Source organism: Eublepharis macularius, chromosome 18 (genome assembly GCF_028583425.1).
Source record: "Eublepharis macularius isolate TG4126 chromosome 18, MPM_Emac_v1.0, whole genome shotgun sequence".
NCBI classification, from domain to species: domain Eukaryota; kingdom Metazoa; phylum Chordata; class Lepidosauria; order Squamata; family Eublepharidae; genus Eublepharis; species Eublepharis macularius.
The window spans coordinates 10,162,013-10,372,651 of record NC_072807.1 but is presented as its reverse complement, the minus strand read 5'-3'; the positions used below and the strand labels follow the sequence as shown (position 1 = coordinate 10,372,651).

Below are 210,639 nucleotides of genomic sequence, written 5' to 3'. Positions count from 1 at the left end.
CACCCCCCTCCAGTGTCCCCTGCTCCATGCCCAGAGAATAGCAAAACACCTCCAGAATCCCTAGCCAAACTGGCCTGGAGAAAATTGCTTCCTGATCCCAAAGTCCCATAGGCATTACCCTGGGCATGTAAGGAAGAACCATGAGAACTAAGCACTGATGTAACACTTCCTGCCCTCCCTCTCGTGATCTGCCTAGATTCACAGAATCCCAGAACAACCAGGTAAGCAATGCAACAATATACCAAATACTCCAAAGCTATTATCCAAAAACTTTATAAATACTCAGTGTAAATTCATTCAAAAGTCTATTGAATCACTATAATAACACTCAATATCGAAAATACAACATTCAATATCAAAAATACAGCGAGGTATGACAATGCTGAAAGGCGCATATGTCCTCAAACAGAACAATGGTATCTTATGAGTTCTCTTATAAATATTTTCCCAATTGAAATTGCTAATGCTTCTATACAGGCAATGAAACTTTTGATTCTTATCTGTATGAATCTTATGTGTTTTATATTTATGTTCCACTCTTAACAACTGTGGACATTTTATTTATTTTCGTTATTTTCCTTTTCATTTCTGCTCACTGCCTGCCTTTGTTTATAACAAAAAATTAAAATACACAACATTCCTCCTGCCTTGTTGGCCAGGAGGAATGTTCGATTGAGACAAAGCTAATCTGTTTTGCCACTGGGCGTAGGGAGGTGTTACCTATGAAGGCTGCCCATTCAGTCTTAGTTGTCTTCACTGTCCAGGTACAGAGTGGCAGACAGAAACTGTGAGGGCATGGGGTTAAAATTGGGAAAATATTTATAAGAGAACTCATAAGATACCATTGTTCTGTTTGAGGACATATGCGCCTTTCAGCATTGTCATACCTCGCTGTATTTTTGATATTGAATGTTGTATTTTCGATATTGAGTGTTATTATAGTGATTCAATAGACTTTTGAATGAATTTACACTGAGTATTTATAAAGTTTTTGGATAATAGCTTTGGAGTATTTGGTATATTGTTGCATTGCTTACCTGGTTGTTCTGGGCTTGCTTGGTTTGGTGAGCTTTTTATAGCCTCATTGTTGGTTAGATTCACAGAATCAGCATTGCTGTCAGATGGCCATCTAGCCTCTGCTTAAAAACCTCCAAAGAAGAAGAGTCCACCACCTCCCGAGAAAGCCTATTCCACTGAGGGACTGCTGTAATTATCAGGAAGTTCTTCCTAATGTTTCAACTCATTGGTTCTGGTCCGACCTGCTGGAGCAATGGAAAACAACTCTGCATCATCCTCTATGTGACAGCCCTTCAAGTACTTAATGGTTCTCATATTACCTCTCAGTCGTCTCCTCTCCAGGCTAAACATACTGAGCTCTGTCATAGGACTTGGGCTCTTGCCTCTTCCTTTCCATGCTACATGTCTCTAGCTTCACTTGAGAGACTGGAGAAAGGTGCAAAATATTCAGGTGACACCACCACCCCGCTGCCTTTTTCAGGGTCTTGGTCTGCCTGACCCAGCATCTGCTGGGCTCTGTTGAGAACTGTTCAATGGGCTTTGCCTTTGCAGTTTGGTGTTTGCTGGCTCCGTCCTCATCTCTCTTGCTTTAATCCTTTCTTGGCAGGTGAGTGTTGACTGAAACATTAAGCCTTTGGCACTTCACTCTTATATACTTAAGAGGGGAAGCAATTCAGGCACAAATGAATGCAGGATAATAATGTAGATCCATTGGTATAACTTTGTGTTCTCTGTTCTGAACCCCAAATATGCATCTCTTTATTGTAAAATCTAGACTAAGAATGAAACAAAAAAATCTTCTTGCAGAACTCTCGGAGGGGTGGATTTGCTACTAATGAACATCTATTTTTTGTGCAATGCAATCCTGGAAAAAAGAGCAACTCTTTTAAGCTCAAAGTTGTTTTCAGGATAAAAGAGGAACACTTCTATCAACTGAATCACTCCCTTAGGCACTTTACCAGAGACAGAAATAATAGAATAATTTCCTTTGCTTTCCGACAGAAAGGTCAAACTGCATTTAGTTTGCAGGAGAAGGAAATTTACAGAATGTTTATGTATTTATATTTATTTACTTCATTTTTAGCCCACCTTTCTCACAGAGACTCAAGGTCAGATTACAAAATATTAAAACCAAAGCAATCTGATCAGACAGTTTAAGGCTAATAAACAACGCAATAGAATTAGGTTAATAAAACTGGGAAACAAAAATGTCTAAGGCACAATGTACCATAATGCAGAAAGTGGAGTACAAAGGTAGAAGCCAGAGCAGTAAAAGAAAGGTGGTACATGCAATAACAATTGCAATAAATTACAACCCTATTCCATTATAAAAACCAGCTCCTGAGCTGTTCCATTCTGCTACAATTCTAATCCCTTTATAAAAATGCCCCCCTGAATATTTCTGTTATGCACATTCTGAGGAATGATAGAATGTTACAACCCCTTTCTTTCTCTTGTGTAGATTTGTTCTTTAAGTCTTTTATTCTTGCCCACTCTTGGCAGATTGCTGCCACCAGGAATTAAATTCCAGAATAACTTAAATTTCTCCTTTCAGTAACGTGCCCAAGGGTCAGGCTTTTTCGTGGTACTATGTGGCCCTGAGGAAAGGATGGGATATAGAAATAACTCTGGGCTTAAAAACAAAACAAACGTTTATTTTTATAAGAAGCATATTGGTTTCATATTATTTCTAAAACTTGATGGTTTCCAAAGAGTAGTTCTCAATTCTTAAAGTTACTTTACTTAAACCCAGTCACACAGATCTTCTCTGAGGCTTCACACACAGTTTGCCTGCTTTTCATATTAATTTCTCTGTCTGTTACAAGTAAGACTTTCTCAGGCATACACTCAGTTTGTCTGCTTTCCCCTGACTGAATGTCCTTTCACAAACACACAGTTTAGGCTTCCACACAGGTTATATTTCTCTCAGACAACATACACAAGCTCAGGATGCACCCAGCTTGCCTGCTTTTCCCTGACCAAATATTTCTCTCAAAAAGGCTTAAACATGCTCAGGCTGCACCCAGCTTGCCTCTCTCGCCCTGACTAAATATTTCTCTCAGAACAGCTTAAACATGCTCAGGCTGCACCCAGCTTGCCTCTCTCGCCCTAACTAAATATTCCTCTCAGAACGGCTTAAACATGCTCAGGCTGCACCCAGCTTGCCTCTCTTGCCCTGACTAAATATTTATCTCAGAACGGCTTAAACATGCTCAGGCTGCACCCAGCTTGTCTCTCTCGCCCTGACTAAATATTTCTCTCAGAATGGCTTAAACATGCTCAGGCTGCACCCAGCTTGCCTCTCTCGCCCTGACTAAATATTTCTCTCAGAACGGCTTAAACATGCTCAGGCTGCACCCAGCTTGCCTCTCTCGCCCTGACTAAATATTTCTCTCAGAACGGCTTAAACATGCTCAGGCTGCACCCAGCTTGCCTCTCTCGCCCTGACTAAATATTTCTCTCAGAACGGCTTAAACATGCTCAGGCTGCACCCAGCTTGCCTCTCTCGCCCTGACTAAATATTTCTCTCAGAACGGCTTAAACATGCTCAGGCTGCACCCAGCTTGCCTCTCTTGCCCTGACTAAATATTTCTCTCAGAACGGCTTAAACATGCTCAGGCTGCACCCAGCTTGCCTCTCTCGCCCTGACTAAATATTTCTCTCAGAATGGCTTAAACATGCTCAGGCTGCACCCAGCTCGCCTGCTTTTCCCTGACTAAATATTTCTCTCAGAACGGCTTAAACATGCTCAGGCTGCACCCAGTGTGCCTCTCTTGCCCTGACTAAATATTTCTCTCAGAACGGCTTAAACATGCTCAGGCTGCACCCAGCTTGCCTCTCTTGCCCTGACTAAATATTTCTCTCAGAACGGCTTAAACATGCTCAGGCTGCACCCAGCTTGCCTCTCTCGCCCTGACTAAATATTTCTCTCAGAACAGCTTAAACATGCTCAGGCTGCACCCAGCTTGCCTCTCTCGCCCTAACTAAATATTCCTCTCAGAACGGCTTAAACATGCTCAGGCTGCACCCAGCTTGCCTCTCTCGCCCTGACTAAATATTCCTCTCAGAAATACTTAAAACATGCTCAGGCTGCACCCAGCTTGCCTCTCTCGCCCTGACTAAATATTTCTCTCAGAACGGCTTAAACATGCTCAGGCTGCACCCAGCTTGCCTCTCTCGCCCTGACTAAATATTTCTCTCAGAACGGCTTAAACATGCTCAGGCTGCACCCAGCTCGTCTCTCTCGCCCTGACTAAATATTTCTCTCAGAACGGCTTAAACATGCTCAGGCTGCACCCAGCTTGCCTCTCTCGCCCTGACTAAATATTTCTCTCAGAACGGCTTAAACATGCTCAGGCTGCACCCAGCTTGCCTCTCTCGCCCTGACTAAATATTTCTCTCAGAACGGCTTAAACATGCTCAGGCTGCACCCAGCTCGTCTCTCTTGCCCTGACTAAATATTTCTCTCAGAACGGCTTAAACATGCTCAGGCTGCACCCAGCTTGCCTCTCTCGCCCTGACTAAATATTTCTCTCAGAACGGCTTAAACATGCTCAGGCTGCACCCAGCTTGCCTCTCTCGCCCTGACTAAATATTTCTCTCAGAACGGCTTAAACATGCTCAGGCTGCACCCAGCTTGCCTCTCTCGCCCTGACTAAATATTTCTCTCAGAACGGCTTAAACATGCTCAGGCTGCACCCAGCTTGCCTCTCTTGCCCTGACTAAATATTTATCTCAGAACGGCTTAAACATGCTCAGGCTGCACCCAGCTTGCCTCTCTCGCCCTGACTAAATATTTCTCTCAGAATGGCTTAAACATGCTCAGGCTGCACCCAGCTTGCCTCTCTCGCCCTGACTAAATATTTCTCTCAGAACGGCTTAAACATGCTCAGGCTGCACCCAGCTTGCCTCTCTCGCCCTGACTAAATATTTCTCTCAGAACGGCTTAAACATGCTCAGGCTGCACCCAGCTTGCCTCTCTCGCCCTGACTAAATATTTCTCTCAGAATGGCTTAAACATGCTCAGGCTGCACCCAGCTTGCCTCTCTCGCCCTGACTAAATATTTCTCTCAGAACGGCTTAAACATGCTCAGGCTGCACCCAGCTTGCCTCTCTTGCCCTGACTAAATATTTCTCTCAGAACGGCTTAAACATGCTCAGGCTGCACCCAGCTTGCCTCTCTCGCCCTGACTAAATATTTCTCTCAGAATGGCTTAAACATGCTCAGGCTGCACCCAGCTCGCCTGCTTTTCCCTGACTAAATATTTCTCTCAGAACGGCTTAAACATGCTCAGGCTGCACCCAGTGTGCCTCTCTTGCCCTGACTAAATATTTCTCTCAGAACGGCTTAAACATGCTCAGGCTGCACCCAGCTTGCCTCTCTCGCCCTGACTAAATATTTCTCTCAGAACGGCTTAAACATGCTCAGGCTGCACCCAGCTTGCCTCTCTCGCCCTGACTAAATATTTCTCTCAGAACGGCTTAAACATGCTCAGGCTGCACCCAGCTTGCCTCTCTTGCCCTGACTAAATATTTCTCTCAGAACGGCTTAAACATGCTCAGGCTGCACCCAGCTTGCCTCTCTCGCCCTGACTAAATATTTCTCTCAGAATGGCTTAAACATGCTCAGGCTGCACCCAGCTTGCCTCTCTCGCCCTGACTAAATATTTCTCTCAGAACGGCTTAAACATGCTCAGGCTGCACCCAGCTTGCCTCTCTTGCCCTGACTAAATATTTCTCTCAGAACGGCTTAAACATGCTCAGGCTGCACCCAGCTTGCCTCTCTTGCCCTGACTAAATATTTCTCTCAGAACGGCTTAAACATGCTCAGGCTGCACCCAGCTTGCCTCTCTTGCCCTGACTAAATATTCCTCTCAGAACGGCTTAAACATGCTCAGGCTGCACCCAGCTTGCCTGCTTTCTCCTAAATATTCCTCTCAGAACGGCTTAAACATGCTCAGGCTGCACCCAGCTCGTCTCTCTTGCCCTGACTAAATATTCCTCTCAGAACAGCTTAAACATGCCCAGGCTGCACACAGCTTGCCTGCTTTCTCCTAAATATTCCTCTCAGAACGGCTTAAACATGCTCAGGCTGCACCCAGCTTGCCTCTCTTGCCCTGACTAAATATTTTCTCTCCACTCTCAGTCCAAAACTGCCTTCACTCCGCCCACCCTCTCCGTCATCAGCCAATCATCTCCCTCACTCATCCCTCATCCCTCTTTCACTCCCACTGAGCCACACCAAGCATTTAAAGACACATTTACTCAAAATCATTACATAGAAGTGGGAGAGCCTTCCTGACTTCATAGATCAGGGGTCCTCAAACTACGGCCCGCGGGCCACATGCGGCCCGCCGAGGACATCTATCCAGCCTGCCGGGTGTTTTTGCCGCCGCTGCCTGTCCTGCTTAGCAGCCGACTCGTCCCGGGCCCGCTGTGCGCATGTGTGGAATGTGCGCCGCACTCTCCGACTCTCCTCCTTCTCTCTGTATCTCAACTCCTCCTCTCAGTCTCGGGTGTGATCTCTTTTTTTGCGGTTAGGGGGGCCTTTTTTTCTGAAGTTAGGAGGTCTTTTTTTTGCAGATAGGGGGCGCCTTTTTTTAAGTTAGGAGAGCCTTTTTTTAAAAAAGTTGGTTAATTGGTTGGGGGTGGTTTCTAGGGGGGTTGCATCACAGTGATAACGCAAATAGTCAGCGCTCAGTGCTAATGCAAATTGTCAGTGCTCAGAGATAATGCAAATGGTCAGCGCTCAGAGGTAATGCAAATAGTCAGTGCTCAGTGGTAATGATAATTGTAAGTGCTCAGTGTTATCGCAAATGGTCATCGGTCAGTGTTAATGCAAATGGTCAGTGCTCAGTGTTATCGCATGCGGGCCCCAAACCTGCCTAGGGCCCCATGGGAACTTAATCCGGCTCTGCAGATAGCTGAGGAGTAGGAAACCCAATTTAATTGACAGTAAGTGCATTTATATTCTGATTGCTATTCAGTTGTGTATGATGTTGTATGACTGTTGTGTGCTGTGTAAGCCCCGGTTCACACTGTTGCGATCTCTGAGCAGTGCAAGTTCAGCCATATGCTTGTATGGCTGAACTCGCATTAGATTCGGAAGAAAAAAGGCATACGTGCCTTCTTTTTTCCTGCAGTGGAATCTGATTGCATGGGTCTTCTCACCCATGCGATCAGATTCCTGTGCGAGTTCACAGATCGCAGTGCGGTTTGCGCAGGGTAGTGTGAACTGGAAAGGTGGTGGAGGAACCGGCTCTGTATATTGTTTTTGGTATATTGTGGTATATTGTTTTTGTAGCGCTGTATATATATATTGGTATTTTACTAATAGCAATTTGGAACCCCTAGGAAACAATGATATCAAGAAAGAAAAATTGACTCGGAGTGTAGGATATTCAAAGAACAGTGGACTTATGATTACTTTTTCATGCAGTACAAGGAAAGAGCTGTGTGTTTGATATGCCAGAATATAGTGTCTGTGTTCAAAGAATACAATTTGCGTCGACACTATCAAACTCAGCATAAAGATAAATATGATGGTTTGGTTGGAGAAGTGAGAAAATAAGATATGTGCAGTGTGCATAGGAATTTGTTCATAGTTTTTTTTTAGTCCGGCCCTCCAACAGTCTGAGGGACAGTGAACTGGCCCCCTGTTTAAAAAGTTTGAGGACCCCTGTCATAGATCCAGAAGACTTAGCTGTGTTAGTCTGTAGTTGCAAAATAGTAAAGAGTCCAGTAGCACCTTTAAGATTAACCATCTGACAAAGAGAACTCTAGTTCTCGAAAGCTTATGCTACAACTGGACTCTTTATTATTTTCCTGACTTCAGGCAGGCTGTTCCATAATGGAGGAGGCACCACAGAAAATGCATGTGATGGGCAGTTGCCCACAATACCCATTTACAGAAGGCATCATACTAATCTTGCCTTGAGGTAACCATTGGGATGTGCATAATGAAAAAAGAGCCAAAAATACACACAGAAATCACTGGTTCATCTTCTTAATGCAGCTTCCAGAAAGCTGAACTGAATCCAGGAAAAAAGGCTGTAACGACAGCCAGCTGATTCAGCCTGTTTGGGGACCCAACTGGTCCAGCGCAAAGCCCAGGAGCCCTCCCAGGACCTGTGCAGTGATGTCACTCCCAGAAGTGATGTCATTGCACCACACCAGGAGCACACACACGCCTTGCACGTATGCAAAGATATCAATAAAGTCAGTGCCAGGTCCCCCTCCTCCTGCCAGGACGGTAAGGGTACCTGGCAACCCCAGTGGAGAGGTTACATTACCCCACCTATGGACGTTTTGGAGTAGGGGATGATAATGTCCCCCAGCTTCCCTCCTTTGCATCCCATAGACTAAAAAACCTTTCCTTTTGGTCTGGGGCAAGGAGAGAGGGCACAGGACATAAATCACTTGGGATCACAGTTATTTCCTCCCACTTGGAGTACAAGTTCCAAGGCAAACAGGTAGGAATTGGGCCCCAGAAAGGGGGCAGGACACTTGTCACTACTGACATCTGTTTCAGATTTGACCTCAGTCTTATACTTACCTTTATGCTTGGTTTTGAACTCAGCTAGTCTGACATGATTTTCTAGACCATATTGTGAACTATGTGGCTGAATAATACAATTTAACATACATCACATCAAGGAACTATGTTCTAGATGACTCTGGTCAGGCTTGATTCAGCTATAGGCACACACTTAAAAAGCTCTGAGCATCTAGTTAGCTTGTCTGTATCAAATCATTTAACTCCTGGCAAGAGGTACACCATAGATAACGTTTTAGGTTTGTTACCAGGTACAGTACACAAGTAATACTATTACTGTGTCTCTGATTTCATTCTAAGCCTTTATTACCACAACATAATTATTCAGCATTCTTAATATTGGCTCAATCAACAAAAAAGCATACTATCCATTATAACAACTACATTGATCATTAAAGGAGAGCAATTAAATGAGTCCAAAAAAAGTTATCTTCCTCAAAGATACAAAGGTTATAGGCAAGGAGCTCCTTCTAGAAGACAATCTCCATCCATTCAACTTCTCATATTTATAGGGTTTCAAAACTATCTCCACTTCAAAAGGTGCATATTCTTGGCTAACATTATCTTATAACTTCAAACACCAAATAAGGTTATCTATATTTGAAACATCTTAAAGTATATAAAGGCTGATTCCGCACACGTTGGATAATGAACTTTCAATGCACTTTATCAATCATTTGAGGTGGATTTTTTGTTCCGCACACAAAAAAATCCGTTCCAAATGATCTATAAAGAGGATTGGAAGTGCATTATCCAACATGTGCGGAATCACTCAAAGTATATTAAAATTGTTCATTCTTTCTTGCTACATTTTATCTTAACAGAGTCTATGCAAGTGACTACAAGTTTCTCATACATATCCTTGAATAATATTTTCAGCTTCTGTGAAGTTAGACATTCTTGCCATTGTCAGACACTCTTGGCACTTGGGACTTAATATGTTGTATTCAACTGTTTTACTACTCTGTTTCATGCCCCTCTTCAAGGTTGTTTTATTCTAGGCCCCTTTGTGGCAGTTCTAGTTATGGGGCCGGGCTAGCCCTGTTTCTGTGTGCAAAGGCATCTCCTGTGACTTTCTTGGTCAAATCCAGCAATTGTTCTCTTAGATTTCTAGCTATATCTGTGACAACAAGCAACACAGAAATGCAAAATGGGAAAAATTAGCTAGATTCTAATAACACCTTAGCACCATAACATAATAGCACCATAGAACTGTAAAATCATAGCTTCATAGCAGAACAGCACCATTGCACAATAGCACCATTTGTCTGAACTGCTGGACATGCCCAAAACATACGCTTAAGAGATGCCTCCTGTACGCTACAGGACCAGTAATTAGATAATGTACATACAAATCCTAAGCAGAGTTACTCCAGTCTAAACCTTTACAAAAAAGGCTCTGTGGTGTTCAGCATACCCTAAACATAATTTTCTTTGTGCCAGGTATATCATTTAAGGCCTTAGCTCATTGCTTTGGCAAAACTGGACAATCTAACTCCTTATTCCTGAGACTCTGCTTGCCATAAACAAATATTGTAGGTTTCACTTTTTGCATCGATTCAATAAGAGTTTCCAAAAGTGGTTGTGGTGGGGGACTCTGAAATACTCAATGCTGCAGGGCCATGTTTGGATACCAATAAATGTTGTAGTTGTAAATATTGCTGTTCAGCAAAAGTTGATGTCATAAGTAGACCTCAGCTGAGAAAGTGACAAAAACTTGTTACCGATCAGTCCAATGTTAAAATCTATCTTCCATAGGAACGATTTCCTCCCAGTTCTAAAATCTGGATTGGCTCATAATATTAATTTAGCGTGTAAAAAAATATCAAATTGATATTGTCATGACATTATGCACCACAGTTGAAATTACAGAAGATCCAGGATGACTAGACCCCAATGAACTCCATTGAAAGATGGGGACCAAACAAGAAGCCTCCAATCGAGCCCAAGAGGAATAATCCAACTGGAAACAGCCCCAATCATTAGTACCAGTTCACAAGTTTGGCAATTTTTTGTATACCAGTTTGGTGTAGTGGTTAAGAGCGCGGGACTCTCATCTGGAGAGCCGGGTTTGATTCCCTGCTCCTCCGCTTGAAGCCAGCTGGGTGACCTTGGGCTAGTCACAGCTCTCTCAGAGCTCTCTCAGCCGCACCCACCTCACAGGGTGTTTTGTTGTGGGGATAATAATGGCATACTTTGTAAACCACTCTGAGTGGGCATTAAGTTATCCTGCAGGGCAGTATATAAATCTATTATTATTATTATTATTATTATTATTATTATTATTATTATTATTATTATTATATCTAGTGATATAATTAAGATCAGGAAAGCAAAATCCTCCTTCATTAAATGGTAGTCGTATAATAAATTATTATTTTATTAATATATCTTCAAGGAACATGAAAAAGTATTGCATGGAAAACATACATCATTCTAGGTACAATATTCATTTTGAATGCATTTACTTTACCCCATAACGACAGGTTTAGAATCCAAATCCTACGATACACCAGCAATCAACTTGTTAAAATTCAGTGTACTCATATATTTATCCATATTTCTAGGAATCAATATTCCAAGATTAGTGATGACATCTGGACACCATCAAAAATATCCATTATTCAAATATCCCCATGAGGGCAGGGAGGTAGTTTAAAAGAAACAGGGAGAGGATGACTGTAATACATAATTCAAACGAGGACTGCTTATGTCTTCTATAAAGCAGTATGTAAAATGCTGAGAAAAACCTTCTCTGCTCCTGATCCTGACCTGGGCTCCCTGCAGCAGCAGCAGCAGCACGCTCTCAGTGGGACGGGCTGCCGGGTCTAGACTTCCTTCTATGGCAGCGCCTTCTGGAGGCACACCAGGGTAGGAACATGGTTAGCCTTTTATATAGTAGGATGAGTTACTCGGTTGAAATCACAGCAACAGAAGAGTTTCTCCCCTTTCCCTCTTCAGAGTGTCAAAAAAAATCCTCAATAGAGCTGTTTCTGTTGTCCTTTTCTTGCTGAATCTTGCTCCTCAGTTACTCACAGCCACCTCATTAGGTAAAGTTCCCTGATCCCATTCCTTGCACAAATAAGCAAGCAAATCCCCCATACCAGTCTGAACATAACATGTCCACATGTTTGTAAAGATGTGGTAACACTGAAGTGGCCTAAACAAAAACCATTTTTTCAGTGCAGTTAAAAAACATGCTATAGGGTTCTGCACTCTGATTTGCAACCTGATCTCCTTCACGCATGAACAATTGCAAGTCGCAGGTACCTTTCTGAACTTACTTGCATCTTTCCATGTGTGTTGAAGAATCCATTTGTTCTGCTTTGTGCCTTTAATGGTTATGCTGTAGTAATGATTCACCGGTTTAATTACTAGAGCAACGCAGTTGCAACAGAGAATAACAAACCTCTACAAAGATCCAACACCGGCAAGCATTTGCAGACATGGAAATTACATTGCCAAGGAAATGTCATTATGGTATTTTTATTTATTTATTTATACCCACATTTCACTCCAATGGTGATCCAAGGTGACTTACATCATTCTCCTCCCCTCCAGTTTATCCTCATAACAACCCTGCAAGGTAGGATATGCTTGAAGTATGTGGCTGGCCCAAGGTCATCCAGTGAGCTTTCATGGCAGAGTGGGTATTTGAAACTGGGTCTCCCAGATTCTAGTGTGACACTCCCAACGGCTGTACCATACTGGCTATCATCACCATCACCATCATCTTCATCTCTGTTTTCCACATTCCACCAAAAGTTTGGGTTGGAATTTTTAATAATAACATTCGATTTATATACCGCCCTTCAGGACAACTTAACATGCACTCAGAGCAGTTTACAAAGTATGTTTTTATTGTTATAGCTGTATTTATATGGTAGTAATATATGTTTTAAATGAATGATATGTATTATTTATATTTTTAATGGCTACTGCTGATTAATTGTGTAGTGTGTTTAAATTGTTGTGATCCGCCCTGAGCCCACCTGGTTGGAGACGGCGATGGACTATACATTTAAGTAAAATAAATAAATGTTATTATTATCTGCACAACAATCACCCTGTGAGGTGGGTGGGCCTGAAAGAGCTGTGACTGACCCAAGGTCACCCAGCTGGCTTCAAGTGGAAGAGTGGGGAATCAAGCCCAGTTCTCCAGATTAGAGTCCCATGCTCTTAACCACTACACCAAACTGGCTCTCTTGATCCCTTACAAACTCAAACTTTATCCAAGAATCTAAGAGTCAGTGAGGTATCGCCTTAGTATGTGGCATATTCCAAGTAGTGCGGCTGTTTGCTACTGTTCAATTGTTATCCTGTGTATCCTATATCGCCTAGATGTTTAGTCAATCCTTATGGAATTTCACCTAGCACTCCTATCTCTACAGGAATAACCATTGTATGTTTCTCCCAGAAACACCAAACTTCAAATCTTAGATCTTGATATTTAATTATCTTTTCAGTCTCTTTTTCTTCAATTCAACTGTCACCTGGGTTTGTCACATCAATCAGTTTAACCTTCTTACTTTCAACCACAGTAATATCCAGAGTATTATGTATCTTCTTATCCATTTAGCTTTTGAAATCTCATAAGATCTTAAGTTCACCACCACCCTCATCCTCATTATTACTGACAGATTGAAAGCCTGAGTGGCTAATTATTTAAATTCTCATATATTTCAGGTATTAGAACCCATAGCCCTGACCTGGATAGCCCAGGTGAGCCTAATCTCAGAAGCTAAGCAGGGTCGGCCTTGGTTAGTAATTGGATGGGAAAACTCCAACGAAGACCAGGGTTGCAGAGGCAGGCAATGGCAAACCACCTCTGATAGTCTCTTACCATGAAAACCCCTCAAAGGGTCACCATAAGTCAGCTATGACTTGAAGGCAGCACACACACCACACATTACAGCCCATAAAGAAGATACGCATTAATATGAATAGGTACAAACTCAGTTCATATAGGTGTGACTGCACACAGAATGCTCTCAATTAAAATTGCATTCAAGAGAAATATAGCAGGCCATTAAGAGATGCGGATTCTTTTACCAGCTTGCAAAGGATAACTGTGGCGTGAAAGCAGAACTGTTCTCTTCCCCATTGAAGAAAAAGGGGTGGAACTTGGAAACTGCAGCAGTTGGCTTTAGGTTAAGTTCAAGATGCCCAATGAGCGCTTCAGAGAAAAGGAGGCTGCACTAGGTTAATCAAATTCCAGAAGAGAACAACTGAGAGCCAAGCTACAAGTGACGAATGACACTTGCCTGGCAAGTGAGCAGACTCACGTGTATTCCTCTCCGTTCACTTGCCCTCCACTTGATCACTATGCAAGTGAATGGCAAGTGAACAGGGAGGAATACACAGGAGTCTGTTCACTTGCCAGGCAAGTATTATTCCTCACTTGTAGCTTGGCTCTCAGGAACTCTTTCTGAACTATCACCTAAACACCACCTGCTGGCCCAAATGGAGCATTTCCCTTGTGGAATGACAGACATAAATATGTAGATGCAGGAGAAGGAAGGAGGGAGCTCTTGTCCAAGGTAAAGCAGAAGGTCAAACAATATGACCTTCACCTTGCACTAGGAGGGTGGGGAGAACAGCAACGGCACGTTCAAAAGGCAGGGGCACTTTCCTTGGAGCTGTGGCACTTGGCTTGTGGTTTCCATGGGACTTGGAATGCAGTTTCCCACTGTATCTCTAAAGCAGAGGTGAAGCAGGCACTAGAAAGGGATGTGTTTTGTGAGTCTTTATGAGAGAGTTTAGCTTCTCCCACAAAAACAAATGGAAAGTGAGTGATATGAGCGAAAGCTCTCTGACAAAAAAGCTCTCTGACAAAAAAAGAGTAGACACAACATCCCACAAAAGAGAATTTCTCTGTTTCTTGTTCTGGCCTAAGGGCTGCATCGGATGAACATGAGTCAGGAAGGAGGATGAAGCCTTGGACAACAGAAGAAATAAAGCATTTACTCATGGGAAAGTTTAGCCATGCTGTGACCATCTTGGCTTGGACATGTCTATCTCAGGTAAGTCATGTTGGCTTTCTTTTTGCATAGGCTTCAGCATTCTAGGAGAGCTAGATGTAAAAGAAATGTAGAAAGCCAACAAGAAATGGAAGATGTCTAATAATTTAGAGCTGGAAAGAAAATGTATGAAATATATCACAGCCATGGAGAAGAAAGAGAAAAGATTTGGGGTTCTGTAAGAGTTAAGAAAGATGGGTATTGCAAAACAAATGCATAGGAAAGAGCAAGAGTCCAGTAGCACCTATAAGACTAATAAAATTGATGGTAGGGTATGAGATTTCATGAGTCACAGTTCACTTCTTCAGATAGGGAAGAAATGTATATGGAAATCCTGACTAGCTAGAATGAAAAATCAGTGAATAAAATTCTACCTGTTGGTGTGGTGGGCTTTTTTTGAAAATGGAATAAATGAAGACAGAATATGAAAGAGTGATAACACACTATACAACCACAACTCTTTTCTCTTTGAAGATTCCACTGGTGGAACTTCAGGGGAGCTGCACAAATGCTGACCGGTAAGTAAATTGACAATCTAAGCACAATAAAAGCTCAGAGATTAGAAACTGTGCCTCATCATCATCATCATCATCATCATCATCATCATCATTTTTATTACAGTACCAAGACAAATACAAAAATTATGTTACCAAACTACTTATCAATAAAAAGAAAAATCATCGGTTATTTAAGAACTTTAAAATATATTTCACACTGTTTAAAAATTAATGTACAGAATCTGGCTACTTGCCATGTGATCATGTGGTTTTTATCAGCTAAGAGGCAGCAGAGCTTTGCTTTATTTGTAGTTATATGACTGGGAATCTTGTCTTATAGTGGAGTAATAATTTTTAAACAAACCTCTCCATAGAATGGGCAACTGAAGAACATGTGGTCTACAGACTCTACCTCTCCCAAAGGGCATAGACATAGCCTTTGCCTCCATTTCTGGAAGGATGAGGATTTGGGAAGGGTGAGCTCCACGATGTTTGGTAAATGGTCACCTTGGCTTTCTTCCAAGGATGTGAAAAATAAAATACTCATTTGGATCAGATTTGAATATCCAACCCAAAAGGGTGTCCCGCGAGTAAGAAATGAAGGCTGAACGAGGATAGCAAGTAGCATCGGTGTTTTTAAAGGGGGCATTAAAGGAAGTTGGAGGCATTGATGGGACCCACTCTAGCCTCCCTAGATTTTAGAGGTCCTTGGGAAAGCACCTTCAAAGGACCAGCTAAACCTGGAAGAGGAGTTGTAGGCAAATTAAGAATATCCTCCTGTAGCTTCCAGATTTCCAACTGTGCAAAGTAGCTTCCAGATTTCCGACTGTGCAAAGTAGCTTCCAGATTTCCGACTGTGCAAAGTCAAAACAGCAGCATTATTGAGGAAGTTGGGGGGATCCAACCATCCTACAAGGACCTTCCCTCCAGCCTAAAGAGCTTTCCTCCAAATCAAGTGGTGGAAGAGCCAATTAAACTGGAGAAAGTTTCCTTAGATGTGGCAAACTGAGCGAAAAGGTGGAATACAGTAATAAATAAACTTTGCTCAGTGGAGTGGTAGGATAAGGGTAAGATCCGCCTCTCTCTGCCCCGGGTGAAGGCACCAGCGCTGGTCTGGAGTGCAGAGTGGTGGCAATGGACCTTCCTCATCGTCTGCCTCTGTTTTTTCTTGCACTGTAGAGCAAGAAGTGATGAGCAGATCATCCTCTGAACATAAAATGCCATTTCTGACAATGGAGCCAGTGGGGACACTGGAGAATGCGAAGGGTGAAAGCAGAAGATCATACAGAGATTTTTGAATTCAATTTTAAGGAGAATTGGGGTGGGTGGGAATGACTCTAAACATTTCTCAGCAACCCAAACTCTCCTGGGAGCTCCATAATTCTATGGATACTGACAGAGGATCATAAATCATTCTACCAATGTTTATGATAGAAGGAGAAAAACTTAACGAAGTACAAATGATTAAAGAAAATAAAAGTCTTCACAGTAGCTCAGATGCAACAGCCCCTCCCCCATATTTTTGCACATGGAAGAACCTTGTCAAAGGGAAAACATCACAGGAACTCCTTATGAAAATATTTTTTTCAATTAATTGGAGTGGGAGAATTTCCCCATCTTTGGCATCTTCTGCAGGGCCTTGCTTGTTGCAACCAGGAGGGGATAGCTCATACATGTATGCCCCTCCTTGGATAACAGCAGTGTCAAGAGGACTCACCATCACAGATATGTTTGCATTTTTAAATTATATTTTGATAGATTTTACCTGGAAGCTGCCTTTGGAAGCCAGTCTTTTAGCTGAAAATTGGGGTTGGGAGGTTTGAAATAAAATAAACAAGAACCTTCATATCTCTTCCTATAGCTTCAGCCCACACAATGTTTTTCAATTGTCATAATTTCGCACACTGGATACAAATGGGCTGTTTTTACACATCTTACCGGCTGCGCAAAATCGTGCAAAACTCTTAGAATGATGGGATGCGCCCACAAACTGGAGTCATAATGAGAAATCGCTCCAGGAAGACACCATCGTTCCGGAAGTTTTGCACAATTTTGCGTGGCCAGTAAGATGTGTGAAAACAGACAAGCTTTGAACAGATTACTCTGTATGGTGATTGAATGCATGGGAAGAGAAAGCTGGGATGGTATCTGCGTGTGCACCTGACCTCTACAGAGCTAATGGTCATACCATGATCTCCAGAAGGGATGTTCTCCCTGTATTGTGCCAGTACAGCCTAGGCAAGGGCAGCTTGTAAAGGAATAGTGGAGTGGGGCCAGCAGCCATGATCCTGAAGACACACCTTCCCAACATCCCAACTATGAGCATTTGTTGAACAATTTGTCATCTGTTTCACAATCAATTGTAAATTGATCTAAATGATCAAAATTCATGTGCAAACCACCTCTTTGCTTTGCTGATATTAACTTTATCTTGAATGTTTCCCTCTTAAAGCTGCTCAGATGCAAACGTGATTCACCTCTGGTACATCTGGTAAGTGTAGGATAAACTTGTTTCCTTTGTGGCTTGTGTGTGGATGAATTGTGCGAATCACTGCGCTATTCTTCTGGACCACATTGAGAACTAAATATGAGCCAAGGGTCTGTCCTGGAAAGCCTGTGCCCTGCCTCAAGATATGTTAGAAATAAGAAGGGTGCCTCTGAGTATGTGCAGAATGCCTTCTCTCCACTGAGCAGACACTGCCCATCCATGCACCTCAGATGTAGGTGTCTTAGGGCAGAAGTTATCAAGGACTGGGAACCCGAAAGAAAGAATGAACGAACGATCGAACGAACGAATGAACGAACCACTGATTTCTTTCTGAAGTAGGTAAAGAAGGACAGTGTGTTAGGAGGATCAGACATTCTTCCCTCCTCTATGCAGTCATTCCAGCATTCATCACTTCAGATCTTCCAAACCCCAGATTTTTCCTACTCATAATACTTTCTATACATAAGAGGCTGAGATAGCAAAGGTAGAAGGTGATGTTTGTGGGGAAAGACACTTCAGAATGTTTTTAAAAGTTTGTATCGTCTCTGAAGGAAAGGGCAGGATGTGGGAGAATGAAGCTAAAACAACTGCTCTGCAAGGCCTGGTTGCCCCCAAAATGAACCCGGTGCCAGGGAAATGCAGAACTTGTTCCATTTAGACACCGAGTATGGGGATGAGGTTCTTGCTGTGTTGTCATTTATACAGCTGAGCTAGCACTGAAAGAGAGTGTTGACCTATAAAGGCCCGTCCACACTGAGCGACATGCCTGCATCCTAGTTGTACTCATCAGAATACCAACGGACAGTCACTGCCTATATATGTCTATCTCTACTTCCTATGTGAGTGATGATGATCCTCTTTAAAGCTGACAGCTATTGAACAAGCAATGCGTACAGGATTGCCTATTCTCCTGAGGCTCAGACCCTGAGACAGACACCTGCTGGGTGCTAATGGGCGTTGCACAGCCTACAAGAATGGGGGTGGAACCTAGTGGGATTAAGAATGGTGCACAATGAATGGCAAAATCTTGCAAGTAAGACAGAAAAATCACCTTTTCTCCTGGGCTCTGGCTGAGATTTTAGTTCTTACTCTGGACACCCTGGGAAGAAGGAGTTAAACTCCTGAAGCTTTGGATCAATCCCAGAGGAGATCTGCAATTGCAAACTCTGGGTAGGGCAATTCCTGGAGATTTGGGGGGTGGGACCTGGGGAGGGCAAAGTTTGGGGAATGGAGAGATCTCAGCTGGGTATAATGCCATAGCAAGCAGACCTTCCAAGCAGACATCTCCAGGGGAACTGATCTCTGTTGCCTAGAGATCAGTTGGAATTACTGATCTTCAGCCAACACCTGGAGGTTGACAACCCTACCTGGCACATACCTTGTAACTTCTCTGTGTGTGTTTTTTCGTGCATGCACTCTCAACGCTTGTGTGATGATGTCACCTCCAGAAGTGACATTGTTGCACCACCCACGGGAATACTCCCATGCTCTGCCCAGGGCCACGTGGAGCACTTCTGTGGCCAACACAATGATGTCACTTCTGGAAGTGATGTTGTCCACTGGGAGAACACAGCTGTGTGTGTTCCCAAGATGGCTACCTGTGGCGGGCAATCTCTGGGTGGCCTAAAAACTGGGAGATTGCCCACCACTGGCAGGCCCTTGAGACCCCTACCTGCAACCCAAGTGCCCTCTGCCCAACTAAGTGTACAGGGGAGGCCGCTGCTCAGGTGGTCACTTCCACCCCAACACTTTCCCAAGACCCTTCCACTGAATGAAAGAGAAGCTGTGATGGCTCTGGCACTTCTTTCTTTCCAGGCTTGCGGTGGCAATTGGTGGGCTGCTCTTCCTCTGCGGCGTGGCCTCCATTTGTGTGAAATGCTGCTGTCTTAACTGCCAGTCAGATGGGGATGACAACAGAGCCCGCCCCTACGAGGTGACTGTCATTGCATTCGATCACGACAGCAGCACCCTTCAAAGCACCGTCACCTGTGAGTGGAACACCAGCCCCAAAGGGTCACAAACCATCTCGGAAATATCACCCTAGGAGCTAGGGTTGCCAGGTCCCTCAATTCTCCCAGCGGGAGACTTGGACACTGGCTCCCTTTTGTCGCCACTCCTGCTCTTGTGACCGCACGTGCGCAAAGCGGGAATGACATCACGTGCGCCGGGGAGGGGCAGAGAGAGCGGACAGCTCTCTCTCTCTCTCTCTCGCCACCACCGCGCCCTTGTCCCTGCTGGCGCGGGCAGCACAGGGGCGGCTGTGGCTGCGGCGAGAGAGCAGGCCATGGCCACCACAGCTCTTACCAAGGCCGCCGCGCCCCTTGTCCCTACCAGCGCTGGCTGCACAGGGGTGGTGGCTGCGGCGGCGAGAGAGCAAGCTGCGGTGGCCATGGCCTGCTCTCCTGCCACCACCTCCGCTGCCACCCCGTGCAGCCGGCACCAGCAGTGACAGGGGAGGTGGTGGCTGTGGTGAGAGAGCGGGCCACAGAGGCAGTGAGAGCAGCCTGCTCTTGCCACCGCTGCCTGCTCTCTCTGCCGCTGCCGCCGCCCGCTCTCACAGTGCAGGAGCGTGCCCCGCACCCAGGGGTGCGCTGCGCCACCTGGGGAGGGGGCTGGCCAGGTTAGTGGGCATGGGGGACAGGGTGGGATCGGGGCATCCCCGCCCTGGGCGGGGGGATGGCAACCCTACTAGGAGCCCTTGGTGGCATGCATTGACTCGGGAGAGTAATATAGCCCTGAACGAAAGCAAGCTGCTCCCTGTCAGGTGTAACATCTACACCAGCTCTTAGTTGCAGGGCCACAGCTCAGAAATTCCTCTCCCAAATCCTCATAATTGTTTAGAAGACGTATAATACAAAATTATCCAGGCTGTCGGCTGAAAGGGAAGGAGGACGCAGTTTTGCTGATTCCCCCTCCTGACTGCAACTCCTTGGACTGGGGTATTGTTTGTTCACAGGGGTTTACTGACCCTCAGAGAGGATTTTTGGGACAAACCATGGGAAAGCCAGTGAAGGATTGACTCCTAGAATTCCTTCAGTAAACTTTTCCGCTAGATCCAACCCTTATGTTTAAATGCATTTTCTATAGAGTTTTCTGTGTCCCCTCATGCTTTCTGGAAGAAAAGGAAGGCCGTCGCTTCTAAAATGAAATTCAGGTACTAAATAGCTCTGTGGTTTTGGCCCTCAAGCCTGCACCAGGCACTCGCCAGCACTCATCTTCTGCCCAGCACTCATCTTCTGCCATCACTGGTCTCAGCAGCTCCTGATCTTTCCAGCTGCACTCCTGAGTGGCCCCTGCGCCAATCCCGCACGAAATTGAAGTTGCAGGGAGGATCTAGTGGGGCAATTTTTCAGTGTTTTACCTTTATACATCCTAGGCTTACCAGTTGCCTGCCAGAGGTGGAGGTGGCAATCCCCCCGGTAATCACCCATCACTGGCAGGCAATCCAGGAAAATGCACACTGGGCATGGTCCTGGCAAGGCACAATGATGTCACTTCCTGAAGTGACATCATCGCTCCAGCCACTGGCTTGCTTGTGTGCTTAATTGGGCCAGAATTAGCCCCGTGCAAAGCACAGGAGCATGACTGTGGCCTCCTCCAGCAACAGGAGGAGGAGGATAGCAGTAGGGAGGTAACAGTAACACAAGCACGTGGCTGTAGGGCACTTTCTTTTGTATCTTGGTTGCTGCCAGTTCTTCCAGCAGCTGATGGATTTTAACCAAAGTTAAATGTACTTTTTTTTTTTCAAAAAAGAGAGCTCCGAGTGCATTCTGCGCACTATGAGCCTCTCTTGAATGAGGAATACTGGGCTCCGCTGTTAGCCTCTCAGCATTTCTGTTCTTTTCTCTTTCAGCCTTGCATTCAGTGTTTGGGCCAGCAGCACGGCGGATACTTGCCGTGGCTCATTCCCACAGTGCAGTACAGGCAGCACATCCCTTTGCGGCAAGTGAGACACCACCCATTTATGAGGAGGCCCTACGCATGAGTAGATTCACCGTGGCCAGAAGCAGAGAGAGTACACCAGATCTGGAGCCGGTGGCTGAGGAACAGCAGCCGGGGACCAAAGCTCCAGAAGCGAATTGCCCCTGAGGCCAGCCGTGCTCCTGAGCCAGACATCATCAAGGACAGCACACTTCATGACCTGGCAGAGACTCTGAAATTCATTCCAAGCTGGTGCAAATCTAGTCAGGTGGTTGTATTTTTGATTTAAGAGACAGAAGATCTCTCCCTATTTTTCTCTAATCAAAGATTCCTGAGAGCACTTGCCTAGAAAGAGCCAACTGCTGTGACTCTGCACAATTACTTCACCTGGACTGGTTCTAGACAGTCTTCACAGGGGTCTTTGCATTGGGAGTCAGTCAGTCCCAGCACAGCTATCAACAGGAGGCTGCATATTGCATCTCTGTATGAGTCCCTGCTGCATACTTGCTTCCTTCTAATCAGGAGGGATACTCCAAATACATGAAAAAACACAAGTCAGGCTCATCTAAAAGGTGGGACATTTTTACTCTTATACACTCTAAAATTACTCCTTTCAGTGAAAGAGTGATGTGCATCTTTACATTTAATTGAGAAGTTAAAAAAACATCTTCACCTGGGTCATCAAAATTTGGCTCTGTTGGTTAAGAACACTGCTACTAAGTATTCCAGGAGGTTTGATCCAGCATTTTATTTAAACACGCTGAGCATCAATACCTTGTAATCCATACAACATTATGGCTACCCCAGGTTAGCGGTGCCAGGTCCCTTTTCCTTGAGTTCTCGTGTGTGTATGATGGCATCACTTCCAGGAAGTGATGTCATCACATAGGCCTGGAAGCATGTGTGCACTTCACAGGGGGTGATTTGGGCCCCAAACGGGCCCCATTTTGCTCTTTCAAGGCCCAAATCAGCCTGCTGCAAAGCATGGAATCACTCTTGAGGCAGCGTGAAAAACATTACTTCCGGGAAGTGACATCATCACATTGCCCTGAGAGTGCACCCGGGAGGCCTGTTCCCATGCCTTTCCCTCCTGCCGTCCAGGTGAGTGATACCCTGCTCCCACCGGGGGACCTGGGATCCTTACCTAGCATGCTTCCATGGCAGAGTGAGGATTCAAATCTGGGTGTCCCAGATTGTAGTCTGATACTTTAGCCACTATACCACACTGGCTTTCAACTGGGTATATTATTATCATCAGGGATGTATATTAAAAATCATTTTGCAGCCAGAAGAATGAGGGCAGTGAAAAAGTTTTCTCCACCAGTTTCAAAGTGTCATGTTGGTGGAGAGGACAGCTCAGATTCAGTGGCAGATAACTGTGTGAGCATCCCTACAGGCAATGTTTTCACAAACCAATCCAAGTCAATGACAAGCCTGCTCTGCCCCAGGTCTACAGTCCTCAGCAGGGGCTAAATTCTTCTCCAAATGGCATTGGTGGCCACGTGTTGGACCTGTGCCTTCTGTAACATATAACTTGGCTCTGCAAAGACATAGGCTAAGATAAGATCCTGGTTGACCAGCTGGTGCTCATTTGAGAAAGGCTATTTAAAGAATATCTGAGTGAATCACCATGCTGGCCTGTGAGTTATACTTTGAATGTTTCCTCTTTATTGTGTATGATTCATGACTGGAGTTTTTTCCAGTGTCTCAGAAAGAGGATAAAAAAAAACCCAGAGGATGTCCAAATTGCAGATGATTAAAGCAGCACTGCTGTACATGCTTTCTAGAAAATCCACCAGAGTTAGTGGGCTTACTTCTGAATACAGACTCAAGGATCATATGACTCCTAGCCTTCGTCATTCATCCAGTTCCAGTAAGATTTGCTGCATGGGGAATCATAGTCCTCAACGGTGATGCACGTCCCTCATCCTGTGTCACTGGGTGCATCCACCAGGTTCAACAAGGTCTAGATGGATATCAATGCCTTGCAATGTGTTTATTGCATTGAAGCTCTCTTGGTGGATTTGTGGCAATTTTATTTAACAAATCAATATCAATATTTGCCACAATGCCTCATGGATCAAATTATCCTTAAATTAACAGCAACTGTGCAAATGTTTATGAAAGACAGGTGATAATGATATACTAATTCTTTTACATATTCATAGAATCATAGGGTTGGAAGGGACCTCCAGGGTCATCTAGCCCAACTCCCTGCACAATGCAGGAAATTCACAACTACCTCACCCACACACACACCCCATGACACCTGCTCCATGCCCAAAAGATGGCGAAACCCCTCCAGGGTTGCTAGCCAAACTGACCTGGAGAAAATTGCTTCCTGACCCCAAAGTGGCAATCAGCATTACCCCGGGTGTGTAAGAAAAGGCCACGAGAACCAAGCACTGATTCAGTCCCTCCTGCCCTCCCTCTCATGATCTACCTAGTTTCACAGAATCATTAGGAATTTGATTCAGTTCACAGGTTTTGTGCAAAAACAGTTTGGAATGGATATTTCTTGGTCTGTGCCAAATTCGTAGGAGCAACAGAACTAACAGTGCAACCAGCCACAAGAGTCCCACAGAATACCCTTCCTGCTACCCTTTTCAGGCAATGTACTATTTTGTGGAAAGATAAGCTGGAAAGGACACTTTCCTTTAGTCCAAACCTGCCACAATGACAGGTGCCAGGGAACTCTTCATATACTGTTAAATTTCATCCACAGCTTCTCTGGATCTTGATGGAAAGGAGAGAAAGTTGAGTGTCATCCACATTTTGGTGACCTTCATCCAACATCCCAAGACAATCTTTTCCAGTGGTTTTGTGTAGATGTTAGAATGCATTAGAGACAAGATGGAACCTTATAGTTTGGTGTTCCCTCACTTATTCATCCTTGTTTGTGTATTTTCTGTTTTTAATTTTTATTTTTATGTATTTTAAAGTTTGTTTTAATGTACTTTAAAGTTTCTTTTTAGTGTTTTTGACTGTTGGCTGCCTTGGGGACCCTACGTTTGGTAGAAAGACAACATTGAAATATTTTAAATAAATATATAATAGTACCCCTACCCCATAAACCAGTGGCCCAGAGGAGAAGCAGATTTCTCCCAGCAGCATCTGCTGAAACCTCCTTTCCAGAAAGGACTCAAACCAGTCTAGCTTAGCACCAATCAGGCCCATCTCTGCCATGTGGTTCTAAAAGATTGTTACCCAAAAGACTACCTATGTCTGTACCCCTTCCTGTAATGAAAGAATTCTGAGGATATTTAGGGCATATTTAGGGTTAACATAAAGTGGGGCTTTCGTTGTGGAGGTTGCTATTCTTGCTATTGAAGGAAATGACAAATGAAGGAAGGGAGAAGTCTGGGCTAGCACAATAGGGGATTAATCAGACAAAAGCATTTACAATGGGAAATTAACCAGGCACAACTCTTAAGGATTCCCTGGTGATGCAGTAGAGCAGCAGTCCCCAACCTTTTTGGCACCAGGGACCGGTTTTGTGGAAGACAATTTTTCCATGGACCGGAGGGAGGGGGGGGGAATGGTTTCGGGATGATATAACTGTGCACTTTATTTCTATTATTACATTATATAATGAAATAATAATACAACTCACCACAATGCAGAATCAGTGGGAGCCCTGAGCTTGTTTTCCTACTAGACGGTCCCATCTAGGGGTGATAGGAGGTGGCAGGCAGTGGCAGACACAGTATAAGGCCAGTAGTCACGGTCCGGTCATCAGAGAGGGCAGCAGCAGCAGCCAGCAGGCAGCTCCAGCACACAGAGCCGCCGAGCAGCTGCTCCACCACGGAGACTACATTTTTTAGCACAACTGTGCGGGCAGGAGGCCAGTGGCACTTCTCCACTCCCCAGCAGCAGCCATGCCACCAGAGGAGAAGAAGAGGCAGGCAGAGGCAGACTTGGACAGATGGCAGGTAGTGCTCAGGGCGGATGGCTGCCCAGCGGGTCCAGTGGTGACTGGAGGAGGCAGAAGCAGACTGGGGCAGGTGGCAGGTGCTGCTCAGGGTGGCTGGCTGCCTGGTGGGCCTGGCAGTGACCCAGCACACAAAGGTGCGAGGGCAGGGCAGCAGCAGCAGCTCTAGCAAGTGCAGCTACACCGACCACGGCATGAGGCAGCAACTGTGTGTGTGCTGGCTGGGAGCAGGAGAGACCCAGAGGCATGATGGGAGTCAGCCGGCCAGGAGAGATGATATTTCTAATGAAAAGTGCAGAGCTAGCCAGGCGAGACGCGGCCACCCCTCCCAAGACTGCGACCGTCTACGTTGCCTGCTCCCTGGAGCCGGCTCTGCACTCGCCCTCCACTCACCTCCTGTGCGGCCGTTGCTAACAGGCCATGGACCAGTATCGGTCCACAGCCCTGGGGTTGGGGGCCTGTGCAGTAGAGTCCTTGCTTGACAGCTATGGTCAAATGGCTGAAAGGAAACAAATTGAAATTGAACCCAGATAAGATGGAAGTGATGCTGGTTGTGAAGGCAGAGATTTTGAAAACACTGTGCTTCCCATCTGTCTACACAAGATACGTCGGTGTGTGGTCGTCAAGTGTAGGGAGTCACAATGTTAGCTGGGAAGCATAATTTAACAAGATAGAGCCAGCGGAGATCACTCCAGTGATCTTCCTTAGAGGGTTTGTTAATTTCATCTTCACCTCCTGGAAGGCCTCCCCTAAGGCTCTGTCAATTTCACCTCTCTGCTTTTGTCTTGTTAAACTACCCTTACTGGCTAACATTGCATCTCCCAACATGTGTTCTTCATGTGTCTAATGTCTCGTGTTGAGAGACTCTCATTAAGAAGCAAGGAGTTATGATGAATCCAGCACTGTAGTTAGAAAAGCGAATTAATACAGCTGCAAAAAAGACCTTCTCCCAACTCAGACTAGCCTAGACATAGACTAGCCTACCTTGACATAGCTGATCTGGCCACCTGGATTTGTGCCACAGTAATATCAAGACTAAACTACTGTAGTGCACTCTATATAGGACACTCCAGCAGCTGCAGAAAAATGCAGCTCATTTACTAGCAGGAACTAGGCAAAGCATGCATATGACTCCTATTCTGCACTCACTCCACTAGCTACCCATCAGTTACCAGACTCAGTTCAAGGTTTTGATTATCACATGGCCTTGGCCCCTCATATCTGTAAGACCACCTCTTCCCCTATGTTCCACCGTGGCAGCTTTGCTCATCTGAACAAGGCCTTCTTCAGATACCATGGGGGAAGGAGGGAGAAAGCAGCCACATCTCTATGTCTGTAAAGCTTGAATGCCTTTGTTCTTCGCATATGCAAGAAGCCTCTCTCTTCCGCATATGCAAAAAAAAACCCAACCCTCCAAACCTTGCATCTAGAGAGCTGAATTCCACCATGGACACCCTGGGTCCATTTTTAGAGTTCACGAACCCACAGTTTGCAAAGCAGTCGGTGAAGATGACCCCATTTGGGCACATCATCTACCTACATCTTTGTAGCTGCGTGGTGGACAGAGCTTGTCTTTGGCATATAAATTTACATATGGCCCAACTATCTGGTTCCAGGTTACAGTGTTAGCAAATAAGAATGCGTGCTGTCACAGGATGGCATTGCCAACAATATCAAAAGGCATTGAGAAGTACAGAAAGACAAACAGGGATGCAGTCTCCTAATTAGAAGACCAGTGTAGAGCATTCATCAGGGCAGCCAATGATATGTGTCTCCCATGATGAGGGCAACAATCAGACTGAACTGGATCATCTTTATGACTTAGCAAAAGGGGTAGACAGGGTTGCCAAAAGAGCCATGGAAAATGACTCTTCACCTCCACGGGTCCCATCCCTCTTCCAGCAACACTGCCTCATCTGGTGGAGGTTCATCAGCTACTCGGTTAACATGCAAGTACAAGCCAGCAGCAGCACAGGCACATGTGCATGTGTGGACCATAATGGCAAACTGCTCCTCCTTAGAAGCCCTTTATCTGTTATATTCTAGCGAATGACATTTGCTGCTCCACCATCCTCAGCCTCCCCAGTCTTATGGTTGCAGAATCCTGCTTGTAGCAGGAGATTTGGGGGTGGAACCTGAGGAGGCATGGTTTAGGAAGGGAAGAAACCTCAGTGGGGAACAATGTCATAGAGTCTCCCCATCCAAAGCAGCCATTTTCCCCAGGGGAATTGATCTAGAGATCAGCTGTAATTCAAGGAGAACTCCAAGCCCTGCCTGGAGGTTGGCAACCTTACCCAGTCTCCTGCTCTTCAGATCAGCTCTGCTGGTCTCCCCTGTATGCTTGAATTGTCTCTCCAAGCACTGGCTGATGTTTTAGTCAAATCCCTCTTCAAATACCAATGCTTCATGCAGCTTTCCAACCAAAGTGTTGTCAATTTTTGCATCACTGGTTTTGTTCACATTCATCCACTGTTCAATGTTCACACACACACCTTTCCCATCATTGTTGCAGTCACCTTCATTTTGACCCAGACTTAATTGGTTTATGGGGAGCAATGCAGTGTCTTTAATGCTTCCCACTATTTTTTGTAGTCATATCATTCTTTAGTGTCTGTTCCGGCCAGTTCCATGGTGTTCCAGAAACATTTTGTCAGGGAAAGGGTTAATAAAAGCATGATATTTCCATGTTTTCATTTCTAAAATCTTGTTCTGCAGTGTCTTTAATGCTTCCCACTGTTTTTTTATGGTTCTTGCATTTCTTTAGTGCCCACTCTGGCCTGTTCCATGTTGTTCCGGGAGCATTTTGTCCGGGAAAGGGTTAATAAAAGCATATTTCCATGTTCTCAGTTCTAAAATCTTGTTCTGCAGAGTCTTTAATGCTTTCCACTGTTTTTTGTGGTCCTATCATTTCTTTAGTGCCCAGTTCCAGTCTGTTTTGTGCTGTTCCGAGAGCATTTTGAGAGGGAAAGGCTTTTGTATGTAGGGAGGGGCTCTCAGATGCTTCCCTAAGGAGCTAAAGACCATAGACTTCAATGCTATGTTGCCTTACCTACTACCTGTTGTCTTAAATATGTGCTCCTATGAGCTACTTGTGCTTCATGTGGTCTAATAGCCCTAGAATTATGCTTAAGTTCCGTTTCAGCATTTCTTCAACTCTGGATTGGATTCTTACTAATGCAATTTGTAAACTTGCATTTATTTACCCTCTGGCATTGTTTATGGAAATGTCCTTGATACTGACTGCACTAATCTCACACTGTGTAATCCACCCTGAGTCTCAGTGAGAAAGGTGGACCATAAATGACATAAATAAATAAATAAAATTAAAGCATCATATGTCCACGTTTTCATTTCTAAAATAGCGTTCTGCAGCGTCCTTAATGCTTCTCACTGTCGTTTCATGATATTCGCATTTCTTTAGTGCCTATCCCGGCCTGTTCCATGTTGTTCCGGGAGCATATTGTCAGGGAAAGGGTTAATAAAAGCCTGGTATTTCCACGTTTTCATTTCTAAACTCGTGTTGTGCAGCGCCTTCCACACACCCCGCTGTTGGTTGCGGCACCGCTCTTCGTCGAATGCCCGTTCCGGCCCTTTCCGGCCTGTTCCGGCTTTGACCGCCTTCCCTTCCCCGGCGGCGCTGAGGAGAGAAAACGGCCCGGCCTTGGGAAGGAGGCGGCAGAGGAGGAGCCGCGCGCGCCTTTCCGGCCCGTTTTGAATGCCCGCGCGGGAAAATGGCGGCGGGGGAGCCGGGCCTAGGCCTGGGCCCGGGCCTGGCCGCGGCGGCGTCGCCTCAGCCTTCGCCTCAGCCGCGGGGGCCCGTGGTGAGCCCCCCGCCCGGCCTGGAGCGCTCCCTTCGCCGCTCAGGTGAGCCAGGCCCCGGGCTCAGGGGAGGCGGGCCGGCCGGCTTGGGCTCTCTCTCTCTCTCCCGCTTTCCCTTCAGCGCTGCCCCGGCCTCGGAAGGCGCGGCGGGACTTTCTCTCAGCAAGCTTCTCTGGAAAGGAACCGCTTCCCCCACAGGCCAGGCGGCGGCGCCTCCCTGGGTTGCCAACTCCGGGTCGGGAGATTCATGGAGATTTGGGGGACGGTGCGGGGGGGGGGCGTTGAATGGCCTGGCCTTGGTTGTGCCTATTTATGCTTTGTAATCCGCCTTGAGTCTCGATGAGAAAGGCGAGCTATCAATAACGTGCATAAATGAAGGAAGGAAATAAATCGGGATTTTGAAAGAGCATTTCACTTTGTGCTGGCTACACTTGGCAGCTTCTTGACTCTTTTGCCTTTGCCTGTGTCATGAGGGTTGGCTCATCGCATCTGAAGAAGTGGACTCTAGCCCAGGAAAGCTACTGCTGCTGCTGGCGTCAAATCTCAGCTGCCTCCACTCAAGAACAAGAGTCCAGTAGCACCTATAAGACTAACAAAATTGGTGGTAGGGTGTGAGCTTTTGAGAGACGCATACCACTTCTTCAGATACCAAGAGTCTAATAGCTCCTATAAGACTAACAAAATTGTTGGTGGAGTATAAGCTTTCGTGAATCACAGCTCACTTCTTTAGATACCCTTTACTGAGCTGTGACACACGAAAACTCATATGCCACCACCAATTTTGTTAGTCTTATAGGTGCTACTGCACTCTTGGTATCTGAAGAAGTGAGCCGTGACTCAGGAAAGTTCATACCCTACCGCTAATTTTGTTAGACTTACAGGTGGTACTGGAGTCTTATTCTTTTCTACTGCTACAGACAGACTAACACGGCTACCCATCTTGACCTATCCACTCAAGAGGTTTTGCTCCAGTTCCACATCTAACCTGGAGAGCATCCACAAGACCTCATGCCCTGTTTGTCCACTTTCTGTGTTTTCCCCTGCCATGCTTCAATCTTTTGGGAAACATTGCTGTCAAAGTACCTTTGCATGCTGTGTGGATAGAGAAGTGGTCTCTTTTTAGGCCTTTTCTGGATCTGTGCCATTTTCCTTGCTCCCCACCACTGCTTGGTAATTGACATGTAGCTTAAAATCAGTAATTGACCTATTGCTGTTACTGAGGGTGTAGTGGTATGTCAATTACTGCTTTTAAAACAATAGCCAGAGAAAACAATGTGATTGGTGGGGAGGGCTTGGGTGAGGAAGGTGTGGGGGGGGGGAGAGTGGACATTCTGTTGCCTCTGCAATTAAGTCAGTAATTGACAATGCAGGGACCATGGAAAACTGCAGCTGTATGTATGTATGCATGTTATTTATAGTCCGCCGTTCTCACTGAGACTCAAGGTGGATTACACAGTGTGAGATTAGCACAGTCAGTATCAGGGATATTTCCATAAACAATGCCATGGGGTAAATAAATGCAAGTTTCCAAATTCATAACATGAGCAAGAATCCAATACAGAGCTGAAGAAATACTGAAACAGAACATAAGCAATTCTACGGCTGACATTAGACAACATAGAACTACCCAGTGGGATCATAGTTGAAACACAGGTGTCACATAGGAGCACATACTTAAAGCAACAGATAGGATGTAAAGCAACGTATTGGTGAAGTCTATGGTTCATGGTGAAGCATCTGAGTCCTTCTCCCTATAATATAGCCCTCCTATTGGATTAAAAAGCCCTTTTTAATCAGTTTCATATGGCTGTATCCTTTGTTAGTCATTAAGGTGCTGCTTGACTCTTGTTTGTTTTTCTTGTAACTAACACAGTTGTCTTTTAAATGGTTCCTACCTTGTGTATCTTTACACATAAAATGTTCAGAGTCTTTGCAATTCTCCCTCCCTCTCCTTTCTACTTATGTGCATGTGCTCACTAACAAAAAATATGCTTTATGTCCTGAATGCCCATAAAAATTGATGCCATATTTTCATGATGCCGCAAGACAATTAGTTGAGACAATGAGAGCCCTGTATGTTTCCAGATCCCTGCATCTGAAGACTGCTAATCTGATGCTGGATTTCTTGTCACCTCAGGCCAAGGTCTGCACGTGGATATACCGGATGACCAAGCTGACAAACTGCTGTTAGCAAGCTGGGGGCTTCCCAAAGCAGTTCTGGACAAATATCATAGTTTGGGAGTCGTGCGGATGTTCCAGTGGCAAGCAGAGTGTCTGATGGTTGGGCAAGCCCTGGAGGGAAAAAACTTAGTTTACTCAGGTATGAAGGGGGTTGATAAAATGACATGTTCTTGTCTTGTCCCTTGAATCCTCAACTGTTTTGCTCTAGGTAGCATTCACAACACTGTACACAACTTTTCCCATCAGCGTCAGACATAGGTGTTATGTGATACAGTCAAATAATACAGGAACGAACTGGAGTCCTTAGGAGGAGTATGCTGGAAGTTCTATATTCAGCACTTCTAGCAATTCTTGAAAATTTAATGTTCAGATTCCTAGGCCTGCAAGGTGAAGCCACAGTGCTGCTATGTTGATCCGGTAGCTTTTTCACTTGGGCTGGTTTCCTGTGTGGAAGAGTCCAGAGCCTTGATCTTTGAGGCTGGGATCCAGCAGTTGCCATTCTATTTGAGAAGAGGCTATTCCCTTTGTTTTAACTCTGGAAAGGGATTCGTTCTCTCTTTCTTTCTCTCCCCTCCCCCTCCTAATAGCTCTAGATACTTTACTTTCAAGAGGTGTCAGTGCCTAGATTGTGCAGAAGAGGCCTCTTAAATATGTTCCTCCCCCCTGCCCAGCAAATGTTGATGCTTGGCACTAGCTCTCATTCATTGCTCCACCATTTGGAAAGTTCTCAGTCAGACGTTTGCCTCCAGCTGCTGAATCTTTCTCCTTCAAATTAAAGTTTTTCTGACTCTGACTTCTAGCTCCTACAAGTGCTGGGAAAACACTCATTGCTGAACTACTCATCCTGAAGAGAGTGCTAGAAACTCGCAAAAAGGCATTGTTCATCCTGCCCTTTATTTCTGTGGCCAAAGAAAAGAAATTATACCTGCAGGTGAGTATATTAGTGGAGAAAACTCTAGCGAAGAAGTCAGGTTAAGTCAATTCTTCTCTGCGTCTTGAGTGATGGAAATTTTGGGAAGGAAAAGCTACACATTTTTTGAAAGATCTTTTTGAGGTCAACCTCTGGCTGATATCAGACTGATCATCATCTCACAGTGTTGTTCTGAGGATAAAAAAGGTTTTGGAAAGAGATTTTACAGTTGTGCCGCTTACAGAAGAGGACTTGCTTGCCATCTCCTTTTCTCCATAGCAACTCCCATGCACCTGGAAATCCTTTACTGACAGTGGGGGAACCCTCATTGACAAAATGCACAGAAGCATGGGGGAGCAGGGCTGCGGTTTTTAGAGGGAACTGGCAAAATGGAGCCAGGGGTACAAGGGTGTCTGCTGTGAGAAGGGGTAGGTGGGGAAGATACTCTTGCACAAGAACAACATGAGCACAGTAACAGCAGAGAATCAGGTTAACTACAAAAACTGTCTTCCAGAATTCAGTTCCTTCCTGAAGCTTTACTCTTGTGCCTAGGATTGCCAGGTCCCATTACCCTACAGCAGGAGGTGAGAGACCTGGCACGCACCATGGTGGTGGTGGTGGTGGTACCTGTGCAAGCATGCGCGTACGCTCCTGGCCTATGTGATGACGTTACTTCTTGGAAGTGACATCATCATGCAGGCCACGTGCTGCCCCTGGGAGTGCTCCTGAGCTCCGCAGGGGGCCGAATCAGGCCACTGCAGAGCATGGGAGCGCTGCCAGGGTGGTGCAATGGGCCTTGGAGGGCTCCCACACACCTCAGCAGTGTGACGGGCCCTGGAGTGCTCCTGCGCTCTGCAGTGGCCCGATTCAAGCTGAATTGGGTCTCTGTGGTGTGCTGCATCACCTGGGAGCACATCCCTGGAGGCGTGTTCCCCCACCTTTCTCCCAGGTAAGCGGGGGTAGGGAGTGGAGGGTGGGAGCGGGTGATGCCCCACCCCCAGCTGTGGACGGGCAACCCTAATTGTGCCAGCTCATGTGGAAGCCTCTTTTCCCCACAGCAGTGTGGTGGACTCAGCAGTTGTCTTGATGTGTCAGTACTGTGAGCAGTTAGTCCTGGTGTACGGCGGACGAATCGGCAAGAGTTAAAGGCAGTTGTTTCAGCCGCAGACGGTAAGATGTAAGCTGTGATGGGTGGGAGCACTGAGGGTGTTTCCATAAAAAGAACTGAAGTGTCTCAATCTGAGTGTTCAGAAAACAATAGAAACGAGGAAACTAAGAATTCCATTGAGTCGTAGGTGCTGTTAATTTTTTTTCAAGCATAATAGGTAAATTAAAAGGGAGACAAAAGGAGGCAAAGATATGCAGCACAAGGTTTTCAGAAGGCTTGTATATACATTGTTTTTCTGCAGAAACACTCAAAAATGGAACCAGACAGTATGGTTGGGTGAGTTGACTTTGGGGAAGATGTTCCCCAAAAAATCAAAGGTGGATTATTTCAGCCTTGCAATGAAGGATACAAAAGTTACTAGTCCACCTGCCCAGACATAACTATACTACTCGCTTCTAGCCTAAAGGAGAAGAGGACCAAGCTTCAGCGAAGCTTCACTGCGTGCTCCCCTGCAGGCAATTATTGATCATCCAAGAAAAGCAGCCGCCCTCCTAACGTGTCGAAAGCTGTTTCAGTATTTGCTTCTCATGTGCAGCACAAAGCACTCTCTAAACCTATGGAAAATATTATTATGTCTTTGGTAAACAGGCTCTCTTCCAAGAAGCTGGTGTACGCGTGGAAGGCTACATTGGCAACATTTCCCCGGCTGTCGGTTTCTCTGCCTTGGATGTTGCTATCTGCACTATTGAGAGAGCCAATAGTTTGGTCAACAGGCTAATCGAAGACAACATGATGGACTCACTGGGTAAGAGATTAGGACACTTAGAAGGAGGGGAAAGAATGAGAGAGAGGTGATCTGCTTGCTCTTTCCTTCTACACAATAGGTATCTGTTCCATGGCAAATGTGGATCACATTCCAGATATATTGTTAACCCGAAATAGTCCCCAGGAGCCCAGACCACTGTAACAATTCACTGTTCAAAGATAGAGTAGCTCTTTGTCCTAGCCTAACACACATTTTCCAACCCAGGCAATTCTGGCGCTGTCATCCAACAATTTGAGAACGGAGGTGGTATTTTCTGTAGTTGTAGCATCCCTGTAAGGAACAGTAGCGAAGTGATGTTATGCCATCACCTCTCAGTTTTGTGCAGGAAAAGGTCATGTCAGGACCTAGCCTGTGCATTTCAATGGACTTTCAATATTTTGCAGATTGATGCATTGCATGGAAGCAAGTCCAGTTGAATTAAGATTTGCTGCCAAGAAGTGTGCCTATGCTTGCATTCTTCTATACGTAAATGTTACCCAGTATAAATGGCATTTTCCCCCCAGTTGCAGCATGCAAGCCCATTTAAGAATATCTTCCACTTTGCAGTGAGAAGGAACGTGCTTATACATGGTTCAAGAGCTGTTAAGGACAAAGAGTCATCAGGAACACAAATGTAACCTTATACCATCTGGAAAATGTGCATAGCACCTCTGTCTGGGGGCACCCCAGTTTCTCTGTCACTCTTCCTAGCATCACATGCATTATCTGCTAGTTTCATATCAGACTGCTGATTACAATATCCCTTCCACAATGTGAGAGGAGACCTATGACTATGCATCTCAGCCTTTGCTTTGCTTTGACCTGAACAGCCAATCCCATGAACTGATAACTTGATTTTTAAAATCTGGATTATATGTTTTTTGTGGTCATTCTCCTGCTCCAGTTTACAAATCAATAAAACATACATTTACACTTTCACACGATTCCAAGGGATAATTCCCTGGAAAAACACTAATTATAACTTTGAAGTTGCCATGCTTGTCTAATAATTGTAGTGGATCTCTTCCAAGAAGCTGTTGTGCAAGCTGTTGTTTAGTTTTATGAAGTGTAAAAAACAATATGCCTTGAAGGGTGAGAGAGCACCATGAAAGCTTATACATCTATTTGAACTTCAAACATCTGTTCAGCTCCTGCATCTAGATTCAAAGTGGAAGACAAATGCAAAGTATCTTCCAGTGTGACAAATATCTTGGACATTGAGATGTTACAATGAATGTTGGTTTGCACGTCCAAGAATCAATTCTCTATGCTGCACTTAGACCGAAGCTCCTGCGTTCAAGTGAGGCCTTTCAAACATACTGCATTGCTGGTTTATAGACACGTTATTAAAGCCTTTAAAGCTGCAGCACAAAAATCGCACCTCGTCATGATACAGGTTCTAAAAAATGCTGATTTACACTTTTATAAATTCAATCCATACAACAGCTGGATGTGTGTTGAGGGGGCATTTGAAGAATGCTGTGAAGGAGCTGAGTCAGCCTTTCTCACTTGGCTGTGCAATTTCAGAGGCAGGGAAATGATGGAAGGCTGGTGAGAAGCAATAAGAAAGGTATCCCACCTGGGAAACTATTTTCAGTATGCCAAGATGACCAAAGGGAAACTCCATGTCCAGTGGGAGTAAATTTCAAGATACCAGTATTAGAAAGCTGGATTAAGGTGGACCCCTGGTCTGATCCAGCAAAGCACCTCTTATGTTCTCATTAATGTAAGGACAGTGTGCTGTATAAATATTATAGTTATCATCTCCAAGTATAGCCCTTTTGCTATGAAGTTGTTTAAATGCAATGTAGTGGCCTTAATGTGTGGTCTGTCTAGCAACCCAGTAGCTTTCTGGCTGAATTAAAAACAAAACAAAACTGGAGGTGCAAGGAAATGAACAGGGAACTTGAAGCCTGCAAAGCATGCACTTTGCCACTGAGTTATTGGCTCCAACACTCCATATTTAAACGTCATGCAAAAGTGATAGAACTTCAGCAGCTTCCCTGCTGAGCATGCAAAGGTGTTGACTGCTAACCATTCTGTCCCTTCGAACCCCTGTTGTCTGCCTTGATTGGAACAGGTACTTTTCCAGAGGAAGGTCGGATGATAGTGTTGTATGGAAAGCTGATAAACATGATAATTATGTTTTTAAAATCTTTCTTCATTAGGAATAGTGGTAGTGGATGAGTTGCACATGTTGGGAGATTCTCAGAGAGGGTATCTATTGGAACTCCTGTTGACAAAAGTTCGTTTTTTGACGGAGCAAAAGGAAAACAAGTGAGTAGATAAAAAGGTCTTTCTGTTCTTTTGAAAGGCGAACACAACTAAATTTAAAAATTGTGAGTGTGTGTGTGTGGGGGGGGGTTGATTTTTCATTAAAACATTTAAGGAAGCCCTATAGTAGTGAAAGAGGATGACTTTCTGTATTTGCTGCCTCTTTTGGTGCAGAGAACCTTCTGTCAGCCTTGCCTACCCTCTTCTGCTACAGCAGGTGAACCATAACAAACTAACTACACAACTTAACACATAAATAAATACAATGTAACAAACATGCTTGTTTCAAAATATATTATAAAGTCTTTGTAAAGTGCAAAAGCATACAATTGTTAAAGTGCTCCAGTATTCAAGGTTGCACAGTCAATACTTCCAGCTCAATTAGCATTAACAAACTGCAGTACCACCGAGAACAGAAGTCATAACAACCATAAAATTTAACCAGTTTACAAATGGTCATATGCCACAATCTCGCTTCTAAGCAGTACAGACTAGCTTGTCAAAATTCAACAGACTTTTAGTGTAGGAATGAAAGCAAAGGGCATATTAGGCTTCTAATTGAAGCAGTCACTGGAAAACAGGGCGGCTCCGTTGTCCTGACAGGGAGCTGGCCTGCATGCCTGTTTCAGATGGACTTTCCTCAAGGGTTACAGCTCTGCCGGGAGAATGAAATTGATGATTTGATATACATGGTGTGAATTGTTGTTGGCACGTGCCCATGTAACAAACCCTTAACAGGTTTAACTTCTGAGAAAACAAGTAGTTGTTGGGTCCTCTTTAAAGAGGACTATTTATCTCTAGTCCTGAATTACTGGTTTGGTTTCTGGTGTCTCCAGAATATAGTTCTGGATCTGGTTGGTACTTGAACATACCCCCCAGGCTCAGTGCCCTGCCCCAGCTCTCTGCAATATCAGCTTGGCGCACTGCAATCTTAGCCTCCTTTCCCCAGCCTCTCCTGCCTCCATCTAAAAAAGACGAGAGACTCGCGTTCCTCAGCTGAGCATGCCCAGTCTTTAAAAAGGCCCAGTTTGATGTGGATTGTTGAGGATTCTTGGTTATACAGCAGAAATTGTCTTTGACTCCTGAGTGATAAGAAACAACTCTTTGGGTTGTATAGGAGGGGCAGTGGCTGGATCAGTCCAGTATTTGGACACACGGTGCTCAGGATCTTAGATATTGTTATAAGGACAGGTGTTTGTATGGTGCTATATCTGCATTTGCACTTTAGTATTTGGTGCAATAACAACTATTGAAGCACTTTGAGCACTAAGCACTTTACCAATTATGATAAAAATCTGAGGGCGCCTCTGAAAATGGTTTTCTGACTGATAATAGGGTTATTAATGATATATGTGGCTTTAGCAATTATTTATACAACTGTGGTGATTATACGTGTTATATATAGCAAAATAAATCTTGAAGGTTATTAGTAAGATTACGCAGGCAAGTTATTGTTTAATATTGACATCTGTTTGCCGCGTTACTCTCTGTTGCAGTTAGCCAGATGTATCTGGTAACAGAAGGCAGCAGCCTACCCCAGAGTCTCCAAAATCAGAGCCTATTTAGTTTTCATGTCAAATAGCCATTGGTAGGTAGGCCAACATCTCTGAATTTCTCTAATCAACCTTTAAAGTCATTTAAACAAACACCTGCTATCATATGGCAACGAGTTCCATAAGTAGGTTGTACTATGGGACAGCTGATTGGTGTTGGTCACAGTTCAGATTTTGTGTGTGTTTTTCTTATAGGCAAGCAAACAAACAGCTTTCAGATAGGATACAAATTGTGGGCATGAGTGCCACTCTTCCTAATCTGGATCTCCTGGCATCCTGGCTAAATGCCGATCTATACCAGACAGACTTCCGTCCAGTGCCGCTTTTGGAACAATTGAAAATTGGCAACAAAGTTTATGACTCTTCAGTGAAAACAGTGAGAGAAATCCAACCTCTCCCACATGTGAAGGTAGTTCATTATCACTATTAAGTGTCCTGTTCAGGATATTACTGCTTTGCTGTATAAAGATCAAACTCTTTAAGTGTTTTAGCAGATATTAAATGTTTTATACGAGTCAATGTGGTATAGTGGTTAAAGCATCAGACTAGGATCATGGAGAGCTCAGGTTTAAATCCCTACTCTGTCATGGAAATTAGTTGGGTGACCTTGGACCAGTGGCACACCTTCAGACTAACCTACCTCTCAGGGTTGTTGTGAAGATAAAGTAAAGGAGAGGACAACGTAGTAAGCTGCTTTGGGTGCCTGTCGCAGAGAAAGATGGAATATAAATGAAATAAATGTTTGACAAATTTTAATTACTTTTATGTTTTGCAAATGTACACGATATAAGCAAGAACAGAACGGTGTTTCATTTCAGACTTTGTAATTCATAACCTTCTCCAAGAGCTAACAAGAAATGTGTAGCAAAGAATGGGGAAGAAGGAGAGCGAGAGAGAGAGAGAGAGAGAGAGAGAATTCCAAACAAACAGAAATAGCCCACTGGGTTTCGGTTGCTTGAATGAATAAGTTTCTGCCAAATTCAGATGCAAGTTTATTGAGGCTGTCTTAGCCTCAGTATAAAAATAAATAAAAATTAAGATATATTATATAAATAATATATTTATTTTAATATTATAAAAATCCAGCATTCTTTCTCCCCATTGCTCTATAGGAAAGTGGTGAGATTCCCATGTGGCAGTGCCCATCTCTTTATTACAATGAAACTAATTGAACCCAAATGGGTGGACTAAACCGTATGATTAACAGAAAGCTACTTTATACCCAAAGTCAGTGGTCCTGGGTAATTCCAGAAGATGTGCATGAAGGCCTCCTAGTTCCTACAATGTTTTGTTTTAAGCAAATGCCCCGTTACAGAGTAAGCGGATAAGCAATTGTTTCCCACCGCCATGCTTTGGATTAAATTCTTTGGCAAGCTCAGAATTTCTAAGTTTATTATTTCTTCCTGTTTTTAGAAGTTACTGGCTTAATACAAATCAGATTGCTACATTACTTCCATGAGTCTCTAGAAAGTTTGAAATAATGGATTTAAAGGACATTGGATGTTCCTGGCTAATATTGACTTCAAGCAAAAAGATATGCTAGCATATTATTCTGATGCTGATAATTTAAGTAGATAGAGGGGAGAAGAAGGAAGGCTTAAAGCCTTCAGTAATGGAATATTTTAATTTTTCCTGGGAAAGAAATGAAAAGACAGAGAAAGGGAAACTTTTTTAAAGGTGTAAAGGGTCATAGTGGAATTTAAAAAAAAACAGGAGATGGATCTAGAGGGCATATGCTTTATCCATCATATTTAGTGTAATTGGAACTATATGATACCCCCTTAATAATTGCAGAGGTCACAGAGTTGTACAGAATAACAGTTTAAAGACAGGCTCTATGCCATGACAACTTGCAGTGTGAAATTCAGCAGTGAAGAGAGACAACAGAGGGAAGGGAGGAAGATGGAGAAGATGGAAAAGAGGGAAATAAATATAAGAGAGAAATTTTTTTTCAAAAAGTTTATTCAAAGGAAAAATTGAAAAAAAATAGGTTTAACTCTAATGTTTAAAGTTTATGCCATCCTTCTTTTATGGGCTTCGGGAAACTTCCATGAATCTTTCCCTTGATTTCCACACACACACACCCCAACAAATCTTGGCGTAGGTTTGGGTGTAGAAGTAACTGACCCAAGTTGGCTTTTCATCTCAGGGGTTTGAACCCGCTCTCTCCAGTCCCCAGTACCATGGTGGTGCTGTGTCAAAGTTTAATATTAAAAATGACAACACAAATCCCGCATGCTGCAATTGGAATGTGCTGATGATGCATGTGTGTGTTGGATTTTCTTCTGATGAATAATGCTTGAATGAAACTTTTTTAGTGTTTAAGGTGACCGAACAAATGAATATGCCTACCCCTCTGGAATTTGTTTCTTCCACGACTTTGGTGTTGGCCAAGCTAGATGGGATAGCAGCGGGCTCATCTGTTTAAGCCCAGGTCTGCTCTGCCTCCTCCTGTACTTTCCAGGCATCTAGTTAAAAGCTGCTTCTGAAGCCTTGTTCTCTGTGCCCCTGCCCCCAGTGGTGTGGTGGCACCTCACTTTTGGAATACCTTCCCCCTTGAGGCTCACCTGGTACTTACCATACTGTCTTTTAGGCACCAGGCCAAAACACTTCTTTTTACCCAGGTCTCCAAAAAGGGAAAGATCTGTTCAGCTATTTGATCGTGCGCTTCTGGTCTGATGTCTGTTTTATGTATATTTTTAGGGTGGTCAGTGGTTGCGATATATTGTTTTTATGTCCTCTGGTTTGTTTTTAATGGCTTGTTTTGTATTTATGTTGATGGTGTTTTTATGATGCCATGTCTTTCCAGCACTTCAGGGTGCTGTCTGACACAATAACAGGCATACGCTAGGGACTGTGCATTTCCCAGGGAGTAATGAGGTACGGTTCATTGACTGCTGCAGAAAGACCATCCAAGGCAGCAGAATGAGGAAGAGTGGGAGGGTGAGGGCCTGTAAACTGGCCAGCTGCTGTCCCAGCAGGCTCCACCTGGAGCTACAGCACAGTGCAGGCTGTGTGACGGTGGAAGAAGAGAAACAGGAGGGATAGCAGCAAATGAATGAACACTCTGGGGTGGCAGCCCTGTCCTGCAAAGAGGAATAATGGTAACAAATGCCATTTCATTCATCATTAATCCTTTGTTTTTACCATCCTCATGAATGGAGCCAGCCAGCCTTTTTTGGTGTGTTTGTCTCGTTCATTTTGGAGCAACAGTACATCTTGAGTTACCATCAGCAATTTAACAATTTGCTTTCTCCTTCAAGGTAGAATCTGTTGTTCCATTTCTATCAGGCAGGGAAAGAACTCAAACACTCAAACAGCAATATCCCTTCCTTGGGTGGTTGGACTCTCCTCACTCCAGCCTTCTAGCCAGCAAGGTTGGCCTGCCTCTTCGGAGCTTTTAGATCCATGAGCACTTGCATGTAGACTCTTCAGCCGAGCAGCACAAGACATCGTATTTTTGTCTGGAGTGGATTTCCTCAGTGCTTCTCAGGAGACTATTCGTTGCTGATATAAAGCAACCCAAAGGACAAAGCTTGGTCTTCCAAGAGAGGGGCAGATTATTGGCTAGAGACAATAAACTCCTTGGTACTTGATTACTCTGTGGAACCCACATTCTAAGGAAATGGTCTGCTTGTTTCAGGGAGATGAGGACCATGTGGTGAGCCTGTGTTACGAGACGGTTCAGGATGGCCATTCTGCCCTTGTTTTCTGTCCATCAAAGAATTGGTGTGAGAAGCTGGCCGACATCATCGCCAGGGAATTCTGCAACATTCAGCGTGAATGTCAGTCAATATGAGGGGCTGGGGGGGGGGGAAGGTACTTTGGAAGACACTACATACCGAGGGCAGATTTTTTTTTCCAATTTAAAGGCCTCTGGAAAACCTCCAGTTTGTCACCAGTTGCCCTGGATACTCAGAGGATAGAGAAGCTGATGGGTCAGCTGAAGCGTTCTCCTTCTGGTCTGGACTCTGTGCTGCAGCGGACTATAAAATGGGGAGTTGCTTTCCATCATGCAGGTATGTTTGGGTTATCCGTTTCTGCAGCCTGCCCTGACTTCTGAGGATAATTGCCAGACACTTGTTCATCCTTCAGTGACTGAGTAACAAGCAGCCATCCTGGATCAGACACGACAGACAGAGAATGTTTATATCACTTCAGATGCGGTGCTTTTCAGTGATGGCTGTGCACACATACCTTTGGACAGCTTCCAGTTCAGTGGGGAAAAAATTTAGCGAAATAACTGGAAAAAGGCTTTTAGGAATGGGGGTCAAAATGGTATGCAAGTGGAATAGCATTTACTAAGAGTCTCTCTACATGAAACCTATTACACAAAGACACTCAAGAGAAGGGAGATGCAATGTTAGCCGGGAAGCGTAGTTGCTCTGTCAGTTTCACCTCTCTAGCGCCTGCAGAGATTGCTCCTCAGAGGCTTTGTTTATTTCATCTTTGCCTTCCTGAAGGGGAGATGAAATTGACAGAGCCTTCAGGAGGCGAAGGTGAAATAAACAAAGCCTCTGAGGAGCAATCTCTGCAGGCTCTGGAGAGCTGAAACTAACAAGAGCAACTATGCTTCCCAGCTAACATTGTGTCTCCCTTCACTTGAGCGTCCTCGTGTAAGAGGTCTTGTGTAGAGAGACTCTAAAGCAATGACTAGTTAAGAGTCTTTAAAATATTTTGTTATTGATTTGTGCAGCTGTTCTACTGAACACTTACAAAATGTTGTGTCTTACGTATTTTCTGGCAAGAATGTCAGGAGGTAGAAACAAATACTTTGATTCTCATTTCATGGAATTTTTATTTATTTATGTTCTTTCTCACTGAAACTCAAAGCCGATTACAGTGTAGTATTAATACGATTAATGGCTGGGACACTCAATAAACAGTATGGGTATGGATAAGAGCAACTCAATACCTCTATAGCATCACTAGGGGATTTGGAAAGCAAAATATAGAGCTGGGTATCATCTTCATATTGATGACAACCAGTTCCATAGCTATGAATGTTTTCTCCAAAAGGCTTTACAAAGAGGTTGAATACATGGGGGATAAGATTATGCCCTAAGGGATCCCACAAGATGATTCCCACACTGAGGCTAGCTGGTCACCCTCTGAGTACATTCCATGAGGAATGATTTAAACCAGTCCAAGGCACATCCCTTGATGCCTACATCTGCTTCCAGGTGCCTCAACAGGATAGCATGGTCTGCTGCATCAAATGCTGCAGGTAGATCCAGGAGGAGCAACGAAGAAGCCTGGCCTTTGTCTATATTCAGATGAAGGTCTTCAGTGAAAGCCCTCAGAGCCATCTCTGTCCCATAGACCAGCCTGAACCCAGAAAGAAAAGGTCCAGAGCATAAGAGTTATCCAAGAAGACTGAAAGTTGGTCAGCTATTGTTCTCCCGCAGGGCAATCCTAAGAACAACAGCAGGATTTGAGTCCAGTGGTAGCTAAAACTATGCTAAGAAGAGTTGTTTCAGTCTAAGCCCAATGAAATCACTTTGCCCAGAAAGGGCAGATTAGAAACTGGGTGATCATTGGCTACATCATTTTTGTTTAGGGATGGTTTTTCAAGTAGTGGGTGAATATCTGCTTCTTTGAGTGGCCAGGGGAAGGTGCCTTGCATTAGAGATTGATTTATGATCAATATCAAGGGCTCAGTTATGTAGTGTTTACATGATTTTAGCAGCCAAGATGGGCAAGGTTCCAGTGCACAAGTAGTGGCAGTCACTGATGCCAGGATCCTATCAATATCCATCACGGTAACTGGATCAAAATGGTCCATAAGTGGACCAGATGATGTATTAGGCATTTCTTCCATGCTATCTAAATTACAGGCGGCATCAAGATCAGAGCATATTCTTGCTATTTTGTCAGCAAAAAGCTTTGCAGAGGTGTCACAGCATTCAACAAGGATGTTGAAATGGCCCAGAGTAATCAGTCTACGTGTCTCCAGCACGATGTCCGAAAGCACCTCTGCCAAATCATAAAGTGTGTTTTCTAGGGAGCTGGGCGGCTGATAAACTAGCAGAACACCTAATCTATCCTTCATTCCCAGTGTAAGGAGCAAACAGTCAATGCCAACTATAGTTTGTACTGAAAGTCTATGAAATCTGAAAGACTCCCCGAGTATAACAGCAACTCCTCCCTCCCCAGGCACCAGGGCCGTATTATTCATAAGGCTGTCTAGGCCGAAGCCCAGGGGCCCTGCAGGGACCTGGGGCCCATCAAGGGTTTTTTTGCTGAGGCACACCCCCACATAAATTACAATTAATTTGTTCTCTTATATAACCTCTATTAATAAGATAATTAACCGCTTCCTTATTGAAGTGAAACAATTATCCACAAATTATATATTTTTAATAAATAATAAAAATTTTATTCACTTCAAAATATTATAGCATTGAACAATTATCCCCCCAAAACGTGCTTTCCTGAAGAGTTCTACTCGTGCAATAAAAATATTAAAAAATTGTGAATAGAATTCTTCCAGAGACCCTCAAAATGGATGTAGGGCCATGCACTGCAGTCTAGTACCTACCATACCAGGGTCAGGCTGTCAGCTGTAGTGGGGTGAAAGATCGAAGTGCCGGAGGGGCCCCGAAATATCTGAAAGCCTAGGGGCCCAGCCGTGGGTTAATACGGCCCTGCCAGCCACTTGTATAGGGTTGGTGGAGGACGACATTACTAAGTGGAATTAGTTGAGACAAACATACCACATTGTTTTCTTCCAACCACGTCTCTGACATGCATCCAAGGTCGATTCCTTCTTCCTGTAAACATCCTGTCAAGGCATGCAGTTTTGTGCCTCACTGTTCCCAATCTCCAGGTACAAACTGGCGGGGCTCTCCCTCCTCTCCTTCTTTGAGTTGTTGTGTATAGTGGCTGGGTCCTGGCTGTGCGCCCCAAGTAAGAGCCACAGGCCAAGAATCCTTGTGCTCTTGCCAAAACGTTCACGTCTTGGGGACACCTCTCTTGGTTAAATGCACACAGCCCCAAAGACAGACCTGAGAAAAAAGGCAGAAAGAGCAGATTGGATTGGGGGGGGGGGGCTTCCTATCCAGCTGCAAATCATTCCCAGGCTTCAGTGGGACTCCTCCATCCCACAGAGCTCCGCTCCAGAGCATGCTAGGACTTGAACCCCTGGCTCAGATAGAAATCTCCTTGGAATGTACGATGTCACTAACTTCCTTTCTGTGCTGCTGTTGATGGGCCTTGCCCGTGCTGAAGACTGTATTTTAATTCTCACTACATTTCAGGTCTTACTTTTGATGAACGAGACATCATCGAAGTAGCGTTTCGTCAAGGAGTGTTGCGAGTCTTGGCAGCAACATCTACACTTTCTTCCGGGGTGAATCTGCCTGCACGCCGGGTAATTATCCGAACTCCTGTGTTCGGGAGCAGATCACTGGATATCTTAACGTACAAGCAGATGGCTGGGAGGGCTGGAAGGAAAGGCATCGACATTGTAGGTGAGTGCATTTAGAGTCCTGAACAGTGTTACTATCAGAATCCCGCAACACGTTTAAGACCAATAGGCTTATTGTGGCATAAACTTTCATGGGCTGTGGTCATGAAGCGGCCTAAAAAGTTGCTACGTTTATGTTTGTACAGACTGTGGCCTAAGGTTGGCCCTGAAGGGTAGAAAAATGGTAGTCGGTATGCCACAATGCCTGTCACATGAAGAAGGATGCCCTCAAGCAGTCAAGAGCCATATATAATAAATAACATTTGCAGATAGTAGAATGTAACATGATGTACGTTTCAGAATGCCCTGACCTGTATAGCCCAAGTGAGCCTGATCTTGTCTGATCTCAGAAGCTAAGCAGGGTTGACCTTGGTTAATAATTGGATGGGAGACCTCCAACGAAGACCAGGGCTGCAGAGGCAGGCAATGGCAAACCACCTTTCTTGGTCTCTTGCGATGAAAACCCTGCCAGGGGTTGCCTTAAGTCAACTCTGACTTGAGGGCTCTCTCCACCTCCACATTTCAGAATAAATACATTCTGGAGTGGGGTGGGATGGAATATCTACCCTGAAGAATACACCAAGTTACATAGCGTAATAAATAAATAATTTTAGTTAACATTTTTGAATATTGGCAAAAAGCTGAAAGGATATTAAAGTGGTAAGTGCTAAACTTCTCTAGCCATTTTTGTAGACCCCATGGAAACTTCCTTTTGAACTTGTTTTAGCTCAAAACCCAGTAGTTGTTACTTATTTCCACTAGACTTCATGTACATCAGAAAAATCTTGGCCAATTTACAAGTCAAATAAGTAAAGCATTAATCTATTTAAACACAAAAAAGCGGCAGAATTATACCGATTACCCCAAGCATCTTCTAAAAGACTCCAGAATCTTGCACTTCCCAGAAGCCATGGAAAGTTAATCAAGTAGAGGCCCCTGCTCTTTACAGCTGAAGCAACAGCCTCAGTGATAGTTGGATTCCTGAGCTCCATATAACTTGTGTGTTTGCTGCGCTTCAGTTCAGAGAGGTCTGTAGTAACAGCACATGTCTGACAGACAAAGCTGGAGCAAGCCCTTAAGTGGGAAGGCAGAAGCACTTTGGAGAGAATTGCCAGGTAGAGGGGCCTCGCTCCTAAACTTGATGGGTGACTTTTCTCTCTTGCGGGGAACAAGTGACTCTTGGGCCTGACCATTATTACCAACCAGCCCCATGAGCTACTTAGGAGCAGGCTGCCCCTTTCCACAAGAGTGAGCGTGACTTTGGGGGACATTTTGACAATATTTGACTGTCAAGTCACCCAGCATTCCAGCTCTGATTCTCTGCAGAGCATAATGCATTCCAGGTCCAATTAGTGGGACGTTCCTACTTTAGACCAAGTAGTGCCTCCAGCGAGTGGTAGAGCTGTACAGGTTTTGTCTCCTCTACTAATCTTGCTGGTGAAAACTGTATTGTGCTGTTCATCTGAAAGAATGTCAGCAGGCTGCAGGTGGTGGAGGCAGAGGCAGGGGAAGCAAAACCACTCTCTGCAAAGATGACCCCGGCATACTGCAGCGAGGCTCTTGTTTTAGGTAGATGCCCATCTAGCATCTGACAGCAATGCTGATTCTGTGAACCTGGGCAGATCTTGAGTGGGAGGGTTACATCAATGCTTGGTTCTCGTGGCCCCTTCTTACATGCCCAGGGTAATGCCGATCACCACCTTGTGGTCAGGAAGCAATTTTCCCTAAGCCAGTTTGGCTAAGGATCCAGATGGAGTTTTGTCATCTTCTGGGCATGGAGCTGGGGGGGCGGGGCGGGGGAGGTAGTTGTGTATTTCCTGCATTGTGCAAGGGATTGGACTAGGAGCTAAACTACAAGAGATGAATTACATGAGGACGCGCACGTGAAGGGAGTTGCAATGCTAGCCAGGAAGCTGAGTTTTAAAAGACATGTCGGAAGATTTTGTCAACTTCCCCTTCCTACAGAGCCAGCAAAGATCACTCCTCAGAGCGTTTATTTCCTTTTTGCCTCCCGAAGGCTCTGTCAGTTTCACCTCCCCTTCTAGGAGGAGAAGAGGAAATAAACAAGCCCTCTAAGGAGCCATCTTTGCTGGCTCTGTAAGAGAGTGAAATTGACAAAGCCTTTCGATCAGTTTTTTAAAACTCAGCTTCCCCCCTAGCATTGTGACTCCCTTCACGTGAGCATCCTCGTGTAATTCATCTCTTGTACTTTAGCTCTAGATGACCCTAGAGGTCCCTTCCAATCCTGTGATTCTATGACTCTAAGTAGCCTCTTGGCCTGACAAGTCCTTTTGATCCCTTCTAACACTGACTTGATTTGTAATGGAGCAACTGGAGTGCTTAAAATTATGGTCTTTATGTGTGCTATTTATTAAAGTGCAGCAGAATATTTCCTCTCCCAGTTGAAAACCATGTGCTTTGATCACAGGTGAGAGCATTCTGATGTGCAAGCCTTCAGAGAAAACGGCCGGGATTGCTCTGCTTCAGGGCTGTCTCAAGCCAGTACGTAGCTGTTTGCTCAGGCAGGAGGGAGAAGAGGTTACGTCTAGCATGATACGGGCAATCCTTGAGGTATGTAATATTTTCTGTTTCTATTAGGTTGTTTGACCAAGTCATTAATGATGAAACTTCACTGTTACCAAAGGAAGCATACCAAAGGAGAGCCAGTTTGATGCAGTGATTAAGAGCAGCAGGACACTAATCTGGAGAGCCAGGTTTGATTCCCCACTCCTCTGCTTAAAGCCAGCTGGGTAACCTTGGGTCAGTCACAGCTTCTAGGAGCTCTCTCAGCCCCACCCACCTCACAGAGTGTTTTGTTGTTGGGATAATAGTAACATACTTTGTAAACTGCTCTGAGTGGGTGTTAAGTTGTCCTGAAGAGCAGTATATAAATCAAATGATGTTGTTATTATATACAGTTTATTCAGGGAGCAACTTATTCGTTTTGCCTTTTTAAAAAAAAGAGGCAGAGAACAGATTTTGAAACAAATTAACACTGGAGAAATCAGATACCATCTGAAGATTAATTAGTCTTTCTGTGAAATGTATTAGTGCACCCTTTTGCCTGGTAAATGAAAGCCAGAGCAGTGAGGAAGAGAGTTAAGATTTAGTGTTTGTTGCTTCTCTTTTAACTCTTTTAGCATCACTTCAAATACTGGCTGGTGCACAACCAAGAGAAAAAGACAAGAAGAGTTTTTACAGTGCTCATAACATAATTCTTTTTGCAGTGATACAATTTTATTATCATTCTGTCATGATTTACTGAAATTATGTTAACATTTTGTTATTAGGTCTTCAAGTTTATCTGTTAAATTGGAGAGGAATTGTGAATCAGTTAAAATTATAAAAGAAACATTTCTTAAAGTTAAGGAAATGCTGCTTGTAAAAGCTGATGCATTCCACACACAAAAAAAGAAAAAAGAAACAGGCTTTTTAAAGCCAGGAAAATAGCAATGCAAAAACAAAACGATTTCTTTGAGAGAAATGGTGGACACAACTACATTTATAATCGAGGAATTATTCCAATATTCCAGTATTACACTTCTGGGAATCCAAAATAAGTGAGATTCAAGAATGTCTTGAAGATCCTAAATTCCATAAAACAACAATCACGGACCAAGAAGTGCTGAATAACAATATTGTTTTAGAATTTAAAAATCAGTTTAAAAATTGATGAAGTCTTTCAGCCAGGTGATTTTACTGGATAGTGGAATGATCTACAGCTCATAACGATTCCACAGCAAGTGTTTTCTAACCAAAGTGTTTTCCAACAGTTGAAACTGGTTTGCCAGCTGGGGGGCCATTCTTGGGGGGCGGGGGGGGGAGACTGGGCCACTGGCACACACCCCTTGGTAACATCCAGCCTTATTGCTAACATCCAACACTACTGTGATGCACTTCATGTAGGGGTTCTCTTCCTTGTGGAGAGAGGAAAGTGAAATTTTAACAGGTAGTAAAGAGAAGCCAGAACGGCTCAATTCCTACTTCGCCTCAGTCTTCTTCTGCAAGAGAAGCTGTGCTCAGCCTGGCAAAAAGAGAACTCATGATGGAAGGGAATTACAGCCTAGGATAGGCATTGGGGTGGTACGTAAACACTTAGCTTCATTAAATGAAACCAAGTCCTCAGGGCCAGTTGAAGTGCACCCTACAGTACTAAAAGAACTTGCCAATGTAATTTTGGAGCCTTTGTCTACCATCTTTGCGAAATCTTGGAGAACAGACGAGGTGCCAGAAGATTGGAGGTGGCAAATGTCCCCCATCTTCCAGAAGGGGGGAAAGGAGGATCCAGGTAACTAATAATAATAATAATAATAACATTCGATTTATATACCGCCCTTCAGGACAACTTAATGCCCACTCAGAGCAGTTTACAAAGTGTTATTATTACCCCACAACAATCACCCTGTGAGGTGGGTGGGGCTGAGAGAGCTCCTAGAAGCTGTGACTGACCCAAGGTCACCCAGCTGGCTTCAAGTGGAGGAGTGAGGAATCAAACCCGGATCTCCAGATTAGAGTCCCGTGCTCTTAACCACTACACCAAACTAGCAACCCGTCAGTTTTACATCCATACCTGGAAAAGTTTTGGAACAAATCATCAGTCAGTTCTTGAGCCTTTAGAAAAGACAGCTGTGATGACTAAGAGCCAGCACAGGTGCCTCAAGAACAGGTCATGTCAGACTAACCTTATCTCCTTTTTTGAGAGAGTTACTACTTTGGTGGATCAGGGGAATGCTTTTCTTGATTTCACTAAGGCTTTTGATAAGGTTCCAAATGATATTCTTGTTGACAAGTTGGTAAAATGTGGTTTGGATCCTACTACTGTTAGGTGGATTTGGAACTGGTTCCCAGATCATGCTCCAAGAGTGCTTGTAAAACTGGGCTAAAATTAACAAAATGAATTTCAACAGAGATAAATATAAAGTTCTACATTTACAGTAGGAAAAATCAAAAGGATAATTACAGGATGCGGGAAACTTGTCTTAGCAGTAGTACATGTGAAAAGGACCTAGGGGTCTTAGTAGATTATACACTGAACATGAGTCAGCAAAGTGATGCAGTAGCTAAAAAAGCAAATGCGATTTGAGGCTATATCAACAGAAGCATTATGTGTCCACATTAGCCAAAATGATGGTATAACATCACTCTGCTTTGATTAGACGCCACTTGGCGTACTGTGTTCAGTTTTGGACACCACAGTTTAAGAAGGATGTTGTCAAGCTGGAACATGTCCAAAGGAGGGCAACAAAGATGGTGAGGGATCTGGAAACCAAGTCCTATGAGGAGAGGTTGAAAGAGCTGAGTGCGTTTAGCCTGGAGAGGAGGTGATATGATAGCCCTTTTCATGTATTTGAAGGGCTGTCACATAGAGGATGGAGCAGACTTAATTTTCTGTTATCCCAGAGGATCAGACCAGAACCAATGGGTTAAAATTAAATCAAAAGAGTTTTCGGCTAAGCATTAGGAAAAACTTCCTGACAGAGCAGTTCCTCAGCGGAACAGGCATCCTCAGGAGGTTCTCCTTCTTTGGAGGCATTTAAGAAGAAGCCAGAGGGCCACCTGACAGCAAAGATGATTCCATGACTCTATAAATTTAGGCATATCAGAAGAGGAAGGGTAGGAAGGGGTGAGCCGGTACTAGGCTGTTGTGGCCCCTTCTTCCATGCCCAGGGTAATGCCAATTGCCACTTCAGTGTCAGGAAGGAATCTTCCTCCAGGCGAGATCGTCCAGGGATTGTGGAGGGGTTTTGCCTTCCTCTGGGCGCAGAGCAGTTGTAAGTGAGGGGGGCAGGGGGTAGCTGTGAATTTCCCACTTTGAGATCTTAATGGAAGAGAAGGGGTATAAAATCAAATAAATAAATATAACAATAATTTGTGCAGTGGGAGCTTTCCTGACCTCTTCAGGAAGGCCATCACAGAGAAAGCACGTGTATAGGCAGCTGTTGATTTTGCCCAACTGCAGGGTGGTAGCTGCAGAAGGCCCTGTTCAGACGAGCGAAGCTGCCATGGTGGGACATAGGGGGAGAGGCAGTTTCACAGATAATCATGACCTTGAATTGAACCTGGTCACTCATGGGAAGCCAATGGAGTGGCTGCAGAATGGGCGTGATGCGCATGCCCCATCTAGCTCCTGAGAGTAAATGAGCTGCAGTGTTCTGCAGGGGAGATCTATGTAGAGTGCGTTACAGTAGTCTAGTCTCAATGTTACTGTGCCATGAATCCAGGTGGCCAGATTGGCCAAGTCAAGGTAGGGGGCTGTGAGTTGGGAAAAGGCCTTTTTTGCAGCTGCATTTACTTGCTTCTCTAGCACCAGTGCTGGACCCAGTATACTCTCTAGGCTCTTGACTGAATCAGCCAGGTCAACTGGACCCCACCAAAGGCTGGAAGCACAGTGTCCTTCAAGACTTCTGCATTTCCAACCAGCATCGCTTCCATCTTGTCTGGGTTCAATTTCATTTTGTTTGCTTTCAGCCAATTGCTAGCAGCTGTCAAGCAGCAACTTAATATCTCTACGGCACCACAAGATATAGAGCTGAGTGTCATGTATATATTGATGGCATCTGATTAAATGAGTTCTCTTAAAGGTTTTCGTAGAGCTTGAATAACATGGGGGATGAGATTGCACCTTGTGGAACTCCACAAGATAATTCCCACACTGAGATTAGCTTGTCTCCAGTAGCATCCTTTTGAATCTGTCCAATTAGGAATGATTTAAACTAGTTCAAGGCATGTCCACTGATACCTACACCTCAATAGGATGGCTTGGCATTCTGTATCAAATGCGGCAGATGGATCCAGGAGGAGCAACAATGAAGTATGGCCTTTGCCTACATTCAGGCAGAGCCATGAGGGCAGCCTCCATCCCATAGCCTGGCCTGAAACCAGACCGGAAAGGGTTCAAGGCGTGAGAGTTGTCCAGGAAGGCACAGAGCTGATCAGCGACTGCTCTGTCAACCACTCTGCTCAGAAACGGCAGATTAGAGACTGGTCAATAATTGGCTATATCATTTTTTCTAAGGATGATTTTTTTTAAGAAGTGGGCAGAGGACTGCCTGTTTGAGAGGCTATGGGAAAGTGTCTTGAGTTAGAGACTGGTTTTTGTTTTGACTCTATTTATCCTATTTGTTTTTATGATGTAGTTTTTTTTAATGAGCGGCTTTTTGTGATCTTGAATAGAAAAATGGGCTACAGGTCTCCTAATCACTTTCATCTGCATTATTCGCAGCCATGCTGACTAAACTCTTATTCTGACAGATCGTAGTCGGTGGAGTGGCTAGTTCTCCAGACGATATCCAGGCATATGCTTCCTGTACACTCCTTGGTGCTAGTTTGAAAGACATCCAGAAGGACAGCGGGAGAGATCAGGAGAAAATTTGTCACGGGGCCATTGATGCTTGTGTGAAATGGCTGCTAGAGAATGAATTCATCCAAGTTTTAATCTCTGACACGGACAAAGGTAAATGTGAGTGCTGATTTGAGCATTTTTCTTTTTAAATATTTAAATTTGGAGCAGCAGACTCTGCCACTGCAGACAAGGTGCTTAATGGAAAGTGTGACCCCCCCCCCTCCAGGACAGAGCAGCAAGACCCCCTGTCATCAGACTCACAGTAATGTAGCGGTCAGGGTGTCAGACTAGGATCTGGGAGACCCAGGTTCAAATCCCCACTCTTGCTGGGTGACCTTAGGCCAGTCAAATACTCTCAGGGTCGTTGTGGAGATAATGGAGGAGAGGGGAACAAAGTAAGCTGCTTTGGGTCTCCGTGGGGGGAAAGGCATGGTATACGAAGTCGATAAATCAGAAAACTCAGATTAAGTTTCTCTAAGAATCTAGTCCAGGATCCTTGAATCCACGATCTCACCCAGATTCCAGGAGAAGAGAAGGGAAGCCTGGGTGTTATCCGCAGATCAGTGACACCAGATTCTACATTTTTGCCCAATCTCTCCCATGAACATTGTGTTAAATTGCATGGGGACAATTTATATGGGACTAAGCAGCATTCTCCCAACCCCACCTTCCGAAAACGTTCTCTCATTAACAGAGGAGCTACTGCCATCCCAATCTGTCTCTGCCTTACTCCGGCATGTATATGCATCAAGTGTTTTGAAAAGAATGCAAACGATGTTTTAACGCAAGCACCTTAACTGGAAAATCACCATGTATGCCAATCTCCATGCGAGTTCACACAATGTAATCAACATTTTCCTTTATTTTGCAATTTGGCATATTATCTGTAATTCAGGTTGTCTGACATGAGGCTGCAGTATATGATTAATGTTAAAAGATGCTCTTTGTAGTTGTCTGAATTTGGAACTTAGTCCAGTTTTCAGGCAGAAATTTTAAGGACACGCTCAAGTTCCTGATCTGAAGTTTCCTCCTTGAAAGGTTTAGGATGCTTGAAACACACTTCACAAATGAAAACTACTTTTTAAAAAATGTGCCTATAATGTTAAAAGACTCTCTCTCTCCCAACAGAAACGTATTGTCCGACGCATCTTGGGTCTGCCACTTTGTTTTCCTCCTTTTCCCCAATTGCCGCCCTAGAAATCTTTGCTGATCTCCAGAAAGCAATGAAGAGCTTCGTCTTGGAGAATGATCTGCATAGTCTTTATCTAGTAAGCTCTTTATTCTGATCTTTACATGTTAAATTGCACACCTGAGACCCTTCAAGGAGAGGAACTCTTTCATGTTAACCAATAGCTCATAACATAGTACCAGAATAATTAAACTAGAAGTTAGGAAAAAATTGTTTCTCTACTTGTAACCACCTGCAGTATTAACCTTAGTGGCAGGGTGTTGATCCTTGTCCATGAATGCCAAATGTGTCGAGAATATATAATAAAGATTTCCTTATGCGGTGAGAAAGGAGAATAAAGGGCTAAGAGATTAAATGGAGTAATGAAATATGTGGAAATCGCTGGGGATGTTCAAACGGGGAAAAGAAGCTGGAAAGAGAAAAGTGGGAGCTGAAGTACTGGAATTCCTGCTGAGTGTTGGCTTTGGATATGAGAGACCAGTGTTCCAATCACTATTGAACCATGATACCCTTCAGATAGCGTCATCACTTAGCAAAACCTGCATTGCTAGGGTAAGACACCACGCGAGCCATCCGACCTCAGCCCTTTGGAGAGAAGGGCAAATACAGATGGGATGGATTCTATAGGGAATGAAGCGAATATCAAGCATTGCTGAACACAACCGAACACACAAAAGAAAAAATGGTGGGCAGCCACATGTTTCACTGACTGGGAGTCTAAGAAGCTGCCAGCTTGCAGAAGCATCGTTAGGTTGTCTGAAATAATTTACAGGGAATTTTTCAAGGTGGATGTTCTGCGGGACAGAGAGCCTGCAGTTGTTGCTGAGCATCTAGGTGGCATTTTCAGTAGCAGCGCTTGTGCAGCTGCCAACTCTTGGTGGGTAAGCCCCAATGCATTCATAAATATAAAGCCGAAAATGCACAATCACATATGCAATAAACAAGGACTAAATTTTAAAAAAACCACTAGATGCGGCCACTGTTTAAAAAAAATAAAATGCAAATACTCCAAAATGCAGGACAAGTAGTGCATGGAATGGTATATTACTCAGTTCCAAGAAAAAAGACAGTTCCAAGAATATAATAGCCAGAAAATTTATTCAGACAATTTGGATCCCACCTTTCTATTTTTCTTGAATTAAAAGCACTCAAAACAGCTCAAGGATTCAAACGTCACCATTATAATTTATATGAAGAGTTCCATAATTCAAGTGTATTGGGCGATGTCTGTGACACAGCTTCCCTTTCTCTTGGTCTGCTTTCATTTGGGATTTTAAAATACTTTTTAAAATGTTCTTTAGAGAGGGGATACAGTCCATCGTCATATTTTTAAAATTTTCTTTATCTGCTTTTCTGAATGAAATGTAAGGCAAATTACACAGTATAAGTCAATGTGACCAAATGGCTGGGATATTCAATAAACAATACGTCAGGGTATGAATGGCAGAATTTTGAAAACAGCGGAAATCCGCATCAAGGAGCCTTGTCACCTTGTTCCATTGTTTGTTGGATTGTCCAGAATTCCATAGGTATAGGACTGTGTTTGTTTCTCCCGTTGTAAAGGACCTGGCTTGTGTATTCCAGCCCACCATAAGCTACAGATCCTTTGGGCTGGAAGTGATCATAATATGACTCTGGCAGGAGCCAAATTCTTCTCCTGTGTGATTAAATCTAATAGATAGCCTGATCTGGACAACTTGGTGTTAACAGCTGGGTGATGTTGGTTATATCTATCATTGTTATCATTACTTGCTGTTAACATTGTAATTGTTTTCTGTTCGTCTGTGTTGTTGATGCTCAAGAGTGTAGTCATCGTAAGAGCAGAGAATAAAGAAATCCATACAGAGCTGAAACAAAAGATAAACAATTTAAAATGACGTTAAACAACATGGAAACTAACCATGTGGGACCATACTTGCAATAGCAGGTGGTACACAGTAATATAGTCTACAGTTCCTGTCCAAAGCATCTCTCTAAACCATTTCTTACAGCACAGGTCCAGTACCTGTGTAAAAAAAAACCCTCCTGAATAATTCAATACCTCATTATGGGGCCAGGCTTGTAAAATAGGTGGACTAGAACAGTGTTTCTCAACCTTTTTCCGACCGTGGCCCCCTTCCGACCTTGTTTCCTTCCTGTGGCCCCCCTGTCCTACCGGTATAAAGGTAGCTAATCAACGTAAGTATAGGAATTCTCATACCTAGACTATCAAATATGTAGGTTTATAACAAAATCTGGAGTCCTTCAGGCCTCCCAATAACTGGGGAAATGGCGCTTTTTCTTCCTTATATCGAATACCCCTGCTCTTTAGCTCCCCCTAGTGGACTCAGGGTTACACTTGCATGAAGAAACACACTGTCTTTTCTGTTTTCTCGGTCACTTCTCTGTTTTCTTCACTTCTCACTTCCCTCTGTGGCCCCCTAGTCTCATGCCGTGGCCCCCCATTTATGCAATTTTTACCTGTGGCCCCCTTGGAGTATCCTGGGGCCCGCTGGGAGACCATATGGCCCCAGGTTGAGAACCACTGGACTAGAGAATTCTCCTAGTCAAGTATGCACTCCTTTCCAACAGCTCCTTAGTCATTTTTTAAAAATAAATCATGGTGATTCTTCGTCCAGGTTTCCTGTTTTTCCTGTAGCAAGCCTGGATCATTGCCATCTATTGTACAGAGACTAGGTATTTCTGTTCAAGTTCTAAATTGTAGTTACTATTATTGAGTGTGTGTTATGTGCTGTCAAGACACCTCCGACCTATGGCAGCCCTATGAAGGAAAGACCTCCAAAACGTCCTATCGTTAACAGACTTGCTCAGATCCTACAAACTGGAGGACATGGAGCGATCTCATTTTGGGTCTTCCTCTTTTCCTACTGCCTTCCACTTTTCCTAGCATTATGGACTTTTCCAGCGAATCTTGTCTTCTCATGATGCGACCAAAGTATGATAGCCTCAGTTTTGTCATTTTAGGTACTATTAGAAAGGTAAATTAAGCGTCTTCACATGCTGCCTTCTTCTGAATCAGACTCTTGGTCCATCAAGGTCAGGATGCTCTACTTAGATTGGCAGCAGCTCTTCAAGGTCTCGGGCAGAGATCTTTCACATCACCTGCTGCTACCTGATCTTTTTAACCAGAGATCGAACCTGGGACCTTCTGCATGCCAAGCAGGTGTTCTGCTACTGAGCCATGCCCCGCCCCCCAGCTATGAAAAATCTCTAGTTTGAAGTAAGATTCAAAAAATGATGCCATTCTTACTTTATTTTTCTGGTCAGGTGACTCCGGTTTATGAAGACTGGGCCAAAATTGACTGGTACCAATTTTTCTGCCTGTGGGAGAAGTTGCCACCCTCAATGAGAAGAGTGGCAGAGCTGGTGGGAATTGAAGAGAGCTTTCTGGCTCGCTCCGTGAAAGGCAAAATCATGACTAGGACAGAGAAGCAGCATCGGCAAATGGCTGTCCATAAAAGGTGAGCAGCTGCAGGAATCAGGCTGTAGCGTAGCTCAGGAGGGGCAGTTGTGGGGCTGCCAAACGTAGATTCTATGCATTTAGTGGTGCTTTACTCTTTGAGTAATGCAGTAGAGGCAGTTGCAAGTAACTTGTGTTGCACAACCTGCTGCTTTAAGCGATCTGAATAGAATATGTAAATGAACATTGTGAAGCTGTAGTGCCCAGTTCACACACATGAGAGGGGTTTTGAAGGATTACACTTGCAAGTGTGTACTCCTAGTGCCACGTGTGTATTTCATATAGCACCATCTGCTTTCAAAACGAGGAAGTTCAATCCAACTGCATTCTAGGAATGGTATAATAGCAATCTAAAGTGAAACTGAAGTTTCCCGTATGTTGTTTGAGATCACTCCACAAAGATTTCCCTCTCCAGCCAGTAGAAGGCAGACAGGCACTTTCTATCTTTGGTTAAGGAGCAATGCCCTTTTACATCTTGTAACAGCTTCCAGCGGAGTTCTGAGGCACCGCCTTTGGGTCATGTTTTCCAAGATCCTGCACTGGAGAAGGAGACTGCTGTTGTTAAAATGTGTACTTTGGCAACTGCTGTGCTCAGCTTGCAGTAAAGTGCTTTGGAAACTGGAAAGCTCCTGCTGGTGGTCTGTGAATTCTCTGCCTCATGAGTGTGTTTAGCCAAGATTGCTGGCAAAGAACCTGATCCAATAAGAAGTCGCCTCTAACTCTTATACTTGGATAAAGCACTCATTAATCCCACACCAGTTCCGACATACAGGTTGGGAGGATTGTTTGTTTTACTTTCTGTAATTTTGTTTTAATTTGTTTTTGTCATATTTTTGAGAACAATTATTTTATAGTACATAGGTGTAAATATACAGAAAAGGTTTTGAGGTCTGAAATGATCCCAAGTGTTAAAAAGCATTGAAGTGTTAAAACAGCTACTTCCGCAGAGTTGGAAGGGACCTTTCCGAGTCCAACCCTCTGCCCAATACAGGAACAACCTAAAGCATCCCTAACAACGTCCAGCCGCTCCTTGAAGACTGTCAGTGAGGGAAAACCCACCACATCCCTAGACAGCCAGTTCCAATGCTGAATTACTCTTAATATGCAGAGGTTTTTCTTAATGTCCAGCCAGTACCTTCTTGTCATGTCTGACTGTGCCCATTCATTCATGCCAATATTTCTGTTGTCAAGTATATACTTTATTCTGTCATATCATGTCTGACTGCACTCGTTCATCCAAGCCAGGGTGGTCCATGCTTGTGGCCCACTGCCACTCATCCAGGCCAGTGTTAAGCTGATGGTCCTGAGCCATCTCAGTCTTGGAACTGATCTCATGTTGTAACTGATAAGTTCATTCCTTAGCTTTCAATAACCACTTTAGTTTCCTCACTTCCACAGACTAGCTGGCAGCTGGTAAAGCGGACATTCTTTTCCGCTGATACTGTTTAATCTGACCTTGAGTGTCTGAAGTGTTGCATTGCTTAGTATCTTGTCTGTCTAGTGTGTGAACTTTGGAAATGTTTCCCAGACTGCTTCTGTACTTGTGGTTAAGGGGGGAGAAGGTTAGTTGAGTATACTGTCCTGTAACAGCCTGAAGCCTTATTCCTTTTAAAATGTCAGATTATGGTTAACAGGTTATGGCAGATAGATCCCTGGATCATTTCAGCAAGACACATGTCCTTGGTTAAATGACTTTTATTCAGGAAATCAATCTTGTTACATATACACAGGTCCATAGGAGTACATGAAGTAAAATGCAGAGGAGCATGGTAACTTCTCATTGAAAGGAATAAGGCATGCAAATCATGGCTGAGTTGTAGAGCAGCTGCTTGGCCTGCAGAAGGTCCCAGGCTCATTCCCTGACGTCTCCTGCTGAAAGGATCTGGGAGTGGGTGATGTGAAAAGACCTTTCCTGCGACCCCGGAGAGCTGCTGCCAGTCTGAGAGGACAGTGATGACCCTGATGGACCGAGGGTCTGATTCCGTAGAAAGCGGCTTCTTGTGTAGGATCTTTCAATGTGGAAAATGATGTGAAATCTTGTAGAAACATGTGCAGTTATTAAAATTGCATATACAGTAAAAGCTGTTCATTATTTGTGGAGCGCCAACAGTGAGGGAACCAGACAAGCTTCCTGAGCACAGTTGGTCTGGAGCGCTGGGTCAGCAGTCAATAAGACTCCTCACAAGAATCTCTTGTGAGGAGATTGATCTGGTCTCTACAAGTTGGTATCTGAAACTGGGCCTCCCTGGCTGATTTTCAGTGGTAGTTCACACAGAGATTTTTAATATATACATTTGATGGAGAGGGAGAAATAGAGATGGGGCAGAGAAGGGTCAAGAGAGAGAGAGAGAGAATTTTTAGCTATAGTTCTGTTAGCCTTCAAAAACAATCCAGGCCATGCCTACACTTTATACCTCTGCCGTATCACCTCTAGAGAATTTTCTCCAGCCCACAGGCAACTATTTGTCAGACTATGGAATCCCAGTTATCTAGAGTTCGTCTCCCCCCCTTCTGCAAGAAGCACAAAGTTTCTTGATTCCAAAAGGTTTATTGAAAGACAACGCTCAGGATACAAGTAGCCATATTCCAAGGACTAGGAAAGCCTTGGCTGAACGGAAGCTTTGTTGAGAATGACACACAAAATGAAAGTAACACTTCAAACACCCCTTCCCAGCCTCCCCCCTTAGTCCTGTCTAGAAGGCCTGGGAAGGCGAGGATGTCAAGGTCGGCCGGAACGGATTGATAAGAATTCTTCGCTCCCATGGATATATGCGGCCTGGGCAGCACCTGGGCCTGAAGGGAGAGAACTAAACAGCTACAGATTATAACATGAGAACATGGCGTAGCTATGGCTTGAGAACTGACTAGCAAACTGATACTCTGACACTATTATTGTCCCTCAGTTATCTGTCCTGCTTTTTAAAAAATCCAAAATCGAGAGAGACATTCAGATATTTAAAATTTATTTTAATTTTGTAAGCTGCTTCAGGCAGGTTCCTGGAAAGGTAGCATAAAAATGTTCTAAACAAATAATAAATCAGTAAAGAACTGTGCCAACAAAATGTGTTGGTCCCCTGTCTCCTCTTCTAATCTTTCTGATGTCTACTTTCATCCTTATAACTGAAATACTTTAAAATAATTTTAAGTTTCTTTGCTTGGACCATTTTGAAAAAACTAAACAAAGTACAAATAACTTGAGTGTCACAAAATATTGTAATCTAATATTAACATAACTCTTTGGCATCATTTTTCTTGGTGTAAAATCCGTGTTATCATTGGTACAAAACAGTTGGGGTGTGGCTTGCTCAAAATACTACAGATCCAAAAAAGCTCTCTGGTTCATGACAGAGGAACATTCAGGCTATAAAGAACCATATTATTTTAAACGTTTCATATATATATATATATATGCATATCCAGCTCTCTCTGACCTAACTTAATTTTTTCTTTGAAACTGGTGTAATACTTTTTAGAAAGTATCCTTTCTTTTTCGTTCACTCAGAATACTGCAAGCCGTACCATTTATGCATATAAGGCGTCCTGATAAGCCATTTGGGGAGACAGTTCATGTTGCATTTAAAACCCTTCCACTTATTTCCAGTATCTCTGATGATGTTTGACTTCTTCTGATTTCCCTCTGCTAGTATTTTTTTTTTAGGGCAGACGTGGGGGACGGGGACTCTGCTATTTGGAGTGTTGAAACAGACAGGGACTTTGATTTTCAAATTCCTTCCTTCTACCTTCTTAGAGATGTGTGAAACTCTCCCTGAATTTCTACAAAGTTTTCTGCTTTTGCATCCCTTGTTCTTGGACGTCCAAGGATGCTCAGCAGATATTCATAGATAAACTCTGTTTTAGGAAGCATGTGTAGATATCAGAATGTGCACCTGGATGCTTCTTATGGCTTTCAGTAAGATGCACTTTGGATGCACAGACTCATTTATACTCCCACAAGTTTTTGTGCATCCAGCCTATGAATTCTCACCACCCCTTGACATGGAATGTGAATCAGAGAGAATTAGCCAGGAGATGCATTCACTGGAGCCACACGATCCATGTCAGAATTGAACCATCCTGATTAATGTGGCCTTTTTATACCTGTCTTAAATTCCTTCGCTTTCGATTATGTGCTTGCCTGTTGTACAGCACAGTTCAGTGTTCTCAGCTCTGCTTATCTCCCTTTTTGCTGATACAGATTTTTCACAAGCCTTGCCCTTTTGGATTTAATAAATGAGGTTCCTTTGAAGGCTGTTGCTAAGAAATACAATTGCAATCGTGGGCAGCTTCAATCTTTACAGCAGTCTGCTGCTACCTATGCAGGTAAGGAGTTGCTGATATTAAATGCTGATTTGATGTGCGGCATTTAAATTATATTGCTTTATAATGTCTGAGAATGGAAGTTGGCCTCTGAATACATAAGCAGGAAATGTTTGTATAGAAAATTTTGAGTGGAGCTTTCCTTTTTAGAAAATGTATTTCCCGAGTTCTTTGCCAGATGCTCACATTTTCAGTGCAATAGGAGAACTGGCAGGGGTGCAGCAGCGCTTGAAAGCCGTCACCCCCCCCCCCCCAAAATCCTACTGTTTTTGCTAGTTCAGAAAGATTTGGCAGGTGTCATCAGTTGCCCCCATAGCACCTTTAAAAAAAAAACAATTAAAGCCATTTTCTTAGGGAAAAGTGAGTGATTGTATACCTGATCAGCCAGATGTCCTTGGGTGACTATAGTCCAGTCACTCTGTCTTAGCCTAATCTACCTTCCAAGGTTGTTGTGAGGATAAAATGGAAGAAAGGAGAACCATGTACACCACCCTTGAACTCCTTGGGAAGGCTAGGAGAAAAATGTGAGTGATAAATACAATGTCATCCCTGTGGGTGTAATGCCTGTTCAGGAAGCAGGAATTAGCTTTTGCCCCCAGATCCTCTAACTTCACTTTGACCATGGGGTGAGGCTTCTGGAGTCATTTGGCTTTTGGGAAGCAGCGTCTGCAAAAAGGCTGGATGGTCTTGGACATCTGAATATCTGAATTAGATTTTATCCAGTCTTATGATATAACGTAAATGAGAATGTTATAATTTCCAGTAAGCCAAATGAAAATTCCATAACTAGCAGCGGCAATAATCTCATGGAGTAATAGGAACATAGACAAAGGCTGTTTCCTCACATCATTAAAATAGCAGCACACTCCTGGAATGCTAGTGGCTTCTTCACGTAATATGCGCTGAAAAGACGCGCTGCATCCATTTTAAACAAAAATCACGTGAAGAAGCTGACAGCATTCTGGGAGTGTGCCACTATTTTAAGGATGTGAGGAAATGGCCTAAGTAAGCTTATATCAATATTCGTCCTTCTGTTTTACTCTTAACCATTTACATTTTAAATGGATGCTTCAGATAAATCTAATGGAAATGAGCACTTTCTCGAAAATAACAGAAGTTGCGTTCCTTTATACCATCTCTGCTGTGCTTTTGTTCATGGAGCTTGTGGAGGAATCCCTCTGATTTGTCACTCCAAAATGCAAAACAAGCTATTGATGCAGACCAATGCCCTGTGTCATGTAGACCACCTTTTATGATCATTACAGTCATAATTGTATTCCATATTCCCAGGGATGATAACAGTTTTCTGTAACCGGCTGGGTTGGCACAATATGGAGCAGCTACTCTCTGAGTTTCAGAGCCGCCTCACATTTGGGGTCCAGAGAGAGCTCTGTGACCTCGTCCGGATCTCTCACCTCAATGCCCAGTGTGCCAGGGCACTTTATCAGGCCGGATTCGTCACTGTAGCTGACCTGGCAAAAGGGAATATTGCTGAGGTGGAAAATGCTTTCAGGAATGCAGCACCATTCCGGAGGTGAGAAACTATTCTGAGAGACCTGATGCAGTTCAATGCAAAATAAGTTTAGGAAAAGGATCAGATTCTAGTCCCTGTAAGTATAGAATTGTTCTGTTAATTCAGAGTCTCAGAATGTTATTCTGGCTCATTCACTGACTCGTTTCAGAACTGTATAAAAATTGCGTAGACCATGTTTGTTTCTTCACTCTGGGACAATTTCTTGTGTTCTCCATGAGCCATCTGATGCCCTCACATGAAATTTTCTGATTTCTGTCAGTATAAAAGATTGTATATACGTCTTGGCAAGAATATTTGCCCGGGCAAATTTTAAAATACTAAGTTGGACTATTGTAACTCACTCTACGGTGGGCAGTCCTTGGGCCCACTCCGGAAGTCACAACTGATCCAGAATGCAGCAGCGCTTATTCTGATCAGGACTCCATTCTGGTCTCATGTGACACCTCCCTTGCGCCAGCTGCACTGGCTCCTGGTGGAATTCTGGATCAGGTTCAAGGCCCTGGTTCTAACCTTTAAAACCCTTAGCAGACTGGGACCAGCACATCTTCAGGGCTGCCCCTCATCCTATACTCCCTGCAGGATGCTCCACTCAGCAGACAGTATAAGAAGAGAGAAAAAACTCACAGGAGCCACTATTCATAACCCATTTAGGTATATAATCACAGTCAAATATATTATTGCATTTACTACTCAATATTATGATGCATATACGAGCTATTCAATAAAGTTATATGAGTTATACAGTCTAAAGTTATATGAGCTATTCAATAAAGTTAGTCCAGGGTTTCCATCGTGTGAATGTGTATTCTTTTGCCACGAGGAACAGAAGAATCTTCATAAAGTCTTCTCAAACGAAAAATTACCAGGCAAGGAACAGGTTCCACAGTAATATTGAAATTAGCCACGCCCAATCTGGGGCCGGCTGAACTCAGATTTCGTCCCCTTCTTCAGGGACGTGGGTCATAACTGTTCCATTTACTATTGTTCAGTTTCAATTGGCTAAGACGCTTTTTTCCAGCACCTGGACGGCAGCAGTTGTTTCTTCTCCTGCACCTCAGCAGACAAACATCTACTGGTGGTCTCTGGCCCCAAGGAGGTCTGTCTTGCCTCAACCAAGGCCTGGGCCTTTTCGGTCCTGGCCACAGCCTGGTGAAACTCTCTGTCTGTGACAACTTGGGCCCAGTGGGATTTGCTATCATTCTGCCAGGTCTGTAAGATGGAGATGTTCCGCCAGGCCTTTGGTGGCTGAGGCAAGTGGGTCTCCTATTCAGCCTCCTACTGGTGTGGGTGTGGGTGTGTGTGTGTGTGTGTGTGTGTGTGTGTGTGTCCGTGTCCCCTCCCAGTTCCTGCTTTTCTCCTCTATTGATTGCCACTGGCCATCATGACTGTATGCAGGACTGTTCAGTGCGCACTACTGAGGGCGGGTTGCAAAACTGCATCTGCTCTTTTTATGCTGCCAGTTTCTAACAGTTTATTTTTGTGTCTTTTAAATCGGTGTGATCCGCTCTGAGCCTGCTTGCGGGGAGAGCAGACTACAAATTTAATAATAAATAAATAGGAACTAAACTTTTAATCTCATGCCCAATCTGGAAATATCTGTACTAATAGTCTGATGCCTGGACTCCTGGCTCAGGATGAGCAAGATGGACAAATTCTCCTCTGCCCTGGTAGAGCACCTTGTCCTTTTTTATTATAGTTCCCCATGAACATCGGCTAACTTACAAGTGGAAGGGATGAGTCATGGACTGTGGTTACTCTTTTGGTACCTCAATCCCATGCACACACACACACACACGCGCCCCATGTTTCCTGCTTTTGGCTTTGTTTAGTCCTCATGACCTGATGCTGAGGGATCTGTAGGGCTAACAATTGAATGTGAGGCTCAGTTGAGTTGAGCTGTCAAAAAGCAGACTTCCTCATAAGAGTGTATAATGCCTGCCAACTGTGCTACTTTAAACCAAAGATGGTACGACAGCAGTTCCTTATGACTTTCAGTTTTGATGGCATGGTTTCTAGTAAATGTTGGCTTGTTCCCTTTCTTTAGTACCCGTAAGGCGGTGGATGAAGACGAGCAAGCCGCGGAGGAGCGCCTGAATGCCCCATGCATCTGGATGACCGGATGGAAGGGTCTAACTGAGAGTGAAGCAGCCCATCTTGTGGTGGAGGAGGCACAGGCTCTGCTAAAGCAGGACTTGGCAGCTCTGGGGGTGCAGTGGAGCCCTGATTCGTCCCTTTTACCAGACACATCTTTCACAGCCTCCATAATAAGCAGCAGGCTGGAGGAGGAGACGTGGAGAGCAAATGGCAAGCAAGTCTTCCCAAACAACTGCAGTATAAATTTACCTGGCCAAAGCGCCAATTCTCAGTGTGGGAGTTCATCAGGTATCAAGCCAGGGAACAAAAGGCTGCTGCATGTTAGCTCAGCAAGTCTCATAGACGAGGCTACAACAGAGGCCAGAAACACCGAAACATTCTCTAGCGCAAAGAAACAGCCGAATCTGGACAAAAACAGAGAAAACATGAGAGAGATTTCTGTGATGCAAAAGCTGGACTTGGGGGAAGCCATGAAAAGCACTGAACAGAGGAAAAAGCCAACCTTGAAAGCTCACAGTGCAATGAAATATAAGAAAAAGCTTGGAATTTCTTTAAAGCCAAGTAGTAATAAAAGTTCAATTGCTAAACCAAGTGGACCTCAGATTCAGGAGTCAGACACTTGTAGCAGTTTCATTAAGTCCTTTCTGTCCTCACAAAAGCATCCACAAAGTGTAGATAATCTGAGAGGAGTTGACAAAGTAACCGCACAGGCAAATGAAAGCCAGCAAGGTAGCAGAGAGAGAGTGCAACTGTTGTTTATTAAACCTATAAATAGCAGTGACTCTAAACATGACATCAATTGTCACACTAGCATACCTGTTACAAACTCTGTGGCGGGAGATGCTACTGCTGTTAAAGGCAGAATGAATGATACAGAAGAACTAATATCTAATAAGGCACGGAAATGGGAGGGTAATTGGAACAAAGTTCAGTGTGGTAAGAACTGTGATAAGCAATTAAGTACTGGAAATAAAATCGACCACATCAGAGATGTTCGTATTGAAGTAGCAGGTGGTGCTGCTGACACATGTGGAAGTGAACAGAAAGCCATTGATTGTCAAGTGGAAGACAAATACAGCCTTGAAAAATCCAGTGAGACATTGGTACAAGCTGCAAATGTGGGCACAGTGGATATACACTCCAATGTTACTGTTAAAAACTGTTGCTCCCCCGACCTGTACTTGGGCTTTAAAGAATTTGAGGACAGCTTCCAGTTGGATACTCAAACAGAGAAGATACTGCAACAACAAATGACCACTGAAGTTGCTGATAATCAAGAAGTAAAAGAGAGAGCAAACCCAGAACAGAAAAGCTTCATTTTTCCAAAGCATGTTAGTGTTGCCAAAACGGATGCTGCGTGCGCCGTGGAAAATCTAATCCGCAAGATAGTGGGAGCATCCCATGCAGAGCCAAACAAAGTAGCAGAAAACACTGACGTATTGGGTACTACAGTGGTCAGCTCTGGGAGCTCCCATGTAAAGCCTGCTCAGAGATATCCAGAAATGCCGGTTTGCGTAGAAGGAAATAGTTTTTCTGTCACTGACTCCCAGTTCCACAGCTTCTTACAAGGTTATCAGACTCCCAATTTAGAAGGAGAGCAGGTGTCTCCTGATCTTCCCAAGGAAGCTTCCCTATCCCTCCACCAGAACCCTCCCACCATGGCCGCTAACACCAAGTGCCGTCCCTTGCCTAAGATGAATCTGGATAGCAGCGATAGTTTGCTATTTGATGAAAGTTTTGGTAACATTAATGCCCCCCAAGACGTTCATGTGGGAGAACAGTCACAGAAAAACGATGTCCCTCGTCCTTTCAAAACCCCTCCGAAATCTGATGAACAGGACCTGTGGTCAGCTAAGAGCATATCCCGTGCCAGCCTGGATGCAGCTCGGGGATTGATAGGGTATAATGACCATGAATCTCTTCTTTTCTCGGATCCGGATTCTTTCCACATCACAGAAGAATTAGATAATGCAGCTGGGCCTCCTTTTCAAGGAGACGTCTGTACAAAACTGAACGGGGAAATGAATGCTGTGAATAGTGGGGAAGGTGCCCATGAAAATTGGCTGAAAGGGTTTGTAGACAAAAATACTGGCCCAGTGGTTCAGAGTCGCTTATTATGTGACTTAAGTCCAGGAATGCAAGAGGTTTTGGATAGATGGCCCAACCCTTCCATTGGTAAACCAGAACTAGGTCCAGGAAACAATTTGAGGGTAGTAATTCCCAGCAAAAGTCAGGATTCTCACAACATTTCAGGCCTCTGCTGTGATCAGCAGGAGTTGTTATCCTCTTGCAAAGATTTAAACAGCAAGTGCGTGACTAGAGGTGGGGTAGGTCAGAGTAAAGCCTCTGTGCTAAATGACAGAGGTGGAAGATCCGATACAGATGGGAACAAGGAACTGCTTTCCCGAATTATCCATATGGAGCCTGCTTTGCACTGTTTAGAGCAACCCTTTGTGAGGAATGCCCAACCAGGAAATACAGATTCCACAAACCAAGTTCCATATCTTCAGTTCCTGCAGAACACGAAGCTTGGTTCACACCCACAAGAAGACATCATGCAGGGTGAAGTTCTACTTGAGGAAGACAATTCGATTATCGATGAAGGTTTTTTATTGCAGTTATCCCAAGACAACGTTCCATCACTATCAAGCAGCGGCCACAGTTTCACAATAATTGATGTAGCAAATGCCCAGGCGCTCTTCGAAACATTCGTTGAAGAATGGAGAATGAAAAGGAAATTTGCTATTTCCGTGGCTTGCGAAAAAAGGAAAAGCTGCCTTTCTCTCAGATTGGGCATTGGTGCAAAATTCAAACAGGGTGAGTTTCTCACAGGGTTCCCACAGTTCTGAGTAGTACCAAAAGCTTGAAAAGGCGTCGTCTAGATTTATTCTGTGGGTTTGTATTATTGAGGAAGGAGGTCAGATTTTTAAAGAAAGAACTTGCAGGTGAATTAGAAAACAATTCTGAAAGGAAAAATGCAAAAAAAAAATTCTTTTGTAGAATCCACATGTACAGTCTCCGACAAATTACTTGTTCGAGCAAAATGTGATTGGAAAGTACAGATAAGAGACAAACTTCCTTCACTACTTACTTAAGAAACCTGTAGAATTTTTCCTCCCCATTATCTTTCGTATGTTGTTCATTAACATACTTAACAAACAGGACTTTGTTCATTAAGGAAAAGTGTTAATGGGAATTTGGACAAGAGCTATCATGTGCACAGGAACAGGAAAAGATGAACCAAGCAAGGCAAGCAGGTACATGCTCTGTTTACAAGCAACCACTGAGACTGCCTTCTCACATTTTGGGGGCAGTGCCCCATCAAGAGTTTATGATCCCAGATATTTGGGGTCACTTACTGTTCTGCATATGGACAGGGCTTTTTTTCAGCTGGAACGCAGTGGAACGGAGTTCCGGAACCTCTTGAAAATGGTCACATGGCTGGTGGCCCCGCCCCCTGGTCTCCAGACAGAGGGGAGCTGAGATTGCCCTCCGCGCCGCTGAGCAGCGCGGAGGGCAATCTCAACTCCCCTCTGTCTGGAGATCAGGGGGCAGGGCCACCAGCCATGTGACCATTTTCTCCGAGGGCAACCCACTGAGTTCCACCACCTCTTTTCCCAGAAAAAAACCCCCTGGATATGAATAAGGGCCCCAATGGCCCTTAACATAAACATAAATGTGCTTTCTTCCAACCTCACTGAATGTATTCTCCAGAGCAGCCCATCTCACAGGGCATATCAGGAGCTCCAGTACCATTGCTCAGTTTCTGGTGTGACCAAGGTCACTTTGGGACTCAGTGTGCCTATCTATGCAGTGTCCGCAGTGAGTCATCCATAATGTTGCTAAATTTGTGGCTCATGGAGACGTGGCTAGACAGCTCATCCAGCCTTGAGCTTGTCCAATGTGTATTCTGTAAAGCGTCGGGTGAGGCTTGGTGGTGAAGAGGGCAGAACAACAGTCCTTTCCGGAGACACTTCAGCCCGCACCAGATAACGGAATGCAAAATCTGTTTATGTATGTTCCCGGCGTTGGAGAAGAGTGATAGGCTGGGGAATCTGTTAATATACAAAACACCTTGTGGCTTTTTGGACACCTTTTCCTGAATTGGTCCCATTGGTTGTGTTGGAATCTCTGAGGGTCATTGTTCTGGTGGGGGGAGGGACTTCAGCATCTGTGATCTTCTACCCGCATTTGGCTCCACGTATCTGGCAGGATGTTATTTGGGTATAATACTTTGCACTGGCTTAGCCAGAAGGAATCTCCTTAATAAATGTGGGGGAATGGTGATGTTGTTGTTCGCAGACTGTTATCATAAAATGGTTGTCTGGCTCTGGAAACCCATGGAGGCAGTGAGCTTCCGGAAGTCTCTGGGTCCACTTTCAGACAGCAGTGCTGCGAATGGCCTTGTTGGCCCCAAAGATACCCATTTGACAAGGACTGAAAAGGTGATGGCTCCCAAGGATCTCCTCCTCCCACTTCACCAAGTTTTCCCTCTTTATCCCCACATCCCTCTTGTACTTTGTCGTCTCCCTTGTAAGTTCTTTAAGGCAGAGCTCTCCCACCGTCTATTCTTTAAAGCGCCATGCACGTTGATAGGTTATGAGAATAAAAATCGACAGTGAGGTAGATGAAGTAAGAAAGAAACGATGGGCACAGCTGGCGGTTGTCTTTCTCAGCCTGGTTGCAGCTTCCGTCGTGTTTGGGTGAATGCATTATGGCCAGTAGCATTTGCAAAGACATCCTTTTCTGCTGCCTGTTCCATTTTGGACATGCCCCACAGCAATGTCATAAAAAAGTAATATTCCAGCTCCTGCCCCAGACTGAAGCTTCCTCTGCTAAGAAAGTCTTCAGTAGTTTTTTTTCCTTTTGTGCCCTGGAGAAATTAAATACTGTAGGAACAGATTTACTTTAAATGATTGAAACACCAAGGATTATAATTTCCATAGGACAGACTTCCGCACATCAAGATGACGGGTTTCCTTTTGAAGGCACTGAAGACCTTTTGGTGGTTGGACTGGCTGTGTGCTGGGGTGGCAAGGATGCTTATTACATCTCGTTGCAAGAGAAGCCACCTGAGCAGGCTGGTAAGGAAACGCACTGACCCGTAGCCCCTTCGTTACACTTGCTAGAGAGTTGTGGGGGTTTTAGTGGCAAGCATAGCAGATACAGTTTACCAGGACCGAAGCAGGATGACAAAGTAGCACATCTTTTCTTAGGGGCCTTGAAATGTTGATGCAGCTGGGGGAGGGGGGGAATCTTACATATGGCCCAGTTCCAGGATAAGAGATGCAGCCTAGGAAGACAGACCAACAAAGAAACTTGAAGACTGGGCACCCTCAAAGTCCCTGGGAAGTAGGGTGGTTTTAGAAGGGAGAATAGTTGGGGACTAGGGATCCTGGGTGGGAGAGGCAGAGGAGAGGAAACGGGAATTTAAGGAATGAGGGCGTGGAAGGGTAGGAATATAGAGACGGTTGTGTACTCTTGGTGAAAAGGGCAAATTAGATGACCCACAATAGCGAAACCACAGAGCGCAAAATGAGTATAAGCCTCTTTGAATACCTGTCACAATGACTGAGCTCACATTTGCTCCTATTGTTTTAGAAATCCATGCCAGTTTGGCGCCGCCTCCCCTGGATCAGAACCTGCCTGTAGCAGAGAGGCTGCAGCAACTTCAGCACTGCCTGCAGGAGTCCAAGAGAGTGTTTTCCCTTGCCACGTACGACTTCATTCAGCACTACAAGACTCTCTTAAAGGCTTGTGGCATCTCTTTGGCAGGCTGTTTCGAGGATCCAAAGGTTTAATACAGAAGCCGTTTGTACTGCTTGCTCAGCTTGTAGCCAGGCGTCCTGTGGGCCAATCTCCCCTCCCCGCCCCCCTTTCAGTGTAGCAAAGGGCACCTGCTGCCTGGTTTGCTTTTATTTTTCCATAATTTTTCCATAATGGTCTGTCTAGACTCCTGCACTTTTCACTCATTTCCCGCTCGTTTCCCCAAGTGATCTTGGGTTCAAGGGGCTGGAATAAGACATTGTCCTCATATCACTTCAGTGTTCAGAGGCAAGTCAGGTGTGAACTATAGAATATGTTCCATTTTTCTGAGATCTTGCTTCAGTATAGGAACACATGAATCAGCCGATCCATCCATTGTCAGTATTATCTACTCAAACAGGATTTCCAGTAGAGATCTTTCACATCACTTATTACTTGATTCTTTTAACTGGAGATGCCCCTCATAGTATAACATATTTTCTGTATATGAAAATACTCTTTTAAATTTTGGTTTGATATTTAAACCATTAACAGGCTGAATTTTCTACATGGTACAACTGGTTTATAGAATGCAGCTAATGGAATCACAATATAATGGAAGGAGAGTGAAGAGTGAAGAGGCAGGAGTGCTGGAATTTTAGGAGGACAATCAGAGTTCAAATCCATTTTCAGCCATAAAGTTTAACATGTAACCTTGGAACAGTCATTGCCCTCAAGTCTAACCTACCTCACCTGGTAAGGATAAAATGGGCAGAGGGAGGGAGCATGCTGAACTCCTTGGAAGGTGTGGGATAAACGCGATAGAAAAATAATAAAAACGATTGAGATGACTGAGCGGTGGTATGATAACCCTCTTCAAGTACTTGAAGAGCTGTTGTATAGAGGATGGCACCGAGTTGTTTTCCGCTGCCCCAGAAAGAACCAAGTTCCCTGCTTTCACTGTGTTCGCTACTAGATTTAGGCCTTCACGGTACGCAAGGACTACATGAATTCGACCACCTCCACAATGCAGCAGCCTCACCAATTGTGTTTGTGTCATCCTTTATTGTCTAGGCAGTAACAAGAATTCTCAAATTCAATCCAAAGTTCTTTCAAGTATTTAATGGTCCTCCTAGAATCCAGCACTCTTTCCTCCAAGCCTGGCTTTATAAGAAGGACTAGTGAAATACTGTCGCCTTGTGTCTTACGGTCTGCTGTGTTTCCTCGTTCCAGGTGGCCTGCTGGCTGCTGGATCCTGGGTCTAAAGAGCGCTCTCTTCATAATCTGGTCACCAGTTTCCTTCCCCAGGAGTTGCCTTTGCTTGATGGGATTGGATCAGGCCAAGGAAGGCAGAGCCTGGGCCTCAGCGCCAGCGCTGGTGGTTCTGGGCGATACAGGGCAGCTGTAGAGTCCGTGCTTGTTTTCCACGTCATGGATCAACTCAACGCTCTGTTGAGCAAAGATAACTTGCAAGGTGTGCAGCTTCTAAGGGGCTGATATTTTATGACTTTGGGGGAAGTATCTTTAAACAACATTAGTATCTGTGATGAGTTTCGTGTGGGCATTTTTGTCAAGGGGAGTTGTCCCCCACAGCAATTCCTCTGAACATCTTACACACCTAGTGATGGCAGTGTGAACAAACAATCAGTTCTTTCTGAGTGTGATACAGTAGGTAAATTTTGCCCTCGTGTATGTTTGGGTAAGTGATACATTTCTCTTTGAAGTGGGCTAGTGACCTGACTTGGTGATTTTTTTTTAAAAAAACCCTTTTCCTAACTCTAGTGCGGGAGCGGGGGAAGCTGTTTAAAATCCTGTCTGACTCTAAGGTCATTTTCCAGCAAAACTGCTCTTCACCACTAGAACTATAAACTGCTCACTGTATAGAAATTCCCTGTGCAATATGTGTCACATATTATCAAAGAAGCTGTTAAAAAGGCTCAGTAAATGATGCCACAGGTAGCAACATTGGGAGGGGGACAGCTGAGGACAGCCTTTGGGAACTTGGAGATTGCTTTCCAAATCCAGTGCCTGCTCCCCTTGCTTTACTTTCTCCTCTGGCTGCCAGTCTGGTGTGAAATCCAGCTTGGTGTAGTGGTTAGTGTGTAGGAATAAAGACTGGGAGAACCTGGGTTCAGTTTATCAGGGCCAAACTACACAAGACGCCCGGCACATCTTGGGTTCTCGCAGGTTTGCCTGGGGTAGTGTACTTGGGCCAACAGCAGGATGGGAGGGAAAGAGTCAGTGAGGGGAGCCCGAAGCTGCCAGGTGGCTAGCAGCGACAGAAGGAGCTGCTGCCACCGCTGCTAGACTCGACCATCCCTTCTCACAGAGAGGGGAAAGAGACACAATACAACGGATCCTCCCTGCCCAGCAAACAAAAATTCACAACTGCAGTCAAGCAAAACTCAAGGGCATTCTCTCAATGCACTGCAAGGAAACCTGTTTCCATATACGGCCGTTTCTTTGTGGTGCACTAAGAGAATGCCCTTGAGTTTTGCTTAACAGTAGTTGTGAAATTTCATTCATTTTGGTGAACCAATCTATTGGCCCCTGACATGAAACAAGTTTGACCACATAGCTGGCCACTTGTGTGGCAGGGGAGATCTTAGGCCTGTCAGTCTCAGCCTAACGTATCTCACAGGGAGTATAAAATGGAATATAAAATTGAATATAAAATGGAAGAGTGGAGAATGAAGTTGTAAGCCACTTTGGGTTCCTGTTGGGGAGGACAGTGGGGTATAACTAACTAAATGAAAAAGTACAAGTACCGTTTTTACTGTTAGCTGCACTTGCTAGTTGTTCTTAGGCATCTTATTCTGAGAGCAGAACCACAAGTGACAAAAGGCACAGGTTGGACACTGGTCAGCTTCCCTCAAGTTTTGATGGGAAATGTAGGCCTCCTGGTCTTGCAGCTTGACTCTCTGACTGCTGTCCAATGGACTTTTCAACTGTCACTTGTCCAGCATTCCGCCAAGCTGCCTACATTTCCCATCAAAACTTGAGGGAAGCTGACAAGGGTCCAACCTGTGCCTTTTGTCACTTGTGGTTCTGCTCTAAGCTTTTGATATAAGAAGCAAATGAGAAATATTGATTTCAGGTGGGGAAAAAAGTTTGACCTGCAGATTGTGAGTAGGCAGAATGGTACCGGTTTATATTTGCGGGGGGAGGGTTTTTTAAAATTATGAATGGAAATTGGCATTGTTTAAAAAGGAAGGAAAGTGTCAGATGTGAAAAGTAATTCCCCTTTCATCAGGTTTTCCTCACGAGGAGGAGGAGGAGAGGAAAGGCCTGGATCAGCTTGACAAACGCTGGATTTCCTTCTGCTTCACAAACACCAGCATTTTTTCTTATTGTTCAAGTGACCTGATGTTCAGTCCTACTGTGTGTGTTGTGAACTAATGTTGTATCTTGCACCGTTTATGTCACTGTTGGTTCCAGATATTTTTCACAAAGTGGAGATGCCAAATCAATACTGCTTGGCTTTGCTGGAGCTCAACGGCATGGGTTTTAGCAAAGTGGAGTGTGAGACTCAGAAACACGTCATGCAAGCTAAACTGAATGAGATTGAGAATCGGATATACCAGCTGGCAGGCCACCCTTTCTCCTTAACCAGTCCTGATGACATTGCTGAGGTACTGGTGTGACTTCGCGGGGTTCGCGGGTGGCAGCACCTTCCTAACAGAATAAATCCCTTCAAATTATTATAACTGAGTCAAAGTCTTGATTGGGAGCATACAAATGAGGAGCTTCTATAGACTCAGCGGGCAACTCCGGACTAATAAGAAAGAGGCAGACTTTCATCATTGTAACTGAAACAAATTAAGCAGTTTATTAACAGAGAGAGAGAGAAAAACAAGAAGAAATTAGTAAAGGGATAAAAGTACATGGGAATACAGCTGAATTGGAAGTCTTACAGTTATATTTTGCCTCCAGACACAGACTTCTGCCTTTTTAAATTTAAAGTGAAGTTACTAAATTATTCTAGGCCTATAAAGCAGTTACCATTCAAAGGCCCAGGACTTCAGGATAGCTCCAGTGGATCTTCAGCCCAGCTACCTAGCTGCTTGATCCAATCTTCTGCCTTTTATTTATTTCTTTTGACCAGGGTGGGAATAAAGGTAGTAAAGTAACATCATTTTGTTACATTAGCACCCTTGCCTTTTCCAAAAGGATGAAATGACATATTCTCACAACATCCCTAGTGGTACCCAAAACAGGGCCCCTTCTCTCCTCAGATATCACTTGATTTGGCTCCTCAGGGTTGGCATGTTTTGCCCTATTGGACTTCCTTGCCGTCTCAAGTTTGCTTGTGTACACTTTAATCTCAGGCTTTCTCATGCTCTTTTTCATCCTCAGCCGCCCTGTTAAATCTGGCGTCTTCATGGATTTATTCTGTGCAGAAGTCTTTAGAAGTACACTTTTTTGATATAGTTCTAGGAGTTTTTTGGTGAAGTTCTGCATAGTCTAGCTCCAAAGGTCAGCATGTCTGCGATACGGGATGTGCTTTATAGAATGCTATTGGTCCTTACTCATCCTCTGTGGTGTTTTTCCCCACCATTTGCAGAAAATCAGTACATTATAGCAATCTCCTTGCCTTTTCTCCATACTCCCACTGAGGTCCATACCTTTTGTGCTTCAAGGAACAGTGGAAAGTCACTAAGATGTTCTCAATCTAAAGATAATCTTTTAAACTTCAAAATACGTTGGCTGTAACATTTAGAATAATGCACTTGAAAATCCACCCCCCCTCCATTTCCCCCAAATCACCAAATTGGGATTCTTTAATTCAAGGGAATTATATTTCTTCATCCTATAATAATGTTCTGTAAAAGTAAAAGTAGAAGGCACTGTTGGCCTATCACAGAAATCTCCTGAACATCTACCCATATATGGAAATTGCAGTTCTGAGTGATGTCTACTGGGAACTCTCTGTCTAGGGCAGTGATGCGCTTGGTGTTTGGAGAGGCAATCAGCGGGAGGGCTCCTAGTGCCCCTTCCCCACCGGCAGACCTCCTGAGGACACCTGGTTTTTGGCCACTGTGTGACACAGAGTGTTGGACTGGATGGGCCATTGGCCTGGTCCAGCATGGCTTCTCTTACGTTCTTATGTCTGAGCCGTGCCTTTAATCAGCGCGACGTATAGTTATGCTTGGAGGCAAGTCTGCAACATTCTTACAATTTTAGGTAATCCTAATCCAAAACTACTTTCCCTCGTGCTGAAGATGTTAAAATTTTTAAAAGATATTTACATGTCTGTAATTATAATGACAAATAGACAAATGTATTGTATGTGGCCATAGGCAAGTTAAAAACATATTTACAGCTCTAAAATTTTAAAATCTCTAAAATTACTTCTATCTCTAAAAAATCACATCCAGATATAAAAATACATTTCATTTCAACAGACTGCTTTCTTAAGCACCACATTTGCTCTAATTTTCCTGGTGGCTAAAACAAAAAGTGCCATCCTGTTGGAAACAATGGGATCCACGTCTGACAATATAAATTCCAGTTTGTAATTATAATGGAGTTTAGTGTTCCCTGAGAAGCAGGAGTTAAGGATCAGACTCTGTTTAACTGTCCCTTCTTACTTTGATCAACTTAAGCGTAGTACTCCTTAATAAGCTTTTTAATTATCTGGCCGAAATGATGCAGTATTGATAAAGATCCAGAGGAGTTAGCCGTGTTAGTCTGTAGTTGAAAAATAATAAAGAGTCCAGTAGCACCTTTAAGATCAACTTTATTGTAGCATAAGCTTTCAAGAACCACAGCTCTCTTCGTCAGATGTATGAATATTGATTAAGATGGTTCAGTCTCCACTGTGTTTCTATTTAGTCTACCTGGCTGATGTTTTGGCTTCTTCCAGGTATTGTTTTTGGAGCAGAAATTGCCACCAGATGGCGAGCCTAAAGCACAGCGAGGCAAGAAAACGTTAGGCTATACAAGAAGGGCAACCAGAAATGGGAATCGGATCAGACTGGGCAAGCAGTTCAGCACTACCAAGGTACAGTTTTTTAGCAAAGGCAACTTCTGACCCCGAAGTAGCAGCTGAGAGGACTACATGAGGTAATTCACAGACTGTCAGTATTGTTATGCTCTTATAAGTCAGGGCCTTGGAAGGCAAGTGTATGCAAAGTCCATAAGAGGAATTTTGAATGGCTAGGTAAGGGTAGATAAAGAGAAGAAAACAGATAGGAATCTTGGAGTCCTGTAGGCTCTCATTTGCCACCTTGGTTGAGGCCTTCACAACAAAACAATACACTTCTGACTCTGGCACTTGGAAGGGAAAGAATGTGGCAGAGGAGGTTCAGATCCCCCAGTCTGCCATGAAGTTTGCTTGATGACCTTGGGCCAGTCATGCTCATGGGGTTTTTATTGAGGGTAAAATGGGAAAGAAGAACCATGTGTGCTACTCTGCACTTTTTGGGGGGTGGGATAAAAATCTGCCAGCTGGCTCCATTATTTAGCTGGGCTGTCTTTTATTCAGTCTTTCCATACAGCAATTCTAGCACTTTTCACCAAGTAGATTAACTTGTTAGTCATCCACGTGTGGAACTGCTCAGAGACAAATAAGAAAAAGTGGTTGCTTATCTGTGATTTGGGAGGTGCGCACCTTTCCTTTTCACTGCAACATCTCTTTCACACTACCCTTTCGGAAGGGGCTGCTGGCATGGGAATGCCTCTCTTTGCTTTGTCCCTCCCTCGTGGCGCACTCGCAAGGGGACAGAGTTCCCATTGGGAAGAGATTTGAGGGTCAACATTTTGGAGAAAGCTTAAGAAATTTCTGGAGGTTCTACTACATTATTATAGAACCCATTTGTGTCAGTTACAGGTTAGCAACCTCTTTTTCCCTGGTATTGCCTGATCTTGTGGAAGGATCTACTGTAACCTCTCCAGCTCCGCTGCTGTTTGGATTCACAGCACTTTCGTTGCTTAAGGATAGAGATGATACAGGATTTCTTCTGTTTTATGAAGAAGATCTATTTGAGAATTAAGAAAGATTTCCTTTAAAATGCTACGAGTAGAAAATGCCACTGATTTTCCCAAAGGGATAAAGCAATCCAACCTTTTCCCCCTCTTCACCCACCATCAAGGCCAACTAGATGCCCCTGGGAGCTTGAAAAGGGCAGGAAAGCCTTATTGTTTGGCTCCAGAGTCTGACCGCAAGGCTATTGCTAGACCAAACCTCCATGGATTCATTTAGTCAGCCTTTAAAACCAGAGTGCAGCATTTCCCAACCAAAAGTGGGTCACAAGGCCTCTGCAGGTGGGTTGCCAAGTAGCCCTCCCCAACAGCTGCTCCTGCACCACTTTTTCCTTTGTATTTGCTTGTGGGATCTTTCTCTTATGCCTCCCAGCTGTAGTTGCCACTGGTAATAAGCACTGTCAAAAATCAAGAAACTCTTACTTCACTGTAAAAAAAAAAGCCTTTGAATGAGGTCGTAATAGGAACTGTGGAAGCAGCTGGGAAGCTGGGTGTTACTGCTTCATGTTGTTCAGGGCGGAAGCACTTCTTCACACAGTTTGTGGCAGTCAGTAGCGTGGGATGTGAGAGTGGTTGCCTGTTGATGTGGCTTTAAAGGGGGGATTAGAGGGAGTAATGGAGAAGGGGGTGGTCAAAGGCTAGAATGTACCCTCCATATACAAAGGCTGTGTACTTTGAAATACCACTTCCTTGGGGTTCATAGTGGGGACAGCTGTGTCCTCTGTGTACCAGTTGTTGGTTTCTCAAACAAACAAACAAAAACAGACTAACATGGCTACCCCTTTACAATGGCCACTGTAGAAATTGGGGTGCTGAACAAGATGGATGCCAAGTTCATAGCTTGCTTAGGGTGCCAAAAAACCTACACTGGTCACCACACCAAGTAAATTTGGACTTCGGGGTCACCATACCAAAAGGGTTGGGAACGACTGAGTTAGTAGTTATTATGGCTACATCCTGTGGTAGTGAATTCTAGAATTTAATGTTGCATTGTGTGTAAAGAAATACTTGGTTTAATTCTAGTACAGTTCCTGGCAGGGGAGCAGGAAGGAGAAGTTCAGCAACCCAAGGTCTCTGCACTGGCTCCTGCCATGTGGGGAGCGCATGCTCTGGTTTTCAGGAACCGTCTACCGCTGGCCACCCTGCCCCACAGACTCTCTAGCCTGAGTTGGGGGGTGGGCAATATGTGCCTGGCTGTTTTTAGAAATCTATCTTGTTATTAATGCTGCTAAATTATTGATATTGCTGCTAAATTTTATTATATTCATTGTACATTTTAAAATGCTGTGACCTGCTGTCCACAAGCTAACCAGCCTGGGCCAGAGCACTCTTCACTAGCCTGGCTGAGCCACATGGTATACAAAAGTGCAGCTTGCACAGGGTTTGTGTGTTAAAATGTCATATAGAAATTACAAGAAGACAGAAAGGCAACTCACGGGTTTGCTCCGCCATTGATTTTTATAGGATGCTTTGGAGAAGTTGAAGGCGCTGCATCCATTGCCAGGCCTGATTTTAGAATGGAGGAAGATCACCAACGCAATCACCAAAGTGGTGTTTCCCCTGCAGAGGGAGAAGCGTTTGAATGCCGTATTGGGAATGGAGAGGATCTATCCTGTTTCTCAGACTCACAGTGCTACAGGTGACAAGTGTTATCTCTTTGCACAGGTGGCTGGATTGCCATAGAACTACCAGAATATTTACTGTTTACTTGGGGAGGGGGACTTACAGCTGTCAGATCTGTGGCTAAATAACAATTGTAATCCAGTCTACCTTCTGCAATCAGACAAGAGTCCGTTGTTTCCAAAAGAGATTTACTGAAAAAGCAATCATTATAGTCCACTGGCCCAGACGCAATATCTGGGTTGGTACACGTGTATTGTTACGAATGGCAGGCAAAGCATGAGGTACAAAGTATCAGATCCCAGCAGACCCAACCTCCCCCCATAGTTCTCAAAACAATCTCTTTGAAGCTGAGAAAGTGAAAGTTTCCCAAGGCTGGAAAAGTGATAGCCAAAACAATCCTCTTCTGTGAGATAGTTGCTTGGAACATCTTGGCACCTGTGAATAAAGCACTTAGAGTACTGAAAGAATTAATATGGAGTCTCTCTTGTTACCTGCTCAGAAATAACATCCTAACTTTGACAACAGCTTCCCCCCATCCTATCTGCCGCTTCCCACTGAGAGGTCTAATTTTTTTTCTATACCTGAAGGAAGTTCAACCATAACTGTGGAAATTAAGGTCTGTCCTGCTAGCCTGGAGACAGGCCTTGCGTGTGGGTTCAGATGAATTGCCAACATTCCTTTTTTCTGAAATATCACTTGTTTGTGGTCTCTGAGGCATATTTATTAAATGTTAATGTTTTCCTCGTTTTATAGTCAAAATTGCATTGCATTTTGAACCTTGGTGGTCCATTCATCAGGCATACTAATCAATACACGCAAACAATGTCCAGTGCAGTGTATTGGTTTTATTGTTATGTTGAAGCAAATACTTAAGTTGCTTCCCACCTTTTGTGGGGGGAGATATATTTTGAACAAACAAGAGGAGACAAATGCTTCACAACGTAAACGTGGGCTTAAATGTCAAAGGGCAGTTGCCAAGGAACAGGGTTTATGTGACTTCTTCCCCTTTCCTGCCCTGACTTCTGGTCTTTATTGCTATCTGTCCATATTTTTTTTATTTATTTTTGCAAAGAAAAAACAACAACAGCAACAAAAACCAGTGATATAATGCTGATCTATACGTAAGTTTCTATAGAAGGTCTCCAAATCTCTAAAAACAAGTCCATACGCAGTTGTCTATAAGCGGCACATTCAAATGTTGCACTCAAACTATAGATAAGTTGAGGTACAATATTTATTTTGAGTGTGTTTATTTTACCCCATAATGACAGGTTTAAAGTCGCTCATCTGTCCAAATTCAAGGATATATCAGCATTCAACTTGTTAAAATTCAGTATAATCATGTACTTAATAAATTCTTGGAATCAGTATTCCAAGATAAGTAATGACATCTGGGCAATATCAAAATGTCCATCAGTAAATACATTCTGTGATATATTGTCTCCCACTGGTATCAATTCTGATTTTTCCAGTTAATTGAATAACCCGACAAATCATCAAAATTATTATCCAAGCTCATTAATAAGGGAATGAAATACTGAGGTTCTGAGATAAATAATAAAAGATCATCTACATATAAAATAATGTTTAAAAGTTATGTATAACACCATGTATTTTATTTTGTCTAATAGCACAGGCCAGAGGTTCCAAACATAAATTAAAAATAAGAGGAGAAAGGGGACAATCTTTTCTAGTACCCTTCTCAGCAGGAAAGGATGCAGAAAAATGCCATTGGTCTCTGCCCTAGAGCTGGGGGACAAATACAAAATTCTAATCCATTTCAAAAATTCATGAAGGAAGCCAAATTTAGTCAGTGTGGCAAGAGTAAACGTCCAGTATATTTTGCCAAAAGCCTTTTCAACATTGAAAGAATAGCAACTTGATCAGATCTCTTTCTATTTAATATATTATCAACAACCAACCAGATTATCACAACTCTGCCTACCTCATATAAATCCAACTTGATTTATCCAACTCATCAACCTAGTCAATGTCCGTAATAAACACTGACTGACTAGTTTTTATTATTTGCCATTATATGAATTTCTTGTAAAAAAGCTACATCAGCACTGAGTTTTCCATTTAGAAATAGCCTTTAGTGCTTAATAGTGTCCCTCAGCCCTTTAACATTCCATGAGATCACATTGAATGTAAACCCAGAAAATAGTGTATCCAATACAAAAGCCCATTTGCAAAATATCACATAAAGAACCTTATTATAAATGAAATACTTGTTAAAAAATAGAAAAGAAGTACACGTCAAAAATTACTAATTTAAACAGAATCAGTAAAACAATAACTCTGTAAATTAACCACCAGCTATCCACCAAAATAATACCCACACCATAACAAAAGTGGGGGGGGGAGAGAAATAGGGGGGAGGGTTAAAAAACCTTTTAAAAATTAAAAAAAATCTTTGCTCTTCAGAATACCGGCCACTCCCCTCTTTGTAGTTATGTGGACCATATATCTGTCTAAAATTTAGAGATTATTAGAAAAAAATACACATGTACACACATACACTAAGAGACACACAAAGAACATGGCAATGAGCCCAAACTGTTATCCCTAGTCTGACATTATTCCCAGAGAACTAAAACAAAACATAACAAACACAAGAGAAGAGAGGGAGAAAAACACTTATTTGCAGCCAAATTCATTTTATGTGTATAAAAAGTCCAATATTTTCCGGATGATCACAACAAACTATTTATTTATGAAAGGTCCTTTTAAATCTTGCAGTTGTTGAATCAAATTATCAATTGCCTTGTTGCTAGCAGAAAGTTGTTTTAGTTGCTCAAATTGTTTTTCCAGCGGAGCCCTCATTTTTTTCAGCAAAGGAATTAATTGGAGCTTCAACACCAGCTGGCGGGGGGAACACCGGTCTTTTTATCCTTCCCTTTGTGGCTCATAGTTTGAAGATTATAAGTCCCCCTCATCACAGGATGATGGTAATGGAGAGTGCCGTCAAATCACTTATGGCAACCCCTAATGGGGTTTTCAAGGCAAGAACAGAAAGGAAGCACAACAGCAAATGATGGCACATTACCGCTGCATCAAACGTCCATATTCAAAGTGCCGCACATGTTCTCATTCAAATGAAACCGCTCATTTTTTTTACCTTAATCTTTACTGAATACTTAATAAGGGTAGTTAAAATATAAAACCAGTACAAGTCTCAGCAGTTATGAAGCATTGAAAATAATAAAACTACTTAAGCTAGCTATCACAGATGGTACCTGGAGCTGAGCTGGAATTCCACTCCAAAACATGCAGTTGAGTAGCTTCAGGGCTTTCCAGACCCAGCAGCCTATAGCTTCTTGGTAGAGTCACTGCAGGTGCCCACACAGATCCGTAGGCTGCCTGAGCACACAGCTGAAGCCCCGAGAGCTGAAGCACACAAACACCAAAGCACCCCCAAGCTGGGAGGGACCCTAGGCCAATTACTGATTTTTGGATTGCTGTACCTCCTGACTGACGTTAACTAATAGAAAGCCTAGCTGCTGGGAACTTTCCAGAGCTGTTACATCAGTGCTCATTTCTCCTCCCTCCAATCTCTGAAATTAATTAGCGCCTCTTTCCTGGCAGAGCAGTCTTGAGAAGATAGCTGGAAGAGAGCTTCTCTGTCAAGGTTAGATTACTGCAACTTGCTCTGAGCAGGGCTGCCTTGATCCGAAAGCTACAACTGGTCCAGAATGCAGCAGCACGGGCCCTCACCGGGACTCCTGTTAGGATGCATATAAGACCTATTCTGTGTCAGTAGCACTGGCTCCCAGTCGAGTTTCGGGTCAAGTTCATGGTATTGGTTATGACGTTTAGCAGACTGGGACCAACATACCTGGGGGACCGTCTCTCACCATATCTTCCCCAGAGGGTACTTCGTTCTGCTGACAAACACCTTCTGGTGGTCTCTGGCCCCAGGGACATTCACCTAGCCTCAACCAGAGCCAGAGCCTTTTTGGCCCTGGCATCGACCGGGTAGAACTCTCTCTCTATCGAAACTAGGGCCCTGCCAGACCTGTCACAGTTCTGCAGGGCCTGTGAGATGGAGATGCGCCACCAGGCCTATGGTTGTAACTGAGGCTTGGTGAACTGTCTGTCTGTCCCCACCCCTCGCTGTGATCTATAGTACACCTGTGATTGACATCACGTATCATCTGCTTGGGGGTGTGTTGTGAACATTGTTAGCCCTCTTGGGTAACCTGGTTTTAACTTGATAATGTGATTGCTTTCATTTTTTATGCACTGTATTTTAAATTTTTTATTGTTAATATATTGTTGTAACCAGCCTTGAGCCCACTTGCTGGGTGGGCAGGTAAAAAAATCAAATTAAATTAAATTGCTGGCAGGACTGAGCTGTTAACTGTCCTGTTAACCCTTGATGGAATAGGACTTCCTTTTCAGATCTTGTATTGAAATATTTTCTGCCTGTGCAGTCATTCTGAGTGATGTATGTGATTCTGCTTCACTCCCTGCTTGTTTTTAGGGCGAATAAGCTTCAGAGAACCAAATTTACAGAACGTGCCGAAAGACTTTGAGATTGAAATGCCAACCTCGGTGGAAGAGAGCCCAGCTTCCCCAGGAAAACGTAATAGATCCAGTTTCCTGGGAGGCAGGTAAAAGTGAACGGAATCACCTAACTCTGTCTTAACTTTCATTCTGCTGTCCGGTTAGGGTATGACATTTGAGGTGGGATCGACTGTTCAGCTGCATGGCAAAAAGGGTGAGAATTTGCAAACAGGAGCTCTGGTGAAGTTTGTTTAATGCACTTTGCAGCTCTTTGTATAAATTAAAAATACTATTTTTCATTATATTCTTTGGAGGAAGAGGCTCGTAAACTTTTTTGAAGCATGTGAATTAGACCTCTTTGCCTTAGCATCTTGTAGAAACGACTTGGAGCCAGAACATCTGTCTGCCAGGAACCCCTGCTCAATTACCTATTAAATCTATACTGGAATGTCTGTCAACAATTAATACTTTGGGGGGGGGTTACCCCATTGCAGACACTGAATTTAGTTCTGCAGGTTTTATTTCACTTTGTGCAGGAATCTATTCTATTGAAATCAGTTAAATGACATCTTTTTTTTTTAATTATTGCACAGAGGTAAAAAGCGTTGTATCTTAGCGCATGAACCTAAGAGTCCAATTGAAGAATTGCTGAAGGAGAAAAAAGTTCCATTTTCTGTTAGCATGAGGCATGCCTTTGTTCCATTTCCAGGTAACACCTTGACATCTCCTTATTTCCCTGGCAGCTTATTAGGAGGAGGTGGGTAGGGGGCATGGTCTGGATTATCTAAGAGTCCCTCTACATGAGACATCTTACACAGGGATGCTGAAGTGCAGGGAGATGCAATGTTATCTCGGAAGTGTAGTTAAAAAGGCAGAGGCAAAGCTCTGTCAATTTCACCTCGCTACAGGAGAGTAGCTTAAAAAGACAGAGCCAGTGGTGATCACTCCTCAGAGGGTTTGTTAATTTCATCTTCACCTCTCTGAAGGTAGAGGGCCGGCTCTGCCAGCTCTGTCTTTTTAAACTACGCTTCCCGACTAACATTGTGTCTCCGTACACTTGAGCATCCCTGTGTAAGATGTCTCGTGTAGAGAGACTCAATATATACTAGGCGAACATAATGATTTTTTTTTTGATTTTTTTTATTTTTCATAACTACAAAACACTACACAGCACTACACAAGACTATCACAAGGAAAGGGGAGAGGGAAGGGACAAAGGGGGGTGGGAAAAGAAAAAAAGAAAAAAGGGGGGGGAATGAACTACAAACACTAAACACTACACTTCAATGTTTCCCTTCATACTGTCATAATACAAAAATAGCTCCATAGGATAATGATGGAGTGGTTAATCATACAGAGAATAAACATTTCAAATTCTGATTAAACTTTCCTCCCCCTTCTAGGTCCCGGACGCAATTCTCTCTGTGTAACCGCTGTTGCGGTGCTCTCCTCCTCCTCCCCCCCCCCTCCGGCTCCTCCTTTTCTTCGTTCTCGGTGCAGCAGAGTTCTGGGTTTTTATTCTCAAAATCCTTTAGTTGATCTTCTGATAATATCTTATAGGCCTGATCTTTATATCTGAACCATATTCCTTCCGGGAATAACCATTTGTACTTTATTCCATGGTCCCTCAGAAGAGCTGCAAACTTTTTATATTTAAAACGCCGTTTCCGGACTAGAAATGGAACGTCCTTCAAAATCTTGACTTTCAAACCCATAAAGTCCAAATCCGCATTGTATGAGTTATATAGGATGGTGTCCCGAATCTTTTTAGATGAAAAGTCAATAATGATCTCACGAGGCAACTGTCGCTTTGTTGCATATTTTGAAGAAGCCCGACGGACCTCCAAAATGGCGCTTTTAACCTCTTCTTTAGTCGTCCTCGCGGGTGTCTCCAATAGTTCCGAGACCACCTCCCACAGATCCTCTTTTTCCTCCTCTTTCACGTTTTGGAGACGCAAAATTGTCTGCGTTCATTCCATCTGTAGCCCGATCAGCTGGTTCTCAACCAGCTTCAGCTCCTTTTTTGTAGCCTTCACAAGTGACGCACTTTCCAGAGCAGACTTCTCTGCCCCCCCCCCGCTGCTGCCTTAATGGTTTTCACTTCGCTTTCAATTAAGCCCACCCTTTGATCAGTTTCGTTCAGCTTGTCAACAAAGGGTTTTATGGCTTCCACCACCGCCCTGCGCACCAACTCTTCGAGCGACTCCCCCTTCAAGGTAGCCGAGATTGACTTACCGAGAGCGGGACTTTGCTTCTTTGCTGCCATTTTGGGGGGGGGGGGCGCCAACAAAATTCTGGAACTCAGCGAAGGGGAAGAACGAGTCTTCTTCAGATCAACCTCTCCTTCACAAACGCTTGTAGAACAGAAGGGATTCGCTTGTTTACGGGCTTCCGCCTGTTTCTTTTATTTGCCGTTTCTCGTTGCCCGGCAGCACTCGAGGCGCCGCGCACGTCTGCCGGCCTCCATAGGGACAAACGGGCAATTCCCCCCCCCCCGCATTGATTTCGGGGAGTTCTTCCCGCCGCGTCCCAGACCCTGGCTCCCTCCCTGGGAGTCCTGGGGGCTAATCCTTGCGGATCAGCCGCCCAATCAGGGTGCCCGGTCGTTTCCTCCCGGACCAGCCGAGAGGAGCGTCCGGCATGGCTGAGAAAACGAAAACGAATCATGATTTTTTAAATTATACTTTTATTTACAAGAAATAAGTTGTAGAAACAGATAAAGGTTTTGTGTGGCATAAATAGTAAGAACAAAGGTGCAGCATGGATGGAATTAAACACTAGGTCTAACAATATTATTTTGTGCTCAAAGTGTAATTTATTTTAAATTATTCTGTTTCAACTGTGTGCTGTCTGTCCAGTCAGAATACCTGTGTGGACATTAATAGCTGGGAACAGTTATAAAAAGACTAATAAGTTACAATGACAGACATCTTCATAATAAAAAGCAATAGCCAACTTTATCATAAAGAGGAATGATGGAAGTAATTTCTCAGTTGTAAATATCTTATGAAATGAAGTTATGAATCTGAGTGATATTGAAAGGGATGTGGTTAAGGAAGAAAGGGTGGAGCCAAATGGCCAAGCAGAATGGGTGAGGCTAGAGGAGAAAGGGGTTGCACCAAAGAAGAATGGGACCCTGTTACAGTCTGTTGTCCCGGGCCCAAGAAAGCCTGGAACAGGCCCTGTATAGATATTTTTTAGCTATCTGGTTTTTGTTTTGTTTTTTTGCAAAGAGTTCCAAACTAATTTTGTGTCAGTGAGAATTACAAGGCATTGTTAATGGAAATGTTTACAAGCTTCTCAAATGTGGGCACTTGACAGCAGTCTTCCTTTGAGTGCTTCTTCACCTGGGTACTCTTGCTAGTAGTATCTGGAATAAGGAGAACACTTCTCCCTCTCTGCCCTTGCCCTGCATGCATGCCTGTGCCCATACTGACAAGCTCTTTCCTGAAAGTTTCTACTCTTCTCCAGTTAGGATGAAGGGTGTTTCCCTAACATGCTCATTTTCTATGTGAAAGAACATTTTTTTCTATGAGTGTTCAAATACGTGTCCTTTAGTCGGAGGTGGTACAGTCAAAAGCTGGTAAAGGAAAAACTGTTTCACATATGTGCATATATTGCACATATGTGCACCGACTCCAACATCACGACACCATAAAGAAACTGATGTGGTATCTTGTCTTAGAGGATAGTTATGTATATGTTAATAATTACGTTTGGGGATTTTTTTGGTGTGTAGAGCTGTGCTTAGTAACCAGACTTCTACATGTCCCTATAAGTGGATCATGGACAAATGATGGCTGGAAAGAATCTTGTTGAGGAAGAGGGGTACTTTCAAAATTGTGGTGGTTTTTATTGGCTGCAGGTAGTTTAATTTTGGCTGCCGATTACTCCCAGCTTGAGTTGCGGATCCTTGCTCACTTGTGCAGTGATAGTCGACTCCTCCAGGTCTTGAACAGCGATGGCGACGTCTTCCGAAGCATTGCAGCCGAGTGGAAGATGGTTGACCCAGAGGCTGTTGGGAATGATTTACGGCAGCAAGCCAAGCAGGTAGTGTCTGGATCACATCAAATAGTATTGGAAAGGGCAACATAATTTTTTAAAAGTGACTTTTGATGCAGGCTAGTGTATATTGCTCCCATTTAGCCAAAGTAAAAGGTCTCTTCAAAAAAAATCCGGGGCTTTGGTTTAAGCAAAAAAAAAAAAAACACCAACACTGGTAGGAATCAACCAATATATTGTGAGTTAACCTGGCTGCAGAAAGGGTGCTTCGTGAGTAGTTTTAGTTACTGAGAGGGGTGGTGGTTCAGTCACAAAGCATCTCCTTGGCATGTAGAAGGACCCCAGTTCGATCCCCGGCATCTCCAGTTAAAAGGACCAGATGACATGAAAGAGCTCCACCTGAGGTCCTGGAGAGCCACTGCCAATCTGAATGGACAATCCTGACCTCAGTAGACCAGTGATCTGGCCGTGTCAGGGAGCTTCATGTGGACGCATGCTTCACGTCAAGTGCTTCATCTCTCTGCAGCCTACATGACAGTCTCTCGCTTGAATTAAAGCGGCTGTATAGTCTGTGGGCCAGACCAGATGTCAGTATCGGGTAAGGTGGCAAAACTTCTTTATCCTTTTCTGAAAGGTTCATGTTTATGTATTATGTTTTCATGTGATAACACCTTTGGATTGGTCGTTTAAGCTTTTTATGATGTCATCAAGTGGCTGAATCCAATTTTTTTTCTAATTTGATCTATAACTCAATAAACCAAGTGACCAATTTTAAAGCACTGTTGGGAAACTAACAAATATCCCTAAAAATCGCGAATACTAATAATGCCTCTGTCCATTTCTATTTTTTTATATAAACCGTAAAGAAAAAGTCAGTTTCCTTCCACATTTAACATTTAATAAAATTTAACAGTATAGTGTTTTCCTAATCCACATAGTCACCTGAAGTATGTTATACTATCGTAGCTTACTCTTTTGCCTTTCCAGTGAGCCATGTAACATTGATTTGTTCTCCTGTAACTAACTGTGGAATATCAAAATGAATCCCTTTATGCTGTGGCTCCAAACTAAAATGAATTAAACTGGGTAAAACTAAAAAATAAAAATACAATACTGCTTTCAAGGCTTCACTACCTGCCGCTAACTACTGTCGTCACACCTGAAGTACAGCTGGTGGCTTTATGTCCTCTTAAACAGTTAGGCGAATACCATAACAAAGATAAAATAAATAATGAAAACAAAGCAAAGATTAAAAGCAGACAAAACACTTTCTCTGACCAATGACTAATTGCACAAAATGGCTTCTCTCTCATAAACAACACCTGCCTGACAGATTCTCCTCTCAAAATGAGCCCAAAAAAGAGCAAAGAAAATAACAGCGGATCAGAAGAAACTCCTTCGCAGCAGCTTATTACGTTCCTACAAGTTAGGTTCTCTCCCCTGCCCCGAAGAAACAGAACCAAACAATAAGAAAAAAATCAAAAACACAAAATTAAACTAGAGGACACCAACAACAAATGTCCTGCCCAAGCAACCAGAACTGGAACTCATCCTGGATAAAAAAATCAAAAAGAGTCCAGTAGCACCTTTAAGACTAACCAATTTTATTGTAGCATAAGCTTTCGAGAATCTCGAAGCTTTCGAGAACTTGATTCTCGAAAGCTTATGCTACAATAAAATTGGTTAGTCTTAAAGGTGCTACTGGACTCTTTTTGATTTTGCTACTACAGACTAACACGGCTAACTCCTCTGGATCTATGATCATCCTGGATAAAGGCATTATTAGTATTAGTTATTTGTAGGATAATTTATTAGCTTCCCAACAGTGTTTTAAATTTTGAAATTGGTTATTTGGTCCATGTGTTATAGATCAAATTAGAAAAGGTAGGAACAATTGGGTTCAATCATCTTGATGACATCATAAAAAGTTTAAGCTACCAATCAGAATGCATTATCACATCAAAACATAATACATGGACATACACCTTTCAGCCTTGGTTTTGTCATTTTACCTTCCAGGGAGGATTCAGACTTGATTTGATCTAGTACCCACTTATTTGTCTTTTTGTACCTTGGTCACATCATGAGAAGACAAGATTCTCTGGAAAAGTCAATAATGTTAGGAAAAGTGAAAGGCAGCAGAAAAAGAGGAAGACCTAAAACAAGATGCTCGAATCAATAAAAGAAGCCACGCCCTCCAGTTTGCAGGATCTGAGCAAGTCTGTTCATAATAGGACATTTTGGAGGTGTCTCATTCATAGGGCCACCATAGGTCAGAGGCGACTTGACAGCACATAACACGCACACACACACCTTTCAGAAAAACACAAAGAAGTGTTGCTGTCTTACCTGATACCAATATACCAATTTTTGGCTTTTGGCCCTTGGACTAATACTTTGTTAAAATCTTTACAATCCTTCTCTAGATTTGTTATGGAATAATATATGGAATTGGAGCTAAATCACTAGGAGAGCAGATGGGAATTAAGGAAGCTGATGCTGCCCGCTACATCGAGTCCTTCAAATCAAGATACCCTGGTAAAGATTACTCCTGATCTACTCTTGCTGGTCCTCAGGTGCAGTAAGGCCATCTGCGTCTCTTTGTTTGCACTTGGTGGGATGTGAGGGTTGGACCTCCTCGCTCAACCAGAAGCCCCCCGCTTCCTCCATCAGAGCAGGAGTCCTTGATGTGCGAGAGGGTGGCACTGAGTCCCATGAAACAGACCTTCCTGCGTCCCCTTTTTTAATGACAGTCCTCTGTCACTTCTGACGAGACCCTGTTGGGAGGCCTCTCTGGGCAAAGAACCCTGGAGGAGGGCGACTGCTATGACCCCTCTTCAAGAGAGGAAGGAAGGGGGGACGGCCATGTTGTCCAAGCCATTCTTATCACATCCACTTCACTGTGCTTGTTGGACTTCTCACACACACACACCCGAGCAAAGTCCAGGTTTGGGTGGGTTGCGGAGAGCCTCTGTGGAATGAGAAGAGCAAAGGAAGATTCACTTCCATGGGCCTCTTCAGCTTGAGGTTTGTAGGTCCCACCCTGTGTGCAATAAAATTGTCAATATCCCAAATAAATGCTGTGCTCTCAAGTGATCCGTATGGTAGAGCTTCTCAGCCTTACTCCTCCAGTCCAAGGCAACAGACTTTAATCTCCTGTCACCACTAATGTCCAGAAGGGGGCATAGTTCTCTAATATTTCTCTTTATTTTCAACAAAAAGAAGAAAATGGCTCTTTGGCTTCTTATCCCAGAATCTCTCTGCACAATACTTCTTACATGAGGACGCTCAAGCGAAGGGAGACGCAGTGTTAGCCAGGATGTGTAGTTTAAAAAGACAGAATGGAAAGTTCTGTCAATTTCCCCTCTCTACAGGAGGGTAGTTTAAAAAGACAGCTGCAGAGATGCTCCTCAGAAGGTTTGTTAATCAGATGAAATTAACAAACCCTTTGAGGAGCGATCCAGCTCCTCATTAACTGGAGCGTCCTTGTGTAAGAAGTATCGTGTGGAGAGACTCCCACTTCCCGCTAACTATCAGCCCAAAAGATTCCCCTGTTTCTTTCTCCCTTGGCAATGTTGGACCAAGTTCGGCTTTTATGGAGGAGAAGCTAAAGTTACCACAGTGCGACACCAGTCTTATAAAGGAAATAATTGATTTGGCTTGTAATTAAAAGAGAAAAGATTTTTTTACCAAGAAAATACTCATTAAAAAAAAACCAGAAAATGGAAATACAGCAGGAAAGTATTTAGAAATGTCACTGCAAAGGTGCAGACTGCAGAAATAAGACGGCAGCATGGTAAAATTTTGAAACAAGTGGAAATATCTTTTAGTGGGAAGCGGTAAAACAGGCAGATGGGCAAACCCCTGTTTTGTAAAGATCTATGAAATCTTCCTTACGGCCTTTCCGTTTGAAATACCTTCTCGATGAAACAAAGAAGTTGTGTACAAACTAAATGGAATACTTTTGAAATACCTTGTGATCCGGATGTGCTTACACTATTGAGCCAGGTATTCACAACTTTAAAACGGCATTCATTGAATGTTCCCCTACTTCTGCAGCACCAGACAGCTTCCCACTTAGACGCCATCCCTTTCCATGGTCTCTTGTGACCTGTCACGGAAGCCTTCCTCCAGCCTCTTTGAGCCACTTCCATCAGAGAAAGACTCCTCAGGCTGAAGGAAAGCTTCCGACTTCAATGAGCACTAGAGTGGTCAGGTATGAGCCACTGATACGTAATTAAGAATGTTTGAACTAGTAGCAAAAGCAGGAACCAAACCAAGACCACTTGGTGGCTTTATAGGAATTCCGAAGTTCTTGAGAGAGACGGTGGAGAAGTGCAACCGGGTCGGATTTGTGCAGACTATTGTGGGACGGCGAAGATACCTGCCAGCGATTAGGGATCCAAACCCTTTCAAGAAGGCTCAGGTACGCTGACAAATGTTTTGTTCAAAATCTAGTTGAGGGGAAATTGCTAAATAACACGGTGCCTTTTCCCCCTCCCAGTGGTGTTGACCGTGTAGCTAAATGCCTGTACTCCTTCTGTCCTATGTTGCGTTTGCAGTTCTAGCCCCTGGCTTCTGCTTCTTCTGTGTTTTGGACCCCCTTTGTACTGTCCGGGCCTTCAAAGGCCAAGGTGCTTTCAACTGCCTTTTTCACACTGTGGGCAGCAGAAGGAAAACCGCAGCACGTTATCTTGCACGCCTGCAGACAGGATTCATTTAATTTATTGTGCTTCGTTTTTAATGTGCTTTATGAATGACTATACATTCTGACACACGGGAATCCCACGTGCATTCTCACTGGAATCGGTATTGTGACTGTGGAGTGGCCCTTAATGTTAATCCCCAAAAGTTCTTGTTTTCTAACAGGGCTACAAAACTTGGGAGCCATTAGGCCTTCTTGCCTTATTGTGCTCTCGCGGCTAATCCCGTTCAGCAGGATTGTGGTCCGGGAGCAGGATGGGGTCGTTGCAGAGTTCCCTCATCCTCTACGCTTGCCACTCCCGGGTTGTCTTTCACAGCCACTTCTCAGAAGGGTCCGCTATTGCAGCCTCTAAAAATTAATTATTGGTACTTTTCTGAAAGGCCTGATTTCAGGACAGTGGCCTTTGTGTTAATTAGTAGGGGTGTGCACACAAAATCCAAGAAATCCAGATTTCAGGGATCCCCAAAAAATCCAGGATCCCTGAAAACTGGAAAGAGAATGGGACTGCCTCTCGCCGTATATGCCCCAGAGAGTGCTGAGATCAGCTGATAAACATCTAATAGTGGGCCCAGGCCTCAGGGAGGCTAGGTTGCCCTCGGCCAGAGCCTTTTCGGTCCTGGCTCAAACCTGGTGGAACTCTTTATCGGTGGATACGCGGGCCCGCCAAGATCTTCTGTCTTTTCAGTGGGCCTGCAAGACTGAGATGTTCCGCCAGGCCTATGGTTGAGTCCAGCCTGGTAGTCATCCGGAAAGCCTCCCAGTCGGCCTCTTGTCAGGAGGGCCATCTGCTCATCTGGCCCCCCTATGTGAGCTAGAATGCAAACTGAATGACCTGTTCCCCCACTTTCTTCCCATCCCCTGTGTATGACGGGCAGGGATGGGTTGTGAGGATGGTTTTTATGGAGATGCTATGGTTTTGTTGTAAATTTCATATTTTTATTGCTGTAACCAGCTCTGAGCCCGCTTGCGGGGAGGGCAGGTTAGAAGCCTAATCAATCAATCAATCAATCAATCAATCAATCAATCAAGATTAGAAAATACTGGATTTATCCAGCCATTATTATCTATTGGGGAAACTATCCAGCAAAGGAGGGGTGATATTTTTCAAGCAAACTCCACCAGATTTTCAAGGAATCTACTCCTGACTGTCTGCCAAAGACCCCCCCAAGTTTCAGGAAGATTGGACCCAGGGCCCCATTCTATAGGCTCCTAAAGAAAGTGCCCAGCCACTCTCGGTTGTTTCCTATGGTGGAAAAACATCCACGCTGGCCCTCTGGCAGAAACACAGAGGCAAAATAGCCACTGGCACGCTCCCAAAGGCAAACTGATGCACGAGGCCCTGTTGCAACTTGGCCCAACTGAACAATTGTCAGGTACAGAAGCCAGGCAGACAAGGACAGCCCCTGCCTGGATTAGCCACTCACTCCCTGCCTCACTCTCCTCCTTCTCCCTTGGAAAAAAACCACAGAAGATGCCAGGGAAACAGCCAGCCAAGAGGCTGAAACTGCGTTTCCCATATTTACCTAGATTAACCCGAATTTATCCAGGGATCTTGACCTGGGGCACAGATTGGATCTGGGATTCTCTAATTCAATCCGGGAAAACTAGATCAGCAAAAATCCATCTTTTTTTTAACCTGGTTTCCAGACCTGGATCGCACACCTCTGCTAATTACTGGAACCAAAGAAGCACACATAGTTAAGGAGCTGGTTGTACTGTCTTGTTGGCATCAGAGTTCTGCTGTTTCTCTTACGCAGTTTTTATGATTCCCAGGCAGAGAGGCAGGCTGTGAACACTGTTGTCCAGGGTTCTGCAGCGGATATCGTCAAAACAGCCACGGTCAATATTCAGGCCCAGCTGGAAGCTTTACCTTCGGCAGTAAAATCTTACGGACATTTGGAGAGCTCAGTCCAGAAGAAACGGACAGGTACGCTTTTTCCTATGAGTTTGTATTTGGTAGCAAGCAAGACACCTGCATGCAGGTAGATGGGAGATGCAGGCCCTTTGTGCTCTCTTGCATGCCGCTAATATGCACTAATTGACGAAAGGGTCCTTGGCTCCAAACCCATTATTCCCACAGCAGGAGGCGGCAGGCTGACAGTGGATTCCCCTGTTGCTGGTTGGTCTGTCTTGGAGTCCGTCCCATCCCTGTAAAATACTCTTTAGGGCCCAGTCCTCTTTTACGTTCTACCGCTCATACCTCTAAGAACTTTAGAAAGGAAAGCTTTTGTTGCATTTGGGACCCTGTCTCATCATCATTGGGAGGATCCAGTTTTAGTGATAAAAGTTAAGGCTGAAGAACATGAAAACTCTGCTCCGCATCAGCAGCATGGGCTTGAGCTCAAACCCAGAAATGGCTGCATGGGCCAGGTAGCCCAGGTGGCCTGCCCCATGAAAGTACCAACCGGACAGAAATTAAGGGTTAGAGAGGACACTTGCCAAGGCTCTGGATATAATTGGGGGAGCCTTTTCTCTAGTTGCTCCAAACTGCTGGGAAGGTCATCATAGTGCCCCACCAAGCAAGAGACACTCAGAAGGCAGAAATCCTTAAATCTGCCTCGGGAGGTGAGAAGTAGAGCTCATCTGCCCTCATCTGCCCTCCCCCTCCACCCTCAGTATCTCTAGTTTGCATGGTGTGAGCTTGTGTTGCTTTTCCTAGTGTCATGTAGGCCTGCATCCATGCCGTGGTTACGTTACGTGCCCTCGCTGTGTTCTGCATTTTGTACTGAGAATGATGCCATTTCTGCCACTGTTGTATTCTGCATTGTGCACTGCATTTTATGTCAAGTCAAATACTGTACCTTATGCATTTTAGGAAGAGGCTCCTGAGAGTGTCCAAACTACTAATCTTAATTACCAAAGGAGCTAGCAAGCTCTTCCTTATCTCTAAGAAGTATGCACTTTCATTTCTGTGTGGCCTTGGCTGAGAGCTGGCAGCTGGGCGCTGAAATGTATCTGTTTCACAGGAGAGAAGATTCCACTGTGTACCTTATCTCAGACTAAACTGCTCTTTGTTCCCATGTAACTTTTTAGGCTTTCGCGCCTTAAATGCAAAGGGGGGCCGTAGAACTTCTCTCTATACCAGTAGTCCTATTGTTTGACTAATTACCTCTGTCAACTTCTACCTGTGAGTGAACACCTGAACTGTACGGATATCTGAATAAAGTTTCTTTGACCAATGCACCTGCCTGCTTGCTGTGAGGGACTTGGGAGTCTAACTGCCAGGGACTGACACCCGGCTAGGACTGACACATAGGCCAGTTTCCATTAGTTTAGGAAACAAGTTTGTATCAAAACAGTTTGAAGATCTGGCCTGGGAAACCCTCCTGAATGGCTCCCGCCTTGCCTGTGTAGCAGTGGTTTGCTCTGCTATCTACTGAGTTCCAGAATGGCTGTGTTTGTTGGGCCTTTCATAGGAAGCACAACAGAACAGCGGGCCCTTGAGCTGTGGCCCCTGCCCCTGGTGTGACATGTCCATCCCAGCCACCAGTCCATACTCTGTAGTGATCCTGGGTTGGCGTTCTGTTTAACCGGCCTGGATTCCAGTTGTGGTCACTGTTGGCGCATTGGCCCAGCTAGACAGTAGCCAGCAGTGCATCCTGTTAGTAAGCGTGAATGGCATTTGAAGACTACTAAGACGTATTAGTGGGAGGGGGTGAAGTTCAGGAAAACTTGTTGGTTCTGTTGGGGAAAAAACAGAAACTACCCAGGAGGATCATATTGTCAGGATGGGGAAGGGCTAAGGGTCAGGACTGAACTTCATGGTACATTTTGTAATGAGCCCGGTCTGGGTTCCGCCAAACCAACTTGCTTTTCAATCAGCCACGTAGAAGCTGCAGGAAACTTTGCTTGTAAAACCTGCCAAAGCCCTTTTTGGCTCAGGACAACACTGTGGGCTCCAATCCAGCCTTTACCCCAAGGCGCACACACATACTTTTTTCCCACCTAAAAAGGGCTCTGGCAGGGGCATGGTACTGGGGACATTTTGGCTCAGGAAAAAGGCATCCATCCTACCATCCTCAGCCAAATCAGGCTCCTGCAAGCCTTTAAAAGAGACGTTGGCCCTCCGCTGTAGAGCCTGTGCTTTGCATGCAGAAAGTCCGTGGTTCAATCCTTGGCAGCATTTCTGGTTTGGAGGACCAGGCAGTAGTTGATGTGAAAGACCTCTGCCTGACAGCCCAGAGAGTCAGAGTAGACCAGCCTGGCCTTGGTAGATGGTCTCTGACATGTTATAAAGCTGCTTCATGTGTTCGTGTGACCCGTTCAGGGAAACAAGTTTGTGAAATCAGATTCTTTGTCAAATGTTGTATTAGTGGTGGAGAATGCCCTCAAGTCATAGCTGACTTATGGTAACCCCTGGTGGGTTTTTCATGGGAAGAGACTAACAGCAATGGTTTTCCATTGCCTGCCTCTGCAACCCATGTCTTTGTTGGAGGTCTCCCATCCGGTTACTAACCAAGGCCCAACCCTGCTTAGCTGCTGAGACCTGGGCTATCCAGATCAGGGCAGAATGTCGTGTTAGTCATGCAATAACACTGTTCTGTTTTTTTTTACATTCCTGTAAAGAATATAGGCATTCTGTATGTTGCTTTTTAAAGAGCTGTTCTTTGGGTTTTATTCTATCTAGGAAAATCAGAATGGGCAGAAAAGCGGCAGATATTGCATCCGAGCCACGGAGGTTTCTTCATCCTACAGCTCCATGACGAACTGCTCTATGAGGTTGCAGAAGACAGCGTGATTCAGGCAAGGAGGTTCAGTTTTGTTGAATCTCTATGGCAGTGGAGCTATTGTAGTTGTGCCCTGTGCTTGCCATCGCTGGCTGTGGCAAAGCCTGTAAATGTGTGTCTGCATACAAGGGTGGACTGATGACCCCTAACCCATAATATCTCCCTGTGGCTTAGTGGTAGACCATGCGCTTTGCATGCCCCAGTTCAGTCTCTGGCATCTCTAGTTAAAGGATCGCAGGTAGCAGATGTGGGGAACGCCTTTTCTCTGACGTACACTGGAGAGCTTCCCCCAGCCACAGCAGGCAGACCAGTGGCCCCACAAAGGGTAGAGCAGCCTCGTGTGATGAGCATTGCCCTTTAATGCCACTCTTGAGTTTGCAGCCATGAGTGTTCTGAAGAATGGCTTGGCCTTTGCTGTTTGGTAACATGCTGGTTACCTGTGAGAAACTTACCTGTAGGAATAGATAAGTTTATTGAAAAGAGGTGGCAAAATGAATTGCTGAGCATGTGTCTTTGTGTTGGCTTTTGGCTCCCAGAAGGGTGTATTATAAATCCAGAGGAGTTAGCTGTATTCGTCTGTAGTTGCAAAATAGTAGAGAGTCCGGTAGCACCTTTAAGACTAGCCAACTTTATTGTAGCATAAACATAAGCTTTCGAGAACCACAGCTCTCTTCGTCAGATGCAGCTCTCTTCAACATGTGTCTGACAAAAAGCTGCAGTTCTCGAAAGCTTATGCTACAATAAAGTTAGTCTTAAATGTGCTCCTGGAATCTCTACTAGAAGGATGTATGACATTTTTAGATGTTGCTTGTGATCAACTGGGCACCTACCTCTTCTGTGGGAATGGCTTCTGGGCCCACTTCAGAGGCCTTTCTAAATATGCAGTCTCTAGAAAATTCAGTGTATCTGCTCAGGGGAACTGAACTGTTTGGCTGTCGGGTTTGAATCTTCTTGCTTCTCATCAGGCACTGGGGAGGAGTCCAAGTGCAGAGCTCACTTCATCTTGCGCTAGTGACTTCCCTTTGTTCCATTTCATTGTGTTTCAAAGTCCTAGCGCAAGAGGAAGCCCGTTCCTTAGCAGAGGACTGCCTCGCCAGCATCTAGAGAGACGCGTGCGTGGAGCAAAGGTATAGGATCCGTGCTTAGGTGTTGTTGTGTCCTGACACTGATCCTTCAATTGTCATTTTGCAGGTGGCACAGATCATTAAGCATGAAATGGAAAATGCTGTGAAACTCCTGGTGAAGCTCTCCGTTAAAGTCAAAGTTGGGCCAAGCTGGGGGGGTTTGCAAGAGTTCGAATTATGAACACAGACGGAAGCCTGAGCTGCATTGTGGTCTCCCGACTCATCTGGGAAACAACTTTGCCTGCCTGCCCAACTGGGTGCTCGTCTGTTTAATGGCAGCTCTACAGTGGACGTTTCAGATGTATCTTGAACTCTAAATGAATTTACCCAGGGACATAATAAGTCATGCTGCACATCTTGGAAGAGTTTTTAATTCTAATTATGACAAACTGCGAAAAGCAAAGCATTTAAATAAATCTTATTAAAATATTAAGAGCCAGCAATATTTTAAAGCCTTACAAATACACTGTTTGTTAAATTTCAAAAATATCACTCTGAGCACTTTAAAAAAAAAACTATTGCCTTCTTTTTTAGATGCAGCCTTACTCTGCATCCTCTCTCTTTTTTGTCACTGTAAAACCCTCATTTGTGAGATCGGGCCAGTTCCGATGCCTGTCTTCTGTAAGTCCCTTCACCAAGCTCACAATAGCGTGTATGATACGTGACAGGCGTAGGCGTAATGCGCCAAAATTCCAGATCCTTCCATCTTTTTGGTGACAGAAAGTTCCCTGGAATCAGGTATACATACATACAACTTTTTTTGGTGGTACAACCTCTACACATCGTATCCCATATGCACAAGAGCTCTAGAAATGATTCTGTGAATTACTACATTTTATACAGAACTTAGTGTTGGAGGCCTCCGGTCTAAAGAGTAGAATAGGTGCTTGTGGTAAACAATCTATTTATTGCATTGTTGTGCCGGAAGATTCTTCAAGCAAAGCAAATAAATGCATTTTACATAAGGGAAATTCCCATCTCATTGTCCAGATGGCAAATCCTGCGTGATATGTTCTGTGATTCTGGCTGTGGTGCAGGTTTCCAGCTAGTTTTTAAAATAATGAAATAAGTTATCTGCTGTATAAGATGGATATGAATTTTTCCACAGTATAAATAATAAACACATTTGTATATCACTTTCCTTCTCTTGAGTCTTTTTGAGAAATGAGCATAATGTCGCCTTATAGAGCAGAAAATAATATAAATTTGAAAGTTTAACTTCATCTAAGTTGAATACATTGGCCTCTACCCCAAACTACACTCGAGCAGCTTCAGTAACATCCTACACCTCCATGGTTTTAACAGCAAACTTTGCCTGCAAAAAACGCAGGTGCCATATTTCACTTCTGGGATTTTTTTCCTCAAGTTTCCAGTAAACAAATGGTCTGCTGCTTTAAGCTTCATGGATCTCAGGTGACCCACCAAAGAGCCTTGAAAAGATCAAACTTCACTGAATGCTGCCGTTATCTACACACAATGTAATGACAACTTCATGGCATAACTATGTTGGACAACTGTTTAAACAGTCTTCATAACGCAGTACACAAGGGTGTTGTTAATAACGTGTGCTTAATTATTAGTGCTACTAGAATCTTCGGCAGGTGTAACAATAAGTTGTCCTAATACTAAAGATGGGGAACACTCCATAAAACCTCTGTGTGTGGGGGGGGGGAGGTGTCATATAACATATATACAGGATTGCCAACAACTTGGGAAAAATGTCCTCTTTTAATAAAGAGTGTTAGCTTGGTGTTCAGATGAGAACGCTTCAGCTGCTATTCCTGGCTCCGGGCTGATCATTTCCAAAAACACATTAACTGGAGAACTACAGCATTGATCCCCAAATGTTTTAGTCTTACAAACAACCTCCTGACTCCCAGTTACACTCTCCGCAGTCACAGCAGCCAAAGTCCAGCCTCCTGATTTAATGTGTAGGAATCATTATAGGCTTTTCATGGCATGGAGGTAAATAACATCGCCTGGTAAATAACATTCCATCAAGCCTCTATTAGCCTACAAGAATCCTTGAGAGGGGGAGATTAATTTCGAGGGGGGGGTAACACTCTTTGGTCCTACCCAAGTTCTCCACTCCAAAGACTAAGCAAAAGCATTCAGATCCCTAACAGCCAGAATGGGAGTGGGAGGAGAAGTGGGCATGGATTTGCTCATTTCCCTTATCCTGCGTTCCCCCCTCCCTACCAACTCTCATGCAGGCAGGAGAGGTAAAAAATACTCCCCTCTTACCCTTGGATGTGCTGCTGGTTCTCCTAGTCCTGAACCACATTGCTTAAGGCAATAACACCAATCTGCTGTAGCCAAGATCCAGGACAACAAGTCACCAGCTCACCTGGGGTACCCAAAAAGCCCTGCCCTTGGACAGAGGCTGGCTGCATGGTGACGGATAGCTGAAGCTTTTCATGGCATTAAATTAAACATCGCCTGGTCGCTCCTTGTGGATCAAAAGGGACAGCTAGTGGGACCAGCTTGAAAACTGGCAGCCCTAAATGCTGGGGGTGAGGTTTCCCAATTGTTTTCCCCAGGGCTTTTTTTCCCGGGAAAAGAGGTGGTGGAACTCAGTGGGTTTCCCTCGGAGAAAAGGGTCACATGGCTGGTGGCCCCGCCCCCTGATCTCCAGACAGAGGGGAGTTGAGATTGCCCTCCGCGCCACCAAGCGGCATGGAGGGCACTCTAAACTCCCCTCTGTCTGGAGATCAGGGGGCAGGGCCACTGGCCATGTGACCATTTTCAAGAGGTGCCGGAACTCCGTTCCCCTGCGTTCCCCCTGAAAACAAGCTCTGGTTTTCCCACATATACAGTTCTGCATACCGCCCCCAACTGTAAGTAAACAATGATCCAATGGCCTATTAATTCTTGATAATCTGATGACGCTTCTGTCTAAACTGCATTGGGGGGGGTCTTATTATGTTTATGGCCAATAGTCTTGCTTTCAGGTACTGAAGCAGCCAAGAAACAAAATGGGGGAAACCATCTTCTGTACGGAAACACTGGCCTGCCTCTTCCATGAAGTTTTTTTCTCTTCCAGTCTCTACCTGAGGTTGAGATGCTTTCATCAGCTGATCTCCCCCCTCCACATGGCTCAATTCCTTGCATTAAAAAAGGTGGAAGACTCTCAGAAAAGTGAAATTTAGCAGGCCTGCATCAGGTGGAGAATTTCCCAGCCATGCCCCAATCTTTCTGCACCCCTCAAGGCAATCCAAGCAACACAGCTTGAACCTTTGACCATAGGTGGTGTTTGCCCTGGAAGGAAGAGTTTTCCATAGAGGACTCTAAGGGTCAAATCCCTTGCTGAATATGTGTTGTGTGTTACGTGCTGTCAAGCCACCTCCAACCTATGGCAACCTATGAATGAAAGACCTCCAAACGTCCTATCATTAACAGACTTGCTCAGATCCTGCAAACTGGAGGACGTGGCTTCTTTTATTGAGTCAAGCCATCTCGTTTTAGGTCTTCCTCTTTTCCTACTGCCTTCTATTTTTCCTAGCATTATTGACTTTTCCAGAGAATCTTGTCTTCTCATGATTTGACCAAAGTATGATAGCCTCAGTTTTGTCATTTTAGCTTCTAGGGAGAATTTGGGCTTGATGTGATCTAGAACCCACTTATTTGTCTTTTTGGCTGTTCATGGTATCTGCAAAACTCTCCTCCAGCATCACATTTCAAATGAATATATAGTGGAGCTTAAATTGTCAAAAGGTACGATTAAGAGCATTTGTCTTTTTTCCAAAATTGGAAAAGATGTGCTCCTGATAATTCTGTGCAATCAGAATCATCCATTTAAACACCTGGTATCTGAAGAAGTTTGACACAACTTTACAGCTTGTTTGTTCAGTATTTGAAACGTTTACTATCTGATGTCCACCTGGACCAACATCTATGATGTATTAATATTACTTATTAGCTAACCCTACATACATCACTGTCGCCAACAAAATCCTTGCTTCATCAGAAATAATTACTGTAGCAGAACTCATGTCAACATGCAGAGTTCTGCCAGAGGTGTTATTTCTGTAATCCTACCAAAGCAATTATTTTTCTTTTTTAAAAAAAATGCTGCAAAGCACTCATTTGCACATAAAAACAATAAAACCCTTTACAATTAACCTCTGGAGAACCAACATTATTTTTTGCCAATTTGTTAAAATTATTTTTTATTTAAAACATTTTATAACAAAAATAATGACTTCCTATTTAATGTTTCACTGTTCTGTGAACTCTGAAACTAAAAGTAGTTTAAAAATCAAGAGGTCTTGGTACACAAACATCTCGTTTGGACTTGGATTGTTTATTTTATGCTGCAAAAGAGTGTCAGTTTGCTCTTCAAAAGCATAAAAACAGAAGTTAGAAAACAATGTAAAATGCTTTTTGGCAGACATCAGGTTCCTTTTGAAAACCTTAAAGCTTTTCTAATCTTATTTTTGTATTGTGCAGCAGCATGGTTGAGCTATTTCCATAGAAAGGCAATGAAGATTTTCTTTTGGGAGAAGCTGACGTACTTATAACGCAGAGGAATACAGTTTTATGTTGTGTGAATTGCATTATCAAATTTCTTTTTATTGCCAGAAATAAACCAGTCTGGGACACAAGGCAGAATCAATCTGAGACAGCATTGCCAATACCTAGTGTGGTTTAGAGATATTCCTGAATTACAACTGATATCCAACAACAAAGATCAGTTCCCCTGAAGAAAACAGCTACACTGGAGGGAGGGCTCTAAGGCATTATATGCTGATTAGTTCCCTCCCCTTCTCAAACCCTGCCCTTCCCAGGCTCCACCTCTAATTCGCCAGAAATTTCACAACCTGGAGTTGGCAACCCTAACCCAAGGAATTGTTGACTAATAATAGAAGCAAGGGAATCTGCTTACCAATAAAAAATACCTAGAACCATAGAGTGTGAAGAGGTCTTACAGACCATCTAGTCCAGCCCCCTGCCCAATGCAGGAACAGCCTAAAGCATCCCTGACAAGTATTTGTCCAGCCAATCCTTGAAGACTGCCAATGATGGGGAACCCACCACATCCCTAGGCAGCCTATTCCACTGTTCCATTCAAATTAGCACTGATGAAAGCCACAACAGGAATGCCTCGGCCAATGATCTGATCGTGGACATGGTCAAGATGTGGCCACATGCCTGAGGACTGTTCCAAGTGAGTAACTTCCCAGGGAGATCTTCTTGATGGGCATAGAAAATAAGCAGATGCACTGCTGAACCTTCCATGGGCAGATGTTCATATGTGACACTACAGGGTGTTGGTCATGAAAGCACAGTTCCAGCAGAGTGGATCCACCAGTCCACTTCCACACATCCCCAGGTAGCAAGAGGCACAGGGGTGGATTGCCAACTCGTCAAGGCGGGCACAAACTCCACCTCTCAATGCGGTTCTGCTTCTAAGGATCACATGTGAGGCCAATAGGCAGAGGTGTAACTGGTCCAAGAACCCAACGAAGCCTAGCTGAACACAGCCAGTGACAGTCTCAACTCTTACAGAGAAAGATGTGAGAAGTAGAAGCCAGTGAGTCAGAGGAGTCAGTAAAGCATACAACTACGAGCAGCAGCCAACCGAAGCTAGAGCAGAGATTTCTATCAGGAAAGAAGGAAGTATTTCTCCCCTCGCTTGCCTAAAGCATTTAGTGCACATCCCACGGGGAATAATTACTGAGTGATGGAAAGGACATCCATCTCTTTTGAGACGACAGCCTCCCAAGGTAGGTATCATGCTTGGTGATTAACTGTGAGATTACTTGCTACATGCACTGCAAGCATGTACCTCTTTTTTTCCCTACACGTCAGTATTCCAAGTTGCTTGCTAGATACATTTTCCAAAAGTAACATTTAAAAGGAAAACAGACTGGACTTCTGCTGAGATTCGCACAGTGCTAGCAAAAATTAGAGGGGTGTCATATTTATTTGTTATGAGTGCTAGATCTGGCACAAGTGTAACTAAGTCTGGCCATATGTACCATACATGCAAAAAAACACTAATTTTATTAGAAACAATTAATTGAATTAGTATTGATAACAATTAGTACTTGACTTGATTAAGATGGTGGTGGAGAGTGCCCCCAAGTCATAGCTGACTTATAGCAACCCCTGGCGGGGTTTTCAGGGCAAGAGACTAACAGAGGTGTCTTCCCATTGCCTGCCTCTGCAACTCTGGTCATCTTTGGAGGTCTCCCATCCAATTACTAACCAAGGCCGACCCTGCTTATCTTCTGAGATCTAATGAGTTCAGGCTCACATGGGCGATCCTAGTTTACCTCGGGTGCATTTAGTACATTTTTATTACCTGAAGTACTTGCCTGATAGTTGTGTTCTTTCATCTTTCCATATTCAGATTGTGTAGGGCTTTGTGACTTGAAGCACTTGGCCTGTTTTTAACTGCCCCAGGGGCTGGGAGAGGCACCCAAGAATGAACACTGGGGTGCGGGGCTAACTTTACCTTCACAAACTTGCATACACAAGTCAACCTCAGGAGCAAGCAACTCCACAGACATTTGTCCTGCCGTTTTCCAAATCCCAACCCCTGGCTGCTGGAAACGGGCCCCATGACTGACCTTGGAGGACCTTCTCTTTGACACCTACTGGGTGCTGCCTTAGTCTTTCGACCCTCCGTCTCAGGAGACTTTGCATAAAGAAAGCACCATACTTTGGCCACAGAAGTTTCATGTCACTTTATTCTTCTACTAATGAAATGCAAGAGTGTTTTCAAACTAAGATTGTCCACAGAAAAGGAATGTCTTATAGGAGAGAAATGCAGTGCTGGTCATCTTCTGTTGAGAGCAACATGCTTGAAATGTACCCACCTTGTGTTTAGTTGGTTTAAAAACAAAGGTTCTGTTGTTTAACTATTTATTTGTGAAACTTAGAAATCTCTTTTTCTTCGATCACAACATGCTTTGCTTTTTGTCTTTGCTGTATAAGAAGTCAATTAGTCATGCACAGTTTTATTTTGGTTTAAATGCATTAACAATCTGGTTTGTACAGGATATTTTCAACCAGCCACAGCCTTTCCCGCAGTTCGTACCCAGAACTGCTGAAATATTACCTGTTGAAAGGATGGTTCAGTTGGAAAAAGACTCCCTAAATGTTGATCTGACTGCAAAGACCCCCACACAGCTGGGACTCAGGAAATGTTCACCTCCCTTGATCTTGTGGCACGGCAAAAGAGAAAAAGGCGGCTAAGGAGCAAAAACCGCTCTGCTCAGCGGTTGAGTTTGGAGAATCAGGTTCATTCATTCGATTCCTCTTCTCAGTAAACTGAGATACGGCTTCATAGCTGAAAATCTAAAACTGATACCATTTCTTGTCCTTGTATTTCAGCATCACCTGCGGGATGGAGCAAGTAGAAAATAAAATCATTTAGTGGTACAGAACTGCTAAAGTAGAACATTGGGTTGAATCCATTCCGTGAGCAGAGGCACTTTCCAACAACAGGAGCCTTCCCTATTGTAACTACAATAATAAGACATTAAGAATATGTTCATCATGTATTATTTTTTATTACCATTTGTACCATAAGCCAAAGCAAAATAAACAGTGTGTAGATACGTGTGTGGGTATACACATATATACAAAATACAGCTGAGCTGTAAGGAAATGGTTCAGAAAAATGGTTTGGTAAAGGGTTAGTGACTGTAGAGTATACTGTCTGTTGCTGCAAGTATGCGCCTACTAGGTAGTTCCTGTGTTGTTTCATAATGTTGAGTTAAATTGCTTGTGTGTCTTTTTCAGCATTGCTTCAGCTCGGTATTGGATTTCTACTTGTTTTCAAACTTGTGCAATCCACACCCTATTGTGTTGTTTACTGACTGTCCCAGCCATTGATCATGTTAACTTACACTGTGTTATCCGCCTTGAGCCTCAGTGAGAAAGGCGGGCTATAAATATAAATAAAAATGGGATGAAATAAGATAAAATAAATAATAACAAGAATAAGTAAATGGGAAAGGATGCATGGGGTTCAAGGATGTAATCAACTTGATGGAACTGGCTGAGATGGCAAAGCTTACTCCACTGATTAGAAAAAAGTCAATTAAGTTTGTCTGTTGATTAATGGAAACCCTTCATAGACTATTTATACGAAATAGATAACAGCAATTTGATGATTTCTGGATTAAGGGATTTTGACATTAGAAGAAAGAGCTGTTCATCATTACTTAAAGAAAGCGTAGATTTGACATGATATGAATATTTGTTTTGGAGAAAATTGGAAACCTTTTAGTTTAGATTGTTTTTGCGATTTTCTTTTCCTGTATTATGTGTTTTTGTATGTTGATTGGTTGTTTTTGTTTTTATTTGTTTTATTAGGAAGTGTGCAATTGTAGTTTTCTTAGGTTTGTTTTTAATTATATAAAACTTTTAATTAAAAAAGGCTGTAATCAACTGCATTTAAATGTTATTTCATGGCCAAAGTTCCCTTGTTTCTCCAGCTACCGGAAGGCACTGTTATTCATATGAACATTTCCATGCGGACAAATCAAATGTTCTGACATCAGCCCCTTCTTAGAAGCTGACAGCAATAAACTATCTAATTGGCTAGCAGTCAAGTTGCCTGTCTACTGACCTGCTGATGAAGAATATTTGCTCTTCTAGGCCTGCAATATTCACAGTATGATCCTAAACTCAGTTACACCCTTCTAAGAGCCAAGCTATAACTGACTTTTTTCACGTGGACAACACTTGATCGTTTTCACAAGTTTTCCTGGGAACTGAAGTCTCAGTGTCCTTCCCCTCTCTGTTAGAATTGCTGCCTGAAGAGCCAGAGAAAGCTGGCTGCAGCAGCAGCTTTTGCAAATCATTCCTCCAGCCACAAGCCTGCTCTCAATGATCGTTTGGGGGCGGGCAGCTGCTACTTTCTCCCTGGGTGTCCTGCCCCCGGGGAGCTGCTCTGGAGAAAGCCGCCGTGTTGGTGAAGCTCCAGCTGCAGTGACAGCGGAAGAATCTGCTGCTGCTCTAACATGCCCTCATTCCAGTTTTTCTCCAGGAGCTCAGGAGCAAGAGAAGGGCGGCTTCTTACAAAATGCTCTCTTAAGGAACAGGTTTTTCTGATGACTAGCAAGGGTGAGGGATTTCATCAACTCCTTCACAGAGGGAAGGTGACGCTGGAAGACCCCATGCCAGTTAGTATAGGCCTGACAATCCCAAGGGACTGTCTGGCAAACACAGGTACATATCCAGAGGGACAGCCCCTTAGGTACGGGGGTCCCAGGCTAAGAAGGCCTTTATAATAACAACAACAACAACAACAACAACATTTGATTTATATACCACCCTTCACAACAACGCCCACTCAGAGCGGTTTACAAAGTATGTTATTATTATCCCCACGACAATCACCCTGTGAGGTGGGTGGGGCTGTGAGAGCTCTGAAAGAGCTGTGACTGACCCAAGGTCACCTCTGAAACCATTAAAAGCAGCCATAGTAAAAAACAGTAAAAACAACAGCAGGGATTAAAAAAACTTGCCCCAAGTGGCCATCTTTGGGGAGAGTATTCATTCAGATGCCCTTGAAGGCTTTTGGGAAAAGAACTGGTTATCTCCAGAAGGAAATCTGTGAGAAGGATCAGGGGCAGACTAACAGGGGGAAATGGGTCCTAGAAAAGAACCCCTGCCCCACTCACCCGAAGGAGGGAGGGAGAGGTACCCTGCCTGTACTGCCCCTGGCCGACCCTGGCCCTGTAAGGTTCAGAGAGGCCAGGTGTTGTCCTTCTGCCATTGGTCCAGCCCAGCCCAGATGGGGGTGGCATTCCCCACCCCCAGAAAAGTCCATCCCTGAGGGAGACATTCATTAAGCCCAGGGCTTTTTTTCAGCCGGAACGCGGTGGAACGGAGTTCCAGAACCTCTTGAAAATGGTCACGTGACTGGTGGCCCCGCCCCCTGATCTCCAGGCAGAGGGGAGTTGAGATTGCCCGCTGCGCCGCTGAGCGGCGAGGAGGGCAATCTCAACTCCCCTCTGTCTGGAGATCAGGGGGCGGGGCCACCAGCCATGTGACCATTTTGCCGAGGGCGATTTAAACTTTTAAAAACTCCCCTCTTATTCCAGCTGACCCAAGTGACGTCGTTGGTCCTAGGAGCGTGCACACACTTTGCTCACTTGGCGTGCGCGCATGTGGTACCAGGGCCACCACCTCCCACCAAGAGTTGCCCCTGTGCTGGCAACCCACTGAGTTCCACCACCTCTTTTCCCAGAAAAAAAGCCCCGATTAACCCCCATCCCAGATCCTACTTTGGTTCTTTTCAAATTCACATATGCCGGAACAAGCTCTTGAATAAGCCCAGGGGCACAGTGCAAATACAGGCAGAAGAACAAAGGAGAAAACACACACTGCTCTCCGAGCAAAACCCAGTTTCCAGAACTGCCTCATTCTTTGTGCAGGACCGACACTAACCTCGTGTGCGTGTTTGGACAGGGATTCTGCACTCGCCATCATCCTGGCTGTTTTTTCATCGAGTTCTCCCAGCTTCTGTCCCCTCTCATCAAGGGCGATGCGTGCGCGTGCCAGCTCTCCAATGGCACTTCCTGCCGCTCCTTTCACACCCTCCACTCCACCGGACCCAGGGATGTGCTGAGCAAGACTCCGAGACGCTTTCCCTGCTGTGGCCTCACCAACTGGAAATGAAGCCCAAGGTGCAGTGAGAGTCACCCCTCTTCCTCCCTGAAATCCCACCAATGCCAGGTCAGCAATTCAGATACCGACCCAATTTTCGGAAGGGAGAGAGGCATTTCCAGGTGAATTTCCCATCCAGACAGTTATTCCATATAGCCAGTAATTTTGTATCCTCTCCTCCTCCTCTGAAAGGCTTTGCTCAGATTGTCAGATGATCTTGTTACCAGCGTCAGGGAACCCTCATTCCTGATCCCGCCTAACCAGTGCCCCCAATTCCACCCCAGTGGCATGTGCAGGGCTTTTTTTCAGCAGGAACGTGGTGGAACGGAGTTCCGGCACCTCTTGAAAATGGTCACATGGCCAGTGGTCCCGGCCCCTGATCTCCAGACAGAGGGGAGTTGAGATTGAGAATCTAATCTCCTCTCTGTCTGGAGATCAGAGGGCGGGGCCACCAGCCATGTGACCATTTTCGCCGAGGGTAAATTAAACTTTAAAAAACTCCCCCCTTGTTCCAGCTGACCCAAAGTAACATCATTGTGCAGTCCTGAGTTTCATCACTGAGTTCCACCACCTCTTTTCCCAGAAAAAAAGCCCTGGGCATGTGGATTTATTTCAGTTAGTTAATGAAAGATCATTTTATCTTATCTTTGAGTCCAAGGCCCCTTGGATCAAAACAAACCAAAGCAACACAGCTATGGCAAGCAAGTGCTTCTGAGACCTCTGGCAAAGGTTTCTCTCAAGTCTGACTGGATCAGAAAAACTTTCTCGGCCAGGAACCTAGCAACAAAAGCCTCACGGCTTTTAAACTAAGGGAATCAGATCTAGGGATAACAGGTCAAGAACCATCTTGAACAATTGTGTTAGACTTAATTCCACTGATGGGGAAATGGTATGTTTTGGGTATTCAGTAATATTTGGGTCCCTCGGTACCATTTCAAGATTCGAGATCAGATTTTTCCAGGATTCCAGAATGATTTAGGTTCTGTTATTCACTATGAGAATATGCCTTCATCTGGGGTCACTAGGGGAAGTGACTGGGGGAGACAGCTGTGAATCTCCAGCATTGTGCAGGGGTTGGACTAGATGGCCCCTTGGACCCCTTCCAGCTCTAGGTTTCTATGTAATGGGGGTGGGGAGGAATGGCTGTTTTTCAACCAAATAACACCAAAACTGAATGGGAGCTAGAGCTGTCTGTCCACTGAAGGTCCCTCCCCTCCAAGTTCCAAGCAACTTGGACCAAGAGATCCTATTCTATGGACCTCTATACAAGGTGCCACAAGCCATCCAACTCACAAGGGCGTGGACTGGGAGGCAAAAATGGCCCTGGAAAAAGGCCCCACCCGCACAAAGGAAGTAGAGGAGGGAAAGGAGCCAACCAGTCCCGCAGCTCTGCCGAGTCCTACCCCTGGCTCGTGCTCTCTTCCAGCTGCCATCCAGGGACCAGGCAAGATTCACACTGTCTGTTTGCCACAATCTCAGGGGCAGGCAAAACCCATGCCATCAGCAAGCCACTGTCCCAAGCCCAGGCCAAGTTTCATGCTCTCAGGAAGCCATAGTCTGGGGCCAGGCAAAATTCATGGCACCTACAACTTCTTGTCCCTGAGCCGGGAGAGACTTGCATCAGCCATGAGCCGCCTATCTGTTGCCCAGGAAACCTGGGGGAGGGGGAGCAAGGCTGGGATCCTTAAAATGCCAGCCCTGGATATTCCCAAATAATTTTTGGAAATATAAAGGATCTGGATACCAGTATTCCTCGGAAACCCGTTACCTAAATATACCCGGAAATACCAATAAGGCAATTTCTGTGTATATATTCAGACCAGATATATCCATGTGTCCATCCTTAGTAGGAGAGAGAAAGCACCTTTCACCACTGCCCCAGATACTTGACAATTTTTCAAATGAACACTATGGCATGTTCTGTCTGATTTAGCATAATTGGTTTCCCACCAACCATCCTCTCGTCCTCTCCTAACTTATTTTTCATCATTGGCCTGCACAGAAGAACACTTGAAGAAAAACAATTACAGATAGGTGCAACCCTGTTTTCAGCGTTGTGTCTTCTGTGCAGTGCCCCGCCTCCCTATTTGGATTTGATGAAGGAATGCATACTTGGGTTGTATTAACTCTGCTAATACAGAAACACAGGTATGATCCACCCATGTTTCAGTCAAACATGCCAGGTTGATAAGTTTGTCTCTGATCAAATAATGAAGCAAAGCTATTTTGATTTATCCTTGAGCTGCCATTTAATAACATCAAGGTCAAAGTGGAGGGAGGTAGACATCACCCCACTCACAGGTCTTTGGGTGGGACGGCGATTATACCCAGACAGAGCCCAGTCATGTCTCAGCCTGCATTGATCTGCACCCCCTCTCCTCCTACCATGCCGCCCACACACCATTTGAATATTATTCAGCACCATGGGAATCCTACACATGAGTTTAATGAGCTCAAAAATACAAATACACATTAACAAAATACCCAGTTGATAAATATCCAACTTCTACCTTCCCCACTCATGGTGGTGTAGACACAATAACCAAACAAATTCACAAAACAACAGGGGACACCCGCCCACACAGACACAGACACGGGTCATGCTGTATTTCTATGCTGGGGGAGCATGGCCAAGGAATGAAACTTTAAATTAGCAGTGGTAAACAAGGGATCTTTTTGTTAATTATTTGAATCATGTTTTCCATTTTCTTGCTAGTGCCACTTAGGGAGAAAAGAGAGTGGGAAGATCTTCAAAGAAGGACTGCTGTCCGGAACAGCATTTTCCTTTCTTCCGTCTTGCAAATGAATCTCTCCATCAACACCAATTTCTCCCGCCCACCACCACCTCTTTCTGATTCAATGCGCTTGTTAATCGTCACTCACAGAGTTCTTCTCTATCAAGTGTTCCTCCAGTTCCACCAAACAGTCCCTTCAAAAAGCCTCTGTACTGAGCCTCGGGGTTTTCCACAGGGGTGAACAACACCCCCAGCATGTCCTAGCCAAAAAGAAAGAAAAACAAAACCTACCGTGTAAGGCAAGGAATACACTAGAATGAAGACAGATAGATAAACTTTCTTCAAACAAAACAAACTTCATTCTGTTCTTTCTCAAGTTCCCCCACCAATTTCTTTCATACGCTGGCCTGGTGCTTCCATGTTCAGCACTGCCTCCGGACTGGTATGTAACCCTGAGGAGAGAGAGTCCCTCAGTACAGTGCAGGGAAAACGAAATATCGCATTTTCTCATGCAAGTTTTGCGCGACGTCACATGACGTCGCGCAAAACTCGCACGAGAAAACGCGATATTTCGCGTTTTCCCCGCAACATGGCGCGACGTTCCGGAGGCAGGTAAGCCGTCTGGAAACGGCCCTGGTGGGACACCGCCACACATATATGGAGACATAATGTAGCATTTGTGGACAGTGATCCAGAGGAATTAGCCATGTCTGCCTATCTTGAACAGCTAGAACAAGAATTCCCCTGTGTAGAAATAATCTTAGCTGGAGATTTTAATGCAAGAGTTGGTAAAAATATTCCATCTCTTTTTAGTAATTTGGGTCTTGATCAGGATGCCTTGTTGTTTTTATTTACTCCCCCAAAGAGATGCTCTAAGGACACTTGGTCAAATCCAGCAGGCTTGAAGCTAGCAGAGTTTTGCATCCAATTCTGCAAAATCTGGCTGAATGTTCTGACAGGTTTTGACAAATCATACGAGTACACATATATTTCTACAAGGGGCTGCAGTGTCATTGACTATATTTTAGTCTCCCCTTCTTTTAGGTCACATGTCTCTGCCTTTACCGTTGGAGATCAGATTCTCAGTGATCATTTACCCCCGATGTCTTTGACATTAAGGGGAATTCCTCATCAGCTCTGACTCAGGATGTGGAATTTCTGTCTAGGATTCCACGATCTCCGGATCTTGGACACAAGACTCTGGAGGTACTGAAATCAAACATTAGTTTAGACCTTAAATCTGCATTAATAAATTCTTCTGATCCCTTAGAGGTGACACAAATCTATGGGAACTTATTAAATTTCATTACAGAATCCTTAAAACAGGATTCCAGAAGGGCTGTACCAAAGCAAGTAGCGAGTTCTCAGACGGCCGTATGGTTTGATGGGAAATGCAGGAATATAAAAGCCCATCTACATACTATTTACCGTAATTTTCGTGATTCTGCAGCTAAACTGCTTGCCAGAGGAGTATCAGATACCTGAAAATCATTTACACCAGGTTACAAGGATTAAGAGGCTGACCTTTATTAACAAACAATGGGAACAACTCTTATGCGCCATTACCCTGAATGATTCCAGGCAATTCTGGGCTATAATCAATGGTGCTATTCGCTCTGAGATCCCTTATATATCAGCCATTTCCCCTGATACATGGTTTCAGTATTTTTCGGACCTATTCTATGAAGATCCCCCTAATGGAATGCAACTGGTTTATTCTCCCCTGGATGGTCTCCCAGAGTGGCCTCCTGTCACTCCAGAGGAAATAACAACTCTTATAGATCAGCTCAAATCAGGTAAAGCTCCTGGTCCAGATGCGATAATCCCAGAGGTGCTGAAAGCTGATCCAGACTGGTGGGCCCCTCTGCTTGCTTCTCTCTTCATTATGGTAAATAAGACTGGCCAGATGCTAGCTGCCTGGACCGATGCGATTATTGTCCCCATTTATAAGAAGGGTTGTCATCTTAACCCCTCTGAGTTCAGACCAATTAGCCTTCTATCCGTTATTGGGAAACTATACGCTAAATTGGGAAACTATATGCTAAATTTAACTATACGCTAAATTCTCGAAAGCTTATGCTACAATAAAGTTGGTTAGTCTTAAAGGTGCTACTGAACTCTTTGCATTTGTGGACAGTGAATTCTTTGATGGTTACCCATTAAATCATCATACCACAGAGCCAAACAACTGTCAAGCAGCCCAGGGTCGAATCTGACCTTTCCACACACACATACTCCTTACTTGGTGGTTTCCCAACCCTCCTCTCAGTGAAGGCTACTCTGATTCTTCCATGTGCACCAAAAAGTAGGGAATGTGTGTGTGTGTATGTGTTCGTGGAAGTGATTTTCCAAACTCTGTTCCTGGGGAATTGTGCACTCCCTTGCAAACTTATTAGGATTCCTAATAGTGACCCGCTTCTCTGAAAGAAAGCAACTAACCACGTCTGACCTTTCTTCAAAATGTGTAGCAGCAGAGAAGCAGCTGGGGAGGTGGGAATGGCTGCATGCTCAGAACAGAATCGCCAGTAATTTTAGATCACATTTCCAGGTATTCTTCAGATGAAAACTTCAGTTTGGTTCTTTTATTCCCCAAACAATCCGCCATCTCCAGTGGTTCAGTGGCTCACAACGGCCATTTCCACACAGCCGGTCATTCCCACCATTTTCCTGCTTATTGTGTGTGTTTTGCTGAATTGCTCGGAAAACTCAGCCTCCACACACAGTCCCCCAAAGCGCTTGCCTTGCGCTTTGAGGTCGCAGGACGGCTTCCACAGTTCATAGAAAAGCGGTTTGGGAAGAGCGGTTGGACACTTTCATCATCATCACCTGCCACCCTTTCAACTTTTTTTCACTCTGCACATGTGCACTCACATGCTGAGAGCTTCAGGGGAGGTGCTGGGCTGTGATCGTAGGATTCCTCAGAGTGCTTTAACCATTCACATGCCCAAGAACGCAGAAAAAGCGCTCCGTCAACCCGCAGCAAAAGAAAAGACCAGGGAAAGTGCAGTCCCAGAAAAAATGCCAAAAAAAAGATAGGAAAACAGCCTGCAAATGTTTTGCAAACTGAGACATGGGGAACCCTGGGGGGAAACCACCAGAGTTCCGTGGGTGGGCAGTGCCTAGAAGCACGTGCGGAAATGGCCAATAACTGTTACTACGCACACATTAAAGAGTACACAGGTTAGGTCACACATAATTTGCAGGTTCATCTCAACTCCAGTGCATGCAGTGCCTAATTTGGATCATGACTGTGGCGAGCGTGGGAAAGAGGCTCCAGCCTGGCACCATTTTGCTACATTGCAGAGGTTTCAGGGATGCTCTGTCAGGTCCGTTGGGCAGAGAAACCCTCATGTACACCTCAACAGGACGAACAGCTTCCCTTGGCATCATTTCAGGCCAGACAATTCGGTGGTGGGGAGTAAAACCCATTCTCCAATCACCATACAGTTGCAATCTGGATCAGGCACCGCACACATGGGACCTGAGAACCCTCAAGTCATGTGTGACTGTCTCACAGGGCCCCCGAGGCGGCTCCCGCCTCAGCCGGTGTACTCTGTAACTTGTGAAGATATTACTTACCTGCAGATTGTCACACATCTCTTGGCTGAAGGTAAGTCGCTGGATTTCTGTGGGAGAACTGAGATACAACGCCTGCCCCTCGTTGGTAAAACAAAAGGTCCGGGCAACCCTCATGTCCATTACAGGCAAATAATTCACATCTAGCAATGGGCGGAGACTGGGTAAACTGCAGGAGAGAGATATTAAAGCTAAGATTACTGAATCTCCATTCCCTGCAAATTCCACAACAGCGCAGAGCCTTTTCTTTGGCCAGATTTCATGTTATCCCATCTGCAATCCTACATGGAAGATTTCAAAAGGTGCCATATTCAGTTAGGTATTGTCCCTGTGAGCTAAGCTGTATTGAAACGATTTCACATATCCTTTTTTATTGTCCTCCTTATGTAGAAATTCGTACTAAATGTTTAAATTCTATTTTGGCGGAACTCTCCAGCCCTATTAAGATTCATTTTATCTTGAATGACTGCTCTCTGGATATAACTGAGAAAAAGGTAGGTAAAGGTAGTCCTCTGTGCAAGCACTGAGTCATGGGAGGACATCGCATCACGACGTTTTCTTAGCAGACTTTTTTTGTTACAGGGTGGTTTGCCATTGCCTTCCCCATTCATCTACACTTTACCCCCAGGAAACTGTGCACTCACTTTACCGACCTTGGAAGGATGGAAGGCTGAGTCAGCCTTGAGCCGGCTACCTGAACCCAGCTTCCGCCAGGATTGAACTCAGGTCGTGAGCAGAGCTTGGGCTGCAGTACTGCCGCTTACCACTCTGCGCCATGGGGCTCCTATAACTGAGAAGGGGGCAATATTTTTACAATATCCTATAAAGTTGCGCTGTGATGAGATATAGAGATGGTATATTTATTCAATTGTTATCCTATAGCAACTTGTATGTTATGCTCCATCTTATGCCAATAAAGGATTGATTGATTCATTAATTGGATTATTTAAAAAAAAATAAGATTTTTTAATGTTCACTATCTGTTTGCTTTTAGAGCCAAGATTAATTTTTGTGAACCAGCTCTGTATCCTGTCACATGTGTGGTGGTACAGACACATAAAGTGTCTCTGCCTTAGCACTGGGACTCAAGCTTAGAGAACACACAGCTTCCTTGCACGGGAGAGAACTGGCTCCATGTTCTTCTGATGCCTTAAAAACCAGCCTCTGAGGTTCTGCACACTTGCTTCTAGTGACCAGAACTTGGATATAAAACGACAAGCACACCAAATTAAAAAAGGTGAATAAAATTTAAAAGGCTGTTGGGTTTTCATACCAATATTTTACTGTTTTACGCTACACAGCTCTGTGAATTTTGTTATAGAATGGCCTTGACCATCCAGCTGACTTGTGAGGTGAGCAATAAATCCAAATGAAAGAATTTCATTTTTTAAACTCTACCAATGTAAATGCCCTGAGCTGGGTAGCCCAGGTGAGCCTGATCTCGTCAGATCTCAGAAGCCAAGCAGGGGCAACCTTGGTTAGTAATTGGATGGGAGACCTCCAATGCAGACCAGGGCTGCAAAGGCAGGCAATGGCAAACCACCTCTATTAGTCTGTTGTCATGAATACCCCATCAGGGGTGACATAAATCAGCTATGACTTGAGGGCAGAATTTCATTTAGAGCCTTGACCTGGATAGCCCAGGTGAGCCTGATCTCAGAAGCTAAGCAGGGTCAGCCTTGATTAGTAAGTGGATGGGAGACCTCCAAGGAAGACCAGGGCTGCAGAGGCAGGCAATGGCAAACCACCTCTGTCAGTCTATTGCCTGGAAAACCTTGCAAGGGGTCACCGTAAGTCAGCTATGAGGGCACTTTCCACCACCACCAATGCTAAGAACTCAGGACAGTTGTATATGGTTCTCTCATTCCTCCATTTTGTCCTTACAACAGCACTGTGAAGTCAGTTAGGCTGAGAAAGAGTGACTGGCTCACTTAGCTTCATGGCTCAGTGGGATTTTGAACCCAAGCCTCCCTGGTGTTAATCTAACCACTGCACACACTGCCTGCCCACTATCACATGCATCCATAAAAGAATAACAGGACCAGAAAGAGAGTCTTCCTTGGGAACGGTGCCACCAGGGAGTGCCCCTTAAGAAACTGTCACCAGCTCCAAGACTTTGTTGACCAGATGGTCAGCTCTTCCCTTCCCCTTGATGATCCTGTGACGCGTTATTCTTTTTCTGCCCGGGTTAAAACCCCACCAGGTACCTCAGAATCATGATGTGCCCATTGGCACAGAAACACGCCAGGCCAACACTGCCACACAGGGTCACCACATCCGCTCGCCACAGGAAGGACGTGTCCGTGATGTTGTGCACGTAGAGGCATGCCTGGGAAGGCAGCAAGAACACTTTAGCCTGCTTCTCAGAGCAGATGACCACTAACTGGTGGTCTCCCATGTCCTGTGAGGAGGATGGCGAGTGCATGACCAGCTTCCTTTTCCTTGCTCTTTCGCTGTCCTCGGTGTTGTTTTTGGGGTCTCTCCATGCTTCGTAGGGAGGGTGTATCAAGGTCCCAGTGCAGTCCAGGCATGCAAAAGTTAAGACCGCTCCCTTCAGTGTCAGAACGGTACCTATAAAACAGAATTCAACACTGTTTATAAACCACCCCAGACCAGCTGCCCACGGCTGACTTGTGCTAAGCACTTCTAAGATATGTCAGTCCATGCTTGCAGGGATGTGTGTGTGTGTGTGTGTGTGCGTGCGCATGCATGCACACATGTCGCTCTACCACCACTGTATGGCTGACAGATAAAGCACAAAAACTGTATGTTGAGGTGACCTGGAAATCCAGAGATAATAATAATAACATTCAATTTATATACCACTCTTCAGGACAACTTAATGCCCACTCAGAGTGGTTTGCAAAGTATGTCATTATTATCCCCACAACAAAACACCCTGTGAGGTGGGTGGGGCTGAGAGAGCTCTGAGAGAGCTGTGACTGACCCAAGGTCACCCAGCTGGCTTCAAGTGGAGGAGTGGGGAATCAAACCTGGTTATCCAGATTAGAGTCCCGCGCTCTTAACCACTACACCAAACTGATCAGCTTGTTCCCTCTAGGGGCCAATGTGACTCCTAGCTGCATGGGAGAAGCTACAGTTTGAGAGCTAAGCTACAAGTGAGACCAGACACACGTTTTTTAACGTGTCAGGGATGCAATTTTACCTAGGAACTGTAGTTTTCAAAGACAGATCTGCATCGGATCGCTGGGGGAGAGGAACTCTGCAATTGCTTTCTTGCAGTCTCAACGGAGAGATGAACTACCAGCCCTTCTCCTTCCCTTCCTTCCCCTGCTAAGTTCCTCTCCCCCAGCAATCCCATGTAGCTCTGTCTTTGAAAACTCTCTTTGAAAACAATGTCCGAATGTATCCAAATGTACCCGAATAAGCTGAATGTATCCAGATGTATCCAAAATACCGAATAGGTATTTTTCGGATATTTATTCGGCTTAGGTATACAAAATTGCACACCCCTACTGTGAGTGATAGTCATTGCTACACTCTTTTCAAAATAAACACTATGGAAAACGAGAATACTTACCACTTGGTGAAACTGTGACGGGCTCTGTATGCCTCAGTTCATCCACTGTGGGTAAGTTAAGGGACACTGTCAAGACCATACCCAGGCCAGTACCAATCCAAAGACACGGAGAAACTGTGGTGTCGTTTTTCCGTACAAATGACTCCATGAAGTATAAAGCTGTAATGGCTTCCTTAGACTCTTTGTCAATACTGGAGACACTGGAGCTTCGGGAATGGCTGAAGGAGTTTTCTCTGTTTTCTGTTTTAAAAAAGTAATACATTCGGAAATATGACGCCGTTTTACACTGAGTCAGACCAGGGCCGATTCCACACGGCTTACCTGAAGCTGGGACGTTGCGCAACGTTGCGGATCATGCCGGAAAAAACGCAGAAGATTGCGTTTTCTCGCGCGAGTTTTGCGCGACGTCACGTGAGAAAACGTGATCTTCCGCGTTTTTTCCGGTATGATCCACAACATTGCGCAATGTCCCGGCTTCAGGTAAGCGATGTAGAATCAGCCCAGTAGTCCAGCTATCCCAGAAGAGTCTATTATGATTGGCAGAAGCTCTCCAGGGTCTCAGGTAGAACTTCTACCTGCCCGAGATCCTAGTCATTGGAGAGGTCTTTTAAATGAATGTAAAAAGGGCTCTGCCGGATCAGACCATTGGTCTGTCTGGTGTAGCACCTTGTTTTACACAGTGGTTAGCCGGCTGCCCAGGACACAGAGGACAAGGCCTTCCCCTGATGTTGTCTCCTAGCACTGGTATTCTGAAGTTTTCCGCCTCTGTATCTGGAGGTTATCTTTAGCCACTGGTAGCCATTGATGGACATCTCCTCCACGAACTTGTTCATGCAAAGCGTGCACTCTTCTTTTGACAATCGGATCATCTTCTATACACAGCACCACACGAGCCCACATGATTACAGAAAAGATAAAGGTCTAAACAACCAGACTGGTTGTATTCACAATCTCATAAACTATCTGAAAAATATGATGACGCCGGCTGAACACAGCGATCATAATCATTGTAGGCCAGGGCTTCACGCATTCACCGTGTTTCATATTTCACTTTTTTTCAAACTATATTAGTTGCATAATTTGTCACAACAGCAACAAAAGCAAAATACAAAGTAACAACAAAAGCCCTGCCCTCTTGCTCTCCCAAGGTGCATTTGCCCAGACCAAAGAACAGAGAGTAAGATAAGGTTGCCAGTAGGTGTATGCACCAGAAAAATACTCTAGTTTCCTTCTCTGGATAAACCCGAAGCGAGAAAACAATTTGGAATCCCGAAGCAGCAAATCACTTTAGGATTCATGTGTTTAAATCGCTTCGGTATGCTCTGTAAAGATTTGGGAATCTTTACGGAGCACATCGAAGCTCAAAGCAACACTTTTCTTGCTGCTTCAGGTGAAGGAAGTGGTGGGGCATTCGAAAGCACTCCTTTTCATGCCTCCTCCTCCTCCCATTGAGAGAAAAAAGGGGCAGGGCAGGAAGTTTGAAAGCAAGCAGCACTTTTCTTGCTGTTTTCAATGCAAACAGCTAGAAAAGTGCTGCAGGAGTGGCTGCTGCCACTTTGCCTGAAGCTTCCTGTAGCGATACGAATTGCTTCGGAAAGCTTTGCTTTGGGATTCCCAAATCAGCTCAGCAATGCTAGAGCTAATCTGGGAATCCCGAATCTTTACAAATCAGGCCCAACTTGTGTTAAAAACCCAAATCAAAAACCCAAAGTGCACATCCCTAGTTGCAAGCACTGCCTTGGCAAACGCTGGGAGATTGTGAGAGCAATGCCTGGGGAGGGTGGAGGGTGGGTAGGTTATGATGTCACTTCCAGGTGATGCTCTAGGAATTTCCACTAATCTCTATGATGAAGATCAGAGACACAGAGAAATTTCTAGAGTGCCACTATGGAGGCCATTTCCTAGCCATTTCCCCCACCCCACTCCTCAAGTTCTTGAGGATAGGGTGTCATGGATATGGCCAGGAATATAAAGGGAACAGTTGCTGGTCTTGACCAAAAAGATCATGGAGGATGTTTCTGTACACTAGAAACAGATATGACCTGGCCTCTCTGCTAAGCATGTCAAATAGGGAGTTTAGTGACCCAGAATAGAATAGTCTTGGAGAGGAAGAAGAAACAAAGCAGCAATACAATAACATGGCCTTTTGTAAATTAGAAATCATCAGGGCTCATTTTGAGGGGGAACGCACCAGAATGTCATTCCGGCAGTTCCCTCAACAGGTCAGGTGTCAGGTGGCCCCGCTGACCTGACTTTCGGCCAATTTGTCCCTTTTGGCCTCAATTGGGGCTGAAGCGGCCCTGATCTGGGACCAAAAGGGCCCAAAATGGCCACTTTGGGCCATTTTGGGCCCATTTCTGCTGGGATTGGGGCCAAAACAGCCAGGAGACCCTGATCCGGGCCCAAAATGGCCATTTTCGGCCCATTTTGGCCTGGATTGGGGCCGAAACGGCCCAGAATGGGGCCGAAACAACCGAGACTGGATCAGTGTCAGGTGGCCATTTTAGGCATGTTTCAGCATGGATTTGGGCCGAAATGGCACAGATCAGATTGGTGCCAGGTGGAGGAGCCCTCCCTTGCCTGGCACTGACCCGATCCAGGCCATTTTGGCCCTATTCTGGGTCCAACAGGGACCAAAATGGCCACTTTGGGCCATTTTGGGTCCATTTCCGCTGGGATCAGGGCCAGAACGGCTGGGATTGAGTTGGTGCCAGGTGGGAGAACCCTCCTCTGCCCATCACTGACCAGGTCCAGGCAGTTTCAGCCCTGATCTGGGCCCAAACAAGCCCCAAATATCCATTTTTGGCCATTTGGGGATCACTTAGGCTGGGACCAGGGCCAAAACTGCCAGGATTGGGTGGGTGCCTGGCAGGGAACCCCTGCCCTGCCTGGCACCGAACTGATCTGGGCCATTTTGGGCCCAATCCAGGCCAAAATGTGCCTAAAATGGCCACAAAACAGCCCTGATCGGGCCACTGCCAGGTGGGGGAACACTCCCCCGTCTGGCAGCAGCCGAATCCTGGCCATTCCGGGCCCGATCAAATCAGTTATGCTAACGACACACTTCTGGTGATGGCAAGGGGTGTGGCATATGCTAATGAGTTGTGCTAATGAGTTCCTGCCGCTCTTTTTCTACAAAATGACCCCTGGAAATCATCTAATATGTATCAAGAGATACTTTATGTTGAGGCCCAGGTACAGAAGTGTTTGAGAATGGCAAGAATGTCCAGCTTCACAGAAATGAAGATAGCGTTCAAAGATGGGGTATAGTGGTTTAGGGCCAAAAGATATTCATCCATATGAGAAACTTATAATCCCTATTTTTAAATCAGCTGTGTTTGGATAAAGTGTAGCAAGCACAATTATTGCATGTCAACAACATTTCCAGAAGAGAGTAACAGAGACCTGATACCCAGAGACACGCACCTTCTGTTGCAAGGGGCAGAGAAATCTCCATGCAGGCTGCAGACTGAGCTTTCCTAAATGGAGGCTTTCCAGGAACCCGGCGGTTTATTTTTGAGACATCTGCACTAGAGAGCCGTTTTCCAGAACTGCAGCTTAGAGAAGTGGGGCTTGTGCAGTGCCCGTTTATGTGATCTGTAATGAGAGTGGGAGGGAACTATAAGTTTATGCATGGAACTGGTACTTCAGAATCATAACGGTCACTGCACAGAAGCAGGGGACAAGGATATGAAAGAACTGCCATGGGGACACCCAAAGGGGTAGCCCACACACTTCTATCACACTGTGATGTGTGACATAGGGCCAAGCTAGAAGTGACGAGTTACACTTGAACAGCAAGTGAACAGACTCACATGTATTCCTCCCTGTTCACTTGCGCTCCACTTGCACTCCACTCAATCATCAAGTGGAGTGCAAGCGGAGTGCAAGCGAACGGGGGGAATACACGTGAGTCTGTTCACTTGCCATTCAAGGGTAACTTGTCAGTCGTCACTTCTAGCTTGGCCCTAAAACATGCCTGGACTTGAGCATCTCTCTTACCAGGGCTTTTTTTCTGGGAAAAGAGGTGGTGGAACTCAGTGGGTTGCCCTCGGAGAAAATGGTCACATGGCTGGTGGCCCCGCCCCCTGATCTCCAGACAGAGGGGAGTTCCGATTGCCCTCCGCGCTGCATGGCGCAGAGGGCAATCTCAACTCCCCTCTGTCTGGAGATCAGGGGGTGGAGCCACCAGCCATGTGACCATTTTCAAGAGGTTCCGGAACTCCGTTCCACAGCGTTCCTGCTGAAAAAAAGCCCTGTCTCTTACTATGAAGTGATGAGAATTTCACAAGTGTATGGAATATTCACTATGTCACAGCTAAATATATACTAGAATTCCTGTTTTGGTCATTCCATAGGAAGTGTGAATCATCATGCGCTATGTCCATATAATATTCAAAGCCATTTGGAAGGCTGGGAAGTAGAGTTCAAAGAGCTAAAGAGGTACACAGTCGCTAGTTCTAGAGTTACGCCCTCAGAGGGCTGCCATACCTTCCTATCAGTTGTAGCGAAGTGATGTAGAGTGCCAGTGTGACGCTGGCATACCTATCCCCACCCTGAATACCTCCCAGTGGTTTGCCAACTGTGGCTGACAACTCTTGGACCACTCGTGGAACAGATCCATAATATCCCACCCCATGATTGTGCACATCAGGGCTTTTTTTCTGGGAAAAGAGGTGGTGGAACTCAGTGGGTTGCCAGCACAGGGGGCAACTCTTGGCGGGAGGTGGTGCCCCCGGTACCACATGTGCGTGCTCAAAGTGCATAGTTCCCAGGACCAATGACGTCACTTTGGGTCAGCTGGGACAAGGGGGGGTTAAAATTTTAAATTGCCCTTGGTGAAAATGATTACATGGCTGGTGGCCCCGCCCCCTGATTTCCAGACAGAGGGGAGTTGAGATTGCCCTCCGCATGGCGCAGAAGGCAATCTCAACTCCCCTCTGTCTGGAGATCAGGGGGCGGGGCCACCAGCCATGTGACCATTTTCAAGAGGTGCCGGAACTCCGTTCCACCACGTTCCAGCTGAAAAAAAGCCCTGGTGCACATACTTCACAATCTACTGCATCCAGTTAACAATACTTTTCTGCACGCTATATTTAAAAACCTTGCACCATAACAGAGTTAAGTTCTTCCCCAGTGCAACAGAACAATGAAGAAACAAGCAAATCTCATTCAAACTGGTGAGTAGCAAGCCATTAACTTTTACCTGAAGCTGTCGGGGATTTGCAGCGCTCCAGCTCCAGTGAAACGGGGCCATCTGACAGCTCAGTAAGGCCTAACAAAATACAGGATTAATATATATATATATATCTCAATATCAACACGGCCGAATTCCATTACTTCAAATAATAGATGATGTAATAGCTGTAATAGGAAGCAAAACAACTGAACTAGACTAGCATCCAGAGACAGTAAAGGTGTTGCAAGTGTGGAAACTGGTCGATGAGGAAGCTCTTGCACAAGCAGGTGCCGCACCAGTGGTCTCTGTGCCTGGCTGTGCTCCAACCAAATTGAGAACTTCTGTTCAGAGGAAGGAGTGAACTGAACACTAGACTCTACCCCACCTAAAGCAAATGACTGGCCCCATCCTCAATCTGTGAGTTGTTCTACACAAGACATCTTATACGAGCACGCTCAAGTGAAGGGAAACACAATGTTCTCTGAGAAGCATAGTTTAAAAAGACAGAGCCGGTAGAGATTGCTCCTCAGCAGGTTTGTTAATTTCATCTTCGCCTCTTTGAAGGCTCTGTCAATTTCGCCTCCTTTTCAGGGAGGCAAAGATTAAATTAACAAACCCTCTGAGGAGTGATCTCTGGCTCCGTCTTTTTAAAATTACACTTCCCAGCTAACATTGCGTCTCCCTATACTTGAGCATCCTTGTGTAAGATGTCTCCTGTAGACAGACTCTTTGTGTGGCCCCCAGACATGGGTGAGTGGACTCTATGGAATTATAGTCCACTGAGAGCCAAGCTACAAGTGACGCCTGACACAGGTTGGACACTTGTCAGCTTCCCTCAAGTTCTGATGGGAAATGTAGGCATCCTGGTCTTGCAGCTGTAATGGAGAGCCAAGCTGTAAAACCAGGGCGCCTACATTTCCCATCAAAACTTGAGGTACGCTGACAAGTGTCCAACCTGTGTAAGGCGTCACTTGTAGCTTGGCTCTGAGGTCTCCTCCAAACTCTGCTGTCTCCAGGCTCTACCTCCAAATCTCCAGGAATTTCTCAACTCAAAGTTGGCATTCCTGGTGAGGCCTGTTCCATGACGCCATCTACACATCCATCTACCTAGATTGAGTAGATGGATCTCAACTTTGACTTTAAATTTTTGAATACCTTTCACTTCTCTTTTTCCTAAAAGTAATCCTGATCTTTGAACACATGTGTGACAGACAATAAGGCTATGAATAGTCGCTGCATTCCACAGGAAGCCTTTGAGAAAACATCTTGCAAGAGAAAACTATGGTTTTGATTTAACATATATCAAAATCGTGAGCCCTGAGGCCTTTGACACCAATCAACATACACCGATTGGGATTGAACCGCGATGTCGTAAAATGCTCTCAGACATTCCAATTGCTCAGAGAGTAGGAAACAATAAAATGTTTCCAGTCCAATGAGGTAAATAAATGTTGTCAGTTTGGGGAGAGGAGATTTAGGGAGAGGAGAGTCCATGTAGGGCAGGCTAAGGACTGGAAAACTGATTGAGGAGAGGGCCCTGAAGGTAAGATCTAAAATATTCAATAATTTCACTTCTTTGTCACAGGAAGGTACCATCTCTCCATCTCCCACAATTTGTGCTTACTTTTTTGGGCTCACTGCCCTGTATGTTCCTCCCCTGTTTTATTTTACTTCTCCTTCATTTCTGTTTTTACTATTACTATTGATTCTCCGAAGCTGGGCCGTTTCCACACGGCTTACCTTTGCCCGTAACGACCCGGTAGATCGTGCAAAAAACGCGGAAGATAGCGTTTTCTTGCGTGAGATTTGTGCGACATCACATGACATTGCGCAAATCTCACGTGAGAAAACACGACCTTCCACGTTTTTTGCGCGATCTACCGGGTCCTTACGAGCAAAGGTAAGCTGTGTGGAAACAGCCCTGATTTTGTCTCGAAATAAATTTTGATTGATTGATTGATATTAAAATATTTATCCTATGCCTTCTCCCAAAGCCTCAAGGCATCTTGTACATTTGAAAAGCCCCAAAAAGAAAAACAAACAATAACATTAAAACCAAACAGGAAAACAAACAGAGATGCCCGGAGCGGGGCAAGTCAAAAAGACCAACACAGCGTAAGGAAACTCCAGTCACCGTTACGGCACAACTCAGAAACAAAAGGCTCTCCAGAGCAGAGCTGCCCTCAGTTGCCATTTAAAGGTCCCTGCAGAAGGGGCCAAAGTGACAGGCTTCCAAACTTCTATCATCATTGCTGAAAAGACCCCATCACATATGTTTTCCTAATGGGATGCGAGGGGACTCCAGCTGGTACAGAATGTCTCGTGCTCAAGTGTAGGAAGACGCAATGTTAGCCGGGAAGCGTATTTTTAAAAGACAGAGCCAAGGGCCAATTTCACCTCTCTACACGAGGGTAGTTAAAAAAGACAGAGCCAGCGGAGATCGCTCCTCAGAGGGTTTGTTAATTTCATCTTTGCCTCCCAAAAGGCTCTGCATGGTTTGGAGAGGGGAGAGACCCCAGCTGGGTATAATGCCATAGAAGTCACCTTCCAAGACAGCCATTTTCACCAGGGGAACTGATCTCGGTTGACTGGAGATCAATTGTAGTTCTGGGAGATCTCCAGCCACCACCTGGAGGTTGGCAATCCAAACCTCAAGTTAGACCTTTCTATTAGACCTTTCTCTTCATGTCAGATTCTCCACATCTTGAGTTCTCTGCCTGTCACAGGGAATTTAGAGACTGACAGCAGACAGCCATACAAAGGGAGAGGTTCATTCTCTCTCTTGCACCGAAGGCTACAACCCAAGTTCTCCAGAAAAGCCAAGAGAGAGATTTCTCATTTTGCACCAAACATTCTGTGAAGTCCAAAGTCTCTGTGAAAGAACTCCTGACCTTACTGTTTCCCCACATTAACTTAGACCTTCTGACGAAAAAAGCTTTCGACTTCTCTACAACTGGAGGGGTGTTAAGGAGTACAGTTCCACGTTTCCAGACAATCCTTTGGCACGTTGCTGACTATTGCAACCAGGATTTTTTTTCTGGGAAAAGAGGTGGTGGAACTCAGTGCCCTTGGAGAAAATGGTCACATGGCTGGTGGCCCCGCCCCCTGATCTCCAGACAGAGGGGAGTTGAGATGGCCCTCCGTGTTGCTTGGCGCCACTCGGCGGCGTGGAGGGCAATCTAAACTCCCCTCTGTCTGGAGATCAGGGGGCGGGGCCACCAGCCATGTGACCATTTTCAAGAGGTGCCAGAACTCCATTCCACCGCATTCCTGCTGAAAAAAGCCCTGATTGCAACTACATCACCTCGACAGCCTCTGACACCAGCCATTGAAAAGGTAACAGGAAATCTCTTGGTTTTGTATTAATTTCTAAATTTCTGCTTATGTGATAGGACAGAATAATCGATTCCACAAACCCACATCAACGAATCTCTTTGCGACATATTTAACTGGAAGCACAATCAGAATTAAGGAGACACACTGCACATCGCCACCAGAACAAACATGTTTCACGTTACATCCAAAAGGAAAGAAAACGGAAGAGCATGCATGCGGAATGTGCTGACAGCACACATTCGTGTCACATACCAGTCTTGACAAAGCACGAGGCCTAATTGTGATTGGACTTACTCTGATAGGAAGTGCGGATCCGTTTCGTTAAATCAGGATAAAAGTTAGAGAGGCCGCGCATGCAAAAGTTGTCTTTGGGACATGCCAGAACACACCAGCACCAGCAGAAGGCAGAGGGAAGAGAGAGAAAACAGTCCAAAGTGAAAGGAAGTGATACCAGAACCAGCATCTAGGCATGCTCAGGCACAGGTACTTTCATAGATGCTTTTTGCAGATCCTTTTGGGACTCACAAGACGTACCAAAGGAATTGATTAAAAGGAGATGGGGAAGAGGAAGAGACAGAGCATGCAAGAGGTGAAGTGTAGCTCTGGAATAGTCTCAAGGGGTCTGTTATTCTTAGCAAGATTTTTAGATTACGTGGGTCACTATGCAGGAGCTGAAATTGGCTCTAAAGTCAGCTGCAACACTGGAACTAATAATAATAACATTTAATTTATATACCGCTCTTCAGGACAACTTAATACCCACTCAAAGTGGTTTACAAAGTGTGTGCCCCACCCACCTCACAACAATCACCCTGTGAGGTGAGTGGGGCAGAAAGAGCTCTGAGAGAGCTGAGACAGACCCAAGGTCACCCAGCTGGCTTCAAGCGGAGGAGTAGGGAATCAAATCTGGCTCTCCAGATTAGAGTCCTGCCATTCTTAACCACTACACTAAACTGGCTCTCCAAGATACGTCCCTAAGACTGGGGTGGCTTTTGCACTTTGACCAGCCTAGTAGCAAAGGAAGCATTTACTGTTGCAGGCTGTTTGGCCTCCATTTTTCTCAGTGCCTTTTTGGGGACCAGGGGAAAGTGTGTTCCCAGAAAAGGTGCTGAAAAAACGCAAGCCAAACAGCCTGCAACAATTTTGAAAACAGAGACACGGGCCGATTCCGCACAGCTTACCTGAAGCTGGGACGTTGAGAAACATGCCGGAAAAAATGCAGAAGATCGCGTTTTCTCGTGTGAGTTTTGCGCGACATCGCACAATGAGAAAACACAATCTTCCGTGTTTTTTCCGGCATGTTCCGCAACATCCCGGCTTCAGGTAAGCTGTGCGGAATCGGCCCAGTGTTCGGTGAGGGGGCCATCGCTTCAAGGACGTGTGGAAACAGCCAGATTGTCATCAAAGCAGGTTAGCATGTAATGGATGGGAAAGTGCATACTTTTGAACCTTCCTCCACCCTCGTAACATTTTACTCCTGCTGTCTCCTCAAACACATTATCCTTCCACCTTGCACTGTCAGCTCTTTGCTGGCTTAAAAAAAAATCTTTAGATACCACATTACTATAGCAGTATTACCACTATAGCAGTATAGCACTATAATACTGTATTTACTCAAAAGGAAGACTTTTTAAAGGTTAAAGTTCTTGGCGCCCTAAAGACGGGAGTGTTGCCTTCCACTCAGGTATACAGATCTGCTGAGTGAGAGAGGTGATTCATCGCACATGCAGGTAGATTCAGGTGGGTAGCGGTACTGGTCTGCAATAGAAGAGCAAGATTTGGATCCAGTAGTTCCTTAAAGACCAACTAGATTTCCAGGGGATGAGCGTTTGAGAGTCAAAGCTCCCTCCTACAGATACATTTAGAAGTGGAAGTATGTAGGGTTTCATCCAGCCAGAAGGTAGGAGGAGTATTTAAAGAAGGGTACAAGGTACCGCCTCTCCCATTATGTCCCTTGCAGGGCGCTCCGCTCCACAGATAAACAACTCCTGGTGATCCCCGGCCCGAGGGACATCCGGCTGGCCTCCACCAGGGCCAGGGCTTTTTCTGCCCTGGCCCCAGCCTGGTGGAACGCTCTCCCACTGGAGATCTGGGCCCTGCGGGACCTATTACAGTTCCGCAGGGCCTGTAAAATGGAGATGTTCCACCAGGCCTTTGGCTGAGGACCAGCGGGTGTCCCCCCTTATCCTACCTAAGATCACTACCTCTTCTATGACTGCCCTCGGCTATGCGTTTTACCCACAGCTATGACCTATGCAGGACTTTTATTAGTATCCAAAGTAGCCTATATATAATGGCACCAGAGTATTTTAATATAAGTTTTTAAATCTGTTTTTAAAGCCGAATATTAATTTATTGCATTTTAATTATGATGTGAGCCGCCCTGAGCCCATTTGTGGGGAGGGCGGGATATAAGTCAAAATAAATAAACAAATAAATAAATAATAATACTGTAATTATCTTGCTAGAACAGGAGTGTGAAAAGCAGAAAATCATCATCTGTAGTGAGAGAAGAATCCAATGTCCCTATTAAGCTCGTGCGGGGGGGCAGGGGATGTCCATTGCTCCAAATTTGCAATGTCAGCGATCTCGCGCTATAATTTTCCTTTGAAGTTTCTCTGTTTGTGAACTACTACTTCTAACTCAGCTATGGAAGATTAAAAAGTTCTCCCCCTGGTTTTGAATGTTGTGATTTTTGATATCAGATTTATATCCGTTTGTTTTTTGCAGAAGGACTGACGTGTTTGTCCTATATAGAGAGCTGAAGGGCACTGCTGACATTTGATGGCATATATAATGTTGGAAGATGAGCAATGGTCATGATGAATGAGCCAGTTTCTTGCTTTTTAAAATTTGAAATAGAACATGCTCCAATACTACTTGTGAACAATCACAATGCAAAGAGGTGCAAAAAGTGAAAGTAATTATTTTCTTCTGTAGACTATATTTTTATTGTATATTGATTACTATAGAATAAAAAAAATTGATCATACTTTTGTAGGAGGGGTCATTTTAAATTCTGGGTTATCTACTTTTATCTTTTTTTTTCGGTGGGTCATCTTACATTCAGGGGCGTCTTGCTTTTGAGTAAATATGGTAATATAGCAGCTACATTTTAAAAGAAATTAGCCAGCAAAAGCCCTCTGGTGGATGCAAAGGGATAATCAAGAAATGTACGGAGAATATCCTTGTGTGGGTGCTCAATTGCCAATGCATGCGCTTCTGTACCATCACTGCACAAGAGAGCCATCACTGGCTGGATGCAGCCAGCTGGGGACAAAATGCTCAGCGACCAATTCCAATACAGGAAAGCTTTAGAGGTACTTTGCATGCAGAAGTCATGTAGTCGGCTTGCCAGTTCCCTGGTTGGGACAGGGAATTCCCTGCACTCAGGTCTCATTGCCTACTTGCTACTCCAAGCTGCAGAAGAAGAGAATTTTTTAAAAGGCAGTTGTGTATACATTACTTCTAGCCAGGGCTTTTTTTTCTGGGAAAAGAGGTGGTGGAACTCAGTGAGTTGCCAGCACAGGGGGTAACTCTTGGTGGGAGGTGGTGCCCCTGGGTACCACGTGTGCATACACAAAGTGCGCCCACACTCCCAGGACCGCACAATGACGCCACTTTGGGTCAGCTGGAACAAGGGGAGATTTTTTTAAAGTTTAAATCGCCCTCGGCGAAAAGGGTCACATGGCTGGTGGCCCCGCCCCCTGATCTCCAGACAGAGAGGAGTTTAGATTGCCCTCCGCACTGCTGGAGCGGCGCGTAGGGCAATCTCAACTCCCCTCTGTCTGGAGATCAGGGGGCGGGGCCACCAGCCATGTGACCATTTTCAAGAGGTACTGGAACTCCTTTCCACCGTGTTCCAGCTGAAAAAAAAGCCCTGCTTCTAGTGAAAACCTGGAACAGATGGAAGGTAGCTCTAGGAATTGCCAGAAGCGCTATGGGCTTCCCCCCCACCCCAATCTGCTCCCAAACCACCTCCACAGCATAGTAACCCTAAACTGTGGGTATGAGTGCAAGAGTGTGCAGTTGTGTATGTACAGAGAACAGAGTATGGATGTGTTTGAGACAGTGGGTCTGTCTAGGTGAATAAAATACATGATAAATAAATGAGCAAATAAATAAAATGGATGTTTATGATAGGTTGACAGGAAGAGACATGAATATTCTTCTTTTCCCTTTTACCTTATCTTCTCCACCAACCAGGGCTTTTTTTCTGGGGAAAGAGGTGGTGGAACTCAGTGGGTTGCCCTCGGAGAAAATGGTCACATGGCTGGTGGCCCCGCCCCCTGATCTCCAGACAGAGGGGAGTTGAGATTGTCCTCCGCGCCGCTGAGCGGCGCGGAGGTCAATCTCAACTCCCCTCTGTCTGGAGATCAGGGGGCGGGGCCACCAGCCATGTGACCATTTTCAAGAGGTTCCGGAACTCTGTTCCCCCACGTTCCCCCTGAAAAAAAGCCCTGCCACCAACCATCTGCGCATGTATGCATGTAAACTGAGTGAGGGGAAAGCCTGCGGCTACAAGGAGGCATTTCATCTCTTGTATTTTTCCTAATGAACAGTATAACTTATATTTTAAGAACCTCACGGATAGATTACAACAATGGAAGCTTTTGCCAAAATTGCAGTTTTTATCCAACCTTCACAGTTTACATCTGAGCTGTCTAACAAGGTTGTTTTTTCACACCTTGTTGAATTTTGGGTTAGCAAAATATTTTGAAGACATGCTAAGTAACTACTTATTTCATTTCTTGTCTCTGGAACATTTTAATTTGAAAATAAGAGTTACAACATTTTGCTACCCATATACAAATCCTGGTGTACACCATATTTTCATTTAACTGGATGTTGATTAATACCTAATTTTAAAAATAGAAGAAACAATACAACAAGGGATCTCTGGTATGTTGTATGCATGCCACACAGTTATGTAGTGCTTGTTCTGTTGGTTTGTGATTAAAAAGCAAACAAAGGCAGAAAAAACAGATGGGTTTAGAACTTCACTTCATAATTATTTCACAAAAAGGAAGGAATCAGAAGGTTAATCTTGAGCATCGTGCAGATTAGCAGGAAAGTTGTCCATGTCGAACTTCTTAAAAAACTGCAGGAATCCATTTAAGAGATCAGCTTTCCACAGGAACTGAACTAATCTGTCACACAATTTTGGACAGTTCTGAGGTATCAGCACTTCACAAGCAGTCAGATGCCTCTAAGGTTGTCATATGCATTCTTCTGACTAGCATACAGACATGCGTTTCAAACTTATTTCAAATGCCACAGGCAATAAACGGAAAGCTCACCCCAACTCTCTCTTTTATCTCCTACCTGCAGTGAACTGCTTGCTTCTGCGAGGAGAGCGAGGCTGACGTTGAGACGGATCACTTGATCCGTAGAGGTCGGGGCTTCCAATGCTCAGCAGCGTGATCTTCTGCATAAAATCCACAACAGCCAAACCATTGCAGTTTCCAAATGCAACTCTGAGAAAAGAAACATTCTTCAAAGATATTGTACTTTGGTATTATTGGCTAGAAGCAGGGCTTTTTTTCAGCTGAAACGCAGCGCAACCGAGTTCCGGCACCTCTTGAAAATGGTCACATGGCTGGTGGCCCCGCCCCCTGATCTCCAGACAGCGGCGCAGAGGGCAATCTAAACTCCCCTCTATCTGGCGATCAGGAGGCGGGGCCACCAGCCATGTGACCATTTTTGCCAAGGGCAAATTAAACTTTAAAAACTCCTCCCTTGTTCCAGCTGACCCAAAGTGATGTCGTTGTGCGATCCTGAGAGCATGCACGCACTTTGCGCACATGCATGTGGTACCAGAGGTACTACCTCCCGCCAAGAGTTGCCCCCTGTGCTGGCAACCCACTGAGTTCCACTGGGAAAAAAGCCCTGGCTATAAGAGGTGATCCACAATGGAAGTGTGAGTGATGTTCCAAGCTGTATGGGACCTAAACCTTCTTTCCTCTGTCCTTCTTGAGCTTCACAGGTTCTCACAACCACTTACCACCACCACCACCCCAATCATACTCATCTCACTAACAAGCACGTCAAGAATTCTAGTTGGGGAAGGACGCGCATGGGGAAATATCCAAAGGAGAAAACATTTAGCATGAATCCCCCAGTATCGATTACAATTAGATGTTTTTGTGCCTAACATATACTTTGCTCCTCTGCTACAAAACATTAATAGACTCATTTGCTTATAACTCACACTAGTTTGAGGAAAGAAAAGCAGGAAGACTCTTAACTTGTCAGAGAAGGTGAAATTATCTTTTGCTGTAAAGTATGCGTGGAACCCACAATAAAGCTTCTTAATACTTCCTGCCCCCAATACAGGCTCAGACTTCATGCCACAAAGACTCCTGTGACACTCCAATTTATGCAAACCATTTGAAGCTTCAAGATTAGTGAAGTTCAGTGAAGGAACATTCTAAGACTTTTAGCTTTAAAAAGCCAACCTTTTAATTTTTTTTTTAAAACAACAGGCTGAATTAATGCAGACTCGGGTATTTCGTAAGAAAAAACCCTGTCTTTTAGTATAAGAAAAAGATGTATCCATAGAAACCACAAACATAGCTAGGAGGAAAGCCAATGGCCGGATCCTACTGCAGAACCATGCCAATGCAAATTATGGTGCGACCAGATTCAATTCCGAACGGGATAGAGATAAAATCTACTTATTGTCAATCATTCATTCAGTATTCTTGCAAACATTTTGTTTTATCCAGGTTTGTTGCTCATCTAGTTTCAAGCGAACCCTCTACTCCTGGTGCCTTGTTTTTTTAAAGAATGTCAGCGCTAAAGCATCTTCCTCAGTCTCCCCTGCATTACATACACCAAGGACTGATATATATGTAATAAGGATGAGGCAAAAGAACTGAACCATCTAACTTGGCCCATGGCCAGTATCTTGCTTAAACTGAGTTGCTGTTCTATGCATGAGCAGAAGAACCCTTTTGTGGCAGCTGTGGGGAAACTGCTTCTTCCAAAAAAAAAGGGAGAAGGAGAGCCCAAATGGGCTTGTAATGGTGTTGCCAGGAGAGGAAAGGCTCCTGCCTCCCCACCAACAGGTTTCTTGCAGGAAAACCATGAGGGAGGAGTTATTTCACCAGTTTTGCTGCCACTCTCCCTGTACTGTTTGCACGTAAGAAAACTCCGCTGGGAGGGAGGCAGGAGCCAGCTGTGGTGCTGTTTCAAGCCACTTCAGGCTCTCCTTTTTTTAAAAGCAGTTGCCTGCAGCTGCCATGTGATTGTGGGGAGCATGTTAAAACGAGTGCGTGCCCATGAGGAAAAGGATTGTCTAGAGGCACCCTGAGACTCTGTGCATGTGCAAAACCAGAGCATTTTTTTTTGCCTTGCCAGCATCAACTTTCAATCAGGCCTTAGATTCTTATTTAAGCACATAGTTTCATGATCCTTCAGCCATTACAGGCCTTAATCAGCTCAGCATAACACTGGGGGTTGCACTACGCCCACTTAACTGCAAAGTTGAACGTCTTGATTAAATCTGAATTTTCCATAATAATGCCATACCTTGCACCTCTCCCATGTCATAACTTTTGACTCTGTTTTTTCCTCCATAACTGTGTGCTTGTGCAGTGAGTGTGCATGTACTTGCCAGATGGCCTGCCTGGCAGCTGAGGTCCAGCTCACATATCTGTTGAAAAACTTACACTACAAAAGCTCATGCTAGAATGAAAATGGTTAGTCTTTAACTGGGCTCAGGTCCAGCAGCGCCCGCCCATTTCCATTCCTTGCTGCCCTCTGGTTGCCATTCCACAGTTTTAGACTGGAGAGATAAAAATGACGGTGTCTTTGGGGAGGCAAAGATGAAATCTCTGCTGGCTCTGTAGAGAGGTGAAATTGACAGAGACTTCGGCTCTGTCTTTTTAAACTACACTTCCCGGCTAACATTGCATCTCCCTACATGTGATGAACATGCACGAGGCGTCTCGTGCAGAGAGATTCTTATATGGCCTCCTTTACACACACACACACACACGAGCACATGAAACTGTCTTCTAAGGAGTCAGACACTTGGGCTACACCATGATAGACTGATTGCTGATGTGATTTGTATGAAATTGCCCTTACAGAGGAGATTCCAGACATCCCAGGGCAATCTGTTTTCTCTTTTTAAAAAACACTTTTTAAAAATCCCACATATTTGCAGATACATCTGATGATTCTCATCCTGCTTCCTGAAAGGCAGGCTGAACTGTGAGTGATTCTCTTCCAATTTTTGTTTAAACATACAAGTATGAGTAACACTAGATAATAATTTAACACCTTTAACAACGTTTTTTAAAAACCTCACACTTGCAGAGCCTGCAAGGATCCCCTCCCCTTGTCTAAAAGGCAGGCGATCCTTTTGTGTTATGTTAATTTCTAGGGGTGTGCGCTTCGGGTTTCCGATTCTGGTAAAATACCCCAAATCAAAGCTTCCCCAAAGCATTCAGGTTGCTTCGGAAAGCTTCGGGGCAGAGTTTAAAGGGCCCTTTCCCTGCCTCTTGCAAGCAGCAGGTCCCTTTAAAGTTCAGCTGGCAGGAGGGGGGATTCCCCTGCCTGACAGCTGAAGTTTAAAGGATCCCTTTCCTGCCGCTTGCAAACAGAAGAGCCCTTTAAACATCCCAACCCACCCAACACCCAGCCCCAGTTCCCCCCACCTCACCGCCCACTTACCTTGGCCCTGCCGCTGTGGTGGTAGAGGTGGCCAGCTGCCCAGCAGGCAGCTGCAGCCATGGAGGCGGCGGGGCGGCATGGCAGCAGTGGCTCTAACTTTTCCCGCCTCCCTGCGGGGCCACATGCTGATGGATCCGGCCTTCTTAGCCACCCTGTGGGCTGCTGCGGACCCGGAGGAGGCGGAGTGGCAGCGGCAGCTCCAGCCCCCCATGCAGCCCTGCAGGGCCATGCAGTGGAGGAGGCAGAAAAGGCCCTTCCTGCCCCTCAAACGGCTGCTGTGGCAGCCATTTGAGAGGCAGGAAGGGCCGGAGGAGGCGGCTCCGGCCTTCTCCGCTGGCTTGCGTGGCTGCACGGCAGCGGAAGAAGCGAAAACGCCTTTCCTGCCCTTCTGATGGCCACTGTGGTGGCCATTTGAGGGGCAGGAAGGGCCAGAGGAGGGGGCTCTGGCCTTCCCGGCCACCCTGCAGGCTGCTGCTGGCCCAGAGGAAGCAGCACGGAGACGGTGGCAGCAGCTCCAGCCCTCCAAACAGCCCTGCGGGGCCACCGGGCAGCAGAGCAGGTGGAGAAGGACTTTCCTGCCCCTCAAATGGCCGCCACAGGGCAGGAAGAGCCAGATGAAGTGACTCCAGCCTTCCCAGCCACCCTGTGAGCCATTGTGGACCCAGAGGAGGTGGCAGCAGTAGCGGAGGCAGCGGCTCTGGGCTTCCTCGCCTAGCTAGGTAAGTGGGGTGGAGGGGATATGGGGTGTAAGTGAGGAGTGAGGGGTGGGGGTGCTGGGAGAAAGCCCAGCCCCCCTGAATCACTTTGCAATGCTCCGAATCTTTATGAAGTGATTAAGATACTCGAATCCAAAGCAGCTTTCCAATTCTGGCTTTGGGTATTTCCGAATTTTTTTCCCCACTTCGGGTAAACCCAAAATGGAAAATCTGAATATTTTGGGGGTGCACACCCCTATTAATTTCTGCTGGAGACTGGCTACTTGCAGTCACCAATGGACTAGTACTTCCACTGGAGACCTTCGATTCTGCTGTTTCCCCTTCAGAAAAAAAGAAACTGCCTGCGTGGGTGCACCTTGCCCAGGAAAATCAGGTTTTTACAGGTTTAAAATAAAGCAGTTTTTGTGTGTGGAAGGAAAAGGCTGTTAACAATCTGCACACAAAGAGAGGATGATGTCATGGAGAAGCAAGGAAAAAAACCGTACTAGTCAGGTGGCTGAAACATGAGAAATCCTTAGCGTGAAATCAGCCTCCGTTTCTGAAAACCAGCTTTGTCTACACAAACTGACAGGGGCTTTTCAGGTTCTCAGGGAAGAGATAAACATTATGAAGTACTTACGAATGCTCGAGTGAACCTCATTTCACGTGTCCCCCCTCCAAATTCCCATACACTTACTCACTCAGAGCCAAGCTACAAGTGACGAATTACACGTGCCTGGCAAGTGAACAGACCCACGTGTATTCTTCCTTGTTCACTTGCGCTCCACTTGCGCTCCACTTGATCAAGTGGAGCGCAAGTGAATGGCAAGTGAACAGGGAGGAATACACATGAGTCTGTTCACTTGCCAGGCAAATGTAATTCGTAATTGTAATGTAATTTTCCCCATTCCCTAGGATGGGGAAAATGCAATGGGGTGGAAAATGATAATGATTATTATGTTTATGTTTGTAAACCCATCCAATAAAAATTCTTTAAAAAAAAAAAAAGTAATTCGTCACTTGTAGCTTGGCTCATAGTCACACTTCAATTTGCTCCACATGAGCACATTCACATGTTCAATATCAGCTCCTCCTCAACTGCTAAAAGTATCCCAGTTTCTCCTACCTCCCATATCCCTTCATTGAAATGCAGATCTTGACACTTTCTCACACCATAAATAAATGCAAATTGGCAATTCAGAGGAGCCAACAGTACTTGTTCTGTCAATGAAACCAGAGCTGAATTGTCGCTCTGCCCTCCAGACTCGCTTGCAGAGTGAAACATGGGTATCTGAGTGAATCTGGCTGTTGTTTTTCAATATATTTTTCAATATATTTTAATATGTTGTTATCCACCCTGAGCCCGTTCACAGGGAGGGCAGAATACAAATTTGAAATGAATGAATGAATGAATGAATGAATGAATGAATGAATGAATGAAGGAAGGAAGGAAGGAAGGAAGGAAGGAAGGAAGGAAGGAAGGAAGGAAGGAAAAGAATATATTTTACAAGGAGAGATCTTAACAAAAAGGGCAAAGATAAGATGTGAAAGAATCAGTCCTTTAAGGGAGACGGATGACAGTGACTCCAAAGACTCTTTCCCCAAAGAGCCATGTTTCAGGTTGCTGAATGTAAGTAAGAAGAGCAAAGGCTAAACTGCACACATTCTCTGCTTGAATAAAATGCAGCCTATTTTGTGAAGAGATAATTGGATTAACTTACAATCCATACGCTGAATTCGCTGCCAGGCTGGTAATTTGTTGGGGAGGCTCACCCTCTACCCACACCAACTGAATAACAAGTTCTGCTTGGTAACCAGGAGGCATCCTCACCGGACGAGTCTTAACGCTAAGAAGAAAAAGGGAAATGGAGTGAACAAAATTAGTAAAGACCAACTGTGTGAGATCTTGAGGTCAAACGAGACATGCTAACTCGAGGTGTTTTTAACATTGCTCTGATGGCCCTTTTGAAATGGGGGAAAGAATCAGGGTCAGAGAAGTGGCAGCAGTAAGCGCTTGATCCTTTTCCCACCTGTGGATTCCTTGTTCCTGGCAACTGCCTAGTAGCTCATAACCATCACTACGGGTTTACACACATGAAAACACACAGATACAAAAACACAGGAGGCAGTCAGAAGATATTAAAGACTCATAAACGAACGAAGCCAGAGGCTTTTCTAGGGGGACTAATGGATAAACAGCTGGAAACTGCTCATGGTACATTATTTCTATATATGACAATGGCAACAAGATTGTTATATGCTCAAAAGTGGAAAACCACAATATTACTTACAATATGGCTGGTGAAGATGATGGAGTTTGCAGAGATGGCCAAGCTTACCTCTTTGATTAGGGAAAAGACATTAACTAAATGTATTGCTACCAGGAAACCCCTTATAGACTTTTTGCATGAAAGAAATGAACTGATGGTTTGTGCTTTTGAAGATTAAGATGCAAAAAAAAATGATTAGAGGGAAAGGAAAAGTATTTATTTATGGTAATTTTGGAGTCAGAGTATAACATGTATTACCTATATATCCTTCACAGAGAACATTGGAGCTTATTCCTATCTTTCTTTCTCTTTCTTTTTTTAATAATAATGATTTTTGTTGTTGTTGCTGTTTGCTTTGTCTTTTAATTTTTTCTTTTGATATCTTTTGATATCCTGCTTAAAATTCTTAATAAAAACTATTTTAAAAAAGAAAACACTGAAGGCAGCACCCAAGCATGTACCAAATATCTAGATCAGAATACCAGAATTTCAGGTGTTAACTCTTTGCTTATCCTGCTCCAGTGGGTAGATTAAAGGGGGACCTAGTGGAATAACCACGAACGGCTCTGAGGTTGGAGGATCCTGGGAATGTCTCTTTCACTCTCAGGACCAGAAGTGTGATTTTTGAACCCTGCTGGTGGGAAATCAGCCTGGGGAGAAGCAATTAAGAGAGGGAAAAGGTGGGCAGGGGAAGACCTAGAGCATCTCCCACTGACACTGTTCCCTGCCCTCCATAATATGGGATGTTGGTGGACTACTGGTCTGATCCAACAGGGCTCTTCTTCTGTTCTTCTGTTCAGACTTTCTGCTCGTCTTGGTAGTTGAGACCCTCTTCGTTGGAGTTGCTTGGGATTAAATGAGAAGGTTCTGTGCGAAAGGCTCAGGGCTGTGAAATCCACCCCCTGTTAAGCTAGGCCAGGCTTATCTTGCCACGAGACGATAGCTCTTATGGCTGGGACAGTAAATTTGAAAAAGGCAGTTATTTGGCTTCTGCTGAAAAAGGCTCTCCCTTGATGGGGTGTCTTTGGGATAAGAAGATGAGTGGTGGGAAAGCACATCCGAGTTTACCTGGATGGAGCATCTTTCCTTGACTTTTGAGTGAGATTTCCAGCCTGGCTATGAAACAAAATATGACTTCAGTTGCATAGCTGGACGATCTCCAGCTACAAATGAATTAAGGACGTTCTTCCAGTTGGATCCTATTCAGACTGTCGGTTTCAATAAGGGTTAACTGCGCTATTAACCTGAGCCCAGCTTTGGAATATCTGGAACTGCCCTCTGGTAGTTTCTATTCCTTGGTCCTTATTATGAGCTGGGACCTGGAGGGACGCTTGCAGAAGGAGTCGGTAGAGCCGATCCCTCCCCATCTCCCTGCAGCCCATTTGCCCCAAAATGCCTCCGTGAGAGTGAAATCACCTTCTGCTTCCCTCTCCAAGAGCAAAAGAGAGAGACGGGGGAAACGTCAACATTTCTCTTTCTTATTGTGCCTTCTTGCAGTGTTGTGCACTTGGTTCACAAGAGTCCCCTTACTATTTGAGAGGGTATCCTCCGCTGCGGGAAGAGGGGAGGCAGGAAAATATCTACTACATCAGTTCCTTTCACAAGCTTTTTGATAGGATCCAACCTTACGTTTGCTACAAATGCTAATTTAATGTCATGTTTACGGCAATCCTCTTTGCCAGCTCTGTAGAGAGGGAAATTGACAAAGCCTTCGGCTCCACCTTTTAAACTCCTACATTTCTCGGCTAGCATTGCGCCTCTCTTCACTTGAGCCTCCACATGTACTTCATCTCAGAGCCAAGCTACAAGTGACACCTGACACAGGTTGGACACTTGTCAGCTTCCCTCACGTTTTGATGGGAAATGTAGGCATCCTGGTCTTGCAGCTTGGCTCTCCATTTAATTGAAGTTTACAGAGCGGCAGTCTATGGGAGGGAGAACATGCGGTCAGGAGGGGAGTGCAGGCGTCAGGCTCTCGGCAGGTGCCCCCCCTTCCCTTCCGGTGTGTGTGTGTGTTTCTGTAAACTTCAATTAAATGGAGAGCCAAGCTGTGAGGCCAGGATGCCTACATTTCCCATCAGAACTTGAGGGAAGCTGACAAGTGTCCAACCTGTATCAGGCGTCACTTGTAGCTTGGCTCTCATTTAGAAAGACTCTTAGCAATGTTACAGCATCCTCAAACAATGTGCCTGTATTCACATGTAGCTTAACATAGAAACCAACAATTCCGAGATTCATTTACAGACAGCACCATCAAAGTACATGGCACTTAGAGTCGTAATAAGCAAAGGCAATGAATTTTGGCAACGTGAATGAATTTTGACAGCAATGGACACAAAAGAGAGAGAGGGAGAGGAAAATAAACCTTTCAACCAACATCAAGAGTTGTACCTGAGACATGGAATACTGTCTTTCATTGTTCCCACAGATGTCATGGTATTTGTACTGCCTGAGAGATCTTTTAAAGATGGAAGTTGAGACGATGCATCTGGAAATGGTGGAATCATTTCTGTCTCGGGGCTGATGATATCTTCTATCTCGCTCTGAAGTCGCACCTCTAAGGACTTAAAGAAATTAAAATCCATGTTGTTTTATGAAATCAAAGAATTTCCCAAGGCAAAAAGGCAAATCAATAGGAATAAAATTAATAGGCCTGAATGTAGGTCCAGAAATGGCGCTCAGAAGAATTCTTTGATACTAGTTCAACCGAAATGAAAGGGAAACATGAAGCACGGTGTGCCAGAACTAAGTCAACAAGAGGCCCCATTGAAATCCACTCCTAGATAGAAAGTATGCTCATTAGTTTAAAAGTGACTTGAGGTTAGAAGATAAAGTACTAACAAGGAGTGAACATGTAAAGTTGCCTTTTACCATGGTTTTTTTTCTGGGAAAAGACGTGGTGGAACTCTCAAGAGGAAAATGAGGAAGAAACACACGGGATTCTTTGAAACCATATTATTTTCAAGCACTATTGCCGAGTATTTTCAAGAGGTGCCGGAACTCTGTTCCCCCACATTCCCCCTGAAAAAAAGCCCTGCCTTTTGCTATTATGATATACATAATAAATAGTTCGCACAAGTGGAGAGAGCAGAATATAACAACAACAACAACAACAACAACAACAACAGTGGTGGTGGTGGTGGTGGTGGTGGTGATGATGATGATAGCCGGAACTTCAAACTCTGGCTATTGACACTGACATTTTGGTTACGCCTCCATTTTAGGGGAGGACCTAGTAATTATATTTCTTTGATGTTGTTGGATTAATTTTCATTTAATTTCGAGGAAAATACAATCAATTGGTATATCTTTGGACTCTCTCTTTATGTTAGATGAATTACAAGTATTTAGATCTTTGAAACAGAGACTCTTAGACACTGAGAAACAAATGGTCTGGCCTCATGCAGACAAAACTTGTTCTCCCCTGCAGTTTATTATAACATCGAGCCAGGGGCTTCCAGCTATTTTTTTTACAGAGCTCCCAACCCCACATTTATGCTTTTATGTTAGCAAGATTTAATGTTTTCCCATCTGCAGTTCTTTATGGAAGATTTGCCAAATTGCCCTATCATGAAAGAACATGTCCATGCAATAATAAAGAACCAGAGTCAATTGCTTGTATTTTGCTCCAATGCGAATTTTATGTCCAAATAATTAATTAATCCTATAGCCTCCCCAGGGTCTCAGGCAGAGGTCTTTCACATGAATGACTACCTGAGCCTTTTATCTGGCCAGTAATGATGTATATCAAGAAAAGAAACACAAAGACACTGTAGAGAAACAGAGTATGGCCCAGGAAAATGTTTTGCTTTCACAGATAAGTAAAAAAAAAATACTGGGCTCTGTTTTTTACTGTTTTTTTATCTTGGAAAAATTATATATATATAATTGTGAAAGCAGAATAATCAGCAAGCTCAAACCCAGTTTTAACAGAGGGCCTTCCCAGACAACTGGCCAAAGTGGTAGGTATAAAATCATAGGCTCACATACTTCCTTTCCTCGGTGAGGATTGCAGTTTGGAAGTGTACTTAGAGACTCCCTACACGAGACTTCTGACATGTGAAGAACACGTGTCAGGAGCTGCAGTGGTAGCCAGGAAAGCTAGTTTCAAAAGACAGAGCTGGCGGCAGGGCAAAGGCTTTGCTATACACTGGAGCTGTGTGAAGGAACTGTGAAATGCTAGAAGGGAAACTTCAGCCCATTAGAACCTCTCCAGGTCCAAGCCCAGCTCTGGAAGGCAGCTCCTGCCCATTTCCATTCCTCGCTGCCCTCTGCTTGAGATCCCACACACTTTTAGACTACAGAGGTGAAATTGACAGCGCCTTTGCGGAGGTGAAGACAAAATTAACAAACCCTCTGGGGAGTGATCTCTGCCAGCTCTGTCTTTTTAAACTATGGTTCCCAGCTAACATTGCGTTTCCCTACCCTTGACCAACACACGCCAATGCGTCTCGTGTAGAAAGACTCTGTGAAGTACGTAACTGAAACTACTGTATGATAAATATACATAACGCAATTTTATACCCGATTAACTAAAACCAAACCTTTCACACACTCTGTTCTGGAACAAGCACCCTTGAAATAAATCAGTGGATATGTATGTAAAACACACTTAAACTTACTGGTACTTCAGTACTGACTTCATGTTTGCTGAATCTGAAAACTATAACATAGGCAGAGGCTCCTGATACACAGAATATCCGACTTTCAGGACACCAGTACATCAGCTGGATGGCAAAAGGATCGTCTTCTACAATTTCTGCAGTTGGCTTCCCTTCCACTTTCTGTTTTTCAAACACCTTTGAGGTTTTTAACTTGTACAACATCTGTAGTGTTACTGGAAGACACAGAGGACATCTGTTATATTGCTTGAGATGCAACAACATTTTAAATGATCACAGTTGCAATTTTTTTTCCAGACTTTATACGAAAAATATTTCAAAATGATGTAGTATAGTGTACATTAACAGGCTGACAGTGGAGTCCTAAACAGAGTTACCCCCTTCTACGTCCATTGAAGGACTCTTTATAAGTAGCTTGCTTAGGATTGCATTGTCTGATCTGGGCGGGGGGCAGGGCTTTTTTTTCCGGTGGAACACGGTGGAACGGAGTTCCGGAACCTCTTGAAAATGGTCACATGGCTGGTGGCCCCGCCCCCTGATCTCCAGACAGAGGGGAGTTGAGATTGCCCTCTGCGCCACGTGGAGGGCGATCTCAACTCCCCTCTGTCTGGAGATCAGGGGGCGGGGCCACCAGCCATGTGACCATTTTCTCCGAGGGCAACCCGCTGAGTTCCACCACCTCTTTTCCCAGAAAAAAAGCCCTGGCGGGGGGGTAATGAAAAGGAGCACTGTATCACATCAAAGGGGACAGAACCATTTGCAAAAAGAAGAGCAACTTTCCCGCATTCGGAATCCTGTACCTTTAAAATACTTTAAGATATCTTTATAACTCTGCATTGAATAATGTCAAAATATCGAATCCATTAGTCTTTAAATTGGTCTCTCACATCCAAGCCTTTTTGTAAGCAAATCAAATAAGTTAACTTTTCCATACAGACTGGAAGAAACCTGGCTATTATTGGATATGATGGATAAAGTCTGTCCAGCTGACAGTAAGATCCTTGTTTTGGGAGACAGCAAACATAAACTCTCCTACTAGTGTGGCAGGCAATTAGCGCCAAATCAGCTGCAGCTTCTGTTTTTTTCAAACTTAATTCTCAGACTTATGGGGCCCCAATTTGGACTGGGAATGCAGCATGCAGGGAGGGGGTGCATAAGCCTCCTGCACACAAAGTTTTTCCAACCCAAGCCTTGAGGGAGGTGAAGATGAAATTAACAAATCTTCTAAGGAGTGATCTCCGCCGGCTCTGTCTTTTAAAACTACGCTTCCTGGCTAACATTGCACCTCCCTACACTTCATGAACACGCACCAAGGCGTCTCATGTAGAGACTCTCGGATTCAGACATACCTTTAAAAGCACTCAGCACTGAAAGAGAGGGCTGTGAAGTGGGAGGAGGAACTTCTGGTTTCCCTCCCACCTTGCTTTCACCAGCAGAAAGTGTGGCAGGGGACTTTTGCCCCTTTCTGTGGCTCCATCTGTCCTTTCTAGGGCACCTGGCACCAGAGATAAGGAGCAAAAAGCTCCCTGTTGCACTTTCCAGTGATGAAAACGGGGTGGGGAAAGGAAACCAGAAGCTCCTTCCCCACTTTCACAGCATGCTCTCGCACATCAAGGGGATGGCCACTGTTGTGAGTTCCCCCCAGTCTGTGTCTGACCGCAAGCCGGGTTGCACACCTGTGACCAGATTTTAATGAAGACACAAGACACAATACTAGAGGATTCAGTTGTTGTTTTAGGGCCTTGCCAGAAAGATATTTTCAGACCTATCTTATTCATTCCTCTTCCATATAGTCCTGCCAAATAAAACTTTCTCCTTCTTATATTAATGTAGAGCTCTTCACTACCTTTCATTTCTTTGCTTCAGTTACTTGAAATGCATCATTATTGTTTCAACAATTTTAACCAATTCTCTCCCTTCTGGGTTTTTAACATACCACAAGTAGTTCATTATGTTAAGAGGAACTTACTGCAAGAAGCATCCCAAAATTTTACTGAGCCATCTGCGTGACTTTAAAAAAAGAGATTAAAAGGCAGTTAAAATAAAAAGAAGAAATGTGTCATATAGCTGCAAAAAGTAACATGAATTTAATACCTTACAACAAGGATGGCAGAGTTCAACAAAGTAGCATTCTTACACATCCTCCACCATTTTCATAAAGTCTCACAAATCACAATGTGTTCCTGACATTGGGGCTCTCCAGGGAGGCAACCTTTAAGTTTTAGCCCAAAAATATACCATCCAGTACAGTCTGCCCTCGACCCCTCTGAGATATGACAATGCCTTGCATATACAAAGTGTCTTGCATATATATATGTGGTCTGTTAAAAGTAGAGATGGGCACGAACAGCAATACGAACAAAAAAAAGCCACAAACAGCCCAATCTGCAGTTCGCGAACAAGCTGTTCGTGAGGCCCCATTCTAAATGAACAGGTGGTCGTTGCAAGCCTCCTTGGTTGCTGTTCATTGCTGTTCGTCAAGCCAGACAGTCTGGCACCTGCAATCAATTCCCTTGGCAACTTAGGCAGGGATTGTCTGAACTCTGTCTGAACTCCTTCTGTTGCCCTGGAAACCCCAATCGAAGCCCAATTTAGTTTGATAGGCAGGTCTTCCTTTCAAGTGTGGAGCTCCAAAATTTGTTACAAGGGAGCAAAGAGCAGGGGGGAAGGGGGACTCCCAGCTGTGGTTTTGCAGACAGTGGAGAGGGAGAGACAGTTGCTGTTGGCATTTTGAGAGAGAGAGTGCATTGGAGCTTGAATTTTCTTTGTGTGTGGTGGGATAGGGATCTACCCCTTCAAGTTCCAGGGCTGCTGCCAGGCTCTGGGCCAAGCTATTATTTATTATTGGTACCTTTCCTGCTGCCTGCTCAGGTCAGGTTTCTGGGAGTGGTGCAGTAGGGATCTTGACTTGGACGATGGCTGGAGGAGAGCCTGCTGGCCCCCACGAACAGCCAACCACGAACATGTTTGTGAACAGGTCCATGTTCGTAGTTGTTCGTGAGTCCCTGTTCATGGATGGCAATGAACAACGAACATGATGTTTGGTTTTTTTCCTGTTCATGCTGATCTCTAGTTAAAAGTGCTCCTACTCCCTGCATATGGAAAGCCAAAGAACATTACGGGTATACAGCATGACTGCTATTCCCTTATAGCTCTGTTCTGGGCGACTCCAGAAATGTAGAAAAGTAGACCTCATGTGGAAAGGCCAGGATGCTGAGAGAAGAACTCTCACAGTCTTCCCTCATCTGAACTCTGATGCTGGTATCATAGTTGTACCTTAAAAGGAGCACCCGTGGCAAAGAGAACAGTTTCAAAAACAGAATAGTTACAATCGTTTACCCTTCTAACAGTAAAGTTGCTGCCTCATTGCCTATCAGTAGGGTTGTGAGTTAGAATTTCCCACAGACAAGATCCTGGTTTCTGCATCTGTTGAGCCATTCCAAGATACGCAGAAAAATATTAGTCTGTACATTGAAAAGGGGAGATGCACCCCTGCTTTGAAGCTAAGCAAGTTTGAGGGCAGGAGAGAAAGCAGGGCCAGTGCCAGGGTTTGTGCTGCTTGAGGCGAGATACCTACTTGCCCCCCCACCCACTAACCAACTTGATATTGTAGGCTTAAAAATGATTAATATTAAATACATCTCCAAAATTATACCTTTTACAGCTTATTCAGCCTGTTTTCAGAGTTCTTGGTAATCTGGAGGGGCAGCAGCATAGTGTGGTTGTGGGGCTCCCGGGGCAGGAGGTGGCGACTCTTGCCCACGCATGCGCGCAAAGTGCGTGCGCGCTCCAGTCCTGCGTGATGACGCCGGGAGCCAAGCTGAGCCAAGCCGAGCCGAGGCAGGCAGCAGCAGCTAAGAAGTGGAGAGGCGAGTGGGGATGCGGCCCGCTTCCCCACTAGCCTCCCTGCTCGCTGCCACGCTACCAGGCCACCTGGCTCACCAGGGCTGAGTCGAGGTGGGCGGCAGCAGCAAAGGGGCGGAGAGACGAGCAGGGATGTGGCCCACTTCTGGGTCAGGGGGGTCATCAGGGGCCAGCACAGCACCTCCTTCAGAATTCAGTACTCGAGGCAGCTGCCGGCACCACCTCCATGGATGCACCAGGCCTGGCAGAAAGCATCCCGCCTCTAGATAAAGTAGGGTTGCCAGGTTCCCTTACCCTCCCAGTGGGAGGGGGGGCAGCTCTTACCTTTCCAATGCTCACCATGCAGCCCCATGCCAGTGTGATGACATCACTTCCAGGAAGTGACATCATCGTGCAAGGCTAGGTAGCACACACACGCTTCGCTGCAGGGCAATTTGGGCCCCATTTGGCCTCAATTCAGCCCATTTGGAGCCCAAATCTGCCTACTGCAAAACGCGGGAGCACTCTTAAGGCAGCACAATGATGTCACAACTGACTTACGCCGACCCCTACTGGGGCTTTCAAGGGGAGTGAGTAGCAGAGGTGGTTTGCCTGTACCTTCCTCTGCAGATTCTTCCTTGGTAATCTCCCATTCAAGTACTGACCCTGCTTAGCTTTCAAGATCTGGTGAGATCGGGCTATACTATGCCACCTTCCCTCCCCAAATCATCCATATATAGGTATATCAGTACATTTAATCTGAATATGTACAAACCAAAAACCAGATGCTTTTTGGTCCAAAGTCCTCCATCAGTGGTATATAAATATCTCATCCATAGCACTCCATCAATATAGTCACTAAATCATAAATGATCCAGCACAAAACAGACACTAAGATGTAATATAAAACAGCGTCGAGTAAAGTCATTGAAATCCTCCCGCAGAACAGCATGAGATGTGATAAGGACAATGCATCCAGATGAGTTGTTCCTTTGTCCATAAATCTCCTGAAACCGGGTCAGAAGTATACAGATTCAAGATGGAGAGCTGAGCATCGACCAGAAATTTCATTCATCCAGAAATGGTTTCATTTCTGGTTGGTGCTCAGCACTCCAACTTAAATCTGTATACTTCTGATCTGAATCCCACAAAGCTTTCTAGAAGTCATTTGGACCCATACTTAAAATAAAACCATCTCAACAGCTCCACGACTCCCTTGGAGGCCAATGCTAAGTAATACTATTTTCTTACCCTGTAATAATAATTTCAGGATACGTCTGTGCTCCTAGGTTCCACGCACCACCATTGATCGGCCACTCCTACACATAAATGAAAGAGTTAAATTTTAGGAGAGTTACATTTCTAATTTAGAACATTTATAAAAGGCTTGCAATTGCACTGATATGCTTGTATGCCTCCCCGTTCATTGCAAGTTTTTGGCAACTTGAAAGGCTGCTGGTTCTTTGCCCCTCCACACTGCCATAGACATCTGAGAACATCAGCATTCAGTCTTTCATATAAAAACAAGTTACTAGCAGCCAGTGTTGCAGACAGATATTTGAACACATACACCGTATGCCTCAGTTATAAGAGAGGAAGCTTCTATGTCTCTATGACCTTGCTTGATGAAATTCAGCCCCTCCCCACCCATGACGGGATTCTGCCAACCATCTCATCTCATGAAACACCACTTTCACCAGAAAAGGTAATCATTTGGATAATGTTTATCCAAAATAAACAAACTGCCACATTATACCACAGTGATCTGCAGAATTTATTCTGCACACGGAATGTTTTTTGGTTGCAAAATATGAACTCCCAATATTCTTGGAATCTCTCTCTTTCTGAGCAAGTCCATTCTTCTTCCTGCCCCAGTATTTTCTGTTGTCGCCCTACAGCTTAATAAAATGGTGGCGAGAGCACAGAAGCACATGGCCATTCTCTCTTCAACTGCCTTACTTTTTCTCATCTCCAAAGTTTGCATAGGTAAGGAGGAAGGGCAGAGAAAGGAAGCAACCAGGGAAAGGATTAGATCCAGAGGAGTTAGCCGTGTTAGTCTGTAGCTGCAAAATACTAAAAAGTCCAGGAGCACCTTTAAGACTAACCAACTTTATTGTAGTATAAGCTTTCGAGAACCACAGCTGTCTTCGTTAGGATTAGAAGTTCTAATAAGTTCAGAATGTCTTTTCTAACTCTGTCCAGCCTTTGAGAACATTCTGAGCAAAGGTATTTTCTAATTCTGCACTTCTGTCGTGTACCCACAGTGTGACTCACTACTACAACACGGCCCAAATGGTACAAAAAGCTCAGCAGAGCTGCCACTTCTCCAGAGGGCTGCTGTCAGGTTCTGGCAGTTCGATTCCCATAGTAGTCCACTGCACACACTCCAGTGTATGAGTTAAAGTTACTTTATTAGAGATCCATCAGTACTAGCAAACACAGACAAGGGTATTGGCAGAAGTGACATGTGTCAGGTTGGAGGAGTTAGTTACAGGGAAAGTTTCCGCCTTTAGGATATGGATGGTTAGGATTCTGGCATGAAGGAGCAAGAAAGGGGGGGAAGAGGGTTTGATACAGGAGGAGAGAAGAACTGTAGGAGAGATGAAGTTATTTTCGGTTCCCAGAGACAGCACTCAAGGACACATTCTCAAGTGGCACCATATCCTTTGCAACTTCCCGTCTCCCCCTCCCTCACTGCTCAGTCATGGAATACGATTCGGGTGCATTGGCGCGAGGTGGAAACAGAAATCCTTGAGTCCTTTGGTGATCCGTCTTTGAATGCACACTTATTGTACTGGAGAGAAGAGTGCATTTTCGTATCTTTTTCCTTACAAATTCAATGCGCTAATCAAAATGTCATGAAATAGTAATATAATTATAAAACAAATGAAAACACATTTTATTAATAATAAAACCAGGATCAGTAAGCAAGAGTCTACTTTCTGTAACCATAATCCTGCCCCAACAAAAATTGCCAAACATTTCAACTTTTCTTTTTACCTTATTGCTGTATCCTTGCTTCTTATGTTTCGCCCCTACAGAATATAGCACAGGAATCAAATCCGGAGGACAGTCAGCCAGATATTCCGTGCAGGTAACAGGTGAGTCGTGAATGTCCATGGGATATGGATTTTCAAAAATTGGGAAACTAATTGAGAGAGACATTTTGTGGGCTTGTATTAGCATAATTCTTAGAAAATTGCATCACATTGTACACAAACTATGTCTTTTTGTATAGAAGTCCAGTCTACACCCAAGTAATAAACCTGTGCCTGGGCTGTGCACTGCTTACATCTTCAAGCAAGAGCTTTTTTATGACTATCATGAAGAAACAGGATTTTCTGTAATCTCTAACGGAAGGAAGACAGTTATCCACATGGAGAGAAAATATGTGATTAACAACCCATCTAGACTTTCTCAGTCTCTTTCCCACTGTTTCTTCTTATGATAAGCCAGTTTGAGGAAATGGCTTATCCTTGCATGGACTACAATCGACTCAAAAATCATTATGACCAGGGCTTTTTTTCTGGGAAAAGAGGTGGCAGAACTCAGTGGGTTGCCCTCGGAGAAAATGGTCACATGGCTGGTGGCCCCGCCCCCTGATCTCCAGACAGAGGGGAGTTGAGATTGCCCTCCACGCCAACTGGCGCGGAGGGCAATCTAAACTCCCCTCTGTCTGGAGATCAGGGGGCGGGGCCACCAGCCATGTGACCATTTTCAAGAGGTGCCGGAACTCCGTTCCACCGCGTTCCCGCTGAAAAAAAGCCCTGATTATGACCCAACTGGCCATCTCAACAGATGGAAAGTCATCCTTACAGAAGGCAGGATCAAAAGTTAATTCTTTGTCTTTCGATGCACCATGTGTGAAATCAAGTTTTCAGCATTCAGCTTTTCCCTTACAAAAAGATGCATCCACATTAGTGACACACACAAAATGGAGCGGGTCCCTCCCTCATGAGCGAGCAACAGCAAAATGAGGGGAAAGGCCCTCCCTGCTGCCCAGTAAATTGGTAGAAGCAAAATAAAGTTTTTTTGAAAAAAAGGAACGATGAGCTAGAAGACCACAGGCAGCTAACGTTGCAATCCTAAGCAGAGTTACGTCCTTCTAAGAGTCTCTCTACACAAGTTATCTTAAACGAGGATGCTCAAGTGCAAGGAGACACAATGTTAGCTGGGAAGTGTAGTTTAAACCTCTCTACACAGAGCAGGCAGAGATCGCTCCTCAGAGAATTTGTTAATTTCATCTTTGAGGAGGCAAAATTGACAGCCTTTGGCCTGCCTCTGCATAGCAACCTTAGACTTCCATGGTCATCTTCCATCCAAGTATTAACCAGGGCCACCCCCACTTAAGCTTCTATGATCTGACAAGTTTGGTCAGACCCTTAGGTACTTAGAAGGGAGTAAATCTGCTCAGGACTGCATTGTAAAGGTGCAACATTCTTTAAATCTGGATCTCCCAAAATACTAATGACCATTAAACTTGTTTGAGTTTGAATCCACTCTGTGATTTGTTTGCTATTGTAGTAAGACACATTCTGTATTTCCAAACCTGATAAAAAAGCAACAACAAAAATCTAACAATGAGTGATAACGTCACAAAGACTTTGTACTTACTTGCTCTGAGTCAGGTCAACAACAATGAAATCTTTTTCCAACAGCACAACTACAGCATATGGTTCTTGAAATTCTACAAACCAAGAATCGGGCACAAAAATTAGAGACCAGGGATAGTTAGCTAAATGAGATTCAAATTATATCATTCTTAATGATCATAAAATAAAGGATTTTTTAAAAAATACTAGAAACAGTTTTTGAAATGGGAAAATACAACATCTAATTAAGTACGGTTGTTTATTATATTTATATTTATTGGTTGTTGTTATGACCTTTAAAAAGAGTGGGTGATGTAATGCTCATCTAGATCTTGAGTGGGGGGCGGCGGTGATGATGATAACAACAACAACTGTGCTTATATACTGCTCTTCTAGACAGATTAGTTTCTCACCCAGAGCGGTGAACAAGTTAGTGTTATTATTATCCCCACAATGCAGCTGGGGCTGAGAGGAGTGGCTTACCCAAGGCCATCTACTGAGCTCATGGCAGGAGAGGGATTTGAACCAGCAGAGTGCTGATTCGCAGCCGAACCACTTAACCACTGTGCTACAGCAGTGTTAACTTCATGTTACTTCAGCAATAAACCTAGGGCTATACCCTGTGAGGTACTGTTGTTATAAATATAGTTTCAGTGCATTATAGTATTTCCCAAGCCAACCATAGGGAATGTGGTATTACTAGAGTTGCCAACTCTGGCTGGAGGAATTCCCAGATATTCGAGGAGGCGCCTGAATCAGATGGAATTTGGGGAGAGAAGGAAGCTCAGCAAGGATGTGATGCCGTACAGCCCACCCTCTGAATGACCACTTCCTCCTGGGGAACTAATTTCTATTACCTGGAGACGAACTGTAATTCTTGGAAAATTCCAGGCCCCACCTGGAGATTGGCAATCCTGTGTGTTAGACAGAAGCTGCTTGCACTGGGCCAGCTGTTATTGGGAGGGGAGGTGGGAGGCGGCACGCGTTACTTAGCATGCAATCCAGCCAACCCACATGAGAAGCCAAAACAAACGTCCCCACAGCCATGCGGAGCCCATACCACCCAGAAATATTTTGAAAAGTGACCATGCTCTGTATGAATTAGGGCCCTCAGATTCATATAGGGTAATAGCTGAGTGCACGTTAGATGCTTCTACAAATGTCAGAAGGATTGAGATTAAAACATCTGTACCCCATGTTCTAGATGAGACAAATAATGAACTGAAAAGTCTTGGATTCTATAAGCTCCTGGGCATGTTCAAAAAGCCATACAGACTAATGGCAGATTTGCTACATTCCCAGTTGTGGTGGAAGATCTCCCACTCCCCAATGGGGCTGGCAAAATTTGAGGTGTGCAATTATTGCCCCCAATGATGCAACTTCCAATGTGACCCCGAAGTGGTCGTGTTGGATGCTACTCTAGGACTTGCCCAAAACTCTATGGTTAAACCAGAGTGGGGCAAGTGCTAGAGTGTCACTCCTCCTCCCAGCATGATGATGTCACTTCCAGGTTGCCAGAAGTGATGTCATTACACTGGGGACAACAATCACTTCCCAACCTACTTGCAAGTTCCTGCCTCCCTCATCCTCCATGCCTAGTAGCAACCCTAAGAATTACACCTTCAGAAAGTCATTGACTGCAATGGATTTAAAAGGGTGTAGCTCAGTTCATGAGTGATTCCGCACATGTTGGATAATGCACTTCCAATCCTTTTTACAGATCATTTGGAATGGATTTTTTTGTGTGCGGAACAAATAATCCACCTCAAACAACTGATAATGTGCATTGAAAGTGCATTATCCAACGTGTGCGGAATTAGCCTAAGACTGCATTGTAAAGGCGTTAATATATTTAATCAACACATCTTCAAAGCCTGGCTCTGTCTGAGCTCTCTGCTCTACTGTGAGGGCAAATGTACCATTTTCTGTCGAGCCATGGGTCAAAGGTGTAGCATACACTTACCATTTGGGTATGGCGTTTCACAGAGGGTTAAAAAGTCCACAATGGGGTGATCCATTTCAAGCACTGTAATTGCTTTTCCATGCATGATCGTTAGGCTTGGTCTTCGCCAAGGCTTGTCGTAAGAAAGTCCGCCAGAAAAAATTATAAAAGGCTCACTATATTGGGAAGAATAATAAAAAAGGCGGGTAATTACATCACCTCTGCATTTATTTTCAGCCCAAAGATCTTTCAAATAGGAAAAGAAAAAGAAATTAATTTGTGTGTCAGTCTGCATATGTATTAATGTCTGTGTAATTGAATATTGTGATTTTTTTTTTCATAGGCTAGGGGTCAAATCACCACTTCTGCCAGGGACTCTCACTGACTGACCTTAGTCCCAGCACAAACTCTCGGCCTGGTCTACCTCACAAGGTCATTGTTGTGAGAAAACGGAGGAGAGAAGAACAAAGTTCTAAGCTGCTTTGAGTTCCCAATTGAGGGGAAAAGCGAAATATAAATAAATGAATGAATGAATGAATGAATGAATGAATGAATGAATGAATGAATGAATGAATGAATGTGTCTCTGTTCAGAGTGGACTGTGGAATCCATTTTGAGTTCTACAGTCCACAATCAGTTTTGGCAGACGAGAATGGATCTCTCAGTTTGTTTATGTGTCTTTTAAAAAATGAGCTCATAAAGCAGTCTACATGTGCGAGACCTTATGAAAAAGATCATTCACTATATTTGAACACACATTTTGATTCTGTACTAAAAGATTTCTGTTAAAAAACAGTCATACTCATACAGATTGGAACCTGTCCTAGTAAACACCAGCTTTGGAGGGAATCCTTGGGAAGAGTGAATAATCTTCCAGCAGGGAAGCGTGCCTCTGGGTAACAGATCTTCCTGTACTGTGATTTTTGCTGCTATCTCTCTTCTGTCACATCAAGGGTAGTGTTAAAATTCATCATAGAACAAGCAAGTAAATTGCACACAGAGAGTGTACTCAGATACAGAGAAAAAGGAGGGGGAGTGTCACACACATACCCTTTTTTCTATGTATATGAATCAGCAAAAAATGAAGACCCAACACAGAAAACTTTCTGCAGCTGTTATTAACCATTCATCTTGCATCCCAATTCTTCTCCAAGCAGCTGAAGGCCCTCCTCTGAGGAATCCCCTTGCAATTAGGTATAAAAAGGTGTGAGAGACTGACTCACCACAATGAAATCCTAAGCAGAATTACCCCCATCTTATCCCACTGATGTCGGTGGACTGATAAACATATAAGTGTGTTTAGGATGACACAGTTACTGGCCAGGTTCCCAAGACCAACCTAGCCATGACATAGGAAACAAGTGAAGTTTTTCAAAGAAAACTTTAATATTGCCATCGTTAAGTACTTGAAGGGCTGTCATATAGAGGATGGTACGGAGTTGTTTTTCGCTGCCCCAGAATGTCAGACCAGAACCACATGGAGCTTTCGAATAAACATTAGGAAGAACTTCCTGTCAGTTAGATCCAGAGGAGTTAGCCGTCTGTAGTAGCAAAAATTGAAAAGAGTCCAGTAGCACCTGTAAGACTAACCAACTTTACTGTAGCATAAGCTTTCGAGAATCACAGTTCTCTTCGTCAGATGCGTGTCCAGGATAATGCCGATTGCCACTTTGAAGTCAGGTAGCAATTTTCCCCAGGCCAGTTTGGGTGCGGATCCTGACGGTGTTTTGCCATCTTCTGGGCACAGAGCAGGAGTCAGTGGGGGGGGGGGAGTTGTGAATTTCCTGCACCTGGAGGTCCCTTCCAGCCTTATGAATCTATGATTCTACTACAGGGGCATCAGAATCTGACTGGGGTACATTACAGGGGTGGGGGGGGATGTCAAACCCTTTCTCCACAGGGAAGCAAAAGCAGTAGCACTCTCTGCAAGCTACTTTCCTCTCTCCAATGGCAAAAAGATACATTGACTGGTATCCTTTCCCTTGTGAATGGGAAAGCAACTTAGGATGTCTATGATTCTGATCTGCAAAAAGTCCAGCGAGGAAAGGGTTAAGAACTCGATAGCCCATCACTGTTCCACTACTCAGATTTGGGCCATTTTCATACTACTTACCTTGCCTCGGAACGACCTGAAACATCACGCATAAAACGCAGAAGATCGCATTTTCTCGCACAAGATTTGTGCGACGACACGCAAATCTCGTGCGAGAAAACGAGATCTTCCGCATTTTTTGCGCGATGTTTCGGGTCCTTCCGAGGCAAGGTAAGTAGTGTGAAAACGGTCTTGGATGCCTTAAAATAAAAAAAGGCCTGAAAAACATCATGTTGTAGATGCAACCATGCTCTGAGTAGCCTTCCTCCACTTTGAGTGGCTCTTCCTCTAACAGAAAAAGACTTCAAACTTGAGCCAAAAGGAAAGGTGAGTGATAACTATTTTAATAAATAAAATGAACCTATAAATAAACTTTGCTCAGAGGAATGGTAGCATAGGTGTAGGATTTACCCGCATGTATCTTCTGTATCATATCTAGTGCGGCCTTCACTAAAGTTATACCACTGGGTTATACCACTTAGGCATGGGAAAAGATTGGATGTTCCTTCATGTAAAACAATTCTGCACATATAAAACTAACATATTATGAAGAGATTAGAAACATTTTCTTTGACACCTTAGGCAAAAAAGGGAGGAACTGGCCATGAAGTGAACACCTGGGCTGTTTTCACACGTCTTACCGGCTGCAGGAAATCGTGTGACACGCCCGGAACAACAGCGTCTCCCTGGCACGATTTCCCGTCATTTCTGATGTCATTGCACTATAAACCGGAGTCACAATAGGAGATCGCGTCAGGAAGACACTGTCGTTCCGGGAGTTTTGGCGATTTTCCGCAGCCGGTAAGATGTGAAAACGACCCTGTTCTCAGAGAGATCTAAGCCTAAAAGCTTCCTGGCTGAGCAAGAATTCAAACATCAGACCTCTTTCTTGAATTCCAAAACAATCCAGTATTACACCATACTGGCTTAGAAATGCATTCTAAACGTCTGTCTAATAATGCAAAATACTTTTTAAAGCTTTTTCTGCTAAATTTTTATTTCCTGCGGACCTTATATAAACAGAAAAAATCATAACATATTCATTGAAGGTGACAAACTTTCTAAACTGAGAAAGACAAAAAAGCAAAGAATCACAGTAGCAAAACTGTGCTGACTGCAACAGAAATCGGCCACCACCGAGTGAGAAATGCCCCTGCCTATGTATGAAAAAGAAACATACCTACCTGTTTTTACAGGTCTTGTATTCTACTTTAAGAATTGGCTTACAAGATTCAGCTTTTTTACCATCTCGCTGAATTTTACCTGTTGAAAGACAGTGTACGAAAATAAAGAACAATTAAGAACAAATTTAAATTAAAACAGAAAATGTGATAGGAGAAGGGGGAAGAGAAGAGATGGGCAATACATGTTTGTAATAAAATTATTATTAGATATGAAGATAGATGGAAAAAATAGAATAAAGATATTTAAATAGAAGTGAAAATTTAAAAACATATATAATCAAGTTCTATATAAATATATGATTTGATTGATGACTGTATGATTTAAATGATAGTAGTTTATGTTTTATGTTTCCTTCATATGATTTAGATTATTGTGTTTATGTTTTATGTATGACTTAAAAGACTGTAGACATCTGCAGTAGAGATGGGCACAAAATGGGCTGGTTCGTTCGCACCGAAACACGCATTCCATGGGAACGCGTGTTTATGGAACAAATGAATTTTTCCAGTCATTCCGTGGTCGGGTTCGGAGTTTCACAGACCCCACACCAGTTTCAGCCCATTGGCTGAACCCAGCGCAGGGTCTGTGAAACTGACAGCCCCTGCGCAGGAGAAAGGGGCTGTCAGTTTCACAGATCCTGCGCTGGGTTCAGCTGAAACCGGTGAGGGGTCTGTGAAACGGACAGCCTGGGCAGCAGGAGAAATGGGCTGTCAGTTTCACAGACCCCCGACGGTTCCAGTGTGGGGTCTGTGAAATGACAGCAGAAGAAAGGGGCTGTCTGTTTCAAACGCTCCGCACCAGCTTCAGCAGCTGGTGCAGGGCGATTGAAATGCCACGGAACAATGAACCATGAACTGGGAAAAGGTCGGAAGTTTATGGTTGGATGTTCTGTGGAATGCTACGAACCACAAATCATGTCGTTTTTTTGTTCCGTGCCCATCTCTAATCTGCAGTAGTGGATGTATGATTTAGATGACTGTACGATTGTGGGTCATGTTTTATGTTTGTGAGTTGATTAACAAATAAAAAAATTATAATAGAAAGAAAGAAAGAAAGAAAGAAAGAAAGAAAGAAAGAAAGAAAGAAAGAAAGAAAGAAAGAAAGAAAGAAAGAAAGAAAGAAAGAATGTACAAAGCAAACATTTTCCTTAATGGCCAATACCCTTGCAAGGACATAATTAATATAATGGCTCATGCAGTGATTTTCCTTAAGATCTATAATGGAAATAGACTGTAATTTGTTATGAGATTAAAATACTCCATGCAATGAATCCAGTTACACTGGAATTGGTTCATTGAGAGATTATCTGTAGACTCCAACCACTCAGTGAACCAAATGTTACCATGCTCAAAAATCCAGGAAAGGAGGGGGTAGCTTTTTGATTACTGAAAGGACAGGCTTAAATACAAGATGGACCTAACATAAGACTTTTAAGACCAAACGTAAGACTTTATCCTCCAGGCCAGCAGTTCACTCCAGAAACATTCTTGATAAATTAAAGGGGGGGGGGCCTCTGCCCTTGTCAATAGTCAAGGGAAACTCCCGTGTTTTCTTAATCCCAGAAGAGCATTATTTGGCCCATCAGCCAATGTATTCCAAGTACTGAGCTAGTGAACAGAAGATTGTAGTCACAGATTTTGCATATTTGTTTTCCTACTTCTATTTATTTAAAACAACTTTCCCTCACACAGTGGGACCCGAGGCAGATAATAAACGATGGTAAAATAACTCCAACTATTAAACTAAATACCAAACAGCCAGCACAAAGTAAAACAACAATTCCTAGAACATTTGCAAGACAAGTCAACGCCCTTCAAGAGGCACCAAATGCTCTCCTAAGCAGGGCTTTTTTTCTGGGGAAAGAGGTGGTGGAACTCAGTGGGTTGCCCTCGGAGAAAATGGTCACATGGCTGGTGGCCCCGCCCCCTGATCTCCAGACAGAGGGGAGTTGAGATTGCCCTCCGCGCCGCTGAGCGGCGCGGAGAGCAATCTCAACTCCCCTCTGTCTGGAGATCAGGGGGTGGGGCCACCAGCCATGAGACCATTTTCAAGAGGTTCCGGAACTCCACGGAGGGCAATCTCAACTCCCCTCTGTCTGGAGATCAGGGGGTGGGGCCACCAGCCATGTGACCATTTTCAAGAGGTTCCGGAACTCCACGGAGGGCAATCTCAACTCCCCTCTGTCTGGAGATCAGGGGGTGGGGCCACCAGCCATGTGACCATTTTCAAGAGGTTCCGGAACTCCGTTCCACCGCGTTCCTGATGAAACCCCCCCCTGCTCCTAAGCAATTTAGTTTATATAATTATCAGTAACCCCTTAGAAACCTTACCGTGTGGAATTATTATCTGGAATGGCCTGCTAGGACTTCGGAGGTTCCACAGAGTCAAACTGCCGTCTGAATGACTGCACATAAACTGCTTCCCCTCGTGATGCCACCCGATAGAATGAATCGCCTAAAAGAAGCAGCAGCAATCAAGAACAATCCATATATGAGATTTGACTTGAATCAAACCAATAAAACAATTCTTTGCACGTTTTAGGTTCCCGCAACCTGACATTACCTTTTCTTACCATTTTCAACATCTATCTCTTGGGAACCGTTTCATCTTGCATATAAAACGAGAATTAATAGCACATTTTGATATTCGTAAGGAAATATTCACATGTTCATGGAAATTCATGAGAGAAATGTTCATAGAAATGAGTCCTAATGTGCTACTCAAGTACTCCCAAGCAGAGGTGGGCACAGACCAGGAAAACCACATGGATCACCAGCCCGTGGCCCGCCAATTTTCATGGACCATGGACCACGAACTTTTCACAGACCAGCCCTGTTCACAGACCGGTTCATTGGACTGCAGTCTGTCACTTCTGGCAGCCCTGGCTCTGCTCCCTTCACACCCAGACATCCCAAACTCACAGAGAGTCTTCAGCAGCCTCTCCTCCAGCCACCCTCCAAGTTTGATCAAGATTGCATTTCAGACGTCCAAGTTACAGACCCCCAAAGCAGCTGCCCCCAGGAAACTTCCAGTAGATACTGGAGTCGCAAATGCCAATTGACTTGCATTGGCTAGCCGTTACAATGAAGCAAATTCAAACAGAAAAGGGTGTGGGAAGAGCCCCCTCATTCACCACACAGACACCTTCCCAGCCATGGCTTAGGGAATTAATTCTTCCTCATTGCTCACAGAGAGAAGAATGGGAGTTCTCTGATTGGCAAGCAGAGCTGCCTATCAAGGTTTTGAGGGCTAATATTGGTGTTGCCATGGCTGCAGAATGTCCACCCCTCTGTTGCCTAGGGAATTAATTCTTCCTCCTTGCTTGCATAGAGAAGAATGGGAGCTCTTTGCTTGGCAAGCAGAGCTGCCTATTAAGGTTTTGAGGGCTAAGATTGGTGTTGCCATGGCTGCAGTACGTCCGCCTCTCTGTTGCCAATGGAATTAATTCTTCCTCCTTGCTCACATAGAGCAGAATGAGAGCTCTCTGGTTGGCAGGCAGAGTTGGCTATCAGGGTTTTGAGGGCTAAGATGTCAAGCAGGCCTGTGACCTACCTGCCATGATGTCTTTTACTTTGCAGGATGGGGAGATAGTTTGTAGTTCTGCTATCCTATTGTCATTTTCTATGTTATTGCTAACCTGTACTCAGCTGTCATCTCAAGGCACCCGGGAATCAACAGAATGACCTTGGAGCTTACATCTCTTTCCCCTTCCAGCTTTCCCACGAGAAAACGTGCACCAAGACTAACAGACTTCTGCACGAAAAAGGGGGAGGAAAGAGGAGGGTATAACTAGCCCACTGGGCCTTGCTCTGGTATTCCTGGCAATTGCTTTGTACTGTGCCGTAATGATGGTAATCTCTTAATAAAGACCTTTAACTCATCTAGCCTGGTCTGATGAAGTGGAGTCGCCTAGGAGAATCCCCTAGCAGAGCTTGACATACGATTGGTGTTGCCATGGCTGCAGAATGTCCACCCCTCTGTTGCCTACGGAATTCATTCTTGCTCCTTGCTCCATAGAGTAGAATAGGAGGTCTCTCGTTGGCAAGCAGAGCTGTCTTTAAAGGTTTTGATGACTAAGATTGGCTGCAGAACATCCACCCCTCCCTTGCAGAATGAGAGCTCTCTGCTCGGCAGGCAGAGCTGCCTATTAAGTTTTTAAAGGCTGCAAGAGGTCTGCGGACGTCCTCTCCATTGCCTAGCGAATTGATAGATCGGCGCCAGAATGTCTGGACTCACAGACCATGGACCAACGGACTGGCCCAAATGGACCAAAATTCATGAAAAAACGGAGTCCCACAAACTGTGTTTCTCGAACCACGAATGGGGCTGGACCATGCAAAATTTTGGTCCATTTTCCAAACCGTGCCCACCTCTACTCCCAAGTATGTGAGCGTAGCACTGCCACCTTAGTAGGTAAGTATTGTTAGTTATTATTAAAAGCTTCAGTACTGAGCCTTGGAGGGGAAGTCTTCTTTTGGGATTGGGGATCCGGCCTGAACCATGGTCTGACCATTATCTACTGAAGGCAAGGGTGACTATGGCCCCAACACCACACAGAAACGGGGGGCTGTTAAAATGGTCTGCCCACAGAGGTCTATAGATCCTTTCGGGTTCCAAAATGCTCTCAGGCAGGGCTTTTTTTCTGGGAAAAGCGGTGGTGGAACTCAGCAGGTTGCCCTTGGAGAAAATGGTCACACGGCTGGTGGCCCTGCCCCCTGATCTCCAGACAGAGGGGAGTTGAGATTGCCCTCCGCGCCATGCGGCACGGAGGGCAAGCTAAACTCCCCTCTGTCTGGAGATCAGGGGGCGGGGCCACCAGCCATGTGACCAAGAGATTCCGGAACTCCATTCCACCGCATTCCAGCTGAAAAAAAGCCCTGCTCTCGGGGATTTTAGAATTCCAAACACATACTTTGTTGAGGCTGCTGCGGGAGCTTGTGCATGAAGCTCCTTGAAGCCACATACGGTTAAAAAACAAAACTAAAATGGCTTACCTCATCATAATAGACTCTCATATCTGCTCTCTTGGATCTCAGGTCCCAGAGTACTACTGTTCCATCTTCATAGCCTATCAACAGCTGAGGGGAAAAGACAAGCACAAGCAGGTTCCCAGTTTTGTTACCTTTTTAAAATGTGTCCTTAGTTATATTTAAACTATATATTCTGAGCCTTTTCTCACATCGGAGTTTAAATATCGAAAAGTAATTTCAGTCAGCCAAGGCCATTAACAAAAAGTTATCAGTCAGAATCCACTGTTACGAAAACCTAAGGAAACAGCTTGATTTCATTAAGGGAACCCAGGAGAGTTGATGGATATTGCTGCAATTCTGTTCCATGAGTAGCCACACAAGTTTTGTTACTAGGGTAGCCAGCCTCCAGGAAGTCCGGGAATAAACCGTTAGCCAGCAATTGGATTGTATAATATTCTTTTTTAAGTAAATGCAAAGTGCAAAAGTGCAAAAAGTGCCTTAATAAATATACAATATCAATAAATACAATTGATCACAATCCTTTTCCTATGTCCAAGTCGTTATGGTAAACACTTATATCCAGCAAAACTGTAGTAAACGCCACAATGGATTACATTTTAAACGGAGAACAACCCCTACAGAGAGTCCATTGTATATTATCGTCGATACATAGATGATGCCATTGTCCTGATTAAAACACGGGAGGCTGCAGAACAATTTGGACATTGGATAAACACCATCAGCCCGGATATTAAATTTACGTGGCAAGGAAGTAGTGAATGTATTAATTACTTGGATGTTACCATTCACATATCTAGTGACAGTAAATTGGGAGTAAGGCCCTTTAAAAAGAGCACGGATAGATGCTCATATCTCCATTTTTCCTCCTTTCATCCGCAACGCCTGAGATACAACATCCCTGTGGGCCAATTCTTGCAGCTCAAACGCAATTCTTCACATGAAAGGGACTTCAGGGTTAACTGTACCAAACTAGGAAAGGCTTTTTCTAGCAGAGGATATCCCCGGTCAGCTATTGTTTTGGCCGAAAATAGGGCTGCTGTTATGCCACGAGAGGATCTGTTGGCCCCCAAAGCCTGTAGTGATAATAATCGTTTGAAATGGGCTTTGGATTACACCCCCCTGGCTACCCCTATATGTCGAATTATTCGGAAACACTGGCATCTAATTGATAACATCCCTGGGTGTGAGGGGAGCCCCGCCATCGGACTTCGTAAAACTAGATCCCTTAAAGATATATTGACCCGGTCTGAATTTATTTGTGAGACCTCCGCCCAAAGTCATACTAGATCAGCTCCCAGAGGCCATTTTCGATGTGGAGACTGTAATGTATGTCCCTACATGGTTAAATTTGTGGACATGTTTCCGGATAGACGAGAAATACCACAGGGCTCTACTACATGTAAATCCTCTCATGTAGTATATGTTATTCAATGTAGCTGCCCCCTATACTATGTGGGCAATACCATACGTCCCCTCAGGACGAGAATCCAGGAACATGTTTCCAGAATAAGAAATAAAGTCAAAGAGGCGCCGTTGGTTTTACACTATTGGGATTGTCATCATAACCTGGGCGACCTTAAAATCACGGTGGTAGATTCGATCCAGGAACCATTCTCTGAAGATAGCCCCAGGAGGTTGCTGCAGCTAGAGACGAGATGGATTTTTAAGCTTCAAAGTCTCGCCCCTACCGGGCTTAATAATGAGATAGACTATTCATGCTTTCTGGGTTAAAAATACAGTTTGTTCTTCCATCTCTCCCCCTTGTGTTGTTGATGTGTAATTGTTATACTGATATATCATTTTTGTATGCTATTGTAACTATAAAAAGTTGTGTTGTACTTTAAGGGTTCGTTGTGATGTATGTAATAGGATTAATTGACTTGTTGGAGCCTGTGTATTTAAGAACGCCCTTTCCTGTATGTTTTATGTCCACGTCATCTGATATATGTTCGTTATGTATTGATAAGAAGGAGCACTGATGGCAGTCACTTTAGAGCAATTAGTAAAATGGTGATCTGTGAGTATATGTTGTATATATGTATCAAATATTGATGGTTGTAACAGGGGTTGTATATATTTATTATATATTTATACAGATGCATTTTTGTTACAGTCCAGCTTTAATTGTGCCCAAAAGAAGTGTGATACACACGAAACGGGAATTGTATAGTATGCCTGCATAATCCCGTCAGCACATCTTTGGATATTATTGCAACTTGGATTGGACTGGAGTCACCTCTTCTCTTAGCTCTGTGACTTTTATGAGTGAGCCCATTGTGGCGTTTACTACAGTTTTGCTGGATATAAGTGTTTACCATAACGACTTGGACATAGGAAAAAGATTGTGATCAATTGTATTTATTGATATTGTATATTTATTAAGGCACTTTTTGCACTTTTGCACTTTGCACTTACTTAAAAAAGAATATTATACAATCCAATTGCTGGCTAACGGTTTATTCCCGGACTTGTTGTTTCTAGCCATCACTATCCGGGTTTCTCCCTGCTGTTTTTGCTTAAGCCTCCAGGAAGTGGCTGGAGATCTCCCGGAATTACAACTGTTCTTCAGATCACAGAGATCAGTTCGCCTGGAGAAAATGGCTACTTTGGGGGGGTGGGGTTGGACTCTATGGAATTATGCCATGCCAAGGTCCTTTCCCTCTCCAAACCCCACTTTCTCCAGGTTTCTCCAGGTTTCATCCCCCAGATCTCCAGGAATTTCCCAACTTGGAGCTGGCAACCCCTATTTGTTACTGTCTGCAGGAAAGCAGGATTGTACCCTAAACTAGCTCCTATTGGATTAAGCTCTAACTCATCACCTGCCTAGCCATACCTTAGTTTCTATTTCTTGCTCGTGTTAAGAGTAGGATGGAATTTGGGGCACTTGCATATAAAGATACCTGCCAGTCAACACAGGGCTGCCAATCTCCCAGTATTCTCCCAGAATCCCAAGTGATCTAGATGATTGGGATAATTTCCCTGGAGAAAATGGAAGCTTCGGAAAGTATAGCAGAGGTCCCCAACTTTTTTGAGTGCCTTTGGAATTCTGGCATGGGCTGGTAGGCCCAACTGCAAAATGGCTGTAGCAGGAGGCAAAGCCAATGACAAAATGGCTGCCAGAAGAGGCAGAGCCAACATGAAACATCAGGAAGAGAAGTCGTGCATAACTCTAATTGTAACTGATCAACATTTTTGGCAGAACCTCAGTTTAAAAGGAACATATCATTAAAAAAAATTGCATGCATACACCTTTGCTATATGACTGAAGGTAAGATCCGTGTGCTGTGGTGGCAGCTCCTACCAAATCAAGTTTTAAAAAATCTGCATAGTCAATAAGATATCTGACAACCAATCAGAAACCTGGCTGGACAAAAGCCCCACCTGGCCCCACTCACCTTCTAAAAAACACTTGGTGGGCACCAAAAATGGCATTATGGGTACAACGGCACCTACGGGCACCACTCTAGGAGGGTACCAACAGCATGTAGTGTACAGTTGTTAACCTCCAGGTGATGGCTGAAGATCTCCTGGAATTATAACAGATCTACAGGCCACAGATATCAGTTCTCCTGGAGAAAATGGCAGCTTTGAAGTGCAAACTATGGCATTATACACTGCTGAGGTGTCTCCCCTCCCCAAACGCTACTCTGCCTAGGTTCCACACCCAAAATCTCTAGGAATTTCCCAAACTGGAACTGGTCATTTTACAGCGGAATCCTAAAAAAGAGTTACACTAGTCTAAGCCCATTGAAATCAGAATAACACTTCTTGGGATTGTACTGCTAAATGTAGTACCATGCCATTCATTTATTTTTTTAAAACATGCCTGAAAAAAGCTATTTTAAATAACTTGTTCTGTAGCACTATTTCAAGGATGTTCTGTTTCCCATTTTCAAAAACCAACTAGGGTTTTCAGTGCAAATTACAATAACATTGCTGTGAACGGTCCAGTTATTTACAATTTGGCACTACGCATTCATAAAATCACCAGTAATACCATATCCCTCTCTCATATGCTCTAAATTAGTAAGTTTTTCCATTTCTGTGTTAACGGAGAAAAAACATTTTTGGCCAAGCAAAAATGGAAAGCGACTTACTGGATTTCCTTTTTTTGCAGCCAAGGTCTCGAGCAGCCATAAAACTTCCTGAACTCTTTTAAAAGCGACGAAAAATTTCAGGCTTCATTTATTACACTCATTACTGTATTAATTCTACTTAAAATTTCAATTCAGTGTTTGTATTAGAACACATTCTACATCTGTATCAGTTAATTAAGGAATTAGTTAATTAAGCACAAAAATCAATTAACAGACTAATTATCAAGTATTTAGGCTGTAATCCTATACACACTTGCCTGAGGAGTAAGCCCCACTGAATAAAATGGGGCTTACTCAGGGCTTTTTTTCTGGGAAAAGAGGTGGTGGAACTCAGTGGGTTCACCTCGGGGAAAATGGTCACATGGCTGGTGGCCCCGCCCCCTGATCTCCAGACAGAGGGGAGTTGAGATTGCCCTCCGTGCCGCCGAGTGGCATGGAGGGCAATCTAAACTCCCCTCTGTCTGGAGATCAGGGGATGGGGCCACCAGCCATGTGACCATTTTCAAGAGGTTCCGGAACGCCGTTCCCCCGCGTTCCCCCTGATAAAAAGCCCTGTGCTTACTTCTTAGTAAGGATTACTTACTTCCCCCCCCCCCCGCCAACGTGGCAAAAATCCATTCCCTCCAGAACAGATTCCATCGTAATCGAATTCCGTTGTGTCTTACAGCAGACTCAGCCAGATTGTGTGGTTTAGACTATACAACAATCTGTCACATAAAGTATTCCAAAAGATTTTTTTTTTCACATTTCAGTGGCCTCGTAAAGTTATAGACCAAAGGGCAAAGCTGCCCAGAAATGCTCAGAAATGCCTCAGTTCTTCTTACTCACTTTGCCTTCATCTCTTGGGCTGTCACTTAAGTGTACCACAGGCCCAGGGTGAGTCTTCGTAGACCTGCAAATAGTAAAAAAAAAAATCTGTTAAAAGAGAGGGAACAAAATAGCTATTTTAGCTTGGATGCCATCAGTCATAATTACAGGGAAAATATCTGAGATGATGTTATTATATAACTAAACTGAACATAATTCCTACAGGGAAAAAACGGGAAACGTATGCATACAGACTAACTAAAATGAGGAAATCAAAGGCCTCAGCTATCTTCTGTCCCAGGTAAACTGGGGAACAGCGTTCCTAAAGTTAAAATAATAAACAGAAAACTTTTGGGGGGGAAGAATAAGCATAATTTCTGCAAAGGAAGATTGGAGGTGGAGGAGAGGGACATGAGAGAAAGCTGATGTGGTATACTGGTTACAGTGTCGGACCAGGATCTGGGACATCCAGGTTCGAATTCCCACTCTGCCATGGAAGTTACCAGTTTCCCAGGGGTGGTGGGGGATTCCCCACTCCCAGCCTTCACCCCCTGCCACCTCTCACCTGGGAAGCAGGGGGGACACAGGAACAGGCCCTAGAACTAGGGTTGCCAGACCCTTTACCTTCCCTGTGGGAGGGTGGGGACTCAGCACTCATCTTCTGTGTTTCTCATGCATGTATTTTGCACACACACACTTCTGGCAACATCACTTCCAGGTGACATCATCACGCAGGTGCAGGATCACACATGCACTTTGCAGTGGGCTGATTTGGGTTCCAAATGGGCCCAATTTGGCCCGTTTGGGGACCCAATCAGCCTGCTGAAAAGCTCTTAGGGCGGGCCGATGACATCACTACTGGGGACCCTGCACCACACGCCCAAGCACTTTAGAGCACTTCTATGTCGCTCTGGGAATGACGTCATTCCCATCAAGATGTAGAAGTGCTTACAAGTACAAGCACTACATGCACTGCCCGCATGCATGAGGAAGGTCTTCGCATTGGGCCCCCACCCCATGACCCCCCCATTCTCTGCTTTCATGCTCAGGGGACCTGGAAACTCTAATGGGTGACCTTGGGCTTGTCATGAGAGACGAGGTTCAGTGAAAAGGGAGGTGAAATTGACAGGGCCTGTGGGAAGGTGAAGATGAAATTAACAAACCCTCTGAGGAGTGATCTCTGCCAGCTCTGTGTAGAGAGGTGAAATTGACAGAGCCTTTGGCTGTCTTTTTAAACTACACTTCCCGGCTAACATTGCGTCTCCCTACACTCAGCGTCCTCGTGTAAGATGTCTCTGGTCACACATAAATACTTTTTTAAAGTGTACCTACAGCTGGATTGGGACAAGAATTATTTTAATGCCCTAAAGAAGCATATAAAAATTGTAACAAAAACAGAAGAAATATATCAGCAATGTAAAGAGGTGCTGACAAACAGCCCCAGACTTACAGCTCTATGGCCTTATTCCACATGATCACGTATCCAGAAAGGACGAAGGATTCAATATTTACAATGTGAGTATTTCCTCGCTCTGTTCCAACATAGAGCCATTTGCTTTGGAAAGGCAAATGGCAGAACGTAATCCTGAAGAAGGAAGACGTGCAAAGTTATACAGGGACAATCACAATGGCTGCCACGGCATGTTTTCAGGTGCAAAGATCATACTGAATAACACTAAAGTACGATTTCTCAAATTTTGGGAAAGACTCGCACGTTCACTCTGTGCAAGGTTTCCCCTTTAGGAATCAACAGTTATCCAATCATTGCTCCAAGTCAGCAAGAACATGCCTTTCTGGATTTTCTCTCTGTGGAGGAACAGCCCCATTGATGTGTCTTGCCGTCCAAGGCATCTGAGTACTAGTGGCAGTCTAAGTCACCACCTGGTGTGTGCCACTTGCCCATCTCTCCTGACAAAGTAGGGTTCCCAGGTGCCTGCCAGTGGCAGGCAAACTCTTGCCTGCTGATCTGCCAGCAATTTGCAGGAGGTGGCAAGCCCCCCAGAGGTTGCCCACCACCAGCAGGCACCCCAGGAACACTCGCATCATGCATATTCCTGGGAAGCATGATGACGTTACTTCCCGGAGTGACGTCATTGCACTGGCCACAGATGTGCTCCTGAGCTTCGTTTGGGGCCGATTTTGGCCCCAAATGGGATGAATCGGCCCTGCGCAGTGTGTGGGAGTGCTCACGTGGCTGGCACAGTAACATCACTCCTGGAAATGAAATCATCATGCATGCGCCAGGAGCATGCGCACACTTCGTGCACGTGTGACTGCAGACATGCTGGAGACACGAAGTAAGTGCCAGGTCTTTAGATAGATAGTAAGTTTATTGCAATTAGCCATTGGCCATAGCAAATTTGCAATTAACAAATAAAATATACAGTTGATATATACTCCATAAACTCCAAGGACTACAAAGTACAAGTACAGCAAGTACTGTTTGAAAATGTAAGGAAGTGAATGATACTCTGTGTGTTTGATGATATTGACTAAATAAGCCGCTCTAAAGTGATCATGTTTAAATAATTCGTAGCATGGTGCTGCCTTTGAATCTAAAATTGATGTACAGTCTATCTTTGCATCAAAATCATATATTCAGTTCCTGATTTCAAAATTATCAGTTGCCAAGACCAAAAAGTCATCTGGGATAGAATATCTGGAACATATACTGTCAAGAAACACAAGACACTGAGGATTTTTAGATAGTAACATGTTTATGGATTGTATAGTGTCTTTCTAGCGCAATTTCTGAATCTGGGTGTTTAGCGAACATTTAGCGCAACGCCAGGACATGCCGAGGGCGTGTGGATTCAGCCGTTGGCTAAGGGTGTTAACTCTAGTGTTTTTGTTTCTTATCCAGTATTTCATGATCTTTAATTCCATGATAGAGGGAATTCCAGTTTCAGCTCTCATCAGGGCGGCCGGTGAGCCCTTAGGGAGGGCTAAAATGTGCCTTTAAAAAAATGGTCAACAGGTTCACCAGTGCTTCCTAACATAGAAGGCATCCAACCAGTCAGCCCATCAAATGGTCTGTCCAACGTGTGTGTTGCTGGACCTATAATCTGTTCACAACCCTATGGACAATTAACCAAGTTACGAAACGGTGTATGCTTGAAATAAGCTTTAAGGAGCCAGATATATAGAAGTGTTCATGGGTGATACTAACATTGCTATCATGCACTAGAAACTCTGTAGGTCTGGTGGAGGAGGACTGTGTGCCACATTATATATTGAATTGCAGCAGGGCTGTTTTTCAGGGGGAACGTGGTGGAAGGGAGTTACGGAACCTCTTGAAAATGGTCACATGGCTGGTGGCCCCGCCCCCCTGATCTTCAGACAGAGGGGAGTTGAGATTGCCCTCCATCTCAACTCCCCTCTGTCTGGAGATCAGGGGGCGGGGCCACCAGCCATGTGACCATTTTCTCCAAGGGCAACCCACTGAGTTCCACCACCTCTTTTCCCAGAAAAAAAACCCTGAATGGAAGACTGTATATTATAATATTTATTGAGAGGGCCATTGTGATTACAATAGCAATAAGAGAAATACTTCTGTAATAATTGTTTTCAAAGTCTTTATTTCGTTAGGGCGGTCACACGACTTGCTTGTATTGTTACCATTTTCGTGATTCTCCGTGTCTGTTGCATTATTATCCTCACAACAAACACCCTGCTCCATGTGGAGCAGAAAAAATGGGGGGGGGGGACTCCCTCCCGTGCTATTTTGATAGGGGGAAACAGCTTGAGGGGGACGTCCTCCTCCCCCCATGGAGACATTCTGAGGCCATTTAGGGTCTCCTTTATTTTTAACAGCTACTCCCCAAAGCGGCTGTGTAGCTGCAGGGCATTTGAGTTGGGTATGGGAAACCCAGACTCAACTGTTTAAAAACCTGCACGTCTAGCTTATCCCCCATTGTCTTGGCAACCAGAATGGAGCAGAAAATGGGTTGTGTGGGAGAGAACCTGATGAAGGCACAAAAGCTGAGCACCATCATCAGAGACCTCGCCCAGATTCCATTGTGGAAAGCAAAATTGGCTACCTCCTCACTATCCAGTGGCCAGATTGTGTCCTCCACACAGGCAAACTGGATGTTACCACGGCATGGCTAGCTTTGTCACGCCGATTTTCTATAAATCAGAGCGATGAGTGAGGAGGGGGTACCAAACCCTTTTCCCACTCAAGGTTTTCTTACCCCAAACTGCTTCTCCTCAGCCATTTGCCCATTCAGTTTGTTTCTCCCCACCATTGCTGATTTCCCACTCATCGGAAGCAGTGATTTTGGGTGGACAAACAACAGGAGGGAAAGGGTGACACAGCCCCCTCCTCCTGGGCCATTCCTGTACTGAAATGGTCAGCCTTCCAGGTCAGCCTTCTCCTTAGTAGAAGAAAAATGTTCATGTCTCCTCTGAGTATCAATTCAGGGCCAAGCTACAAGTGACAGACGACACAGGTTGGACACTTGTCAGCTTCCCTCAAGTTTTGATGGGAAATGTAGGCGTCCTGGTCTTGCAGCTTGGCTCTCTGACGGCTGTCCAATGGACTTTTCAACTGTCACTTGTCCAACACTTCCGCCAAGCTGCCTACATTTCCCATCAGAACTTGTGGGAAGCTGACAAGTGTCCAACCTGTGTCAGGCGACACTTGTAGAGCCAAAACACACGTTAAGAAATACCTAGGTTCAGCACGTGTTCTCTTACCTCAAGGTTTGCCGGGATCTGTAGGCATCCTGGAAGCTTAAAGTTTAGCATTTACAGAGCAGCAGGGAGGGAAATACAGGCACCTGTATTTCCCTTCCCCTTCCTGCTGCTCTGTAAATGCTAAACTTGTTCTCTTACCTCAAGGTTTGCCGGGATCTGTAGGAGGCCTGGAAGCTTAAAGTTTAGCATTTACAGAGCAGCAGGAAGGGGAAGGGAAAATACAGGCGCCTGTATTTCCCTCCCTGCTGCTCTGTAAATGCTAAACTTTAAGCTTCCAGGACGCCTACAGATCCCGCAAACCTTGAGGTAAGAGAACACGTGCTGAACCTAGGTGTTTCTTAACGTGTGTTTTGGCTCCAAGTTTGGCCCTCAGTTGGCCCTTGGGACAAATTACCTGATGAAGGTTCTTGAGCCCTTTCTGCTTAATCTGCCCTGTAAAGCAAAAAGAAACGGCCTCTGCCAGGGAGGACAGTTGGCTAACTTCAACTGCTCTACTTCTGTTCTGTACAGGAATTGCCAGATCGTGATTTACATACATATAACTAAGGAAGTTGCAGCATTTGACAAGATACACAACAGCAAAAACAGTAGGATTAAACGGAAAATTTGCTTTTTGTCAAGCCTTACCGTTCTCGACTAAATTTTAGAGAATGAAGAATCGCCGGCCGTTTCTGTCTGAGGTTCCACAAATGGAGCGTGTCATCGGAACTGGCGCTGACCAAAGCACCCTGTTAAATTAGAAGAGGAGCATGACCTGATGTTACTACAAGCATGCAGACTTGGATTAGAATTTGGGTTCCTCATAAACAGTGAAATCCTAAATAGAATTACTCCAGTCTAAGCCCATTGATTAACTCTGCTTAGGATTTCACTGAAAAATGGGGTAACGTGGTTTAAGATTTCACTGAAAATGCTTAATTTTGACTGTCTCACAACTGTAGTTTTTTTAAAAACCGTTTTAAAAAGAGGAGCAGAAAGAAAAGTACGGTCATTTGTGAAAACAAGTCTAAGCCCTTCCACAATAATAAAAATGCAATAATGATGTTCTCAATGTAGGTTTGAAATCACATCAGTAAAGAATCATAAATAAGGGAAAAAACCTTGAAAGAATGATCGGGCTGGGAGGGGACTCAATTCAATGGGGAGAGGAAAAGGTCAAGCCAGTCCTCGCTAAGGTGATAATTCTGTGTTGGGACTATACCACTCAATCTGTGTGCCCCTACTTGCAATCTGAAATAGAACAGCCCAGACTGTCAACTTCAGTGAGTAATCAACTCTGGACACTGCATAGTAGTCAAACCAACAAAACACAAGCCTTTGAGCCAAGGTACAAGTGACGAATGACACTTGAATGGCAAGTGAACAGACACACGTGTATTCCGCCCTGTTCACTTGCCCTCCACTTGCCCTCCACTCGATCAGTGATCAAGTGGAGGGCAAGTGAACAGGGAGGAATACACGTGAGTCTGTTCACTTGCCGTTCAAGTGTCATTTGTCACTTGTACCGTGGCCCTTTATTTCATTTTCTGCCCTTCTAAGAAAGAAAGAAAGAAAGAAAGAAAGAAAGAAAGAAAGAAAGAAAGAAAGAAAGAAAGAAAGAAAGAAAGAAAGAAAGAAAGAAAGAAAGAAAGAAAGAAAGAAAGAAAGAGGTGGTGTCTGGGCCAGCAAGTCGGATAGGGATGTCATTCTCCTGCTAAGGGCGGGGGATCCCCTGCTCCCACCCTCCACCCACTGCCTCTACTAACTTGGCCTGTGCGGGAGGAAAGATGGGGGAATGCCCCTCTTGGGTGGGCTCCTGGGGCAGCGAGATGACATCACCTCTGGAAGTGATGTCATTGCACCACCCCTGAGAGAGCTCTTGGGCTTCTCAGCAGGCCAATCTTGACTTCAAACGGGCTGAATCAGGCCTGTTTGGGACCCAAATCAGCCCACTGAAAAATGCGCACACACTACTGCGCCTGCATGATGACATCACTTCCTGAGGAACACCCAGGGACACCAGAAAGGTAAGCGCCAGATCCCGCGCCCTTCCGCCAGGAGGGTAGGAGGACTGGTTCTCCCTGAGGCCAGGAATGCTCCTTGCCTGGCATGGCCTCTTTGTCTCAGCATTTCCTGCAGCAAGGGTGCTCTTGCTCCATGATGCGATCCAAAGCAACGAAGCCAGGGTCCTTTCTACTACCCACCAGTGCAGTTTTACAGTTTTCACTGAGAAGTCCTACCCAGTCCAAGGTCTGCCTCTCCTCCTACCCGAGGTGGGTCTGATTAGCTCAAACCAAGTTGTGACATTCCATTCTCCATTTGTCTGCTGGGGCATACAGGCCCCACAGCACTTCTCAGAACTTCACCAGAGAGCAGGTGTGGCCACAACAGCAAAAGTCACCCCTGGCAACATATTCTCATCTAAGTAATTTTTAAAGAGACAAGTATGAGCAGAACTACAAGTGACAAAAGGCACAGGTTGGACACTTGTCTGCTTCCCTCAAGTTTTGATGGGAAATGTAGGCAGCTTGGCGGAATGTTGGACAAGTGACAGTTGAGAAGTCCATTGGACAGCAGTCAGACAGCCAAGCCGCAAGACCACGATGCCTACATTTCCCATCAAAACTTGAGGGAAGCTGACAAGTGTCCAACCTGTGCCTTTTGTCACTTGTAGTTCCGCTCAATGTCTCATGGGACAGAAATCCTCCATCTCCCACTGGCCTCCTTAACTCTCTCTAACCCTTTTTCTCTTTCTGCCATCAGCTCAACTGGTTCCTCTTCCAGGGTCCCGTGTGAGGCTGGGTTCCACTTTCTTCTTGACCTACGATGCCAGACTTCCAGCACCAGCTTATTGAGCAGGGGGATGGAAACAGAGGGAAGGAATGCCGCTGGCATCACGCCAGGATGCTTACATCATTTCTAGTAAAAACTGGATATTATACAAGCTAGCATTTTACAAAAACCATACCATTTTTGTAAATCCTAGACATCTGAAGATGTCATTTCTGGTTTTTACCAGAAGTCCTGGTGCACCAGGCCAGGCATCCAATTCTTCCTGGGGTGGCCTGGGCCGTTTCCACACGGCTTACCTTCTGCTGGAACACAGCGTCTTCCTGTGCGAAATCAGGCCAGGAAGACACTGTCATCGCGCGATTTCCCTGGGCCTTTGGTTTTCAATGTGTGTTACTTCTGTCTATCTATCCTTCCCTTTCTGGCAAAATGCATACTTTCCTATACATAGACTCTGGCCGTTTTCACACTACTCACCTTCATCCGAAACGCTGCAGAACGTCGCGAAAAAACCACGGAAGATAGCTATATTCCATGTTTTTTTCGCGATGTTCCTCAGCATTCCAGATGAAGGTGAGTAGTGTGGAAACAGCCTCTGTGAGATTTCTCCAGAGCTACCTTCTTTCATGAATTCTTTGTGCTCTTGAAGCTTCCATGCTATTTGAAGGTATTCTTCCAATTAGTTTTTCAACCCTTAGTCTTCTATTCATGTCCATATAACAACTTCTGTCCCTACGTTTAGTTTGTCAGACACCAACCTTTCACTTTAACTTACAAAGCTGGAATATCATTTGAATGCTGACACCTTCCATTAACAGATATAATGCTTATCAGCTTTCTATGGCAGCAAAGTGGTCCGCAAGCTTCATCACGGCCATTCAAAGATATCATTACTGGCTATTCACCTCAGCTTACAAAGATATTCTAGAGGTGACAAACTTAGCAGAACAATATTTCTGAAGATTCCATGACATCATCAACATTCCTTAGCACTAGGGTTGCCATCTCTGGCCTGGGAAATTCCTGGAGATTTGGGGATGCTGCCTGTGGAGAGGGAAATTTGAGTAGGGGTTTCACCTAGAATCTATGGTATACCATAGAGTTTGTCCTCCAAAGCTGCCATTTTCTCCAGCTATGTAGTGTGGATATCACTTGTAATTCTGGGAGAACTCTACATTCCACCTGGAGGTTGTCAACTCTACTTAGTGCATTATAATATTAAAAACAGAATGAAGCAAACAAAAGGAAGGATTAAGTAATATTCAAACTTCACATCGTTCCTCCAGGCCATTTCTTGTTCTCTTTAAGTGAAAGCAAATGAGGCCCCGTCCTTTATATGACTGCAAAGAATGATCCGCATTCTGTAAATATAGCCTTACCTCATTAATTAAAAACTGAAGTTGCACAACGGCAGCGCCGCTTTCATGTTGGCAGCAATAGTCAACACCCGGTCGGCCCAATCTGTTAAGAATTCAAGTCAAGGATCAGTTTGCCTAGGCTGAGAGCTGGAATGATAGCAAAGCAAAGTTTATCACAGTTTACCATTGTGGAGTTTTTGCTTATTAAGAAAAATAGCATAGAAGCAGACCCTCCAAAAGTGCAGAGGGATTGCAGCTACTGAGAAGGCAACACACACACGTATTTGGCATACTGATTGGGAGATGGAAACGGATGTATTTTTCTGCATGCGACCATTAAGGAAATGTCTTGTATGGGGAAGCAATCCTGCAGCAACTTGGAAAAGCAGGCCTAGCTGCAGTAAATAAATAAATATCTGTAGTGCTCCTGCATATTCAGGCATTTGGGGACCTAATAATGTGGAAGATTAGAGAAATTACAGGACATGAAGTCCCAACGGATTGCAAATTAAGCCTTCTCTCTGGCCGCTGGAAAGAGGCTGTCTTTTTTCTTTCTTTTTAATATTTTTACTTTTAAAGATTGACATATTTATTTATTTAAAACATTTATCCCGCACCCTTTGGACAACAGCTTAGACAGAGCCGGCGGAGATCACTCCTCAGAGGGTTTGTTAATTTCATCTTCGCCTCCCCAAAGGCTCTGTCAATTTCACTTCTTCAGTCTAAAACTGTGTGGGATGGCAACCAGAGGGCAGCGAGGAATGGAAATGGGCTGACGCTGCCTTCCACAGCCGGGCTTGGACCTGGAGAGGTTCAAATGGGCTGAAGTTTCCCTTCTGCCATTTCACAGCCCCTTCACACAGCTCCAGTGTATAGCAAAGCCTTTGCCCTGCCGCCGGCTCTGTCTTTTTAAACTACCCTTCCCGTATAACATTACATCTCCCAATTTGTGTTCTTCACGTGTCAGATGTCTCAGGTAGAGAGACTCTGAGACCCAACCCCAAGCACCAAACCTTGCAACAAAACCAGCTGCCCCTGTCTCTGTATCTAAGTGGGCAATACACGTGAAGGACCTAATAATATCAGCCATGCCATCCTGGGTTCAACCAACTGGTTCATGCTCCAGTGTGATATATATTGGTGAACTGATTAAAAAGTAAAGAAAGCTTTATTCAGGAACGAACACACTTGACAGTAAGGAGATGAGAAAGAGACCTAGCGACCTTGCTACCTGAAAGGAGTTCTCTACTGTTTCCGAGAAGAAGGGGGATATTGCCCTAAGAGTAGCAATCTGGAGAAAGACAAAGAAATGACTCTTATCAGGAAAGAAGGTGCTGACTTGACATTCCTGTCTAACCAGCCCTTGCTGCCTCGTGTAGGGTATTCATATTTTTTGTACACCAGACACTTTTTACCCAAATAATATATGCCACCATGTGTCCACAATGCCCTTCTTATCTCTACAGGTCAATTTTGGTTTTGTTTTCTTCCATTTACTGCCTGTATAATAGGTCTGCCTAGTGAAGATCTAGCCCAATCTCATCAGATCACAGAAGCCAATTAGGGTCAGCCCTTGTTAGTACTTGGATGGAAGACCTCTGAGGCAGAGGCAGGCAATGGCAAACCACCTCTGAATGTCTCTTGCCTTGAAAACCCCAGCAGAGGTTGCCATAAGTTGGCTACAACTTGAAAGCACTTTCCACCACCAGTGAGGAATCGCCATCTGGCATCTGAAGTAGGCTCTAGTCCACTAAACTTTATGCTGCAACAAAACATTGTGAATGTTTAAGGTATTACTAGGTTCATGTGCATTATTTTTGCTGGAACATGGCTACCCTTCAGATTAGGGTGTTCTACTGCTATAGCAGCATACCCCGCCCCCATGAGCAAAATGAAAAGACAGGCAGTGTCACAGCAACACAACACTCTATCCAGTTATGTATCCAGAAATGACATTTTGGTGTCACATCGATGCTCTAGGAATTTCCCAAATTGCTATGGTTTTTATTGCAGAGATACAGGGAATTCCTAGAGCATCACCATGACATCACCCTGTGTGTGTTATGTGCCGTGAAGTCGCCTCCGACCTATGGCAACCCTATGAATGAAAGTCCTCCAAAATGTTCTATCATTAATATCATTAATAGATCCTGCAGACTGGGAGACGTGGCTTCTTTGATTGAGTCAAGCCATCTCATTTTAGGTCTTCTTTTCCTACTGCCTTCTGCTTTTCCTAGAACTATTGATTTGTCCAGAGAATCTTGTCTTCTCATGATGTGACCAAAGTACAATAGCCTCAGTTTTGTCATTTTAGTTTCTAGGGAGAATTCAGGCTTGATTTGATCTAGAACCCACTTATTTGTCTTTTTGGCTGTCCATGATATCCGCAGAACTCTCCTCCAGCACCACATTTCAAATGAATCAATTTTCTTCCTGTCAACTTTCTTTATTGTCCAACTTTCACACCCATATGTAGTAATGAAAAACACCATAGTTTGGATTATTTTGATCTTGGTTCCCAGAGAGACATCTTTATCTTTATCACCCTGACTTGCCCCAAAATTTCCCCAGGGTTTCCAGTCTGCTGGAACCCTGCCTCAGATACTGATGGGTGGATCTAAGAGGATGCATGGGAGCAGAACCAGGACAGGTGGTCCAGATATATGGACTGCAGGTCATGATATCTGTTAAGTAAACATTGCTTGGTGTGTGAATCTGCCTAAAGCCAGAAAAACCAGTGATAAAGAACTTAGCCTGATCTAGTAAAAAGCAAAGTATATAAACATTGAAGTTTATCGACCGTATCTTACCTAAATAAGTGCGTAAGAAAATGAACCAAAGAAACAAGCTGTTCAGCGTAGATGGCGAAATCACGTTGTCTCGTGCATTAGCAAAGGATACATTCGAATGATACCTGTTCTTGTCCCAATAGCCAGAATCTTCTGAACCGGGTCAAAAGCTAAGGCAGTGGGCAAATATGGAAACCCGTGCCGAACTGTCTGCAAGAGGGGGAAAAGACCTCCTTGAGGCACGGCAGTGGCAGCATGCCAACGCAGAGGAATGTTTTATATTCTAATCATCTATAGCAGACAAAGATCTGGATATAAAAACAATTAACAGCCTGACAACTTTTTAAAATATCTTTTAACTGATTAACCGTCTCGCTTTTAACAGTGAACATTCACGAATATTTATAGTACTACAACACTTCAGTATTTAGGATTGCCAACCTCCATGTGGCCCCCAGAGACCTAGAATTAAAACTGAACTCCAGAGATCTGTCCCCCTGGCAAAACGGCCACTTTGGAGGATGGACTCAGGCATTAAACCATACTGAGGTCTAGGGTGGCTACTGCTGGGAGATGGGGGGCGGGGCATGGATGGATGCTGCAGTGTACACAGAATAAGTAGGGCTGCCATTGTCCCAGTAGTTGTAGGGGATGCCCCCCCCCAGCCAGTGCTTCCCACCACCACTCAGCTGGCTAAGGGAGGAAGTAGCAGGGAAATGAGAGAAGGAAAGTCAGCGTCTGGATGCACTGATGTCACTTCCTGTGCACCCAGAAGTGACATCAGTGCATTGCCAGAGACATCATTACATTTCTGGAGAGGGCCCCAGCTGCTGGTAAGTCCCCCTGCCAGTTCCCAGGCCCTGCTTGCCAACCTGAGGCGTGACTGGGGCTGCCAGGTTTAACTATAGAGCTTTGCCTGAATGCTAGAGCATCCCTAGCTATGCACTGACATCACTTCTGGTTGCATGGAGAGCGATGTCAGCATGTCGCCGGTGAAGTCATTTCATTGTCAGTGAGGGACCTCGCCACCTGTTGTGTTTTCCGTCACTGCTGGGTGCCAGCCTTGCACTCTGAGGTAGTGACACAATCCTAGGCCTGAGGCTAGGGAATGAGCAGCCTGTAGGCCTCACAGTGGTCTGTAGGCCTCACACACAAGCTTCAAGTCTGGCTGCCCATTTCCCTACAGGCCATTTTCTTCAAGCGTGACTGGAGGACTTACGTCACTCCTGGCTAGGGCTGCCAGGTCCCTCTTCCCTCCCAGTGGGAGGTGAGGGGACTTAGCACTTACCTCATGCTGGCAGTGTGTTGTCCCTCGCAAGCGGCTCCTGGCGCATGCACAATGAGTTCACTTCTGGGGTGACATCATTGCAGTGGACATGCGAGTGCTTCCGTGCTCTATGCATGGCCAGTTCAGCCCATTTGGGGCCAAAACTGGCCCCAAACGAAGTGCAGGAGTGGTCACATGGCCTGCACAATGACATCACCCCCAGCAGTGACACTGTCATGTCTGCTGGGAGCACACATCACACGTGTTCCTGGGGTGCCTGCCAGTACAATAAATACTATAAGTAACAATATGATAACAAACTCATGGATGCATATGACCAATAGTCCAAGGAAAGAATAACTTCTTTTTCTTTCTCTTGCAGAAACGCCGGAACGAGGTCTTGAGGTGACAACCACCATCACTGAAAGAGAAATAGGTAGGTGCGAGACAAACTTTCCACTTTGAAATTAATATTATCTGTGTTCTTCCTACAGGTCAGTTACTGCAAACTGGGGGCACAAAGACCCGCCCGCCCCCGCCCAACAAGCAGCCAGCCCACTTAACTCATTTTGCATAAATAACTTTCACCCTTCAAAAAGTTATTTATACGAAAGGAGTATGCGTCCTTGAATTTGTTATCATATTGTTACTTATAGTATTTATTGTATTTATTATGTGGATTGGACATATTGGAAGATATTGTATACATATATTGTAATTACTGCTATTTATATACAGGATCTCATTGGTATTTGTAGGAAATATTTATTCACTATATGCACTTGTCACTTTATAAATATATCTATAGGTGACTCATTATAATACTTTGGTAAAGGTAAAGGTAAAGCACCGAGTCATTACTGACCCATGGGGGGGACGTCGCACCACAACGTTTTCTTGGCAGACTTTTTGTTACGGGGTGGTTTGCCATTGTTTCCCCCAGTCATCTACACTTTACCCCCAGGAAACTGGGTACTTTGGTATATGAGATAATTCTCTGGTGGGTGGGATTTCCCATGTTGGGTATTGTCTCTGCCACCCAGGGGTCATTTCGTAGAAAACGAGCTGGAGGAACTCATTAGCATAACTCATTTGCATGTGCCATGCCCCTTGACATCACCAGAAGTGTGTCATTAGCATAACTGATTTGCATATACCACACCCCCTGACATCACCTATCCTGGTTGTTTTGGACCCAATCCTGGCTATTCAGGGCCGAAATTGGGCCCCAAATGGCAAAAGGGGGCTGAAAATGGCCGAAAAGGGGCCCAACATGGTCAGAATTGGGCTGCTGCTGAGTGGGAGAGTGATCCACCACCTGTCAGAGGCCCGATCCTGGCTGTTTTGGGACCAATCCTGGTTGTTTTGGGCCCGGTCCTGGCCATTTTGTGCCCACATTGGGCTGTTCCAGCCCCGATCCAGGCTAAAATGGGCCCAGAATGGCTAAAAATCAGGTGGGCGGGGCCACCTGACATGTGACTTCTTTGGAGGACTGCCGGAACTGCATTCCTGTGCGTTCCCCCTCAAAATGAGCCCTGCTGCCACCACTCACCTGACCAGTGTGGGGGGGGGAAGGCCCTGAGGAATGGGCCCAGGAGGCAAGAAAACTCCCAGTACAGCATGCAACGGGTGCGGTCCCCATGGAGCCTCCCAGAAACATGAGCGTGCAAGATCAGGAAGGTAAGTTCCAGGTTCCCTCCTCCCGTCAGGAGATTAAGGAGACCTGGCAACCCCAGGCAGAAGATCCCAGATCTCCTGTTAAAAGGATCTCAGGCAGAGCCCCTGCCTGAGACCCTAGTCTTCCTCCCCAAGGGAGGAGGCCTAATGGTTAAAGAGACCAATAGTCTGACTTCGTGAAGGCAGTACCCTTTTCAGTATACTCCCTTGGGCAAGTCGCTGTCAGTGTAATCCTAAATCCCATTCAAAGCCCGTTGACCTCAATAGCCTTAGACAGGTATAACTCCGCTTAGGATTTCATTGTAGTTCAACGGAGATGCTAAGTGAAAACACCAATAAAACTTATAAAGCAATTTGCAAATTGAAAGTGGCACGGTAATGCTCAGCTTTAAAACAGCCCTTTTCAAAGCCACTCTGCATACATCTGAGGCAAGTAGCCCCTTAAAGACCCACAAAACTACCAGGGTACATGGTTCTGAGTAGGTGCTCATACCCTGGAAATCTTGTTGGTCTTTAAGGTTGTTGGTTTTTAACTCGACACTTGCTCTTCTACTGAAGCCCAACACGGCTACCCACCTGAAACTATCCACTTACTTTGTCTCCATCGTTTTCACAACAACTCTGCCATAGAGAACATCATTATTGCCCCCTTATTACAGATAGGAGGCTGAGACAGTGTTTGAATCAAGTTCTTCCTGATTCATCATAACACAATCTTTTCGCTGCACATCTCATGGCAGCACATTCATATTCCAGAGTACATACAATTTTAACCTCATGGGCTTACAATCTACTTACTATCCTTTGTAACTTCATGAAGGCTACAAAAGACATTTGTAATGTACATGAGTACTCTAACACATATATATCGCAGACCCTGACGGAAGATTTCCAAAAACTACACCTAATTTCCAGACAATAGAGTTCAGCTCTCTCAGAAAAAAATGGCATTATACTCCTTAAGGCCTCTCTCTTCTCCAAAACCTGTTCTCCCTAGGTTCCACCCCCAAATCTCCAGTAATCATCCAACCTAGAGCTAGCAACCCTATAAAGTAGAAAAGAGCAAGAGTCTAGTAGCACCTATAAGACTAACAACTGAGCTGCGACTCACAAAAGTTCATATCTTACCACCAATTTTGTTAGTCTTATAGGTGCTACTGGACTTTTGTTCTTTTTTACTGCTACAGACAGACGAACATGGCTACCCATTTTGATCTAGCAAACCTATGAAATAAGCACGTCAGAGAGATGGTTAGGCTAAAACATTCTCCTGGCCATGCTAGTTTTTTGTGTGTGGAGGAATATTCACATGAGTCTTGTTTCCCCCACCCACCCATATGTACAATCTGAAATGGTACAGTTCAGACATAGGTTTACTGCCTCATTCTCTATTTGGGAGGAGAGATCTCAGTCTCATTATCTCAGCAATGCCCGCTCACCTTTTATGAAAGGGGAAGATGGCCATATAGCAGAACCAATTAACTGCAGGGATAAATAAGGCACATTTGTGGCAGTTGTCCCTAATTAATTAACCCTCTCACCCACGAAAGTCAAAGTCTGAGAGTCTTTCATCTTCGGCTCCCCAAAGGCTCTGTCACTCTCCCCTCTCCAGTCTAAAACTGTGTGGGATGGCAACCAGAGGGCAGCTACGAATGGAAATGGGCTGGAGCTGCCTTCCAGAGCTGGGATTAGACCTGGAGAGGTTAGAATGGGCTGAAGTTTCCCTTCTGGCATTTCACAACCCCTTCACACAGCTCCAATGTATCGCAAAGCCTTTGCCCTGCCACCGGCTCTGTCTTTTTAAACTGCCCTTCCTGGATAACATCACATCTCCTGACACATGTTCTTCACATGTCAGATGTCTCAGCTAGAGAGACTCTCGGCTGTTTGTAAGGCTACCGACAGCCTGGCGAAAAAACATTCTGTCCCTTTAAGCATGTGGAAAACAGCAACTGAAGCTTTTCGTGCCATGGAGTCCAATCCCATGACCTTCCCAGTAAGCCTTTGTTAAAGTGATGGGAGTTTTTTTCCCTCCAGGTTGATGGCAACCTTTGTGATTTGAGGTTGCTTGGAGATGGGCAGGATTTAATGGAACTATTCTTGCTCCTTTTTTACTGAGGAGTTGCTTTGTTACCTGCTCCAGGCCTTCAAGCTATAGATAAATAAACCCTCAAGATGTGTTACTGTATTTTTCTCCATTAATGTCCTAGCTGTGATTATATTGTATTATATTGTACTGCACTCGCACTGTGTAATTCACCTTGGGTCTCAGAGCCAAACTACAAGTGACGCCTTACACAGGTTGGACACTTGTCAGCTTCCCTCAAGTTTTGATGGGAAATGTAGGCGCCCTGGTTTTACAGCTTGGCTCTCCATTACAGCTGCAAGACCAGGATGCCTACATTTCCCATCAAAACTTGAGGGAAGCCGACTAGTGTCCAACCTGTGTAAGACGTCACTTGTAGTTTGGCTCTCAGTGAGAAAGGCAAACTATACAGACAGACAGACAGACAGACATAACTCCCTTTGAAACGGAGAGTCCCCAGGAATTGAAATGGATTCCTAGCCATCAGTAACTTTTGATATGTGTGTACAAAGAAATGTGTTTGCCTAGATTGCTTGCCAAGAAAATAGGAACTGCTGAACTGAAGCTGCCTGTCTGCACAGAGGATGTTTATGAGAGCCAGTTTGGTGTAGTGGTTAAGAGCACGGGACTCTAATCTGGAGAGCCGGGTTTGATTCCCCACTCCTCCACAAAGCCAGCTGGGTGACCTTGGGCGAGTCACAGTTCTCTTGAGCTCTCTTAGCCCCACCCACCTCACAGGGTGATTGTTGTGGGGTAATAATAACACTTTGTAAACCGCTCTGAGTGGGCATTAAGTTGTCCTGAAGGGCGGTATATAAATCGAATGTTATTATTATTATTATAAATAGTGGGCTATTACCTCATTCCCTTCCCCTTGGCAATTCAAACCTACACACGTGTTCAGTCAGTATCGGGCTGCCATGGAAGGACTGGAAGTGGGCAGAGACAGGGCTGGATAGGGGCAAAGTTAAGTGGAGCATCTAGTGGGCTACAGAAAGGCACCATCGAAAATGAGGCCCTTTGGAGTTCCCAAGGCAATCTGTGGCACTGCAGCCACACTCCACTCAGTGGTGTCCTCAGGGCTAGGAAACTGATTCCCTTAGTAGGGACTGGCCTTCCACAGCAGCTGCTGCTATGGTTGTCAACCTCCAGGTGAGGCCTGGAGAACTCCAAGAATGACAACTTATCTCCAGACTACAGGAATCAGTTCCCCTGAAATAAGTAGCAGCTTTGGAGGATGGACTGTACAGCATCATACCCTGCTGAGGCTCCTGCCCTCCCCAAACTCCACCCTCCCCGGATGTGCCCCAAAATCTTCAAGAATTTCCCAACCCAGGGTTGGCAACCCTCGCTGCTGCAGACCACACCAATAGCATCTTCTCCCTTCCATTTAAATTAGATTTCCCAAAATTACAACTGATTTCCAGACATCAGAGTTCAGCTCTCCCAGACACAATGGGATATACTGTTGTAAGAGAGCAATATACCATTGAAAAATATTCTGCTCCTTCTATTCATATCTGTCTCAATGTCAACAAAAGTTAAGTGGATAACGTTGTTAGCAGTCATTCCACAGTGACTTAATAACAACAACAACAACATTCAATTTATATATCGCCCTTCAGGACAACTTCAAGTCCACTCAGAGCGGTTTACAAAGAGATTATTATCCCCACAACAATCACCCTGTGAGGTGGGTGGGGCTGAGAGAGCTCTGAGAGAGCAGCGACTGACCCAAGGTCACCCAGCTGGCTTCAAGTGGAGAAGTGGGGACTCAAACCTGGCTCTCCAGATTACTGTCCTGCCGCTCTTAACCACTACACCAAACTGGCTCTATCTGAGCCACCAAACTTGCACTATCTGAAGCAGAAAGTACAGCTATGCGTGTTGTCTTATGGGAGCCATGATTTAGCAAAATAATTTAATGGTTCTTCTTGCTGAATCTGGGTAATTTGCCTAAAGAGTGAGGTCTGGGTCCTGAGCTCTGCAGATATGGGTGGGGGCGGAGAGGGAGTATTTTCAGTTTCAAATTTAGAAGGAATGGGGCAGGAAGAAGCTGGGAACTTATAGATGGGATTAGCTGTAACTGAAATCCAAAATAGACAGGAGCCAGTGACTTTTAATAAAGGGGAATGTTCCAGTTTGGAGTGGGATTGCTACACTGTGGGAGGGAATAGGCCATTTTCACACATCTTAATTGTTGCGCAAAATCGCGCAAAACTCACAGAATGTTGGAGTCTTCGTGGAGCGATTTCCCGTCATGATTCCATTTCATGGTGTGATGATGTCAGAAATCGTGCCTCGAAACAAATCATGACAGGAAATCGCACCCTGAAAACGCCATCATTCTGGGAGCTTTGAACAATTTGGCGCACTGGTTAAGATGGTGAAAATGGCCATAGTTTAAGCCTTCCAGCCTGCATGATTTTGCTAACTGCAACTGACTCCCTTGCTATTAATAGCCTTTTAAAATTAAAAAGACGGGCACAAAGTCTTTGCCTATCTTTTTAATTTCCTTTGACGATCTAATTTGGAAAACCTCTAGGAAGAACCCGGGCTTTTTTTCAGGGGGAATGCGGGGGAACGGAGTTCCGGAACCTCTTGAAAATGGTCACATGGCTGGTGGCCCCGCCCCCTGATCTCCAGACAGAGGGGAGTTGAGATTGCCCTCCCTGAGGGCAATCTCAACTCCCCTCTGTCTGGAGATCGGGGGGCGGGGCCACCAGCCATGTGACCATTTTCTCCAAGGGCAACCCACTGAGTTCCACCACCTCTTTCCCCAGAAAAAAAGCCCTGGGAAGAACTAATCAGGTTCTCTTTTTTTTTTTTGAAAAATTTTTTATTGGGTTAGAATCAAATGTTTATACATTACAATCAATTTTCCCATTTCCCACTTTCTAACCCCCTCCCTTCCCCCCCCTTTTTGTTGACTTCCAACAGTTTTCCAACCCTTTATCCCTTTTCCCTTACTCTTTATATATTCCTCTATCTAACAAATATATATTCTCCCTTTATTCTAAGCAATACTTCTTTAACTATTTTTAATGCTCTGTACCCTAACTATGAGTCCCTTTTTTCCATAATGGATAAACAATTTATCCCCTTTTTCATAATTCCATTTTCAAATATTTCTATATATCATAAACTATGTAAACCATACATTCATATAAACCAGCCAGTTTAACTTATACTCTATATGTTATTCATTCTATCTTCTTCTCTCTATTTTGGTTATATTTGTTTACATTAATATTTCTATTCCCCTTCAATCATAAATCTATATATGATATCAATCAATTTGACTCATATATACCTTCAGATGAACATATTCAGTTTGGTACATTATACAGAATCAGAAAGAAAATATTATTAGTTAGTCAATCCTTATAGTTAACACTTATAATTAGTTATTTTCTATCAATATTCTATTTATTATTCTATATATATCAATCTAATAACATAGCTGCTTAGAGATTCACTTTTACCTCTTCTCCCCCCCGGTAAAGTCACCCCCCTCTACATTTTATTGTACTTCAATAGTTCTCAAACTGCCACAGTTCTCCTCCCACCTCCCATTTCTTCTCCAAATATTGTTTCAGCTTCTCCCAGTCTGTGTTAAACTGTCCTGAGTCCAGATTTCTCAGTTTTCTTGTCATCTTATCCATTTCTGCCATATACAGCAATTTGTAAATCCAATCTTCAATAGTTGGCACTTCTTGTACTTTCCATTTTTGCGCGTACAAAAGTCTAGCTGCTGCCGTCATGTAAAATATCAACGTCCTATAATGGGCTGGAATTCCCTCCATTCCCAAGTTTAGTAGCAGGAGTTCTGGGTTCTTATTTACTTGAAATTGTAAAATCTCACTCATTTCTCTTATTATTTCCCCCCAGTACTGCCTAGCTACCTCACACGTCCACCACATATGGTAGAGGGAGCCCTTGTGCTTCCTGCATTTCCAGCATTTATTAGAAGTGTTCAAATTCCCTAGCGCAATCTTCTTTGGTGTCATGTAACTAATCAGGTTCTCATTGGCTTTGACCCTGGAGAACAGGGTTGGGGGGGCTGACACGTTGCTCTCTGAGAATCTGCTGCAGGCTAGCTGGTATGCTACCTGCTGAAGGAGTGGATTTGTCTCCATTGCTCCACCATGCTGCCCTACTTGCAAATGAATCTCACCCAATGAATACTAAACTCTTCAATATTTCCCCTGGCACTTCTCACTGTTCTAAGTAGGGGGGATGCAACGGTCACGCCCCTATTGGCTGCTCACCCATCTGATTGTAGTCCTTAGCGCAGCCAGTGACGAACATAGAAGATGTCCCATCTAGGAAGCACAAGGAGCTTTTTCTTCAAATTCCATATAGTTAGCAACACACTACCAGGAACACAGTAAAAATACCGCCCCCCCCCCCATTTTGGGCCCATGTAGATATTTTGTACCCTTACCTGGATAGCCCAGGAGAGCCAGATCTCAGAAGCTAAGCAGGGTTGGCCTTGGTTAGTAATTGGATGGGAGACCTCCAATGAAGACCAAGGTTGCAGAGGCAGGCGATGGCAAGGCACCTCTGTTAGTCTCTTGCCATGAAAGCCTCACTGGGGGGTGCCATAAGGCAACTATGACTTGAGAGCAGGATTTCATTCATTTCAGATATTTTGGATTATATTCCTTTTACTTGATTCTGCTCTCCTTGCAGCTGGTTTGTTTATTTATTTAGATATTTATACAACGCTCTTCTCCCCAACAGGGATCCACTGGGCTGAAAGTCACCCAGCAAGCTTCCCTGGCGGAGGGAGGATTTGAACCTGGGTCTCCCAGATACTAGTCTGTCCGTGTGGCGTAGAGGTTAGCGTGTCAGACCAGGATCTGGGACACCCGGCCACAGGGTTGTTCTGAGGATAACATGGGGCAGTAGAGAATGACACAAGCCCCTTTGGGTCCCATTGTGGAGAAAGGTGGAATACAAATGACATAAATATATTGAGAAATGGCTGCACCGCACCGGATCGCCTCCTGGGTGTTTGGGTGGCCATTTATGGGGAGCATGTCGACTTTGTTCAGGCAACACTGGCTCTTGCGATGGGACCTGAACACTTATACTTATTACCTTTGACCCCCATGCAGGGTCTAATAGTTAACTGAGATAAACTTTCCTTTGTAATACCAGATTGGCTTGTAGTACAAATGTAGTTCACAATACCATCAGACACATTTCTGTGAGGTACCTACTTCAAACGGCATCCGATCATTATGTGAAAACGGTTCTAGGGACTCGGACTACATAGTAAAATGGGGGTGAATAATAGAATTTAGTGTAAAATAATTTTATAAATGATCTTTTTGTACCTTAGGACATCAAATTGTACAACTTTTGTATATTTAAAAGCTCAGGAGCTTTCTGTGTAGCAGAAAGAGAACACATTCCTCCACTTTTAATGTATATGCTTGTTATAATGTCATGTAAACATATGCCCCATGTTTGTGCTTTTAATTAGTTTGTCTGAACAAACAGAAATTTTTAAAAAGGGCATACGATCTTTACCACGTCTCGTTCTGCTCTTCTCCAATAAATCACCACCATTCACAGACCTACCTCTCCTTCTGTTCACTCAATGGTTGGAAATTTAAGCCTTAGTTATTTAAAGTTGCCAACTACCTGGAGAAAAAAACGTCCTGTCCCTCTAATTAGGCTTCCAGTTGCCCATCAGTGGCGAACAATCTCCCAAGGGTTTGCCCTGTTGCCTACTGATCACTGGTGATCAGTGGGAGGTGGCAAGACCCCCGGAGATCGCCCACCACCAGCAGGCAACCCAGGAAAACATGTACCGGGCATGCTCCTAGTGGGGCACGACGACATCACTTCCTGAAGTGATGTCATCGCACCAGCCACGAGTGCGCTTCTGCACTATGCTGGGGCCAGTTTTGGCCCCAGACAGGCCAGAATTAATCCCATGTGAAACGTGGGAGCACTCCCATGGCTGGCATGATGATGTCACTTCCCAGAAGTGATGTCATATCCTTTTTCACTTCATATTCCTTTTCACTTGTGCATGCTCCTGGTGCTTGCATGATGACATCACTCATCAACACAAGTGCAAGGGGTATGTGCAAGCAAAAAAGAATATGAAGAAGGCGCAAAGTAAGTGCCCGTTCCCCTCTCCCACCGGGAGGATATAGAGACCTGGCATCCCTGCCTCTGACAGATCTTATTTACCTCCATGCCATGAAAAGCTTCAAGCTGCCCATTTCCATACATTGACTTGAGCCATCATTAAAGAGAAGGGACTTTTTTTTTCTCCAGGCTGTTGGCAACCAGGGCTTTTTTCAGCGGGAACGTGGAGGAATGGCGTTCCAGCACCTCTTAAAAATGGTCACATGGCTGGTGGCCCCGCCCCCTGATCTCCAGACAGAGGGGGGTGGCAATCTAAACTACCCTCTGTCTGGAGATCAGGGGGCGGGGCCACCAGCAATGTGACCATTTTCGCCGAGGGCAATTTAAACTTTAAAAAACTCCCCCCCCTTGTTCCTGCTGACCCAAAGTGATGTCATTCTGTGGTCCTGAGTTCCATCACTGAGTTCCACCACCTCTTTTCCCAGAAAAAGCCCTGTTGGCAACCATAGTTTTCCTCTTGTTCATGGATTTACTGGTTACTCTAACAAACCCACCAAAGGGTTTTTTGTAATATCCAATTTCTCCATTTTATTTTCCTGTCTCCCCCCCCCCCCCTTTTAAGTCTTTCCCGTGCCATCTCTCATTATATTCCCGTTCCTGGCTTCGGAGCCCCTATTTCATACTGCCTTCTTCTCCCTTTTACAGGTTTGAGGCAGCCTTCGTATGCTCAGCCGGCCTTCGTCAGTGAGCTCCAGTACACTCTGGAGACTCAGGCCGTCTTTATAATAAGGTTTCCGTTCTTTACTAATTTAAACAGAATAGGAATTACAGGAAAACATTAGGCAGTGCAGGAAATGCTCCTGTAAGAGCCGAAGCAGCAGGCTGGCGCTCCCGTGCATCAAAGCCAGAGCACGCGCATTATTTCTGCCAGCCCTTTCTTTTTTTAAAGCAGTAAATGCAGCCACACCCGTTGGGTTGTCAACTTTGGACTGGGAATTTCTGCAGCTTTGGGAGTAAAGCTAGGGGAGGGAGGACCTCAGCAGGGTCGACTTCAAAGCTGCCATCATCTCCAGGGAAGCTGATCTCCATAGTCTGGAGAGCAGTTGCAATTCTGAAAAATCCCCAGGCCACACCTGGAGGCTGGCAACCCTAAACCACCACCCTCTGAGCTGTGCCTTCTGGGAAAACTCAGCATTCCTCATGGAAATGCTCAAATTACAAAGGGAAAGAAGGTGGAGAGGGTGTAGTAACATCTTAAAGTCTCCCCTCGATTTTAGCCCCTCCGGCTGGTCTTTATAACAACACCCCCATCCCTTTCTGAGAACTGTACTAATGAGTCACATAGAGAACATTTCATTATGGGAGAAAGTCAAAAAGGATTTACCTGCACCAGTAACCCCCTTCCTCTTTGTTTTCCTTATGCTTGTGAGAGGAGGTGCCAGTAAACGAAATATTCCCCCCACATACACACAGTGTTGGGCTTACTCAACAGACTCCCTTTAAAAAGGGCATTAACTGAGAGCCAATCTACAAGTGACACCTAACACAGGTTGGACACTTGTCAGCGTCCCTCAAGTTTTGATGGGAAATGTAGGCATCCTGGTCTTGCAGCTTGGCTCTCCATTTAATTGAAGTTTACAGAGCGGCAGTCTATGGGGGGGGGAGAACATGCGGACGGGAGGGGATTGCAGGTACCAGGCTCTCACTGGGCACCCCCCTTCCCCTCTGCTGGGTGGTGGTGGTGGGTGTCTGTAAACCTCAATTAAATGGAGAGCCAAGCTTTAAGACCAGGACGCCTACATTTCCCATCAAAACTTAAGGGAAGCTGACAAGTGTCCAACCTGTGTCAGGCGTCCCTTGTAGCTTGGCTCTGAGCCTCTGCCAACCTCCAGGTGTTGCCCAGAAACCTGGAATTATAACTGATCTCCAGACTACATTTTTCAATTCCCCTTGAGAAAACGGCAGTATTAGAGCACAGTCTCTATGATATCGCATAGATGCTAGGTATGTCCTTCTTCAAATCTCCAGGAATTCCCCGGCCAGTGTTGACAACTCTTCTGAGAGTTGTTGGGGAAGAGTCTGGCCAGCAGCGGACGCTGGCGCTCTGTAAGTGTTAGCTTGCTGTGGTACTAAATGGAGGGAAAATTGGCAGTTTAAATTTTATTAAGGGAATGAACTAGAGCAGAGATTCCTTAATTACAGTATATAATATTACACAGGACCCTTAAAGAAATTATGGAGTGCGTGCACTTAACATTTCAGTGGGAAATGATGGCAGTGGAGTATGTGAGGTAAACAAGAAACGCATGTAAAATGAAATAAGTAATCCCTTTTGACTGTGTCTTGGGGTTTCAAGGAGGCTCATTCTTGGGCATAGGGAAGAAAAGGGTGGGATAATTCCACACACCCCCAGCCAGCATATCTTCCCCCTCCCTTGAGCTCATTGCATTGATTCCTGTTCTTTTGCTTCTAGCCAGGGCTTTTTTTCTGGGGAAAGAGGTGGTGGAACTCAGTGGGTTGTCCTCGGAGAAAATGGTCACATGGCTGGTGGCCCCGCCCCCTGATCTCCAGACCGAGGGGAGTTGAGATTGCCCTCCGTGCCGCCGAGTGGCGTGGAGGGCAATCTAATCTCCCCTCTGTCTGGAGATCAGGGGGCGGGGCCACCAGCCATGTGACCATTTTCAAGAGGTTCCGGAACGCCGTTCCACCGCATTCCAGCTGAAAAAAAGCCCTGCTTCTAGCTTTGCTGCTGAGTTGTTTACATGATTAAACTTCTGAAAGTCACGTGGCTGCTGCCCCCAAAGGAATTGTCATTCTGCTGGGAATGTTGCAGGCAAAGAAGAAAAAAAAGAACGGAACGAGGAAGAGGCAAAAAAATAAACACTAAAAAAGCCTTTTTAAAAAAATCTCTGTAGACAAAACATATAAAGAGGTAGGAGGCAAAGAAGGAAAATCCAGCACCAATCGAAGATGTGCACCCATCAAAGAAGGCACAGAAGCTAGCTGGGTTAATCAACATTTTATACGGCTTGCTTGAAAAGAAGTATAGGATGGTAAGACTGTAGCACATAATTACCCCCAGAGGGAGAAGCAAGAGGAGCTGCAGTATCTAGGAGATGAGGTGCTTTCAATACATTGACACTCAGGGCCAAGCTAGAAGTGACGAATGACACTTGAACAGCAAGTGAACAGACTTGCGTGTATTCCTCCCTGTTCGCTTGTGCTCCACTTGCACTCCACATGATCGAGTGGAGTGCAAGCGGAGCGCAAGTGAAAAGGGAGGAATACATGTGAGTCTGTTCACTTGCCGTTCAAGTGTCATTCGTCACTTCTAGCTTGGCTCTCAGTGTATTTGCATAGACCCCATCTGGGCATCAAGTGTCATTCTGAGACTGGCCCCTCCCCTAACTCCACCTACAGTACAGAATGGAATCTGCAGGGAGAAAAAAACAAGTTCACCATTCTAACAGTAAGCCTCCCACATATGTTCCTTTCAAATGCAAATGTGAATGGAAGATGTTTAAATCAAATCCGAATGGCAGACGGAAAGAAAAATGCATCCCACCCACCACCCACACACGGAACTAGCATTGCCAGCCTCCAGGTGGTGGCAGGAGATCTCCTGGAATTACAACTGATCTCCAGGTGACAAAGATCTTTTCCCCTGGAGAAAATGGCTGCTTTGGCAGGTGGAGTCTATGGAACTATACCCCACTATGCTCCGTTCCCTCCCCAAACCCCACCATCTCTAGGCTCTACCTACCAAATCTCCAGGAATTTCCCAGCCTGGACCTGGCAACTCTACACGGAACAGTTGCCCTCTTTTGCCCACTCATTGCTCCGATGTGGTGGGACCCCATTTAAGTTCCTTCTGCTTTGCTGCATGCAGCAGCTCCCTAGTTAATTTATCTTGTTTTTAGTTTCACAGACAGGGCCTTCATAGTCTTTTCCTACCTTTGATTCCTCAATGTACAGCAATTTCTTGCTTTTTTTAACAGCCACGTCAGGCACCATTATTCTTTTTTACTTTGTACAAGAAAAAAGAATGATGGTGTACGAGTAACTTGAGCAGGAAGACCCACAAGCAGGGCTTTTTTTCAGCTGGAACACGGTGGAACGGCGTTCCGGCACCTCTTGAAAATGGTCACATGGCTGGTGGCCCCGCCCCCTGATCTCCAGACAGAGGGGAGTTGAGATTGCCCTCCGCGCCAGTTGTCGTGGAGGGCAATCTCAACTCCCCTCTGTCTGGAGATCAGGGGGCGGGGCCACCACCCATGTGACCATTTTCTCCGAGGGCAACCCACTGAGTTCCACCACCTCTTTTCCCAGAAAAAAAGCCCTGCCCACAGGTACTGTGCTTCAGCTGCAGAGCCGCTGGGATTCCCTTTAATGGAAATATCGCCCGGATGTATCCACAAGAACTGATTGGTTCGAATAGCGTGACCCTAATTCTCCGGAGCACTGACATTTCTTGCCAGTGGCAGGATTTTCTCCTTCGCTCTCTAATGCAGACGCTTGATTAGAAAGTCTCTTGATGTGTCCATCAAGCCTGACAATTTGCCAAGTGTGTCTTATGAGCCTTTGTAAAGACCCCTTTCATCTGTATCCAGTTCCAACTTGGTCTGCTGTGGCTTAGCAGTAAAGTATCTTTCTGGCACACAAAAGGTCCCGGGTTCAATTCCTGGCACCTCCAATTTAAAAGGACCATGTACTAGGTGATGGGAGGACTCCTCAGAAATTGCCTTTTCTGAGAACACCATTTCCGGCACTTTCCGGCAGCGCGAAGAAACAGAAGCCAAACAGCCTGCTACCGATTTAAAATCAGAGGCGTGTGGAGGGAAGGAGAAAAGCCCACAGCGTTCAGTGAGTGGGCCGTCCCTTTAAGAATGTGTGGAAATGGCCGATATTAACCGGGAAGGATAGTTTTGAAAGACTGAGCCGTCAGAGATTGCTCTGGAGGGAACAGATTCTCTCACAGCCCTCCACCGCCTCTCGCATCTCCCCTTCCAAAGCTTTTGCCCTAACGAGGCTCAGTTAATTCAAAGTTTTAAGCAGCGAGGGCAGCTGGGCAAGCACTCTGGAAGGGGAGACAGCCTGGCATGCCGGAGGCGACGGAGGGCTATGAGAGAATCCAGCCCCTCCGGAGCGATCTCCTCCAGCTCTGTCTTTTAAAACTACACTTCTCAGCTAACATTGTGTCTCCTGACACTTGACAAACACGCACCGAGGCATCTCATGTAGAGAGACTCTCCGTTGGTAATTGGCAAACTCCAGGATACCAGAGATAGGCATGATCAGTTTTCTGAATCTATCCTCCAGTCAGCCTGTTTCTGGAGGCTAAGGGTTTTTTCCCCCCTCGGTTTATGTCTTTTACTGATTTCTGCAACCTGCTATTGATTGTAAGCTTCTCTCACTTTAAAGCCAATCTGAGTAATTTTGTTAAGAAGCCTTTCAGTCACGCTTGTATATGCGCTAATTGCATTGGAAACTTTTCCTTGACATCAGGTTGGAAGGACTTGATTTAATTTAGGGTATCTGATCAGCAGTCTTTGCTCAGTGCTACTGCTCTTTCTGCTTCTGACACCACGTCAGTATCAGCATCTGCATCCCAACTGGGCTGCCTGGAAGGCTTACCAACTCTGAGTGGGGAAATTCCTACAGATGTGGGGGAGAAGCTTAGGGAGGGCAGGGTTTGGGGACCCTAGGGTTTAGAACCCTGGTGGGATATAATGCCATAGAGTCCACCCACTAAAGCAGCCATTTTCTCCTTGTAGTCTAGAGTTCGGTTGAATTCTTTTTCAAGAGGGTAACCATGTTGGCCTGCAAGATTTGAGTCCAGCACCACCGAACCAGTTTGGTGTAGTGGTTAAGAGCAGCAGGACTCTAATCTGGAGAGCCAGGTGTAATTCCCCACTCCTCCACTTGAAGCCGGTTGGGTGATCTTGGGTCAGTCACAGCTTTCTTAGAGCTCTCTCAGCCCCACCCACCTCACAGGGTGATTGTCGTGGGGATAATAATAACACACTTTGTAAACCACTCTGAGTGGGTGTTAAGTTGTCCTGAAGGGTGGTATATAAATCGAATGTTGTTGTTGTTGTTGTTGTTGTTATAGTAAAGATCAACAAAACTGTCAGGGTATAAGCTTTTGAGAGTCAAAACTCCCTTTGTCAGATACAGGTATTGTTGGTGTGGAGAACAAGTTTACATTTGTAGGTTTGGACTGTGTCAGACCCAACCACTTCCAAAGTTTAAAAAGTGTCTCTTAGCTGAGAACTGGTGCGGGGGGGGGGGGCGGGGGGCAGAGATTTGGAGGAATAAAAGGCCAGAAAGGTTTCTTCGTGGAACCTCCAGGAAGAACTTCTCTGACCTGCACCTTTGACCTGCCCAGGGGGTGGGCAAAGGGAGAGAATAAAATCTTCTGGCACAGGATGGAAGGTCTCTGGCTGATTTGAGCTGGAAGCTGATGGAGCTGAGAGCTGGCCCTTTGCAGGTCGTGGCGATGTGGAGGCTGGAGGCCTGAACCAGGAGAGGTATGAGGACTTCTCAATAAGCTGGAACTTTCTGAGAGAGAGAGCCTGCCTAAGCAGAAGATCTAAGTTCGGCATGCACAGAAAGAGGGACAGAGGAACTGCAGTTTTACTCATTTCTTAGGAGTTCCCTTGTTTTCTTTAGAGCTGCGCTTAAAAGTACGTGAACATTTTTTTTTACTTTTCTTTAATAAATGCTCTTTAAAATTCTTAAATGCTCGTCGCTGGTTTTTGCGCCCCACGGACTCCCACTGCTCAACCATGCTACCTAAACCAGATCCCAAAGGAAGGAGGTGGTCTGTTGGCAATTGGCTTATTCCCCAGCGGTGCACAAATGCAGTCCCTGCGGTAACCAGGTGCTGAGTAGCAGAAGACTGAGCACAAGAGAGGGGAGTGGGGAGTCCATAGGCAGTTCCCACAAAGGAATGGCAGCAGGTGCAAGGGAGAAGGAACAAAAGCCCCTCTGAGAGGTGGGGGGCACAACATGGGTGGCACATGCCAGGTGGAGACTTGGACTGCCATTGTGCCATTTTTCAGAACGTCTGTCAATGCTGGCCTTTAAGAATGCAGGGTCCAAGGATGTCAGGATGTGAGAAGCTCCTCAAAATTATTTCAGCACATGGTTCAAGAGAAAGAGTGCTATTGTGTTGATCCTTAAATGCCCTCATCGGTAGTGGAGTGAAACTCTGTACCATAAAAGTATACAGCCATGTGTCCAATAGCTGAAAAAGAGAAGACAAGATCTTGGGATGCCTATAAATTACCATGACTACTAGCCACCAGTGTGACGCAACAGCAAAAAAGGCAAACCCGATCCTTTGATGCACCTGACAAGGTATCTGCTGCAAGTCTATGGAAATGCAGGTCCCTTTTGACAAGGCACTCATGAGGCCACACCTGTACCTGGGTTTGTTTACTGTATTGAGGAAGGATTGGCTCAGGCTAGAGCAGGTGCACAGAAGAGCAGGAAAGTGTAATGGTTACGCCGCAATGGGAAGGCTTGAGTTCAAATCTTCACTATGCTATGAAGTTACTGGGAGATCCTGGGACAGTCTCTCTCAGCCTACCCTCTCCAACAAGGTTTGTTCTGAGGCTCAAATGGGGTGGGGAGAGACCATGTATGCCAATTTGCTCCTCGGAGGAAGGCTGGGATGAAATCGAATAGAAAAACCTGGGCCTGGTTTTCATAAACAGCAAAGCCTTGGACTGTACCACTATAGGAGGAGGGTCCCATTGGGGTGGCCAACTCCGGCTTGGGAAAAATCCTGGACATTTGGGAGTGGAGCTTGCAGAGGGCAGAGCCGGGTGAGGATTTTATTCCAAAGAGTTCACTCTCCAGAGCTGCCATTTCTTTCAGGGGAGCTGATCCCTGTTGTCCGGAGATCAGCTGTGATTCCAGAAGAACACTAGGGCCCACCTGGAGGTTGGGAACCCTAGTTCACATAGTTAAATCTACCACCACCCTCATCCAGAATTACCACACACAGAAAACTGGGAATTGGGCAGCTTAGAACCTGTCTTTCTTCCTAGTAAAGAGACCAGTAGCACCTTTAAGACTAACCCACTTTACTGTAGCATAAGCTTTCAAGAACCACAGTTCTCTTCGTCAGATGCATGGAGAGTATGAAGAAACTGGCCAGATATATATAGGTGGTGAGGGGAGGGGGGAGTAGATGCAAATCAGTTTGCTTCTGATAATGAAATCAGTTACTTCTGATAATGAGATAACCATTCATAGTCTCAATTCAATCCAAGTCTGACTGAGTCAAATTTACATATAAATTCCAATTCAGCAGCATCTCATTGGATTTGGTTTTTGAAATGTTTCTGTTGAACTATGGTGACCTTTAAGTCCTTGATGGAATAGATTGAAGTGTTCTCCCACTGGTTTCTGGATGTTGCCATTTTTAATGTCAGATTTGTGTCCATTTATTCTTTTGCGCAGCGGTTGGTTGGTTTGTCCAATGTACAGAGCAAATGGACATTGTTGGCACATGAGGGCATATATCACATTGGATGATGAGCAGCTGTAAGAGCCAGAGATAGTGTAGTTGATGCCATTAGGTTCTATAATCATATTTCCTGGGTAGATATGAGGGCTGAGTTGGCATCTGGGTCTGTTGCAGGGTCTGGTACCTGTGCTGGTGACTCTGCTAGCCGATTCTTGGTTGTTAGTGAGAAGTCGTTTAAGGCTGGGGGGCTGTCCGTAGGCAAGGAGAGGTCTTCCACCCAGGGCTTGTGAGAGAGAGGCATCATTTTCCAGAATGGCCTATAGATCACTCATATGTTGGATGGGTTTGAGCTGGGAACTCTAGGTGACAACCAGTGGTATTCTGTTGTTAGTTCCTTCAAGTTTGTCCTGGAGCAGTGATCTACAGCCCATCCAGGAAAATTATGCCTCTCTCTCACAAGCCCTGGGTGGAAAATGGCAACATCCAGAAACCAGAAGGAGAACACTTAAATCTACCAGGACATTCCATCAAGGACATAAAGGTCACCATAGTTCAACAGAAACCTTTCAAAAACAAAATCCAAGGGGAAGCTGCTGAATTGGAATTCATATGTAAATTTGACTCAGTCAGACTTGGATTGAATTGAGACTACGAATGGTTATCTCATTATCAGAAGCAAACTGATCTCATCAGAAGCAAACTGATTTGCATCTACTCCCCCCTCCCCTCTCCACCTTTATATATCTGGCCAGTTTCTTCATACCCTCCATGCATCTGACGAAGAGAGCGGTGGTTCTCGAAAGGTTATGCTACAGTAAAGTGGGTTAGTCTTAAAGGTGCAACTGGACTTTTTACTATTTTGCTGCTACAGACTAACATGCCTAACTCCTCTGGATCTTTCTTCCTGATATCCAGCTTCCAGTATCGAGGGAGTTCTTTTGCCCAGAGGAACATGAAATCATTTGAGCCCTTATCTGCAGTCCAAAATGGTACAGCCAGGCTGGATTTTAAAAATCACTTCATTGGGCTGTTCGTGAGAATAAGATCTAAACCAATCAAGGAATTCAAGATTTATTTTTAGGATCAGAAATAGAAAATGGCTTGGCCCATTCGGCGTTAAAAAAGAGTCTGAGAAAACTTTTAAAAGGTTAGAAGTATAAAAAAAAATATTTTCAAGGCCGTCAAATGGATAAGAGAGCTATTGAGTTAGAAGGATAGGCACAGCAATTATTCATTACGAGCTTTAATTTTAATATTAGATGAAGGTTTTGAGACAATTATGGAGCAGTCTCCTCCTGCACTAGTTGTTATGGAAATATAAAAGAAATAGTGCAGCAGATGACTGTAACTTCTGTGCATTTTGGGGTAGGCTTTAGGTTGGTTTCAGATGCTCACGCTTCCTCCACATGAGAGAACCCTCAGGCTGCAGCCTTGCACATGACTAATGGCACGTCCGTGGTTGGGGGTGCAGGTTTGGAGCAGCAGAACTCACTATGTGAGCCATGACAGGGCCAACAGCTCAGTCAAAGGTCATTTGCTTTGAATACATACAGTCCCAGATTCAATACCTGGCTCATCCCGTTGAAGAACTCTGGTATAAAATGTTGGGGAAGTCTCCTTCTTGAGGCCCTGGAGAGCCAATGGCAGCCAGACTAGGCAATAAGTGTGTTAGATGGACAAATGGTCGGAGAGCCAGTTTGGTGTAGTGGTTAATAGCAGCAGGACTCTAATCTGGAGAGCCAGGTTTGATTCCCCACTCCTCCACTTGAAGCCAGCTGGGTGACCTTGGGTCAGTCACAGCTCTCTCAGAGTTCTCTCAGTCCCACCCACCCCACAGGGTGATTGTTGTTGTGGGGGATAATAATAACATGCTGTGTAAACCACTATGAGTGTGGCATTAAGTTGTCCTAAAGGGCAGTATATAAATCAAATATTATTATTTATTCCTTCATTTACAATTTTTTATGCCATCTCTCCAGGGAATCTGCCTGAGGCGACTTACAAAATAAAACGTAATAAAAACATTAAACATTGGTAATTAAAACTCGGCATTTTTTTAAAAAAAGCATAAAATGCAGATAACTGATCAGCCCAAGATGCACAATTTCCATATTAAGCATGTCATAAAATGATGAGAAAAGATCAACCCCTTAATTAAAAGCCTGGGTGAACAGAAATATTTAGGTCCTAAAAGAGAACCGTGTAGGTCAGGAGAGCTTCAAGGGGACGAGCACTCCATAGCAAGGTGCCGCTACTGAAAAAGCCCTGTCTCTGGTTGCTATCTGCCTCACCTCAGAAAGTCGGGGCAAAGGAAACAGGGCTTGTAAGATAGATCTTGACTGACAGGACACTATGGGAGTTAGCAGCCTTTATATGTTCCTCAGATGCTTAAAAGCACAACCGCCGCAAATTATTCCACTGTTTATTTCTCCTGAGGGTTACATCCACGAGGAGACACAGATTCAAAGCTTGCCTCACAGAATTATCTTGAGGCTAAAATGGAAGACAGGGAAATTATGAGAGTCACTATGGCCGTTTTCACAATGCTTACCAGCTACGGAACATTGGGCCAAGCTCCCGGAACGACAGCGTCTTCCTGGTGCGATTTCGCGCAAGAGCGCGAAATCGCACCAGGAAGACGCTGTCGTTCCAGGAGCTTGGCCCGATGTTCCGTGGCCAGTAAGCAGTGTGAAAATGGCCTGTGGATAAGGAAGAAAGGTGGGTATAAATGTCACTAAATACATAACCTCTCCTTTATTTCGCCTCAGTCAGTCTAGAGGACTGCAGACCAGTTCGTTATCCACAGCATACAACAAACCTTTTCCTTCACCCCCAGTTCAGCCACACTTATTATAGCCCCAAATTTCAATTTTATTTATACTAAAACTACTTCCCCATGCCTTCTGCATCGAAAGTCGGAGTGTTCTCATTTTCTCTATTCCCTCTGGTTTTCAAGTCGGCATAACTTTTAATGGTGCAGTGTTTGGAACAGCCATTGATGCTTTGGTAGGAGAAGCGGCCCTGCTGTTTATTCCACAGGTGCAACCCAGCGCATGCTTGCCAGAAAGCAAGGCCTCTGGTTCTCAGCAGAAGCGCCTGGGCACGAGCTATAAAGGAACACTAAAGATTTTTCTTGGATTCACAGCACTTTTGACTTGTTCCTCTGAAGCGAAGCAGTTGCCCGGGGTGTCTTTTCCCAAACCTGTTTTCTATAGTCATTTCTGTCAGGGAGAAGAGCAAAAACCACCCAAGGACGGTTTACCATCAGGGAGTTGTGTCTGCATACGATGGAGAAACAAAGTAGTTAACGCTGAAATTGTAGTGCCGGTCCGGGAAAGAAGGGTGCAGTCAGAATTAAAAATGGGAAATGCAAATGCGAGAAGGCATTTTTTGCAGGAAATGCCTCAACAGCAATTACAACAGGAGCTCTTTCCTTCCACTGCGGCCTTTGCCAGTACAGTGTGCCTAATCATGCCTTATCCCGATGTAATAAAGCTGCCATTTCCCTCATTTTCATGTTTATATTCAAGAGAGATGTTCAAAAGATTTACAGTACCAGAAATGTCATCTCTCTTCATTTCTCAGCATGAGATCATCTCTATCTTCCCACTGGAACAGGGCGATTTTGCACTCACAGACGGCATGTCAGATTCACAGCTCACTCAAAGGCACTTAAAATGAGGTTTGCACGATGAAGGTTTTTTAAAGAGCAGGTCTATGCCTGGGTTCGTCAGAAGCCAAGCTTTCACGGAGGATCGAGCTACATGTTGCATCCCAAACCAGATCTTCCCATTAAAAAGCAGGTGCAGAATCCCATGACTGAAATCACAGCTCAAAAACTGGCATGTGTTGGCGTTAGATCTGTTTTAAACCAACAGCTTTACCAATAAACAGTGTCGATCATTCTTGCAGGAAGTGGTTGTGCCTCAGTAGAAGAGCCTCTGCTTGGCATAGGGTTGCCAGCTCCAGGTTGGGAAATTCCTGGAGATTTGGGGGGGGTGGAGCCTGGTGAGGGCGGGGTTAAGGGAGGGGAGGGATTTCGCAGGATATAATGCCATAGACTCCTCCCTCCAAAGCAGCCATCTTCTCCAGGGGAACTGATGTCTGTCAGCTGGAGATCAGCTGTAATTCTGGGAGATCTCCAGCTACCACCTGGAGGCTGGCAATCCTAACCAGGTTTAATCCCCAGAATCTCCAGTTAAAAGGACCAGGCTGTAGTTGATGGGAAAGACATCTGCCTGAGAAACTGGGGAGCCTCTGCAGAGTAGACAATACTGTGCTTGAGGGACTGATTCAGTATAAGGCCGTCTCATAGTTGTGTTCCCTGCTGAAAAACTGTGGGCAGGCATTTTCCTCATGGGATCCTCCTGCTGATACAGGCTGCCTAATCTTTGCTAGTCTGTAGTAGAGTGAACTATAGCAATGTGGGATGAAGGACAGTATCACAGAATCACAGAGTTGGAAGGGGCCATACAGCCCTTCTAGTTCAACCCCCTGCCCAGTGCAGGATGAGCCTAAGCATCCCTGACAAATATTCATCCAGCCTCTTCTTGAAAACTGCCAGTGAGGGGGAGCTCACCACACCTCCCTAGGCAGCTGATTCCACCTTTGAACTACTCTGACTGAGAAAAAGTTTTTCCTAATATCCAGCTGGTACCTTTGTGCATGTAATTTAAGCCCCTTGCTTCAAGTCCTATCCTCTGCTGCCAACTGGAACAGCTCCTCCAAATGACAGCCTTTCAAATATTTAAAGAGAGCAATCATGTCCCCCCTCAACCTCCTCTTCTCCAAACTAAACATTCTCAAGGCCCTCAGCCTTTCCTCGTAGGGCTCAGTCTCCAGACCCCTGATCATCCTCATCGCTCTCTTCTGCACCCTCTCGATTTTGCCCACGTCTTTTGAAGTGAGGCCTCCAGAACTGCACACAGTACTCCAGGTGCGGCCTGACCAAGGCAGTATAGAGAGGGGCTATGACCTCCTGTGATTTCGATGCTTAGCTCCATTCCAACTACCTTTCATTTTGTTAGTTAGGCAAGGCCAGTATTGATGATGTAACACACTTGAAGGATCATAGAATCATAGGGCTGGAAGGGACCTCTAGGGTCATCTAGTCCAACCCCCTGCACAATGCAGGAAATTCACAACTGCCTCCCCCCCCTCCCCAACACACACCCAGTGGCCCCTGTTCTATGTCTTCAATTTCTTTTTCACAGGTGTACAAATTGGAGGGAGGGGCCCTGGATGGGTTTTGCTAAGTAGCTGTTTCTATAGAAACATGAAATAGGCCAACTTTTACCTTAGTACAATGAAGAGATACCCGATTGAAATACGGGCAGCTGAAGCAATATTAGATCAATGTATTTAGAGGAGCCAGGCTATCTTTAACCACTGTTTATAAAAGGCCTAAGACAAAGACTTCTGAAACAAATGTAACTAGGGATGGTTCTCTTCTCTCTGAGAAGCTAACAGGACATTGGATAGTGAATGTAATAAAGGTGATACATTAGGTACTTAACCTTTTCCTCACTTCAAAACTGCCTTTTTTTGTTTTTTGCTTGAGTAAACATCAAATCCATTTATTTGCCTTTTACACTGAGGGAGGAAAGACAGATTAACACATAATTCCTTTAAAAAAACTGAACTGCAATAAACTCCTACACAGAAAAATGACAATACAGGATTTCATTCATTGTTGCTGATCTGCTTTTGTATTAAACTGTCATATTTTAGTTTTCTAGGCAATTCAATGGCAAAAGTGCTTTTTCCTCTCTTACAAATCAAATTATTTGGGGTAGCTCACAAAGCTTTGAAAAGGACACTATTAAAATTATAGAGAAGGGAAACTGAACAACTCTTTCTTCCCCTCCCATTTATTTTTTTAAAAATCTAACTGCTTAACATTAGAATCCTCGGTAAAATCAGCACAGAATTCACATCCTGTGGAATAAAATCAAAAATAGATGCCAACTATTTTCCTGTATTAAAGCTGACATTGAAAATATGTGGTTTATTGCTGTATGATTAGTCATAGGCACTGAGCTTCTAGAACTGATTTCATTATATAAAAAATGAAGCCATTTCTGAGAGGAAAATGGACTGAGTTGTAAAACAAATCATATAATATACACCCATTAGTGTTCCTCTTAAATTATCAGGCCTATACAAAAGAGATTTTAAAGGGAATTTAAAGTCATCTAGCTGATACCAACTTTTATTTAGGCCACAACTGAATTTCAAATGCAAATGTATTGCATTCAAAATGCCCAAAGAACATAACGCAGCCAGGGTTTCATGAACGAAAAAGGACAGACTAAAATATGGATAAGCATAAACAGTTTTTTTTACTAATGCTCTGGCCCAAAACATGTTACTTACTTTCAAATAAGTGTGTTCAAAACCGGATTATACAAAGATTGTAAATGCCATTGTTACAAATCTAGGGCAAATCTTGATGCTGCAATTCCACTTTTACCAAATACTTCTGCACAAGGACAAACAGCAGCCATTCATATCCAACTTCTACCAGAACATTAGATCGAAGGATAATTTTGCATTTCATCATCTAGGCCTCTGGGACTTAGTTCTCACGTTAAACCGCTCTTGTACACTACGACTTTTTTTTAAAAAATGCAAAGAAAACATAATCTCGCTCTTACCTTGCAAATTTGAAAATAGTCTGAAGTGAGAGTCTCCTGGATTTCCTCTCTGGGAGTCCCTGCGGTTCCCCCGGAGTGCACGGAACCAACTCCTGGCCCACAACTGCTCGCACTGCCACTGGTGCCACTGCTGCTTCCACTGGGGGATGAAGTTAAACCATCCAAAACTTTGTGGATATTAAATTTCTTCATTTTGAAGAAAAGAAATCTTAAAGAGATTTTGTGGTGGGGTGATGGTGGAGATGCTCACATTTAGAAAAAAAGGAAAGCGAAGAGACAGAACTTCGGGATACGGCAACCAAGGTCTGTGGCTTTCTCGGGAATGTCAGTGCTGCACCTGACTGCCTGAAATATAGGAAGGCTTCATTTTATCAAAACGGAGAAGGAACTGGGAATGGATGGCCTTTAAAGCAGGGAGGAGAATTCCACTGTTGGCCAACAGAAGGCTTTCAAAAAGTCATCAGTTGGGTACAATCAGAAGAGACCATGATTGGAGAACCCATAAATTAGAAAATGGTAGATCAGAATCCAAGTCCACATTCACACGGCCTCGATCTATTGGCTTAGGTGCTCTCACCTTTGGTTGGAGAAGAAGATTTCCATAGTGAAGCAACTGATGTTCCCCCCAAAAGAGCCCCACTGGTGAATTCTGCCGCTGCAGCTGCAGTTTCTGCTCGATCTTGCCTGTCAATCGTGGCCCAAGGAAGCTTCCCGGGGAGAAATCAGCGGTCCCTCCGTCCAGCGCTCTTCTGTTCCCGGGGCTCAGCAGACGATCCCTGCCCACGGGGGCCGAAGGACATTCTCTCCGACCCTGCGTGGCTCCTTGCAGCCCTGGAGGACCCCCCTCCCTCTCAAGCGCAACGCCGGAGCGGCTGTGGCGTTCCCCTGGAGGCGCCCCCCATCCTCGCCCCCCAGTCTGGGCCGAAGCAAAAGTCTCGGATCTAGTCCGTCTTCGGGGACGGAGCCCCGAGGCCTCTTCTGGGCGAGGGACTTGTTGGCCTGAGCCTAGCCCGAGGCTCCGGAAAGGAGGCGCCGCCGTGCCCAGCCAGGTTGACCCGCAAACCTCCCAGCAGCGCAGGAAGAACCGCCAGCGACGCCCCGACGGGGCGGGGGGCTGATCGCGACGACCCGAAGCGCCGCTGCCCAAAGGCCTCCGGAGGGCACCGCAAGGCTGGCGCCGAGACAGCTGCAGCAGCGCCAAGATCGCGGGGCCTGCGAAGGGCGGCTGCGGCGGCTGGTGCTGCGGGCGGGCGGGCGGGCGCAGCCTGAGCTCTGCCTCGCCTTGCCTCGCTCTGCCCGGCCGGCGTCGCCGCTGCGGCAGTGGCTCCCCCGACGGCGCGCCCGGCCGCTCTCCAAGGTGCTGAAACCCACAAGCGGCGGCGGCGGCGGCGCCCTGGCTCCTCCTCCGACCCACCCGCGGCGCGCCAGGAGCGCAGCAGATTGACGCCGCCCGGAGCCAATCCGCCGTCCTGAGCGGGCGGAGGGCAGAGCTGGGAGGGGAGCCGTCAGGGCCAATGAGGCGCGGAGGCCGGAGGGCGAGCGCGCCGGGCTGGGGAAGCGCCTTACATAAGACGGGCCGGGAGCGGGAGACGGGGAGCCGCTCCGGGAGGGAGTTGGGAACGGGGTCGGGGAGGCGGTGGGGATGGAAATGGCAGAAGCCTTGGAGGGGGGGGGGCTGCGCCGCAAAGGGAGAGTTTGGGGAACGAGCAAGAGTCCGGTAGTACCTATAAGACTAACAACATTGGTGGTAGGGTGTGAGCTTTCCTGAGTCACAGCTCACTTCTTCCGGTACAGCTAGAACATGAATCCATCTATCCTTATATTTTGGAGACGGGAATAATGTGAGATGGACTCACGTTCTAGCTTATCTGAAGACGTGAGCTGTGACTCACGAAAGCTCATACCCTACCACCAATGTTGTTAGTCTTATAGGTGCTACTGAACTCTTGGTAGCTGAAGAAGTGACCTGTGACTCACGCACAGCTCACTTCTTCAGATATCAAGAGTCCAGGAGCACCTATAAGACTAACAACAGTGGTGGTAGGGTATGAGCTTTCGTGAGTCACAGTTCATAACCTACCACAAACTTTGTTAGTCTTCTAGGTGCTACTGGCTCTTTTCTACTGCTAAAGACAGACTAATGTGGCTACCCACCTTGATCGATCTCCAAGAATGGCCTTGACAGACGGAGAGCCTGACTCAGAAGGCAACTTCACATGTTCAATCGTTAATGAAATGGCAACAAAAAGAGTCAAGGGGCTGTAGGGGGCAAATGTTGTGCGTGTTTACAGCGATGGACTAATCCTGATGCTCAGGGCTTTTTTTCTGGGGAAAGAGGTGGTGGAACTCAGTGGGTTGCCCTCGGAGAAAATGGTCACATGGCTGGTGGCCCCGCCCCCTGATCTCCAGACAGAGGGGAGTTGAGATTGCCCTCCGTGCCGCTTGGCAGCAGGGAGGGCAATCTCAACTCCCCTCTGTCTGGAGATCAGGGGGCGGGGCCACCAGCCATGTGACCATTTTCAAGAGGGGCCAGAACTCCATTCCACTGCGTTCCAGCTGAAAAAAAGCCCTGCTGACGCTGCTATGAAGCTCATTAATGCCCTCAGGCCAGTCATTCCCTCTCAGCCTACTCTTCCTCTCAGGGTTCTTTTTAGGGTAAAATGGAGGAAGAGGGATTCATGTGCCCTGCTTCATGGAGGAAGGCTGGGGTAAAAGTATACCTGCCAGATGGTATCTCTTCCCTTGCAAGGAAAGGTTACCGTACTGGGGCTTTTTAAGTGCCGAAGCAGGATTACAGCTGAACATCAAGAAGACAAAAGTAATGACTACTGAGGAATGACACAATTTTAATGTTGACAATGAGGAAATTGAAATTACTTACGCTTCCCCCCCCCCCCTTTGGCTCAATCATCAACCAAAAGGGAGACGGCAAAGAAGAAATCAGAAGAAGATTGAGATTTGGAAAAGTAGCTGTGAGGGAGCTAGAAAAGATCCTTAAAGATAAAGATGTCTCTCTGGGAACCAAGATCAAGATAATCCAATAGTATTCCCCATTCTACATACTGATGTGAAAGTTGGATGGTGAAAAAAGCTGACAGGAAGAAAACTGAGTTATTTGAAATGTGTTGGAGAAGAGTTCTGCAGATATCATGGACAGCCAAAAAGACAAATAAGGGGGTTCTAGATCAAATCAAGCCTGAATTCTCCCTAGAAGCTAAAATGACTAAACTGACGCTATCATACTTTGGTCACATCATGAGAAGACAAGATTCTCTGGAAAAGTCAATGCTAGGAAAAGTAGAAGGCAGTAGGAAAAGAGGAAGACCTAAAACGAGATGGCTTGACTCAGTAAAAGAAGCCACGTCCTCTAGTTTGCAGGAACTGAGCAAGTCTGTTAATGATAGGACGTTTTGGAGGTCTTTCATTCATAGGGTCGCCATAGGTCAGACGTGACTTGACGGCACATAACACACACACACTGGGGCTTTTTAATTTAGAAAAAACAACTCCAGGAAAACATGACAGAGCTTTTAAAATTATTAACTGTGAAGTCGTTGAACTCAGGAAAAACAAATATATAATTATTTTGTGGAATTTGCTGTGGAGAATGAGACAATGGCTTCCAAAATGGTTTTTCCAGATTTATACAGGATTAAGCATATCTACCAGTGGCGAATACGCATGCTAGCTAAATGGATTCTCCATGTGTAGAGGGCAGATTCTTTGAATTCCAGGTGCAGGGGCGGGGAGGGGGGCAGTCAATGCTTTCATGCCTTTTTTGAGAGTTGCCAGAGGCTTCTGTCTGGCTGTGGTTGAACTAGAAGGGTCTGTTGTGTTCTTAGGCAGAGAGACTCTCAGATATGTTGGAAATCACTATAGAAACGCTAGACGAGGAAATGTCTTCTGTTAACACATTGTAAAGAATCTGGCAATCATCTCTATTCCCTTCACACTTTGGAAACCCTCTGATTCAGCCCATCTGACATGAATCCTTACAGTTTTCCAACCTGAATAAGTACAGAATGAGAAGTACAGAAGTGCAGACTTCTTTCAAACCAAAGCGAAAGATTGCCACATACTAAAGAGGTCCTAAAAGTAGAAACACTATTTCAGGATGTTTTGATCATGGTCAGGATATTCCTATTTATTTATATGTCTTTGTTTGGATATTTGTACTCCCAATCGGGACCCAAAGGCAGTTTACAACATCATTTCCTCTCCACTATTTTGTCCACGCAACAACCACCCTGTGAGGTAGGTTATCCTGAGAGAAAGCAACTGGCCCATGTTCACCCAACAAGCTTCATGGCAAAGCGAGGATTTGAATGTGAATTCCTCAGATTTTAGTTGAACGCGTTAATCTCTACACCATACCAGCTCTCAGCTGTTTTCAGCAGCCAAGGTACCTGACATTTCTGCACATTCTCTAGGAAGCACACGGAGAAGAAGACAAGATTGACCAGTATCAGAATGACAGTTATTTACCATCAAACAGATAATAATAACATAATAACATTAGATTTATATACCGCCCTTCAGGACAACTTAATATCCACTCAGAGCAGTTTAGAAAGTGTGTTGTTGTTATCTTCATGACAATCACCCTGTGAGGTGAGTGGGACTGAGAGCTAAGCTACAAGTGACACCTGACACAGGTTGGACACTTGTCAGCTTCCCTCAAGTTTTGGTGGGAAATGTAGGCACCCTGGTCTTGCAGCTGTAATGGAGAGCCAAGCTGTAAAACCAGGATGCCTACATTTCCCATCAAAACTTCAGGGAAACTGACAAGTGTCCAACCTGTGTAAGGCGTCACTTGTAGCTTGGCTCTGAGAGAGCTCTGAGAAAGCTGTGACTGACCCAAGGTCGCCCACTTGGCTTCAAGCAGAGTGGGGAATCAAACCTGGCTCTCCAGATTAGAGTCCTGCTGCTGTTGACCACTACACCAAACTGACTTTTGATGGGCTTTGACTTGGGTATCTTTAAATCAAGATCAACTCCTATATTCTAAATAATTCCCCCTAGTTTAGCCCAAC

At 44.7% G+C, this 210,639-nt stretch overlaps 3 protein-coding genes across 6 annotated transcripts; 2 read left to right on the top strand and 1 right to left on the bottom strand.

The window, feature by feature from the left end:
- The first annotated feature begins 14,292 nt into the window (after positions 1-14,292).
- TMEM52B (transmembrane protein 52B) lies at positions 14,293-21,982 on the top strand. The gene is made up of 5 exons (XM_055003033.1): positions 14,293-14,595; positions 15,067-15,110; positions 17,542-17,580; positions 19,393-19,565; positions 21,431-21,982. Exons 1-5 carry the CDS (start codon positions 14,503-14,505, stop codon positions 21,664-21,666), a joined length of 585 nt encoding a protein of 194 aa, XP_054859008.1. The 5' UTR covers positions 14,293-14,502; the 3' UTR covers positions 21,667-21,982.
- Positions 21,983-29,160: 7,178 nt separating this feature from the next.
- Positions 29,161-100,038, top strand: POLQ (DNA polymerase theta). The gene is made up of 30 exons (XM_055002111.1): positions 29,161-29,293; positions 31,386-31,568; positions 32,230-32,360; positions 34,096-34,252; positions 36,421-36,529; positions 38,275-38,488; positions 41,723-41,864; positions 41,952-42,098; positions 45,339-45,551; positions 47,976-48,118; positions 52,799-53,000; positions 54,018-54,157; positions 57,346-57,539; positions 61,734-61,858; positions 63,146-63,389; positions 65,434-68,300; positions 70,430-70,567; positions 71,085-71,278; positions 72,462-72,702; positions 74,667-74,860; positions 77,095-77,232; positions 79,677-79,851; positions 84,322-84,451; positions 84,938-85,053; positions 88,210-88,394; positions 90,773-90,884; positions 92,648-92,772; positions 94,825-94,978; positions 97,679-97,794; positions 98,970-100,038. The coding sequence occupies exons 1-30, from the start codon at positions 29,161-29,163 to the stop codon at positions 99,081-99,083; spliced, it is 7,476 nt and encodes a 2,491-aa protein (XP_054858086.1). The 3' UTR covers positions 99,084-100,038.
- Positions 100,039-105,758: 5,720 nt separating this feature from the next.
- STXBP5L (syntaxin binding protein 5L) lies at positions 105,759-205,798 on the bottom strand. 4 transcript variants are annotated; one of them, XM_055002687.1, is made up of 27 exons: positions 205,607-205,798; positions 179,443-179,540; positions 176,563-176,644; positions 173,042-173,142; positions 169,167-169,301; positions 167,738-167,801; positions 162,816-162,899; positions 160,152-160,275; positions 157,821-157,899; positions 154,566-154,720; positions 152,625-152,697; positions 151,011-151,158; positions 149,262-149,329; positions 146,137-146,177; positions 144,168-144,382; positions 141,937-142,109; positions 138,997-139,122; positions 133,224-133,375; positions 128,193-128,264; positions 124,590-124,658; positions 122,810-122,980; positions 119,384-119,623; positions 118,050-118,413; positions 115,846-116,011; positions 112,415-112,526; positions 109,313-109,533; positions 105,759-106,249 (listed from the first exon to the last, which is right to left on the bottom strand). In XM_055002687.1, exons 1-27 carry the CDS (start codon positions 205,796-205,798, stop codon positions 106,208-106,210), a joined length of 3,567 nt encoding a protein of 1,188 aa, XP_054858662.1. In that variant the 3' UTR covers positions 105,759-106,207. The 4 variants fall into 4 exon arrangements, with proteins under 4 accessions (XP_054858662.1, XP_054858664.1, XP_054858663.1 ...); XM_055002689.1 differs by lacking the exons at positions 122,810-122,980; positions 128,193-128,264 and adding exons at positions 123,307-123,351; positions 124,169-124,172 and having other exon boundaries at positions 119,384-119,616; positions 124,584-124,658; XM_055002688.1 differs by lacking the exon at positions 128,193-128,264.
- Positions 205,799-210,639: the final 4,841 nt, after the last annotated feature.

What these genes read in the sequence shown, in the direction of transcription:
- TMEM52B (XM_055003033.1), top strand. Translation starts at nt 14,503, where the DNA reads ATGAAGCCTTGGACAACAGAAGAAATAAAGCATTTACTCATGGGAAAG. An exon ending in AGCTGCACAAATGCTGACCG is followed by an intron (nt 15,111 to 17,541) that starts GTAAGTAAATTG and finishes TCCCTCTTAAAG; the next exon opens with CTGCTCAGATGCAAACGTGA. An exon ending in CCTTCAAAGCACCGTCACCT is followed by an intron (nt 19,566 to 21,430) that starts GTGAGTGGAACA and finishes TTTCTCTTTCAG; the next exon opens with CCTTGCATTCAGTGTTTGGG.
- POLQ (XM_055002111.1), top strand. Translation starts at nt 29,161, where the DNA reads ATGGCGGCGGGGGAGCCGGGCCTAGGCCTGGGCCCGGGCCTGGCCGCG. An exon ending in GAAAGGCATCGACATTGTAG is followed by an intron (nt 45,552 to 47,975) that starts GTGAGTGCATTT and finishes CTTTGATCACAG; the next exon opens with GTGAGAGCATTCTGATGTGC. An exon ending in TCAGACTCACAGTGCTACAG is followed by an intron (nt 79,852 to 84,321) that starts GTGACAAGTGTT and finishes GCTTGTTTTTAG; the next exon opens with GGCGAATAAGCTTCAGAGAA.
- STXBP5L (XM_055002687.1), bottom strand. Translation starts at nt 205,798, where the DNA reads ATGAAGAAATTTAATATCCACAAAGTTTTGGATGGTTTAACTTCATCC. An exon ending in TGAGAGTCTATTATGATGAG is followed by an intron (nt 160,276 to 162,815) that starts GTAAGCCATTTT and finishes TGCTTCTTTTAG; the next exon opens with GCGATTCATTCTATCGGGTG. An exon ending in TGAAACGCCATACCCAAATG is followed by an intron (nt 152,698 to 154,565) that starts GTAAGTGTATGC and finishes CTTGGTTTGTAG; the next exon opens with AATTTCAAGAACCATATGCT.